This window comes from Ochotona curzoniae, unplaced genomic scaffold (assembly GCF_017591425.1).
Source record: "Ochotona curzoniae isolate NIBS_2020 unplaced genomic scaffold, NIBS_Ocur_1.0 contig_66, whole genome shotgun sequence".
NCBI lineage: Eukaryota > Metazoa > Chordata > Mammalia > Lagomorpha > Ochotonidae > Ochotona > Ochotona curzoniae.
In genome coordinates, this window is record NW_024466512.1 from 26,803,514 (window position 1) to 27,036,001 (window position 232,488).

General features: G+C 40.8%; 5 protein-coding genes and 8 pseudogenes across 19 annotated transcripts; 3 read left to right on the forward strand and 10 right to left on the reverse strand.

Annotated features, from left to right (window-relative positions):
* Positions 1 to 220: 220 nt before the first annotated feature.
* Positions 221 to 27,062, reverse strand: LOC121164014 (annotated as a pseudogene).
* A 3,813-nt stretch (positions 27,063 to 30,875) lies between these two features.
* Positions 30,876 to 31,645, reverse strand: LOC121164015 (annotated as a pseudogene).
* Positions 31,646 to 31,683: 38 nt separating this feature from the next.
* On the forward strand, positions 31,684 to 35,112 carry LOC121164391 (annotated as a pseudogene).
* Positions 35,113 to 42,585: 7,473 nt separating this feature from the next.
* Positions 42,586 to 62,894, reverse strand: LOC121164016 (cytochrome P450 2C14-like). Of its 5 annotated transcripts, none has more exons than XM_040991855.1 (9): positions 62,744 to 62,894; positions 61,368 to 61,556; positions 60,945 to 61,094; positions 58,945 to 59,105; positions 55,719 to 55,895; positions 50,971 to 51,112; positions 47,234 to 47,421; positions 45,244 to 45,385; positions 42,586 to 43,101 (listed from the first exon to the last, which is right to left on the reverse strand). In XM_040991855.1, exons 1-9 carry the CDS (start codon positions 62,892 to 62,894, stop codon positions 42,920 to 42,922), a joined length of 1,482 nt encoding a protein of 493 aa, XP_040847789.1. In that variant the 3' UTR covers positions 42,586 to 42,919. The 5 variants fall into 5 exon arrangements, with proteins under 5 accessions (XP_040847789.1, XP_040847792.1, XP_040847791.1 ...); XM_040991858.1 differs by lacking the exon at positions 55,719 to 55,895 and adding an exon at positions 53,770 to 53,778 and having other exon boundaries at positions 61,368 to 61,530; positions 62,727 to 62,894; XM_040991857.1 differs by having other exon boundaries at positions 50,971 to 51,106; positions 61,368 to 61,530; positions 62,727 to 62,894.
* A 1,967-nt stretch (positions 62,895 to 64,861) lies between these two features.
* Positions 64,862 to 65,631, reverse strand: LOC121164018 (annotated as a pseudogene).
* Positions 65,632 to 65,669: 38 nt separating this feature from the next.
* Positions 65,670 to 67,416, forward strand: LOC121164392 (annotated as a pseudogene).
* Positions 67,417 to 74,075: 6,659 nt separating this feature from the next.
* On the reverse strand, positions 74,076 to 99,851 carry LOC121164019 (cytochrome P450 2C14-like). Of its 6 annotated transcripts, XM_040991864.1 has the most exons (10): positions 99,684 to 99,851; positions 98,056 to 98,218; positions 97,632 to 97,781; positions 95,591 to 95,751; positions 90,458 to 90,634; positions 88,664 to 88,683; positions 82,867 to 82,988; positions 78,878 to 79,065; positions 77,220 to 77,361; positions 74,076 to 74,551 (listed from the first exon to the last, which is right to left on the reverse strand). In XM_040991864.1, exons 1-10 carry the CDS (start codon positions 99,849 to 99,851, stop codon positions 74,370 to 74,372), a joined length of 1,473 nt encoding a protein of 490 aa, XP_040847798.1. In that variant the 3' UTR covers positions 74,076 to 74,369. The 6 variants fall into 6 exon arrangements, with proteins under 6 accessions (XP_040847798.1, XP_040847800.1, XP_040847796.1 ...); XM_040991866.1 differs by lacking the exons at positions 88,664 to 88,683; positions 90,458 to 90,634 and adding an exon at positions 86,288 to 86,302 and having other exon boundaries at positions 82,867 to 83,008; positions 95,597 to 95,751; XM_040991862.1 differs by lacking the exon at positions 88,664 to 88,683 and having other exon boundaries at positions 82,867 to 83,008; positions 95,597 to 95,751.
* LOC121164305 lies at positions 76,329 to 76,847 on the forward strand (annotated as a pseudogene).
* On the reverse strand, positions 76,598 to 76,766 carry LOC121164397 (annotated as a pseudogene).
* Positions 99,852 to 110,823: 10,972 nt separating the features above from the next.
* On the reverse strand, positions 110,824 to 130,024 carry LOC121164307 (annotated as a pseudogene).
* Positions 130,025 to 139,630: 9,606 nt separating this feature from the next.
* Positions 139,631 to 158,985, reverse strand: LOC121164306 (cytochrome P450 2C14-like). 2 transcript variants are annotated; one of them, XM_040992426.1, is made up of 9 exons: positions 158,818 to 158,985; positions 157,704 to 157,866; positions 157,239 to 157,388; positions 155,359 to 155,519; positions 150,641 to 150,817; positions 148,395 to 148,536; positions 144,696 to 144,883; positions 142,735 to 142,876; positions 139,631 to 140,145 (listed from the first exon to the last, which is right to left on the reverse strand). In XM_040992426.1, exons 1-9 carry the CDS (start codon positions 158,983 to 158,985, stop codon positions 139,964 to 139,966), a joined length of 1,473 nt encoding a protein of 490 aa, XP_040848360.1. In that variant the 3' UTR covers positions 139,631 to 139,963. The 2 variants fall into 2 exon arrangements, with proteins under 2 accessions (XP_040848360.1, XP_040848361.1); XM_040992427.1 differs by lacking the exon at positions 150,641 to 150,817.
* An 11,403-nt stretch (positions 158,986 to 170,388) lies between these two features.
* Positions 170,389 to 185,018, reverse strand: LOC121164020 (cytochrome P450 2C14-like). Of its 2 annotated transcripts, XM_040991867.1 has the most exons (9): positions 184,851 to 185,018; positions 183,171 to 183,333; positions 182,745 to 182,894; positions 180,716 to 180,876; positions 177,660 to 177,836; positions 176,039 to 176,180; positions 173,004 to 173,191; positions 171,457 to 171,598; positions 170,389 to 170,581 (listed from the first exon to the last, which is right to left on the reverse strand). In XM_040991867.1, exons 1-9 carry the CDS (start codon positions 185,016 to 185,018, stop codon positions 170,400 to 170,402), a joined length of 1,473 nt encoding a protein of 490 aa, XP_040847801.1. In that variant the 3' UTR covers positions 170,389 to 170,399. The 2 variants fall into 2 exon arrangements, with proteins under 2 accessions (XP_040847801.1, XP_040847802.1); XM_040991868.1 differs by lacking the exon at positions 177,660 to 177,836.
* Positions 185,019 to 196,351: 11,333 nt separating this feature from the next.
* LOC121164021 (cytochrome P450 2C14-like) lies at positions 196,352 to 220,948 on the reverse strand. Of its 4 annotated transcripts, none has more exons than XM_040991871.1 (10): positions 220,781 to 220,948; positions 219,640 to 219,802; positions 219,151 to 219,300; positions 216,038 to 216,198; positions 211,692 to 211,868; positions 207,356 to 207,364; positions 204,515 to 204,638; positions 200,741 to 200,928; positions 198,473 to 198,614; positions 196,352 to 196,878 (listed from the first exon to the last, which is right to left on the reverse strand). In XM_040991871.1, exons 1-10 carry the CDS (start codon positions 220,946 to 220,948, stop codon positions 196,697 to 196,699), a joined length of 1,464 nt encoding a protein of 487 aa, XP_040847805.1. In that variant the 3' UTR covers positions 196,352 to 196,696. The 4 variants fall into 4 exon arrangements, with proteins under 4 accessions (XP_040847805.1, XP_040847804.1, XP_040847803.1 ...); XM_040991870.1 differs by lacking the exon at positions 207,356 to 207,364 and adding an exon at positions 209,358 to 209,377 and having other exon boundaries at positions 204,515 to 204,636; XM_040991869.1 differs by lacking the exon at positions 207,356 to 207,364 and having other exon boundaries at positions 204,515 to 204,656.
* Positions 220,949 to 232,488: the final 11,540 nt, after the last annotated feature.

A 232,488-nucleotide genomic window follows, 5' to 3' on the forward strand; every position in this document is an offset into this window, starting at 1 on the left:
ACATGTGGCAGTCAAATCAGAAATTACAAGGTACTGGTTATTGCAATCATACATTTATGAAGGACCCAGAAAGCTTCCTAGTGGAGACTTGATCTAGAGAAATAAAGAAATAGTGGAGTAGAGAACATGGAAGGAAGCCATAATAGAAGGAGGTGTTGGGATTCCTGCATCAGGACAGCAGTAGACCACAGCACAACAGCAGGTCTGTGACCTGCCCTCTTCAGACAGGAATGAAGCTGAGCTTGTAAAGGCGGGGTACACGGCCTATCCCACTAACAAGTGGAGTGGTGTCAATATCCTTTACATCAACATGAGGCTTCAGGGTAAAGTTCTGTAAGATGGTGGTCAGGAACAGAAACAGCTCCATGCGGGCCAGGGCCTCTCCCATACACACTCACTTTCCTGAAAATTACAAGCACAGAGGATTTTTCATCTAAACATTGAGTTCTGAAACACTCAAGAGAAGTATTCAGTAACTAAGTGCTTAAGGACTGAATTGATAGGTGGATGGAAGATAAGCTAGTTGGGAAGGATGATGTGATATCCACATGGAAAGAATAATGAAAATTTGCTATACGCACTGGTTCATATAACATCTGTCATTTCTCACTCAACAAATGTTTATTGACTATCATTTTGTGTCACACATTTAATTAATGATTACCAGAATATAACCATTTTCATTTACTTAAAGTTTTAAGAGACATATTTTGTGGATAGTGGTTTAAAGAAAGATGGGATGAAGAAAGGACATTCATACATGAACATTAAAAAATTGGTCAAATGGAATGTAAAAGCAAGTTTATTAAAGCTCAAGAATGATTAAAGCCATCACAAACTTTTCGCCTCATACTTTTCAATGAAGTATTGAAAACCACTGTAAAAATAACCAAGGTTTTGATCAAAATAAACATTCTTAATTCTACCTTCCATTAAGTTAAATTAATTCATCGGCCCTGCTTTGGGCCGAGGAAATAAGAAGACTGTACATAGCCTTAACACTATGCTTCCGTTGATTACCAGGAAGAAGTTCCTGACTCCTGATTCAAGCTCAACTCAGTTCTTGTTGTTGCAAGCATTATACCATTTGCAGAGTGAAAAAAAATGGACAGATTTTTCTGTCTCTCCTTCACTCTGTCAATCTGATCTTTCTTCCTACAAATCAATAATAAATTTTAACAATTCTGCAGAATATTCAGCCAACTGTTTTCTGTCTACCAAGATAGTATATAACCATGAGTTTCCACAGACATGCTGTCCATTAAAACCCTAAATGATTATCATGTCCATATATGATAATGAGGTCAAAAAGGTTGTATTGGACTCTCATGATCTATTTCCAATTATGTTCACAATTATGTTTAGCATCCTTCCTTTAGTGTAAGCATGATGAAAGCATCCTCCTTTCAGCTCTAGGATTATCTCACCTTCATCAACATTGCCAATCCTGCATTTCCAGGCTGTCCCATTTATCTGTTTCCCTTTGTAACCTCTATCTTCTGTCCCATGTCAATGAACTTCCTCATCTGCCGCCTCAGCAGCCTGTGTTTCCTTTCTCAAAGCACTCATCCTGATAGGTTGCAATGCTCTGGCTACTCACCTCCTCCCTCATGTGAATGTAAGTGTCTTAACAGCATTTTATGCACCCTGGGATACTACCTTTCTGAAGTTCTAGGTCAATGCTGTAGCAGGGTGTGTTAAACGACTGCCTGCATCACCTGCTTCCCAGAACAATGCTGGTTCTATTCCCAAACACTCCACTTCTGCCCATTTCCTGGTAATGTATCTGGGAAAGCAGCAGAAGATAGCCCAAGTCCGTGGGACACTGCATGCGTGTATGAGACCCTGATGGAACTCAAGGCTCCAGGCTTTGTCCTGGCCAGACATGACTCTTGAAGCATTTAGGGAGAGAACCAATCAGTGGAGGATCTGTCTTTCTCACAGCACCACATCTCTGTCATTTTCCCAGTCTCTGTAGCTTTGTCTTTCTTATATATTAAAAATAAAGGTGTTCCCATGATGTATAAAACTGAGAACCATCACCAAAGTACATCAAAGTTATCAACACATGTACCACTCTCATGATCAGTGAGGAAACTTAGATGAGTCCCATTCTAAGAGAACCTTCTGTGTGCTAAACCATATCTACACCAGAATTCAGTTAACATATACTGCAGGTGTTTCATTTTGGAAGAACTGGTCACATCCAAAATACCCTAAATATAGTTTTAAAATCATTATAAGAAGGACAGAAGAAGTGGGACTTCGGATCACATTTAAACAGCACACCTATTATTTTCCAGAACACAAACTACCCACATTTACACAGACATCTAAAAATCTATTCTATAGCCTGTTTTCATTGGAAATAAGTTGATTACCTATTGAGAAAGATACAAAGTAATCACTTTTCTTAAAATTGCCGCTCTTGTCCAGGAAGTGGGCAGGGTCAAACTCCTTTGGGTTGGGGAATTCTTTCTCATCATTCAGCGCAGAAGTCAGAGCTGGAAATACTGTTGTGCCCTGTATAAGACACACAGAGAAACTGAGTCTTGAAGAAGCCAAGCAATGGGAAGAAGGATGGAAATCACTTCATAAATCTCTTATATCTTTAGAGGAGAAAACCCATGAACAAAGGAATTCAGTGTCATTTCAGCCAGAACATGCAATAACCAGGTGAGTTGATGCTCAGGAACAATGATGTCCCTCCAATAGCATCTGATGTGCTGAGCTATTGTGAACTCAGTGGCCAGTCCCACCTCAGTCCCCACTGCATTCCAGCAAGCCTGCACTTGTGTGCCAGCCCTCACGTGCTTCTCTAATCAGTTGTTTTACTGCAAAGCAGGTGACTATAAAAAAAATAGGCCCAGTTATAGTTCTGTATAGTAAAAAGAAATAAACTGTGACTCTACATTCAAAAGACTACGATTAATTGAAAAATACTTGCTCTCAAGGGAAGATTTATATCTGTGAAAGTCAGAGCAATTAAAATAAAACAATAGTGGTGAAAAATAAGTCATCTTCCAAATATTGGGACATCAGTATCGGTTGCAAAATAATCTCTGAGTTGGAAAATTCAACATATAATATCATGAGTTTATTCCAAATTGATCTAAAACTATATTGCCACTCTGATAGAAGTCCTGAGTGTTGGAAGTTGATAAGCTGATACATTTAAAACTAACATGCAATTGTAAGCACCTAAAAGCATTACACCTATTTCAAAAGTAGAGAAAAATCCTAAGGCTCCAGAAATCAAGATGTGTAATGGAAGATTTTTCTTTCTAAGAGTCATCTTAATGTATTCAAAACACATACTTAGAGAAACAGAGCAAGAATAGTGGAGAAGGGAGGGAGCAAAGGACAGAAAGACAGAGAGAAGCTTCAGCCACTGCTTCACTCTTCAAATGGCCTCAGCCATGGTGAACAAGCTGGACTGGAAGAAGCTGAAAGCTTTCCCTGGTCTCCTGTGTGGATGCTGAGACTCTAGGACATGGGCCATCTTCGGCTGCCCATCAGCAGGGAGTTGGAGCTGAAGTGGAGCAGTCGTGACACATATTGCACATGTGAGCTACTGACTGACAGAAGATTCATTCACTATGCAGCAGCTGTGGGCCTTATGCAGTTTTCATAGCTGCAAACCACAAAGACACAAACATATCTACTAAGACAACACACTTAAGAGGCTCACACTGTTCTCAGGCGGTGCTAATGGAAGACAGAAACCATTCTCTGTGTTGGGGAACATCAAAATAACACATTTGTGGTATAGGAGAAACAAACTTACCTTGGGGATGAGGTAGTTCCTGAATGTAACATCACAAGTTGTTGCATGGGGTGCACCAACAGGGATGAGATCAATGAATCTCTGGATCTCGTGGACGACAGCGTCCGTGTAGGGCATGCGGCTCCTGTCCTGCATGCAGGGGTTCCGGTGCCTGCCGATCACACGCTCAATCTCCTCCTGCACTTTAGCTGAGAAGACACAAGGGTGGAATCAGGGACAAGGATCAGCACAACCCATGTCTCACAGCAGGTGAGGGCTGAGTGAAGCAGGAGGCAGGTGTCCACGGATGGACAGAGTGCACGGAGACTCAAGAAAGCATCACTGTAGCAGACACGGGAGGTTCATGGGAAATTCTTCCTCTGAGAAACTGGGCTTGGACTTTGACCGTGTTCTATGAAAATACATTTGCTATTTTGAATATGTGTACACTTAGCTTGATCAAAGTAATACACGTAATTCATTCACTTGATGAAGTACTAATCTAAATTAACTTTCACATAAACAGAAAATCTTTTTAAAATACAAAAGAATAATGATATTTTGGACATGCTAACTACTATGTTTTTGAAATGGAAACAAATATTTTGTAGGACACTAGTGAATAGTGTTTGTAAATAGTATTGCATAAACAGATATGCCTATGACTATGGATGTGTGTGTTTTGTGTGAGTTTCTTAACTACGTGGACTCTTTCACTTGCATTTATCACACAATTGGCTGCATTGAGATACTGCAGAAGATGATTCCAAAAGTTGTGCTCACATTTGTATTGATTTTGATTAAGATGCAATTGTTCATACTTATGGGATACAGTGTGATCATTCCATGCATGTATTTCATAATTCAGGTTAGTTCACACTTCAATCACCAAGTAGTTTTTAAGTTTCCAATTACCTTTAATTCATTACAATTATTCATTATACATTATTCATGGGATATCAGATTTCTACATAGAGTATGTCCTAATCAAGATTTGTTCTTTTTGTCATGACTTTTGGTTTGCAGTCTTCAACCTCCCCTCTTCCATTTGTTCATAAAGACATAGTAAGTCTTCATGCACAGTTCTCATCCACTGTGTCAAATACACAAGACCTTACCCTCATTGTCAAGCTGGATTTGATACCTAGTATAGCATGACATCATTTACATGTGTTCATTTTGCTCTAAATATAGGATATTTAGGCCACCATTGCTGCTTACTGGGAAGAGACCAACCCACGCATTGTCAGCATTCTTTATGGACACCAACTTGCATCCTGGCTGGGCTGCTCCAACCTGTCTCGACTTCCCATCCCATATGAAGCTCCAGCCTCATGACCTCAAGCTGCTCTGGCTCTGGATGCTACAGTGCAAAATATATAACGCTTTCACTCTCTCTCTCTCCTGTCTCTCTTCTCTCACTGTGTTTCTCTTCCTCCCTGAATTCTCATAAATATATAATTTTAGGGGTCTGACAAATATTCTCAATCAGCTAATCATCCAGTTTCAAGCGTCAGCGTCCGATATTGGCATAATTTGTGTCATGGCAATTACAATTTCCATCCAGTACCCTGATTGGGGCAGTAGAGGAAGGCACAAAGCCTTTGGACTTTGCACCCACATGGGAGACCCAGAACAATTTCCTGGTTCCTGGCTTCAGTTCAACTAGGCTCTAGGCATTGCAACAATATCAGCAGGGAACGAATGCAAGGAGGAGATCTCTCTATCTGTCTCTCTCTCTCACACGATTTTTCCATATATCTGTCTTTGCAATACAAATGTTTTTTTACACAAACTTTAAGGAAGCATTAAACACGAAATAAAATATGAGAAATAACACTTTTCAAGGCAGAAAAGCATTCCATTAAGTGTGGTATGTGTGTTTAATGTCTCATATATCCCTAATTGTCAAGGAACATCAAGGAGAACTCCAGATCTAAGTTATTATAAATAGTGCACAAAAAAACACAGGAATATTGCCATGTATTTAACATGCTGAGTTGATTTTCTCTGGAACTAAATCTCAATATTCAACACCAGGAACGCGTAATGTTTACTTTAGATTTCTGAGAACTGTATAGCCTTGTGTATATAATGACTCTAATTGCTGATTTCATCTGTTTTAACTAATTTCTATCCTTGCTTTCAAGGGACATGAGGACTGCTCTCTCCATTCCCACATCAGACAAAGTGTCAAAGTGATCTACCAACAGACACGCATGCACACATGCTCTTCCCTCACTCCGTTTCTCCAGTGTTTGTATCAGTTTCTGCTACTTCAGTGTTCACCCCACACATCACTGTGGCTTATACTTCCTTGATTATGGACAAGACAGCTAAGATCTCTTTTGATCTTTTGTATATTCATGCTTAAACGGTTGATTTCAATTCCTAGTTTCAGATACTAATTTAGAAGTCTTGCAAAACGCTCTTATGTGTTTTAACTGCTAGTATTTATTCTCGTTACTGACAGCAACAAGTAAACAGTCACTTCTCTTTGGAGTGGGTGTCTCTCTTAACACACATTATCCTCTGGCCCACTGTGAAGTGGCACTTCCAGCTCTGATACCACACACACTCCCTATTCCTCCAGCAACGAGCGTCAGCCCTGCTGATCCAGGGCCTAGGTTCCTTCTCACATGACTTCAGCTGCGTGTAAGGAGACACCTTCTAGGGTTTGTCTGTGAAAGGAAAGCAGCAAATCAACTGTCATCAGTAGGACTCTGAAATTAAGCAAGCAAGTCAAGGATTTTAATGCCTTTCTCATCCTAAGTACTTTTATATACACTGCTGATATACCCATTTATCTCTGAATGAAAATCTTTATGATTTGTCTTGAATCTTAGTCTTGTGACATGTCAAGACTCTGTGTCTTTTTGGATATCTGCATTTATTTAATTTCATTTACACTGAGAACTTTCCTTGCAGATGGCAGCACCTGCAGGCCTTTCCACAGCTGCCGCCTTGCTCTGACAGCGCTTAGGCTGGAGCTTCAATCTCTCACAGCACTGGGGATCCCCTCATCTGCTCTATGTGGGTGACATGAACCATCCAGGATTCACCAGGAAGGATTCTCATCCGTGATTGAGTTATCATAGTTTCCATGGGTTTCTGAACCAAAAAATGTAAACCAATACACAGAAATAAGGCATTAAAGATAGGTGAATATTCATTTAAAAAGAAAAACATGGTTTGTGAAAAGTAAAACTATAGCAGAATTCATGTCTAGATTCTGGTTACTAGGTTAATAATCCCTTAAACACATTACTTCAATTGTTTACAAATTTAGTATAAATTTCACTGTGGAAATTTTCTCAGGTCACTTCCTCAAGTTTCTGGCATATCCACTATCATTCAAATCAATCAATCAATCAAACAAACAAACAAACATAGAATATCTTTTAGTCTTGGCGTATGATGTCCCAGTTTAGGAACGCTAAATTGTCAACTTAACGAAAGATCTCTGCAAGACTAACAACCATTTGAAGTGTTCTGCTCTCACTGAAAAGCCAGCAATCAGTCCAGGGCACTCCATGAAACCTGTGCCTGCAACATAAACCCCTTTGTGTCACCAGATGCTTTATCCACAGCTGTTGTCACTGTCCTCAGCTTCATGATGTTGACTACTGCTCTCATGTCCTCACTGTCTCAGTCATGCTTCCTGTCATGCACAGTGCTCTGGTCATTATCCCTTCATTGGAGCTGCACAAACTCCCTGTGCTCATACCTGTGACCTCGGGGTGCTTCAGCAGGAGCAGGAGCCCATATCTCAAGGTGGTGCTGGTGGTCTCTGTTCCCGCACCAAACAAATCAAACAGCGTAACCAACAGGTTGTCAACAGTGAATTCACTCTGTGGATTGTGCTTTTCCTAGGAATTAATTGAAAATTTGATATTGTGCCAGCGCATGTCATCACACTCAGCTCAAGACAACTCAGATTTCCTAAAGTGCATGATTAAGATGCAAAGGACAGTATTACAACACTCTCAGCTGCTTTAATCTAGAAAGTATCATGTTAAGTTAAAGCAGCTAGATACAGAATCACAATCTCTGTATGTTCTCACCATTATAGGAAGGCTCAAATCCAAAACAAAATACTTGGTATGAAAAATGCAGGACAGATGGAGGGAATTTTGTTTATAAAAGTAAGGAAGGGCCAGCATTGTGTCTTTGATATTAAAACAATTGCCTGAGATGTTGGCATCCCACCTGGGCAACGTTTTGCATCTTGACACAAATCAAATGGAAATCTGATTCACATCCAAATCTACGGCCTAAGGGAATCTGTGGAGGGTGACCATATTTGCGTATAAAGATGGTGGATGGCAGGTCTCTTCTCTGTGTAACTTTGTTTTTCATATATAAATAAACAAATGTTCATATAAAAAAGAAAGGAAGCTGGGTGTGGTCAATGTGTCAAGACAAGTATTTCATGCTAATATGGGCAATGTTAACAAGAAAAACAGACATGGTTTTAAATTGTTGCAAATATACCATAAAACATAATGTGTTAACAAGAGGGAAAATGCCTAGGGATTACAAAAATAATTGGAACTACCTCACAGCTTTTGCTTTACAAATGTGAAACTATTCTATTCTTAAAACATTTTCAATTATTGTAGTAAAACCATTGGTCTGTATGTGAACTGGATTTAGAAAAGTGTCAAAACAGGACAGACCATTGTATCCACTGGCAAATGCAAGAACCTGGACAAGTGCCAAGTGTAAGGGCTCTGCTGCAGCATCCACTGGCAAGTGCCAAGAGAGAATGCAAGTTATGTCAGACTAAACCCCTAAAACACCTGGAGAGTGCAAGATCTGGGACTAGGAGAGGGACATAAGAGAAATTGTAGATTCTCCCTCTTCTGCTGGACAAGATCCCTGCTGGTAGGCACAAGAGCCAGGAGGACCAGGAAAGACAAAGCAGCATCACAGATTAGCATACTTGTGGACTGAACTGTGTGGTGGGGTGGGGTGTGCTGAACTAAGCTTCAATACGCATAGGTGTTGAATATGCAGGACACTGATTCAGATGTGGCACAGACAGGACTATGCTGCTGTAAATTCTGCTACACACAGGAACTGGGGCTGGTAATGGCCTTGGTGGAGGTGATTGGGGAGTCACCCCAAGTATCTGGCAGTTTCCTCTACTGTGTGCAAAGGGCTAGGTTTCTGGCAGGTTGTGTTGGCTGGGCTGTAGCACCCATAGGTTGAGATAAGACATGGGGCTGGGGATGGAACAGACCAGGCTACTACAGTCACCAGGGTGTGTACAATCTGAAGCAGGTGACAGATTGAACTGGACTCTGTATGAACTGGCACATGCAAGAACCTGGGGTCATCACTTGTAATCAAAACACATCTGAGTATAAGAGCAGGAGATGGTTCAGATGTCACTCTGGAACAGGAGTGTTTCAGCATCCCTGAGAAGACACCTGAACCAAGTGTAATGGAAAAAAAAAATTCAGGTTCCTGAATCCATTAAAATAGGTATATTATTCAAGAACCACACAGCCACAGAATTACAACATGTCAAAAGCAAAGTCCTTGATTTAGAGCACTAAGTGGAAAGTCTAACCAACAGAATAAATGCAGCAGAAGAGAGGGTCTCAGAAACTGAAGATACTCAGAATGAAAGCACCCAGCTCATTAAACAGCTGGAGGTAAGTCTGAATAAATCCAAAAAGATCATACAGGAAATGAAAGACAACCTAAGAAAATCGAATATCAGAATTATGGGGCTTCCTGAAGGAGCGGAAAGAGAGTTCGAAATGCAAAGGGTGCTCAATGAAATTATACAGGAAAACTTCTAAAACACTTGGAACATGAATCCAGTCCACATACAGGACGGACAGAGAACTCCCAACAGACACGATCCAAAAAGATCTTCACCCAGACACATGGTGCTCAAGTTCTACTCCAACAAAGACAAAGAAAGAATCCTGAGACAGGTACGAAGCAGAGAAAAGATCACATACAGGGGAAAACCAATCAGAATCACGGCTGACTTCTCTGAAGAGACCCTGCAAGCAAGGAGAGAATGGACAAAGATTTTCCAAGTCCTGAAACAAAACAACTGTCAACCAAGAATAATGTACCCAGCAAAGATCTCATTTGTATATCAGAACGAAATCAGATACTTCCATAGTAAAGAAAAACTAGAAGAATATGCCAACACAAAACCAGCTCTACAAAATCTCCTTAGAAATGAGCTAATTGCAGAAAAAAAGGAGGCAAACCATAAACAAAGATGGCAAACAGGAAGGTCTCCAAACTAAAATCCACATAAGGAAGGGCAATTACACAGATAACAACACACACAAAACACACTCGCATGGCAGGGCAAAATCGCAACCTCTCAATTTTAACTCTTAACACAAATGGTCTAAACTCACCAATCAAAAGAGAGATTAATGGAATGGATCATCAAACAAGACCCAACTATCTGCTGCCTACAAGAAACACATCTAATCAGAAAAGATGCAAAGTAACTGAAAGTGAAGGGATGGAAAAAGATATGTCATGACAATGGATGAGAAAAAAAGGTTGGGATAGCTGTCCTAATTTCAGACGAGGTAGACTTCAATGTTACTAGCATCAAAAGGGACAGGGAAGGCCATTTTATATTGGTGAAAGGAATGATCCATCAAAAAGCAATCACCATCATTAATGTTTATGTGCCAAATTCCAACACGCCTAGCTATGTGAAGCAATTACTTACAGACTTAAGGGGAGACATAGATACACACACAATATTTGTGGGTGATCTCAACACACCTTTAACACCATTGGACAGGTCTATGAAACAAAAACTCAACAAAGAAACAACAGAGTTCACACAAACAATAGAACAACTGGACTTAGCAGACATATATAGAACTCTTTATCCTAAGGCCACAGACTACACATTCTTCTCAGCGGTGCATGGCACCTTCTCCAGAATTGACCATATGATAGGACACAAAGCAAATCTAAATAACTTCCAAAAGATTAGAATCATACCATGTACCCTCTCAGACCACCATGGAATAAAACTGGAAATCAACAACTCAAGACACCCCAGGAAATATAGACACTCTTGGAAGTTGAACAATATACTATTAAACGAACAATGGATCAGAGAAGAAATTAAAGATGAGATAAAAAAATTTATGGAAACCAATGAAAACTCCGATACAACATTCCAAAACTTGTGGGACACCACCAAAGCAGTGCTAAGGGGTAAACTCATCGCAATTGGAGCTCATGTCAAGGCCCAAGAAAGACGCCAAATACAGGAACTAATGACACACCTCCAGGAACTGGAAAAACAGCAGCAGAAGAGCCCCCCACACCATAGGAAACAAGAAATCATCAAAACAAGGGAGGAGATAAACCACATAGAAACCAGAAAAACTATACACAAAATCAACAAATCAAAAAGGTGGTTTTTTGAGAAGATAAGCAAAATAGACACTCCACTGGCCCAACTGACCAAAAAAAAAAAAAAAAAAAACAAGAGAAAGCGAGAATCAACAGCATTAAAGATGAAAAAGGCAACATCACAACAGACACTGCAATCATTAAGAAAATAATTAGAAATTATTACAAAGAACTGTACTCCAATAAATTTGAGGACCACCAAGAAATGGAAAAGTTCTTAGACTCCCACCACTTACCAAAACTTAGTCCAGAGGCAACAGAAGAATTAAATAAGCCCATTACCGAGTCAGAGATTTAAGCAGTCATCAAGGATCTCCCAACAAAGAAAAGCCCAGGCCCAGACAGTTTCACTACAGAATTCTACAAAACATTCTGGTAGTATAGACATTTTAATGATATTGATTTTGCCTATCCAGGAGCACGGGATGTTATTCCATCTTTTGAGGTTTTGTTCAATTTCCATTTTAAATAGTTTGTAGTTTTCTTCAAATAGGTCTCCTACGCTTTTGGTTAGATTTATTCCCAAATACTTCATACTTCTCTCTGCTATTTTGAATGGTATCCTGTTGGTTAGATCTTCTTCCATCTTGGTGTTATTTGCGTACACTATGGCTGTTGAATTTCGTTCGTTAATTTTGTACCCCGCCACTCTGCCAAACTCTCGTATAAGTTCTAGCAGTTTCTGTATTGAGTCTCCTGGTTTTTCTATATATAGGATTATGTCATCTGCATATAGTGAAAGCTTGACTTCTTCGTTTCCTATACGTATGCCTTTGATTTCTTTTTCTTGTCTTATGGCCTCTGCAAGTACCTCTAGGACTATGTTGAATAGCAGTGGTGATAGTGGGCACCCTTGTCTTGTTCCAGATCTCAGTGGGAAGGGTTCTAACTTTTCTCCATTCAGTATGATACTGGCGTTGGGTTTTTCATAAATTGCTTTAATTATGTTGTGGATTTTCCCATCTATGCCTACTTTGGCTAGAGTTTTTAGCATGAAGAGGTGTTGGATTTTGTCGAAAGCTTTTTCTGCATATACATTTTCAACGCAATTCCAATCAAATTGCCCAAAACATTCTTCACGGAACTGGACACAATGATTCAAAAGTTCATCTGCAAGCACACAAAAAACCACGAATAGCTAGAACCATCCTAAAGAACAAGAAGTTATCAGGGGGAATCACAGTTCTGGACCTCTGGACATACTATAGAGCAGTGGTTATCAAAACAGCCTGGTACTGGCATAAAGATAGAGAGGAAGATCAGTGGAACAGAATAGAAACACCAAAAGGCAACCCACACAGATACAGCCAATTAATCTTTGACAAAAAGACCAGCAACAGCCCAAACAAATGGGAAGACCTCTTCAGTAAATGTTGTTGGGACAACTGGCTGATAGCCTGTAGAAACAAAAAGATAGACCCACATCTATCACCATACACTAAGATCCAATCTACATGGATAAAAGACCTAAACCTACATCCAGAAACCTTCAAACTCTTGCAAGAAAATGTAGGAAATACACTGCAAGACCTAGGAGTAGGTTCCGACTTTCTAAGAAGGACACCAAAAGCAATAGCAGTTGAGAACAGAATAAACAAATGGGACCTCATCAAACTAAGAAGCTTCTGTACAGCAAGGGAAACAATCAACAAAGTAAAAAAGCAACCCACAGAGTGGGAGAAGATCTTTGCACACGATATAGGCGATAGGGGGCTAATTTCCAGGATATACAAAGAACTTCAAAACAACCAAAACACCAAAACAAACAAGCCACTCAAGAAATGGGCACGGGAAATGGGCAAACATTTCACAAAGGAACAAGTCCAAATGGCAAACAAACATATGAAAAATGTTCCAGCTCCCTAGCAATAAGGGAAATCCAAATTAAAACATCGATGAGGTACCACCTAACACCAGTAAGATTGGCCCACATAAACAAAAACACCAACGACGCTTGCTGGCGAGGATGCGGGGAAAAGGGAACCCTACTCCACTGCTGGTGGAGCTGCAAATTGGTACAGCCTCTATGGAAATCAGTCTGGAGAACACTCAAACAACTCAAAATCTGCATACCATATGACCCAGCAATAGCACTCCTAGGAATATATCCAAAACACCTGTTTTACGACAAACCAACATGCATCCCTATGTTCATTGCAGCACAATCAGTAATTGCGAAAACATGGAAGCAACCGAAATGCCCATCAGCAGAAGATTGGATAAGAAAGCTTTGGTTCATCTACTCCATGGAATACTACTCAGCTATTAAAAAAAACAAAATGCAGTTCTTTGTGGCTAAATGGGCCCAACTGGAAACTATAATGCTAAGGGAAATGAGCGAATCCCAAAAGGTTAGATACCACATGTTTGCCTTGATTTAACCTGTAATTTTTTGTTTGGTTGTTTGTTATTTTTTGAACCTGTCATTGATACTGTCTCAACCCAGATGTTTTGAAGAATGGAACTTGCATTATTTTTAACATATTGTTCACCCAATACTATGTCAATTAATTCCATAATGTTGTATAATGATACTGAGGCCTTGTTGGGGCTTTTAACTGACTGGATCTTTACTCTGTTAGACCTATCTTCAGACCATAGAAGGTCTCCCCAAGAGGCCACTGAACTTATCTGGACAATAAGACGCTGAACTTTATGCTAGGCAAGTGTTTGCAAGCAATGAATCTCAACTGAACTTGAACTATGGTTATGCAACAAGGTGGAGGAATCCACCATGGGGGGAGGGGTATGGGAGGGGTGGGGGGGATCCCCAGCGCCTATAAAACTGTACTACATAATATAATGTAAGCAACAATAAAAAAAAAAAGAAAGAAAGAAAACCATTCTGAACAGAACTAACCCCAATCCTCTACAAACTCTTCAAAACAATAGAGAAGGAAGCAACCCTTCCAAATTCATTCTATGAAGCCAACATTACCTTAATCCCCAAACCGGATAGAGAACTATCAGAGAAGGAAAACTACAGACCTATCTCTCTGATGAACATTGATGCTAAAATTCTCAACAAAATCCTAGCCAATAGAATTCAAAAAATCATCAGACAAATCATTCATCCGGATCAGGTAGGATTCATCCCTGAAATGCAGGGATGGTTCAACATTCAGAAATTCATAAATGTGATTCACCACATCCAAAAACTGAAAAACAAGAACCACATGATAGTATCAATAGACACAGAAAAAGCTTTCGACTAAATCCAAAACTTCTTCATGCTAAAAGCTCTAACCAAGGTAGGCATAGATGGAAAAATCCACAGCATAATCAAAGCAATTTATGAAAAACCCAACGCCAGTATCATACTGAATGGAGAAAAACTAGAACCCTTTCCACTGAGTTCTGGAACAAGACAAGGATGCCTGCTATCTCCAGTGCTATTCAACATAGTTCTAGAGGTACTTGCAGAGGCCATAAGACAAGAAAAAGAAATCAAAGGCATACGTATAGGAAACGAAAAAGTCAAGCTTTCACTATACACAGACGACATGATCCTATATATAGAAAAACCAGAAGACTCAATACAGAAACTGCTAGAACTTATACGAGAGTTTGTCAGAGTGGCAGGGTACAAAATTAATGAACAAAATCAACAGCCATAGTGTACGCAAACAGTCCCAAGATGGAAAAAGATCTAACCAGCAAGATACCATTCAAAGATAACAGAGAAAAGGATGAAGTATCTGGGAATAAATCTAACCAAAAGTGTAGGAGACCTATTCAAAGAAAACTACAAACCACTTAAAAAAGAAATTGAACAAGACCTCAAATGATGAAATAACATCCCATGCTCCTGGATAGGTAAAATCAATATCATAAAATGTCTATACTACCAAAAGCAATATACATTTTCAACGCAATTCCAATCAAATTGCCCAAAACATTCTTCACGGAACTGGACACAATGATTCAAAAGTTCATCTGCAAGCACACAAAAAACCACGAATAGCTAGAACCATCCTAAAGAACAAGAAGTTATCAGGGGGAATCACAGTTCTGGACCTCTGGACATACTATAGAGCAGTGGTTATCAAAACAGCCTGGTACTGGCATAAAGATAGAGAGGAAGATCAGTGGAACAGAATAGAAACACCAAAAGGCAACCCACACAGATACAGCCAATTAATCTTTGACAAAAAGACCAGCAACAGCCCAAACAAATGGGAAGACCTCTTCAGTAAATGTTGTTGGGACAACTGGCTGATAGCCTGCAGAAACAAAAAGATAGACCCACACCTGTCACCATACACTAAGATCCAATCTACATGGATAAAAGACCTAAACCTACATCCAGAAACCTTCAAACTCTTGGAAGAAAATGTAGGAAAAACCCTGCAAGACCTAGGAGTAGGTCCTGATTTTCTAAGAAAGATACCAAAAGCAATAGCAGCTGAGAACAGAATAAACAAATGGGACCTCATCAAACTAAGAAGCTTCTGTACAGCAAGGGAAACATTCAGCAAAGTAAAAAAGCAACCCACAGAGTGGGAGAAGATCGTTGCACACTACATAGGTGATAGGGAGCTAATCCTCAGGATATACAAAGAACTTCAAAACAACCAAAACACCAAAACAAACAAACCACTCAAGAAATGGGCATGGGAAATGGCCAAACATTTCACAAGGGAACAAGCCCAAAGGGCAAACAAACATATGAAAAAAATGCTCCAGTTCCCTGGCAATAAGGGAAATCCAAATTAAGACATCGATGATGTACGACCTAACATCTGTAAGATGGGCCCACATAAAAAAGAACACCAAAGTGCCCGGCGCGGTGGCGCAGTGGTTAAGGTCCTCGCCTTGCACGCCCGGGATCCCATATGGGCGCCAGTTCTATTTTGGCAGCCCCGCTTCCCTTCCAGCTCCCTGCCTGTGGCCCAGGAAAGCAGTCGAGGACAGCCCAAAGCTTTGGGACCCTGCACCCACAAGGGAGACCCAGAAGAGGCTCCTGAAGTCGGATCGGCATAGCATCGGCCGTTGTGCTCACTTGGGGAGTGAATCATCGGACGGAAGATCTTCCTCTCTGTCTCTCCTCTCTGTATATCCACCATTCCAATAAAAAAAAATAATAAAAATAAATCTTTAAAAAAGAAAAAAAAAAGAACACCAACAACACTTGTTGGCCAGGATGTGGGGAAAAGGGAACCCTACTCCACTGCTGATGGGGCTGCAGGTTAGTACAGCCTTTATGGAAATCAGTATGGAGAACACTCAAACAACTCAAAATCTGCATACCATATGATCCAGCAATAGAACTCCTAGGAATATATCCAAAACACCTGTTTCACGACAAACCAACATGCACCCCTATGTTCATAGCAGCACAATCAGTAATTGCCAGAACATGGAAGCAACCGAAATGCCCATCAGCAGAAGATTGGATAAGAAAGCTTTGGTTCATCTATTCCATGGAATACTACTCAGCGATTGAAAAAGAAAAAAATGCAGTTCTTTGTGGCTAAATGGGCCCAACTGGAAACTATAATGCTAAGGGAAATGAGCGAATCCCAAAGGGTTAAATACCACATGTTTGCTTTAATCTAACCAGTATAATTTTTCAGTTTTTTTTTTTTTGGTTTGTTTGTCTGTTTGTTTTTGAACCTGGCATGATACTGTCTCAACCCATGTGTTTTGAAAAATTGAACTTGCATTATTTCTAACATATTGTCTGCTCAATACTATGTCAATTAGTTCCATGGCACTGTATATTGTTGCTGATGTTTTGTTGGGGCTTTTGTCTGGCTGGGACTTTGCTCTTTTGGCTCTGCCCTCAGACTGGGGATGGTCGCCCCAGAAAGCCTCTGATCTTGTCTGGACGATGCGATGCTGGACTCTATGCTGGGTGTGTGGTTGCAATTAAGGAATCTCAACTGAACTTGAACTGCGGTTATGCACCATGAAAGGAGGGTTGTGACAGGGGTGCGGGGAATCACAGTGCCTATAAAACTGTTTCACATAGTACAATGTTATTAACAATAGCAAAAACAAAAACAAAAAATGATGCACACACAGGCATTGTATTCATCCTCCATGAGTATGACAGGACAAAATATGAAGGTCCAGATGTCTCCATTTGTGAGTATATGTTGCCAGTGATGCCACGGCAGACAGGAGAGGGTATGGAGAGCCCGTGTCAGGAAGCTGACAGGCACTGCACACAGCAAAGCACTGAAATCCTGAGCAGAAGCCTCATGATTCCCCAGACTTGCCCTAAGTACTCCAATGTATCTAGAGAAATACCCTTTCATCCTGCAGAGGACTTATGCAGGCACTGACTGCCACATGTTTGTGAGTCTCCTGCATCATCAACTACCTGTTTCTACAAGTGCCTGGGCCTTCTCATTCCCAATCCTCCTTAGGTCACAGACACCAATCATACAAATGCAGGGGGTCCATATCAAGCAGTGTCCCCCACACAGGGATAACAGAGCTTTCAGAGCATGAGTGTAGGTAGTTTCTACAAATCCTCTCTCTGGAAAATGCAAAGAGAATGAAGAACAGACAGCCACTCTCAGCCCCACTGGGAGAATACATGATCTGGAATGTGTATCTAACCCCACATGTACAGCTGCAGCTCCACAGTCCATCTTCTACCTTCACTACCTTGTAGCACTACAGGACAAAGCACATCCTCACCTCCTAGTGAGCACTCGAAACACAGGCAACAGCTGTGAAGAACATGAACTTCACATGGCGTCTCAGAATGGCTCCCAGACAGAGGAGCGAGGTGCTACTTTATGGCCAATCTAACAAGACTGGTTGGGGCAGCTTTCTTTTCTAATGCACGGAAATTATCACAAGGTGCCCAGGAAACAAATGATAGATAGATCAACTCCAAAGAAATGGTAAGATCTATCCCCAGAAATTAATAGTAGTGCATAGCAACTATGTGACTTATCTGACACAAAAGTCTAAATGGCATTATAAAAGTGCTTGCCATAGTAAAGAGGGTAGTGTAAGAACACATGAATAAGTGGAGAATTCCCACAGAGATGAAAGTGTTTGAAAGATTAAAAAGAAATCATATAGTTCAAGATGAGTGTGGTTGAAACTAAGAAGTTCAGATTTACACTTTGATAGCAAACGAGAGGAAATTCAATGGACCTCTAGTACAAAAGGACTGAAATGTATTGACTGTACGTGGCTGACAATTCCCCAGAATCAATAGTCCAGTTCTGGGAATAACAAACAATATCACAAACAATGAAACCAATAAACCTAAGACCAACTCAAGTCACAACCAACTTGCCTGAAGGTAAGCACGGTTTCAAAACCATCAGGAGAAAACTGAATTCCTACACACAGTTTAACTCAGGTAAGAATATTAGTAAAGATTTTCACAGAAGAAGAGCAATATATTCAAATCCTGAAAGAAAAGCTTAAAAAAATACTATACCTGAAAAAGGAAGGGGAAACGTGAGTTTTGACGTGGTGGCAGAAGTGGCACCAGCCAGTTGCCATTGCCAATGACAGAGTGGCAGAATCCAAATTCCACCTTGCTCCTGTAGCATTTCCCTGTTAGTTCACACCAAGAGCAGGAGGTGATAGTTCAAGTAATTTGGTCGTGGCCCTCTATGTGGGACACTAAAACTCCATCCTTGATTTCTTGATCTGTCCTGTTCTCACTCTGATATGGAATTAATCTCTCTCTATCTCTCTCTCTCTCTCTCTCTCTCTCCTTTCCTCTCTTCTCTCTCTCCCTTCCTACAAACTTCTTTGTCTTTCCCTATTCTCCTGTCTTTCATAGTCTGTTTAACTCTGACTTTAGAGAATTTTACAAAAAATGGAACCGTTCAGGCGTGTTGGTTACCTGGCTAGATTAAAACTTGACTCACTAAAAGAAGGATTTCCAATATAAATGTTAAAAATATCTTCACAATAAGATGCTGGACTTGTATCTTGGTCTAACCCTGATGTTGTGAAAAACGTACTTAGCTAAATGAACTCATGACTGTTACAGAAAGACAATGCAATTGTAATAATATGGTGATACAGTGGGGGCAGGAAGAAGGGAAAATCGCTGAGCATACGGAAATGCATTATGAAATGTAAAACTCTTTTTTACAAAATAAAACCTCTGACAGTCACTTTATAAAGAAGAGAGAGAGAGAGAAATCCTTATTCACATTATCCCGTATTCTGTAGGAAAGGAATGATGTCAAAATCAATTTCTGCTGCATATTTTAATTTTTAACCTATTTCTGCATGAACTGAGCTGTGTGCATTCCATATTATCTCAGAAAATATCTAGAACGAGAGCCTATATATTCTGTTAAACAATTCATTTTAACTCCTCCATGATACTTAATCAAGACCCATAAACACAGCCAGTACCTAAAACAATGGCCAGATATTTCATATCTTATTGTGCAAAGTTCCCTGTAAGCACAGAAATTATTAAAAAGCTACAATTGCAGACAAATAATGTTTTACCTGTTCCATTCTGATCAGGAAACAATCAATGAAGTCCCGAGGGTTGTTAATGTCCAGAGATTCTTGATGTTCTTTTACTCTTTGCAACGCATAATTTCTTATATAAATATTATTTCTAATTATTGATTGGTGATCTCCAGGAAGATAATCAATAAGAATGGGAAATATATTGCAGACCTTAAATATATAATTACAAGAGTAATTTTGGAAATTTATTAGAGGTAAACAACACACAAACCAATAAAATAAACTTTCCTAGAAAAATGCATCTCTAAATGGAGCTGCACCATTGGAATATTTGTGTAGGTTAGCCTTTGGCGCTGACAAGGAACGGTAAGGGAGAAAGCCCTGGTCCCTTGATCAAAGATGACAATAGCCTCTTTACACACATACTAGTTTCATCATCTTCATGTCAGTTCTCATTTAATATATCAATGCTTCCCTACAAATTCAAAATATAGAGTGTCATGAAGGCAGCATCCTAGGGTATAGAAAAACAGAGAGGGAAAAAAGGCTTAACAACCAAATAACCAGTCATTTGCTGCTATGTCTACGTTGAGCCTGCAGCCTCAAGAATAGAATCACCATTGGGTGAATGGGGGAAATGTGAAGACATCAAGGAATCCAGACCAGCATTTTCTGGATGAAAAATCATTCATTACAAAACGTCCTCACTCATCACATCACAAAATCATGATATTTCTCATGAATCTTTCATCCCCAATCAATCATTTTCCAGTGAACCTTGCTTTGTTAACACACCCACACATTTGAAGCTTCCAGGTGTAATCTGTGCTCCCATTCGGCCTCCTAGACATGTCTAGTTAGGGTCTTTCAGGCAAACAATACAAGGAAAATCCCTCTAAGTCAAGTAGTAAACACATGAGAACCAAAAGCTTTCAACAGGGACCTAGGAGGTCCACATAGGGTTGTGAACAGGCTAGAGGGCACAGAACCACCTAGAGAAAACCTGATGCCTGGTTTGATGGGAAAACCATCAATCAAGGATTTGAATTTCAGCATGATTTTAAAGGCACTTATTCTCCAAATACTCTATTTCCAGAAAAACTTCTATGATACTACAATATAAACAGTCCTGTGATGTGCAGTCACTTCACCATTTGATATCAACAAGGAAGTCACAGTAGACAGAGCAAAACTCACATTTCTCCTCAAACCTTTTGCTAAATCAATGTAAACTACACTGAGTCAGCTTTTTCAGAACTCTAGACCACAGCAAACGGTTCAGAGAAGCAACAGTAAGCTCAAGGAAAGAAAAAGCAACTTAAATTAACTCTAGGAGCTGTGTCTTGTTATTTCCATTGCCTCGTCTTCCTCCTAAAAGGACAGTGGACTTCGCAAGGGCAGCCCTGATATCATGGTGGGACTATGCTCTACAGCTCCACACAAAGAGGTGTGTCTCTGTTCTAATTCTGGAAAAGAACCTTCAGAGCGTGACCCAAGACATTTGTCTCCATTTATGTTTAATTACGAATTCACTCAGATGCAAAGAAGCAGACATTCCTCCAAAAACTGTAAGAAAAACAAGCACCCTCCTGCCAACCCTCAGCAAAAGATTGTACTTGAGTTACACAGTACAACACTGAGACCAAAACCTGAGGACCTGGGGAGAGAATAACGTGGATAATTGGGCATTCGAAAGGGCCTGAAAACTGGGAAACTGACCAAACTGCAAATATACCCTGGCCAGACAGAAGCCTAGGAAGGGAACTGAGAGATGTATTGCACTAGGGGGAAATGAGGAAAGTAAGAATTGAATTTGGAATGCCATGATTAGAAGGAATCAGGAAAGTTGGGGGATCTGAGGATGGTCTGAACTTCTGGTTTAAGAGAACAATTTGAGAAATGACGTACATTCACCCTGGTTAAAGAGAACATTCTAATAAATGAGGAACATTCAGCAATGCTGTGCTTTAGAAAGACCACAAGATGAAGTGTTCCAGGGCCTTTGCTTTCATGATCTTACTCCTGTGTAGAAGAGGTGGATGTAGCCATGGCTGCTCCAACACACATGGTACATGGGCATGGGGTAGTACCAGGCAGCTGGTCCCAGAATGAGTCTCCTGCAAGCTGGTGCCCACATAACAGTGAAGACTGTTGTTGGTGTTCTTAAAAAACATACAGAAGCATAACAATTGTGAAAACACTTAAAGAAGTATGGAAAAAAAGGAGATACAGAAGTTAAGGATGGGAGGCAGATGGAGGAGAGAAGATTTGCATTTGTAGCCTCTAAAAATCATGACAACATTGCTACAATGATTGTTCAAAAATGCCAGACAATTGGTGGCATAGTTTTGAGGGGAAAATGGCTTTTCTAAGCAAGACACAGTCAGCTGCTGGATCACCAAGAGGACACGGTGGTGGATCTGATAATATTGTGTCACGGAGGGAACACTGTATATGATTGAGGCAATTCTGACTCAGTAGAAATGTGGGAGGATCAGAAGGTTCTTGGTTGGAGCTTACAGCAGCAGCAGAGGAAATTATGGAGGAGGTGATGATGCATAGAAAAATGTTTAGATGATATTGATAGTCGTGGTTTAAAAGGGCAGAAGATTGAGGACGAGGTAATGGAAACGAAAAATTGAACCTAGTGGAAATTATGATTCCAATGAAACAGATATTGAAGTACCAATGACAATATATTGCTGGTGGCAATAAATTGTTTCATCAGTTATAGAGAATAGCACTTGTCAAATTAAGCATATAGGACAGGAGGCAGTTTTGGAGGAAGTTGTTATGGCAACTTCCATAGCACTGTTTGTTCTACAGCTGTGGGTGGAACCGGTCAACCAGGTAATTAAAGATTCCAAACCCAACAGAAAAACACTACAGTTCTTGGAAAGACAGAGCTAGCAGATACAGGTCATCTTGCATGCATAGACAACTGTAAATAATCTGCCAGAAAAATCACTTGGAATCCTGACCGTTTACCTGTGACTGAGCTGAAGTTTTGTTTAACCAACATGTAAAGGAAAGTTAGAAGAGACAAAACACATTCAGACTTTCTTTCCTCTTTCCTACTTTTCCCTCCTTCCATCCTTTGCTCTTCTTTTTTGTCTTTTTCTCTTTAATATATCTCACTCTCAGACTTGCTCTCTTTTTTTATTGTGTATATATATACAACTTCTTTTGTTTATCATTTTTTACTTTCACTTCAAGATTCATTTCTGTCATAACCAGTTACAAACTAGGCAAGGGAACAGAGAAAACATAGAACACACAACACATCAAATACACATTTTCAAAAGTCAAGAAAAAGTCACTAAAAACAGCAAATCCTACAAGACAAATAATAATCGTAAAGGTGCCATTGGGTAAAAATATAAATCAAAATCCATACACAGAATTTACCTTCCTCACAAACTTAGATAGAACACCTTGCAAAGTCAAAGTTGAAAAGTGGAGAGGCTGCACTTGTCAGTGAAGACAAAAATGTTTCATCAGAAACAAAGGAACACAATCTCACCTGTGTGCTCAGCGAATTCATATTTTTGAAGTTTTCATTGAATTTTGTCATCAAGTTAAGAAATTCCTGGTCTTTATACTCAAAACGGCTCTGGAAAATCATGGAGCAGATCACATTGCAGGGAGCAGCAGCCAGGATAAAGGTGGGATCACATGGTGAGGCTGAGGGGAAAACATTCTTAAGCACTATTAGAAAGGCCATACAAACCTCCTACACTTTGAACTATGAATTAAAACAGTAACTATGTACAAATTACCTGATCAGCATCATCTTCAAAGTGCTGAGAACAACACTACTCCCCTTCCCAGAAAGGACTGTTGACCTCATCCCTTATTGAATGACAGTCTGCCAGCTTCAGGAACACCCAATGCCAGAGGAAACATCACAGCCTCTGTGTGCAGGACTCTGACCCCAAGTCAATGTTATTTGGTGGCTCAATGGGATAATCTTAAAGGCCACCCTTAAACACCCAATAACTCAAGTTATCAGTGTGCAACTATATCTACACTATAAAAGTACAGTCAATTAAGCCACAAAAGAATAGGGACCTGATATACATAAAAATATTTGAAGAAAATGGTTGTGGAAGCTGCAGAGAGGAACACCAAGAAGAGAAAGGGTTGACACATTTCCGAGGTTTGATGGACCACATAAGGACAGCGAGTATCCATGGAATCAAGGAAATTACTGCCAAAAAAGCTCTAAGAGAATTGGTTGCCTAAAATTAAAATAAAGATATGCAACTTCCATCAAACACCACAGGTAAATTGAGGAATGACATCCTTTGAGTTTTTAATGTAGGAGGAAATGTCCTTCCTTGTTAATCAGGCTGCACACCTTTTCTTTGCAGTAAGTCTGTGCTCTTGTGGAATTCTACATGGCTGTGCTACATAGACATCAAAAGTGGACGGTGTCACCATGAATTTCAATAATGATCATCGTTTAGACCTATCTCATCATTTCACATATAGAAAAAGTTAGAGGAAAGATTTCTATTTTGTCTTCCGTTTTGTAGTTTGGCAACCAACATTAGAATCAAATTTTTGTTGCACCCAACACAGCAATAGATTTGATGCTAAAAAACAAAAAAACACAATAATATCATAGATATAATTAAGCTGAATTGAATCAAGAGACTATAAGGACATGACATAGAATTAAATGACATATGGATAAGAAATTATATAACAGATGGATAATGAGTGCATTGAAAGTTGTTTGGGCAGTTAAAATCATAGCCCTGCAGCCATGAACACTGAAAGATCTCTAGACATGTTCAGATGTTCATTCCACAAATGCAGACCAACTAGTGACAGTATCTGATACCTTGTCATGCTCCAAAATAGTGATCAAATCATTCCCAGCAGGCACTCTGGTGAAATGGTCTAAATTATTACTTTACAATTAAGTTACAGGAATAAAAATATCATTTTCTCTTTGAAAAAGTGAGGTTGTGAAAACAAAGCAAGAACAGAAAAAGTTCTGATGAGGCTTTTCTTCCAAGTACTGTATCATGATCAGTACATGAAGCACAACAACTAAATATGCACAAAAGCTCCCTGGACTCTGCTTCAAACAGTCCCTGCTCCTCCAGGGAGATGAAAGCAGGACAAAGAATGCAGTTGCTCACTATCCTTGCAATGAGTCACCCAAGGCTATCACTAGACAGGGGAGACTTTTCTTAAGGACATTTAAAGAGTCAGCCACCAGATCCTAGGATGACATCAAGTGGCAGTCCCCATCCCCAGGTACTGATGTGGTTAGACTCCTGGGAGCAGCCCTCTTCCCTACTCTCCACTCTACTCCCAGTTACAAGGAGAAAAAAAATAAATCAAAAGTTATTGTCTCACTACATTCCCCCATTCCTTGACCAGCCACACCAATCAGTGGTCCTTATGCACATACATCCTTCAACTATGTAATCTTCATAAAAAATAAAGTCCATGTGATTTTTAAAGGAAAAAAAGATAAATAAACTCACCATTGGTTTTCCTCAGCTCCTCCACAAGGCAGCGGGCCTCCTCCTGAACTCGCTCCTCTATGCTCCTCTTCCCCATGCCAAAATTCCACAGGGTCATAAGCGAGAAGCGCCGGGTGTGCTTCCATGTCTTTCCATTGCTAAAAACGATTCCTGAGAGAAGGAGAAGTGGAAAGTCAAGGAGCATTTCAGGAGAAGAAGTGGAAGCTGGCACTTGAAAACTCTGCAGTTAGAGCACCCAGTTTCTGCACTCACCTTACCAACACCCATTGTCAACACCAACACAGGCACACACACATACATGTAAATAAACATGAAAACACACATGATCATATGTGTGAAATAAACACCTGTGAACATGCAAACATGAATTTGTGTGTGAACACATGAAAACACACATGTGAAGACTCACATGAGAACACTGACCTAATCCTTTATTCGATTTTTTGAATATTGCAGGAATATTTCTTCCAGAAAACTCCTCTCCCAGGTCAATTAGTGCTTCCTTCAGTGCTTCATAACCATGCAACACCACGATGGGTTTCATGCCCAAATACACAGTGAACACAGGACCATAGACTTCTGACAACTGAGAGAGGAAAATAAAAGAGAAATCTCATTTGGTTTACATAAGTCAGTTACTCAGGTTGTATGAACTCTTGGATAACTTTGTTCTGTCAGATATAATTTCCACATGCTGGAAGGTATACACAAACATGTGATGATTGCAATAGCTCCACACATGGTGGCTCCCAACAACCACACCATTGTAGGGGAAATTAGTGTCAGATCATTCTGGCTAGTCCACAAGGATTGGTTAATGTACCTTCTAGATTAACAAGACAAAAGACTAAAGGTTTAGAGATTTGTAGTTGTGTCTCCTATAACTAAGAAATAGATGGCCCATAATTAAATTGTGCTTCAGTGACACTGATGCCTGAGAAAGTTATCAGGACTCATGACTCAAATCAGACCTTCGACCCAGCTACACTATGACAATAATTGGGTCACCTATAAAGGTCCTGAAATAGGAAGCAGAATCAGTAGTAAGGAATACTAGATTTATAGTCACCTAGAATCTTGTAAGTCTACGCGATTTTAAGATCTATAAATGTAAATAGCACAGAGAGTGTGGGCACCACTGCGGAAGACCAAGAACAAACAGACATAATGTAAAGATGGTTTGATTCCTATAAATATAATTTGATTCACTGTCACAGATGGTGGCCTGGCACACGTCCTAATGCACACCATTACCACCCAGAAGACCCTGGCTCATTCTCTTTTATTTACTTGCAGTGAAGAGCCATAGAGTTGTCCTGGACATCAGTAATGATTTGCTTCCCAAACACTTAATTCTCTTGGCATAGTTTTTTTCCCTTGATATCAGTAATAATTTGTTTCCTTGAAGTTTAATACCTTGGTTACCACAGAAAACTACAAGAAATAAACCCTGATGATTTTTCACTAAAATCAGTAAGCACAAAACATTCCATTGTCATGAACTTTGAAGAAAAAAGAGCGATAGTGATAACACTGTGAAACAAACTATCAAAGCCAATGGATTTTATAGCTTTGTCTCTACCCTACCGCTTTAAAGCTTCTATACTGACAAAATCCATTACTTTCTTCCAACTAATTCTGAGAACATCACACTAAATAATTGAATTCCCATGCATTGTTTTCTTGAAATAAGATTCTTCAGTAATTAGCCTCCATCCATGAAATATTTTTAAAACTTAAAATAGATTATGTTTTACAAGCACAGGGACATAATAATGCATACTTACGTCCATTAGGTATGTACTAATGTCCTTAAAAGCTATCTGTAGGATGTTGCCAAGAACTGGAAGAGGAGTGGGACCAGGCGGTAGGTTCCCTCTCCCATGGCTCTGTTTCCAGAGTGAGAAGAGAAGCAAGCAGGAGAGACAAAGCACCAGCACCACCATGGGATCCATGGAACCTCCTCTTCTTCCTAGACAAGAGGGAGCTGGCAACCACAGGCTGTTACAGAACTCCCTGTGCATCACGTGTGCTAGACCTGTACTCCAGGAGGTGGCTAGATACACCTTAACTCTTTTGACTGAACTTTGGTCCATTGGTAAATATTAAAACAAAATGTTACATCATAATGTTTTGTTTTTCATTGCTCCTTTAGTCCCTTCCAACAGAAGGGTTCTGATCAACTCAGTATGTGTGAAGACACAGACACGCTTCTGTGGCTTTTGTAACCAGCCCCAATGGTTGAAAGAGCCACAAGAATTATGACCCGATATAATAAAGTAGAGCATTGAAAAATGTTCAATATTATGATTTTTACATTGATGTCAGTTGGAAATTCATAACATTGAGGGCAATCCAAGCATTCCGTACATTGTAACACTTTCTGAAATGCAAGAAAATTTTCCTTGAAAATGAGCACCACTACAAATATTTTCATGTGCTACACTAACAGAGTAATAAACATGATAGGTGAAATAATTCACTTTCACAACTTGGAATTTGGAATATCTTTTCAATTAAATATTCACACCTTCCACCATGAAACACCTTGAGGTGTTGAGAACCCTTAATTTCAGGGAAGGAGTAGGATCCTATATACAGGATACTGTAGGGCTCCCCAGCTCCCATATGTACAGCTGGGTTTAGAACGAGATCATTTGATTCCTCACTTGTCAGCTTAAGGAACCACCAGACTGTTCACTATTTAACAGAGCACTGCACCCTCAATAGAACAAATAAAGACAGGGTTTTTCCCCTTGCTTTTTGTACAAATTGTAAAAATTCTAATGATTGCTTCTTACTAACTTTAATGCCCTTCCTATTTAAGGTATGTTTAATAATATCAGCATATAAACTTCTTTCGCTAGAATCACTCTGTCCCATTTTGTAACTGACAGAGGGTACAATGCTTCTTAAAAGTAAATGTTCTGACTATTCACCCCCACCTGATCTACACTCTTATCAGGAGGCCTGCAGTGCCCTTGGGTGAAGTCCGATCCACACCGTGAATACGAATATCAATATTAATAGAGAGTAAAGAGGTTTACCTTCTTCGAGCAGTCACGTCGGGCGCCACTTGCCGGAGACCAGCTCCAGCTGACTGAGAGCTTGCAAAGGATGCGTGGATCGGCGAAATGATAGGAAGAGATAAGACACGGACCACTATGGCTTGATGCTCATAATGGACAACTCAGAAAAGTTGCCTTCTTTATTTATACATAAATCATCACAAGTTTTTGCACAACATCCAATTGTTTCATTTTTCCTTACATCATGCTTATGAAAATGCAAGAAGCAATCCTAAAAAATATTTTCCCATTTCAAAGAAAACATTCTTAGCAAACCATTACTCATTGAAACCTGCAATCACCTGGCTGAAGCCAGGAACTCCACAGTTGGCAGCACATGCAGTTACATAGTGACAAGTAGTTTACTTATACTCAAAATCAATGTTTACTAAACACAAACTAATATTGATTAAAATATTAAGAACACAGAATTAAAAGATCATAAATGAAAGGATTTTATAAAAGCATATAACATAGATTATTTGCTAAATCTTATAATCAAATCATGCATTAATTATGGTCACCTTCACCTAGTGCTGATTCAATTGTTTTTTGTTCTTTTGTTAAAGGGCAGTGAAAGGGATCAAGGCAATTCAGCTAATCTACAAACAGAGGGCCTTTACAAGAAACTTTCTTTCATCTATATAAACTGTTTTCTTTCCCTAAATATAAGTGCCAATATAAGATTGAGATTTTAAGCCAATTTGAGGGGGTTCACACTTATTTCCTTACAAAAGATGCCCCATATACTTTTGCTTTCTGTGGTAAGAAACTAAAATGCGTCATATCATGTGTTGTAACAGTTCGAGGTGCATGGTAAACAAACTCTTTGTACCTCCAAGATTGCCATCTGTTGCAAGATATTATCAAGCCATTTATTAAGGAAAACATTACTTATACTAGGGCAAAGTTTAGGACAAAAGTGGGCACATAACAGGATGTTTGGAAACATAGTGGGCTCAATTGTATTATTGTATACTTTTAACTGTGTGTCATAGCCTTACGTTACTACAGGTGTTTTTATCATAACATGCTAAATCAATTTGAGGTGTCATGCCAGTTACAGGAATCACTTCACATTAGCAGAAAAACAACAACAACACCCTCAGAAGAATTCTATGAAACATCAGAGAGGTGATTGAGTTCCATACAATGGGTGAGGCAGCAATGAGGTGACCAGAGACATTCTGCCGGGCCTTGCCACGCAGCCAGAAACTCCTCGCAGCCTTGCTAACTGAGGAGCGGTGCTCATCACACACCCGTGCAATCTGACCCAACTGCACGGCTCCCCACACAAGATATCAACAGTAGCATACGTAATCAGTAACAAGATGTTGGCAGGTACAGCATAAATCACATTCTGAAGCAGTAGCTAGAAAAATTGACGCTAAGCGTGTGATTAGTTTCATAACTTCTTTCCCAAGCATCTAGCCAGATGGGGATTTTCCACTGGCCCACAGTGCTATATTCAAAATGGCTTCAGTGTGGCTACAGCACACGGCTCCTGACATGGATTCAGTGTGGCTGTAGTACACGGCTCCTGAAGAAACCCAGTGAGAACAGCTAAGGAAACGGTAGTTCACCCAACTCCAAATCATTTCCACACAGCTCTTCCACTGTTGACATGGCTTGTCATCGTAAGCAACGACAGGTAGGACAAAGAGCACTCAGGAAGAGACTGGGGGCAGAACCACAGGCATGTCCTGAAGTGGAGGATGAGACCAAGGACTTCTCCAAACAGATCCAAGGCACAGAAGGATCTGTACCACCTGCAGGTGCCAATGGCTGATGACATGCAGTGGGCAAGATTGGATTGACACTGATACAGAAAGCATGACGGCATCACCAAGTGAGTGCATACAAAGGCATGTTCTTTTTTTAGCTTTAAATAAATTTTATTTCACAATTAATTTTATATTAAATGCATATTTTATTACACAAAAATAATATTTTATTACACAAATTGTATATTTTGCTAGTTTATACACAATTATTCTCACTCTCCATAGAAAGGCTGCTTTTTACTTCTCATCTGGTGATGGCAAGCAGTAATATCCTGACATGTTACACAAAAAGTAGTAGGAATGCCGCAGGTTATTTAAGTTAAACACAGTATACTTGCACATAGCTCTTACACCCAATATCAGGAATATGCAAAAAAATATTCAAAAATACAAACTATGGCCCAGCAAGTTAGCATAGTGACTAAAGTCCTTGACTTGCAGTCACCAGGATCCCATATGGGTGTCGATTCTGATACTCACAGCACTGCTTCCCATCCAGCTCACTGCTTGTGGCCCGGGAATGTAGTTGAGGATGATCTGAAGTCTTGGGACTCTGCACCCATGTGGGAGATTCGATGAGTCTCCAGGCTCCTGGCTTTTATTTGCTCAGCACCTGCCATTGTGATCACTTAGGGAGTGAACCATTAGATGGAAGATCTACCTCTCTATGTACCTGACTTTACAATAAAATAAATCTTTAAAAGAATACAAAATGAATTATCTGTAGGCAAGGGCATGACAGCAGCATACCATTATATATTGTCAACTGAAAGCAGTAACTGATGCTTACACTGATTTTCTTCAGCCAGTCTTTTAGTCATCTCTCCAACTGGATTCTCTGAAGTTCTCAATGAGGAACACTGCCTTGCGGGTCCTGTCACAGTTCATTAATAATGGTAAAGCACTATTCTAGAAATTAAAACATCTCACCTCCCATACCCCTTCCCATTCTGCCCATCATGGCCATTCCAGGGCCCTTCTCTTGGGAATTTCTGTGACGAATACTTCTGCTGTAGGTAACAGAGAGGCCACTCTAGCAGCGGCCAGTAAGCCAGTTCTTACAATCGTTGCTGGATCAATGATTCTTTTTTCTACCATATTCATTAAAGGCCCAAGCATAGCATCATAGTGAATTTAGGAGAAATTCTGCCAAATTTTCTGCATGACCAAAGATCCATTAATGCTTGTGTTCTTAGCAGATAGTCATTGTCGGAATTTTGAGTGTTCTTTTAATAACATGTATACCAATCTTTTGATCTTCATTAGCTGAAGTTAATGAGTCCAAGGCTGGAATGCACCAAAGCAGTGCACATCCACCTCCCAGAACAATGTCCTCTTCAACAGCAACTCTTGTAGCATTCAGGGCATCTGTAACACCCCTTCCTTTCCCTTACTTCAACATCACCTGCCCCACCACCCTGCAGCACAGCAACTCCATCTGAAAGCTTGGCATGGCGTCCATTCAACTTCTCCTTTTCATATTCACTAGTTGTGACATCTACCTGCTCAACTGTTTCCTGAAAAACTTTTCAATTTGAGCCTTGTCTCCTTTTCCTTTCAAAAGCAGGGCATCATCTTTGGCCACATGACTTCTCCAACTTTTCTGAAGTCATGAGATTGAACATCTGCAAGATTCAGGGTCAACCACTCTTGTCCAAATACTGCAGCACCAGCAGCAATAGTCATGTCTTTAAGTTGGTCTTTTCTGTTGTCACCAAAACCCGATGCTTTCACTGCTACAACCTGAAGACCAACTTTTAGCCAATTCAACCCAGTATACTTAGAGCCTCTTCATCAACATCTTCAGCCATTATAACCAGAGGCTTACGGTGAGCATTGGCAATTTCAAAAGCAGGTACAATGAACTGGACACTAGAAATTTTCTTTTCACTCAACAGAACATAGGCATGTTAGAATTCACATTCCTGATCTTTAGATGTATTAATAAAATAGGGAGAAATGTAGCTTTGGTCACACTTGATGCCAGGAAAGCATGTTCTGAAAAACAAAAACATCCTGACTTTTGCCATCAACTGCAATCACAGGCCATAACTCTTTCAATTTACTTTTCCTATATAAGGTGTGCTACATGTGTACCAGCTGGCGCTCTGATGCTTGGCGTGGGGCTGCTGGACTTCTACAGCTAGGGATGCTTCAGCCCACTAGAGGTCCTGTTCTCTGACCTCTTCCGGGATCCGGACCATTGCCGCCTGGCCTTCGCTGTCTACCCCTTCATGATTAGCCTTGGTGGCTGCCTGGGCTACCTCATGCGACACCAGTGCCCAGGCTCCCTACCTGGGCAGCCAGAAGGTGTGCCTCTTTGGCCTGCTCACACTCATCTTCCTTGCCTGCATGGCGACCACACTGCTGGTGATGAAGGAGGTTGCTCTGGTTCTGGCGGAGCTAGTGGAAAGATTGCTGGCGTCCTCTGGGCTGCCCGCTGCTGTCCGTGCTATGCCCACCTGGCCTTCCGCAACCTGGATTCACTCTTCCCCTAGTTGCACCAGCTCTGCTGCCACATGCCTTGCACCCTGTGCCGCCTGTTTGTGGCCGAGCTGTGCAGCTGGATGGTGCTCATGAACTTCATGCACTACTATACGGACTTCGTAGTTGAGGGACTGTACCAGGTGTGCTCAGGGCAGAGCCAGGCACCGAGGTCCAGAGACACTATGATGAAGGTGAGGATGGGCAGCCTTGGACTCTTCCTACAGTGCGCCAAATCCCTGTTCTTCTCCCTTGTCATGGCCCCGCTGCTGCAGCAATTCCTGGCCAGAGTGGTGGCCTTCCCTGTGGTTGCTGGCGCCATATGCCTGTCGCCCACCGTGGCTGTGATGCCATCCTCTGCTGCCCTCACTGGCTTCACCTTCTCGGTCCTGCAGATCCTGCCCTTACATTCTGGCCTCCCTCTACCACCTTGGGAATCAAGTGTTTCTGCCAAGGACAGCCTGACCACCAGCTTCCTGCCAGGCCCTAAGTGTGCTGCGGACGTCCCAATGGACATGCAGGGGCTGCAGGTGACAGCACCCTGCTGCCCTCTGCAACCTTGCTCTGCAGAGCCTCCACCTATGTTATGTCTGTGTGGGTGGCGGTGGAGCCAGCCTAGGCCCAGGGCATGCTGGGCCAGGGCACCTGCCTGGACTTTGCCTTCCTGAATAGTGCCTTCCTGCTGTTGCAGTGGCTCCCTTGTGCAACTCAGTCATTCCATCACAGCCTACATGGTGTCAGCCGCAGATCTGGGCCTGGTCGCCATTTGCTTTGCCACACAGGTCGATCTCCCAGCCTCCAGGTCAGTGCTTTCTCTGCAGCCTCCAGGGAGGGCTGGCTGGGCAGGTGGCTTCCAGAGTGAGTTTCACAGTTTGGATTTGTGCAGGGAGTGGCAGGGCCTGGAGCATTGGATTAGCTCATGCAGTGGAAGGCTTGATCTGAAGATGGATTACCCAGGCTCAGGGTGAACATCATGTGTCATGAGACATACCTGGAGAGGGCAGGCGAGGCCCAGACCTGGCCTGGCCACCTGGGCCCCTATCTGTAGCTCCCTCACCCCATCCTGTACTTCCCTTCCACCTCCACCACCCAATTGTCTGGGAGTGGCAGAACTGCAGGACTTGACAATGTGAAAGTGCTGGGGTGGGAGTGGTGGGAGGCAATAGGAGAATGCCCTAGAGGGTGTGGCATCCCTTTGTCCCCCGACCCACATTTTATATGAGATCATGGCTTGACTTAACTTATTTATTTAACAAAGTGGAAAGGAATCCATGTCCAGTTTTGCCAGGTAGACGTCTAGGAGTTGCGGGGAGGGGATAGAATCCCCAACTGCGGGATGCCCTGACTTGGCTGACCATGGGGCAAAGCGCTACCAGGATCACCTTCTCTGGGGTCACTGATCTGGATCCCAGAATTACCAGATCCCCAAACCTCAGAAGTTCTACTGACCCCAACTGATATCGCATATACTAAAAGCCAAGGACAAGGGGACTCAGGGAATGTGAGAGTTGGACTCCAGGAACCAGCAACTTCCCTAACTGTCCTTGTGTGGCCTGGCGATCTTTACTTTACAACCTTCACTCCACTTTGTTTTCTTAAGGCCTGGGCTCCTAAGAACAGTGCCTGCCAACTCTGCCTCTCTCTCCAGGCCTCCCTACTAGCCCCCAAGGCCACTCTATAGCTGAGGCAGGACCAGAAGCAAACAGTGTATTTCCTCAAGCTGCCATCTCCCACCACAGTTGCCAGGGAGTGGCTGTGCATGGGGAACAACACTCACACTCAGCAGTACCCCTGCCTTGGCTGAGGAGGTTTAAGTGCTGCTTGCAATAATATTTGTTTTATTTATTTAGCAGATTAATCATTGTAGACTGTTAGTGAGCAATCAGAGTATAATATTTATGGTGGTGAAAGTAAAGGCTTCTTATATGTTTAAATGTATACATAATCATATATACATATAGAAAAACAATTTTCAAAATCAAATATATTTTCCTATCCAATAATTTACACAGTAACTTTTTTTCATACAAGGGGATCTATTAATCACTAAATCATTAGAAAGTGATAGTTTTGTGATCTCCTGGGATCGCCAATGTCCTTTTTGTCACTGTTATTACTAATATCCATGAGTAAGATGATTTAGTCCTTATTTTACTCCCGTTTGAACCACACAGGTCACATCCTGGTATGTGTTTCTACCGGAAAATATTGGACACTCTTTTGAACCACCCTAGTGTCAATTCGATACTGTTGTTACAAGTTCAATAACACCACGGAGATGAAGATTGATTTTTCTTCTCAACCTATGTTGGACTGTATCTAGGGGATGTATAATGGGAACATAACAGAAATAAGTATGTTCATAGGTAGAAACAGAAAGTATGTGTCCTCATGCATGCAGTACAAGAATGGACTCGCAGTGAAATGCCAGATACTCATACATTGTTGGGAGTCACCTAATGGAAATATGACCAACTTGTGAATATATACAAATGACACATGTTGTTTTCTGGAGGGGAGAATGGTGGGGAGAAAAGGGAACGTGGGAAGTTGGGAAAGACCCCTGTGCCTATTCAACTCTGTCATAAATCAAAGAACAAAAAACAACTAGGTATAACTATAATTCTCACATTTCACATTATCCCTTTAGACTTCTTCGTTCTCCCTAACTGTAACCTCATACTTTTTCTGTTTTACCTGATATTTCTCCCTCACCGTGATAGTAATCTATTCAAGTACCTATGTTTTGTATTTTGTTACATTCAGCATACAATATTTTCTATCTAATTAAAAAAATTTTTTTTTTAATATTTCTCCAATTTGTCCGTGTGTTATCATGAATGGTGGTGTTTCCACTACTATGTGTTTTTTAAAAAAGTTTTGTTTGGAAAGTCAAATATACAGAGAGGAGCAGAGAAAAAGAGGAAGGTCTTCTGTCCATTGATTTACTCCCCAAGTGACCGCAATGGCTGGAGCTAAACTGATTCAAAGCAAGGAAGCCAGAGCTTCTCCTGGGTCTCCCATGCGGTAAAGGGTATGATGGCTTTGGGTCGTCCTCGATGGCTTTCCTAAGCACAAGCAGGGAGCTGGATGGGAAGTGGAGATGGCAGGGTTAGAACCGGCGCCCATACAGGATCCCAGCACATTAAACGCAAGGTCTTTAGCCACTAAGCTATTGTGCCGGGCCCTCCACTATTTTCAATAAATCATATTCCACTGTACACATGTACTTATCTTGAAATTACTTTAATCAACTGCACTAATGATGGATATTTATGTTAGTTCCACATCTGTTTCTGCAAATAATGCTATGAATTTGCAGTTATGTCTAGCTAGAGTTAGAAAAACCAAGTGGATTTTCATATACAATGTTTAATTAAAAATGCATATTGGGATTCTGGAAATTGAATTTCCCAACATCATATCCATTTGGACTGTCAGCAATTGTTACATAAAAATTATTGCCATTTTAAAGATCCACACTCTTGCCCAAAGAAGTGATTCCTGCAGGGGTAGTGCTCATCCGGAATTTCTCACTCTGACATTTTTTCTCTCATCCAACTAAATGAACAGTTCAGCAGGGTTCACTGATATAAACTGAATGTCATAAACAAAACTGAATTTCAAAGAAACATGAATTCAGTGAGTAACTGAAGTACAAGTTAGTGAAGAAAAGGAAAAAAAAGAGTTCTGTGTTCTAGAATAACTGATAACTGCAAGACAACTTTCACTGTTTGCCTGCATTCTGCACTTGATTCACCTGGTTTTCAGAAAGTGAAATCCATCACTGTCTTCACAGACATCAGTTAACAGCTGACAAGTGGGCTTCTCTGTTCCTCCTTCTTTATGTGGCCCGTTTCTGAAGTATATTGTTTATATGATAAGAAACACACATAATGAGATGAAAAATGGACCTCAGATATCCACTAATGTGCCCCTACTCAATTTTATATATGTGACATTTTAAAGATTTATTTATTTTTACTCCAATGTCAGATTTACACAAAAAGAGAAACACACACACACACACACACACACACACACACACACACGCACACACACAGGGAGGGGGAATCAGAGAGAGACAGAGAAAGCAGGCAAGAGAGAGAAAGATCTAACATCCCACCAGCTCACTACAAAATGGACACCATGGCTACAGCTGCAATGTCCTGAAGCCAGGAGTTTTCAGGGTCTCCCATTGGAGTAAAGGGTGTTAAGACATTCAGACTTCATGCACTGCTTGTCCAAGATATTAGCAGGTTTCTGGATCAGACGTGGGACAACCAGCACACAGACACCAATATGTGATACCAAAGCCACAGGTGGAGGAACAGTTTGATAGTCTCCACACCAGCCCTTGGGAGTCCCTGTGAGTATTCTTAGATGATGTTTCCCATAGAACATCAGTATCAGCCCTTGTTTTAGAAGCCAGGTGTCATTCAATGATTCTCACATCAAAGGAATTTCTCATCACTGAACAAATGGTTGTCCAGAATGGCATCGTTTGTAGCCATCCATTGTAAGAGAGGAACACTAACTTCCTCCTGGAAAAAATATAAACTAGAAATGTGTCATATTCAATGACCACCTACTTGAAGCAAAACACAACAAGATATTCTAGGCATCCTAAATGTGGAAGGTACATTAATAAAGAAACATGAAGAAACTATGTATGTGTGATCAACACATTGGTCAAGAAAAAGACATTTTTCAGACACTCAGAATCCAATTATGTCTCTTTTCCATTACCTTATTCCCACTCCAATATCCTGTGTCTTGTCAAGTTAATTGGACACTATGTATTTTTAGTATAGAGGTTTCTTTTCTCCTTTGAATTGTCATTACTGTCTTCTGTGATACAATTTATAGGTATGGGGATGCCTCCCTTACTCTCCCTTTCTCTTGCCCCATTTTCCCTTCTCAGCATTTCTCTGCCCTAGTAGACTTTGAGGTGCATACCCTGAGAGTTTGAGAAATGTCATTCATTCTGGGGTTGTCTGAAGATTCCTCATGATTAGATGGGGACTAGATGCAACTTTAGTAAGATCATAAGAAGATATACTTGGCTTCTCTTTGCATTTAATTAGATGGCAAATCATTCAGCCCACTTGTGCCCATCAATGTTTAATCTCACCAAAATCTTGATGAACTTTACAGAGTGCTCTTGGAAATTGTGGTTTCATTGTACTGGGTCACAATCCAGATGCTGGGAATTTAAGATAAGCATCCAAGAGATTGCCATGTACACTCATGACTATGAACCACTCAAGTAAATTACTTGATACAAAGATTGCTCAAAATGCTAGACTTTTGGATTCATGAGTGAGTCATTTAGGACATTGAGAGGAATCAGAATTTCTAAGATATGTATGTTAGAAGTGTCCATTGTGTGCTCTTCTAAAATCTAAGATATTTGTTTGTGACTTGGAAGCCTTTCATTCCGCACCCTCTACCAGCATGACAGCTGCCAAACCATGAGACAGCTAGTCATATAATCAGTAGCCAAACCTAGCACATCATAAGCTAAGCAAGGGTGTTCATCTTTCACCACTAAGTGCAAGGTGACAGCAAAAAGAAATGATACAGGGGTTCTTGGCCATAGATCATCCGCCCAGGTAACATGCTGCAGGAGGTATTCTCAGCAGAGAAGTACTGAGACAGTTATGGTGAATTTGTCCATGTATTAGCACAAATATATACAAAGCAGGGCCAGGGAGAATAAATTAGGAGTAGTAACCATGTTGTAACTGGGTATACATATCTAACATATATTATAAGCCTAGATAATCAGTATATCTGTCATGCACATTGCAATATGGTACTGTGTAGCCCATGACAATTTTTTGAACTTGCACGCACTCTGGAGTTGCTTATTTCAAGGCTAGCACAGCTTGCCACAAGATGCATGTGAGCCAGAGTCACTATTCATGTGTCAAAACTTCAAACCTGCAGGCCTTTGCATGGGTTAGGTAAGCTGAGATCCATCCTAGCACTCTATTGCTCACACAGAGGTCAATGGTTTATTTTCCCATCTGGCAAAGGAAGACTGTGGAAAAGGAAAAAAACCTGACCAAGTCGCACACATCATAAATGACAAGAAAATGGATTTGAGGAACCAGTGCCAGTATACCCTATGAGCACCAGATCATGTCCTGCCTACTCCACTTTCATCTCTGTTCATATTCCTGAGAAAGCAGCAGAGCAGAGTCCAAGGGCTTAGGTCCCAGCAGCTCTGTGGGATGCCTGGATGAAGAGCTCACTCACTTGCTCTCTATCTTTCTCTCTCTAACACTGCTTTGAACATAAATAAACAAATATTCTTGGAAAAGCAGGAGATGGATTTGACTTGAGATCTTTTAACATACATTCTGCTGTGCTACAGCTAACATCACAATTGTCTAGGCAATATTGTTACCAAAACTGAGCAAATTCAACCATGAACATCACTGCTTCAGGGAGTTAAGGTCGTGGATGTCTGTACACTTTACGGAGTCACAATTTCATTATTGGCTCTCCTGCTTCCAACACATCTTTCTGCTAATGCTTCCAGGAAATTACCAGATACTGACAAAGGTATTGGGCCTTGTCAACATTGTAAGGCCCAGATGAACTTCTGACTTTTAAATACTATCAAATTCAGCCCTAAATACATGACCATTTGGAGTGAGAAGCAGCAGAAAGGAGATCTCCCTTTTCTCTGTGTTCCCCAACCCTTTGTGTGTGTGTGTGTGTGTGTGTGCACGCACATGAGTGCATGCCTGTAGTTCATTCTCCCTCTGTCTCTGCCATTCAGGGGGAAAAATAAAATACAGGTTTTACAGTAACGAGAGGTCTCTTATTTGATTACAATAGTAATGAGGCAGGGCATGCACAGGTGGGATTCTCTGCTTTTATTCTTGCAAGGCTGTGTCTTGCTCAGCACAACTGTGACAAGAAGCAGCACAAGAGAACATAATGAGAACCACTGTGGAGACTATACTTCTTAACACTCAGCACCACCCAAGGCTGTTTCTCCTGCTTTTGGCCTCTCACTCTCACCTATGAACACTAAATAAAGCACAGCAAGGAAACAAATTATAGACACAACAATCTTCTCCGATGTGGTAGAGAGGGTGAGAGATAGAAATGCCCTTGCTGATATATAGGACACAAAGACCACAATACCCAGACCTGAGCAGGAAGGGCACTCAGTGCTCATCAGCATCAGAGTATCACTGCAGTCCTTTACCTGATCACTAAAGACAGTGTTGATGCAGAGCCATGTGTATTTGAAGAGAGCAGCATGGCTTTTGCTTGTCTTTTTCTAGAAAAATTAAGTCTTTCCAGACCCAGTTACACAATGCTTTATTGATCATGATGGCAGGGATTCTGGAAATTCATACAGTCATAGTCCTCACATGGCTTGGATTCTAACTTTACGTATTATAAATCTATTCCTATGAGAGGAACAGAGAGGGTGAACCTCAAACAGTCCTTTCCTTCCAAGGACACATAAACTACAGTTATTGTAGCTCAAGCTGGATCCTGAACACTCATGTCACCATTGCCTCTACCCAGTGAAACATTCAAGTCTGTGGGATTCACCAACAGTCCTTGAATGTGTGCTAAGTGTCAATATTTTATGATAAAATGTTATTTACTTAATTGGTTAATAATTACAGCAGCAATTTCTTAAGATCATGGTCAAAAATGTTTAGGGTTAACCTTTAGGACTCGAGTGACTTCATGTCCTGATGAGTCCAGGACCAACCCTGTAAATGAATGCATAGGCCTGACTTTTAGAAAATACTTTCAGGGTCACAGAAATGCTTTGTATGAAATATACAGGGTCATACATATGCTACTTAACTGGATTTAATCTGTTGTTTTATAAAATTTCCTAAGTGGATGTATAAAGTATTGCTTTCATTTTTTTTAATTTTATTTTTAATATTATTGACCCAGTTGAGAAATGCATGCCCATGTGGGCCTCCCATTTTGGGGATTGGGTAAAGCTCAGAGGTACTTGGTGAAAGAAATGCTTCAAGGTTTTCTTTCTCCTGAATCCGGAAGGGATGAGGGAGGTCATTGTCTGAAAACATCATACAAACCTCAAAACAGAAGGTGGTTCTTCAGTGGTCTGGACAGTGCTGAGAAATGCCTGTTTCATTGATTCAGGTTGGGAAAATCCTTCTAAGATCTGATGGTTGATAAGATCTTACCTTAGTGAATCCACAAACCCATGGAACACACCTAAAAGCTTGGGCAGTAGAATTGTCTTACCTGATGTAGTTCTTTTAAGATTTATTCATTTTCCTATTTGGAAGGTCAGAAACCAAAGAGGCCCAGTCACAATGTATGCACTCCAAGGTCAGATGACATAGCCTGTGATTTTCTCTGTGGCCAGGTCTGATTCCAGCAGTCCAGTCAGAGAGTTCCACAAAAATCCTTACCAGAGGTGATGTCACACTTGATTCTTACATGCACCAACCAGTTCAGGATTAGGTTCAGTCTGTCACCTTCACTAGTTAACATACCTACCAGCAAATGCAGCTACCTGGTCAGTTCCAACTCAGCCTCGTATCATGCAAACTGATAGAAACTGAGCTGTGGCCAAGTCCAACCAGCCTACCACAGACCCAGTCCTCACACACATCAGTATATCCATGCAGCCATGGTTGTTGCTTATCCAGACTCTGCCATGGGATAGCATGACCCAGAACACATTTCATCAAGCTGTCATGCACATCCATGGGCACTCGGGCTTAGCTCTCTCCAACCAACCTCCAAACCCCGCCTTATGCAATAAAACATGTGCAGCTGCATTGGCCATGCTTGGCTGCTCCAAACTTTGTTTCTCATATTCAACAATGGAAACTACAGCTTAGCAGGGCAGTGCCCACAGTTCTAACACCAGGCATCTTCTCAGTGCTGGATTTGCTCCTGCCAGAGTATGGTGTGTTCCAGCTGACATGAATCGTACCCCGTCCTGGGTATGGTACACCTAGCTTAGCTGTACCATACCCATTCTGTCTCCTTTGTGCTACAGTGTGTTGCTGCCAAGACTGACATGACCAGCCCCAACAATTGGAAATCACAGTGCATTGAAATCTAGTCTGACTGGCCCACACCCATTTTGGGTTTCACTCTTGGGTGCGACAGCCTAGCCCAGCCTGGCCTACACTGACACCCAGCTCTTATGTGACCTGGTGGGTACTGCAGGCCCACACACATTATATCTCTTGGGAGCATCAACAGATGCTGGAACCCAATCCAGTCAGGCCCAATCCAGACCTACCTAATGAAATTGGCATTTACCCAGCCTGGTCTGACATAGCTCCACCTTTCATGGACAGCCTTAAGAGATGCAGCCCAGTATGTGGGTCCCCAGAGTTCCTTTTCCAGGCTAGTTAGCCATGGATTTTGTGTGTCCTGTTGAAGTTTTGAACCAGTTGCCATGGAACACCCACAGTCTGAGCTCTTTTGTACAGGTAGTGTAGCCCAGCCTGTCCAGGCATAATCCACACCATGTCATGAATCTCCTTCATGCCTGCAGCCTCTAAGGCCTGGCCAAGCCGGACCTGGTGCACATATTTGGGGATACTGGCTGTATTTCTGCCTGGCCTGACACACCCCCAATGACAACTCCCATACTCAATGAGGGAAAAGGGGAAGCAGGTTGTAGACCAATAGGGGCGTTCCAAGTTCCCCAACCAAACCTAGACAAATGCCTGTGAATGCAGGGATGCTACTTGACATGATCTGCCCTCAATCCCTGAATTTGCATGCATTGATGAGTGCGGTAGCCTGGCACGAATCGGTATTCTCATAACATAGAGCTGGGAATTGAAACTTACTTTTTTTTTTTTTTAGGATTAATGATTTCTTAGAGAAGAAGAGCGACTGATAGATGAAGAAAGGCACTGGTATTTTAAGTTGCCCTTTTGTAATCCCTTCAATATTCCCCTATAGATTGAAGCCACACCTAACACTGTTTCTCTCTTTCAAAGTACCTACAGATGACAACAGAGTTCCTTTTCCATTTCACTTTGGGAATGTCATTATAAAGACTAACATGTGCTGCTAGTAATTGATTTTCTTTCACTACAAATTCACATTATATACAAAGAAGGAAATTAGAAAAATAACTCAACATTTAATAATGCTTTTATTCTGGACACTTAGGAAAGAAAGAATTCTGAATTATCAAATACCAATCATCTTCCACTATTTGACAGTGATAACATATTAATAACTCAACATTAGGCAGGGATTGAAACATGTGTTGGTCAATTCAGAGATTACAAGGTACTAGTTATTGTAATCATACATTTATGAAGGACCCAGAAAACTTCCTAGTGGAGAGTAGATCTAGAGAAATAAGCAAATATTAGAGTAGAGAACATGGAAGGAACCCATAAGAAGAAGGGGCCTGGGGTGCCTGGATGAGGACAGCAGTAGACCACAGCACAACAGCAGGTCTGTGACCTGCCCTCTTCAGACAGGAATGAAGCTGAGATTGTAAAGGCGGGGCACACGGCATACCCCATTAACAAGTGGAGTGGTGTCAAGGTCCTTTACATCACCATGAGACTTCAGGGTAAAGTTCTGTAAGATGCTGGTCAGAAACAGAAACAGCTCCATGCGGGCCAGGGCCTCTCCCACACACGCTCGCTTTCCTAAAAATAACAAGCACAGAGGATTTCCATCTAAATATTGAGTTCTGAAATGATAAAAACAAGTATTCAGTAACTAAGTCGTTAATGACTGAATCCATGTGTGGGTGGGTGAAAAACAGGCTAATTGGGAAGATGATGGGATATAGACATGGAAAGAAAAATGAACACTTGCTATACGCACAGCCTCATGTAACATCTGTCATTTCCCACTCAACAAATGCTTGCTTATTGCCTGTATGTTCAGTGCCACACATTTAATTAACGATTACCACAATATAATCACTCTAAATGATATAAAGTTTTAAGAGACACACATTGTGGACAGAGGGTTTAAGGAAGATGGGATGAAGAAAAGAAATTCACGCATGAACATTAAAAAATTGATCAAATGGAATGTAAAGGTAAGTTTGTTAAAGCTCAAGAATGATTAAAGCCATCAGAAACTTTCTACCTCATACTTTTCAATGAAGTATTGATAACTACTTTAAAGTATAAATAACAAAAATTTTGATCAAAATAAACATTTTTAATTCTACCTTCCATTAAGTTAAATTAATTCACTTATGGCCCTGTAAAATTCAGGCAGAGGGCCCAAACTGTGGCCTAGTGGCTAAATTCTTGGTTTGCAAGTGCAGGGAAACCAATACACACACTGAGGCTCTAGTCCTGGATGCTCAACTTCCAATTCAGCACCCTCCTTTGGGCCCAGGTAAGAGAAGAAGTTGGCATAAAGCCTTAACACTATGCAACCACTTGGAGGACAGAGAAGAAGTTCCTGACTCCTGGTTTCAACTCCACTCAGCTCTTGTAGTTGCAAGCATTATACCATTCACTGAGTGATACAATGGACAAAAGATCATTCTCTCTGTCTCTCCTTCACTCTGTCAATCTGATTTTTCTTCCAACAAATCAATAATAAATTTTAACAATTCTGCAGAATATTCGGTCAACTATTTTCTGTCTACCAGGACAGTATATAACCATGAGTTTCCACAGACATGCTGTCCATTAAAACCCTAAATGATTATCATGTCCATATCTGATAATGAGGTCAAAAAGGTTGTATTGGTCTCTCATGATCTATTTCCAATTATGTTTTCAATTATATTTAGCATCCCTCCTTTAGTGTAAGCACCCTCTATTCAGCTCTAGGATTATCTTACCCTCATCAACATTGCCAATCCTGCATTTCCAGGCTGTCCCATTGATCTAAGAAGCTCTTCTCTCCTGCTTCCCTTTGTAACCTCTATCTCCTGTCTCATGTCAATGAACTTCCTCATCTGCCGCCTCAGCAGCCTGTGTTTCCTTTCTCAAAGCACTCATCCTGATCGGTTGCAATGCTCTGGCTACTCACCTCCTTCCCTCATGTGAATGTAAGTGTCTTAACAGCATTTTATGCACCCTGGGATACTACCTCTCTGAAGTTCTAGGTCAATGCTGTATCAGGGTGTGTTAAACCACTGCCTGCATCACCTGCTTCCCAGAACAATGCTGGTTCTATTCCCAAACACTCCACTTCTGCCCATTTCCTGGTAATGTACCTGGGAAAGCAGCACAAGATAGCCCAAGTCCGTGGGACACTGCATGCGTGTATGAGACCCTGATGGAACTCAAGGCTCCAGGCTTTGTCCTGGCCAGACATGACTCTCGAAGCATTTAGGGAGAGAACCAATAAGAGACAGATGTGGTGCTGTCTTTCTCACAGCACCACATCTCTGTCATTTTCCCAGTCTCTGTAGCTTTGTCTTTCTTATATATTAAAAATAAAGATGTTCCCATGATGTATAAAACTGAGAACCATCACCAAAGTACATCAAAGTTATCAACACATGTACCACTCTCATGATCAGTGAGGAAACTTAGATGAGTCCCATTCTAAGAGAACCTTCTGTGTGCTAAAGCATATCTACACCAGAATTCAGTTTACATATTCTGCAGGTGTTTCATTTTGGAAGAACTGGTCACATCCAAAATACCCTAAATATAGTTTTAAAATCATTATAAGAAGGACAGAAGAAGTGGGACTTCGGACCACATTTAAACAGCACACCTATTATTTTCCAGAACACAAAATACCCATGTTTACACAGACATCTAAAAATCTATTCTATAGCCTGTTTTCATTGGAAATAAGTTGGTTACCTGCTGAGAAAGGTAGAAAGTAGTCACTTTTCTTAAAATTGCCACTCTTGTCCAGGAAGTGGCCAGGGTCAAACTCCTTTGGGTTGGGGAATTCTTTCTCATCGTTCAACACAGATGTCAGCATTGGAAATATTACTGTGCCCTGTTAAAACAGAGAACCTGAGTCCTGATGAAGTCAAGCAACGGGAAGAAGCAATGAAAATAAAACTCTTTGATCTGTAGATGAGAAAATCCTTGTGCAAAGGAATTCAGTGTCATTTCAGCCAGAACATGCAATAACCAGGTGTGTTGAAGTTCAGGAGAAAAATGAATTCCCTGCAATAGCCTCTGATGTACTGAGCTTTTGTGAACTCAGTGGTCAGTCCCACCTCAGTCCACCCTGTATTCCAGCAAGCCTGCACTGGGGTGCCTGCCCTCACTTGCTGTTCTGATTGGTAACAGGTGACTAACATACATGAGAGAATTTTAATTGTTTTCAAATGTTTGAGAAAATACACATATCTAGCTTGACACACTGTAGGAAATCAATATGATAGCAAAGCTTCAAAGATATAACTACAAACATCCTGAACCAATACAGCAAATCCAGTGCAGCTGCATAGGATTCAGTGTAAGATAATATGTAGGCACTTCCTATATTTACTAATAATATATTGCATAAAGACAGGCCTGAATCAATGGCCATACTTATCAATGGCAGAGAATCTACTTCATTCACCCTATATACATTCAACATAAGAAGGAAATCTGACAAAGTGGGAAACTTCACTGCTATGAAAAAATCCACAAAACCCTTAAGAAATATTCTCATTAGTGAGATTTTAAACCTCCACACCTCCCAGAGCTCCACGATACAATAAAGATGCCCATGGTTGTGACTTCTGCTAATCATGGTGCTAGAAATCACTCCAGGAAAGAATTGCAGTCAGGAGAAATGAGGAGAAATAATGAGAAGAGTTATATTGCAACAGATTGCAGAAATCTATCCACAGAACAAACACAGGATCCTTTCATTTTTATTAACAAGTAAATTTAAGAAGGTTGCTAGATAACATGTAGGAAAAACAACCCAGTTATAGTTCTGTATAGCAAAAACAAATACACTGTGACTCTATATCTAAAAGACTACGATTAATTGAAAAATACTTGCTCTCAAGGGAAGATTTATATCTGTGAAAGTCAGAGCAATTAAAATAAAACAATAGTGGTGAAAAATAAGTCATCTTCCAAACATTGGGACATCAGTATCGGTTGCAAAATAATCTCTGAGTTGGAAAATTCAACATATAATATCATGAGTTTATTCCAAATTGATCTAAAACTATATTGCCACTCTGATAGAAGTCCTGAGTGTTGGAAGTTGATAAGCTGATACATTTAAAACTAACATGCAATTGTAAGCACCTAAAAGCATTACACCTATTTCAAAAGTAGAGAAAAATCCTAAGGCTCCAGAAATCAAGATGTGTAATGGAAGATTTTTCTTTCTAAGAGTCATCTTAATGTATTCAAAACACATACTTAGAGAAACAGAGCAAGAATAGTGGAGAAGGGAGGGAGCAAAGGACAGAAAGACAGAGAGAAGCTTCATCCACTGCTTCACTCTTCAAATGGCCTCAGCCATGGTGAACAAGCTGGACTGGAAGAAGCTGAAAGCTTTCCCTGGTCTCCTGTGTGGATGCTGAGACTCTAGGACATGGGCCATCTTCGGCTGCCCATCAGCAGGGAGTTGGAGCTGAAGTGGAGCAGTCGTGACACATATTGCACATGTGAGCTACTGACTGACACAAGATTCATTCACTATGCCACAACTCGGGGCCTTATGCAGTTTTCATAGCTGCAGACCACAAAGACACAAACATATCTACTAAGACAACACACTTAAGAGGCTCACACTGTTCTCAGGCGGTGCTAATGGAAGACAGAAACCATTCTCTGTGTTGGGGAACATCAAAATAACACATTTGTGGTATAGGAGAAACAAACTCACCTTGGGGATGAGGTAGTTCCTGAATTTAACATCACAAGTTGTTGCACGTGGCGCACTTACAGGGATAAGATCAATGTATCTCTGGATCTCGTGGACGACAGCGTCCGTGTAGGGCATGCGGCTCCTGTCCTGCATGCAGGGGCTCCGGTGTCTGCCGATCACACGCTCAATCTCCTCCTGCACTTTAGCTGAGAAGACACAAGGGTGGAATCAGGGACAAGGATCAGCACAACCCATGTCTCACAGCAGGTGAGGGCTGAGTGAAGCAGGAGGCAGGTGTCCAACAGCCCTGAAGATCAGAGTGCATGGAGACTCAAGAAAGCATCACTGTAGCAGACACAGGAGCTTCATGGGAAATTCTTCCTCTGAGAAACTGGGCTTGGACTTTGACCGTGTTCTATGAAAATACATTTGCTATTTTGAATATGTGTACACTTAGCTTGATCAAAGTAATACACGTAATTCATTCACTTGATGAAGTACTAATCTAAATTAACTTTCACATAAACAGAAAATCTTTTTAAAATACAAAAGAATGATGATATTTTGGACATGCTAACTACTATGTTTTTGAAATGGAAACAAATATTTTGTAGGACACTAGTGAATAGTGTTTGTAAATAGTATTGCATAAACAAATATGCATATGACTTATGGATGTGTGTGTTTTGTGTGAGTTTCTTAACTACGTGGACTCTTTCACTTGCATTTATCACACAATTGGCTGCATTGAGATACTGCAGAAGATGATTCCAAAAGTTGTACTCACATTTGTATTGATTTTGATTAAGATGCAATTGTTCATACTTATGGGATACAGTGTGATCATTCCATGCATGTATTTCATAATTCAGGTTAGTTCACACTTCAATCACCAAGTAGTTTTTAAGTTTCCAATTACCTTTAATTCATTACAATTATTCATTATACATTATTCATGGGATATCAGATTTCTACATAGAGTATGTCCTAATCAAGATTTGTTCTTTTCGTCATGACTTTTGGTTTGCAGTCTTCAACCTCCCCTCTTCCATTTGTTCATAAAGACATAGTAAGTCTTCATGCACAGTTCTCATCCACCGTGTCAAATACACAAGACCTTACCCCCATTGTCAAGCTGGATTTGATACCTAGTATAGCATGACATCATTTACATGTGTTCATTTTGCTCTAAATATAGGATATTTAGGCCACCATTGCTGCTTACTGGGAAGAGACCAACCCACGCATTGTCAGCATTCTTTATGGACACCAACTTGCATCCTGGCTGGGCTGCTCCAACCTGTCTCAACTTCCCATCCCATATGAAGCTCCAGCCTCATGACCTCAAGCTGCTCTGGCTCTGGATGCTACAGTGCAAAATATATAACGCTTTCACTCTCTCTCTCTCTCCTGTCTCTCTTCTCTCACTGTGTTTCTCTTCCTCCCTGAATTCTCATAAATACATAAATTTAGGGGTCTGACAAATATTCTCAATCAGCTAATCATCCAGTTTCAAGCGTCAGCTTCCGATATTGGCATAATTTGTGTCATGGCAATTACAATTTCCATCCAGTACCCTGATTGGGGCAGTAGAGGAAGGCACAAAGCCTTTGGACTTTGCACCCACATGGGAGACCCAGAACAATTTCCTGGTTCCTGGCTTCAGTTCAACTAGGCTCTAGGCATTGCAACAATATCAGCAGGGAACCAACACAAGGATTATCACTCTCTCTCTCTCTCTGTCTGTCTCTCTCTGCCTTTGTCTCTCTCTCTCTCACACACACAATTTTTTTCCATATATCTGTCTTTGCAATACAAATGTTTTTTACACAAATTTTAAGGAAGTTTTAAACACAAAATAAAATGAGAAATAACACTTTTCAAGGCAGAAAAGCAATCCATTAAGTGTGGCATGTGTGTTTAATGTCTCATATATCCATAATTGTCAAGAAACATCAAGGAGAACTCCAGATCTAAGTTATTATAAATAGTGCACAAAAAAAACACAGGAATATTGCCATGTATTTAACATGCTGAGTTGATTTTCTCTGGAATTAAACCTCAATATTCAATGCCAGGAACACATAATGTTTATATTAGATTTCTGAGAACTGTATAGCCTTGTGTATATAATGACTCTAATTGCTGATTTCATCTGTTTTAACTAATTTCTATCCTTGCTTTCAAGGGACATGAGGACTGCTCTCTCCATTCCCACATCAGACAAAGTGTCAAAGTGATGTACCAACAGACACGCATGCACACATGCTCTTCCCTCACTCCGTTTCTCCAGTGTTTATATCAGTTTCTGCTACTTCAGTGTTCACCCCACACATCACTGTGGCTTATACTTCCTTGATTATGGACAAGACAGCTAAGATCTCTTTTGATCTTTTGTATATTCATGCTTAAACGGTTGATTTCAATTCCTAGTTTCAGATACTAATTTAGAAGTCTTGCAAAACGCTCTTATGTGTTTTAACTGCTAGTATTTATTCTCGTTACTGACAGCAACAAGTAAACAGTCACTTCTCTTTGGAGTGGGTGTCTCTCTTAACACACATTATCCTCTGGCCCACTGTGAAGTGGCACTTCCAGCTCTGATACCACACACACTCCCTATTCCTCCAGCAACGAGCGTCAGCCCTGCTGATCCAGGGCCTAGGTTCCTTCTCACATGACTTCAGCTGCGTGTAAGGAGACACCTTCTAGGGTTTGTCTGTGAAAGGAAAGCAGCAAATCAACTGTCATCAGTAGGACTCTGAAATTAAGCAAGCAAGTCAAGGATTTTAATGCCTTTCTCATCCTAAGTACTTTTATATACACTGCTGATATACCCATTTATCTCTGAATGAAAATCTTTATGATTTGTCTTGAATCTTAGTCTTTTGACATGTCAAGACTCTGTGTCTTTTTGGATATCTGCATTTATTTAATTTCATTTACACTGAGAACTTTCCTTGCAGATGGCAGCACCTGCAGGCCTTTCCACAGCTGCCGCCTTGCTCTGACAGCGCTTAGGCTGGAGCTTCAATCTCTCACAGCACTGGGGATCCCCTCATCTGCTCTATGTGGGTGACATGAACCATCCAGGAAGGATTCTCATCTGTGATTGAGTTATCATAGTTTCCATGGGTTTCTGAACCAAAAAATGTAAACCAATACACAGAAATAAGGCATTAAAGATAGGTGAATATTCATTTAAAAAGAAAAACATGGTTTGTGAAAAGTAAAACTATAGCAGAATTCATGTCTAGATTCTGGTTACTAGGTTAATAATCCCTTAAACACATTACTTCAATTGTTTACAAATTTAGTATAAATTTCACTGTGGAAATTTTCTCAGGTCACTTCCTCAAGTTTCTGGCATATCCACTATCATTCAAATCAATCAATCAAACAAACAAACAAACAAACATAAAATATCTTTTAGTCTTGGCATATGATGTCCCAGCTTAGGAACACTAAATTGTCAAATTAACAAAAGATCTCTGCAAGACTAACAACCATTTGAAGTGTTCTGCTCTCACTGAAAAGCCAGCAATCAGTCCAGGGCACTCCATGAAACCTGTGCCTGCAACATAAACCCCTTTGTGTCACCAGATGCTTTATCCACAGCTGTTGTCACTGTCCTCAGCTTCATGATGTTGACTACTGCTCTCATGTCCTCACTGTCTCAGTCATGCTTCCTGTCATGCACAGTGCTCTGGTCATTATCCCTTCATTGGAGCTGCACAAACTCCCTGTGCTCATACCTGTGACCTTGGGGTGCTTCAGCAGGAGCAGGAGCCCATATCTCAAGGTGGTGCTGGTGGTCTCTGTTCCAGCACTTAACAAATCAAACAGCGTAACCAACAGGTTGTCAATAGTGAATTCACTCTGTGGATTGTGCTTTTCCTAGGAATTAATTGAAAATTTGATATTGTGCCAGCGCATCCCATCACACTCATCTCAAGACAACTCAGATTTCCTAAAGTGCATGATTAAGATGCAAAGGACAGTATTACAACACTCTCAGCTGCTTTAATCTAGAAAGTATCATGTTAAGTTAAAGCAGCTAGATACAGAATCACAATCTCTGTATGTTCTCACCATTATAGGAAGGCTCAAATCCAAAACAAAATACTTGATATGCAAAATCAGGACAGATGGAGGGAATTTGATTTATAAAAGTAAGGAAGGGCCAGCATTGTGTCTTTGATATTAAAACAATTGCCTGAGATGTTGGCATCCCACCTGGGCAACGTTTTGCATCTTGACACAAATCAAATGGAAATCTGATTCACATCCAAATCTACGGCCTAAGGGAATCTGTGGAGGGTGACCATATTTGCGTATAAAGATGGTGGATGGCAGGTCTCTTCTCTGTGTAACTTTGTTTTTCATATATAAATAAACAAATGTTCATATAAAAAAGAAAGGAAGCTGGGTGTGGTCAATGTGTCAAGACAAGTATTTCATGCTAATATGGGCAATGTTAACAAGAAAAACAGACATGGTTTTAAATTGTTGCAAATATACCATAAAACATAATGTGTTAACAAGAGGGAAAATGCCTAGGGATTACAAAAATAATTGGAACTACCTCACAGCTTTTGCTTTACAAATGTGAAACTATTCTATTCTTAAAACATTTTCAATTATTGTAGTAAAACCATTGGTCTGTATGTGAACTGGATTTAGAAAAGTGTCAAAACAGGACAGACCATTGTATCCACTGGCAAATGCAAGAACCTGGACAAGTGCCAAGTGTAAGGGCTCTGCTGCAGCATCCACTGGCAAGTGCCAAGAGAGAATGCAAGTTATGTCAGACTAAACCCCTAAAACACCTGGAGAGTGCAAGATCTGGGACTAGGAGAGGGACATAAGAGAAATTGTAGATTCTCCCTCTTCTGCTGGACAAGATCCCTGCTGGTAGGCACAAGAGCCAGGAGGACCAGGAAAGACAAAGCAGCATCACAGATTAGCATACTTGTGGACTGAACTGTGTGGTGGGGTGGGGTGTGCTGAACTAAGCTTCAATACGCATAGGTGTTGAATATGCAGGACACTGATTCAGATGTGGCACAGACAGGACTATGCTGCTGTAAATTCTGCTACACACAGGAACTGGGGCTGGTAATGGCCTTGGTGGAGGTGATTGGGGAGTCACCCCAAGTATCTGGCAGTTTCCTCTACTGTGTGCAAAGGGCTAGGTTTCTGGCAGGTTGTGTTGGCTGGGCTGTAGCACCCATAGGTTGAGATAAGACATGGGGCTGGGGATGGAACAGACCAGGCTACTACAGTCACCAGGGTGTGTACAATCTGAAGCAGGTGACAGATTGAACTGGACTCTGTATGAACTGGCACATGCAAGAACCTGGGGTCATCACTTGTAATCAAAACACAGACCAGGAGATGGTTCAGATGTCACTTTGGAACAGGAGTGTTTCAGGATCCCTGAGAAGACACCTGAACCAAGTGTAATGGAAAAAAAATTTCAGGTTCTTGAATCCATTAAATTAGGTATATTGGTCCCAGAGTGGATATAAATAAGTTCAGATCTTCTCAATACCAGATAAAGTTACTATGTTAAAGGAAAGTTTTTAGTTGAACTTTCATCCCTGTGTTCAGATTTTTTAAAAAATCTTAGAGAAATGAGACCTTAGTGGGAAAATGCTATAAACCATACTGAAAAGACAACAAATCAATCTGTGAAATCAATACAATAGAGGTGCTTCCATTTCCACACAATCTACACATGTTCTAAATAAATATATTTGAAATCTTATTTCAAGCAAGACAACGCCACACAAGTTGGGAAAGTAAAACACAACTGAAAATATCCACATAAAACTCATACAAAATGATGTGGAAAACTAGACATCATCCCATCCCATGTACTGTGTCACAGAAGCCAGACCCACACCCAGCACTGACTTTCATCCTGAGGAGACAAGCTTTAAACCAAAATACAGGTACCTGAAAGAAGGTTACCGATCGTGCATTTCTTAATTCTCTAACTTAGAAGTGGTGTTTCCCTAAACCAAAGGAACAAACACAAGTTGTATAAAAGATGCACACACAGGCATTGTATTCATCCTCCATGAGTATGACAGGACCAAAATATGAAGGTCCAGATGTCTCCATTTGTGAGTATATGTTGCCAGTGATGCCACTGCTGACAGGAGAAGGTATGGAGAGCCCGTGTCAGGAAGCTGACAGGCACTGCACACAGCAAACCACTGAAATCCTGAGCAGAAGCCTCATGATTCCCCAGACTTGCCCTAAGTACTCCAATGTATCTAGAGAAATACCCTTTCATCCTGCAGAGGACTTATGCAGGCACTGACTGCCACGTGTTTGTGAGTCTCCTGCATCTCAACTACCTGTTTCTACAAGTGCCTGGGCCTTCTCATTCCCAATCCTCCTTAGGTCACAGACACCAGTCATACAAATGCAGGGGGTCCATATCAAGCAGTGTCCCCCACACAGGGATAACAGAGCTTTCAGAGCATGAGTGTAGGTAGTTTCTACAAATCCTCTCTCTGGAAAATGGAAAGAGAATGAAGAACAGACAGCCACTCTCAGCCCCACTGGGAGGATACATGATCTGGAATGTGTATCTAACCCCACATGTACAGCTGCAGCTCCACAGTCCGTCTTCTACCTTCACTACCTTGTAGCACTACAGGACAAAGCACATCCTCACCTCCTAGTGAGCACTCGAAACACAGGCAACAGCTGTGAAGAACATGAACTTCACATGGCATCTCAGAATGGCTCCCAGACGAAGGAGCGAGGTGCTACTTTATGGCCAATCTAACAAGACTGGTTGGGGCAGCTTTCTTTTCTAATGCACAGAAATTATCACAAGGTGCCCAGGAAACAAATGATAGATAGATCAACTCCAAAGAAATGGTAAGATCTATCCCCAGAAATTAATAGTAGTGCATAGCAACTATGTGACTTATCTGACACAAAAGTCTAAATGGCATTATAAAAGTGCTTGCCATAGTAAAGAGGGTAGTGTAAGAACACATGAATAAGTGGAGAATTCCCACAGAGATGAAAGTGTTTGAAAGATTAAAAAGAAATCATATAGTTCAAGATGAGTGTGGTTGAAACTAAGAAGTTCAGATTTACACTTTGATAGCAAACGAGAGGAAATTCAATGGACCTCTAGTACAAAAGGACTGAAATGTATTGACTGTACGTGGCTGACAATTCCCCAGAATCAATAGTCCAGTTCTGGGAATAACAAACAATATCACAAACAATGAAACCAATAAACCTAAGACCAACTCAAGTCACAATCAACTTGCCTGAAGGTAAGCACGGTTTCAAAACCATCAGGAGAAAACTGAATTCCTACACACAGTTTAACTCAGGTAAGAATATTAGTAAAGATTTTCACAGAAGAAGAGCAATATATTCAAATCCTGAAAGAAAAGCTTAAAAAAATACTATACCTGAAAAAGGAAGGGGAAACGTGAGTTTTGACGTGGTGGCAGAAGTGGCACCAGCCAGTTGCCATTGCCAATGACAGAGTGGCAGAATCCAAATTCCACCTTGCTCCTGTAGCATTTCCCTGTTAGTTCACACCAAGAGCAGGAGGTGATAGTTCAAGTAATTTGGTCGTGGCCCTCTATGTGGGACACTAAAACTCCATCCTTGATTTCTTGATCTGTCCTGTTCTCACTCTGATATGGAATTAATCTCTCTCTCTCTCTCTCTCTCTCTCTCTCTCCTTTCCTCTCTTCTCTCTTCTTTCCTACAAACTTCTTTGTCTTTCCCTATTCTCCTGTCTTTCATAGTCTGTTTAACTCTGACTTAAGAGAATTTTACAAAAAATGGAACCGTTCAGGCGTGTTGGTTACCTGGCTAGATTAAAACTTGACTCACTAAAAGAAGGATTGCCAATATAAATGTTAAAAATATCTTCACAATAAGATGCTGGACTTGTATCTTGGTCTAACCCTGATGTTGTGAAAAACGTACTTAGCTAAATGAACTCATGACTGTTACAGAAAGACAATGCAATTGTAATAATATGGTGATACAGTGGGGGCAGGAAGAAGGGAAAATCGCTGAGCATATGGAAATGCATTATGAAATGTAAATCTCTTTTTTACAAAATAAAACCTCTGACAGTCACTTTATAAAGAAGAGAGAGAGAGAGAGAGAGAGAAAGAGAGAGAGAAATCCTTATTCACATTATCCCGTATTCTGTAGGAAAGGAATGATGTCAAAATCAATTTCTGCTGCATATTTTAATTTTTAACCTATTTCTGCATGAACTGAGCTGTGTGCATTCCATATTATCTCAGAAAATATCTAGAACGAGAGCCTATATATTCTGTTAAACAATTCATTTTAACTCCTCCATGATACTTAATCAAGACCCATAAACACAGCCAGTACCTAAAACAATGGCCAGATATTTCATATCTTATTGTGCAGAAGTTCCCTATAAGCACAGAAATTATTAAAAAGCTACAATTGCAGACAAATAATGTTTTACCTGTTCCATTCTGATCAGGAAACAATCAATGAAGTCCCGAGGGTTGTTAATGTCCAGAGATTCTTGATGTTCTTTTACTCTTTGCAACGCATAATTTCTTATATATGCATTGTTTCTAATTACTGATTGGTGATCTCCAGGAAGATAATCAATAAGAATGGGAAATGTATTGCAGACCTTAAATATATAATTACAAGAGTAATTTTGGAAATTTATTAGAGGTAAACAACACACAAACCAATAAAATAAACTTTCCTAGAAAAATGCATCTCTAAATGGAGCTGCACCATTGGGATATTTGTGTAGGTTAGCCTTTGGCGCTGACAAGGAACGGTAAGGGAGAAAGCCCTGGTCCCTTGATCAAAGATGACAATAGCCTCTTTACACACATACTAGTTTCATCATCTTCATGTCAGTTCTCATTTAATATATCAATGCTTCCCTACAAATTCAAAATATAGAGTGTCATGAAGGCAGCATCCTAGGGTATAGAAAAACAGAGAGGGAAAAAAGGCTTAACAACCAAATAACCAGTCATTTGCTGCTATGTCTACGTTGAGCCTGCAGCCTCAAGAATAGAATCACCATTGGGTGAATGGGGGAAATGTGAAGACATCAAGGAATCCAGACCAGCATTTTCTGGATGAAAAATCATTCATTACAAAATGTCCTCACTCATCACATCACAAAATCATGATATTTCTCATGAATCTTTCATCCCCAATCAATCATTTTCCAGTGAACCTTGCTTTGTTAACACACCCACACATTTGAAGCTTCCAGGTGTAATCTGTGCTCCCATTCGGCCTCCTAGACATGTCTAGTTAGGGTCTTTCAGGCAAACAATACAAGGAAAATCCCTCTAAGTCAAGTAGTAAACACATAAGTGAGAACCAAAAGCTTTCAACAGGGACCTAGGAGGTCCACATAGGGTTGTGAACAGGCTAGAGGGCACAGAACCACCTAGAGAAAACCTGATGCCTGGTTTGATGGGAAAACCATCAATCAAGGATTTGAATTTCAGCATGATTTTAAAGGCACTTATTCTCTAAATACTCAACTCTATTTCCAGAAAGACTTCTATGATACTACAATATAAACAGTCCTGTGATGTGCAGTCACTTCACCATTTGATATCAACAAGGAAGTCACAGTAGACAGAGCAAAACTCACATTTCTCCTCAAACCTATTGCTAAATCAATGTAAACTACACTGAGTCAGCTTTTTCAGAACTCTAGACCACAGCAAACGGTTCAGAGAAGCAACAGTAAGCTCAAGGAAAGAAAAAGCAACTTAAATTAACTCTAGGAGCTGTGTCTTGTTATTTCCATTGCCTCGTCTTCCTCCTAAAAGGACAGTGGACTTTGCAAGGGCAGCCCTGATATCATGGTGGGACTATGCTCTACAGCTCCACACAAAGAGGTGTGTCTCTGTTCTAATTGTGGAAAAAACATCCAGAGCGTGACCCAAGACATTTGTCTCCATTTACGTTGAATTACGAATTCACTCAGATGCAAAGAAGCAAACATTCCTCCAAAAACTGTAGGAAAACAAGCACCCTGCCACCCTGCTGAGGATGGTCTGAACTTCTGGTTTAAGAGAACAATTTGAGAAATGATGTACATTCACCCTGGTTAAAGAGAACATTCTAAGAAATGAGGAACATTCACCAATGCTGTGCTTTAGAAAGACCACAAGATGAAGTGTTCCAGGGCCTTTGCTTTCATGATCTTACTCCTGTGTAGAAGAGGTGGATGCAGCCATGGCTGCTCCAACACACATGGTACATGGGCATGGGGTAGTACCAGGGAGCTGGTTCCAGAATGAGTCTCCTGCAAGCTGGTGCCCACATAACAGTGAAGACTGTTGTTGGTGTTATTAAAGAACATACAGAAGCATAACATCTGAGAGAGTACATACAAAAAAGTACGGGAAAAAAGGACATACAGAAGTTAAGGATGGGAGGCAGATGGAAGAGAGAAGCTTTGCATTTGTAGCCTCTAAAAATCATGACAACATTGCTACAATGATTGTTCAAAAATGCCAGACAATTGGTGGCATAGTTTTGAGGGGAAAATGGCTTTTCTAAGCAAGACACAGTCAGCTGCTGGATCACCAAGAGGACACGGTGGTGGATCTGATAATTTTGTGTCACGGAGGGAACACTGTATATGATTGAGGCAATTCTGACTCAGTAGAAATGTGGGAGGATCAGAAGGTTCTTGGTTGGAGCTTACAGCAGCAGCAGGGAAAATTATGGAGGAGGTGATGATGCATAGAAAGTGTGAATATGGTATTATTACTTGTGATTAAAGCAGCAGATTTATTGAAACCAAAAATTGAACCTAGTGGAAATTATGATTCCAATGAAACAAATATTGAAGTACCAATGACAATATATTGCTGGTGGCAATAAATTGTTTCATCAGTTATAGTGAATAGCACTTGTCAAATTAAGCATATAGGACAGGAGGCAGTTTTGGAGGACGTTGTTATGGCAACTTCCATAGCACTGTTTGTTCTACAGCTGTGGGTGGAACTGGTCAACCGGGTAATTTTAGATTCCAAACCCAACAGAAAAACACTACAGTTCTTGGAAAGACAGAGCGAGCAGATACAGGTCATCTTGCATGCATAGACAACTGTAAATAATCTGCCAGAAAAATCACTTGGAATCCAGAGCGTTTACCTGTGACTGAGCTGAAGTTTTGTTTAACCAACATGTAAAGGAAAGTTAGAAGAGACAAAACACATTCAGACTTTCTTTCCTCTTTCCTACTTTTCCCTCCTTCCATCCTTTGCTCTTCTTTTTTGTCTTTTTTCTCTTTAATATATCTCACTCTCAGACTTGCTCTCTTTTATTATTGTGTATATATATACAACTTCTTTTGTTTATCATTTTTTACTTTCACTTCAAGATTCATTTCTGTCATAACCAGTTACAAACTAGGCAAGGGAACAGAGAAAACATAGAACACACAACACATCAAATACACATTTTCAAAAGTCAAGAAAAAGTCACTAAAAACAGCAAATCCTACAAGACAAATAATAATCGTAAAGGTGCCATTGGGTAAAAATATAAATCAAAATCCTTACACAGAATTTAACTTCCTCACAAACTTAGATAGAACACCTTGCAAAGTCAAAGTTGAAAAGTGGAGAGGCTGCACTTGTCAGTGAAGATAAAAATGTTTCATCAGAAACAAAGGAACACAATCTCACCTTAACACTTGTGAAATTAGTAATCTCGAAGTTTTCATTGAATTTTGTCATCAAGTTAAGAAATTCCTGGTCTTTATACTCAAAACGGCTCTGGAAAATCATGGAGCAGATCACATTGCAGGGAGCAGCACCCAGGATAAAGGTGGGATCACACGGTGAGGCTGAGGGGAAAACATTCTTAAGCACTATTAGAAAGGCCATACAAACCTCCTACACTTTGAACTGTGACACACAGGTGATTTTAGAATTAAAACAGTAACTATGTACAAATTACCTGATCAGCATCATCTTCAAAGTGCTGAGAACAACACTACTCCCCTTCCCAGAAAGGACTGTTGACCTCATCCCTTATTGAATGACAGTCTGCCAGCTTCAGGAACACCCAATGCCAGAGGAAACATCACAGCCTCTGTGTGCAGGACTCTGACCCCAAGTCAATGTTATTTGGTGGCTCAATGGGATAACTTTAAAGGCCACCCTTAAACACCCAATAACTCAAGTTATCAGTGTGCAACTATATCTACACTATAAAAGTACAGTCAATTAAGCCACAAAAGAATAGGGACCTGATATACATAAAAATATTTGAAGAAAATGGTTGTGGAAGCTGCAGAGAGGAACACCAAGAAGAGAAAGGGTTGACACATTTCCGAGGTTTGATGGACCGCATAAGGACAGCGAGTATCCATGGAATCAAGGAAATTACTGCCAAAAAAGCTCTAAGAGAATTGGTTGCCTAAAATTAAAATAAAGATATGCAACTTCCATCAAACACCACAGGTAAATTGAGGAATGACATCCTTTGAGTTTTTAATGTAGGAGGAAATGTCCTTCCTTGTTAATCAGGCTGCACACCTTTTCTTTGCAGTAAGCCTGTGCTCTTGTGGAATTCTACATGGCTGTGCTACATAGACATCAAAAGTGGACGGTGTCACCATGAATTTCAATAATGATCATCGTTTAGACCTATCTCATCATTTCACATATAGAAAAAGTTAGAGGAAAGATTTCTATTTTGTCTTCCGTTTTGAAGTTTGGCAACCAACATTAGAATGAAATGTTTGTTGCACACAACACAGTAATACATTTCATGCTTAAAAAATAAACCACAATAATATCATAGATATAATTAAGCTGAATTGAATCAAGAGACTATAAGGACATGACATAGAATTAAATGACATATGGATAAGAAATTAAATAACAGATGGATAATGAGTGCATTGAAAGTTGTTTGGGCAATTAAAATCATAGCCCTGCAGCCATGAACACTGAAAAATCTCTAGACATGTTCAGATGTTCATTCCACAAATGCAGACCAACTAGTGACAGTCTGTGACACCTTGTCATGCTCCAAAATAGTGATCAAATCATTCCCAGCAGGCACTCTGGTGAAATGGTCTAAATTATTACTTTACAATTAAGTTACAGGAATAAAAATATCATTTTCTCTTTGAAAAAGTGAGGTTATGAAAACAAAGCAAGAACAGAAAAAGTTCTGATGAGGCTTTTCTTCCAAGTACTGTATCATGATCAGTACGTGAAGCACAACAACTAAATATGCACAAAAGCTCCCTGGACTCTGCTTCAAACAGTCCCTGCTCCTCCAGGGAGATGAAAGCAGGACAAAGAATGCAGTTGCTCACTATCCTTGCAATGAGTCACCCAAGGCTATCGCAGGACAGGGGAAACTTTTCTTAAGGACATTTAAAGAGTCAGCCACCAGATCCTAGGATGACATCAAGTGGCAGTCCCCATCCCCAGGTACTGATGTGGTTAGACTCCTGGGAGCAGCCCCCTTCCCTACTCTCCACTCTACTCCCAGTTACAAGGAGAAAAAAAATAAATCAAAAGCTATTGTCTCACTACTTTACCCTATTCCTCGCCCTGCCACACCAATCAATGGTCCTTATGCACATACATCCTTCAACTATGTAATCTTCATCAAAAGATAAAGTGAATGTGACTCTAAAAGGGGAGAAAAAGATAAATAAACTCACCATTGGTTTTCCTCAGCTCCTCCACAAGGCAGCGGGCCTCCTCCTGAACTCGCTCCTCTATGCTCCTCTTCCCCATGCCAACATTCCGCAGGGTCACAAGCGAGAAGTGCCGGGTGTGCTTCCATGTCTTTCCATTGCTAAAAACGATTCCTGACAGAAGGAGAAGTGGAAAGTCAAGGAGCATTTCAGGAGAAGAAGAGGAAGTTGGCACTTGAAAACTCTGCAGTTAGAGCACCCAGTTTCTGCACTCACCTTACCAACACCCATTGTCAACACCAACACAGACACACATACAAACATGTAAATAAACATGAAAACACACATGATCATATGTGTGAAATAAACACCTGTGAACATGCAAACATGAATTTGTGTGTGAACACATGAAAACACACATGTGAAGACTCACATGAGAACACTGACCTAATCCTTTATTCGATCTTTTGAATATTCCAGGAACATTTCTTCCAGAAAACTCCTCTCCCAGGTCAATTAGTGCTTCCTTCACTGCTTCATAACTGTGCAACACCACAGTGGGCTTCATGCCCAAATACACAGTGAACACAGGACCATAGACTTTAGACAGCTGAGGGAGAAAAATAAAAGAGGAATCTCATTTGGTTTACATAAGTCAGTTACTCAGGTTGTATGAACTCTTGGATAACTTTGTTCTGTCAGATATAATTTCCACATGCTGGAAGGTATACACAAACATGTGATGATTGCAATAGCTCCACACATGGTGGCTCCCAACAGCCACACATTGTAGGGGAAATTAGTGTCAGATCATTCTGGCTAGTCCACAAGGATTGGTTAATGTACCTTCTAGATTAACAAGACAAAAGACTAAAGGTTTAGAGATTTGTAGTTGTGTCTCCTATAACTAAGAAATAGATGGCCCATAATTAAATTGTGCTTCAGTGACACTGATGCCTGAGAAAGTTATCAGGACTCATGACTCAAATCAGACCTTCGACCCAGCTACACTATGACAATAATTGGGTCACCTATAAAGGTCCTGAAATAGGAAGCAGAATCAGTAGTAAGGAATACTAGATTTATAGTCACCAAGGAACCCTGAAAGGCCTGCCACATTTACGTTTTATGAGTGTAACTGAAACAGAGAGTGTGGGCACCGCTGAGGCAGATGAAGAACACACAGACCCAATGTAATTATAATTTGACCTCTACTATGCATTCGATGTTACAGACAGATGGTGCCTTGCACACGTTCACACGCACGCCATTACCACCCAGAAGACCCTGGCTCATTCTCTTTTATTTACTTGCAGTGAAGAGCCACAGAGCTTTCCTGGGCATCAGTAATACTTTGCTTCCCTAACAGTTAATTCTCTTGGCATAGATCTTTTCCCTTGATATCAGTAATAATTTGTTTCCTTGAAGTTTAATACCTTGGTTATCACAGCAAACTATAAGACTTAAACACTGATGATTTTTCACTAAAATCAGTAAGCACAAAACATTCCATTGTCATGAACTTTGAAGAAAAAAGAGCGATAGTGATAACACTGTGAAACAAACTGTAAAAGCCAATGGATTTTATAGCTTTGTCTCTACCCTACTGCTTTAAAGCTTCTATACTGACCAAATCCATTACTTTCTTCCAACTAATTCTGAAACACCACAATAAAGACATGAATACCGAAGGATTGTTTCCTTGAAATAAGATTCTTCAGTAATTAGCCTCCATCCATGAAATATTTTTAAAACTTAAAATAGATTATGTTTTACAAGCACAGGGACATAATAATGCATACTTACGTCCATTAGGTATGTACTAATGTCCTTAAAAGCTATCTGTAGGATGTTGCCAAGAACTGGAAGAGGAGTGGGACCAGGCGGTAGGTTCCCTCTCCCATGGCTCTGTTTCCAGAGTGAGAAGAGAAGCAAGCAGGAGAGACAAAGCACCAGCACCACCAGGGGATCCATGGAACCTCCTCTTCTTCCTAGACAAGAGGGAGCTGGCAACCACAGGCTGTTACAGAACTCCCTGTGCATCACGTGTGCTAGACCTGTACTCCAGGAGGTGGCTAGATACACCTTAACTCTTTTGACTGAACTTTGGTCCATTGGTAAATATTAAAACAAAATGTTATTTCCTAATGTTCTGTTTTTCATTGCTCCTTTAGTCCCTTCCAACAGAAGGGTTCTGATCAACTCAGTATGTGTGAAGACACAGACATGCTTCTGTGGCTTTTGTAACCAGCCCCAATGGTTGAAAGAGCCACAAGAATTATGACCCGATATAATAAAATAGTGCATTGAAAAATGTTCAATATTATGATTTGTACATTGATGTCAGTTGGAAATTCATAACATTGAGGGCAATCCAAGTATTCTGTACATTGTAACACTTTCTGAAATGCAAGAAAATTTTCCTTGAAAATGAGCACCACTACAAATATTTTCATGTGCTACACTAACAGAGTAATAAACATGATAGGTGAAATAATTCACTTTCACAACTTGGAATTTGGAATATCTTTTCAATTAAATATTCACACCTTCCACCATGAAACACCTTGAATGCAGATAGGACCCTTAATTTCAGGGAAGGAAGAGGATCCTACAAACAAGACACTGTAGGGCTCCCCAGCTCCCATATGTACAGCCAGGTTTAGAACGAGATCATTTGATTCCTCACATGTCAGCTTAAGGGACCACCAGGCTGCTCACTATTTAACAGAGCACTGCACCCTCAAGAGAACAAATAAAGACAGGGTTTCTCCACTTGCTTTCACACAGAGGTGACATTCTATATAATGAGACCAAAGCCTTCCAAAGAAACACAGTGAGAAGAGCTGAATAAATGGTAGTTCACCCAACTCCAAATCATCTCCACACAGCTCTTCCACTGCTAACATGGCTTGTCATCGTCAGCAACGACAGGTAGGATAAAGAGCACTCAGGAAGAAACTAGGGACAGAACCACAGGCATGTCCTGAAGTGGAGGATGAGACCAAGGACTTCTCCAAACAGATCCAAGGCACAGAAGGATCTGTACCACCTGCAGGTGCCAATGGCTGATGACATGCAGTGGGCAAGATTGGATTGACACTGATACAGAAAGCATGACGGCATCACCAAGTGAGTGCATACAAAGGCATGTTCTTTTTTAGCTTTAAATACATTTTTATTACTCAAAGTTTGTCACATAATTGTATATTTTTCTACTTTGTGCACAACTATTCTCACTCTCCATAGAAAGGCTGCTTTTTACTTCTCATCTGGTGATGGCAAGCAGTAATATCCTGACATGTTACACAAAAAGTAGTAGGAATGCCGCAGGTTATTTAAGTTAAACACAGTATACTTGCACATAGCTCTTACACCCAATATCAGGAATATGCAAAAAAATTATTCAAAAATACAAACTATGGCCCAGCAAGTTAGCATAGTGACTAAAGTCCTTGACTTGCAGTCACCAGGATCCCATATGGGTGTCGATTCTGATACTCACAGCACTGCTTCCCATCCAGCTCACTGCTTGTGGCCCGGGAAAGTAGTTGAGGATGATCCGAAGTCTTGGGACTCTGCACCCATGTGGGAGACTTGATGAGTCTCCAGGCTCCTGGCTTTTATTTGCTCAGCACCTGCCATTGTGATCACTTAGGGAGTGAACCATTAGATGGAAGATCTACCTCTCTATGTACCTGACTTTACAATAAAATAAATCTTTAAAAGAATACAAAATGAATTATCTGTAGGCAAGGGCATGACAGCAGCATACCATTATATATTGTCAACTGAAAGCAGTAACTGATGCTTACACTGATTTTCTTCAGCCAGTCTTTTAGTCATCTCTCCAACTGAATTCTCTGAAGTTCTCAATGAGGAACACTGCCTTGCGGGTCCTGTCACAGTTCATTAATAATGGTAAAGCACTATTCTAGAAATTAAAACATCTCACCTCCCATACCCCTTCCCATTCTGCCCATCATGGCCATTCCAGAGCCCTTCTCTTGGGAATTTCTGTGACGAATACTTCTGCTGTAGGTAACAGAGAGGCCACTCTAGCAGCGGCCAGTAAGCCAGTTCTTACAATCGTTGCTGGATCAATGATTCTTTTTTCTACCATATTCATTAAAGGCCCAAGCATAGCATCATAGTGAATTTAGGAGAAATTCTGCCAAATTTTCTGCATGACCAAAGATCCATTAATGCTTGTGTTCTTAGCAGATAGTCATTGTCGGAATTTTGAGTGTTCTTTTAATAACGTGTATACCAATCTTTTGATCTTCATTAGCTGAAGTTAATGAGTCCAAGGCTGGAATGCACCAAAGCAGTGCACATCCACCTCCCAGAACAATGTCCTCTTCAACAGCAACTCTTGTAGCATTCAGGGCATCTGTAACACCCCTTCCTTTCCCTTACTTCAACATCACCTGCCCCACCACCCTGCAGCATAGCAACTCCATCTGAAAGCTTGGCATGGCGTCCATTCAACTTCTCCTTTTCATATTCACTAGTTGTGACATCTACCTGCTCAACTGTTTCCTGAAAAACTTTTCAATTTGAGCCTTGTCTCCTTTTCCTTTCAAAAGCAGGGCATCATCTTTGGCCACATGACTTCTCCAACTTTTCTGAAGTCATGAGATTGAACATCTGCAAGATTCAGGGTCAACCACTCTTGTCCAAATACTGCAGCACCAGCAGCAATAGTCATGTCTTTAAGTTGGTCTTTTCTGTTGTCACCAAAACCCGATGCTTTCACTGCTACAACCTGAAGACCAACTTTTAGCCAATTCAACCCAGTATACTTAGAGCCTCTTCATCAACATCTTCAGCCATTATAACTAGAGGCTTACGGTGAGCATTGGCAATTTCAAAAGCAGGTACAATGAACTGGACACTAGAAATTTTCTTTTCACTCAACAGAACATAGGCATGTTAGAATTCACATTCCTGATCTTTAGATGTATTAATAAAATAGGGAGAAATGTAGCTTTGGTCACACTTGATGCCAGGAAAGCATGTTCTGAAAAACAAAAACATCCTGACTTTTGCCATCAACTGCAATCACAGGCCATAACTCTTTCAATTTACTTTTCCTATATAAGGTGTGCTACATGTGTACCAGCTGGCGCTCTGATGCTTGGCGTGGGGCTGCTGGACTTCTACAGCTAGGGATGCTTCAGCCCACTAGAGGTCCTGTTCTCTGACCTCTTCCGGGACCCGGACCATTGCCGCCTGGCCTTCGCTGTCTACCCCTTCATGATCAGCCTTGGTGGCTGCCTGGGCTACCTCATGGGGCACCAGTGCCCAGGCCCCCTACCTGGGCAGCCAGGAGGTGTGCCTCTTTGGCCTGCTCACACTCATCTTCCTCGCCTGCATGGCGACCACACTGCTGGTGATGAAGCAAGTTGCTCTGGTTCTGGCGGAGCCAGTGGAAAGGCTGCTGGCGTCCTCTGGGCTGCCCGCTGCTGTCCGTGCTATGCCCACCTGGCCTTCCGCAACCTGGGCTCACTCTTCCCCTAGTTGCACCAGCTCTGCTGCCACATGCCTTGCACCCTGTGCCGCCTGTTTGCGGCCAAGCTGTGCAGCTGGATGGTGGTCATGAACTTCATGCACTACTATACGGACTTCGTAGTTGAGGGACTGTACCAGGTGTGCTCAGGGCAGAGCCAGGCACAGAGGTCCAGAGACACTATGATGAAGGTGAGGATGGGCAGCCTTGGACTCTTCCTACAGTGCGCCAAATCCCTGTTCTTCTCCCTTGTCATGGCCCCGCTGCTGCAGCAATTCCTGGCCAGAGTGGTGGCCTTCCCTGTGGTTGCTGGCGCCATATGCCTGTCGCCCACCGTGGCTGTGATGCCATCCTCTGCTGCCCTCACTGGCTTCACCTTCTCGGTCCTGCAGATCCTGCCCTTACATTCTGGCCTCCCTCTACCACCTTGGGAATCAAGTGTTTCTGCGGAGGACAGCCTGTCCACCAGCTTCCTGCCAGGCCCTAAGTGTGCTGCGGACGTCCCAATGGACATGCAGGGGCTGCAGGTGACAGCACCCTGCTGCCCTCTGCAACCTTGCTCTGCAGAGCCTCCACCTATGTTATGTCTGTGTGGGTGGCGGTGGAGCCAGCCTAGGCCCAGGGCATGCTGGGCCAGGGCACCTGCCTGGACTTTGCCTTCCTGAATAGTGCCTTCCTGCTGTTGCAGTGGCCCCGTCCCTGGTCATGGGCTCCCTTGTGCAACTCAGTCATTCCATCACAGCCTACATGGTGTCAGCCGCAGACCTCGGCCTGGTCGCCATTTGCTTTGCCACACAGGTCGATCTCCCAGCCTCCAGGTCAGTGCTTTCTCTGCAGCCTCCAGGGAGGGCTGGCTGGGCAGGTGGCTTCCAGAGTGAGTTTCACAGTTTGGATTTGTGCAGGGAGTGGCAGGGCCTGGAGCATTGGATTAGCTTATGCAGTGGAAGGCTTGATCTGAAGATGGATTACCCAGGCTCAGGGTGAACATCATGTGTCATGAGACATACCTGGAGAGGGCATGTGAGGCCCAGACCTGGCCTGGCCACCTGGGCCCCTATCTGTAGCTCCCTCACCCCATCCTGTACTTCCCTTCCACCTCCACCACCCAATTGTCTGGGAGTGGCAGAACTGCAGGACTTGACAATGTGAAAGTGCTGGGGTGGGAGTGGTGGGAGGCAATAGGAGAATGCCCTAGAGGGTGTGGCATCCCTTTGTCCCCCGACCCCCATTTTATGAGAACATGGCTTGACTTAACTTATTTATTTAACAAAGTGGAAAGGAATCCATGTCCAGCTTTGCCAGGTAGGCGTCTAGGAGTTGCAGGGAGGGGATAGAATCCCCAACTGCTGGATGCCCTGACTTGGCTGACCATGGGGCAAAGCACTACCAGGATCACCTTCTCTGGGGTCACTGATCTGGATCCCAGAATTACCAGACCCCCAAACCTCAGAAGTTCTACTGACCCCAACTGATATCCCATATACTCTAGGACAAGGACAAGAGGACTCAGGGAATGTGAGAGTTGGACTCCAGGAACCAGCAACTTCCTTAACTGTCCTTGTGCTGTCTGGGCAAATTTCACTGGACAACCTTCACTCCACTTTGTTTTCTCCAGGCCTGGGCTCCTAAGAATACTGCCTGCCAACTCTGCCCCTCTCTCCAGGCCTCCCTACTGGCCCCCAAGGCCACTCTCCTTATCTGAGGCAGGACCAGAATCACACAATGTATTTCCTCAAGCTGCCATCTCCCACCACAGTCACCAGGGAGTGGCTGTGCATGGGGAACAACACTCACACTCAGCAGTACCCCTGCCTTGGCTGAGGAGGTTTAAGTGCTGCTTGCAATAATATTTGTTTTATTTATTTAGCAGATTAATCATTGTAGACTATTAGTGAGCAATCAGAGTATAGTATTTATGGTGATGTAATTAAAGGCTTCTTATATGTTTCAATGCATACATATACATATACACATATAGAAAAACAATTATTAAAATCAAATATAATTTCCTATCTAATAATTTACACAGTAACTTTACACAGTAACCAGAGCTTCTCCTGGGTCTCCCATGCAGTAAAGAGTTTGATGGCTTTGGGTCATCCTCGATGGCTTTCCTAAGCACAAGCAGGGAGCTGGATGGGAAGTGGGGATGGCAGGGTTAGAACCTGCGTCCATACGGGATTCCAGCACATTAAACGCAAGGTCTTTAGCCACTAAGCTTTTGTGCCGGGCCCTCCACTATTTTCAATAAATCATATTCCACTGTACACATGTACTTATCTTGAAATTACTTTAATCAACTGCACTAATGATGGATATTTATGTTAGTTCCACATCTGTTTCTGCAAATAATGCTATGAATTTGCAGTTATGTCTAGCTAGAGTTAGAAAAACCAAGTGGATTTTCATATACAATGTTTAATTAAACATGCATATTGGGATTCTGAAAATTAAATTTCCAACATCATATCCATTTGGACTGTCAGCAATTGTTACATAAAAATTATTGCCATTTTAAAGATCCACACTCTTGCCCAAAGAAGTGATTCCTACAGGGGTAGTGCTCATCTGGAATTTCTCACCCTCTGATGTTTGTTCTCATCCAACTAAATGAACAGTTCAGCAGGGTTCACTGATATAAACTGAATGTCATAAACAAAACTGAATTTCAAAGAAACATGAATTTAGTGAGTAACTGAAGTACAAGTTAGTGAAGATAAGCAAAAAAAAAAAAAAAAACAAACAAACAAAAAAAAAAAACCCAAAGAGTTCTGTGTTCTAGAATAACTGATAACTGCAAGACAACTTTCACTGTTTGCCTGCATTCTGCACTTGATTCACCTGGTTTTCAGAAAGTGAAATCCATCACTGTCTTCACAGACATCAGTTAACAGCTGACAAGTGGGCTTCTCTATTCCTCCTTTATGTGGCCCGTTCCTGAAGTATATTCTTTATGTCATAAGAAACACTAACACATAAATAGAGAAAAACTAGCCTCAGATATCCATTAATGTAATCCCTCCTCAATTTTATAAATGTGACATTTTAAAGATTTATTATTTTCACTCCAAAGTCAGATTTACAGAGAAACACACACACACACACACACACACACACACACACACACACACACACACACACAGATAGAGACAGAGAGAAACAAAGAGAGAAAAAGCAGGCAAGAGAGAGAAAGATGTAACACCCACCAGCTCACTGCAAAAACGGACACCATGGCCACAGCTGCAATGTCCTGAAGCCTGGAGTTTTCAGGGTCTCCCGTTGGAATACAGAGTGCTAAGACCTTCCGACTTTGTCCACTGCTTGTCTAGCCTATTAACAGGCATCTGGATCAGAAGTGGGACAACCAGGACACAAACAGACACCCATATGTGATACCAAACCACAGGTAGAGGTTCACCCTTCACACAAGCCCTTAGAAATCCCTGTGAGAATTTTGAGATGAAGGTTCACCAGAACATCAGTATCAGCCCTTGTTTTAGAAGCCAGGTGTCATTCAACGGTTCTCACATCAAAGGAATTTCTCATCACTGAACAAATGGTTGTCCAGAATGGCATCGTTTGTAGCCATCCATTGTAAGAAAGGAACACTAACTTCCTCCTGGAAAAATATAAACTAGAAATGTGTCATATTCAATGACCACCTACCTTGAAGCAAAACACAACAAGATATTCTAGGCATCCTAAATGTGGAAGGTACATTAATGAAGAAACATGAAGAAACTATGTCTGTGTGATCAACACATTGGTCAAGAAAAAGACATTTTTCAGACTCTCAGAATCCCATTATGTCTCTTTTCCATTACCTTATTCCCACTCCAATATCCTGTGTCTTGTCAAGTTAATTGGACTTTTTGTAAAGGTAATATGAATGGAACTGCACACTATGTATTTTTAGTATAGAGGTTTCTTTTCTCTTTTGAATTGTCATTACTGTCTTCTGTGATACAATTTATAGGTATGGGGATGCCTCCCTTACTCTCCCTTTCTCTTGCCCCAATTTCCCTTCTCAGCATTTCTCTGCCCTTGTAGACTTTGAGGTGCATACCCTGAGAGTTTGAGAAATGTCATTCATTCTGGGGTTGTCTGAAGATTCCGCATTATTAAATGGTGGTGTGCAACTTTGGCAAGACCACAAGAAGATATACTTAGCTTCTCTTTGCATTTAATTAGATGGCAAATCATTCAGCTCACTTGTGCCCATCAATGTTTAATTTCACCAAAATCTTGATGAACTTTACATGGTCAACAGAGTGCTCTTGGAAATTGTAGTTTCATTGTACTGGGTCACAATCCAGATGCTGGGAATTTAAGATAAGCATCCAAGAGATTGCCATGTACACTCATGACTATGAACCACTCAAGTAAATTACTTGATACAAGGATTGCTCAAAATGCTAGACTTTTGGATTCATGAGTGAGTCATTTAGGACATTGAGAGGAATCAGAATTTCTAAGATATGTATGTTAGAAGTGTCCATTGCGTGCTCTTCTAAAATCTAAGATACTTTGTTCGTGACTTGGAAGCCTTTCACTCTGTACCCTCTACCAGCATGACAGCTGCCAAACCATGAAACAGCTAAACAGCTATAACCTATAACTTTATAACCTACAGCAACTTATAAGTTAGACAGATGTGCTTGTCGTTCACTCTAAGTGCAGTGATAGCAGAAAGAAAAAGGTTCAAATCATCTGCCCAGATAAAATGTCGAGGAATGAGGGATACATTCTCAGCAGAGAAGTACTGAGACAGTTATGGTGAACTTGTCCTTTAACTAACAACCAAACAGATTAGGGAGAATAAACTAGTGGTAGTACCTATATTGTTATTGGATATAAGTATCTAATACATATTATAAGCCTAAACATTCAATATATCTGTCATGTACATTGCAATATGGTAATGCATAGCAAACAACAATTTATTGAACTTGCATGGATCCTGAAGTGGCTTACTTCAAGGCTAGCACAAGCTTGCCACAAGATGCATGTGGGCCAGGGCTGGGCAGGGCTGGGCCGGGGGAGGAGAAAACCAGGTTACTGGAAAGTACCCAAATTACCAGAAGAGGTTGAGGAGAAGGAAAGTTCTCAGAAAACATTGGATCCAGTCTACTGCAAACGTCGACAGGGTTCTCTAGACACTGTTGAGATGGTAGAAATATCTCTAGGCAAGGGCTGAAAGCTACAGGATCCTGAGTCTCTATCCATTTGTGGAAACTTCAAACCTGCAGGCCCTTGGATAGGATATGTAAGCTGGACAGATTCTGGCACTCTCTTGCTCACACAGAAGTCAATGTTTTATTTTCCCAAATGTGAAATGGAGACTGTGGAAAAACACCATAGAAACCACAAAACAGAGATTATTCAGAGGGTGTTTGTTCAGTGGTTTGGACATTTCTGAGAAATGCCCATTTCATTGATTCAGGGTTGTGAAATCCCTTCTAAGGTCTATTGGTTCACAAAATCTACAATGTGGTTTTAAGGTTTGTTCATTCTACTTTATTGCAAAGGCATCAGAAACAGAGGAGGCCAAGTCATAATATATGTAAAGTCTGTCACCTACAGTAGTCAACATACTTACCATGGAGATGCAACTACCTGGTCAGTTCCAACTCAGCCTCATATCTCATGCAAACTGACAGAAAGCGAGCTGTGGCCCAGTCCAACCAGCCTACCACAGACCCAGTCCTCACACATATCAGTGCATCATGCTGCCATGGTAGCTGCTTAGCCAGAATCTGCCATAGGATAGCACGATCCAGAATAACATCTCATCAAGCTGTCATGCATATCCATGGACACTCAGGCTTAGCTCTTTCCAACCAGAGTCCAAATCTAGCCCTTATGAAATAAAACATGTGCAGCTGCATTGGCCATGTTTAGCTGCCCCAATCTGGGTTCTCATGTTCACCAGTGGAAAGTACAGCTTAACAGGGGAATACCCAAAGTTCCCCTGGTATGACATAGCTCTCCACCTTTCACAGACAGTGGTGGGAGATGCAGCCCATTATGTGGGTCCCCAGAGGTCCCCTACCAGGCTAGTTAGCCCTGGGTTTTGTGTGTCCTGTCAAAAGCTTCAACCCAGTTGCCATGGCACACCTACAGTCTGAGCTCTTGTTGGCTGGTGTTGCAGCCCAGCTTCTGCAGGTGTGATCCACATCATGTTATGAATCTCCTTCATACCAGCAAGTGCTAAGGTCTGGCCAATTCAGATCTGGTGCACAAATATGGAGACAGAGGCTATATTCCTGCCTGGCCTGACACACCAATTACAACTGCTGTGATCCATGGAGGCAGGGGGAGAGGCTGTAGACTATTAGGGAAGTTCCTCAAGCTCCCCAACCAGGCCTAGTTCAATGCATGTGAGTGCAGGGAACCTGCTTGACATGGTCTGCCGTCAGTCCCTGACCTTGCATGTATTGATGAGTGCGGTAAGCCTGGCACTGATCGGTATTCTCCCAGCCTCAGTCCTACAAGTGACACAGGTGTTCCTGTCAGGAGAGTTCCATGGTCTAGCCTGGATCAGCCCATCACTCCCCCAGCTTTCTGCATAAACCATCAGGTGCTACAGTCCCACAGAAGTCATCCCAATATTCACCTTCAATATCTGTCCTAAGAACTAGTTCTCTCACTAAGTGGTAGGTGCTATAGTCAAGTATAATGTGGCACATCTCCTGCTGTGACATTTCACTGGTGGGACTGCAACCTAGCCCTGTTAGGCATATCCCCAGCCCCTGATTCTTTGGTGAGCACCAGCAGGTTTCAGGTGATGCTGTTTAGTCCAGCCCACATTTTCCCACCAGGATGGGTCCCTTGGTGTGACCCAGACTTGACCTGCAGTTTACCCTCTCTAAACCACTCTGTCTCAGTCCCTGGCCTGCCTTTGAGTGCAGTGGCATGCTCCATGGAAGACCCAAGAGATCATTTCTTTCCTTTCAAACATGCCTTCAGCTGCTACTACTCCAATGTCCCCAAACTTGCTTCCTGGGGTTATCTTATGCCCGGACCACCACTGCCTGGAGATGTGGAGGCATGTCCCAGTTTGCCTTCCTCACCTTCCCCTAGTATGTTGAGACAAAAATCAAAAAGCAAAAATAAAGGAAGAGATAATAAGCAGTTAAGCTGCCATATTGGTATAGTTAACACAAATTTGGCATGTACAAGGCCCTGAATTACCACCAGCTCTTCTCTGCTTGTCTCCCAACAGTGTAACACTTACCTAGGCACAAAGCAACCTAGGCAATTGCCTAGAGATGGGGATTGAAACTTACTTGTTTTGTCAGGATTAATGATTTGTTGGAGAAGCAGAGTCACTGATGGATGAAGAAAGGCACAGGTACTTTAAGTTGCCCTTTTGTAATCCCTTCAATATTCCCCTATAGATTGAAGCCACACCTAACACTGTTTCTCTCTTTCACATGAAAATTATAGTACCTACAGATGACAACAGAGTTCCTTTTCCATTTCACTTTGGGAATGTCATTATAAAGACCAACATGTGCTGCTAGTAATTGATTTTCTTTCACTACAAATTCACATTATATACAAAGAAGGAAATTAGAAAAATAACTCAACATTTAATAATGCTTTTATTCTGGACACTTAGGAAAGAAAGAATTCTGAATTATCAAATACCAATCATCTTCCACTATTTGACAGTGATAACATATTAATAACTCAACATTAGGCAGGGATTGAAATACGTGGCAGTCAAATCAGAGATTACAAGGTACTGGTTATTGCAATCATACATTTATGAAGGACCCAGAAAACTTCCTAGTGGAGAGTAGATCTAGAGAAATAAAGAAATAGTGGAGTAGAGAACATGGAAGGAACCCATAATAGAAGGAGGTGTTGGGATTCTTGCATCAGGACAGCAGTAGACCACAGCACAGCAGCAGGTCTGTGACCTGCCCTCTTCAGACAGGAATGAAGCTGAGCTTGTAAAATCGGGGCACCCGGGCTATTCCACTAACAAGTGGAGTGGTGTCAGTGTGCTTTGGGTCAACTTGAGGCTTCAGGGTAAAGTTCTGTAAGATGGTGGTCAGGAACAGAAACAGCTCCATGCGGGCCAGGGCCTCTCCAACACACACTCGCTTTCCTGAAAATAACAAGCACAGAGGATTTCTCATCTAAACATTGAGTTCTGAAACACTCAAGAGAAGTGTTCAGGACCTAAGTGGTTTTGATTTAATTGATAGGTGAGTGGAAGACAAGCTAGTTGGGAGGGTGATGTGATATCCACAGGAAATAAGAATGAAAACTTGCTATACAAACAGCCTCATGTACATCTGTCATTTCTCACTCAATAAATATTTATTGACTAGCAGTTCCATGTCACACATTTAATTAATGATTACCAGAATATAACCATTCTCATTTACTTAAAGTTTTAAGAGACATATTTTGTGGATAGTGGGTTAAAGAAAATGGGATGAAGAAAGGACTTTCACTCATGAGCATAAAAAATTGATCAAATGGAATGTAAAGCTAAAACTATTAAAATTCAACAACTATTAAAGCCATCACAAACTTTCCTCCTCATACTTTTTAAATGAAGTATTGAAAACCACTCTAAAGTATAAGCAATGAAAATTTTGATCAAAATATACATTTTTAATTCTACCTTCCATTAATTAAATTAATTCACTGCTGGCCCAGTGAAACTCAGGCAGAGGGCCCAAATGCTGGCCTCGTGGCTAAATCCTAGCCTTTAATGCACTGGGAACCCATACACACACTGAGGCTCTTGTCCTGGATGCTCCATTTGCAATCTAGCTCCCTCCTTTGGGCCCGGGTATGAGAAGAAGATGGCACAAAGCCTTAACACTATGCAACCACTTGGAGGATACAGAAGAAGTTCCTGACTCCTGGTTTCAACTCCACTCAGCTCTTGTTGTTGCAGGCATTATACCATTCACTGAGTGAAACAATGGACAGATCTTTCTATCTCTCCTTCATCTGTAAATCTTACCTTCCAAAAATTCAATAATAAATTTTAACAATTCTGCAGAATATTTATCCAACTATTATCTTTCTACCAAGATAGTATATAACCATGCAGTTCCACAGACATGCTGTCCATTTAAAACCATAAATGAATATCATGTCCATATCTGATAATGAGGTCAAAAAGGTTGTATCGGACTCGCATGATCTATTCCCAATTATTTTTTTGATTAGGTTTAGCATCTCTCCTTTAGTGTAAGCATTCTCCATTCAGCTCTAGGATTATCTTACCCTCATCAACATTGCTAACCCTGCGTTTCCAGGCTGATCCATTGCTCTAAGAAGCTCTTCTCTCCTGCTTCCCTTTGGAACCTCTATCCCCTGTCTCATGTCAGTGAACTGAAACCACTTCCTCATCTGCAGCCTCAGCAGCCTGTGTTTCCTTTCTCAAAGCACTCATCCTGATAGGTTGCAATGCTCTGGCTACATATTTCTATCAGCATGTGAAGGCAAGGGTCTTAACAACACCCTTAACATCCCAAGGGTCTTATGCACCCTGGGATCCTAACCCTACAGTTCTAGGTCAATCCTATAGCAGGATGGGTTAAACCACTGCCTGCATCACCTGCTTCCCAGAACAATGCTGGTTCTATTCCCAAACACTCCACTTCTGCCCATTTCTTGCTAATGTTCCTGGGAAAGCAGCAGAAGATAGCCCAAGTCCGTGGGACACTGCATGCATGTATAAGACCCTGTTGGAGCTCCAGGCTCCAGGCTTTGTGCTGGCCAGACATGACTCTTGAAGCACTTAAGGAGAGAATCAATCAGTGGAGGATCTGTCTCTCTCCACAGCACCACATCTCTGCTGTTTCCCAGTCTATGTAGCTTTGTCTTTCATATAAATTAAAAATAAAGAAGTCGGACGAACGGGCCCCTCGCTTCGCGTGAGCCATGTCTGGTTCCTCCAGCGTCGCCGCTATGAAGAAAGTGGTTCAGCAGCTCCGGCTGGAGGCCGCCTCAACCGCGTGAAGGTGTCCCAGGCAGCTGCAGACTTAAAACAGTTTTGTCTGCAGAATGCTCAACATGATCCCCTGCTGACTGGAGTATCTTCAAGGACAAATCCCTTCAGACCCCAGAAAGTCTGCTCCTTTCTGTAGTCAAACAAATCTATCAGAGGGTTCCTGAACCACTTCTCATTAACCGGTGAATATTCATTCAAGAGAGCTAAATTTGAAGCATGTACAAAAAGCTTCCCATGACACATGTGCCATAATATACAAACTTCTACGTTTGTCAGTCCTTAACATCTACCTCTCTGTTTTCATGAATTTCTACACTTGATCTTAGCCAAAAGGCCGAGAAGCGATGTTTTCATGAATTTCTATTTCACAACGGTAATTATTTTATATACTCTAGCAGCAGCAAATAAAATACTTAATATAAAAAAATTAAAAAATAAAGAAGTCCCTTAGATTCATCAATTTGAGAACCTTCACCAGAGTACATCAAGTTTATCAACACATGTACCACTCTCATGACCAATGAGGAAAGTTTAAAAAAGCCTCATTCTAAGAGAAACTTCTGTGTACTAAAGTATATCTACACAAGAATTCAGTTAGCACATACCACAGGTTGCTCACTTTGGAAGAACTGGTCACATCCAAAATACCCTAAATATAGCATTACAATCATTAGACAGATAGACACAAGGAGTGGAAACTCTAATCACAAACAATACCTCTATTATTTCCAGAACACAAAACGTTTACATATTTCAAAATATGTCTATAACCTGTTTTCATTGGAAATATGTTGGTTACCTGTTGAGAAAGGTACAAAGTAATCACTTTTCCTAAAGTTGCCGCTCTTGTCCAAGAAGTGGCCAGGATCAAACTCCTTTGAGTTGGGGAATTCTTTCTCATCAAAAAGTACAGAAGTCAGTGATGGAAATACTGTTGTGCCCTGTATAAAACAGACAGGGAAACTGAATCCTGAAGAAGGCAAGTAATGGGAAGAAGGATGGAAATCACTTCATAAATCTCTTTTAGCTGTAGATGAGAAAATCCATGAACAAAGGAATACAGTATCATTTCAGCAGAACACACAATAGCCAGGTGAGTTGAAGCTCAGGAGAACAATGATTTCCCTCCGATAGCATCTGATGTACTGACCCTTGCGAACTCAGTGACCAGTCACTCCTCAGTCCACCCTGTATTCCAGCAAGCTTGCACTGGGGTGCCTGCCCTCACTTGCTATTCTGATAGGTTGTTCTATTGCACAGAAGGTGACTATAAATAAAAATATTGTCCTGTTTATCTTTATTTAAAAAAACACATGAAATTATTTTGAATATTTCCAAATGTTTCAAAAAACACAAGTATGTACCTTGATGAAATAAAAGTGAGAGCAAAAGCTTCATAAACACAACTACAAACATCCTGAAACCAATACAGCAGATTGAGTGCAGCTGCATAGGATTCAGTATAAGATAATATATAAGCATTTCCTGTATTTATTGATTATATATTGCATAAAGACAGTCCTGAATCAATGGCCATACTTGTAGATGCAGAGAATCCACTTCATTGAACTCTACATGCATTCATCATGAGAAAGAAATCTGACAAAGGGGGAAAATTCATTGCTATGACAAAAATGCATAAAATCTGTTCTTAAACGAAGATTTATATCTGTGAAAGTCAAATAAAATAAAACAATAGTGGTGAAAAATAAGTCATCTTCCAAACATTGGGACATAAGTACGGGTTGCAAAATAATCTCTGAGTTGGAAAATTCAACATATAATATGAATTTATTCCAAATTGATCTAAAACTATATTGCCACTCTGATAGAAGTCCTGAGTGTTGGAAGTTGATAAACTGACACATTTAACACTTATGTGGAATTGTAAGCACCTAAAAGTAGAGAAAACTAGAGAAAAATCCTAGATGTGTAATGGAAGCCTTTTCCTTTGAAGATTCATCTTAGTATATTCAAAACACATACTTAGAGAAACAGAGCAAGAATAGTAGAGAAGGGAGGGGGCAAAGGACAGAAAGACAGAGAGAAGCTTCAGCCACTGCTTCACTCTTCAAATGGCTACAGCAGCAAAAGCTGGTTTGGATGAAGCTGAAAGCTTCTCACTGTTCACCTGTGTGGGAGCTTGGACCTACAACTTGGGCAATCTTCTCTGTTATGCCAAGCGCATCAGCACGGAATTGGAGCTGAAGTGGAGCAGCCACGACATGTGCTGCACATGTGAGCTCCTGACTTACTGGCAGAGGAGTCACTTACTATGTCACAACTCGGGGCCTTATGCAGTTTTCATAGCTGCAAACCACAAAGGCACAAATCAATCTACTAAGACAACACACTTAAGAGGTTCACACAGTTCTCAAGCTGTGCTAATGGAAAATTGAAACCCTTCTCTGTGTTGGAGAACTTCACAGATTTGTGGTATAGTGGAAACAAACTCACCTTGGGGATGAGGTAGTTTCTGAATTTAACATCACAAGTTGTTGTATGGGGCGCACTATTAGGGACGAGGTCAATGTATCTCTGGATCTCATGCACAACAGCGTCCGTGTAGGGCATGTGGCTCCTGTCCTGCATGCAGGGGCTCCGGTGTCTGCCGATCACACGCTCAATCTCCTCCTGCACTTTAGCTGAGAAGACACAAGGGAGGAGTCAGGGACTAGGATCAGCACAGCCCACGTCTCACAGCAGGTGAGGGCTGAGTGAAGCAGGAGGCAGGTGTCCAACAGCCTTGAAGATCAGAGTGCACAGAAAGCATCACTGTAGCAGATACAGGAGCTTCATGGGAAATTCTTCCTCTGAGAAACTGGGCTTGGACTTTGACCGTGTTTTATGAAAATACATTTATATGCATAAACTTACTTTGATCAAGGTAATGCATATAACTTATTCACTTAATGGAATGGAACTCTAACTTAATTTTGAAATAAACAAAAAATCTTTTTTAAATATTATTTTTATTGTAATGTCAGATATACAGAGGATGAGAGACAGAGAGAAAAATCTTCCATCCAAAGATTCACTCCCCAAACAACCGCAACAGCCAGTGCTGCTCTGCAGCCAGAATCCCAGATCCTATTCCGGGTCTCCCTCTTGGGTTCAGGGTTCTGAGGCTTTGGGCCATCTTCCACTGGTCCCAGGCCACAAGTAGGAGCTGGATGGGACTTGGCTGGCGCAATTAGAACCAGCGCCCATCCTGTCGCGTTCAATGAGAGGATTTAGCCACTAGGCCATGTCGCTTGTCCCAACAAAAATTCTTTTTAAAAACAAAAATAATGACATTTGGGACATGCTAATCATTATGTTTTTGAAAAGGACGTAAATATTTTGTAGGACACTAATGAATAGTATTTGTAAATAGTTTTCTGTAATCAGATATACATATGGCTATAGATGTGTGTGTTTAGTGTTAGTTTCTTTCCAATTTTGACTCTTTCATTTGAATTTATCACACAGATGGCTGATTTATCACAGAGATGGCTGAACTACTGCAGAAGATTATTTCAAAACTTGTGCTCACATTTCTATTGATTTTGAGTATGATGTAATTTTTCGTATTATGGGATACATTGTGATCATTTCATGCATGTATTTCATAATTCAGGTTAGTTTACACTTCACTCACCAAGTATTTTTTTAAATTTCCAATTAACATTTTGTCATTACACATATTCATGGGATATCAGATTTCTATATAGAGGATGTCCTGATGAAGACATTGTTCTCTTTGGGCATGACTTTGGGTTAGCACCCATCAACCTCCCCTCTTCCATTTGTTTATAAGTACATAGCAAGTCCTCATGCACTGTACTCATCCATTCTGCCACACAACACCAGAACTTATTCCCACTGTCACATGGATTTGGTACCAGTTATACCATAATTTGATTAGGTCTTTTCATTTTGCTCTAAATATAGGATATTGGGGTTACCATTGCTGCTTACTGGGTAGAGGCCACCCCATGCGACATCAGAATCCTCTCTGGACACCAACTTGTGTTCAGGCTGGGCTGCTCCAACCTGTCTCCACTTCCCATCCCATATGAAACTCCTGCCTCATGGCTTCAGACTGGTCTGGCTCTGGATGCTATAGTGGAAGATATCTAACTACATTTCTCTCTCTCTCTCTCTCTCTCTCTCTCTCTCTCTCTCTCCATCTTATCTCTTTTTCCTGACTTTCTCATAAATACATAATTTAAGGGCCTGACAAGATTTCTCAATCACCTAATCATCCAGTTTCAAGTGTCAGCCTCCCATACTGGCGTAGTGTGTCATGGCAATTTCACTTCCCATCCAGTAGCCTGATTGTCGCAGTAGAGGATGGAACAATATCTCTGGACTCTGCACTTGCATTGGGGACCCAGAAGAATCTGGATCCTGGCTTCAAATCAGCTAGTCTCCAGGCATTGCACCAGTTTAAGGAGTAAACCAACACAAGGAAGATCTTTCTCTCTGTCTCTCCTTTTCTCTGTAAACTTGCCTTTGCAATAAAAAAATGCATTTAACACAAAATGACATATAAGGAGATCTTTTCAAGACAGAAAAGCATTCGATCAGATGTGGGTATGTGTGTTTAATGCTTAATGTATCCATAAAATGTCAAGGAACATCAAGGAGGACTAAAGATCTAAGGTATTATAAATAATGCAGAAAAATCACTACGGAATATAGCTATTTATTTCAGCGGCTGAGTTGATTTTCTGTGAATATACACCTTAATATTCAACACCGGGACCATATGATGATTATTGTAGAATTCTGAGAACAATATTACCATGTGTATATAGTGACTCTAATTGCTGATTTTATCTATTTTAAACTAATTTATATACTTGCCACCAGGAGACAATAGGACAGCTCTCTCCACCTCTCATCATGCAGAGTGTGCAGACACACATGCACACATGCTCTTCCCTCACTCCGTTTCTCCAGTGTTTATAGCGCAGTTTCTGCTACATCGTGTTCACCCCACACCTCACTGTGGCTTCAGCTCCTTGATTATGGACAAGACAGCTAAGATCTCTGTCACTCCTTTGTGTGTTCAGAATTAAACGGTTGATTTCAATTCCTAGTTTCAGATACTAATTTAGAAGTCTTGCAAATGCTCATATGTGTTTTAACTGCAAGTATTAATTATTCTCGTTACTGACAGAAACAACTAAATAACCATTTCTCTTAGACCTGGGTGTCTCTGTTTAAACCCCATTATCCACTGGCCCACTATGAAGTGGTGTTTCCAGCTCTGATAACCTACACACTTCCTGTTCCTCCTGGCTCCCAATCTCAGTCGAGGGCCCAACATACTTCTAGCAGGACCTCAGCTGCGTGTAAGGAGACATTCTAGGGTTTGTCTCTGAAAGGAACACAAATAATAAATTGTCATTGTTAGGGCTCTGAAAATAAGCAAGCAAGTCAAGGATTTTGATGCCTTTCTAATCCTAAGTACTTTTATATACACTGCTGATATACCCATTTATCTCTGAATGAAAATCTTTATGATTTGTCTTGAATCTTAGTCTTCTGAAATGCCAAGACTCTGTTTCTTTTTGGATATCTGCATTTATTTAATTTCATTTACACTGAGAACTTTCCTTGCAGATGGCAGCACCTGCAGGCCTTTCCACAGCTGCCGCCTTGCTCTGACAGCGCTTAGGCTGGAGCTTCAATCTCTCACAGCAATGCGGATCTCCTCATCTGCTCTATGCGGGTGAGATGAACCATCCAGGATTCACCAGGAAGGATTCTCATCTGTGATTGAGTTATCATAGTTTCCATGGGTTTCTGAACCTATATATATATATACATAATCTAATACACAGAAGTAGAAGCTACCAGAAAAAGGTAAATGCTTATTTAAAAAGAAAAACATGATTTGTAAAATGTAAACCTTTAGCAGAATTCGTTTCTGGATTTGAGTTGCTAGTTTGATAAAATCCTTAAACACACTACACAACTATATACAAATTAAGCATTAGCAAAACAAACAAACAAAAAAGAACCTTTCAGTGTTGGAAAATGATGTCCCCGCATAGGAACACTAAATTGTCAACTTAACGAAAGATCTCTGCAAGACTAACAACCATTTCAAGTGTTCTGCTCTCACTGAAAAGCCAGCAATCAGTCCAGGGCACTCCAGGAAACTTGTGCCTGTGGCAAACACCTTTGTGTCACCACATGCTTTATCCACAGCTGTGGTCACTGTCCTCAGCTTTATGACGTTGACCACTGCTCTCATGTCCTCGCTGTCTCAGTCACACTCCCTGTCGTGCACAGTGCTCTCATCATTATCCCTTCATTGGAGCTGCACAAACTGCAGCTGCCAGTACAGAATCTCGAGGAGGAAGCCTTGCTGAGAGAAACAAGGTGCAGGCAAAGGCCGAGCTTCCCAGGGTCTCTGCTGACCCTGCCATGCTCCATCCCGGTTCTCATACCTCTGACCTCAGGGTGCTTCAGCAGGAGCAGGAGCCCGTATCTCAGGGTAGTGCTGGTGGTCTCTGTTCCAGCAGCAAACAAATCTATCACCGTGATCACCAGATTATCAATAGTGAATTCACTCTGTGGATTGTGCTTTTCCTAGGAATTAATCGAAAACTTGATATTGTGCCAGCACATTTCATCACACTCAGCCCTAGGCAACTCAGATTTCTCTAAAGCGCACGATTAAGATGGAAAGGACAATATTACAACACTCTCTTCTGCTGGATCTAGACAACATCACGTTAAGTGAAATCAGACACAGAAAGGCAATCACTTTATGTTCTCACCCATAATTGAAAGCGCAAATCCAAACCAAAAAAAAAAAAAAAAAAAACAACTTGATATGAACAATGCAGGACAGCTGAAGAGAATTTGAGTCAGCATTGTGTCTTTGATATTAAAACAATTACCTGAGGTGCTGGCATCCCATATGGGCAAAACTTGGCATCTTGATAAAAATCAAATACAATCTGATTCACAAGCAGACCTGTGGTCTGCGAAAGTCTGTGGAGGGTGACCATACCTGCATAGGAGATGGTGGATGGCAGGTCTCTTCTCTCTGTAACTTTGTTTTTCATATATAAACAATCCAATCTTTATATTTAAAAAAGGAAAGGAATCTAGGTGTGATCCATATATCAGGACAAGTATGTCATGCTAATGTGGTTAATGTTACTAGGAAAAGCTGGATATGGGAAAAGATTGTGGCAAAAATATCACAAAATATAACATGTTACTAAGAGGGAAACTGCCTAGGGATTACAAAAATAATTGGAACTACCTCACAGCTTTTGTTTAACAGATTTGAAACTATTCTACTATTAATTTTTTTTTAAATACTGCAGTAAAACCATTTTCCTGCATGTGAGCTGGGTTTAGCGAAGTGTCAAGTCAAAACAGGCCATTGCATTCACTGACACCTGCAAGAGCCTGGACAAGTGCCAAGTGTAAGGGCTTTGCTGCAGCATCCATTGGCAAGTGCCAAAAGATGCTGCAGGTTATGTCAGACTGAACCCCTAAAACATCTGGAGAGTGCAAGATCCGGAACTGGGAGAGAGACATAAGAGAAATTGGACACTCTTCTGCTGGACAGAACTGTGCTGGTAGGAACAAGAACCTGGTCGACCAGGATAGACAAAGCAGCAACTCTGATTAGCATACTTGTGGACTGGAATATGTGGTGGGGTGGGGTGTGCTGAGCTAAACTTCATCACCCATAGGTGTTGAATATGCAAGAAATTGATTCAGATGTGGCACATACAGGACTATGCTGCTGTAAACATTGCCACACACAGGTACCGGGGCTGGTAATGGCCTTTGGTGGAGGAGTTGGTTGGGCTGCAGATTCTTGAATCCATTAGATTTGGTTTATTGGTGTCAGTTGGGAAATAAATAACTTGAGACACCCTCAATGCCAGATAAGTTACTGTGTTACAGGATGTTTTTAATTGAACTTTCATTTATGTGTTCAGAATGAAAAAAAATCTTAATTCAGAGAAATGAGCCCTTAGTTGAAAAATATAAGATATATTGAAAAGACTACAAGTTTCAGTCTGTGAAACCAATACAATAGAAGCTCTTCAATTTCCACACAAGCTACACATGTTCTAAATACACCTAAATTTACAAATTAATCTCCAGCAAGACAAAGTCACATAAGTTTATAAACCACAACAACAACTGAACTTATCCACATAAAACAGGCACAAACTGCTGTGGGACTCAGACATCAATTGCATACTGTGCATTGTGTCACACAAGCCAGACCCACACACCAGCACTGACTTTCCTTCTGAGAGGACAAATTTTTAGACCAAACAGAAAAGTACCAATCGTGTATTTCATAATTCTCTAACTTAGAAGTGGTGTTTCTCTAAACCAAGAAACAAGTAGAAGTTTTATACAGATGCACGCATGCCCAATGGATTCATTCTCCATGAGTATCACAGGACCAAAATATGAAGGTCCAAATTTCTCCTTTGTGAGTATATGTTGCCAGTGATGCCACTGCTGACAGGAGAGGGTATGGAGAGCCCGTGTCAGGAAGCTGACAGGCACTGCACACAGCAAAGCACTGAAATCCTGAGCAGAAGCCTCATGATTCCCCAGACTTGCCCTAAGTACTCCAATGTATCTAGAGAAATACCTTTTCATCCTCCACAGGTCTTATGCAGGCACTGACTGCCACGTGTTTGTGAGTCTCCTGCATCTCAACTACCTGTTTCTACAAGTGCCTGGGCCTTCTCATTCCCAATCCTCCTTAGGTCACAGACACCAGTCATACAAATGCAGTGGGTCCATATCAAGCAGTGTCCCCCACACAGGGATAACAGAGCTTTCAGAGCATGAGTGTAGGTAGTTTCTACAAATCCTCTCTCTGGAGGATGCAAAGAGAATGAAGAACAGACAGCCACTCTCAGCCCCACTGGGAGGATACATGATCTGGAATGTGTATCTAACCCTGCGTGTACAGCTGCACCTCCATAGTCCATCTTCTATCTTCACTACCTTGTAGCACTACAGGACAAAGCACATCCTCACCTCCTAGTGAGCACTCGAAACACAGGCAACAGCTGTGAAGAACATGAACTTCACATGGCGTCTCAGAATGGCTCCCAGACAGAGGGATGGGAGGCTAATTCATGGCCAATCTGACTAGAATGGTTCAGGAAGCTCTATCATCTAATGCACAAAAATTATTTCAAGGAGTCAAGGGAAAGCACAGTAGTGAATTGAAAATATGTGACTTATCTGAGATAAAATTCACAATGTTGTTATTAAAGTGCTTGCCATAGTAAATATGGCACATAAACAAGTTGAGAATTCCCACAGAGATGAAAGTGTTTGTAAGATCTAAATAGAAGTCATATATAGCTCAAGATGAGTGTGGTTGAAACTAAGAAGTTCAGGTGGGTCTCAGGACGGGGTGTCTCATGCCTGGATCCTGGACAGCCGCCATGTGCACATGATGAGCTGTTCCCCAGGCCAGTGCGCCATTTGGTGCCAGGCTCCGCCTGCTGGCCGCCCGGCCGGGGAGCTCCGGGGATTTGGTTCTTTGAGTCGCTGCTTAATTAGTTCCAGGTTGAACCCATTGTGCTTCTTGGACCTGAAACAGGCAGTAACTCTTCCTTTGTAAAAGGTGTAATCACTAATAATGCTGAGCACCAAATACCAGTCCCTGCAGAAGCTATGGCTTGGGGCTTGTCCTGCAAAAGTAGCTCCAACAGCTGGCTAAGGTGTCAACTGGTAATGGAACAGAGTAGATCAGGCACGACTGAGCAAACCTTAGCCCACAAGTAAAACTAGAAACCAGGAGGGAGCACAGGTCATGCCAAGCTAGGCTCTTGTACCTACTGGTCTGCGGGAGCCAGGGACGCTAAGCCACAGTGTCTAAGGCAGAGGTTGGGACAGGTGAGGGGCTGTGCCAAGCTGAGTCAGAGCATCCACTGGCAGGCAAGTGATCTATGGCTGGGAACAGACCCGGTTGGGGAGCAAAGGGGACAACCTTAGCTGGGCTGAGTTTCCTACCAAGAGGCCCGTGGCCTGGAAGGGGGCTGCGTTCTGATCTGGAAACAGTTGTAGTCTCCCTTGGCACAAGTGTGGACTGGGATTGGATGCACTGAACCGGGCCGCACCCCGACTCCCCCTGGTGTTCTGGAGGACCAGGGAAGATGTGGGATGGACTAGGCGAGGTCTCAAACCCCTACTGAGCCATGTGTGAGCCATATGTGGGTATGGACAAACCATGGCTGGGCTGGAACATCCAACAGCAAGGACCAGATTGGGTTGAAGGCCAGTCAGGAAAAGCCACTGTTCCTGCTAGGACAGGAGGTGGATTGCGTAGGGTTGGCTCATGGACCCACTGGTAAGCGTGAAACCTGGCATTTGGAGAGGTTCTGATAGAGGATCCTGGGCAACTCCTCTGTCAGGACACAGACCCGGCAGGTAAGCGCAAGAAACATGATAGGAAACAGCCCAGAAAAGGCCATGGAAAGCTACACACTGGCATACAATTGGCAGATGTGGGGACAAGACCAGGCTGAATGTGTCCATGTCATCCACTGGCAAATCCAGGCACCAGTGTGGGTCGACCCAGGTTCGGTCGCAACAAAGACTGGTGCACAATATGGAATGCCGAGGTGAGGTTGCCTGTACTGGAAGGGACCTCAGCGCCCAACCAGCCTGAGAACAAGAAAGGAAGTGGGCAGAGCCGGCAGGGGAATAAGGGAGGGTTCATTTGCTGGACAGCTACTTCCGTAGGAGAGCATAAGCTGGGATGGGGGCAGACCAGATTAGGCAGAGCTACCACACTTGTGCGCCTCATGTGGACTAGATCAGGGAAAAGCCGGGCTGGGCAGATTATTCCTACTGGTGCAAACAAAATTAAAGTGGGTGAGGGTTGTTTGGGCTTAGCCACAACATCAGCTGGAATCTGGGGGTGGGAGAGGCCTGGGAGGGAAATAGTGGGCTCATCCCTCTTGGGTTACCACTTCCACAGGAGGACATAAAACTAAGATAGTGGCTGGGGTGGAATGGGGTGTGGGACAGACTGGACTACGGCTACACTTACTGGCAAACCAGGGTAGGGGGCAGGCTTGGTGGGGGTTATTGTGAGTCGCTCCAACTAGGCTGCAGCTCCCACTGGTTTAGGGCCAAGTATGTGCTGGGCAGAACCAGGCTGGACTGCAACACCCATTGGTTCCAGTGGAAGTCGGGAGTGAAAACTGAACCAACCCAGCAATTGCAACCACCAGCTGATTGGGGTGATGGACGGTGCCAGGCCCAGTACTTGTTAGCACATACAAGAAGTTTCTTTGGAGATCTTCCTAATCTAAATGCTGGACTCAGAACCCTAATGAAGAAAAGAGAGAAGACAGAACAGATCAACCAACCATCTCAGCTATGAAGGACTATGTCAATCAGTGGATTTTTCAAAGACCTCATAGTGCTTGGAGTGGCAAGATTGACAGAAATTCATAACTGTTGCAATATCAAAACCACTGGAGCAAGATCCTCAGAGCATGCCCTACATCCGGGACCTGGGGAGGGTGGGAAATTCGGTGGACCTTCTTCCTTAATACCCCCCTTTAAACATGAAGGTAACAATACGGAAACGATACTAGTGGTATCCACTTTCCTGTAGCCCTTGAACCTTCTTACCCTAATTAACTCTGTAGAGAATGTCAAAATAAAAATGTATTTAAAAAAAAAAGAAAGAAAGAAACTAAGAAGTTCAGATTTACACTTGGACAGCAAGGCAGATGAAACACAACAAACCTCTAATACAAAAGGACTGAAATGTATTGACTGTACGTGGCTGACAATTCCCCAGAATCAAAAGTCCAGTTCTGGAAATAACAATCAATATCACAAATGATGACACCAATAAACCTAAGACCAACTCAAGTCACAATCAACTTGCCTGAAGGTAAACACGGTTTCAAAACCATCAGGAGAAAACTGAATTCCTACACACAGTTTAACTCAGGTAAGAATATTAGTGAAGATTTTCACAGAAGAGCAGTATATTCAAATCCTGAAAGAAAAGCTTAAAAAATACTATACCTGAAAAAGGAAGGGGAAACGTGAGTTTTGACGTGGTGGCAGAAGTGGCACCAGCCAGTTGCCATTGCCAATGACAGAGTGGCAGAATCCAAATCCCACCTTGCTCCTGCAGATTACCCTGTTAGTTCACACCATGAGCAGGAGGTGATAGTTCAATTAGTTGGGTCCTGGCCCCTTTGGGGACACTAAGACTCAATCTTTGATTTCTTTATTTGTCCTGGTCTCATTCTGATGGGAAATCAATCTCTCTCTATCTCTCTCTCTCTCTCTCTCTCTCTCTCTCTCTCTCTTCCCTGTCTCTCCTCTCTTTCTCTCTCCTCTCTCCCTTCCTAAAACCATTTTTCACTTTCCCTCTTCCCTTGACTTTCCCAGTCTGTTCAACTCTGACTTTCAAATAAATTTTACAAAAATGTAAACATTCAGACATGTTGGTAGCCTGGCCCACATAAATAAGAACACCAACGACACTTGTTGGCCAGGATGTGGGGAAAAGGGAACCCTACTCCACTGCTGGTGGGGCTGCAGGTTAGTACAGCCTTTATGGAAATCATTATGGAGAACACTTAAACAACTCAAAATCTGCATACCATATGACCCAGCAATAGCACTCCTTGGAATATATCCAAAGCACCTTTTTCACTACAAACCAACATGCACCCCATGTTCGTAGCAGCAGAATCCGTAATTGCCAGAACATGGAAGCAACCGAAATGCCCATCAGCAGAAGATTGGATAAGAAAACTTTGGTTCATCTACTCCATGGAATACTACTCAGCTATTAAAAAAAAAAAAAACAAAATGCAGTTCTTTGTGGCTAAATGGGCCCAACTGGAAACTATAATGCTAAGGGAAATGAGCGAATCCCAAAAGGTTAGATACCACATGTTTGCCTTAATTTAACCTGTATTTTTTTTTTATCATGTCATTGATACTGTCTCAACCCAGATGTTTTGAAGAATTGAACTTGCATTATTTTCAACATATTGTTTACTGAATACTATGTCAATCAATTCCATAACACTATATATTGTTGCTGATGTTTTGTTGGGGCTTTTAACTGACCGGGATTTTACTCTGTTAGCTTTGCCTTCAGACCAGGGAAGGCCTCCCCAAGAAGCTGTTAAAGTTATCAGGACAATAAGATGCTGGACTCAATGCTGGGTATGTGCTTGCAATGAAGGAATCTCAACTGAACTTGAACTGCGGGTATGCAGCAATGTGGAGGAATCCACCATGGGCGGGGGAGGGTTGTGGGAGGAGTGGGGGAAATCCAAGCACCTATAAAACTGTATCATATAATACAATGTTATTAACAATAAACAAATCAAATAAAATAAAATAAACTTGACTCCCAATACAGCTCTTAAAAATATTTTGAAATAGGATACTGGACTTCTACCATTGTCTACATCGATGATACTGTACTTAAAAGAACAAACTCACTGTTGCATAAAGACAATACTAATGTAATAATATGGGGAAATAATGGGGCAGGGAGGTTAATGGAACAGCAGGAAGGAGAAATCGCTGAGCCTATGGAAATGCATTATGAAATGTAAAACTGTTTTTTTTTTTACAAAATGACAACCCTAACAGTCACATTCTAATCAAAACAGAGAGAGAGAGAGAGAGAGAGAGAGAGAGAGAGAGAGAGAGACCTTCATTCACATTATCCTATATTCTGTAGGAAAGGAACATGAGCAAAATCAGTTTCTGTTGGATATTTTAATTTTTTAACTTATTTCTATATTAACAGGTATGTGCATTCCATATTATCTTAGAAACCACCTAGAAGTAGAGATTCTACATTCAGTTAAAACAATTTGTTTCAACTCCTCCATGATACTTAGTCAAGTGCCATAAACTCAGCTAGTACCTAAAATGATGGCCAGATACATCATATCAGATCATGCAGATGTTCTCAACAAGCACAGGAATTATTAACAAGCTAAAATTGCAGAAAAACAAATATTGTTTTACCTGTTCCATTTTGATCAGGAAACAATCAATGAAGTCCCGAGGGTTGTTAATGTCCAGAGATTCTTGATGTTGTTTTACTTTTTCCAACACATAATTTTTTATATAAATATTATTTCTAATTATTGTTTTGTGATCTCCAGGAAGATAATCAATAAGAATGGGGAACATATTGCAGAGCTTAGAAAGATAATTAAAAATGTAATTAGAGCACATTTTAAACAGTTAAACAACACATAAATCTATAAGTCATAACTTTTCTAGAAAAATGCATCTCTACATTGAGCTGCACCATTGGAGTGTTTCTGCAGATTAACCCTTGATGCTGTCAAGGAGACGTAAGGGAGAAAGACCTGATCCCGTGATCAAAGATGACAATAACCTCTTCACACACATACTAGTTTCATAATCTTTATGACAGTTCTCATTTAATATATCAATGCTTCCCTACAAATTCAAAATATAGAGTGTCATGAATGTGATCATTCACATTCTATAGACAAACAGAGAGAGAAGAATGGTTTAACAACCAAATAACCACATCAGGCTCTGCTATGTCCACATTGAGCCAGCAGCCTCAAGAATAAAATCACCATTGTGTGAATGGGAAAAATGTGAAGAGATCAAGGAATCCAGACCAAAATTTCAGGATGAAAATCTGGGACTAGAGTGCTAAAATTACTTCTTTAAGTCACAAAATTTGTCAATTCATCACAGGACAAAATCATGATATTTTGCACGAATCTTTCATCCCCAATCAATCATTTTCCAGTGAACCTTGCTTTGTTAACACACCCACACATTTGAAGCTTCCAGGTGGTATCTGTGTTCACTTTCAGCCTCCTTGACATGCCTACTTGGGGTCTTTCAGGCAAACAATACAAGGAAAATCTCTCTAAGTCAAGTAGTAAACACATATGTGAGAACCAAAAGCTTTCAACAGGGACCTAGGAGGTCCATGTAGGGTTGTGAACAAGCTAGAGGGCACAGAAAAATACCTCTGAGAAAACAAAATATCTGGTTTGATGGGAAAACCATCAATCAAGGATTTGAATTTCAGCATGATTTTAAAGGCACTTATTCTCTAAATACTCAACTCTATTTCCAGAAAGACTTCTATGGTACTACAATATGAACAGTCCTGTGATGTGCAGTCACTTCACCATTTGATATCAACAAGGAAGTCACAGTAGACAGAGTAAAAGTCACATTGCTCCTCAAACCTTTTGCTAACTCAATGTAAACTACACTGAGTCAGCTTTTTCAGAACTCTAGACCACAGCAAACGGTTCAGAGAAGCAACAGTAAGCTCAAGGAATGAAAAAGCAACTTAAATTAACTCTAGGAGCTGTGTCTTGTTATTTCCATTGTCTCGTCTTCCTCCTAAAAGGACAGTGGACTTTGCAAGGGCAGCCCTGATATCATGGTGGGACTATGCTCTACAGCTCCACACAAAGAGGTGTGTCTCTGTTCTAATTCTGGAAAAGAACCTTCAGAGCGTGACCCAAGACATTTGTCTCCATTTATGTTTAATTACGAATTCACTCAGATGCAAAGAAGCAGACATTCCTCCAAAAACTGTAAGAAAAACAAGCACCCTGCTGCCAACCCTTGCAAAAGATTGTACTTGAGTTACACAGCACAACACTGAGACCAAAACCTGAGGACCTGGGGAGAGAATAACGTGGACAATTGGGCATTCAAAAGGGCCTGAAAACTGGGAAACTGACCAAACTGCAAATATACCCTGGCCAGACAGAGGCCTAGGAAGGGAACTGAGAGATATATTGCACTAGGGGGAAATGAGGAAAGTAAGAATTGAATTTGGAATGCCATGATTAGAAGGAATCAGGAAAGTTGGGGGATCTGAGGATGGTCTGAACTTCTGGTTTAAGAGAACAATTTGAGAAATGACGTACATTCACCCTGGTTAAAGAGAACATTCTAATAAATGAGGAACATTCACCAACGCTGTGGTATTGAAAGACCACAAGATGAAGTGTTCCAGGGCCTTTGCTTTCATGATCTTACTCCTGTGTAGAAGAGGTGGATGCAGCCATGGCTGCTCCAACACACATGGTACATGGGCATGGGGTAGTACCAGGGAGCTGGTTCCAGAATGAGTCTCCTGCAAGCTGGTACCCACATAACAATGAAGACTGTTGTTGGTGCTATTAAAGAACATACAGAAGCATAACATCTGAGAGAGTACATACAAAAAAGTACAGAAAAAAAAGGAGATACAGAAGTTAAGGATGGGAGGCAGATGGAGGAGAGAAGCTTTGCATTTGTAGCCTCTAAAAATCATGACAACCTTGCTACAACGATTGTTCAGAAATGCCAGACAATTGGTGGCATAGTTTTGAGGGGAAAATGGCCTTTTCTAAGCAAGACACAGTCAGCTGCTGGATCACCAAGAGGACACAGTGGTGGATCTGATAATTTTGTGTCACAGAGGGAACACTGTATATGATTGAGGCAATTCTGACTCAGTAGAAATGTGGGAGGATCAGAAGGTTCTTGGTTGGAGCTTACAGCAGCAGCAGAGGAAATTATGGAGGAGGTGATGATGCACAGAAACTGTGGATATGATATTAGTACTAGTGATTAAAAGCAGCAGAGTGATTGAGGATGAGGATATGGAAACCAAAAATTGAACCTAGTAGAAATTATAATTCCAATGAAACAAATATTGAAGTACCAATGACAATATATTGCTGGTGCAATATAAGAGTTTTGAAGTTATAATGAATAGCACTTCTCAAAATTAGGATATTGGACAGGAGGCAGTTTTGGAGAAAGTTGTTTGGGTAGCTTCCATAGCAGTGTTTGTTTTGGAGCTTGTGGTGGAAGTAGTCGATTAGGTAACTGAAGGATTAAATCCCAACAGAAAAGCACTAAGGTTCTTAGCAGGAGAGAGAGAGAGCAAAGATACAGGTTCCTTTGAAACACTCATCTGCAGTGCACAGGCAACAATAAAGAATCTGCCAAAAACAAAAAGCTGCTTAGCATTAACAAGAATCCTTCTAGTTCATGATGCCATAGCCACAATTTCTCAAAACCATAGGTACTGCTAAATGAATATTGTGTCAATTAGATGTATGTCATCAAGGCCTTTAACTTTGTAATTTTGGTCTTTATTTTCCATTCATTACATCAACTATATAGCCTAAAAATTGCAACACAAATTTTTAGCTTAAAACAAGTAGAACTGGGGAGTAGACATTAGGTAACTCTTAAGATTTCATTTTGAGGTCCAATGCAATAGCCTAGCAATTATATCCTTGCGTTACATCCACTGGGATCCCATATGGGTACCAGTTCGTGTCCCAGTTGTCTATTTGTAGCCTTTGAAAACAATAGAGGATGGCCCAGGGCCTTGGGAACCCGCAATCACATGGAAGCCCAAGATGAATCTCCTGGCTCCAGAATGGCTCAGCTGCAGTCATTGAAGCCACCTAGGGCATGAACCAGCACATTGAAGATCTTTCTCTTTATATCATTTGTACACATATCTTTCCAAAAATGAGTAATGAATAAATAAATGATGAATGAATGAATGAATAAGTATTTCACTTTGGAAAAAATTCCTAATTGTAGTCTCTCTACTCATTCCTCACAAGTGCCGCCCCAGCTTCCTGGTAATACATCCACTGGGAGGCAGCAGGTGATGCCTCAACGCTTCATCCATGCCACCCATAGAAAAACTGAACAACATCCCAGATTCCTGACTTCAGTTGCCACACTTTTGCTGATGTGGGCAATTGAAGAGGGAATCGGAGGATAGACATTTTGTGTGTATCTGATTCTTTCTGAATCTCCTCCAGTCTCTACCAATCAAGTAAACTCAAAGAAAATAAATATTTTTAGCAATAAAAACATAGAAATGACTTGAGAATCTGGAACTTTCACCAGTGACTGACTCTGAGGTTCAGTTGATCAACATGTATAAGCAGAGGTCAGAGTAGTCCCAACACAGATCCAGGCCTTCTTTTCCCTTTCTCAATTTTCCCTAATTCCCATCACTTCTTTTGCTCTTCTTTTTGCAATTATGTCTCCCTATTATTTATCTCTCTCCTGCTTGTTGGGGTCCATGCAGTGGATGTGGAGGACACAAAGGTGTGAAGAGTATTGTTCCATTGCAGGCAGGGCCACAAGGAACTTTCCACTGCATGGCAGGGCCCAGTGGATGTCTCTACAATCAAATGGATGCAACTCCACCTTCCTTTGCATGGACACTGGGCCACCCTGCGGAAGAACTGTAATCCATTCAGGCATTGTTTGCTGCTGTGGAGTTGGCTTTTTACTTAATGTGAGCTTGGAGGTTAATGTCAATAATAACATCTTGCAAAAGTGGCTTTTATTATTCATACTGTTTTGGTTGTCCCCATTGACCTTATGCTAATCAAGGGACCTATATTTAGGCTTTCATTCTTTCCTCCATTTTTAGGTTCTCCTTTTCTTTGTGATACAAGATTAAGTTGTAGAACAAGAATTGTAGTAGGAATTTCTATTGCTTTTAGGTATAACAAATGCAGAATTATCCTTAGAAACACCCACTTGACCATGATGTAAAAAGTCTGAGCCGGAGTTTGAATGTTTCTGTATAAATAAAGCAGACAGCTTTCCTGCATTATCCATTATGATCATGAAATCGTAGTGGTCTATTTCTTTCCTCTTTACACCTCATCCATGCATCCTTTATGAGTTCCAAACTCAGCTGGAGCTGGACTCCAGCACCTGCTTGCTCTCTTTCTCATTTGTGTATATGAATCCAACTTTTTGTTTCTCATTTTTCACTTCATGCAAAGTTTCGTCTCTGTCAAAACCAGTTACTAAGAAGTTAATGGAACAGAGAAAGCAAATAACACACAACACATCAAATACACATTCTCAATGATCTAGAAAAAGTCACTGTAATCAGCTAATCCTACAAGAAAAATAATGATAAACATGCTACTGGATAAAAAGATAAATCAAAATCCACACACAGAATTTAACTTCCTCACAAACTTTGATAGAATACATTGCGAAGTGAGTATTGAAAAGTGGAGAAGCTGCGCTGCAAGGCACAATTCTGAGCTTGTCAGTGAAGACAAGAAAAGTTTCATTAGAAAGAAAGGAACATCATCTCACCTGTACGCTCAAGAAATTATTATTCCTGAAGTTTTCATTGAATTTTCCCATCAAGTTAAGAAATTCCTCTTCTGTATAATCAAAACGGCTCTGGAATATCACAGAGCAGATCACATTGCACGGAGCAGCAGCCAGGATAAAGGTAGGGTCACAGGGTGAGGCTGAGGGAAAAAAATTTTTAAGCACTATTAGAAAAAGCCATACAAACCTCCTACACTTTGAACTATGAGACACAGGTGATTTTAGAATCTACAACAGTAACTATTTACAAATTACCTAACCAGTATCATCTTTAAAGTGCTGAGAACAACACTACTCCCCTTCCCAGAAAGGGCTATTGACCTCATCCCTTATTGAATAACAGTCTTCCAGCTTCAGGAACAACCAACCCCAGGAGGAAACACCACAGCCTCTGTGTGCACGATTCTGATCCCAAGTCAAGGATATTTAGAAGTCAATGGGAAAACTTAACCAGCCGCACCTAAGACACCTAATAACACAAGTTCTCAGTGTACAGTCATATCTACGCAGAGTGAACAGTCAGTTAAGGAAGACCTGCTGAGGGGTTTTTAAGCACATTCAAAGATTGAAGAAAATGGGAGTAGAAGCTGCAGAGAGAAGAACACTGACAGAAAGGGTTGACCAAATTCACGGCTGTGAAGGAACATTTAAGGACAGAGAGTATCACGGAGCCGAGGAAACAAACCCAAACCAAAATTGTAAGAGAATTGTTTACCTAAAATTAAAATGAACGTATTCAACTTCCGTTCAAACTAACATGGTAAACACCACATGGAAATCGAGGAATGACGTTTTATGAGCCTTTGAGGTGGGAAGAAATGTATATCCTCCCTGGGAGATAATGCCCAGCACCACTAATCAGGTTACACACCATTTCTGTGCACTAAGCCTGTGCTCCTGTGGAATTCTACATGACTGTGCTACACAGCTTTCAACAGGATACCATGTGGTGTCACCATGAATTTCAATAAAGGCCATCACTTATATCAATTCTATTATTTCATATATAGAAAAAGATAAATACAGGAAAGTTTTCTATTTGGTTTTGTGCTTTGTATTTTGGTGAGCAACATTAGAATAAAATTCTTGTTGTAACCAACACAGCAAAAAAAATTTAAATGTAAAAAAAAATGGGAATTAACATCATAAATATAATTAATGGTGAATTCAGTCAAGAGAATATAAGGAAATGACATGGAATTAAATGACATATGGATAAGGAATTAAATAACAGATGGATTTTGTATGCATTAAAATATGTCTGGGCAGTTAAAATCATAGCTCTGCAGCCATGAACACTGAAAAATCTCTAGACATGTTCAGATGTTCATTCCACAAATGCAGACCAACTAGTGACAGTCTCTGATACCTTGTCATGCTCCATAATAGTGATCAAATCATTCCCAGCAGGCACTCTGGTGAAATGGTCTAGCTATTATTTTACAATTAAGTTACAGGAATAAAAATATCATTTTCTCTTTGAAAAAGTGAGGTTGTGAAAACAAAGCAAGAACAGAAAAGTTCTGATGAGGCTTTTCTTCCAAGTACTGTATCATGATCAGTACGTGAAGCACAACAACTAAATATGCACAAAAGCTCCCTGGACTCTGCTTCAAACAGTCCCTGCTCCTCCAGGGAGATGAAAGCAGGACAAAGAATGCAGTTGCTCACTATCCTTGCAATGAGTCACCCAAGGCTATCACTGGACAGGGGAGACTTTTCTTAAGGACATTTAAAGGGTCAGCCACCAGATCCTAGGATGACATCAAGTGGCAGTCCCCATCCCCAGGTACTGATGTGGTTAGACTCCTGGGAGCAGCCCCCTTCCCTACTCTCTCCTCTACTCCCAGTTACAAGGAGAAAAAAATCAAAAGCTATTGTCTCACTACTTTACCCTATTCCTCGCCCTGCCACACCAATCAATGGTCCTTATGCACATATATCCTTCAACTATGTAATCTTCATCAAAAGATAAAGTGAATGTGACTCTAAAAGGGGAAAAAAAGATAAATAAACTCACCATTGGTTTTCCTCAGCTCCTCCACAAGGCAGCGGGCCTCCTCCTGAACTCGCTCCTCTATGCTCCTCTTCCCCATCCCAAAATTCCGCAGGGTCACAAGCGAGAAGCGCCGGGTGTGCTTCCATGTATTCCCATTGCTGAAAATGATTCCTGAGAGAAGGAGAAGTGGAAAGTCAAGGAGCATTTCAGGAGAAGAAGAGGAAGTTGGCACTTGAAAACTCTGCAGTTAGAGCACCCAGCTTCTGCACTCACCTTACCAACACCCATTGTCAACACCAACACAGACACACACACATACATGTAAATAAACATGAAAACACACATGATCATATGTGTGAACATAAACACCTGTGAACATACAAACATAAATTTATGTGTGGACACATGAAAACACACATGTGAAGACTCACATGAGAACACTGACCTAATCCTTTATTAACTTTGTCATTCACTGGCAAAATATTTCTTCCAGAAAACTCCTCTCCCAGGTCAATTAGTGCTTCCTTCACTGCTTCATAACCGTGCAACACCACAGTGGGCTTCATGCCCAAATACACAGTGAACACAGGACCATAGACTTCTGACAACTGAGAGAGGAAAGAAAAAGAAATCTCATTTGGTTTACATTATGTCAGTTACTCAGGTTGTATGAACTCTTGGATAACTTTGTTCTGTCAGATATAATTTCCACATGCTGGAAGGTATACACAAACATGATGATGATTGCAATAGCTCCACACATGGTGGCTCCCAACAGCTACACCATTGCAGGGAAAATTAGTTCAGATCTTCCTGGCTTCTCAACAAGGTTTGGTTAAAGTACCATCAGAGCCTATGAAACGTTGTTATAAAATTAAATGCAATACAAAAATACAAAAATATGTATGTATATATATATAGTAGCCTGATTAAGAATTGCAGGTGTCATGATGCGGTCATCTTGCAATCATGAAACAACAGGAGAAGGAAAGCTAACACAGAATGGAAATGTAGAAAGAGTATTACAACCCCGATGGCATAATTGAGAGGTAGGGCTACAGCAGAAATCAGCTCTACCTCTGGAACACAATGCTGAAAACAAAATCTTAATAAACTATTGACTTAAACTTAAAAAAAAAACGACAAAAATCTGAAGCTTTAGAGATTTGTAATTGTGCCCCCTTGACCAATAAATAGATGACCCATATTTAAATTGTGCTTCGGTGACATCTATGCCTGAGAATTTATCAGGACTCATGAGTCAGATCAGACCCCCGACCTCGCTGCACTGTGACAATAATTGGATCACCTACAAAGGTCCTCACATGGGAAGCAGACTCAGTAGTAAGGAATACTAGATTTATACTCACCCAGGAACCTTGAAAGGACAGACAAGTAAAGCTCTATGACTAACTAGCACTTAGAGAGTGAGCACCACTGAGACACAGCAAGAACACGCAGAACTGATGTAAAGATAATTTGTATCCTATTGTGCATTCTCTGAAACAGACAGTAGCTTTGCACATGTCCAAATGCATTCCACTCCCACGAAAAAGGTCCTAGCTACTTTTCTCTTTTACTCATTTGTACCATAGAGTATTGTATTCACAGAAACCATAGTTTTCCAGGACATTAGTGAAAATTTGCATCCCTAATGGTTAAATGACTTAGTAAAGATTTTTTCTTTAATATCAGTAATAATTTGTTTTCTTGAAGTTTAAATCCTTTGGTTAGCACAGCAAAATACATGAATAAACACTGATGATTTTTCACTAAAATTAGTATGCACAAAACACTCTGTTGCCATGGGCTTTGAAGAAACAAATGCAATAGTGAAAAGAGTGTGAAACAAATGGCTTTGACTTCAGCCTACTGCTTTAAAGCTTCTGTACTGACCAAATCCATTGCTTTCGTCCAACTAATTCTGATAACATCACATTGAATATTTGGATTCCAATGGATTATTTCCTTGAAATAAAATACTTTGGTAATTAGCCTCTATCCATGAAATATTTTTAAAACTTAAAATAGATTATACTTTACAAGCAGTGGGACATCATAATGCATACTTACTTTGGCTAGTGATTTGCTAATGTCCTTAAAATCTAACTGTAGGATGTTGCCAAGAACTGGAAGAGGAGTGGGACCAGGCGGTAGGTTCCCTCTCCCATGGCTCTGTTTCCAGAGTGAAAAGAGAAGCAAGCAGGAGAGACAAAGCACCAGCACCACCGTGGGATCCATGGAGCCTCCTCTTCCTAAGACAAGTGGGAGCAGGCAACCACAAGTTTTTATACTGAATCCTGGCTCATCACATGTACCTTGACCTATGTACCTACCTGTGGATTAGATGCACTTCAATTCTCATTCTTCAATGAACTTTGGCTCATTGATAAAATGAAAACAAGATGTAATTTTTAGTGTTTTGTTTCTCAATGCTCACTTAGTCCTTTCCGATTCAAAGGTTCTAATCAAATCAATGTGTTTGTGAAGGGGGTAGGCGGGCAGCACAGGCACTCTTTTCTGGCTTTTATAACCAGCCCCAGTGCTTCCACGCACAGTGAGCATTAAGAACCCACTAAGATAATAAGACACTGGACTTTATGCTTGGTAAATATTTCCAATGAAAGAACCACAACTGAATTTGAACTGTGGTAATGCAACAAGGTGGAGAAACCCACCATTGGGAGAGGGTTCGGGGAGGGGTGGGGGAAATCCCAGTGCCCATAACACTGTGTCACATAATGCAGTATAATTAATAAATTTTTTTAAAAAGAACAGATATAATAAAATAGTGCATGGAAAAATGTTCAATATTTTGACTTACACATTGATGACAATTGGGAATTCATAACACTAAGGGCAGTCCAAGTGTTCCATACATTGTATATAGTTTGTCCCTATACAGCTTTATGAATTACAAGAATATTGTTTTTGAAACTGAGCACCACTACAAATATTTTCATGTGCTACACTAACAGAATAATAAAGATGATAGGTAAAATAATTCACTTTCACAACTAGGACGTTGGAATATCTTTTCAATTAAATATTCACACCTTCCACCATGAAACACCTTGAATGCAGATAGGACCCTTAATTTCAGGGAAGGAAGAGGATCCTACAAACAAGACACTGCATGGCTCCCCAGCTCCCATATGTATAGCAGGATTTAGAACGAGATCATTTGATTCCTCACATGTCAGCTTAAGGGACCACCAGGCTGCTCACTATTTAACAGAGCACTACACCCTCAAGAGAACAAATAAAGACAGGGTTTCTCCACTTGCTTTCACACAGAGGTGACATTCCAAAATAAATGAGACCAAAGCCTTCCAAAGAAACACAGTGAGAAGAGCTGAGGAAACGGTAGTTCACCCAACTCCAAATCATCTCCACACAACTCTTCCACTGCTGTCTTGGCTTGTCATTGTCAGCAAGGACAGGTAGGATAAAGAGCACTCAGGAAGAGACTGGGGGCAGAACCACAGGCATGTCCTGAAGTGGAGGCTGAGACCAAGGACTTCTCAAAACAGATCCAAGGCACAGAAAGATCTGTACCACCTGCAGGTGCCAATGGCTGATGACCTGGAGTGGGCGAGATTGGAATGGCACTGACACGGAAAGCATGAATACCTCACCACGGTGAGTGCATGCAAAGGCATGTTCTTTGGTTTAACATTAAATAAATTTTTATTACTCAAAGTTGTCACATAATTGCGTATTTCTCTAGTTTGTACACAATTATTCTCACTCTCCATAGAAAGGCTGCTTTTTGACTTTTCATCTGCTCAGGACTAAAATTCTGACTTTTAATTTTAAAAAAAAGTACTAAGAACGCCGCAGGTGATTAAAGCTAAAAACATTATACTTGCACATGGCTCTTGCACCCAGTATCAGGAATGTACAATATATTTTAATTGAAAATACAAAATATGGCCAGGCACGGTATCCTAGCTGCTAAAGTCCTTGCCTTGCACATGCCATGATACCATATGGTTTCAGTTCTGATCCCAGCAACCCAGCTTCCCATCCAGCTTGCTGCTGGTGGCCTGGGAAAGCAGTGGTTCCTGCAGGGTTAGTGCTCAAGTAGAATTTCTCACCCTCTGACGCTTGTTCTCTTCCAACTAAATGAACAGTTCAACAGGGTTCACTGATATTTACTGAATGTCTTACACAGCAATGACTTGCAAATAAACATGAACTTAATTTATAATTAAACACTTGTTAGTGAAGAAAAGAGGGAAAAATGGTTCTGTGTTCTAGAATAATTGCAGGACAACTTTCACTGCTTGCCTGCACTCTGTACTTTTTCATCTGGTTTGAAGAAAGTGAAATCCATCACTGTCTTCACAGCCATCAGTTAACAGCTGACAAGTGGGCTTCTCTGTTCCTCCTTCTTTATGTATCCTCTTCCTGAAATGTATTCTTTATATGATTTGAAACACTCACAAATAATTAGATGAAATAAGGACCTCAGATATCCACTAATGTGTCCCTACTCAATTTTATGCATATGACATTTTTAAAGATTTATCTATTTTTACTCCAAAGTCGGATTTACACAGAGGGAGAAAGACACACACACAGATAGAGAGACTGAGAGAGAGAAAAAAGGCAAGAGAGAGAAAGATCTAACATCCACCAGCTCACTGCAAAAATGGACACCATGGTCACAACTGCGCTGTCCTGAAGCCTGGAGTTTTCAGGGTCTCCCGTTGGAGTACAGAGTGCTAAGACCTTCGGACTTCATCCACTGCTTGACCAAGTTATTAGCAGGTTTCTGGATCAGAAGTGGCACAAACAGGACACAAACCGACACCCATATGTGATACCAAAGCCACAGTTGCAAGTTCAGGGTCCACACAAGCCCTTAGGAATCCCTGTGAGAATTTTGAGGTGAAGCTTCACCAGAACATCAGTATCACCCCTTGTTTTAGAAGCCAGGTGTCATTCAGCGATTCTCACATCAAAGGAATTTCTCATCACTGAACAAATGGATGTCCAGAATGGCATCGTTTGTAGCCATCTATTATCAGAAAAAAGCACTAACTTCCTCCAGGGCAAAATACACACTTCATATGTCTCATATTCAGTAACCACCTACTTTGAAGCACAACACAGAAAAATATGCAGGAAAATGAAACACATAAGGAATATTGATAAATAATCATGAAGGAAATTTGTCTGTGTGATCAACACATTTATCAAGAAATAGATTCAGACACTCAGAATCCCATTATGTCTCTTTTCCATTACCTTATTCCCACTCCAATATCCTGTGTCTTGTCAAATTAATTGGATATTTTGTAAAGGTAATATGAATGGAACTGCACACTATGCATTTTTAGTATAGAGGTTTCTTTTCTCTTTTAAATTGTTATTACTGTCTTCTGTGATACAATTTATAGGTATGGGGATGCCTCCCTTACTCTCCCTTTCTCTTGCCCCATTTTCCCTTCTCAGCATTTCTCTGCCCTAGTAGACTTTGAGGTGCATACCCTGAGAGTTTGAGAAATGTCATTCATTCTGGGGTTGTCTGAAGATTCCTCATGATTAGATGGGGACTAGATGCAACTTTAGTAAGATCATAAGAAGATATACTTGGCTTCTCTTTGCATTTAATTAGATGGCAAATCATTCAGCCCACTTGTGCCCATCAATGTTTAATCTCACCAAAATCTTGATGAACTTTACAGAGTGCTCTTGGAAATTGTAGTTTCATTGTATTGGGTCACAATCCAGATGCTGGGAATTTAAGATAAGCATCTAAGAGATTGCCATGTACACTCATGACTATGAACCACTCAAGTAAATTACTTGATACAAGGATTGCTCAAAATGCTAGACTTTTGGATTCATGAGTGAGTCATTTAGGACATTGAGAGGAATCAGAATTTCTAAGATATGTATGTTAGAAGTGTCCATTGCGTGTTCTTCTAAAATCTAAGATACTTTGTTCGTGACTTGGAAGCCTTTCACTCTGTACCCTCTACCAGCATGACAGCTGCCAAACCATGAGACAGCTAGACATATAATCAGTAGCCAAACCTAGCAAATCATAAGCTAAACAACTCTTTCACCACTAAGTGCAAGGTGACAGCAAAAAGAAATGATACAGGGGTTCTTGGCCGTAGATCATCTGCCCAGGTAACATGCTGCAGGAGGCATTCTCAGCAGAGAAGTACTGAGACAGTTATGGTGAACTTGTCCATGTATTAGCAACCAAGCACAAGCTTATATAATGCAGGGCCAGGGAGAATAAATTAGGAGTAGTAAACATGTTGAAACTGGGTATACATATCTAACATATATTATAAGCCTAAACAATCAATATATCTGTCATGCGTAGCCCACAACAATTTTTTGAACTCGCATGCACTCTGGAGTGCTTATTTCAAGGCTAGCACAGCTTGCCACAACATGCATGTGGACCAGGGCTGGGCCGGGGGAGGAGACCAGGTTGTTGGAAAGTACCCAAATTACCAGAAGAGGTTGAGGAGGAGGAAAGTTATCAGAAAACATTGGATCCAGTCAACTGCAAACGTCCACAGGGTTCTCTAGGCACTGTCGAGATAGTAGAAATATCATTTGGCACAGGCTGAAACCTAGAGGATCTTGAGTCTCTATTCATGTGTCAAAACTTCAAACCTGCAGGCCTTTGCATGGGTCAGGTAAGCTGAGATCCATCCTAGCACTCTATTGCTCACACAGAGGTCAATGGTTTATTTTCCCATCTGGCAAAGGAAGACTGTGGACAAGGAGAAAAACCTGACCAAGTTGCACACATCATAAATGACAAGAAAATGGATTTGAGGAACCAGTGCCAGTATACCCTATGAGCACCAGATCATGTCCTGCCTACTCCACTTTCATCTCTGTTCATATTCCTGAGAAAGCAGCAGAGCAGAGTCCAAGGGCTTAGGTCCCAGCAGCTCTGTGGGATGCCTGGATGAAGAGCTCACTCACTTGCTCTCTATCTTTCTCTCTCTAACACTGCTTTGAACATAAATAAACAAATATTCTTGGAAAAGCAGGAGATGGATTTGACTTGAGATCTTTTAACATACATTCTGCTGTGCTACAGCTAACATCACAATTGTCTAGGCAATATTGTTACCAAAACTGAGCAAATTCAACCATGAACATCACTGCTTCAGGGAGTTAAGGTCGTGGATGTCTGTACACTTTACGGAGTCACAATTTCATTATTGGCTCTCCTGCTTCCAACACATCTTTCTGCTAATGCTTCCAGGAAATTACCAGATACTGACAAAGGTATTGGGCCTTGTCAACATTGTAAGGCCCAGATGAACTTCTGACTTTTAAATACTATCAAATTCAGCCCTAAATACATGACCATTTGGAGAGAGAAGCAGCAGAAAGGAGATCTCCCTTTTCTCTGTGTTCCCCAACCCTTTGTGTGTGTGTGTGTGTGTGTGCACGCACATGAGTGCATGCCTGTAGTTCATTCTCCCTCTGTCTCTGCCATTCAGGGGGAAAAATAAAATACAGGTTTTACAGTAACGAGAGGTCTCTTATTTGATTACAATAGTAATGAGGCAGGGCATGCACAGGTGGGATTCTCTGCTTTTATTCTTGCAAGGCTGTGTCTTGCTCAGCACAACTGTGACAAGAAGCAGCACAAGAGAACATAATGAGAACCACTGTGGAGACTATACTTCTTAACACTCAGCACCACCCAAGGCTGTTTCTCCTGCTTTTGGCCTCTCACTCTCACCTATGAACACTAAATAAAGCACAGCAAGGAAACAAATTATAGACACAACAATCTTCTCCGATGTGGTAGAGAGGGTGAGAGATAGAAATGCCCTTGCTGATATATAGGACACAAAGACCACAATACCCAGACCTGAGCAGGAAGGGCACTCAGTGCTCATCAGCATCAGAGTATCACTGCAGTCCTTTACCTGATCACTAAAGACAGTGTTGATGCAGAGCCATGTGTATTTGAAGAGAACAGCATGGCTTTTGCTTGTCTTTTTCTAGAAAAATTAAGTCTTTCCAGACCCAGTTACACAATGCTTTATTGATCATGATGGCAGGGATTCTGGAAATTCATACAGTCATAGTCCTCACATGGCTTGGATTCTAACTTTAAGTATTATAAATCTATCCCTATTAGAGGAACAGAGAGGGTGAACCTCAAACAGTCCCTTCCTTCCAAGGACACATAAACTACAGTTACTGTAGCTCAAGCTGGATCCTGAACACCCATGTCACCATTGCCTCTACCCAGTGAAACATTCAAGTCTGTGGGATTCACCAACAGTCCTTGAATGTGTGCTAAGTGTCAATATTTTATGATAAAATGTTATTTACTTAATTGGTTAATAATTACAGCAGCAATTTCTTAAGATCATGGTCAAAAATGTTTAGGGTTAACCTTTAGGACTCGAGTGACTTCATGTCCTGATGAGTCCAGGACCAACCCTGTAAATGAATGCATAGGCCTGACTTTTAGAAAGTACTTTGGGGAACACAGAAATACTATGTATGAAGTGTACCGTGTCATACATATTCTCCACACACACAAACAGCCTCTCCCACAATCAATAACACCAGTCATTAAGGTTCATTAGTTAAAATTCAACAAACCAGCACAGGAGACATGGCATACCAGGTAAGGATGCTGTGATACCAGCACCCCCCATGGGCATCGTTCTGTGACCTGGAAGCTAGACTCACGATCCAACTCCAGCTGATGACCCAGGTAATGCAACAGAGGATGGCCCTTGTGTTGTACACAACTGAAATTCCCAGTACCCTGTTTTGTCTGGCCCAACACTGAATATTGCATTCTTCTGGCAGGTGAACCACTAGACTTCAGATATTGCTCTATGTTTCCTTCACTCTGTAAATACGTATTTATAAATAAATAATTGAATACATTTTAAAATTTTAACAAGCCACCAGTGACATCAGAGTTCATATTTTACATAGAGTTCTCTCTGAATTGTTCTAACTAACCTCTAATGAACTTGTAGATTTCATAATGCTATCAAACTAAACTGTTACACCACCTTAAAACCCTTCGGTCTCTGCTGATGCATCTGCTTCTTCAAGATTAAACCCCTTTTCACAAGTAATCTTTTTCATATCCCCAGAGTTTGCCTGGATACCTCAGCATATAGGGCTTCATATACTCATTTTCTTCACCTAGGTGTATGCATATATTTCTTCCATATTTTACATGTCTTGATAACTCATTGCTTCTTAAAGGATTTGATTGTTTTTTTATTTATGTATTTATATGAAAGAGTAGGTGTGCAAGAGGGAGTTTTCCCATCCACTGTTTTGCTTCAAAAATCGCTGAGACAGCCAGATCTCTGCCAAGCTGTATTCAGGAGTAAGGAATTCCATGCAGGTCTCCATCATGAGTGGCAGAGACCCAAGTCCTCATTCCATCTTCTACTGGCTTCCTAGGTGCATTGGTAGAGATCTGGATCTAAACCAGAGGGCCCAGAATGGGATGCCAGTACCACAATGATTGCTTAATCTTACTGTGCCATAATGCAGTCCCCAATAATGCACTTCCTTCTAACACTAAATAATCTTTCATTATTTGGGTGTGTTTAGTTTCTGTATCCATTCTTTATTGCAGAATATTTTGAAGAACTTCAGTTTCTGAAAATGATATAGAAAGCTATAAACACCCTTGTGTGGGCTTATGTGTAGATATAATATTTTGGCTCATCAGCATAAAAACTATAACATGAAAAGGTAAATATTGCAATTCTGCATAACTATTGTATTTTTTCATGACACCATTCCATAGGTACAGGGATTTCCCTTTCAACTCCCCCACCATTCCTTTGCTCTCCCTAAATGATTTCCCCCATATTATTACAATAGTATAGAACTTCAGCAACAATCACATTCTGTTATTTAAATGTGCCATGTCATATTAAGTATAAACAAGACAGAAAACATGGCATCCTATTGTCAAGATATAGGTAACAGTTTGTTGGAACTTCTCCTATTTATAAGACTGTAGATTCATAAGGCATTGTATCTTCACTTCCCAATATGCTAGTCTCCTTTATATAGTTCATCCATGAGAATATGTATTTTCACAAGTTTACCAATATATCTATTCAAGTGGATGTAATCTGTTCTTTTATAGAATTTCCTAAAGTGGATGTATACATTATTGCTTTCATTTTTAAACTTTATTTTTAATATTGTTGACCCAGTCGAAAAATGTATGCCTATGTGGGCCTCAAGTTATGGTGGGGAGGGTCAGGCACAGAGGCACACAGGTGTAACAAATGCTTCAAGGTTGTTTTTCTCTAGTATTCTCAAGAGATGAGAAAGGACATCCTGTGATAACACCACAGAAACCACAAAACAGAGAAGATTATTTAGAAGGTGTTTCTTTAGTGGTTTGGACAGTTCTGATAATTGCCTGTTTTATTGATTCAGGTTTAAGAAAATCCTTCTAAGGCCTATTGGTTTATAAAATTTACCTTAGTGAATACACAGACACATGGAACATGCTAAAAAGCTTGGACAGTAGAATTGTCTTATCTGTTGTTCTTGTTGTTTTAAGATTTATCCATTCTTCTTTATTGGAAAGGCATCAGAAGCAGAGGAGACACAGCCATAATATATGCATTCCAAAGTTAGATCACACATCCTGTGACTTTCTCTGTGGCCAGGTCTTATTCCAGCAGTCCATGATGTCAGACTTGATTCTTACATGCACCAGTCACTTCAGGGTTAGGTTCAGTTTGTCACCTATACTAGTCAACATACTTATCAGTAGATGCAGCTACCTGGTCAGTTCCAACTCAGCCTCATATCTCATGCAAACTCATGGAAGCAGTGGCCCAGCCCAACCAGCCTAAAACATACCCAGTGCTCACACATATCAGTGCATCCATGCTGCCATGGTAGTTGCTTATCCAGACTCTGCCATAGGATAGCACGACCCAGACCATATCTCATCAAGCTGTCATGCACATCCATGAACACTCAGGCTTAGCTCTCTCCAACCAACCTCCAAACCCTGCCCTTATCAATATAACATGTGCAGGTGCATTGGCCAGGTTTGGCTGCCACAAACTTGTGTTCTCATGTTCAACAATGGAAAGTACAGCTTAGCAGGGCAGTGCCCACAGTTCCAATGCCAGGCATCTTTTCAGTACTGTATCTTGCACCTTCCAGAGTATAGTGTGTTTCAACTGACATGAATCGTACCCCGTCCTGGCACTTGTCCTGTGGCAATGCACCTAGCTAAGCTGTACCATACCCAATCTGTCCCCTTTGTGCTACAGTGTGTTGCTGCCAAGACTACATGACCAGCTTCAACAATTGGAATCCATAGTGCACTGAAGGCTAGTCTGACTGGCCCACACCCATTTTGGGTTTCATTCTTGGGTGCAACAACCTAGCCCAGCCTGGCCTACACTGACACCCAGCTTTTATGTGACCTCTTGGTACTGCAGCCTACCCTGGCCAGTCCCACACACATTGTCTCTTGTGAGCAACAATAGATGCTGTAACCCAGTCCAATCTGGCCCAATCCAGACATAATGGATGTGGCATTTTTGCCTAGCCTGCTCTGACATAGCTCCAGCTTTAACAAACAGCAGTGGGAGATACAGTCCAGTAGGTGGGTCCCCAGAGTTCCCCTACCAGGCTAGCTAGCCCTGGATTTTGTGTGTCCTGTCAAACGTTTCAACCCAGTTGCCATGGCACACCTACAGTCTGAGCTCTTGCGGGCAGGTGTTACAGCCCAGCTTGTGCAGGCATGATCCACATCATGTTATGAATCTCCTTCATACCAGCAAGTGCTAAGGCCTGGCCAAGCCAGATCTGGTGCATACATATGGGGACAAGAGCTGTATTCCTGCCTGGTCTGACACATCTGCAACCCCAAACATGTACTCAATGATAGAAAAGGGGGAAGCAATGGAATAATAGGAAAGTTCCCACGTTACCCAACCAGGCCTAGACTCAGCCCTGGGTATCATACATTCCGGTGAATGCAGTGGTTCTGCTGACATGGTCTGCCATCAGTCCCTGATCTTGCATGTATTGATGAGTACGGTAGCCTGGCACTGATCGGTATTCTCCCAGCCTCAGTCCTACAAGTGACACAGGTGTTCCTGTCAGGAGAGTTTCATGGTCTAGCCTGGATCAGCCCATCACTCCCCCAGCTCTCTGCATAAACCATCAGGTGCTACAGTCCCACAGAAGTCATCCCAATATTCACCTTCAATATCTGCCCTAAGAACTAGTTCTCTCACTAAGTGGTGGGTGCTGTAGTCAAGTATAATGTGGCACATCTCCTGCTGTGACATTTCACTGGTGGGACTGCAACCTAGCCCTGTTAGGCATATCCCCAGCCCCTGATTCTTTGGTGAGCACCAGCAGGTTTCAGGTGATGCTGTTTAGTCCAGCCCACATTTTCCCACCAGGATGGGTCCCTTGGTGTGACCCAGACTTGACCTGCAGTTTACCCTCTCTAAACCACTCTGTCTCAGTCCCTGGCCTGCCTTTGAGTGCAGTGGCATGCTCCATGGAAGACCCAAGAGATCATTTCTTTCCTTTCAAACATGCCTTCAGCTGCTACTACTCCAATGTCCCCAAACTTGCTTCCTGGGGTTATCTTATGCCCGGACCACCACTGCCTGGAGATGTGGAGGCATGTCCCAGTTTGCCTTCCTCACCTTCCCCTAGTATGTTGAGACAAAAATCAAAAAGCAAAAATAAAGGAAGAGATAATAAGCAGTTAAGCTGCCATATTGGTATAGTTAACACAAATTTGGCATGTACAAGGCCCTGAATTACCACCAGCTCTTCTCTGCTTGTCTCCCAACAGTGTAACACCTAGGCACAAAGCAACCTAGGCAATTGCCTAGAGATGGAGATTGAAACTTACTTGTTTTGTCAGGATTAATGATTTGTTGGAGAAGCAGAGTCACTGATGGATGAAGAAAGGCACTGGTATTTTAAGTTGCCCTTTTGTAATCCCTTCAATATTCCCCTATAGATTGAAGCCACACCTAACACTGTTTCTCTCTTTCACATGAAAATTATAGTACCTACAGATGACAACAGAGTTCCTTTTCCATTTCACTTTGGGAATGTCATTATAAAGACCAACATGTGCTGCTAGTAATTGATTTTATTTCACTTCTAATTCACATTATGTACAAAGAAGGAAATTAGAAAAATAACTCAACAATTAATAATGCTTTTATTCTGGACACTTAGGAAAGAAAGAATTCTGAATTATCAAATACCAATCATCTTCCACTATTTGACAGTGATAACATATTAATAACTCAACATTAGGCAGGGATTGAAACATGTGTTGGTCAATTCAGAAATTACAAGGTACTGGTTATTGCAATCATACATTTATGAAGGACCCAGAAAACTTCCTAGTGGAGAGTAGATCTAGAGAAATGAGGACATGTCAGATTACACAACATGGAAGAAACCGATGCTGGAGGAATGAATCCAAGGTTCCTGGATGAGGACAGCTGTAGGTAACAGCACATCCAAGCCCCCTGATATGCCCTCCTTAGACAGGAATGAAGCTGAGCTTGTAAAGGCGGGGCACACGGCCTAATCCACTAACAAGTGGAGTGGTGTCAATGTCCTTTACATCAACATAAGGCTTCAGGGTAAAGTTCTGTAAAATGGTGGTCAGGAACAGAAACAGCTCCATGCGGGCCAGGGCCTCTCCAACACACACTCGCTTTCCTGAAAATAAAAAACATGGAGGATTTTTCGACCAAATATTGAGTCTGAAATGATCAAAAGAAGTATTCAGTGCCTAAGTGGTTAATGACTGAATTGACGGGTAGAAGACAGGCTAGCTGAGAAGATGATTGGTACACACATGGAAAGAATAACGAACACCTGCTATATATATAGCCTCATGTAAGATCTGGCAACTCTCCCTCAAAAAATGCTTATTCACCATCAGCTTCGTGTCACACATTTAATTAACTATTACCACAATATAACTACTCTGAGTTTACATGAAATTTTAAAAGACATATATTGTGGATAGTAGGATAGAGTAAGATGGGATTATTGAAGGGCATTCACACATGAACATGAAAAAAATTGATCAAATGGAATGTAAAGCTAAAATTATTAAAGTTCAAGAACTATTAAACCTATGAGAAGTGTCCCACATTGTGATACAATGAAGTATTGAAGAAAAGTCCTACACATGATTAGCAAATATTTTGATGAAAATAAACATTGTTAAGTCTACCTACTTTATGTTACAACCCTTTAAAATTCAGGCAGAGGGCCCAAATGATAGCCTAGTTGCTAAATCCTAGCCTTAAATGCACTGGGAACCCATACACACACTGAGGCTCTTGTCCTGGATGCTCCACATCCAATCCAGCTCCCTGCTTTGGGCCCGGGTATGAGAAGAAGATGGCACAAAGCCTTAACACTATGCAACCACTTGGAGGATACAGAAGATGTTCCTGACTCCTGGCTTTAGCTCAGCTCAGCTCTTGTAGTTGCAAGCGTTATACCATTCACTGAGTGAAACAATGGACAGATCTTTCTGTCTCTCCTTTGACTGTGAATCTTACCTTCAAATAATTAAATAATTCATTTTAACAGTTCCGCAGAATATTCAGCCAACTATTTTCTGTCTACCAGGACAGTGTATAGCCATGTGGTTCACAAGACACACTGTCCATTTTAAACCATTAATTATTATTAAGGTCATATCTGATAAGGGTCAAAAGGGTTGTATTGGTCTTTCATGATCTATTCCCAACTATTTCCTCGATTATGTTTAGCATCCCTCCTTTAGTGTAAGCATTCTCCATTCAGCTCTAGGATTATCTTACCCTCATCAACATTGCGAACCCTGCATTTCCAGGCTGTCCCATTATCTAAGAAGCTCTTGTCTCCTGCTTCCCTTTGGAACCTCTATCCCCTGTCTCATGTCAGTGAACTGAAACCACTTCCTCATCTGCCACCTCAGCAGCCTGTTTCCTTTCTCAAAGCACTCATCCTGATAGGTTGCAATGCTCTGGCTACTCACCTCCTCCCTCATGTGAATGTAAGTGTCTTAACAGCATTTTATGCATCCTGGGATACTACCTCCCTGAAGTTCTAGGTCAATCCTATAGCAGGGTGTGTTAAACCACTGCCTGCATCACCTGCTTCCCAGAACAATGCTAGTTCTATTCCCAAACACTCCACTTCTGCCCATTTCCTGCTAATGTTCCTGGGAAAGCAGCAGAAGATAGCCCAAGTCCATGGGACACTGCATGCATGTATAAGACCCTGTTGGAGCTCCAGGCTCCAGGCTTTGTGCTGGCCAGACATGACTCTTGAAGCACTTAAGGAGAGAATCAATCAGTGGAGGATCTGTCTCTCCCCACAGCACCACATCTCTGCTGTCTCCCAGTCTCTGTAGCTTTGTCTTTCATATAAATTAAAAATAAAGAAGTCCCTTAGATTCATCAATTTGAGAACCTTCACCAGAGTACATCAAGTTTATCAACACATGTACCACTCTCATGACCAATGAAGAAAGTTTAAAAAAGCCTCATTCTAAGAGAAACTTCTGTGTACTAAAGTATATCTACACAAGAATTCAGTTAGCACATACCACAGGTTGCTCACTTTGGAAGAACTGGTCACATCCAAAATACCCTACTATTACAGTTTTACAATCATTTGTATGAAAGACACAAGGAGTGAGATTTCTGATCACATTCAAGCAGCACATCTATTATTTCCAGAACTAATCTACTCATGTTTACACAGATTTCAAATGTCTATTCTATAACCTGTTTTCATTGGAAATAAATTGTTTACCTGTTGAGAAAGGCATGAAGTAGTCACTTTTCCTAAAGTTGCGGCTCTTGTCCAAGAAGTGGCCAGGGTCAAACTCCTTTGGGTTGGGGAATTCTTTCTCATCAAAAAGTACAGAAGTCAGTGATGGAAATACTGTTGTGCCCTGTATAAAACAGACAGGGAAACTGAATCCTAAAGAAGGCAAGTAATGGGAAGAAGGATGGAAATCACTTCATAAATCTGTTCTTAAAGGAAGATTTATACCTATGAAAGTCAAATAAAATAAAGCAATAGTGGTGAAAAATAAGTCATCTTCCAAACATTGGGACATAAGTACAGGTTGCAAAAGAATCTCTGAGTTGGAAAATTCAACATATAATATCATGAATTTATTCCAAATTGATCTAAAATTATATTGCCACTCTGATAGAAGTCCTGAGTGTTGGAAGTTGATAAACTGACACATTTAACACTTATGTGGAATTGTAAGCACCTAAAAGTAGAGAAAACTAGAGAAAAATCCTAGATGTGTAATGGAAGCCTTTTCCTTTGAAGATTCATCTTAGTGTATTCAAAACACATACTTACAGAAACAGAGCAAAAATAGTAGAGAAGGGAGGGGGCAAAGGACAGAAAGACAGAGAGAAGCTTCAGCCACTGCTTCACTCTTCAAATGGCCACAGCAGCAAAAGCTGGTTTGGATGAAGCTGAAAGCTTCTCACTGCTCACCTGTGTGGGAGCTTGGACCTACAACTTGGGCAATCTTCTCTGTTATGCCAAGCGCATCAGCACGGAGTTGGAGCTGAAGTGGAGCAGCCACAACATGTGTTGCACATGTGAGCTGCTGACTAACAGACTATGCCACAACTCGGGGCCTTATGCAGTTTTCATAGCTGCAAACCACAAAGGCACAAACCAATCTACTAAGACAACACACTTAAGAGGTTCACACAGTTCTCAGGCTGTGGAACGGAATGGAAAATTGAAACCCTTCCCTGTGTTGGGTAACTTTACAGATTTGTGGTACAGTGGAAACAAACTCACCTTGGGGATGAGGTAGTTTCTGAATTTAATGTCACAAGTCGTTGTATGGGGCGCACTATTAGGGACGAGGTCGATGTATCTCTGGATCTCATGCACAACAGCGTCCGTGTAGGGCATGTGGCTCCTGTCCTGCATGCAGGGGCTCCGGTGTCTGCCGATCACACGCTCAATCTCCTCCTGCACTTTAGCTGAGAAGACACAAGGGAGGAATCAGGGACTAGGATCAGCACAGCCCACGTCTCACAGCAGGTGAGGGCTGAGTGAAGCAGGAGGCAGGTGTCCAACAGCCCTGAAGATCAGAGTGCACAGAAAGCATCACTGTAGCAGATACAGGAGCTTCATGGGAAATTCTTCCTCTGAGAAACTGGGCTTGGACTTTGACTGTGTTCTATGAAAACACATTTATCTTTTTCAAATATGCATACATTTATTTTGATTAAAGTAATCCATATAATTCATTCACTTGAATATAATAATAGTCTAGATTAAATTTTTAAATGAACAAAAAATCTTTTCAAAAAACAAAAGAATAATGACACTTAGGATATGCTAACTATTATATTTTGAAATTTAAACAAATATTTTGTAGGACACTAATGAATGTGTGTGTTTAGTGGGCGTTTCTAACTGTATTTACTCTTTCATTTGCATTTATCACACAATTGGCTGCATTGAGATACTGCAGAAGATGCTTCCAAAAGTTGTGCTCACATTTGTATTGGTTTTGATTAAGATGCAGTTGCCCATATTATGGGATACATTGTGATCATTTCATGCATGTATTTCATAATTCAGGTTAGTTTACACTTCACTCACCAAGTATTTTTTAAATTTCCAATTAATATTTTGTCATTACACATATTCATGGGATATCAGATTTCTATATAGAGGATGTCCTGATGAAGACATTGTTCTCTTTGGGCATGACTTTGGGTTAGCACCCATCAACCTCCCCTCTTCCATTTGTTTATAAGTACATAGCAAGTCCTCATGCACTGTACTCATCCATTCTGCCACACAGCACCAGAGCTTCAATCTCTCACAGCACTGGGGATCCCCTCATCTGCTCTATCTGGGTGAAATGAACCATACAGTATTCCCCAGGAGGGATTCTCATCTGTGATTGAGTTATCATACTTTGAATGGAGTTATGATCCAGAAAAAAAATGTAATCCAATACACAGAAATAAAATCTACTAAAGACAGGGGAATGTTCATTTAAAAAGAAAAAAACACATGGTTTGTAAAAGATAAAACTATAGCAGAATTAATTTCTGGACTTGAGTGGCTAGGTTCATAAAACCCTTAAACACACTACACAACTACATACAAATATATTTAAATTTCACTAAGGAAATTTTCTCCAGTCAATTTCCCAAGATTCTGGAATATACAGTATTATTAAAAAAAAAACAGCAAAATAAAACTTTCACTATTGCAATATGATCTCTCAGCTTTAGAACACTAAATTATCAAATTAACATAAGATCTCTGCAAGACTAACAACCATTTGAAGTGTTCTGCTCTCACTGAAAAGCCAGCAATCAGTCCAGGGCACTCCAGGAAACCTGTGCCTGTGGCAAACACCTTTGTGTCACCACATGCTTTATCCACAGCTGTGGTCACTGTCCTCAGCTTTATGACGTTGACTACTGCTCTCATGTCCTCGCTGTCTCAGTCACACTCCCTGTCGTGCACAGTGCTCTCATCATTATCCCTTCATTGGAGCTGCACAAACTGCAGCTGCCAGTACAGAATCTCGAGGAGGAAGCCTTGCTGAGAGAAACAAGGTGCAGGCAAAGGCCGAGCTTCCCAGGGTCTCTGCTGACCCTGCCATGCTCCATCCCGGTTCTCATACCTCTGACCTCAGGGTGCTTCAGCAGGAGCAGGAGCCCGTATCTCAAGGTAGTGCTGGTCGTCTCCGTTCCAGCAGCAAACAAATCAATCACTGTGATCAACAGGTTGTCAATAGTGAATTCACTCTGTGGATTGTGCTTTTCCTAGGAATTAATTGAAAACTTGATATTGTGCCAGCACATATCATCACACTCAGCTCAAGACAACTCAGATTTCTCTAAAGCGCACAATTAAGATGGAAAGGACAATATTACAACACTCTCTTCTGCTGGATCTAGACAACATCACGTTAAGTGAAATCAGTTAGACACAGAAAGGCAATCACTTTATGTTCTCACCCATAATTGAAAGCGCAAATCCAAACCAAAAAAAAAAAAAAAAAACTTGATATGAACAATGCAGGACAGATGGAGAGAATTTGAGTCAGCATTGTGTCTTTGATATTAAAACAATTACCTAAGGTGCTGGCATCCCATATGGGCAAAACTTGGCATCTTGATAAAAATCAAATACAATCTGATTCACAAGCAGACCTGTGGTCTGCGAAAGTCTGTGGAGGGTGACCATACCTGCATAGGAGATGGTGGATGGCAGGTCTCTTCTCTCTGTAACTTTGTTTTTCATATATAAACAATCCAATCTTTATATTTAAAAAAGGAAAAGAATCTGGGTGTGATCCACATATCAGGACAAGTATGTCATGTTAATGTGGTTAATGTTAATAGGAAAAGCTGGATATGGGAAAAGATTGTGGCAAAAATATCACAAAACATAACATGTTACTAAGAGGGAAACTGCCTAGGGATTACAAAAATAATTGGAACTACCTCACAGCTTTTGTTTTACAGATTTGAAACTATTCTACTATTAAAATATTTTAAAATACTGCAGTAAAACCATTTTCCTGCATGTGAGCTGGGTTTAGAGAAGGGCCAAATCAGGCCTGGCCACTGCATGCACTGGCACATGCAAGAGCCTGGACAAGTGCCAAGTGTAAGGGCTCTGCTGCAGTATCCATTGGCAAGTGCCAAGAGAAGATACAAATTGTGTCACACCAAACCCCTATAACACATTAGAATGCAAGATCTGGGATTAGGAGACTGACATAAGAAAATTGCAGACCCTCTTCTGCTGGACAAGATCCCTGTTGGTAGGCACAAGAGCCAGGAGGACCAGGGTAAACAAAGCAGCAACACCCATTTGCGTACTTGTGGACTGGAATATGTGGTGGGGTGGGGTGTGCTGAGCTAAGTTTCAACACCTATAGGTGTATGCAAGAACCTGAATCAGATGTGGCAAGAAAAGGACTATTCTGATGTAAATTCGGCTTCACACAGGATCAGAGCTGGTAATAAGTGGGTTGGAGGTGACTGGGGAGTGACCACAACCACATTGTAGTTCCCACTAATGCATGCAAGGGCCAGGTTTCTGGCAGGCTGAGTTGGATGCCCATAGGTTGAGAGAAGATATGGTGCTGGGGATGGAACAGACCAGGCCACTGCAGTTACCAAGGTATATATAATCTGAAGCAAGTGACAGATTAAACTGGACTCTGTATTAGCTGGCACATGGGAGAACATGGGGTTATCATCTTAAGCAAACACATCTGAGTTTAAGACCAGGAGATGGTTCGGATGTCACTCTAGAAAAGGAGTGTTTAAGCATCCCTAAGAAGACACTCGAACCAAGTGTAATGGAAAAAAACTTCTGGTCCCTGAATCCATTAGATTAGGTTTATAGGTGCCAATTTGGAAATAAATAACTTGAGACACCCTCAATGCCAGATAAAGTTACTGTGTTACAGGATGTTTTTAATTGAACTTTCATCTATGTGTTCAGAATCAAAAAAAAATCTTAATTCAGAGTAATGAGTCCTTAGTTGAAAAATATAAGATATATTGAAAAGACTACAAATTTCAATCTATGAAACCAATACAATAGAAGCTCTTCAAATTCCAAATAATCTACACATGTTCTAAATACACATAAATTTACAAATTAATCTCCAGCAAGACAAAGCCACATAAGTTGATAAACCACAACAACAACTGAACATATCCACATAAAACAGGCAAAAAATGCTGTGAAAAACCAGGCATCAATCCCATCCCATGCACTGTGTCACACAAGCCAGAAGCACACCCCAGCACTAACTTTCTTTCAGAGAGGACAAACTTTTAGACCAAACACATAAGGATCTAACAGAAAGCTGCCTATCACATATTTCATAATTCTCTAACTTAGAAGTGGTGTTTCTCTAAACCAAAGGAACAAGTAGAAGTTTTATACAGATGCACACATGCCCAATGGATTCATTCTCCATGAGTATCACAGGACCAAAATATGAAGGTCCAAATTTCTCCTTTGTGAGTATATGTTGCCAGTGATGCCACGGCAGACAGGAGAAGGTATGGAGAGCCCGTGTCAGGAAGCTGACAGGCACTGCACACAGCAAAGCACTGAAATCCTGAGCAGAAGCCTCATGATTCCCCAGACTTGCCCTAAGTACTCCAATGTATCTAGAGAAATACCCTTTCATCCTGCAGAGGACTTATGCAGGCACTGACTGCCACATGTTTGTGAGTCTCCTGTATCATCAACTACCTGTTTCTACAAGTGCCTGGGCCTTCTCATTCCCAATCCTCCTTAGGTCACAGACACCAGTCATACAAATGCAGGGGGTCCATATCAAGCAGTGTCCCCCACACAGGGATAACAGAGCTTTCAGAGCATGAGTGTAGGTAGTTTCTACAAATCCTCTCTCTGGAAAATGGAGAATGGAGAACAGACAGCCACTCTCAGCCCCACTGGGAGGATACATGATCTGGAATGTGTATCTAACCCTGCATGTACAGCTGCAGCTCCACAGTCCGTCTTCTACCTTCACTACCTTGTAGCACTACAGGACAAAGCACATCCTCACCCCTAGTGAGCACTCGAAACACAGGCAACAGCTGTGAAGAACATGAACTTCACATGGCGTCTCAGAATGGCTCCCAGACGGAGGGGTGAGATGCTCGTTATACACAAGGCTAATCTAACAAGATTGGCAGGAGCAGTTCTGTTATCTAATGAATAGAAACTATCACAAAGAGTCCAGGAAAATTATCAATAGATATATCTGATCCAAAATAATAACAAGCTCTATCTCAAGACATAAATAGTACGGAATTGGAAAGGACATCGGAAACTATAAATCCATTAAACCTAAACTCAATTCATGTCACAATTAAGTTGTTTAAATGTAAACACAGAGTTTCAAAAATAATTTATGGAAAATGTAATTCCTACACACAAGTTAACTCAGATAAAACTGTTAAACATTATCAAACGACTCACAGTAGAACGATATACTCAAAAATTGAAAGAAAAGCAAAAATGCTTTTTAAAAAAATTTCCCCAACAATATTCTTGAAAAATGACAGGGAGAAGCGAGCATTCAGATGGGGTTATTTGCCACTTCCAACACTTGAGTAGTAGGGATCAAAGGACAGCTTGCTACTACTGTGTTTTCCTTTCAATACACTCAAGGAGGAACCAGCGATAGCTCCATTTGTTGGATCCTGGCCACCCACACTGGGAACACTTAGATTGAACTTCTCACTGCTTGCTATGTCCTGGCCCCCTCCTGAAGGGAGATCTGTTCTTTCTCTCCATTCCCTCTTCCTTCTAGCGTCACAGATACAAGACCAAACATTCACCATCAATGGAAATAAAAATTAAAATCACAATGAGATGTCACCTTTACCTGCTAGAAGAGATATTATTTTTAAATTAAAGAATATCATTGTTGACAGATGTGGGAATATTTTGAAAACCCTTTGGATAAGAACTTTACCATCTAAACAGTTTTAAAAAGTATATTAACCCAATTGAAATGAGGAATCAAAATGCTTGGTATATGCTAGCAATGAAGGAATCTCAACTGAACTTGAACTGAGTCACGCAACACGGTGGAGGAATCTACCATGGGGGGAAGGGTTTTGGGAGGGGTGGTGGGAATCTCAGTACCTATAAAACTGTGTCATATAATAAAAAAAAAAAGAAAGAAATGAGCCAGCAAATACAAAATCTCTATCTACCTATCTCTAATCTATCCACCTATCTCTCCTCTATCTTTCTATCTCTTCTCTCTCTCTCTCCATGTTCCTGTCTTTCTGTGTGCCTGCCTTCACATAAGTATAGTAAAAACTTAAACTTGCAGATCTTCAAGAAGCATAGCTAGATTAAATTTGATATTCCATTATCCCAAAATTTGTAGGATAGAAACAGGGTCACATTCACTTTATGTTTGCTATTTTGATTTTTTTAACTTGTTTGCTATCCATATTAATCCAGCTATGTGCATTGCATGTGACTTCAGATAATTAGTATCTAAAACAAAGTCCATATATTCTGTTAAACAACTGAATTTAACTCTTCCATGATACTTAGTCAAGATCCATAAACGCAGCTGGTAATTACATTCCTAGATAAAAAACAGCTCTGTTCCGAGAGCTCCAGCAGCAGCCAGAGCACCAGTGCCATCCAGGTGGGAAAGGAATTCACCAGGAGTTTGGGAAATGAACACAGGCAAAGAACTGCCCATTTGGCTAATCTGTTTTACACGACCATGAGCAGAGAAGGAGCTCCAAGAGGCAATGCTGGAACAGGGTGGATCTGACAAGCCAGACCATCACCAGTACTGCATCAGGCAACAATTCATAGGGTGGGGCAGAGAATGTTAATCTGGCCAGACAGCCAAGAGCACACTCATTTCTGGCACACTGCACTGATCCACAGGGAAAGCAGTGCCAACTTCACGTCTTGCAGGTTCATAATGGGTTTGTGTGGAACCCAGACCTAACAGCTAGTAGCCCCAGAGCTCTACCAGTGCCACCTCAGGTGCCATTTTGTGCACTGAGGCAATGGCTAAGATAGAAGGGAAGAACAACAGTAAAGTGTACACGAAGTAAACAGTAGCGCTCAGGCACCATTTGTTCATGGGGTCAAAGGCTGTGGGACTGCAGGGACAACACTAAGCTTGCAAGCACTAAACTAGGAACAAAATTACTTCTAGCTCAATGCATTGCACTGCCCTCCTGAAGAAAACAGTTCCAATGTGGCATTCTATAGGTACCATCCAGAATAAGTCCGGGTGGCACCAGGACATAATGGCAAGAAGGTATAGGCAAGTTTAGCACCACCTAAAAACACAGTTATTTAGAACAGCTGGTGTCTCCCTAATCCTGGACACTGCTTGAACCAGAAGCGGGAGAATGACTGTATAAACGACAGTGTGGCCACAGCACAGGATCACAAGAGGTGGAGAATGGTAAGCCAGCAGCTGGAGCTACAGAGGGAGTCAGTGTCAGAAGCCTAGCACAAGAACCCACTCCTGAAACTTGATAGAAAGAGTGGCACAACTACAAATGGAGATTTAGTTGCCAAACTCAATCAATAAGGTTGACCCATGCACCGGTGGGTAACACAGCTTAGAAACCATTCCTAAGGAGATGGATCTGCTAATCAAAACTGAAATGACCAAGAACAAAAGAAGAGACAAAGACACAATGAATATTACTGAAGATTCTCCTGCAAAGGAGCAAAAGCCTCCACCACCCTCAAAGTTAACTGAGGAAGACATCAATAAAATGGGGGATAAAGAATTCAAAACACTTGTTATAAGGTTTTTTAACAACAATGAGTAGCACATACAGGAATTTAAGAAATTTAAGGAATATGTCACACAGGAAATAGCAACACTGAAACAAAATCAAGCAGAACTATTGGAAATGAAAGGCACAATAGAGCAAATTAAAAATTCAGTGGAAAGTCTCAATAGCAGAATAAATGAGGCAAAAAAAAAAGAATCTCAGATTTTGAAAATATTACTTGTTACAATGGAGAAAAAGTCGAAAAGTTGGAAGAACTGGGTCAAGCTAAAAAAATTATTCAAGAATTAAGACATTGTTAAAAGGCAAAGTATAAAAATTACAGGAGTTCCAGAAAGTGCAGAAAGAAACTGGGTTTAAAGCTGTATTCAATGAAGTAATAAAACTTCCCTATTATGGAGAAAGAATTGAGAAACAATATCCAGAAGGGACACAGAACTCCCAACAGAATTGCCCAAAGGTGATCTTCTCCACGACACATGGTAATCAAGCTCTCTTCAGTCAAACATAAGGATAAGATCCTTTAAATGTGAACATGAAAACAACCAAGTGACGTATAGTGGAACCTCAATCAGACTCACAGCTGATCTCTCAGAGGAAATGTTACAGCCCAGAAGAGAATGGAGTGACAATTCTAGATTCCAAAAGGCAAAAAATTCAGCCCAGAATAATCTACCCAGCAAAGCTTTCCTTTGTATTCAAAAATCTAAGCTTTTATTTGTCTTTTCAAATATCTGTTGCTTACGGTAGACACATCTCACTAACAAAGATCAGTCGAAACTGAAAGTGAAAAGAAACAAAAAGATATTTGAAACTAATCATAAGGAAAAATGAGCTGGTGTAGCCATTCTTATATCAGCTATTATGGACTTTGATGTGAAAAAAAAAAACATTAAAAGAGGCAAAGAAGGACACAACATAATAATCAAAAGATCCATCAAACAAGAAGAGATCCCCATAATGAATGTATATGCACCCAATGCCAGGCAGTATATTTTAATAAAAAATATTAAAAGATTTAAAGGGAGAAATAGACTCCAATACAATAATAGTGGATACCTTAATGCTCCACTAACATCGATAGACAGATCGACAAGACTGAAACTCAGCAAGGAAAAAACAGAACTTATCCAGACACTAGAGCAAATGGACTTAGCTGATAGCTAACAAACTTTTCATCCTATAGACGGAGAATACACTGTTTTTTCTCAGTTCATGGAGCCTTCTCCAGGTTACAGGCTACAAAACAAGCCTACTTAAGCTTAAACAAGAAATCCTTCTGGTTCAACATATCATGGCCACAATTTATCAAAAGTTTAATTTTTGCTTAATGCAGTGTAGTATCAATTAGATGTACATTCTCAGGGTCTTTTAAGTGTGATAGCTTTGTTGTTTTTTCCCTTTCATTGCATCAGATTTATAGCCTAAAATCATAACACAGGTTTTATCTTAAAAACAAGAATGGAGGAATAAGCATTAGGTAAATTTTAAGATTACACTTGGGAAATATTCCCAATCAGGAGGGTTATTCCCAATTCCTACTGCTCATGTCCCAAATCACCTGCTACTATTACCTTCCTAGTTATGTGGCCTGCAGAAGAAAACAGGTGCTGCCTCAAGTACTTGGATCCATGCATCAATGAAAAACAATTCAACTGTGCCCAGATTCCTGACTTCAGCATGCACACATCTGGCTGTTGTGGGCAACTGAAGAGTGAGTCAGAGGATAGACACTCTGTGTCTATCTGACCCTGTCTGAGCCTTACCAGTTCTCTGCCATTAAATATGAGAAAAAAAATTTAATTTAAAAAAGTGCAAAAAGTATTTGAGAAAATCTTGAGCTTTCACTTGTGACTGATCTGAGGTTTAGTTTGATCAACAAGTTAAGAGTGAGGTTAGGAGAGCCCCAACACAACTCCTGTCTTTATTTCCTCTTTCTCTTATTTTTCTTCCTCCCTTCCTTCCTTTCGTCTCTCCTTTCTGTGGAAGATCACCCCTAGATCTCTGTCTGCCTAGTCCATGTGGGAGGCCATAGGCACATGGCCTAGTCTCCTTGGGATAACTCTTGAGTCTTGGCTAACTCCAACCTGGCCTGTACACTGGGCATGCAGCAAGAGCAATGGCCTGCACCCAGTCTCTTCTCCGCCATTTGACGAACTATGCTAGGACTTCCTTGGTAAACAACTCTAGGAAATCAAATGCTACATTCATACTGCTTTTCAGCATGTAACAAATTTGCCCTGAGACACAGCTTCCTGTGCTTCCTGGCCTTAATTTCATTGGCAGGTCCAGAGAGACAGACATAACTACTAGTCAGTCACAATGTCATCGTTGGTTGGGAGAGGACTGTCGGGACAGCCCTTCTTCCTGCCCCCTTTTCGTACCCAATATAAGCTTGTGACTTCTTTCAAATAAATGGACATCCCGTACCACCAGTTTGTCTCTGGTGTTTTCTGCTGCAGAAGAATGCTGTTGCCCCACACTTTGGTGGTCTGGAGGCCTGCTAAACAGAAGACCTATCTATATTCTTTCTTTCTATCCTTCCTTTCATCCTTCATTCCTTCCTCATTCCTTTCCTTTTTCCTTTCTTCCTTCCCTTCTACTATTGTGGCCATTTAGGGAGCTAATCCTTACATGGAAGATACTTTTCTATCTGCCTCTAATTCTCTCTGTAAAATCTGCTTTTCTGATAAAAAATAAATAAATCTTTTAAAAAGGAAGAATAAAAGTGCAGAGGCTACACTGCAAGGTACAATTCTGAGCTTGTCAGTGAACACAAGAAATGCTTCATTAGAAAGAGAGCAACTTCTGACCTGAACAATCAGGGAATTAACAATCCTGAAGTTTTCATTGAATTTTTCCATCAAGTTAAGAAAATCTGTGTCTCTATAATCAAAACGGCTCTGGAATATCACAGAGCAGATCACATTGCACGGAGCAGCACCCAGGATAAAGGTGGGGTCACACGGTGAGGCTAAAGAATGAGAAGCATTTTTTTTTATTAACATTGTATTATGTGAAACAGTTTTATAAGCATTGGGGAGTCCCCCCGCCCCTCCCACACCCCTCCTCCCATAGTGGATTGCTCCATCTTGTTGCATAACCACAGTTCAAGTTCCGTTGAAATTCCTGCATTGTGAGCATGTACCCAGCATAAAGTCCAGCGTCCTATTGTCCAGATAAGTTCAGTGGCCTCTTGGGGAGACCTTCTCTGGTCTGAAGGTAGAGCCAACAGAGTAAAGTTCCAGTCAGTTAAAACCCCCAACAAAACATCAGCGTCGATATACAATGTTATGGGGTTAATTGGTATAGTGTTGAGTGAACAATATGTTAAAAAAAAAAAAAAAGTTCAATTCTTCCACACCTCTGGGTTTAGACAGTATCAGTGACAGGTTCAGAAAAGTAACATTCAACCCAGCATAAGTTACAGGTTAAATCCAGGCAAACATTAGATGAAGCATTTTTAAGCACTATTAGAAAGGCCATACAAACCTCATACACTTTGAACTATGAGACACAGGTGATTTTAGAATCTAAAACAGTAACCATTTACAAATTACCTGATCAGCATCATCTTCAAAGTGCTGAGAACAACAGAAAGGACTGTTGACCTCATCCCTTATTGAATGACAATCTTCCAGCTTCAGGAACACCAATGCCAGAGGAAACATCACAACCTCTGTGCAGGACTCTGACCCCAAGTCAATGTTATTTGGAGGTCAACGGGAAAACCTGAGAGGCCACCCCTAAAACACCTAATAACTCAAGTTATAAGTACAGTTATATTTACCCTGAAAACGAATAGTCAATTAGGCACAAAATGTTAGAGACCCGTTATACACATTCAATACTTGAGGGAAAATGTATGTGGAAATAGTGCAGATGAACACTGAGAGAAAGGATTGACATAATTCTGGCATTTGGTAGAACAAATATGAGCAGCTAACATCCATGGAAGCCAAAGAAATTATTCAAAAATATTGAAAGATTTATTTGCCTAAAATTAAGGTAGAAATCTTTCCCTTGAACTGACGTGGCAAACACCACAGGTAAATTGTCTTTGAACATTTGATATAGAAGGAAATGTACTTCCTGCCTAAGAAACAATGCCCAGGACCACTAATCAGGCTGCACACCTTTTCTTTGCACTAAGCCTGTGCTCTGTGGATTTCTAGATTATTGTACTACAAAGCATCAATGGAATACTGTGTTGCCATAAATTTTTCACATCACCATCAATTTCATCATTTTACATACAAAAAATAATGCAAAGGAAAGTTTTATGTCTTGTTTTTTTATAAGCAACATTGAAAGAATTTGTTACAATCAAGATATCAACAAACTTTTTACCTAAAAAAAAAAAAAAAAACCACAGAATTCACACCATAAATATAATTAAAGGTGATTTGATTCAAGAGACTGTAAGGAAATGATTGTGAATTAAATAATAGAAAACATGTTTTGTTAACTGCTCTGGTCCAGTTCCTTTTAAACTGAAACACACCAGGGCACCAAGTTTTCAATAACAATTGTGATTTTAACCTGGAAAATGAGTATTAATTGGAGGTTATTCATTTGAAATATTGTATGTGTATGTATGTGAGAGAGTATGAAAAACAGAGAGAGAACCTTTTTTTTCAACCTCTTACTTCACTGGCAAGACAATGAAAAATGAGAGAAGTTTGAATTCCAAGAAGGTAATCAATGCACTATGACAAGCACTTCATAGAGGAAGGCTGGTTATGGTGGGGGAATAATTAGCATAAATGACCAGCATCACATCAGCTGCTTTGAAACGCCCCTGAGAATTTGATTTTCCTGAGATGAGAGGAGGCCAGAAAGACAGGAGATAATGGGTCTGGAAAAGAGGGAGGTGCTCACAGTTCTTCCAAAGGAAGAGACCTGAGGACATGTGGGGTGGCACCAGGTGTGGTTGGGAAGGAACCAGGAAAGCAGGAGCCCAGCATTTATATCAGCCTTGGTGGGAAGGAATGAGGAGACAAAGCGGTATGCTTGTACATTTCTGGTTCAATAATTTGCATAGTTTTAAAATCTCTGGGCCTGATCAGGGCAGTCGGGATTCCTTAGCAGTTCACTTCTAGGAAAATGTTGGCTTGGGTGTGAGTTGAATAGATGAAACATTTGAAAATAATAGGCTCTAGATAGGTTCATCTGTGTATCAAGATGTAAGAACTATAAAAATAAGTTACATAAGCAAGGTAACTAATAATATTAAAAATCCCTACTGCTGTGCCTTGGTTATACTTCCCTGATAACCAGACATGTCCCAATGAAAATACATTTTCCACTGGTCTGTGGGCCTGGTAGCACTGAGACATTTTCTACCAGGTAACTGCTTGGCTGATGGCCAGCCACTACTATACAATCCTGTATAAAAAAAGCCAGGGCTTGGGAATAGTGGATCAAGCCAATGCCTGTAGTGAGTTCTTGCACTCCATAAGGTGTACTTAGAATCCAGGCTACTCCACTTCTAATCCAACTGCTTTCCAGAATTCCTGGGAAAGAGGCAGAAGAAGACCCAATTGCCTGTTTTCCTGCATGCATGTAGAAGACTTGGGAGAAACTCCTGGCTCCTAGCTTATTTCAACTATTTGGGAGGAGAAACAGTGGATGCAAGATTCCCTCTCAATCTGTAATTCTGCCTTTTAAATAAATAAAATAAATCTTTTTAAAAAGAGAGAGAGCCAGCCCTTGCTGGTTACTAGTGCTACGCAATCACCAATGCTACTGCTCCCAGGCTCCGTTCCAAACACACCCTGCTCCTCCAGGGAGCTGACAACCAGGAAAAGTTGAAATGGCAAGGCTATCACTGGAGAGGACATGTAAGGGTCACCCACCGTTGGTTTTCCTCAGCTCCTCCACAAGGCAGTGGGCCTCCTCTTGAACTCTCTCCTCTATGCTCCTCTTCCCCATGCCAAAATTCCTCAGGGTCACAAGTGAGAAGCGCCAGGTGTGCTTCTATGTCTTTCCATTGCTGAAAATAAGTCCTGAGAAGAGAAATGGAAAGCTAAGGAGGATTTCAGGAGAGGAAAAGGAAGCTGGCATCTGAAAATTCAGCAAGTGGCGCCCCCATGACCATTGTCACCACCAACACAAATTAGCACATGTGTGAAGACACATACAAAGGCACACGTGTGAACACATCTGTGAACATGCAAACATGTGAATGCATGACAATGAACATCTGCATGTGAACACAAACATAAACACACATGTAAACACACACGTATGAAAACTGACCTAATCCTTTATTAACTTTTTCGTTCAGTGGAGGAATATTTCTTCCAGGAAACTACTCTCCAAGGTCAATTAGCGCTTCCTTCACTGCTTCATAACTGTGCATCACCACAGTGGGCTTCATGCCCAAATACACAGTGAACACAGGACCATAGACTTTAGACAGCTGAGGGAGGAAAGAAAAATTCTCACTTGGTTTACATTATGTGCATCACTGAGCTTGTAGGAACACCTTCCTGTCAATCATCCTGTTCTGTCAATTACAACACCAATATTCTGGAAGTTATGCACAAACGTGCTCAAGATTACGACACCTACATACATAGTGGCTCCCAACACCCAGACTACAACAGGAGAAATCAGTGTCAGATTATCACAAAATAGTCAAAACCAAAGCAAGGATTCTTTGCTTTACTTCACAGAATAAAAAGAGAGAGCATTTAAAGATTTTACAATTTTTTTTACCCATGACTAATACATAGAAGTCTCACGTTTAAATTGTAGTTTGGCAGACACTGACGCCTGAGACCTTATCAGGATTCAGTGTTCAAGTCTGAACCAACACACAGCAGCAGTGCCACACTGCTTCAGATTACCTCAGCAGTTAAATAGCAGGTGTCCACATTTATGCTCATGCAATAACCCTAATTTTAGATCTATGGGTGCTAATAACACAGAAAGAGGGGCACCACTGAGGCAGAGCAAGAACACACAGACTGGCGTAAAGATAATTTGACTCCTACTGTGCATTCTCTATCAAAGACGGTGGCTTTGTGCAGCTCTGAAAGCATTCCATTACCACCCAGAAGACATTAACTCATTCTTTCTTTTATTCATTTGTTTTGAAGAACTATAGAATATTCCTGGAAATCAGCAATAATTTGCTTCTCTGTGGTTTAATTCTCTTGGTTCTCAAAACAAAATACAAAGAATAAATAAATACTAGATGATTTTTTCACTAAAATCAGCAATCACAAAACACTGCATTGTCATTGACTTTTAGGATACAAAATCTTTAATAAAAAAAAACTGTGAAACAAACAAAAGCACTAGATTTTATGAGTCTGACTCCACCTTAAAACACTAAGGTCTCTGGCCTAGTGCAATAGCGTAGTGGTTAAAGTCCTCATCTTGCACTCACCGGGATCCCAAATGGGCACTGGTTCTAATCCCGGCAGCCCAGTTTCCCATGGAGCTCCTTGCTTGAGGCTGGGAAAGCAGTCGAGGACAGCCCAAAGCCTTGGGACCCTGAACCCACGTGGGAGACCTGGAAGAACTCCTGACTCCCAGCTTTGGATTGGCACAGTACCAGCCCTTGCGGTCACTTGGGGAGTGAACCATTGGACGGAAGATCTTCCTCTCTCTCCTCCTCTCTGTATATCTGCCTTTCCAATACAAATAAATAAATCTCTAAAAAAAAACACTAAGATCTCTATACTAGCCAAATGCAATAGTTCATTCATCTACTTCTGATACCAACACATTAATAATTTGAATTATAGGTGAAGGTTTCTTTTAAATAAATTATTTTAATTATTTGCCTTAAGCAATATATTATCATTAACACCTGAGCTTAATTATTAACACAAATTACCAGGTATAATAACACATACTTACTTTAGTTAAGGATTTGGTAAAGTTCTTAAAATCTATCTGAAGGATGTTGCCAAGAACTGGAAGAGGAGTGGGACCAGGCGGTAGGCTCCCTCGCCCATGGCTCTGTTTCCAGAGTGAGAAGAGAAGCAAGCAGGAGAGACAAAGCACCAGCACCACCGTGGGATCCATGGAGCCTCCTCTTCTTCCTAGACAAGAGGGAGCAGGCAATCACAGGCTTTTATAATGAATCACTGCTCATTACATATACCTTGACCTATATCCCAACCTGTGGGTGCGATGCACCTTAACAGCTTTTTCAAGTGAACTTCAGCCCAGTGATAGAGACAAAAACAAGTTGCCATTTCCCCTTGTTTTGCTTTTCATTGCTTCCTGTTTCATTGTTCCAACTCAGAAGTTCTGGTTCACCAGGGTATGCTGGGGCACAGACACTCTTTTGTAGTTCTAATGGGCAGTGGTTCTAATGGGCAGCTAGAATTGAGAGACAATGCAATAAATTATTGGATTGAAAAATTATCCAACATTCTCATTTATTACATGAATCTCAATTGCGATCTCATGAACTGAGAATAATCCATGTATCCCATGTATTAAATGTTCCCATATACTACTTCTTGAAACACTAGAATATTTTCCTTGAAAAGGAGTACCACCTCAAATATTTTAATGTACTATACCAACATGAGAGTATAAGTGTGATAAGGGAACCAACTCACATTTTTACATCTTGAGTGACTAAACAGCTCATACAGCACATACTCACACCTTTAACCATTAAACCTCTACAACAATCACATGAGTACAAATACTATTCACTGTCCTGTTTTCAATGAGAGAAGGAGACTCTCAGAAACAGGGCACCCAGAGGCTCCCACAGCTTGCACATGGCTGAACTGCATTGGAACTGAGATTTGTCCATGTCCATTGTGGTGCCTTGTGCCTCACACTTCAGCTTCTCCAAGAGCAGTTTTAGAATTAAAATCTTACTTCAAAAGAGTGCCAAACTATTCACTAAGTACCAGGCCCGACATTCTCTAGAAAAATGAATACAAAATATTGGTTCTCTACTTCCCAATACTGCACAAAGAAACTTGCTCAGAGTCACTGAGGGAAAAGGGGATCTCAGAAAGGGCTGGGAAATGACGGCTTCCCCTTCCTCCAAAGGATATCCACAAACAACTCTTCTGCTGCTTTCCAGGTCTATCATTATAACAATGGCATGGTAGGAAAGGAAAGGGAGACTGGGGGCAGAACCACAGGCATGCCCTGAAGTGGAGGCTGAAACAGATCCAAGGCACAGAAGGACCTGCACCACCTGCAGATGCGAATGGCAGATGGCCTTGAATGGGCAAGCCCTGAATACCACTGCACTTCACTAAAGCGTGTGCTTACAGAGGCCTGTTCTGTAAAAATCAAGGTATTTGAAACTATAACCACAGTCATATCTATTTCAATTTACTATTCTTATATTTGTATAAGATGCACAACATGATGTTTAGGTATATACATAGTGAAATCACTTAGTTACTTTTTTTATTTAAAAAAAAATTGAAACTTAATCCATTATCAAATGTGTCAAGATATCACATATACAATGATTAATGATTTCTTCTTACAAGGACTCTGAAAATGAAAAGACTTCTGTATAACACTCATTTGCATTCTCAGCAATTGTTGTATAAGATTAAGGGATTCCCTTTTCAGAGATTCACTCCCTTGGCCCAGGAAGTAGCACCTGAAAGAGACTGATCTCATGTGCAATTTTTCTTCCTCTGACTCTTGCTCCCCTCCTATCAACTAGATGATCAGATCCACCAGGTTCTCAAATATTTATTTACTGTTTTACACAGTAAAGAGTGGCAAATAAGCATGAATTTAGCTAATAATTGAAGCACAAGTTAGTAAAGAAAAGAGAAAAATGGCTCTGTATTCTAGAATACTCACAGATCAACTTTCACTGCTGACCTGAATTCTGCACTTGAATTACCTGGTTTGCATAAAATGAATTCCATCACTGTCATCCCAGACATCAGTTAATTGCTGATAAGCTGGTGTCTCTGATCCTCCTCCCTTTTACTAAGGCCCCTGAATGGCCTTTTTTCTTTGTGTGATGAGAAAGACTCAAACATTATTACAGGAAAAAAAGGGCCCTCAGATATACATTAATACAAGCCCTAATTTATACTTGAAACTCAGATTTACACACACCAAGCGAGCAAGAACAGCCGAATGACAGAGAGACAGAGTGCGACAGAGACAGATCTACCATCCACTCGCTCGCTCTCCAGATGGCCACCATAGCCAGAGCTGGGCTGTCCTGATTCCAAGTGCTTCTTCAGGGTCTCCAATAGGAGTGCACCCAAGAACAAGGCCCTAAGACCTTGGGACATTTTCCACTACTTACCCAGGCTATAAGCAGGAAGCTGGATCAGAAGTGGGACAACCAGGACACAAACATACACCTATATGTGATGCCATAGCCACAGGTGGAGGTTTAGCATGATAAGTTGCCACACCAGCCTTTAGGAATTCCTATGAGAATTCTGAGATGAAATTTCCCTAGGACATCACTATCCAACTTGTTTTAGAAGCCAGGCATCATTCAAGGATTCTCACATAAAAGGAATTTCCCACCACTGACACAATGGTCAGTGATGACATGGATGACTGGGAGGGCATCATTGGAAGCCATCCATTGTCAGAAAGGAACACAGACTTCCTCCAGGGCACAATATGAACTAGAAATGTCTCATTCAATAAACACTTGCCTTGAAGTAGAACACACACACAAAAAAATATTGCAGGCATCCTAAAGGTGGAAGATATATCAATAAATAATATGTCTGTGTGATCAATATTTTGCTGGAGAAAAAGGTATTTTTCAGACTCTCAGAATCGTATTATGTCTGTTTTCCATTACCATATCCCCTCTCCAATATCTTGTGCATTGTCAGAGGTCAGATTGACCTTTTTGTAAAGTTATAAATGAGACTATACACTATTTAATTTTTGTCAATATTTTTATTTTTTTTTCAGTTGTTATTACTGCTTTCCGTGATACAGTTTGTAGGTATATGGATGCCTCCCTTCCGATATTCTCCCTTCTCAAGTTGACAGTGGTTAGTTAGGCAGCTTGTGCAAGACTGTAGCAATATATACTCTTCCTTGTTTGCATTCAATTAGATGGCAAATGATTCAGCTCACTTGTGTCCATTAATGTTTAATCTACCAAAACATGATGAACTTTCACAACCAACTGAGTGCTCTTAGAGATTCTGTCTTCATTGTCCTGGGTCACAATCTAGATACTTGGAATTTAAGATAAATATTCAAGAGATTGCAATGTGCAATCATGACTAAGAACCACTCAAGTAAATTACTTGATGCAAAGATCACTCAAAATGCTAAATTATTGCACTAATGAACAGTGATCATCAGGATATTGAGTGAGTCATGTAGGACATTAAAAGGAATCAGAATATTCTCTGATAAGTATGTTAAAAGTGTCTGTGGCATGCTCTTCTTGTTCGTGACTTGGAAGTTCTTCACTTAGTACCATGAACCATGAAACTGCCAACCCATGAAACAGCTTCACATACATGCAGTAACCAAATCCATAGCAAGTTATAAACTGAACAAATTTTTATGTCTTTCACCATTGAGTGCAAAATAACAACAGAAAGGAGAGTCAATATTTTATTTTTCCATTTGGAAAAGGGAGACTGTAGGAGAACAGGCGACCTGAACAGGGTCATACAGATAGTAAATAATAATAATAATAATAATAATAATAATAATAATAATAACCAGTGCTGTTGCACAGTAGGTTATCCACCACCTTCAGCACCAGCGTATCATAAAAGCACCGGATCATGTCTTGCTTAATCTACGTCCAACACATCTAGTGTGCCTGAGAAAGCACAAGATGATGGACAAAGTAATTGGTAATAGCACCTATGTGGGAAACATCCATGAAACTCTTTCTCTTTTGTTCACATTCTATATACATACAACTTAGATCCTGAAATAAATAAATAAGTCTTTTTGGAAAATTGAGAGAGAGGAATTTGACTTGAGATCTTCTGATGTGTTATGGTTTACTACAGCCAACACTTCAGTTACATGGAAAATAATGTTAGTGAAACAAGGCAAATTCAAAACATTGCTTACACTGAATGAAATGCACTCTGTCCATAAAGCTCAGGGTATGGGCAGGCATACTGCCACAGTGTGTTAACCACGGATGTCATACACTTGCTGCAGTGACAATTCCATTACTGGCTCTTCTGCTTCCAATCCAGATTCCTGCTAATGCATCCAGAGAAGCACCAAACACTGGCTATGCTCTGAGGCCCTAGCACCATTGCAAGACCCTGATGGAGCTCCTGGATTCTGAACTATATCAAGCCCAGCCATGAACACATGGGCTTTTACAGCGAAAGAGCAGAAAAACCTTTCTTCTCTCTCTTTCTCTCTTCTCTCTCTCTCACACACTCTCTCGCACGCGAGCTCACACTATCTCTCTCTCTCAAGTACGCGCACTGTGTGTGTGTGTGTGTGTGTATTTAAGTGTTTTTTCTTTGTCTCCACTGTACAGGTAAATTAACAAATACATACAGGCTTCAAATAAAGAGAAGTCCCAAATTTCACTCCAACATTAATGAGACAGTACACACATAAAAAGAAAGAAGACAGATGGAATTCTCCCATTTTGTCACTGAAAAGGTAAGACCTGCTCAGCACCACACGGGAAAGAACCAGCAAAAGAAAACCTACCAAGAAGCAATGTGGAAACTACGCTTCTTCTCCAGTCACCCTCACACAAAGTCTCTCAATGTCACCAAGGAACATGATATAATGCACAGCAATGAAACAAATTGCAGACACAACAATCTTCTCCAATGTTGTAGAGAGGATGGAGATAGATATACCATAGCTGACCCACAGGACACAAAGACCACAATACCCAGACCTGAACAGGAAAGGCATTCAGTGCTCATCTGCATCAGAGTATCACTGTAGTCCTTTACCTGATCACTAAAGACAGTGTTGTTGCAGAGCCATGTGTGTTTGAATAGAGCAGCATGCCTTTTGCTTGTCTTCCTAAAGAGAAAAATTAATTGCTTTCAGACCCAGTTACACAATACTTTACTCATCATGATGACAGGGAGTCTGGAGATTTATGTAGTCACACTCATCACATGGTTTAAAGTTTATTGTCTTTAATTAAGATACCAGCCCAGTGGCCTAATGGCTAAAGTCCTCGCCTTCCACATGCTGGGATCCCACATGGGTGCCGGTTCTAATCCCGGTAGCCCCCATTCCCGTCCAGCTCCCTGCTTGTGCCCTGGGAAAGCAGTCTAGAACAGGCCAAACCATGGGACCTGTGCCCCTGTAGGATACCCGGAAGAGCTCAGGGCTTCTGGCTTGGGATCAGCTCAGCTCCGGCCATTGCGGTCACTTGGGAGTGAATTGACAGACAGAAGATCTTCCTCTCCGTCTCTTCTCCTCTCTTTTATCTGACTTTGCAATAAAAATAAATGAGTCTTTAAAAACAAGATAAAACTATTCCTATTATAGGAATGTGGAGGTGAGCCTCAGAGAGTCCCCTCATGGCCAGGACACACAGACTGCAAGTACTACAGCTCACTCTAGATCATGAATACACCATCTAGCTCTCTTTAACCCAATAGAACATTCAAATCTGTGGGATTCACCAACAGTTATTGATTGCGTGCTAATAGTCAATATTGTATGGTAAAATGCAATTTACTTAATTAGTTATTAATTACAGCAATGTGTCAGGATCAGGATGAAAAAAACTTTAGGATTTAATCTTTAGGACTTGAGTGACTGTATGTCCTGAGAAGTCCAAGACCAACACTGTAAATTAATGCATAGACCTGACTTTAGAAACTACTTTCATGATCACATCAATACTATGTGTAAAGTATAGAGTGTTATGCATATCTTCCACACACCCAAACAGCCTCTCTCACAATCAATAACCACAGTCAATAAGGTTCATTAGACAAAATTCAACAACAGTAGAATGGCATACCAGATAAGGATGCTGTGACACCAGCACCCCATTTGAGCAACAGTGTGTGACCTGGCAGCTAGACTCATGATCCAACTCCAGCTGATGGCCTTGGAAATGTAATAGAGTATGACACAGGTACTTTGACCTCCACCCAGGTAGCACACCTAGTTGAAGCTCCCAGTGCCTTGTTTTCCATGAACCAGCACTGGACATTGAAGTCTTCTGGCAAGAGAACCAGCAAAAGTAAGATATCTCCATGTCTCTGCCTAGCTCTCTGTAACCCTGTTTTTCAAAAGAAACAACTAAATCCCTTTTTTAAAATTAACAAGTCAGGCCCGGCATGGTGGCCTGGCAGCTGGAGTCCTCGCCTTGAGTAAGCCAAGTTCCAATACGGGCACTGGTTCCAATGCCAGAGGCCCCACTTCCCATCTGGCTCCCTGCCTGTGGGATGAGGGCAGTCAAGAACAGCTCGAAACCTTGGGACCCTGCACCTACACAGGAGACCTGGAGGGGGCTCCTGGCTTTGAATTGGTTTGGCTCCTTCTGTTGTGGCCACTTGTGGAGACAGTCAGTGAATGGAGGATCTTCCTCTATGTCTCTCCTCTCTTTTATGTCTGCCTTTCCAATGAAAATATGTAAAATATTTTTAAAAGCAATAAGCCAACACTGACACATCAGAGTTCATATTTCACAAAGGGTTCACTCTGTTTTATATGCTCCTTTCTTCTAACATACATATAATTAACTGTGTATACCATTATGTTATCGAACTGAATAGGTTCACTGTCCTACAACCCTTGTTCTCTGCTTCTCTATCTGCTTCTTCAATATAAACCCCTCCCCTCAAGTAATCTTTTTCATATCAAGAGTTTACCTGTCTAACACAGGATATAGGATTTATATACTGGTGTTTTTCACATAAGTGTATGCATAAATTTCTTTCATGTTTAAATACACATTTAGTTTTTAAGGACTTGATTATTTATTTGTTTACCTATTTATTTGTTTATATGAAAGAGTGAGAGGGCAAGAAGAGGTTCTCCCATCCACTGGTTCACTTTCCAAATGGCTGAGACAGCCAGATTCTGCCAGTCTGAGTCCATGAGCCAGGAATCCCAAGCAGCTCTCCCTCAGGAGTGGATGAGACCCAAGGACTTAGTATACCTTCCACTGCCTTTCCAGGTGCGTTGGTAGAGAGCTGGATCAGGAGTGCCTGGAATGGGATGTTAGCATCACAAATGGTGGCTTAATAATACCGTGCCATAATACAGGCCCCTAATAATGCACTTCCTTCTAATCCTAAATAGTATTAATTATTTAGACATGTTGTAGTTTCTTTATCCAAACATTTTATTTTTGAGAATGATGTAAAAACATATTTTTCTGTTCCCTTCCTTTACGCCCAACTCCACCCACACACACCAACCCAGCCTCTCAGATCACACACAAGGAGCTGAATGAGTAGTGGATCAGGACATGAATTGGCACCCATATGAGATTCCAGCACATGCAAGGCAAGGATTTAGCCCCTGAGCCATCATCGTGAACCCCATACCTGTATTGTTTTCCATCCTCTGAAAAGGCAGCTGACGCCACTGCTGGTCTAGATGAGCTGTCCTACATGTTTACTTGCATGCATCTGGACAGGCTGGTCCTGGATAACCAAGGAAGCCCAGTTCAAATACATGCACTCCTAAGTCAAACCACACATCATGTGATTTTACCTGTGACCAAGGTCTGACTTCATTCTCAGGGTTTACGCCCTGCCAGCAGGCCCTGAGGTCACCAAGGCTGAGATGATGGTCTTCTTTGGCCATAAGAAACACTGGAGACAAGCTGGTGAAGACTGTATATTAATTCAATACAGATCCCACAGTTATAAAGATTACTGAAGCTGAGGGCAGAACAGCATCTTCCCACAAGTTCATTGCCCACAAAAGGCACTGTGATTGGCTACATGACATGTCCATTTCCCTTGATCTTCTGGTCATGTCAGAGGTCCTGTTCCACATGTATTCCCCTTGACCTTCTAGCCATGTTAGAGGTTGTACTCCATGTGTGTGAGGAGTGATGTTTAAAACCTCTAACATTTGGTGTCATGCCCAGTGGGTCCTCCCAGCACTTGGCTGCTTGGCCCTAAGGCCTTAGGCCACTCCTGGGACTAGATCCATCCGCAAGAATCGGTCTTCAGCCAGGCCTACCCCCACCTTACCAGTGGTGGGTACAGCCCAACAGGGAAATGCCCACAGTTCCCTTGTCAAGCATGTTCCCGATGCTGGAACTTGTACACGCCCAAGGGTAGTATGGTCCAGCTACATGATGTACACCCACCCCTGGTCTTACCAAATGGCACTATAGCCTAGTTCAGCTGGCCCTCACCATTCTACCTATCATGTGCACCAGTGGATGCAGAAACCTGGCCTAGCGCAGTCTGCCCCCAGACTGTCCCACCCTAGTCCAACTCTCGGGCTCACCAGTGGAAGCAGCAACTCAGCAAAGCAGCCCTGAAGTTTCATCACCCAGACAGCTTCCAGATCAGGTTCTTGCATGAGTTAGCATGTATTGTGGCCCAGTCTCAAATGGGCCACACCTAGTCTCCACATTCATAAGCAGGTGCTATAGTCTGGCTTAACCTGGCCCACCCTCAAATCTAGCACTCACTGTTGCGAGCAACAACCAAGATAAAGAAAGAAAGAGAAAGAGAATGAGAAAGAAGAGAATGAGAAAGAAAAGAGAAGAAAAAAAAAAAGAAAAGGAGAAGAAAGGGAAAGAAAAGGAAGAGAAGAGAAAAGAAAAGAAAGAAAAGAAAAGAGAAAGAGAAAGAGAAGAAAGGAAAGGAAAGAAAGGAAAGAAAGGAAAGAAAAGGAAAGAAAAGAAAAGAAAAGGAAAGGAAAGGAAAGAAAAGAAAAGAAAAGAAAAGAAAAGAAAAGAAAAGAAAAGAAAAGAAAAGAAAAGAAAAGGGATAATAGGCCACTATTCTGGCATATTGGTATAGTTAACACAAATTTGGCATTAATACATCCCAAAATGCCTGCCAGCTATTGGCTGCTTGTCTCCCAACAATGTAACACATACCTAGGTACAACCTAGACAAACACTAGAGCTGGAGATTGAAACATATTGTTTTTCAGGATGACATATTTATTTAAGCTAAGAGGGACCAAAAGAATTGAAGAAAGAAATGACAAATTTTTTTAAACATGCTTTATTACTTCTTTAATTGGAAAGTCAGATATACAGACAGGAGGAGAGAGACAGAGGAAGATGTTCTGTCCAATGATTCACTCTCCAAGTGGCTGCAACAGTCAGAGCTGTACCAATCAGAAGCGGGGAGCACAGAATCTCTTCCGGGTATCCCATTCAGGTGAAAGGTACCAAGGCCTTGGGAAGTGGAGCAGCCAGGATTAGAACCGGCGCCCATATGAAATCCCGGCACATGCAAGGTGAGGACTTTTGCCACTAGGCTAATGTGCCAGTCAAGACAAGAGCTTTTAAGTGGCCATTGGGTGATCCCTTCAATACTTCCATGAAGATGGAAACCATACCTGACAGTTTCTCTCTTTCGTGTGCAAATATTCAGTACCCACAGATGACATCAAACAGAGCTCCTTTTCTGTTTCAATTTCTGTATCTTTGGGACTATCGTTACAAGGATCAGTATGGTCTCATCGGACTTACTTTCTTTCAATTCTTATTCATATTACATACAAAGAAAGAAACTCTGAAAACTAATTTACCAATTAAAAATGCTTTTATTCTGAACACAGAGATAAGCAAGATTTGTCAAATGTCACTTTCATTATTTCACAGAGATAATGTAGGAAACAGTATTGAGCAGGGATTAAAACATGTTGTGGTCAATTCAGAAATTACCAGTTACCAAGAATAGCAAATATAGATTAATAAAGGGACCCAGGAAGCTTGCAGGTGGAGACAAGATCTGGAGCAATGAGGACATGTCAGAGTACAGAGCATACAGGAACCCATGCTGGGGGAAGGGGTGCAGGGCACCTGCAAGAGGACAGCTGTAGACAACAGTGCAGCAGCCACACTGTGATAAGCCACCTTTAGACAGGAATGAAGCTGAGTTTGTAAAGGCGAGGAACACGACTTAAACCACTAACAAGTGGAGTGGTGTCAAGGTCCTTTAAATCACCATGAGGTTTCAGGCTAAAGTTCTGTAAGATGCTGCTCAGGAACAAAAACAGCTCCATGCGGGCCAGGGCCTCTCCCACACACACTCGCTTTCCTGAAAATAACAAGTACAGAGGATTTTTCATCTAAACATTGAGTTTTGAAAAATCAAAAGAAGTATTCAGTACCTAAGTGCTAAATGACCGAGTCAATGGGTGGGTAGGTGGCTAGAAGATAGGCTAGCTGGGATATACACATGGAGACAATAATGAACACTTGCTTAACATACAGCCTCATGTAACATCTGTCATCTCTCACTCAGCAAATGTTGATTGACATTTGTTGAATGTCAGTTCTGAGTCATATATTTAACTAAATATTACCACAATATAACCACTTCAAGTTTATACAAAGTTTTAAGAGGCACATATTTTGGACAGTGGGTTAAAGGAAGATGGAATGAAGAAAGAACATCAAAACAGTTTGATCAAATGCAATGCAAAGTTTATTAAAGCTCAAGAACTGTTAAAGCCATCAGAAACTTTCCACATTATACATTTTAATCAAATATTGAAGACCAAACTAATGCATGAATAGCAAAATTTTGATCAAATATTTTAATTTGTTTTCCACTGGCTTATATTAATGTACTCATATCCATGCAAAATTCAGGCAAAACTCTGGGCAGAGTATCCCAGATCCTTGCCAGCACACACTGTAATCTCATATAGGCAACGGTTCTTAGCCTGGTTGCCCGACTTCCTATCTAAGCACCTGCTTGTGGTATGGGAAACAGGAAGAGGATGGCACAAAGCCATGGTAACCAGCACCCACATGGAGGACCCAGAAGAAACTCCTGGCCACTGGCTTCAGCTCAGCTCAGCTCAGCTCCAGCAATTGCAAACACTGGAGGCATAAACCAACAGACTGCAGTCCATTCTCTCTGTAAATCTGCTTTCCAATAAATTAATAATAAATTTTTTAAAGTCTGCAGAATATTAGACAACTATTTTGCTTCCATCACAACCAGGTAAAACCATATGTTCACACAGGATATGCTCTCAATTTAAAACCATAAATGATTCTCATATCCATACCCAAGAATGAGGTCCAAATGGCTGTGCTCGACCCTCATAATCTGTTCTCGGTTGTGTTCAGTATCACTGCTTTGAGTCTAAGCATCCTCCACTCAGCTCTAGGTGTAACCCATCTGCGTCAACCTTAGTCCAGCCTGCATTTCCATGCTGTTCCAATGACCTAACAAGCTCCTCTGCTATGCTCCTTTTGGAACCTATGTCTCATGTCTCTGCCTCTTCATGGTGCAGTGAGCACATGTTCTCCCCCTAGGTCTCCTTTTCCTCATCATCCACTGCATCATGGTTCACAATGAATATTACTCCCTATTTCCTTATCTACACAGGTAAAATAAGAGTCCTTTAAGAAGAGCTTGGACTTTGACATGTTGGAAGTACAATGGCAAAAGAAAAGCATGGGAAACAACACAGGAAGTGATGGGACTACATGTGTACACACACAATTCACACAATGTACTGTGTTAACAAAAACACCCAATGTAAATGATTCTGTGTGCTGGCACAAAAGCTGCTCTGCACTCCAGAAGGAGCCTTCACATTCCCAAGCCTTCCCTAGTCTACATCATTTGCACAGTTCTGACCTTGGAGCTGCAGGGAGAGCTCCATTCCTGAGCTTTGTTGTCTCTGTATCATTGTCTCTGTACAAGTGTCCTGGTTTCTCCTTTCCAGGCTATCAGCCTCCTCTGAGGCAGATGAGATTCCATCTCTCCAATTAGAAAATCATGGAACATCCATGAACAGAAACCAGTTATCCCTTCAGGTATCCCTTCAGCCGCCTCAGCATCTTGTGCTTTCCTTTCTCAAAGCACTCATCCTACTGGGCTGCAATGCTCTGGCCACTCACCTCCTTCCCTCATGTGAATGCGAGGATGTTTAGAGAACATTATGCGACCTCAGATACCAACTCTCTACAGCTCTAGGTCAATGCTAGCAGGGAAGGTTAAACCACTGCTTCCCAGACGGGCACTTGTTCTATTCCCAAACACCCCACTTTTGCCTGTTTCCTGTTAATGCATCTTGGAAAGCAGCAGAAGTCCGTGGGACACTGCATTCCTGCATGTTAGAGACTGATGGGATTCCAGGCACCTGATTTTGGCCTGGCCCAAGCCTGACTCTAGACAGTACTTAGCGAACCAACAAGTGGAGGATCTGTCTCTCTCCCCAGAAACCCCTCTCTATGTTTATCCTAGTCTGTAGCTTTGTCTCTCTTATAAATTATGTTTTAAAAAAAGAACTCCTTAGAGCTCAGTGGAAGTGAAGACTATCAGAGATGTACCTCAAATCAATCAGCACATGTAACATTCTTATGATCAATGACGAAAGTTTAGATGAGTCAGATTCTAATAGAAACTTCCGTGTAAAGGCATATTTGCAGGCAGAATTCAACTAGCCTGTATTACAGGTTTCTCAGTTTGGAAGAATGCCTCAGACACATCTCAAAATCCTACTAATTGGATGCTACTATTATTAGCAAGAAAGACACACAGACACAAAGAGTGGGACTTCCGATCATGCACAAAGAGCACATGTACCACCTCCCCAAGGCAAACCACCTGCTAATTACAAAAATCTATCCCGTACCTTGTGTTCACATGGAAATAAATTCTTACCTGCTGAAAAAGGCATGAAGTAATCACTTCTCTTAAAGTTGCCACTCTTGTCCAGGAAGTGGCCAGGGTCAAACTCCTCTGGGTTGGGGAATTCTTTGTGGTCATGCAGCACAGAACTCAGAGATGGTAATATTTGTGTGCCCTGGATAAAAACAGACAGAAACTAAACACTGAAGGAGAGAACAATGGGAAGAAAGGATAGAAATCATTTAGTAAATCTCTGTGATCTGTAGATGAGAGAACCCACGTGCAAAGGAATATAGTGTCATTTCAGTCAAAACATGCAATAACCAGGATGAGTTGAAGCTCAAGAACAATGATTTCCCTCCAATATTGTTTGATGTACTGAGACTTGGGAACTCGGTGCTAATCACTCCTCAGACCATTCTGCATTCCAGCAAGCCTTCGCTTGGGTGTCTGCCCTCACTTGCTGCTCTCATCTGTTCTTCTATGCACAACAGTTGACTATAGATAAAAAATAATGTACTGTATATCTTAATTTAAAGAAAATGAAAGAATTTGAATATTTCCAAATGTTTGAGGAGATAGACGTGTTTAATCTAAACTTTGTGAAATGAATGTGACAGCAAAGCCACGTAAATATGACTACAAACATCCTGAGCAAATGTAGAAAATCCAGTGCAGCTACATAGGAATCAGAGCAAGAATATATGTAAGTGCTTCCTGTATTTATTGATAAAGACAGTCCTGAATAAATGGCTATATTTATAGAAGCAGAGAATGCACTTCATTCAACTGTATATTCATTCATCATAAGAAGGTAATAAGACAAAGGGGAGAAATTCCCAGCTAGGATAAAAATCCACAAAATATATAATAAGCATTCACACTAAAGAATGTTAAACCTCCACGTCTCCTAGAACTCAGCAATGCAACAAGGATGCCCACACTCATGACTTCTGCTAAACACAGTCCTGGAAATCACTCCAGGATAGTATTGCAATAAGAAGAAGTGAAAAGAAGAATATTAAAACAGATTGAAGAACTGAATGCACAAAAAGTACACATGGACACACAACTTTTTATTAAAGACAAATGAATTGAAGATTGCTACATATCATATAACATAAAAAACAATTAGTTGTATTTCCATATACCAGAAACAATGAAGCTATTTTAAAAAGTACTACAATCAAAAGATGAATATCTGTTCTCAAGGAAACAATTTTATCTGTGCAAATCAGAGTAATGAAAATAGAGCAATAGTGGTGAAAACTAAGTCATCTTCCAAACACAGAGACATAGAGACCTAAGTATGAGTTGGAAAACAATCAATGACCTGGAAAATTCAATTTATTCCAAATCAATCTAAAATGTAATACCACTCTGATAGAAATCCTAAAAGAGTTTTAGAAGTTGATAAGCTGATATATTTAACACTTACATGGAATTGTAAGCACCTAGATGTTTAAAAAGTAGAGAAAAATATTAAAACTTCATAAATCCAGATGTGTTTTGGAAGATTTTTGTCTATAATATTCATTTGAATATGTTTGAAACATACAGAAAGAGAATAAGAATAGTAAAGCATGGCAGGAGCTAAGGTGACAAGGAAGAAAAGAAAAGCTTCTATCCACTGGTCCACTCATCAGAGGCACAGCAGCCAGAGCTGGGACACACCTTGTTGGTGCTGGGACCCTAGGACTTGGGGCCCCTGCTACTGACTGCTACTACAGGCAGGGAGTTGAGCTGAAGTGGAACAGCCATGACACCTGTTGCACATGTGAGCTGCTGACTAACAGACAGAGCAGTCACTCACTATGCCACAACTCTGGGCCTTATGCAGCTGTAAGCCACAAACAGTACAAATCAATCTATCAAGACACCCCACTTACGAGGCTCACACTGCTCTCAGGCTGTGCTAGTGCAAGACTGAAACCCTTCTCTGAGTTAAGGAATGTCAAGATCACAGACCTGTGGTGTAAGAAGAACAAACTTACCTTGGGGATGAGGTAGTTTCTGAATTTAACGTCACAGGTCGTTGTATGGGGCACATTATTAGGAAAGAGGTCGATGTATCTCTGGATCTCGTGGATGACAGCGTCCGTGTAGGGCATGCGGCTCCTGTCCTGCATGCAGGGGCTCCGGTGTCTGCCGATCACACGCTCAATCTCCTCCTGCACTTTAGCTGAGAAGACACAAGGGAGGAGTCGGGGACTAGGATCAGCACAACCCATGTCTCACAGCAGGTGAGGGCTGAGTGAAGCAGGAGGCAGGTGTCCAACAGCCCTGAAGATCAGAGTGCACAGAGACTCAAGAAAGCATCACTGTAGCAGACACAGGAGCTTCATGGGAAATTCTTCCTCTGAGAAACTGGGCAGGGACTTCGACCGTGTTCTATCAAATACATTATCTTTTTCAGTGTAACATATACATTTGTTTTGATTAAAGTAATACATATAATTCATTCATTTGATGAAATACTAATTTAGATTAACTTTCAAATAAATCTTTTTAAAAATGAAAACCATATTGACACATGGGACATGGTAATCATTATATTTTTTTAAAGGAAGTAAATATTTTTCTGGAACACTAATGAATAGTTTTTGCAAATCTATTATTTGTAAATAGAATTGTATAAACAGATAAGGATGTAACAATAGATATGTGTGTTTAGTGTGAGTTTATTTGCAACATGGACTCTTTCATTTGTGATCAGCAAATATGACCGATTAAAACTACTGCAGGAGATTCTTCCAAAATTTTGATTACATTTCTTTTGCTTTTGGTTATAATGCAATTATGCATATTTATGAAATACACTGTGGTCATTTCATACAGATATTTTGTAAATCAGGTTCATTCGCATTTCCATCACCAAGTATTTTGTAGATTTCCAATTAACATTGTGCCATTACACATATCTTGAGATTTCAAATATCCATATAGAGTATGTCCTGATCAAGACTTTGTTCTCTTTGGTCATGACTTTAGATTTGCATTCTTCAAACTCCCCTCTTTCATTTGTATATAAAGACATAGTAAGTCCTCATGCACTGTACTCATTTCTTGTTTCACACAACACCAGATCTTACCACAACTTTCATGTGGATTTTGTACCTCTTACAGCATAATATGATCTAGGTCTTTTCATTTTGCTCTAAATATAAGATATTGGAGACAGCATTACTGCTTACTGGGTTGAGGCCACCCCATGTGGCATCAGCATTCTTTATGGACACCAACTTTTGTACAAGCTGGGTTATTCCAACCTGTCCCCACTTCCCACCCCAGATGAAGCTCCTACCTCAAGACTACAGGCTGGTCTGGCCCTGGATGCTACAGTGGAAGGTATCTAACTACATTTTCTCTCTCTCTCTCTCTCTCTCTCTCTCTCTCTCTCTCTCTCTCTCTCTCTCTAGCTTTCTCTGGCTTTCTAATAAAGACATGATTTTCGGGTCTGACGAAATTTCTCAATCAACTAATCATCCAGTTTCAATGTCAGGTTCCCATGCTGGCATCAGTTTATGTCATGGCCATCCCACTTCCCATCAAGCACCCTGAGTGCTGCTTGGAAAATCAGTAGAAGATGGCACAAAGCCTCTCGACCCTGCACCTGCATGTGAGACCCAAAAGAAGTTTCTGCCTCCTGGCTCTAATCTGTTCAGCTCCAGCCACTGTAGCCCTAAGGGGAATGAAACAAGAAGAGGAAGAATTTTGTGTCTACTTTTCTCTGTGTATATACCATTCTAACAATTAAAATTTTTTAAAAAAATTTAAATGGATCTAAAAAACAAAATTTAGCATAGTTATACTATCTAAGCCAGACAAATATTCCATTAAGTGTGAGTATGAGTGTGTAATATTTTAAATGCACAAAACATCAAGGGGCATAAAGGAGGATTTCCTGTCAAAAAAGTTACTATATCTTTAAGATACTGAGTTGATCCCCTCTGAATATATACCTAAATATGGAACATTGGGAACATAAAATGTTTATTTTAGATTTCTTAGAACCATATTCACATTTGTAAATAGTGACTCTAACTGCTGATTTTATCTGTTTTAACTAATTTCTATACTTGCAGCCAGGAGACATGAGGACAGCTCTCTCCACCCCTCATCATACAGAGTGTCAAGGTGACCCACCTACAGACATGCATGCACACGGGCTCTTCCCTCACTCCGTTTCTCCAGTGTTTACAGTGCAGTTTCTGCTACATCAGTGTTCACCCCACACATCACTGTGGCTTCAGCTCCTTGATTATGGACAACTAAGGTCTCATTTCATCTTATGTACATTCAAGCTTAAACTGTTGATTTCAAACCCAAGTTTCAGATACTAATTTAGAACTCCTTGCAAATGCTCATATGTGTTTCAAAACTGCTAGAATTAATTATTCTCATAACTGACAGCAGCAGGCAAACAATCAGTTCTCTTAGGCCTGGGCGTCTCCCCTCACACACACATCATGCCCTGGCCCACTGTGAAGTGGTGCTTCCAGGTCTGTGCCCCACACCCTTCCTGGCCCTCCCCACTTCCAGCATGAGCTCTCCTGGTTCCTGGGCCCATGACTCCCTTTCACGTGATCTTAGGTGCCTGCAGCATGACAACCTCTAGGGTCTATTGGGAAAGGAAAGCAGGAAATGAGCTGTCATTGGTAAGAAACAGAAATTAAGAAAGCCAGTTGAGGATTTTAATGCAGTTCTCGTCCTCTGTGTTTATATAGACTCTCATATACCCATTTGCCTCTGGATGAATTTCTTTATGGTTTCCCTTGAATCTTAGTCTTCTGAAATGCCAGGACCCTGTGTCTGGGTGGATATATTCATCTATTTAATTTAATTTATGGTGAGAACTTTCCTTGCAGATGGTAGCACCTGCAGGCCTTTCCACAGGTTTCGCCTTGCTCTGACAGCACTTAGGCTGGAGCTTCAATCTCTCATAGCAATGCGGATCTCCTCATCTGCTCTAAGTGGGTGAGATGAACCATCCAGTATTCACAAGGAAGGATGCTTATCTGTGATTGATTTATCATAGTTTCAGTGGGTTTCTGAACAAATATATGTATATATATATATATATATAGCCCCATTATATATATGGGGCCATTATATATATATATATATATATATATATATATATATATCCCCATTCACCGAAATAGAAGCTACTAGAGAAAGGTAAATGTTTATTTAAAAAGAAAAAAGCATGGTTTGTAAAAGATAAACCTTTTGCAGAATTCATTTCTGGAATCAAGTTGTTAAGTTGATAAAACACTTAAACTACCTCAATTATATAAAAACTTACTATTTAAAAAAAAAGAACTTTCCCTCGTGGAGTATGCTGTCCCTGCATAAGAAAACTAAGTTGACAGACTAATGAAAGATCTCTGAAATACTACCAGCCATTGAAAATGTTCTGCTCTAGGGAAAAACCAGCAGATTAGTCCCAGGGCACTTCATGAGCCTGTGCCTCGCCAAACCCCTCCGCCCAGGCACTTTTTCCACAGTTGTTGTCACTGTCCTGAGCTTTATGACCTTGGCTATGCCTCTCATGTCCTCCCTTCATCAGAGTGCTGCTGCCAGCACGGCGTCTCAAAGACAAAGCTTCTCTGAGAGAAACAAGGTGCAGGCTAAAGCCCGGCTTCCCAGAGTCTCTGCTGACCCTGCATGCTCCCTCCCAGTGCTCATACCTGCGACCTCAGGGTACTTCAGCAGGAGCAGGAGCCCATATCTCAGGGTGGTGCTGGTCGTCTCCGTTCCCGCAGCAAACAAATCAAACACCGTGACCAACAGGTTGTCAATAGTGAACTCACTCTGTGGGTTGTGCTTTTCCTAGGAATTAATTGAAAATATGATATTGTGCTAGCACATTGCATCACATTTGGGACAAAAAAAAATCTGCCTTCTCAAAAATAAACTTATAAAATGGAAAGGGCAGCATTACAACACTTCTAGCTGCTTGGAACTAGAGGACATCAAGTTAAGTGAAAACAGTTAAACATAGAAACATAATGACTATATATTCTCACCCCTATACAAAAGTTCAAAACTAAACTAAGAAAAAAAAACTCAATATGAACAGATAGTGGGAATTTGATTTATAAAATAGAGAGGATCATTCTTGTGGCTTTGAGGCTAAAGTATTTATCAGAAAGCTGGCATCTCATATGGACACTGCAGTGTATCCTGGCTGCTTTACATCTGATCAACCTCCAGCCCTACAGACTTCAAAAGGCTGAGGAGGATGATCCTTGTCCTTCAAATACCGCAGGCATATGGGAGACTGAGATGTAGCTCCTGGCTCCTGGTTTCAGCCTACAACAGCTGGCTGCAGCCAGCTAGGAGCTGGTCAGAACAAGGAAAATTTCTCTCTCTCTCTCTCTCTCTTTCTCTCTCTCCCTCTTTTACTCTCTATTTCTCTCCTTCTGTATGAATGTGAGTAAGGTCTTGGCATACTCTCCTCTCTATAATTTTGCTTTTCAAATATAAATAAATAAATCTTCAAAAAAAAGGAAGGTGGGAGTGATCCATGAATGATAGCAAACATTTCATTCTAATATGCCCGATATTAATAAGGAAAATTGATTATGGTTAAAAGCTTGAGGCAAATGTATCATAACAACACAGAATGCTAAAAAGAGGCAAACTGCCCAGGGATTATGAAATAATTTGAACACAAACAGGTTGCCTGAATGTAAGCATCATTTTACAATCATCTAGGGAAAACTGACTTCCTATACACAATGAAACTCAGGTAAGACTATCAGTGAATTTTTCAAGTGGACAACTCACAGCAGAACAATATACTCAAACCCCGAAAAAAAAAAAAAAAGAAAAGCAAAAACACATAAAAGTAAATTTAAAAGGGACTTTCCCAACTAACAAACCCTGAAAAATGAAGGGGAGAGGTGAGTTTTGACAGAGTGACAGAAGTGGCACCACCCACATACCACTTCCAATTACCAAGGGTTAGAGTCCAAATCCCAGTTTGCTACTAATACACACCAGGAGAAGGAGGTGCTAACCCAGTTAGTTGGACCTGGCCATCCTCTTGGGGACACTAAGACTGAATTCTTGGCTTCTTGATTTGTCCTGGCCACAGTCTCAGGATGAATCTGTTTCTCTCTTATCTCTCATTTCTCTCCCTTCTTCCAAGCCTCCTTCTCTTTCCCTCTGCCTCCTATCTGCCTGTCTTTCCTACTCTATTTAACTCTGACATTCAAATAACTTTTATAAAAAAATAAACATTCAGACATACAAGTAACCTGGCTAGATTAAGTCCTTGATTCACTAAAAGAAGGACTCCCAGTATAACTGTTAAATATATCTTGACAGCAGGGTGCTGGACTGTCTACCATTGTCTAACCACAATAACAGGATACACGCACATAGCAGAATGATGGGCTGGTGACAGATGCTGAGGGACAATACTGTCATGATAACACAGGGAACAACAGTTGTGCTAGGAAGGAGAAATGGAATGAGTAGAAGGGGAAATTGCTGAGCCCAACGAAATGCACTATGGAATGTAAAATTCATTTTTTACAATATAACTCACCTGACAGTCACATTCTAACAAAAAAAAGAGAAAGAAAAAGGAAAAGAAGAAACCTTGATTCACATTCTCCCATACTGTGTAACATGGGAATATGAGCAGACCCAATTTATGTTGGATTTTTTTATTTTAACTTGTTTTGCATATTGTCTAATACTTATGCATTTTCAGTGCCTCAAATAATTCTCATCTACAAAAAAATCCATATGTTCTAGTAAAAAGCTCATTTTAATTCATCTAGGACACTTAGTCAAGATCTTTAAACACAGCAGGTAACTACAATGGTGGCCATGTATTACTTACCTGATCATTTGGATATTTCCAATAAGTACAGAAATTATCAATAATCCACAAAATGCAGACAAATAAATGACATTTTACCTGTTCCATTTTGATCAGGAAACAATCAATGAAGTCCCGAGGGTTGTTAATGTCCAGAGATTCTTGATGTTCTTTTACTTTCTCCAAAGCATAATTTTTTATATAAATAGTGTTTTTTATGGCTGTATTGGGACTCCCAGGAAGGAAATCAACAAGAATAGGAAATATATTGCAGATCTTAAAAAGATAATTATAAAAGTAATTTTAGCACATTTATTAAAGACATATACACAACACACAAAACCATAAATTAAAACTTTCCTAGAAAAAGCATCTCTACCTTGAGTAGCACCATTGGAGTATTTGTGCAAATTAACCCTTGCTGCTGACAAGGAAAGGTAAAGGAGAAAGCCCTGGTCCCTTCATAAAAGATGACAACAATTTCTTTACACACATTGTTAATTTCAACATCCTCATGCCAGTTCTCACTTAATACATCAACACTTTCCTACAAACTCAAAATACAGACTGGCATGATTGAAACTTCCACATTCTGTAAAGAGAGAAGAAAGTCTTGCCAGCCAGGTATCAAGCTCAGACACGTGTGTCGACGTTGAGCATGTGGCCTCAAGAATAGAACCACCATTGTGTGAACAGGTGAAGACATCAAAGAATCAAAACCAGCATTTTCTGCATGAAAATCTGGGCACTACAATGCTTAAGTTACTTCTATAACTTGAAGTGTCATCTCAATACAAAACAAAATCATAACATTTTTCATGAGTCATTCATCTCAAAACCATCAATATGGTAGTAAACCTTGCTTTGTCAACACGCCCAGCGTTCACATATTCTACGTAGAATCTGTGCTCCCATTCAGCCTCGTTGACATCCCTAATTGGGGTCTTTCAGCAAACAGAACCAGGAAAAGCCCTCTAAGTCATACAGTAGGTATACATGTGAGAACAAAAGCTTTCAACATGGACCTGGGCTCTCCATGGAGAATCATGTGCAGGCTGGTGGGAAAACACAGAAGAACCTCCAAGAAAATGAGCTGTCAGGTCTGATGTGAAAATCATCAGCCAGAGTCTTGAATTTCAGCATCATCTGTTCTCTAAAGGGCTCAACTCTATACCCAGGAAAACTTCCATCATAATACAAACAGGACTGTGGTGTAGACAGATCAAAAGCCCACTTCACAAACATTTTTGCAAAACCAGCCTGAATCAGCTTTATCAGAAATCCAGACCATAGCCAAAGATGACAAAAACAACAAAAAACTGAAGGGAAAAAATTTAAATATTCTAAAAATCTTGTTTCCTTGCACTTGCATTGTCCCTTTTGCCTTCTGAGAGACTGTAGTCGTGGGAAGGGCAGCACTGATCTCAGCGTGGGACTCTGGTCTGTGGTTCCAGATAAAGAGGTTGTGTCTCCGTTCTAAATCTCCCAAAGAACATCTGCAGGATGACCCAAGACATTTGTCTTCATTTACATCTAATTTTCTATTTACTCAGGTGCAAAGAAACAGACTTTCCTCCAAAAATTGTAAGAAAAATGGACAACCTACAACAAAACTTTACAACTGAGGCACACAACAATGAGATGGAAAGAAAAAGAGCAGAGGACAGAATAAAATGGTCAATCAGGGCATTCAGAAGTGCCCAATTACTGGAAAATTTACCAAACTGCAAATATATCCAGGCCAGACACAGGCTAAGAAAGGAGCTGTGAAACATATCACACTAGAACAAAATGAGGAAAGTAAGGCCTGAATATGGCACTTGTGGTTTGAGAGAACATTTTGAGAAATCAGGCATGTTCACCGAGGGTGAGGTACTTAGAGAACTTCAGATGAAACGTTCCAGGGCCTTTGACATTATGATCTTGCTCCTGTGTAGCAGAGGTGGATGCGGCCATGGTTGCTCAAACACACAAAGTACATGGGGATGGGGTGGCACCAGGAAGCTGTATCCAGAATGGATCTTCTGCAACCTGGTGCCCACCTAACAGTGAAGACTGTTGTTGGTGTTATGTAGGAACACACAGAAGCATAACACCTGAAACTACATACAAACCTATGCAAAAACTGGAGATACAGAATTAAGAATGGGAGGCAGAAGCCAAGTGTGCGTTTGCATTTCTAACCTCTAAGGATCATAACAACACTGATAACATTATTGTTCAAAAACATCAGAAGATTAGTGAGCATCGTTTTGAGGTGAAAATGGACATTTCAGAACAAGAGACATATTCAGCTGCTGGATCACCAAGAGGACACAGGGGTGGATGTGACAATTTGAATCCAAAGGAAACATCGTCTTTGGTTGAGGTAATTCTGACTAAGTGGAAATTCGGGAGAAGCAGGAGGCTACTATAATGGAGGTGGTGGGAGCAAGGGAACTTATGGAGGGGGTAACGGTGGGTAGAAGGTGTGGAGATGATATGAATAGTCATGCTTAGAGTAGTAGCTGACAACCAGGATATGAACACGAAAATTTTGACCATGTGGAAATTATGATTCAAATACAACAAATTTTGAGGTACCTATGATGTTGGTGGCAACTATATTATTTTTGTACGTTATCGTGGATAACAGCTGTAACATTATAGAACCAGCAGAGGAGGCAATTTTTTGTTTTTGTTTTTGTTTTTTTCCGATTTAGTGCTTTTTTATTTTAATTTTTTTTACATTTTATTATTTTTGCTATCTTTTTATAATACAGTTCCATATTCCCTTATCCCCTCCCCAATTCACTTCCCCCACCACCTATTTCCTCTATATCATTACTACCATAGAATTCTTCATACACAGTCATATTTCCATCATTGTGGGCATGGACAATGACAGAGACACAGAATCCTATAGTCAAGATATACTAAACAGTTTCATTATAAGCCCATCTTTGTCTGGAAATAGAAATGCATACCCCACTGTTTCCTAACATCTGGATGTTATTCTCCATTTCACAGCTACTGTACATCTGCTTAAATGAAAAGCCATGATACAAAATCAACAATGGAAAGAAAAATAGAAATTTACAATGCCATGAAGTTAAATGACACGTTACTAGATATGACAGTCTCCATTACACCACTACTGTTATTCCCTTAAATGAAAAGTCATGATACAAAATCTATTCTAGTTTTCTTACTATTGTTGATTTTGCATCAGGAGGTAATTTTGGAGGAAGTTGTTTGAGCAGCTTCCATGTTGGAGTTTCTTCTGTAGCTGCTGATGGACCTGGTCGATCAGGTAACTGAAGGTTCCAAACCCAACAGAAAAGCACTACAGTTCTTAGCAGGAGAGAGCGTAAGGACAGAGGTCACCAGAGTGCATAGACAACTGTAAATAATCTGTCAAAAAAGTTGCTTAATATTAATAAGAACCCTTCTGCTTTAGAATGCCATAGCCACAAATTGTCAAACGTATAGCTATTGTTTAATGAATATAGTATCAATTAGATGTACATCATCAGAGCTTCTAATTCAACAGCATAGTTTTTTTCCTTCATTTCATTAAACATATAGCCTAAAAGTTGTAAGACACATTTTTTAGTTTAAAACAAAATAATTGGGGAGTGGGCATTAGATACATTTTGAGATTTCGTTTGAAGGCCCGGAACAACATCCAAACAATTAAATCTTCACCTTATATTTGCTAGGATCCTGTAGAGACACCCAGTTGAACCACTTCCCACACAGCTCCCTACTTGTGGCCTGGAAAGCAGTATAGGATGGCCCTAGGCCTTGGGATCCTGCACCTGCGCAGGAGACCTAGATGAAGCTCCTGGCTCCTGGCTTCAGATCGGCTCAGCTTATGCCACTGTGGTCACCTGAGTAGTGGACCAGTGGACCAAAAAAATTTTTCTCTCTGTATTTTCTCTCTATATCTGTATTTCCAATCATTAATTTGTTACTGAATAAAATTTCACATGGGACATATTCCTAACTTTATTCTCTGTGCTCATGTCCCAAAACAACTGCCACTCTCACCTTCCTGGTAACACATCCACTGGGAGGCAGCAGGTGATGCCTCAATGCTTGCATCCATGCCACCCACAGAAAAACTCAACCATGTCCCAGAGTCCTGACTTTAGTTGGCACACTTTTACAAAAATGAAAAAAGAAAACTTGAGAATCCTGAGCTTTCACCTGTTATTGACACTGAGGTTCAGTTGATCCACATATTAGAGAGGTCAAAAGAGCACAAACACAGATGCAGACCTTCTTTCCTCTTTCTCACTATTTGTTTCTTCCCTTCCTTCCTTTATTCATTTCTGTCTATTTCTCTCTCTCTCTCTCTCCATTTCTCACTCTACATATATATATATATATATATATGTGCACTATTTCTCTCTATATATATGTGTGTGTGTGTGTCACTTCATACCTGCTCTCTTTCTCATTGTATATATGTAATGAGTATATTCTGTTTCTCATTTTGCACTTGTACTTAAAGTTTCATCTCTGTCAATGCCAACCGCAAACAAGGTAAGGGAACATCAAAGATGTAGAACATGCAGAGCAACAGATACAAAATTTTAACAGTCTAGAAAAACTCACTATGCAAATACTTAATTAAAAGAAAAACACGAAAAGAAGAGTCACTGCTTAAACTGAAAAAGAAACACCCGTACACAGAATTTAACTTCCTCACAAACTACTATAAAACATGTTGCAAACCAAATGTTGAAAAGTGGAGAACTGCAATGTACAATTCTGAGCTTGTCAGTGAAGAGAGGAAATGTTTCATCAGCAAGAGAGGAACATCATCTCACCTGTACAATCTTGGAATTAAAAAGCCTGAAGTTTTCATTGAATTTTCCCATCAAGTTAAGAAATTTCTGGTCTTTATACTCAAAACGGTTCTGGAAAATCACGGAACAGATCACATTGCACGGAGCAGCACCCAGGATAAAGATGGGGTCACACGGTGAGGCTGAAGGGAAAACATTTTTAAGCACTATTGACCTCATCCCTTATTGAATGACAGTCTTCCAGCTTCAGGAACACCAATGCCAGAGGAAACATCACAGCCTCTGTGTGCAGGACTCTGACCCCAAGTCAATGTTATTTGGAGGCCAAACAGAAAACCTTAGAGGCCACCCTTGAAACACCTAATAACTCGAGTTATCAGTGTGCAATTATATCTACCCTGAAACAGAACAGTCAATAAGGAAGAAATGGTGAGGGATTTTTGCACATATTCAATAATTAAGGAAAATGGGTGTAGAAACTGCAGAGTGAGGAACACGAAGAAGAGAAAGGGTTGACACAATTCATGGGTTTGATGAAACAAGCAAGGACAGCTAGAATTCACGGAAGCCAGGGAAAACAGCCCAAATAAAAATTGACCAAGACCTGTTTGCCTCAAATTACAATGAAGTTAGACAACTTCCAAAGTGGCATGGCAAACACCACATGTGAATTGAGGAATGACCTGTTTAGAGCATTTGAGGTGGGAGGAAATGTACTTCCTCACTAGGAAACAATGCCCATCACCACTAACCAGGCTGTACACCTTTTCGTTGCACTAAGTCTGTGCTCCTGTGGAATTCCAGATAATTGTGCTACATAGCCATCAACAGAATCGTGTGTCACCTGAATTTTCAATATGACCATCACTGAGGTCAATTCCATCATTTTACATACACAACAGGATAAAAGAAAGTTTTCTATTTTGCTTCATGTTTTGTATCTTGGTGAACATGAGAATGAAAATGTTATAGCCAATACATCAATAAGCATCACATGTAAAAATTAACATATTAGATATAATTAAACATGAAATGAATCAAGAGAATATAATGAAATGATATGGAACTAAATGACAGTTGGATAAGGTATTAAAGAACATATAGATATTGAGTGCTTTAAGAGATTACTAGGCAGTGAAAATCATAGCCATAGAAGCATAAACATTGAAAAATCTCTTAGGTCATGATGGGAGGTTCATACTACCAGTGCAGACCAATTAGTGATGGTATCTGACGCCTTTTCATGCTCCATCGTAGTGTAATCAAGTCATTCCCATCATGCACCTGGTGATGTGTTCTAGAATATTGTTCCACAATTATGTACAGGAATAAAAGTATTATTTTCTCTTTGAAAAATGATGGTGCCAAATCAAAGTAAGAACAGAAAATAGTCTGATGAGGCTTTTATTCCCAAAATTGTATAATGATCAATACGTGAAGCACAACAGCGAAATATGCACAAAAGCTCCGTGGACTCTGCTTCAAACAGTCCCCACTCCTCCAGGGAGATGAAAGCAGGACAAAGAATGCAATCACTCACTATCCTTGCAATGAGTCCATCCAAGGCTATCACTAGACAGGGAAGATGTTTCTTAAGGACACTTAAAAGTTCAGCCACAAGATCCTACGATGACATCACGTGGCAGTCCCCATCTCAGCACTCATGTGTTTAGGCAGCTAGCAGCTAGGAGCAGCCCTCTCTCCATCTTTCCTTTTCTACTCTCAGTACAGTTGGGAAAAAAAATTGGAAGCAATTGTCTCATCCAGCTTCCTCCATTCCTCGACCTCCCCCATCAATGGTGCATATGGACATACACCTTTCTCAATTATGGGAGCATCATCAAAAATTAAAATAAGTGTGATTTTAATATAAGAAAAAAAGCAAATAATAGGCCACTCACCATTAGTTTTCCTCAACTCCTCCACAAGGCAGCGGGCCTCCTCCTGAACTCGCTCCTCTATGCTCCTCTTCCCCATCCCAAAATTCCGCAAGGTCATGAGCGAGAAGCGCCTGAGATCCTTCCATCTCTTCCCATTGCTGAAAATAACTCCTGAGAGAAGGAGAAGTGGAAAGTAAAGGAGGAGCCAAGAAGAGGAAGAGGAGGGTGGCACTTAAAAGCTCTACAGGAGGATCCCCTAACTTCTGTACCAACCTTAACAATCAACATTTTTACCACCAACACACATGCACTCACACACACATTACCACACATGCTACCATGTGCATGTAAATAAACACGTAACACAGAAGCATACATGTGAACATACACTCATGTGACAACATGTAAGCAAATATGGACAAAAATAAACACGCCAACATGTGAGCACATGTAAACACACGGGAACACATAGATGTGAACACTAACCCAATCCTTTGTTAACTTTGTCATTCACTGGCAAGCCCTTTCTTCCAGAAAACTCTTCTCCAAGATCAATTAGTGCTTCCTTCACTGCTTCATAACTGTGTATCACCACAGTGGGCGTCATGCCCAAATACACAGTGAACACAGGGCCATAGACTTTAGACAGCTGAGGGAGGAAAGAAAAGTTCTCATTTGGTTTACGTTATGTGCATCACTGAGCTTGTATGAACACCTTCTTGTCAATCATCCTGTTCTGTCAATTACAACATCAGCATTCTGGAATAAATAGAAGGCCCATATTTAAACTATGCTTCAGCAACACTGATGCTTGAAAATTTCAGGGCTCACAGTAAAGATTGGACCTTCCACCCAGCTGCAATATGACAATAATTGGATCACCTACAAACCACCTACCATGGGAAGCTGACTCAGCAGAAAGGAATAGTAGGTTCACAGTCACCCAGGAACTCAAAAGCCCAGCCAAGTAAAGCTCTTTGTGAGTAACCAGCATACAGAGAGTGGGCACCACTGAGGCACAGCAAGAACACACAGACCTGATATAAAGTTGATTTGATCCCTACTGTGCGCTCTCTGTCACAGATGGTGGCTTTGCACAGGTGCCAATGCATTCCATTAACACCCAGAAGACCCTACCTCACTCTCTCTTTTATTCACTTGTATTGAAGAACCATAGAGTACTCCTGGACAGCAGTGACAATTTGCTTCCCTGAAGTTTAACTCTCTTGGTTATCAAAGCAAATACAAGAAATAAGCACTAGATGATTTTTCACTAAAATCAGCAATCACAAAACACTCTGTTGCCATGGACTTTTAGGAAACTAAGCCACTGAGTGAAAAGAGTGTGAAACAAACAAACAAACACTGGATTTTTTAGCTTTGACTCCACACTACTGCCTTAAAGCTTCTATACCAACCAAATCCATTACTTTCTTCCAACTATTTCTGAGAACACAACATCAAATGTTGAATCCCAAGGAATTGCTTCCTTGAAATAAAACACTTCAGTAATTAGCTTCCAACCATACAGAATTTTTTGAACCCTGGGGTAGATTGCTTATCCTTTACAAAACACTGGAACATCATAATGCATACTTACTTTGGTTAGGGATTTGTTGATATCCTTAAAATCCAACTGTAGGAGATTGCCAAGAATTGGAAGAGGAGTGGGACCAGGAGGTAGCTTCCCTCGCCCATGGCTCTGTTTCCAGAGTGAAAAGAGAAGCAAGCAGGAGAGACAAAGCACCAGCACCACCGTGGGATCCATGGAGCCTCTTCTTCCCGAGACAAGAGGGAATTAGGACAAGAGGGAACTAGACAAGAACTGTTATGGAACTCCCTGCTCATCACGTGTGCTAGATCTGTACTCCAGCAGGTGGGCTAGATGCACTTCAACTCTCCTTTGAGTGAACTTTGGTCCACTGATAAAGATGAAAACAAGATGTTATTTCCTAATGTTTAGTTTTTCACTGCACCCTTAGTCCCTTCCAACTCAGAAGTTCTGGTTAATTCAGTGTGTTCGGACACAAATATTCTTCTGTGGCCTTTGTAACCAGCCATACCCAGTGATTTCAAGAACCGTGAGAATCAAGAACTGATATAATGAAATAACAAGTTGAAAAACTGCTCAATTTATTTTTTATTACATTGATGTCAGGTGGGAGCTAATAACACTAAGGGGAATCCAAGTATTCCAAAAATTTGTTTATAAAGAATTTGTTGTTCCTATAACACTTTCTAAAATACAAGAATATTTTCCTTGAAATTGGGCAAGACTACGAATTTTAAGTTTGCTATACTAACAGAGTACCTAGCATGACAGGTGAAATAACTCATACTTCTACAACTTCAATGACAGAACAGCTTAACAATGAAATACTCACACCTTCCACCGTGAAACACCTTGAATGCAGATAGGACCCTTTATTTTAGGGGAAGCATAGAATCATATAGGACTGCTAGAGACCAATTCCAGATGACCTGAGAGCTCGCAAAGGATGTGTGGACTGTCAAGAAGAGAAGAAAAGGGATGTGTGGACCACTATGGCATGATGCTCATAATGGACAACTCAAAACAGCTGCCTTCTTTATTTATACAGAAATCATCATAAGCTTTTGCACTGCATCCAATTGTTTCACTTTTACTTCATGGTTAAAAGAATAGTTACAAAAACAATTCTAAAAAATATTATATTATTTGACTTCAAAGAAAACATTTTCAGCAAACCTTTACTCATTCAAACCTGCAGTCACCCAGCTGAAGCCAGGAACTCCACAGTTGGCAGCACATGCGGTTACATAGAAACAAGTGGTTTACTTATATCCAAAATCAATTTTCACTAAATCTAAACTAACATCACTTAAAATATTAAGAATACACAATTGAAAAGAAAGCTCATAGGTGAAAGGAGTTTCTAAAGCCATAGATTATAGATTCCTTCTTAAATCTTACAATCAGTCATATACTAATTACCATTTCCTTTACCTAGTACTGATTCAATTGCTTTTGTTTTGTTAAAGGGCAGTGAAAAAGGATCAGGACAACTCAGCCTTTCTATGAACAGAGGGCCTATACAAGAAACTTCTTTTTATCTTTATAAACTGTCTTCTTTCCCTAAATATAAGTGCCAAATAAAGTAGAAGTTTTAAACCACTTTTCTTTGGGGGTTCACATTTGTCTCCCTGTAGAAGATGTCCCATATACTTTCTAATTTCCATGGTAAGAAAGCAAAGTACATCAATTCATGTGTTCTAACAGTTCAAGACTGCATGGTAAACAATTGCCATCTGCTCCAAGATATTATCAAGCCATTGCTTAAGGAAAATATTACTTATATCATGGCAAGCTCTAGGACAAAAGTGGGCACATAACAGGATGTTTGGGGACGTTGTGGGCTCAATTCTACTATTGTACACTTTCAGCTGTGTGTCATTGCATTAAGTTGCTAACAGCAACAGCAACATCCTCAAGACAATTCCATGAAATGTTAGAGAGGTGATCAAGAGTCCATCCAATGGGCTGAGGCAGCAATGAGGTGATTAGAGACATTCTGCCGGGCCTTGCCATGCAGCCAGAAACTTTTCATAGACTTGCTAACTGAAGACCAGGACTCATCACAAAATGCATGCCATCTGACCCAACTGCTTCGCCCTCCTCATTTCCCCCTCTGTTATAATCAAATTGAAGGGTGCAAAGTTCTCTGTGTGTGGTTTGAAGTATTTCACTTAGGTATTGGATGAAGACTGGGACAAAACAAGAATAGTACAAGAAGAAGAACAATTAGTATAGTTCCCATATTAATTTTTAAAAAGAAGCAAACGCTTTTCCAGAAACAAAAGAAATTTGGGAGTGCAATTGTTGAATACTATAGACTTGTGATTTCCTATTTTTAGTATACTCTATTGTCACCAAGCTTGCTTAATAAAGGCTCCTTAATAAACCTGAGACATGTCTGGTGTGATCTCGGTCCCACAACAGTACTTCTAGTTATCAGATTCTTCTCCTTGGGGCAGATTTCTAAGCTCTGTCACCCACAGGTCTACAGTTCGATTTTTATTATTGCCATTGGTACACAGGTTTTTGCTTGCAGCCAATTGTGCCACTCCCTCCATCAAGTTCCAGGTCTGGATTCTTATGTTAGATTTCCACCATGGTCTCTGTAGCTTCAGCTCCTGGCTCACAACTCTCCACCTCCTGTAATAGCATGCTGGGGTTGCAATGTTGTCTCTACAAGCTTTCTCCCTCTTCCGTTTGGATCAGGTCCCAGGATTAAGGACACAGCAGGTGTCCTATATAGCTAGGTTGTTGATGGTGCTGATCTTGCCAAAACTTGTTGGCCTTTAGGTCTGGGTGCCACACAGACCTATTTTGACCAGTATGATGCCACAATCTGTATCATTTTCCTGTGGGACCAATGCAATCCCATAAACTCAGTGAGTTCTCATGAGTTCAGCACATGCGCAGCTCACTATTGTCCCCTGCATCATAAAGCTTTTGCCACACTGTACAAAATGGCGCCTGATGTGCCACTACTAGAGTTCTTGATCTACAGGCTGTCAGATCCGAGGGCTACCTAGACCTGTCTTGGTTGGAACCTGTAGAATGCCACGTTGATGCAGTTCACTGAGTCAGAAATAAATTCACTCTGAGCTCAGTGTATGCACAGTCCTTTCCCTTGCCTTTGCCTCCTTACCCAGAATGGTGCCCAATTCGGCTCTAGTGCGCTGACTGGGCTGTGAAATCCACCATGTTTTCGCACAGTCCTTCTGGGATCTGGCGCTCTGTCTCTACTCCTGGTCAAATCAAACAGACCAGCAGGACAAACAGTTCTTTGTCTGGGTTCACCGCCCAAGATCCAAGTGAAAGTCCATTCCCACCTGGTTGCTGGTGGAGTTCCAGCTGCTGGTGGAGTTCAGAACGCTGTTAGCTGAATGCACCTGGAGTATAAGTCACTGCAACACCACACCATTGTTTTCATTGCTTTCTTCTGTCTGTCAGTCTCCCGGTATCCCTCTGCTATTGTTCTGTCCTCTCCTATTTCCTGGAATGTGTCCTCTCTGCTTCATCCTGATTAATTGTTTCTCTGTCTGTTTAAACTTGTCCTTACCCTATTCCACCATCTTGATCCCCCATTTTACTTTTCAGCATAACTCTGAGCTTGTTGTCTTTGAAAAGCATAGACTGGGGCCCAGCGTGGTGGCGCAGTGTTTAAGGTCCTCGCCTTGCACGCCTGGGATCCCAAATGGGCGCCGGTTCTAATCCCGGCGGCCCCTCTTCCCTTCCAGCTCCCTGCCTGTGGCCCGGGAAAGCAGTCGAGGATGGCCCAAGGCTTTGGGACCCTGCACCCGCATGGGAGGCCTGGAAGAGGCTCCTGGCTTGGGATTGGCATAGCATCGGCCGTTGCGCTCACTTGGGGAGTGACTCATCGGATGGAAGATCTTCCTCTCTGTCTCTACTCTCTGTATATTCGCATTTCCAATAAAAATTAAAATAAATCTTAAAAAAAAAAAAGCATAGACTGAGAGTCTGAGAACTGTTACTCAATCTAGAGTTGTCCTAAGATTCCTCACAATTAGATGCTGATGGCAACTTTGGCAAGATGATAAAAACATATGCTAGGCTTCTTTTTGCAATCAATTAGATGGCAAAGGATTCAGTTCACTTGTGCCCATTAATTTTTAATCTTACCAACAACATTATGAACTTTACATGATCAATTCACTGCTGTTAAAAATTGTGGTTTCATTGCACTGGGCCACATTCCAGATACTGGGAATTTAAGATAAACATCCAAGAGATTGCAGTGTGCAGTCATGACCATGAACCACTGAAGTAAATTATTACTTGCTGCAAAGATTACTCAAAATTCTACATTATTAAACTAATGAACAGTCAGTTGTTAGGACATTGAAAAGAATCAGAGTATTCTATAAAATATATGTTAGAAGTGGCCATTGCCTGCTCTTCTAAAATCTAACATACTTCGTTTGTGACTTAGAAGCCGTTCACTCAGTACCCTCTACCAGCATGACAGCTGCCAATCCATAGAACAGCTTTTCATACATGCAGTACCCAAACATATACCAAGTTATAAGTTAAACAAATATGTATATCTTTCACCACTGAGTGCAAAATACAGCAGAGGGGAAAAGTCATTAAGGTCATACTGATCATTAATGACACACACACACACACAAAAAAAGAAAAACCAAGGCTGTTGCACAGCAGGTTATTTGCCACCTGCAATGCCAGCATACCATATGGGCACCAGATCATGTCTTGCCGACTCCACTTCCAACCCAGCTAATGAGCCTGAGAAAGCATCAGAGAATGGCCCAAGTGATTGGGTCCTGGCACCTATGTGGGAAACCTCCAAAAAAGCTCTTTCTCTCTCTTTGGTCTAGCATAGTAGACTAGTGTCTAAAGTTCTCACCTTGCAAACACCAGGATACTAATCCCAGCAGCCCCGCTTCCCTTCCAAATCCTTGACAGTGGTCTGGGAAAGCAGTCTTACATAGACCATAGCCTTGGAACCCTGCAACCATGTGGGGGACCAAGAAGAGGCTCCGAATTCCAGGCTACTGGCTTCAGATCAGCTCAGCTTCAGCCACTGAGGCTTGTTGTGGAGTAAATCAATGGAATGAAGACTTTGTATTTGTCTTGCCTCCTTTCTTTATACCTACTTTTGAATAAAAATAAAATTAGCCTTTTTAAAATAAATTCTCTTTTTCTCTCTGTAACTTTGACTTTCAAATAAATAAACATATGCTTCAGGAATAGACACAGAGGAATTTCACTTCAGATTTTCTGATATGTGGTATAAGTACTACAACCAACACCACAATTACCTGGACAATAAAGCTAGCCAAACAAAGCAAATTCAAACATTTGTTACATTAAATGAGCACCACTCTGGTCATAAAGCTCAGGGTGTCGGGCAGGCTTACTGCTGCAGTGGGTTAACCATGGATGTCCATACACGTACTGCAGTGACAATTGCATTACTAGATCACCAGCTTCTAATCCAGATTCGTGCTAATACATCCAGACAAGTACCAGATACTGGGTAAGATCGGGGGTCCTGCCATCATTGCAAGACCTGATGGTTCCTGGCTTCTGAATACTATCAAGCCTAGCCATGAACACGTGGCTTTTAGCAAGCGAAACCTGCAGAAATGGGATCTTTATCTCTCTCTCTCTCTTTCTTCTCTCTCTCTCGATCTCTCCCAATTTCTCTCTCTCTCTCTCTCTCTCTCTTGATCTCTCTCTCTAGTGTGTATGTGCACAGATGCACACTGATATGGTTCTCCCTTTGTCTCTGCATTCCAGGTAAAACAAACAAGATGTAGGCTTCAAGGTGTAGGGAAGTCATCATTTCACTAAAACAATAAAGAAACAAGATACACACAGAAGCAACGCAAACAGCTGGGATTCTCCCATTTTGTCACTGAAGGGGTAAGACCTGCCCAGCACCATGGGGGAAAGAAATAGCACAAGAGAATCTACTGAAAAGGAATGTGGAAACTTCACTTCCACCTCCACAGTCACCTCCACACAAGGCCATTTCTGCTCTTCTTTGTCTCGCTGTCACCAAGGAACACGAAGTAATGCACAATAATGAAACAAATTACAGACACAACAATCGTCCCCGATGTGGTAGAGAGGATGGAGATAGATATACCATAGCTGACCCACAGGACACAAAGACCACAATACCCAGACCTGAACAGGAATGGGCACTCAGTGCTCATCAGCATCAGAGTATCACTGCAGTCCTTTACCTGATCACTAAAGACAATGTTGATGCAGAGCCATGTGTGTTTGAAGAGAGCAGCATGCTTTTTGCTTGTCTTTCTAAAGAGAAAAATTTATTGTTTTCAGACCCAGTTACACAATGCGTTATTTATCATGATAACGGGGATTCTGGAGATTTACAGAGTCATAGAAATCACATGGCTTAGAGTCTACAGACCTTGCTTAAAATAAAACTCTCCCTGTTAGAGGAATGTAGAGGAGAACCTCACAGGGTCCCCTGCTTCCCAAGGACAGCACACTGCAGCTAACACAGCTCACGCTGCAGCCTGAAACCACTGTCTGGCTCCCTTTAACCCAGTAACGTTCAAGTCTGCAGGATTGACCAACAGTTATTGGCTGTGTAACTATGCTAAGAGTCACTCTTTTATGATAAAATGTAATTTACTTGATAAGTTTAGTTAATAATTACAGCAGCAATTTGTCAAGATCAGGGTCAAAACAGTTTAGGGTTTAACCTTTAGGACTTGAGTGACTGTATGTCCTGAGAAGTCAAGGACTAACCCTGTAAATGAATGCATATACCTGACTTTTAGAAAGCACTTTCTGGTTCATAGAAGTATTCCCTATGAAGTAATTCAGTGCCATACATATCCTCCACACACCCAAACAGCCTCTCCCACAATCAATAACACCAGTCAATGAAGTTCATTAGTTAAAATTCAACAAACCAGCACAAGAGACATGGCATACCAGGTAAGGATGCTGTGACACCAGCATTCCCTATGGGCAACAATGTATGACCTGGAAGCTAGTGTCATGTTCCAACTCCACCTGATGGCCTGGTAAAGTAACAGAGGCTGACACAGGTACTTTGACCTCTGCCAGCCAGGTAGAATGCCTACTTGAAGCTCCCAGTGCCCTGTTTTACCTGGCCCAGCACTGGACATTGCAGTTTTCTGGCAGGTGAACCAGGAAAAGTAAAATATCTCTCTGTCTCTGCCTTGTCTCTATAACCCTGTTTTTTCAAAAAAAAAATAACTGCATCCCTTTTTAAAAACAACAAGGCAACACTGACACATCAGAGTTCATATTTCACAAAGGGTTCACTCTGTGTTGCACACTCCTTTCCTCTAACATTCAGCGAACTGTATATATCATAATGCTATCAAACAGGACAGTTTCACTGCCCTATAACACCTTGGTCTCTGCTGATGCATCTCCTTCTTCAAGGTTAAACCTCTCCACAATAATCTTCATGTCAACAGCGTGTGCCTGGATACCACTGCATAAAAGCTTTATATACTGGCTTCTTTCACCTAGGTGTATGCATAAATTTCTTCCATGTATCTTCAAGTCTTAAAAACACATTAATATTTATGGATTTGCTTGATTGTTTATTTACATACTTTTACGAAATAGAGTGCAAGAGGGAGTTTTCCCATCTACTGGTTTACTTCCAAATTGGCTGAGATAGCTAGATTCCTGCCAGGCTGATTCCAAGAACCAGGAATTCCATGCAGCTCTACTTCAGGACTGGTAGGGACCCAAGTATTTACTCCATCTTCCACTTCCTTCCTAGTTGCATTGGTAGAGAGTTGGATCAGAAGTAAAGTGCCTAGGATGGGATGCCAGCATCACAAATGGTGACTTAATTAAACTGTGCTATACAGGCCCAAATAAATCCAAGTCCACTTCCAATAACACGGTACTGCTTCATGGATACTGTGCCTACTTAATAAAGCTTATTCCTAGCTTCTCCCTCAAATTCATTCTTTTGTATTTATATTTCTGATACATTTAATTTCTCATTTTATAATCCCAAATATATTGCTATTAATTACTATTATTTTTGTTATTTTCAACAGTATCAGATCAGTTAAAATAGTTTGAGCTGTTAGCCATTAAGGTAAATAATTACTTACTACTACAAGAAGTCATATAAATCATAAATGAATAGAAATGGATTAGAATAACCATTGCTGTTGCACAGCAGATTATTCACCACCTGTTACACCAGTGTACCATATGGGCACCAGATTATGTCTTGCCTACTCCACTTCCAATGCAGCTAATGTGTCTGAGAAAGCATCAGAGGATGGTTCAATTGTTTGAGTTCCAGCACCCATGTTGGAAACCTCCATGAAAAGCGCTCTCTCTCTCTCTCTCTCTCTCTCTCTCTCTCTCTCTCTCTCTTCTCTCCATCTCGCTCTTTAACTTTGATTTTCAAATAAATACATTTATCTTTTAGGGAAAGGGAAAAGGGGATTTGACTTGACATCTCTGACATGTGCTATGGTGTACTACAGCTAACACCACAGTTACATGGACAATAACGCTAACAAAACATGGCAAATTCAAACAATTCAGTTATTGGATATGCTGTAATTTATTTATCCATTCAGTTATTACAAAATATTTTCAAGGCTTTCAATTTCTGAAAACGATGTAAAACCTGTGTTAAGCATCCTTTGAGGGCTTTATGTGGATACAAGATCTCAACTCATCTGAATAAAAACTGAGGAATGTAATAGCTGGACAGCATGAAGAGTCAAAAAATGCAGTTCTGCATAACTATCATATTTTCTCATGATACAGTGCCTTAGTCAAAGGGATTCCCCTTTCGACTTCCTCACCATTCCTTTTCCCCTCCAGCTGTTTTCCTCTATGTTATAATAATAGCATAGCCACTCAGTAACAGTCACAAATCCAACATTCTATTTAAGTGTGTCATAGGTATAGACAATGGCAGTAAGCATAGTCTCCTATTGTCAAGATATATTTAACAGTTTCCCTGGTAGTCCTCCTTTTATTCAGGAGTAGAAATGCATACTGCAGTGTAATTCAATTCCCATGAACTACTGTCCATTATATAGCTCATCTATGAAAATAGATGTATTTGCATGTTTACCTATTCAACTGAACTTACATGTATATCTATTCAACTGAATCTAATTTATTCTTTTTTCTAGAATTTCCTAAGGTTGATGTATATATACTGCTTTTAATTTTTTATTATTATTTTTAATATTGTTCACCCAGTTGAAAGAAATGTATGTCCATGTGGGTCTCCAATTATACTGTGGGAGATCTGACGTAGAAGAAGCCAGACTTGACTTCTGTATGCACCAGCCAGGGCAGGGTCAGGTTCAGTTAGCCACCTACACCAGCCAATGAACATACTGCTGGATGCAGCTGCCTCCTCACTATCAATGCACCCATATCTCATGTAAATTGACAGATGCTGCAGCCCAGCCAGTCTGCACAGGCCCAGTCCTCATGGGTATCAGTGGGTCCTGCAGCCTAGTCTAGGTGACCCCCATACCCCCCTCCCCCCCACACACACACACTTGGCCAGATCCAGTCATAGTTGTTGCATGTTTCAGTCTCCGCTGCAGCATAGCCAGGCCCACCCACATCTCTTTCCAACTATCATGCATATCCATGGATGCTGGCACTTAGCTCAGCCCAAACTACCCCCAAATCAGCCCTCATGCATGCCAACAGCTGCCACTGGCTTGTCCAGCCTGCCCTATCCCAGCCCAGCTTCTCATGTTTACCGTTGGAGGGGACAGTTCAACAGGAAAGTGCCCACAGTTCCCCTGCAAGACATGTTCCTAAAGCTGGATCTTGCACCTGCCAGAGGGTAGTGCACTCCACCTGAAATGACTTATACCAAGTTCCTGGAACTTCCCAGCTGGTACTACAGCCTAGTTCAACTGGCCCACACCCATTCTGGCTCTAATGTGTGCCCAAGGATATAGCATTAGCCTAGCCCAGACTGTCCCACACTAGTCTTAACTCTCAGGCTCACCAGTGGAAGCAACAGCCCAGCAAAGGAATTACCGAAGTTACTCCACCCACACAGTTTCCAGCCCAGGGTGGTACATGTGTCAGCAGGTATTGTGGCCCAGTCTCAGATGGGCCACCCTGAGTCTCCAAATTCAAACCAGATGCTACAGCCTGGCTTAGCCGGGCCCACCTCCAGCCCAGCTCTCACTGGTGGGTGCAACAAACTTACCCAGCCTGGTCCACCCACAGCCCTATGGTGAACTAACAAATGCTGTGGTCCAATCTGACTTGATCTGCACCATGTCCTTGTCCTCACTCATGTCAGCATTTGCTATGGATGACTCTGCTACCTGCCCTCACACCGAGTTCACTTTTGGCAATGGGTGCTACAGCCCAGCCTGCTATAGCCTGCTTCCACCCTTGGGTGGATGCTATGGTCCAGTCTGTTGTGGTACACACCAGCCCTGACATTCACTTGGTGGGATTGTGGGCTAGCCCCTCCATGGCTCTTTCCGTGGAAGTTCCAAGAAATCACTCCTGTCAAACATACTTCCAGCTGCTCCCACTCCAATGTTTCCACACTCCCTTCCCTGGGCAATCTGCCATCCAACCACCACCACCTGGGGCTGTGGAGGCATATCCCAGCCTGATTTCACTGCCTTCCCCCACTATCTTGAGAACAAAGAAAAAAGAAAAGAAAGAAGAGAAGAGAAGAGAGAGAAGAGAAGAGAAGAGAAGAGAAGAGAAGAGAAGAGAAGAGAAGAGAAGAGAAGAGAAGAGAAAAGAAAAAAAAGAAAAAGAAAAAGAAAAGAAAAGAAAAGAAAAGAAAAGAAAGGAAAAGAAAAGAAAAGAAGAAAAGATAATAAGCAGTGATGCCGGCATATTGATATAGTTAACACAAATTTGGCATTTACAAGGCCCAGAACACACGCCAGCTATTAGATGCTGGTCTCTCAACACAGCAAGGCTTACATAGGTACAATTTAACCTATGAAATTACTCCAGCTGTGAATTGAAGGGTGTAACTTCAAGATTGCTTATTTGAAGAGAGTGGCTTAGAGATCAAGAAAACAATGGGTACTTTAAGTTGCCCTTTGGTAACCCCTTCAATATTGTCCTGTACATTGAAACCACATCTGACAGGTTCTCTCTTCCACATGCAAATATGTAGTACCTAAAGATGACAACAAACAGAGCTCATTTTCTGCATCTTTGTGCTGTCATTATAACGACTAGCATGGTCTCCTAGGACTTGATTTTCTTTCATTTCTTATTCACATTATTTGCAAAAGAAAAAAATCTGAAAACTGATTTAACAGTTAATAATGGTTTTATTCTGAATACATAGGAAAGATATAAGTATGAATTATCAAATGTCAACCATTTCCCACAATTTCGCAGCAATCACCTATTCAGAGCTCAACAGTAGCAGGCATTAAAACAAGTGGTAGTCAATTCAAACATATTTATGAAGAGACTCAGAACCTCCAGATGGAGACTAATAGATCTGGAGAACTGAGGACATGTCAGAGTACAAAACATGGAAGGAACCCTTGCTGGGGGGAGGGGACCAGGGCACCTGCAAGAGGACAGCTGTAGACCACAGCACAGCACAGCAGCCCTGTGACCTGCCCTCTTTAGACAGGAATGAAGCTGAGCTTGTAAGAACGAGGCACACGGCCTAACCCACTAACAAGTGGAGTGGTGTCAAGGTCCTTTACATCACCATGAGGCTTCAGGGTAAAGTTCTGTAAGATGGTGGTCAGGAACAGAAACAGCTCCATGCGGGCCAGGGCCTCTCCCACACATGCTCGCTTTCCTAAAAATAACAAGCACGGAAGATTTTTCATCTAAACATTGAGTGGAAATGATCCAAAGAAGCATTCAGTAACTAAGTGACTAATGACTGAATTGAAGGGTGGGTGGGTGGGTGGAAGACAGGCTAGCTGGGAGAGTGATGGAATATACACATGGAAAGAATAATGAACACTTGCTATACACATAAATATAACAGCATATTACATCAGGCATCACCCACTCAATAAATATTAATTGGCTATCATTTCCATGTCACATATTTAATTACTACCACAATATAACCACTCTGAGTTTACACAATTTTAATAGACACACATTGTGGGCAGTAGGTTAAAGGAAATTGGGTTGAGGGAGGGGCATTCACACATGAACATCTAAAAAGATCATGATAAAATGGAATGAAAAGGTAAGTTTATTAAAGCTCAAGAACTATTAAGGCCATCATATATTTTCTTTCTTATAAATTATTTTTTTAAAATAAAGAAGTCTTTATGGCTCATTAAAGTGAGGACCATCACAGAAGTACCTCTAAATTGTCAACCCATGTACCAGTCTCATGATCAATGAGGACAGTTGAGATGAGTCACATTCTAAGAAAAACTTCTGTGCACTAAAGTATTTATACACCAGATATGTTCAGTTAGCATATAGTGCAGGTTTTTTAGTTTGGAAGAACTGCTTAGGCTCAACCCAAATACATACAAATATGGTTCTAAGGTCAATAGCAAGGAAGACACCAGGAGTGGGATCTCTGATCATGTACAAACAGCACATCTTCCAGATCCACAAAACAAACCACCCACGTTTACACTGATTACAAAAATCTATTCTGTACCCTTTACCCTGTATTCACGCAGAAAAAAAAAAATTGGTTACCTGTTGAGAAAGGCAGGAAATAGTCACTTTTCTTAAAATTGCCGCTCTTGTCCAGAAAGTGGCCAGGGTCAAACTTCTCTGGGTTCGGGAATTCTTTGTCGTCATTCAGCATAGAAGTCAGTGATGGTAATATTGGTGTTCCCTGGATGAAACAGACAAAAAAAACTGAATCCTGAAGAAGCCAAGCAATGGGAAGAAGGATGAAAATCACTTCATAAATCTCTTTGATCTGTAGATGAGAAAACCCATGTGCAAAAGAATACCATGTCATTTCAGCCAGAACACGCAATAATCAGGGTGAGCTTAAGCTCAGGAACAATGATTTCCCTCCAATAGTATTTGATGTATTGAGCCGTTGTGAACTCAGTGGCCAGTCACTCCTCAGTCCACCCTGTATTCCAGCAAGCCTGCACTTGGGTGACTGCCCTCACTTGCTGTTCTGATCAGTTGTTCTATTGCACAGCATGACTTCTGCTAAACACAGTCCTGGAAATCACTCCAGGATAGTATTGTAATAGAAGTGAAAAGAAGAAAGATATTCAAACAGATTGAAGAACTCTACATACAGAAATTACACATGATCCCACAAATTTTTATTACTGACAAATAAATTTAAGAAGGTTACTGATACCATATAACAAAATAACTCAGTTGCATTTCACATACCAAAAACAAATAAAATATGAAGTTATTTCAAAAAGAAAACCATAAAATAGAAAACATCTTTTCGCAAGGGAAGAATTTTATCTGTGCAACTCAAAGCAATGAAAACTAAAATTAGCCATTTCCCAAAATTAAATCATTTCAAAAGCATTGGGTCATATGTACAACTTAGCAAATAATCCATGGGTTGGAATTTTCCACCAGTCATATGTCAGTTTATTCCAAATTGATCTAAAATTGTAATACCACTCTGATACAAATCCTAAAAGAGTGTTGGAAGTTCATAAGCTGTGATATTTAACACTTACTACCTAAAAGTAGTTCTTCTATTAAAAAGCAGAGAAACATCCTAAGGCTCCAGAAATCAAGATGTGTAACAGAAAAAAAATTTTTTTGATTCATTTTAATGTATTCGAAACATATACTTACAGAAAGTCAACAGGAATAGTCAGACAGGGAGAGGAAAAGAGACAGAGCACGGTTCATTCTTCAAATGGCCAAAGCAGCCAGAACAGAGCTAAAGTGAAAATGAAATCATCTCCCTGGTCTCCTGTGTGAGGGTGGGAATCTAGAACTTCAGCCTTTTTCTGCAGCTATCCCAGGCACATCAGCAGGGAGTTGGAGCTGAAGTGGAGCAGCCATGACACCTGTTGCACATGTGAGCTGCTGACTAACAGACAGAGCAGTCACTCACTATGCCACAACTCTGGGCCTTATGCAGTTGTTAATAGCTGTAAACTACAAACAGTACAACTCAGTAGTTAAGAAACCCCACTTAAGATGCTCACACTACTATCATGCTGTGCTATTGGAAAGTTGAAATGCTTCTCTGAGTTGAGGAATGTCAAGATAACAGACCTGTGGTGTAGCAAGAACAAACTTACCTTGGGGATGAGGTAGTTTCTGAATTTAACGTCACAAGTCGTTGTACGGGGTGCACTAATAGGGACGAGGTCGATGAATCTCTGGATCTCGTGGATGACAGCGTCCGTGTAGGGCATGCGGCTCCTGTCCTGCATGCAGGGGCTCCGGTGTCTGCCGATCACACGCTCAATCTCCTCCTGCACTTTAGCTGAGAAGACACAAGGGAGGAGTCGGGGACTAGGATCAGCACAGCCCATGTCTCACAGCAGGTGAGGGCTGAGTGAAGCAGGAGGCAGGTGTCCAACAGCCCTGAAGATCAGAGTGCACGGAGACTCAAGAAAGCATCACTGTAGCAGACACAGGAGCTTCATGGGAAATTCTTCCTCTGAGAAACTGGGTATGGGACTTGGACTGTGTTCTATGAAAATACATTATCTTTATCAGTATAATGTATACACTTGCTTTGATTAAAGTAATACATATATTTCATTCACTTGATGAAATACTAATCTAAATTAACTTTCAAATAAATTAATCTTTTTTTAAAAAGAAACAAAAGATACTGACACTTGCGACATGGTAACCACTACATTTTAAAAAACAGAAACAAATATTTTGTAGGACACTAATGAATAATATTTGTGAATAGAATTCTATAACAGATATGTATGTGACAATGGATGTGTGTGTTTAGTGTGGATTTATTTGTTATGTGGATTCTTTCACTTGCAGTTATCATACAGATGGCTGATTAGAACTACTGCAGAATATTCTTTGAAAAATTGTACTCACATTTCTATTGCTTTTGCTTATGATAAAATTGTTCATACTTATGGAATACAGTGTGATCATTTCATGCATGTATTTTGTAATTCAGGTTAGTTTACACTTCATTCACCAAGTCAGTTTAAATTTAAATCATTGGGCCCTGCGGCGTGGCCTAGTGGCTAAAGTCCTCGCCTTGAATGCGCCCCAGGATCCCATATGGGCGCCGGTTCTAAGCCCGGCAGCTCCACTTCCCATCCAGCTCCCTGCTTGTGACCTCGGAAAGCAGTCGAGGACAGCCAATAGCTTTGGGACCCTGCACCCGTGTGGAGCGCCTGGAAGAGGTTCCTGGATCCTGGCTTCGGATCGGTATAGCATCGGCCGTTGCGCTCACTTTGGGAGTGAATCATCGGATGGAAGATCTTTCTCTCTGTCTCTCCTCCTCTCTGTATATCTGACTTTGTAATAAAAATAAATAAATCTTTAAAAAAAAAGAAAATTTAAATCATCAGGTATTTTTAAATTTCCAACTAACATTTTGTCATTACATGTATTCATGATATAGCAGATTTCAGCATAGAGTATGTCCTGATCAAGACATTGTTCTCTTTGGTCATGACTTTAGGTTTGCAGCCATCAACCTCCCCTCTTCCATTTGTTTATAAACTCATAGTAAATCCTCATGCACTGTACTCATCAACTGTGCCATACATTATCAGAATTTATTCCCACTGTTAAGCTGGATTTAGTACCTGTTACAGCATAATATGATCTAGGTCTGCTCATTTAGCTCTAAATATAGGATATTGGTGCTAGCAATGTTGTGTAGTGGGCTGAAGCCGTCATGGCAATTTCACTTCTTATCCAGCTCCCTACTTATGTCTTGGAAGAGTTGTGCAGGATGGACCAAAACTTTGGGATCCTATACCCACGTGGAACATTCAGAATAAGTTCTTGGCTCTTGGATTCACATCAGCTCAGCTCTGGCCATAACAGTCATTGAGGAAGTAAACCAACACAAAGAACATCTTTCTGCCTCTACTTTTCTCTGCAAATCTGCCTTTCCAATAAAAAATATCTTGAGGTATTTTTAAACATAAATGTAAAAAGCAAAATAAAATATAGGCTATCCTTTTTAAGAAAGAAAAACACTTCGTTAAGTGTTGGTATGTGTGCATAATGTTTCTTATATCTATAAAGTGTCAAGGGGAATCAAGGATTTCATGTCTACAGTATTACAAATACTGCAATGAAAAACATTAAATTTAGCTATATCTTTAAGATACAGAGGTGATATCTTCTGAATATATACCTAAATATGGAACATTGGGAACATAAAATGTTTATTTTAGATTTCTTAGAACCATATTCACATTTGCAAATAGTGACTCTAACTGCTGATTTTATCTGTCTTAACTAATTTCTATACTTGCAGCCAGGAGACATGAGGACAGCTCTCTCCACCCCTCATCATACAGAGTGTCAAGGTGTTCAAAACTGCTAGAATTAATTATTATCATTACTGACAGTAACAAACACTGCTCTTAGGCCTGGGCGTCTCCCTCACACACACACATCATGCCCTGGCCCACTGTGAAGTGGTGCTTCCAGGTCTGTGCCCCACACCCTTCCTGGCCCTCCCAGCCTCCAACATGAGCTCTCCTTTTTCCTGGGCCCATGACTCCCTCTCACGTGATTTTAGTTGAGTGCAGCAAGACAGCTTCTAGGGACTGTCTGGGAAAAGAAATCAGAAAATGAACTCGTATTGGTAAGAAACAGAAATTAAGAAAGCCAGTTGAGGATTTTAATGCAATTCTCGTCCTCTGTGTTTATATAGACTCTCATATACCCATTTGCCTCTGAATGAATTTCTTTATGCTTTGCCTTGAATCCTTGTCTTCTGAAATGTCTGGGTGGATATGTTCATCTATACCAGCATAAGGATCCTATATTGTCAGACTAATGAGAGATCACTGAACGATCATTCAAAGCGTTCTTGCTCTCAGGGAAACACCAGCAGACAGTCCCAGCGCACTTCGTGAAGCCCGTGCCTGTGACATACCCCTCCGTGGAGCCCAGGCACTTTATCCACAGCTGTTGTCACTGTCCTGAGCTTTATGACCTTGGCTATGCCTCTCATGCCCTCAATGCACCGGTTATCCCTTCATCAGAGTGCCGCTGCCAGCACGGCATCTCAAAGACAAAGCTTCTCTGAGAGAAACAAGTGCAGGCTAAGCCCGGCTTCCCAGAGTCTCTGCTGACCCTGCATGCTCCCTCCCAGTGCTCATACCTGTGACCTCAGGGTGCTTCAGCAGGAGCAGGAGCCCATATCTCAGGGTGGTGCTGGTCGTCTCCGTTCCCGCAGCAAACAAATCAAACACCGTAACCAACAGGTTGTCAATAGTGAACTCACTCTGTGGGTTGTGCTTTTCCTAGGAATTAAGCGAAAATTTGATATTGTCTAACTCTTTTCATCATAATCAGCCCAAAAGAACTGATATTTCTCTAAAATAATCAAACTTATAAAATGGAAACAGCAGTATTACAACACTCTCAGCTCATTGGATCTAGAAGGCATTATGTTAAGTGAAAGCAGTCTGACATAGAAAGATAATCACATGTCAATGGGCATCAAAGCGCAGTTCCATCTAACCAGCTCAACTATTCAGCCCTCACGGATGTTGCTGGTTGTCTCTGTCTAGCCACGCCAGCCCCTTCCTAGTTTTTGTGCCCTTCCGTGGGAGTGGTAACCCAAGAAGGAGGAGCCCACGATTTCCCTCTACGAGGCCTCGCCCACTCCCAAATTATGCACTCTCCAGATGGTTCTGTTGTTTAACTTGACAGAATTAGCCCCCAGGGCAAGTTCTGCCAGCAGATGCTGTGGCTAAGCCCAAACAACCCTCACCCACTCTAATTTATGTTTGCACCAGTAGGATCAATCAGCCCTGCCTGGCTTTTTCCTTGATCTAGTCCACATGAGGCCCACCGGTGTTGTAGCTCTGCCTAGTCTGGTCTGTCCCCATCCCAGCTCACACTCTCCAGTGGGAGTAGCTGTCCAGCAAGGGAACCACCCCTTATTTGCCTCCCTTCCTGGTTCTCACGTGTGCTGTTGGGCGCTGCAGTCACATCTGGCACAGGCAACCTCACCTTGACATGTATGAGAGCCGAAGGGGATGTGGGACAGACTGGACTAGTCTGCTGCACATATTGGCAAATGAGGGCAGGGGCGGGCATGGTGGGGGTTATTGTGGGTCGCTCCGACTAGGTTGCAGCCCACACTGGTTCATGTGAGGGCCGAGTATGTGCTGGACTGCAGCATCCATTGGTTCCAGTGGAATACAGCGCAGGAAACAGAACCAACCCAGCAATGGCAACCACCAGCTGATTGGGGCGATGGACTGTGCCCAGTCCTGTACTTGCTAATACATACAAGAATCTGGTCTGAGAACACTTCAGAAAAAGTTTCTTTGGGATCCCCCAAATTGAACTGCCAGACTCAGAACCCTAACCATGAAAAGACAGAGGACAGAACAAATCAATCAACCACCTCAGCTATATGGTGGCAGTGAAAAACTGGGCAAATGGAGAATCTATGATGGACTATGTCAATCAGTGGATTCTTCAACTACCTCATCGTGCTTGGAGTGGTGAGTTGGCAGCAATTCAGAACTGTTGAACTATCAAAACCACTTGAGCAAGACCCTCGGAGCCTGCCCCATATCAGGGACCTGAGGAGGGTAGGAGACTGGGTGGGGCTTCTCCCTTAAAATCCTCTTTTAGTCAAGATCCTTAAGCACAGCAGGTACCTACAATGGGGGTCACATATTACTTACCTGATCATTTGGATATTTCTAATAAGTACAGAAATTATCAATAATCCACAAAATGCATACAAAGAAATGACTCTTTACCTGTTCCATTTTGATCAGGAAACAATCAATGAAGTCCCGAGGGTTGTTAATGTCCAGAGATTCTTGATGTTCTTTTACTTTCTCCAAAGCATAATTTTTTATATAAGTAGTATTTTTCATTGAATTTTTGTGTTTTCCAGGGAGAAAATCAAGAAGAATAGGAAACATATTGCAGATCTTAAAAAGATAATTATAAAACCACATTTAGCACAGTTATTAAAGATATATATTTAGTACACAAATCTATATATTAAAACTTTCCTAGAAAAAGCATCTCTGCTTTGACAGCACCATTGGAGTGTTTGTGTAAATTAACTCTTGGTACTGACAAGGAAAGGTAAAGGAGAAAGCCCTGGTTCCCTTGATCAAAGATGACAATAACCTCTTTACACACATGTTACAGTCTTCATCTTCATGCCAGGTCTCACTTAATACGTCAACACTTTCCTACAAGCTCAAAATATAAACTGGCATGTGTGCACGTTGAAATTCTGTAGAGAAACAAAGGGAAAAGAAAGGCTTACCAACCAGATATCAAGCTCAGACACTGCTGTGTCTACACAGAGCATGTGGCCTCAAGAATAAAACCATCATTGTATGAATGGGTAAATTATGAAGACACCAAGAATTTAGACCAGCATTTTCTGCATGAAAATCTGGGCACTACAATGCCTAAGTTACTTCCATAAATCACAAAATGCGTCTGATCTTTACAGAACAAAATCATAACATTTTCATGAATCAGTCATCTCAAAACAATCAATTTGGTAGTAAACCTTGCTTGGTCAACATGCCCACACATTCGAGATTTCCAGGTAGAATCTGTGCTCCCACTCATCCTCATTGACATCCCTAGATGGGGTCTTGCAGGCAAACAATACAAGGAAAAGACCTCTAAGTCATACAGTATTTTCACATGTGAGAACCAAAAGCTTTCAACAGGGACCTGGGCTCTCCATGGAGAGTCATGAGTAGCCTGGTGGGAAAACACAGAAGAACCTCCAGGAAAATGGGCTGTCAGGTTTGATGGGAAAACCACCCGCCGAGGGCTTGAATTTCAGCATCATCTGTTCTCTAAAGAGCTCAACTCTATACCAGGAAAACTTCTATTATATTATTTCACCACTGGATATCAACAAAGAAGTCACAGAAGACAGATCAAAAGCCCCATTTCTCTGCAAACATTTTTGCAAAACCAGCCTGAATCAGCTTTATCAGAAATCTAAGCCAAAGATGACAAAAAACAACAGAAAGCTGAAGGAAAAAAATTTTAAATATTCTGAAACTTTTTTTTTCCTTCAATAAACCATTGTCCCATCTGCCTTCTGAAGAGACTGTAGTCTTGGCAAGGACAGCCTGATCTCAGCGTGGGACTCTGGTCTGTGATTCAGGTAAGAGGTTGTGTCTCTGTTCTAAATCTAATAAAGACATTTGTCTTTATTCAGGTGTATTGAATTCACATAGGGTGCAAAGAAGTAGGCTTTCCTCCAAAAATTTTAAGAAAAATGGACAGCCTACAGCAAAAGATTACAATTGAGGTACAGATTGCAACACTGAGACCAAAAGAAGCAGAGCTGGCTAGAGAAAAATCATGGGAAATTAGCGCATTCAGAAGTGCCTAAATACTGGGAAACACACCCTGGCAAGATACAGACTAGGAAGGGAAATGAGAGGGCCAGGTGTGGTAGCCTAGGGGTTAAAGTCCTCACCCTGAATATGCTGGGATTCCATACGATTGCAGTTTTAATCATAGTGACCCCGCTTCCCATCCAGCTCCTGATTCGTGGGCTGGGAAAGCAGTCAAGGATGGCCCAAAACATTGGGACCCTGCAACCATATGGCAGACCCAAAGGCTCAAGGCTCCTGACTCCAGCTTCAGATCAGCTCAACTCTAGCCGTCGCAGCCACTTGAGGGGTAAATCGGGATGAAAGATCTTCCTCTCTGTTTCTCCTCCTCTCTGTATATCTGAACTTCCAAAAAAAATAAATAACTCTTTTTTTAAAAGCAAACTGAGAGACATATTACACTAGAGTAAAATGAGGGAAGTAAGGCTGGAATATGCAGCTCCATGTTCCTAAGGAGACTGAAAAGTTAGGAAATCTGACAATGCTCGGGACTTCATAATTAAGAAAACATTTTGAAAAAAAAAAGACATGTTCACCAAGGGTGTGGTACTAAGAGAGTTCCAGATTACATATTCCAGGGCCTTTGATATCATGATCTTGCTCCTGTGTAGCAGGGGTGGATGTGGCCAAGGCTGCTCAAACACACAAGTTAGGTGGGCATGGACATAGGGTGGGACCAAGGAGCTGTTTCCAGAACAGTCTCCTGCTACCTGGGGCACACCTAACAGTGAAGACTGCTGTTGGTGCTATTAGGAATACGCAAAAGCGTAACTTCTGAGAGACTACTTACAGACGTATGGAACGATGGGAGACACGGAGGTTAAGGGAGAAGGACAGATGCAGAAGAGTGGATTTGCATTTGTAACCTCTAAAAATCATAACAGCGTTGATAACATTATTGTTCAAAAATATCAGAAGATTAGTGAACATGGATTTGAGGTGAAAATGGATTTTTCCAAACAAGAGACACATTCAGCTGCTGGATCACCAAGAGGACACAGGGTGAATGTGACAATTTGGTGAGCCTCGCAGGAAATGTTGCAGGTGGTTAGGGTAATTCTGGCATAGTGGAAATTCGGTAGGAGCAGAAGGCTATTGTGGTGGGGGTGCTGGCAAAATTTTGACCTGGTGGAAAACATGAATTCCAATAAATCAAATTTTGAGGTAGCAACGATAATAGTTTTGTATGTTATAATGGATAACAGCTGTAACATTATGGACCCAGCACAGGAGGCAGTTTTGGAGGAAGTTGTTTGGGCAATGTCCATGGTGGAGTTGTTTCTGGGGCTGGAGGAGGAAGTGGTGTATCAGCTAACTGAAGGTTCCAAACCCAGCAGAAATGTTGAAAAGTGGAGAACTGCAATGTACAAAATGAGCTTGTCAGTGAAGAGAGGAAATGTTTCATCAGCAAGAGAGGAACATCATCTCACCTGTACAATCTTTGAATTAACATTCCTGAAGTTTTCATTGATTTTTTCCATCAACTTAAGAAAATCTGCATCTCTATACTCAAAACGGTTCTGGAAAATCACTGAGCAGATCACATTGCACGGAGCAGCACCCAGGATAAAGGTGGGGTCACACGGTGAGGCTAAAGAGGAAAACATTCTTAAGCACTATTAGAAAAAGCCATACAAACCTCCTAGACTTTGAACTATGAAACACAGGTGGTTTTAGACTCTAAAACAGTAAACATTTACAAATTACCTGATCAGCATCATCTTCAAAGTGCTGAGAACAACACCACTCCCCTTCCCAGAAAGGACTATTGACCTCATCCCTTATTGAATGACAATCTTCCAGCTTCAGGAACACCCAACGCCAGAGGAAACACCACAGCCTCTGTGTGCAGGACTCTGACCCCAAGTCAATGTTATTTGGAGGCCAAACAGAAAACCTTAGAGGCCACCCTTGAAACACCTGATAACTCGAGTTATCAGTGTGCAATTATATCTACCCTGAAACAGAACAGTCAATAAGGAAGAAATGGTGAGGGATTTTTGCACATATTCAATAATTAAGGAAAATGGGTGTAGAAACTGCAGAGTGAGGAACACGAAGAAGAGAAAGGGTTGACACAATTCATGGGTTTGATGAAACAAACAAGAACAGCTAGAACTCATGGAAGCCAGGGAAAACAGCCCAAATAAAAATTGACCAAGACCTGTTTGCCTCAAATTACAATGAAGTTAGACAACTTCCAAAGTGGCATGGCAAACACCACATGTGAATTGAGGAATGACCTGTTTAGAGCATTTGAGGTGGGAGGAAATGTACTTCTTCACTAGGAAACAATGCCCATCACCACTAACCAGGCTGGACACCTTTTCGTTGCACTAAGTCTGTGCTCCTGTGGAATTCCAGATTATTGTGCTACATAGCCATCAACAGAATCGTGTGTCACCTAAATTTTCAATATGACCATCACTGAGGTCAATTCCATCATTTTACATACACAACAAGATAAAAGAAAGTTTTCTATTTTGCATTGTGTTTTGTATCTTGGTGAGCAATATTAGAATTAAATTTTTATAACCAAGACATAACTAAATATTAGATGTATAAAAATTTGACATCATGATATAATTAAAAATATTGAATCAAAATAATATAAAGAAATGATATGGAATAAATAACAAATGCATGAGGAATTAAGTAACAGATGGATAAGAAATTAAATAACAGATACATAATGAGTGCTTTAAAAGATTGTTAGGCAATGAAAATCAAAGCCCTATAAACACTGAAAAATCTCTTAGGTCATGATGGGAGGTTCATACTACCAGTGCAGACCAATTAGTGATAGTATCTGACGCCTTTTCATGCTCCATCATAGTGTAATCAAGTCATTCCCATCATGTACCTGGTGATGTGTTCTAGAATATTGTTCCACAATTATGTACAGGAATAAAAGTATTATTTTCTCTTTGAAAAATGATGGTGCCAAATCAAAGTAAGAACAGAAAATAGTCTGATGAGGCTTTTATTCCCAAAACTGTATAATGATCAATACGTGAAGCACAACAGCGAAATATGCACAAAAGCTCCCTGGACTCTGCTTCAAACAGTCCCCACTCCTCCAGGGAGATGAAAGCAGGACAAAGAATGCAATCACTCACTATCCTTGCAATGAGTCCATCCAAGACAGGGAAGATGTTTCTTAAGGACATTTAAAGGGTCATCCACCAGATCCTAGGATGACATTAAGTGGCAGTCCCCATCTCAGCACTCATGTGTTTAGGCAGCTAGCAGCTAGGAGCAGCCCTCTCTCCATCTTTCTCTTCTACTCCGGAACAGATGGAAAAAAAAAATGGAAGCAATTGTCTCGTCCAGCTTCCTCCATTCCTCAACCTCCCCCACCAATGGTGCATATGGACATACACCTTTCTCAATTATGGGAGCATCATCAAAAATTAAAATAAATGTAATTTTTAAGAGAATAAAAAAAGATAAACTCACCATTTGTTTTCCTCAGCTCCTCCACAAGGCAGCGGGCCTCCTCCTGAACTCGCTCCTCTATGCTCCTCTTCCCCATGCCAAAATTCCTCAAGGTCATGAGTGAGAAGCGCCGGGTGTGCTTCCATGTCTTTCCATTGCTGAAAATGATTCCTGAGACGAGAAATGGAAAGCTAGGGAGGATTTCAGATTAGGAAGAGGAAGCTGGCATCTGAAAGCACCTGGGGCTTGACTTTTATACATCCTCCCCATCACCATTGTCTCCACCACACATATTAACACACGTGAACACACACACATCTAACTCATGCAGGCACACAGGTGAACACAGGTGTGTATATATATGCAGGTGAATGCACAAATACATGCATGGTCATGTGCAAGTGAACATATATGTGAACACACGTTCACACAAAGGTGAACACTGACCCAATCCTTTATTAACTTTTACATTCACTGGCAAACCATCTCTTCCAGAAAACTCCTCTCCCAGGTCAATTAGTGCTTCCTTCACTGCTTTGTAACCGTGCAACACCACAGTGGGCTTCATGCCGAAACACACAGTGAACACAGGACCATAGACTTCTGACAGCTAAAGGAGGAAAGAAAATCTGAATGTTAACAAGAGAAATCTCTCCTAGCCAGAATTATCTTCATCATTCAACTGACATGAATACCTTACTATCAGTAATTTTATTCTTTAAATTAAGCATCAATATAATTTTGGAAGATGTACACAAACATGTTGATGATTGTAACACATGATTGTAACACATGGTGGCTCCCAAAACCCTTGATAATGCAGAGGAATTTGATTATCTTGATTAGTCAACACAGAGAGTAAAGACTAATTCATCTGGTTCCTAGCCTAAAATCACAGAAATATAAAGGTATAGATTATCTAAAGTTTTAGCAGTTTGTAATTAAATGTCTTTTTTTTTTAAAGATTTATTTATTTATTGGAAAGTCAGATATACAGAGAGGAGGAGAGAAAGAGAGGATTATCTTCCGTCTGATGATTCACTCCCCATGTGAGCACAATGGCCGATGCTATGCCAATCCGAAGCCAGGATCCAGGAACTACTTCCGGGTATCCCACATGGATGCAGGGTCCCAAAGCATTGGGCCATCCTCGACTGCTTTTCCAGGCCTCAAGCAGGGAGCTGGATGGGAAGTGGAGCTGCCAGGCTTAGAACCGGTGCCCATACGGGTTCCCAGGGCGTTCAAGGCGAGTACCTCAACCACTAGGCCACACTGCTGGGCCCAATTAAATGTCTTATAACTAATAAATAGAAGGCCCATATTTAAATTGTGCTTTGGCGACACTGATGCTTGAAAATTTATCCAAGTTCACAGGTACGATCAGAACCTACCACCCCCAACTCAGCTGCACTATGATAATAATTTGACATCTACAAGCCACCTACCATGGGAAGCTGACTCAGCAGAACTCACCCAGGAACTCAAAAGCCCAGCCAAGTAAAGCTCTATGTGAGTAACAAGCATACAGAGAGTGGGCACCACTGAGGCACAGCACGAACACACAGACCTGATGTAAAGATGATTTGACCCCTACTGTGCGCTCTCTGTCACAGATGGTGGCTTTGCACAGGTCCCAATACATTCCATTAACACCCAGAAGACCCTACCTCACTCTCTCTTTTATTCACTTGTATTGAAGAACCATAGAGTACTCCTGGACAGCAGTGACAATTTGCTTCCCTGAAGTTTAACTCTCTTGGTTATCAAAGCAAATACAAGAAATAAACTAGATGATCTTTCACTAAAATTAGCAATCACAAAACACTCTGTTGCCACCGACGTTAAGGAAACTAAGCCACTGAGTGAAAAGAATGTGAAACAAACAAACAGATACTGGATTTTATAGCTTTGACTCCACACTACTGCTATAAAGCTTCTATACCAACCAAATCCATTACTTTCTTCCAACTATTTCTGAGAACACAACATCAAATGTTGAATCCCAAGGGATTGCTTCTTTGAAATAAAATACTTTAGTAATTAGCTTCCAACCATACACAATTTTTGAACCCTGGGGTAGATTGCTTATCCTTTACAAAACACTGGAACATCATAATGCATACTTACTTTAGTTAGGGATTTGCTAACGTCCTTAAAATCCAATTGTAGCATGTTGCCAAGAATTGGAAGAGGAGTGGGACCAGGTGGTAGGCTCCCTCGCCCATGGCTCTGTTTCCAGAGTGAAAAGAGAAGCAAGCAGGAGAGACAAAGCACCAGCACCACCGTGGGATCCATGGAGCCTCCTCTTCTTCCCGAGACAAGTGGAAGCTGGCAACCACAGGCTGTTATAGAACTCCCTGCTCATCACGTGTGCTAGACCTGTACTCCAGCAGGTGGGCTAGATGCACTTTAACTATCCTTTGAGTGAACTTTGGTCTATTGATAAAAATGAAAACAAGATGTTATTTTTTAAACTTTGTTTTTCATCCCTTCCTTAGTCCCTTCCAACTCAGGTTCTGGTCAACTCATTGTGTGTGAAACGTGTGGAGGTGCGGTACAGGCACTATTCTGTGGCTTTTGTAAATAGCCCCAGTGGATAAAAGGCCAGGATAATAAGAACTGATATTAAAATTAATGCATTGAAAAAATGTTCAATATTATTATCTATACATCAATGGCAGTTAATAACTCATTAAGGGTTTGTATCTATAACACTGTGTGAAGTACAAGGATATTTTCCTTGAAATTGGGCAAGCCTACAAATTTTAAATCAGCTATACTAACATTAGAGTACTAAGCATGATAGGTGAAATAACTCATACTTGTATAACTTTGAAGGGAGAATATGGACAGAACCAAAGGCATGTCCTCCAGTGGAGGATGAGATGAAGGACTTCTCTGCACCATATGCAGACGCCAATGGCAGATGACCTAGAGTAGACAAGATCTGAACAGCACTGACGCAGACAGCCTGACTGCATCACCAAAGTGTATATATACAAGGCATGTTCTGTAAAACCATCATGACTCTGGGCATCAACACCAGCTACAGGTCATTACTACTTCCATTTACTTTTTTATATATGTATATAATGTACAAAATTCTGCTTATATATATCGTTATATACATAGCAAAACTATTATCAAAATAAAATATATTTCTTCTTCTGTCAATTTACACAGTAACTTCTTTGTTTACAAAGGGACACTTGATATGTTACAAATCTAGATATTATTAACCATAATTCTCACACTTCACATTGTCCCTTTAGACTTACCCATTCTCCGTAACTGCAAACTCTACTGCTTCTCTATATTACTTTATCTTCCTCAACCACCAATGACAACAGTCTATCCACATACCTATATTTGGCATATTTTTACATCTTGCATACAGTATTTTCTATCTATAGTTGTTATACTTCTCTTAATATCGATTTCTCCAAAGGGTCCACGTTTTATCGTGAATGCTGCTGTTGCCCCTATTTACAGTGAATCATATTCTACTGTATACATGTACACATTGTGGGATTTTTAATTAATCAACTGGTGATGGGCATTTATGTTATTTCCACATCTTGGTTTCTGTGAATCGTGCTGGGATATTGCAGTTATATCTGACTACAATAAGGAAAATCAAATGGATTTTCATATACAATGTTTAATTATTCATACTTATTGGGATTCTGAAAATTGGATATTTAATACCATACCCATTTGGGTTCCCACTGATTGTTTCATAAAATAAAATTATTGCCCTTTTTTTTAAAGATTTATTTATTTATTGGAAAGTCAGATATACAGAGAGGAGAAGAGACAGAGAGGAATATCTTCCCTCTGATGATTCACTCTCCAAGTGAGCACAACAGCCAATCCAAAGCCAGGATCCAGGAACTACTTCCGGGTATCCCACATGGGTGCAGGGTCCCAAGGCTTTGGGCCGTCCTCAACTGCTTTCCCAGGCCACAAGCAGGGAGCTGGATGGGAAGTGGAGCTACCAGGATTAGAACCAGCGTCCATATGGGATCCCGGGGCGCTTGAGGGCGAGGACTTAGCCACTAAGCCATACCGCTGGGCCAATTATTGCCCTTTTAAAAATACAACACCTTGGCCAAGGAAGTGGTTCCTGCAGGAAGTAGAGCTCATCTGGCATTTCTTATCCTCTGACACTTGCTACCATCGAACCAACTAGATAGTTAGCTCCACAGGATTCACTGACATTTACTTACTGCCTTACACAGCAATAACTGAAAAATAAACATGAATTTAGTTAATAATTGAAATACAGCTTAGTTAAGAAAAGAGAAAAAATGGATCTGTGTTCTAGTTTACTTGGAATCCAGCTTTCACTGCTGGGTACTTGCCTGCACTTTGCACTTGAGTTACCTGCTTTGCATAAAATGAAATCCTTCACTCTCTTCACAGCAATGAGTAACTACTGACAAGAGGGTGTCTCTGTTCCTCCTTCCTTTTATTTGATCCCTTCCTCACATTTTTCTTGCTCCTTTTGACTCAACAAAACATTCAAATCTACAGATTCACCAACCATTATTGATGGTGGGTTATGAGTTCCAAAAGGGCTGAAACAGCCAGATCTCTGCCAGGTTGATTCCAAGAACCAGGAATTCCATGCAGCTCTCCCTCAGGAGTGGCAGGGACCCAAGTTCTCATTCCATAATATCTTGATGACGTTCAATTTCTGAAAATGATACAGAAAGCTGCTATAAACACCCTTGTGCCGGCGTTTCTGTAGATGTAAGATTTGCACTCATCTGAATAAAAACTAACGAGTGCAATAGCTGGGTAGTGTGAAAAATCAAACTTCTGTTTGAAAAACTGAACTTTGGCATTGCTGCTTGCAATGATTAATAGAATGCAATGTTCCACATTTGGCTGAAATTTGGTTCTATCCATCCATTTTTTTTTTTAAGAATTTAGCCATTGAGTAGATGTATAATGGCATCTTGATCAATTATATTATAATTCCCTAATCATGTCTGATGGTCCAGTTTTTCGAGCATTTTTTGTACTTGTGTGCCTATGTGAATAGATGTATAGTCAAGTATTTTTGCTGGTTTTGTAGTCAGGTTCTCCATTTTCCCATTATTGAGCTTTGAAAGTTTTCTGTGTATTTGAATGACCATCATTTTATCAGACATGTATTTTATAAATATACAGCTTATATATTTATATATGTATTCATCAACTGAATGCTTCCATTCTCATTTTGTTGAGTTTCATCACATCAAATACTTTTCCTACTCAATATGACCATGTGATGTCTTCATTAAGTTGATGTGATGAGATATATTCACCAATTTCCCATTGTTGAATCATTCAAGCTACTTAAAATAAATCACACCTGGTCATGTGATATAACTGTTTTCGTGCACTGTTCGATATTTTATGTTTTGCTGAAGATTTTTATATCTGGCTTAATTAGATATGTTGGTCTTTAGTTTTCCTTCTTAAAACATCTTAAATTCACAGCAGTACAATCTACAATGACAAAGATATGGAAACCACTCAAATGCCCTTCCAAAGAGGAGTGGTTAAAGACACTCTGGTACCTCTACCCAATGCAATACTACACAGCCATTAAAAAAAAATAAACTCTACCATTGACAACCAAATGGTCTCAACTAGACACCATTATGCTCAGTGAAATAAGTCAATCCCCAAAGGACAAATATATATTTCTTTCTAAAATAAGTCAACTTTCATGCAAAATGTAAGATCAAAAGCCATTTCAATACTGTTTTTACTGCAACACATGGGTTTTAATATCTTTGTTCTTACTTTCATTTCTTCAAAATAGTTTATTTTCTCTTATTTAATTCTTCACTGACTCATAGATCATACAGTAGCACCATTTTCTCCAACCCGGTTTTGTCTTTTCTGCTTTATTTATTTATCCACCCATTAGTCATTCCATGCTATTTAGCTCCATGGTGTTATAAATTTTTTTAACTTTATTCCTGTTCTTTATATTGTTTTATGGACTTTCATTTAGGAATGTATAATAACAGCATAACAGAGACTTGCATATCCAGATGTGTAGATGTGGTGCAGTATGCATCTCTGTATCCAAATCAAAAGACTCTCAATAAGACTGTTGGATGTATCTTGACAATATGATGCTGGGCTGTCTGCCATTGTGTGTGTACTGGTAATGTCAGGACACACATGAATAACAGAATGATGGGCTTATGACTGCTTATGAAAGACTACACTATTGTAAAAATACAGGGGAAATCATTTGGGGGGAGGAAATTCAGGAAGGGAGGCAAGGGAAATCTCAGACCCTACAGATTTGTATCATAAAATTAAAAATGAAATAGAAGGGGGGGAAGAAAATAAGCAAATAGAAGTTCTAAAGTAATAAGAAAACAGCCAGTTTCTGGGCCCAGCACAACAACCTGATTGCAAAATCCTCGCCTCACATTAGTCGGGTTCACACATGGGCGCTGGTTCATGTCCCAGTGCTTCATTTCCATCCAGCTCCCTGCTTGTGGTCTGGGAAAGGCAGTCGAGGATGGTCCAAAGCCTTGGGACCCTGCACCCACGTGGGAGACCTGGAGGAAGCTCCAGGTTTCTGGCTTCAGATCTGCTCAACTCCAACCTTAGCAGCTATGTAGGCAGTAAACCAGTAAACGGAGAACATTTGTCTGTCACTCTGTGAATCTTCCTTTGCAATTAAAATAATAAATCTTTCTTTAAAAAAGCCAGTTACTATTTTCACTGAGTCTCTCTAATGATTTCCTGCTTTTAACTACATTAACCTCTACCCTGATTTTAGTTGTTTCCTATGTTTGTTATTTATTTCATATATATATATTTCATATATATATTATATATATATAATCTTTACATCATTGATTAAGACACAAACAGTCAAGGGTTACAGGAAACTGGGGAAGATGATTGTTTCCACTTTTGTGCATTTGTATCTGGGGTAAGGAGGGAAATAAAGGGAGAAGCCCCACCAAACCTCCCAGCCCCTCCCAGGGTCCCTTATGTGGAGCATGCTCTGAGGGCACTGCTCAAGCAGATTTGATAGTTCAACATTTCTGAATTGTTGCCAATCTCGCCATTCCAAGCAAGATAAAACCTCCCCAGAATCCACTGGCTGATTTTAAGGTGTATAGCAGCTGGTTGTGTATAATCCAAAATAGAAATGTCAATGAGGTAGTCACAAGACATGGTTAAGAACTTGCATTTTCTAACATATCAGTCACTCAATACCATGTCCATTAACACCATAATGTTGTAAACTATTGCTGATGTTATGTTATGGCTTTTAATTGGTCAGGACGGTATTCTACAGCTCTGCTTTTAGACCAGAGATGGTCTCCCCCAAGAAACTGTTGAATTAATCTGGATAATAAGATGCTGGACTCTATGCATGGTACATGCTTGCAATGAAATAAGCATGACTGATTTGAACTGCAATACTGCACTAAGGTGGAGTAATCCAGAACTTGGGGGAAGGTACGGGGAGGGGTTGGGGGAACCTCAAGGCCTATAAAATGGTGTCATAAAATTAAATGTAATAAAAAAAAGAATCCACTGGCTGGCATAGTCAACCTTAGAGTCTCCGTTTGCCCAGATTTTCACTGCCAACATTTGGCTGGGGTAGTTGATCAATACGTTCTGTTCTCCATCATTTGTTGTTGTACCAATTGTGCTCTGCAGTTTCCAATGGACTGCTATATCCTCCATGTGCACCTGGATATGCTGTCAATTGTTCCGTCTGAGCCTATGAGGAGTCTCAGCTTTGACACATGCACTCCACGGTCAAACCATTGAATCTGCAATTTTCTAAATGGTTGGGGGTTCTGAGTCCAGCAGTTCAGATTGGGGGGATCCCTAAAAAAAACTTCATCTGGGGAGAATCAAGATAGCAAATTGGGTAAGGACACGCTTCAACGGTCAGAGAAATATTAGCCAGTGTGGAGCAGAGAGGCACATTCCAGAAAAAAGGAGAGGATAGAACAACAACTAAAGGGTACCTGGAAACTGACAGACACAGGAAAGCAGCAGACACAATTATATGGTATTGTAGTGACTGACACCTCAGTGGCATTCAACTAGTGGCGATCCGAATTGCACCAGCAGCAAGAAATCCACCAGGAACCGGATGGGAATGAACGTCTATTAGGAGCTCAGGAGGTGAACCCAAACAAAAAACTGCCAATCCTGCTAGTCTGCTAGTCTGCTTGATTTGACCAAGAGCAGAAACAGAGCGGCAGATCCCGATGGGCAGTGAGGCAACAGGGTGATTTCACAACCCAGTCTGCCACCTTAGTGCCGTACTGGGCACCATTTTGTTAAGGAAGCAAAGGTTATGGAAAGGATTGAGCATGCACTGAGCTGGGACTGAACTCATTTCTATCTCAGTGAACTGGAAAAATGTGGCATCCTACAGGTTCCACCCAAAATAGATCTGGGCAGCCCTCAAACCTGATGGCCAGCAGATCAAGAACTCTAGTAGTGGCACATCACGTGCCATTTTGTACAGTGTGGCAAAGGGTTTAAGACTGTAGGGACAACAGTGACCTGCACATGTGCCCATCTCTATGAGAACTCACTGAGCTCAGTGCATTGCAGTGGCCCCACAGGAAAATAATGCTGACTATGGAATCGTGTGAGTCAAAATTAGACCCTATGGTATTCAGACCTAACGACCAACAGGTTATGGTAAGATCAGCACCACAGACAACCTAGCTGTACAGGACTCCTGGTGTCTCCCTATTCCTGGGACCTGTTCTAACTGAAAGTGGGAGAAAGGTTGTACAGACAATGGTGTAGCCTCAGCACGGTATCACAGAGGTGGATTCTGGTGAGCCAGGAGCTGGGGCTACAGAAACCACTGTGGAAATCTAACGTAAGAACCCAGACATGGAACTCGCCAGAGGGAGTGACACAACTGACTGCCAACAAAGAGCCAAGTACCAACTACAATAAGTAAAATCAAACTGTAGACCTGTGGGTGACACAGCTTCAACACCTGCCCCAAGGAGAAGACTCTGCTAAGCAGAAGCACAATGACCAAGAGCAAAAGAAGAGACAAAGGCACAATGAACATTACTGAATACTCTCCTGCAAAGGAACAAAACCCTTTGTCAATCTCAGAGTTAACTAAGGAAGACATCAAGAAATGGGGGATACAGAATTCAAAAGCTGGGTTTACAAATGTGTTTAATGAAATAATAAGGGAAAACTTCCCTAATCCAGAGAAAGAATTGGGAAACAGCACTCAGGAGGAGTGCAGAACTCTCAACAAAAGTTGACCAAATCCATTGTCATCACGATATATGTTTGTCATGCTCTCTTCAATTGAACATAAGGAAAAGATTCTTAAATGTGCATGTGAAAAAAATCAGTTGACAAATAAAGGAATGCAACTAAACTCACAGGAGATCTCTCACAGGGAACTCTACCGACAAGAAGAGAATGGAGTGACATGATGTTCCAGATTCTAAAAGAAAAAAATTGTCAGCCCAGGATATTCAGCAAAGTTTTCCTTTGTCTTTGAAAATGAAATAAAATTCTTCCACAGTAAAGAAAAGTTAAAAGAATTTGCCTCTTCCAAACCTGCTCTACAAATGATACTTCAAGATGTTCTCTTGACAGAGAAGAGGAATAACACCCACCAAAACCAAAGGCAAATGTGAAAAACATCCAAGTAAAGTAACAACAGAAGACCAAATCAATGAACAACCCACTGCTAAAATGACAGGACCAAATTACCACCTATTTGTATTAACCCTGAATGTAAATGGCTTAAAATAATCAAGCATCATAGATTAGTGGACTGGATTTTAAAAAACAAAGCTCATCTATTTGTTGCCTATAGAAGACACATTTCACCAACAAAGATCAGCAGAAACTATATCTCATGATTTTGATTTTTTTTGTTAGTTTCATCTCTTCAAAACACCTTCTTCTGCTTAAATTCTTCAATGACTCATAGATCATACACTAGCATCATTTTCTTCACAAAGGTTCTTGATTTTCATTTCTTCTCGACACATTATTCATTCAATAGCATGTTATTTAGCTTTATGGCATGGTTACTTTCTTCTTTTTTTCCTGTTGTTGATTTTGTTTTGTGGCTTTTCATTAATGGGATGTAAAGTAACTGTGTAATGGAGACTATCATATCCAGATGTGAGGATACAATGCAGTGTTCATCTCTACTTCCAGACAAAGGTGGGCTCCCAATGAAACTGTTTACTGTCTTGACAATAGGATGATGAACTCTCAGCATTGTCCATGCCCACAATGATGGACATATGACTGTTTATGAAGAACTATACTATAATAAAGATAAAGGGGACTCAGTGAGGGTGAAAGGATTGGGAAGGGGATAAGAAAAATCCCAGGGCCTATGGAACTGTATCATAAAATGATAAAAAGAAGTAAAATTACAAAGAAATGCATTAGGAAAATGTTTTTGTTTAAATTTCCAGTGCTGCTAGAATTGATTTGATCACAATGTTAGTTTACAAAAGGGCTTATGTATTTTTAGCTAGACAGTACACAATGCAAAACATTCTCATTAAATCATACTGTGGTAAAATGAAACAAAGAAAGAAACAAAGAAACAAAGAAGGAAACTGCGTTTGAGGTGATCCCAGACCTGCTTCTTGTGTGTGAATGCCAGTAGAGGGTCCAACACAGTCTGTTGTCCCAGTCAGCTTATGCATGTGCTGGTCGTTGCAATTGCTGGGTCAGTTCTGTTTCCAGCCCTGTCTTCCACACAAACCAATGGATGTTTCAGTCCACTTTGATTCTTCCCACCTCACAATCCACCCTGACACAAGCCAATGGGAGCTGCAGCCTGATCTGGGCGATTCCAAATAACCACACCGGGTTGCCTGTACTTACCAGTATATACAGAGGTCAGGCTTCTGTTCTTTACAATACAATTTGTTCTTTTTTCTCCAATTTCCTAAGACAAATGTATAAATTACTGCCTAGATTTCTTTTTCTAACATATGAATTGAATGCCATAATTCTACAAAGAATGGCTTTTATTGCATCTCACAAATTTTGAAAAGCTTTATTTTACTTTATTTCATTTAAAATCTTAAGTCTCTTCACATTTATTCTTTGATTCTTATATTACATTGAAGCATGTTATTTCATTTTATCTCCAGGACTTGGGAATATTCCAGCTATCCTTCCTCCACTTCTTAAAGTGTAATTCCATAATGACCCTAGATAACGCATTGTAACATCCATATCCTTTCATATTTATTAAGTCATGTACTCCAGCCTAGAACACGGTCCATATTGCTGAATGTGCCACTTACCTGAAGAAGAAAGTGTATTCTGCTTGTCTGGATCAAGTGTTCCTTACAGGTCAGAGCACATGTCAGAGGCACACACACCTTAAGGATTGTTGTGACTTCATGGGAATTGAACGCCTTACCATTATATCCTGTTTTTCTTTAAGAATTCTTATTTTGTGGATTGCTTTGTACAAAACAAACTAATACAGAAATTACAGCTTTTACTTTTTGACAAGCGTTAGCCTCTATTACTTTTCACTTATGTATCTATATTTCAAGTGGATCTCTTATACCCAAAATTAAATTTTTTTCCACTCTGAAAGACTCCTTTTAATTGGTGCATTCAGTGATGTTTGAATGGATGTTAATATAGCTGGATTAATTTCTAATTTTGTTGCTTTTTCCTACTAATTGCTCTTGTTATTTGCTTCCATTTTTGCTTGTAATGCTGCTTCTGCCCTCAGTAGTTTTAACTGAGTATGTCTTGCCATTCCATTTTCTCTTCTTCCTGAACATACTGCTTGTATTTGCTTTTGTAATAGCCTCCACAAAGCTTTTAATATGCATTTACAATAAGCAAGCAAAAAAACCTCAATGAACATGGAGCTGAACTGTCATCTTCTGGTTGGCTTCTTGTCTTTAACCCTTGTCTGAACCCCTGTGAAACACTTTCTAATCAAAGGAACACTGAGGCCCTGGATCTGAAAGTATGCTGCTGCACAAAATCAGAAGGAACCTAAGGAAAGAGGAGGGAGAAAGAAGGGAGGAAGGAAACTATAACATAGTTGAATTCATATCTATGAAATTCATTAAATCTATTCTTAAAATATTTTTAAAAACAAACAACAAAAATCATACTACCCCCTAAAATTATGTGCAAACATATGTATTCATTAAAATGTAGCTTTAAGCATAAAAACAAAAGTTATGTCAAGCAAACAATAAAATACAATAAATCCAAATGCACTTTCCAAATCCACTATACTACATCATAGATATTGTGCCTACTTACAAAACTTATTCCTAGCTGTTCTCTCATATTCATTCTTTCATATTTATACTTATGATACATTTAATTCCTCAATCATTTTATGATTCCCAAATACAATACTATTATTATTTATACCAGTATCAGTGGAATCAGTTTAAATACATATGAGTTATTAGCCATCAAGTAAATAACTACTACTGTAAGAAGTCATATAAATCATAAAGGACAAGAAATGAATTAGAAGAGCCAGTGCTCTTGCATTGCAAGTTATCCACCACCTGTAGCACCAGGATACCATATGGGTACTGGATTATGTCTTGCCTACTCCACTTCCAACACAGCTAATGTGCCTGAGAAAGCATCAGAGGATGGTCCAAGTGCTTGGCTTCCGGCACCCATGTAGGAAACTTCCATGAACAGCGCTCTCTCTCTCGCTTGCTTGCTCTAACTTTGATTCTCAAATAAATTAGTTAATCTTTTAGTAAAAAGAAAAAAAAAACGATTTTACTAGAAATAATCCAACATGTACTACACCTAACACCACAGATACATGGACAATAATGTCAATAAAGCCAGGCAAATTCAAGCATTTTCAAATTCAAACTCAAACAATTCAATTATTTGGATTACTGTAATTTGTTTAGTCATTCAGTTATTACAGAATATCTTGATGGCTTTCAATTTCTGGAAATGATATAGAAACCTGTTACAAGCAACCTTGTGAGGGATTTTCGTAGATTTCAATTTATCTGGATAAAAACTAGGGAGTGTAATAGCTGGATAACATGAGAAGTCAAAAATGCAGTTCTGCACAACTATCATATTTTCTCGTGATACAGTCCCATGGGCACAGGGATTTCCCTTAAGACGGCACCACCATTCTTTCCCGTATATGTAACACTTTCACTGGGAGTCCCCTTTTCTTCAGGAGTAGAAATGCATACACAATGTATCTTCACTTCCCAACTTACTGGTCTCCAGGATACAGTTCATCTATGAGAATACATGTATTTACATGTTTACCTATATATTTATTCAACTGAACATAATTTATTCCTTTTTCTAGAATTTCCTAAGGTGAATGCATACATACAGCTTTTATTTTTTTTAATTTTATTTTCAATATTGTTCAATATTATTCCCCTATACGTTGACAGTTTCTCTCTTTCACACGAATATCTAATACGTATAGATGACAAGGCGTTCATTTTCTAGTTCACTTTCAGCATCTTTGTGCTGTCATTATAAGGACCACCGTGGTCTCCTGGGACTTGATTTTCTTGCATTTCTTACTCACATTATTTGCAAAAGAAAAAAATCTCAAAAACTGATTTAACAGTTAATAATGGTTTTATTCCGGACACTTAAGAAAGCTATGTTTGAATTGTCCAATGCCAATCATCTCCCACAATTCCACAGTGCTCATGTATTAATAAATCAACATCAGGCAGGGACTGAAACAAGTGGTCATCAATTCAGAAATTACAAGCTGCCAAGAATAGCAAGCAGACATTAATGGAGGATCCAGAAAGCTTCCAGATGGAGATTAGATCTGGAGAACTGAGGACATGTCAGAGTACAGAGCATACAAGGAACCCTTGCTGGGGGAAGGGGTCCAGGGCACCTGCAAGAGGGCAGCTGTAGACCACAGCACAGCACAGCAGCCCTGTGACCTGCCCTCTTTAGACAGGAATGAAGCTGAGCTTGTAAGAACGGGGCACACGGCCTAACCCGCTAACAAGTGGAGTGGTGTCAAGGTCCTTTACATCAACATGAGGCTTCAGGGTAAAGTTCTGTAAGATGGTGGTCAGGAACAGAAACAGCTCCATGCGGGCCAGGGCCTCTCCCACACACGCTCGCTTTCCTAAAAATAACAAGCACAGAAGGTTTTTCATCTAAACATTGAGTGGAAATGATCCAAAGAAGCATTCAGTAACTAAGTGACTAATGACTGAATTGAAGGGTGGGTGGGTGGAAGACAGGCTAGCTGGGAGGGTGATGGGATATACACATGGAAAGAATAATGAACAATTGCTATACAGATTGTGTCATGTAACATCTGTCATCACTCACTCAACAAATGCTTCTTGACTATCATTACATGTGACATATTTAATTAAGTATTACCACAATATAACCACTCCAAGTTTATACAATATTTTAAGAGACACACATTGTGGGCAATGGGTTAAAGGAAGATGGGATGAAGAGAGCATATTCACACATGAACATCAAAAAAGTTTGATCAAATGGAATGCAAAGTTTATTAAAGCTTAAGAACTGTTAAAGCCATCAGAAACCTTCGACATTATGCATTTTAATGAAGTATTAAAGACCAATATAATGCATGAATAGCAAAAATTTAGATCAAAACAAATGTTTTAAATTTTTTTCTGCTAGCTTAAATTAATGTACTCATATCCATGCAACATTCAGGCAGAACTCCAGGCAGAGTATCCCAGATCCTTGCCTGCACACACTGTAATCTCATATAGGCAACGGTTCTTAGCCTGGTTGCCTGACTTCCTATCTAAGCACCTGCTTGTGGCCTGGAAAGAGGAAGAGGATAGCACAAAGCCCTGGTAACCAGCACCCACACGGAGGACCCAGAAGAAACTCCTGGCCACTGGCTTCAGCTCAGCTCAGCTCAGCTCCAGCAATTGCAAACACTGAAGGCATAAGCCAACAGACCGCAGTCCATTCTCTCTGTAAATCTGCTTTCCAATAAATTAATAATAAATATTTTAAACTCTGCAGAATATTAGACAACTATTTTCCTTCCATCAGAACAGTGTAAAACCATATGTTCACACAGGATACGCTCTCATTTAAAACTATAAATGATTCTCATATCCATACGCAAGAATGAGGTCCAAATGGCTGTGCTCGACCCTCATAATCTGTTCTCGGTTGTGTTCAGTATCACTCCTTTGAGTCTAAGCATCCTCCACTCAGCTCTAGGTGTAACCCATCTGTGTCAACCTTAGTCCACCCTGCATTTCCATGCTGTTCCAATGACCTAACAAGCTCTTCCCCTATGCTCCTTTAGGAAACTATGTCTCATGTCTCTGCCTCTTCATGGTGCAGTGAGCACAAGTGCTCCCTCTATGTCTCCTTTTCCTTCTTGATCCATTGAATCAAGGTCACTACTGAATATCACTCCCTATTTCTTTTTCTACACTTATAAAATAAGGATCCATTAATAAGAACTCAGACATTGCAGGCAGAATTCAACTATCCTGTATTACAGGTTTCTTAGTTGGGAAGAATGCCTCAGACACATCTCAAAATCCTACTAACTGGATGTTACTATTATTAGCAAGAAAGACACACAGACACAAAGAGTGGGACTTCTGATCATGCACAAAGAGCACATGTACCACCTCCCCAAGGCAAACCACCTGCTAATTACAAAAATCTATCCCGTACCCTGTGTTCACATGGAAATAAATTCTTACCTGCTGAAAAAGGCATGAAGTAATCACTTCTCTTAAAGTTGCCACTCTTGTCCAGGAAGTGGCCAGGGTCAAACTCCTCTGGGTTGGGGAATTCTTTGTGGTCATGCAGCACAGAACTCAGAGATGGGAATATTTGTGTGCCCTGGATAAAACAGATATAGACACGGAATCCCGAAGAAGTCAAGGAATGGGAAGAAAGGATGGACATCATTTTAAAATCCCTTTGATCTGTAGATGAGAAAACCCATGTGCAAAGGAATATAGTGTCATTTCAGTCAAAGCATGCAATAACCAGGATGAGTTGAAGCTCAAGAACAATGATTTCCCTCCAATATTGTTTGATGTACTGAGACTTGGGAACTCGGTGCTAATCACTCCTCAGACCATTCTGCATTCCAGCAAGCCTTCACTTGGGTGTCTGCCCTCACTTGCTGCTCTCATCTGATCTTCTATTGCACAGCAGTTGACCCTAGATTTTTAAAAAAATGTACTGTATATCTTAATTTAAAGAAAATGAAAGAATTTTGAATTTTTTCATGTACTTGAGGAGATACACATATTTATGCTAATATACCTTGTGCAATCAATGTGACAGCATTGTAGGATTGCTCAGGATGCATAGGATTCAGTGCAAGATAATATGTCAGCACTTCCTATATTTATTGATTACATATTACATAAAGGCAGTCCTGAATAAATGGCTATATTTATAGAAGCAGAGAATGCACTTAATTCACTATATATGCACTCATTACAAAAAGGAAATAGGACAAAGGGGAGAAATTCCCAGCTAGGATAAAATTCCTCAAAATATATCATAAGCATTCTCACTAAACCACGTTAAACCTCCACGTCTCCTAAACTCAGCAATGCAACAAGGATGCCCACACTCACAACTTCTGCTAAACACAGTCCTAGAAATCATTCCAGGATAGTATTGCAATAAGGAGAAGTGAACAGAAGAAAGATACTGCAACAAATTGAATAATTCTATGCATAAAAAGTACACATGGACCCACAACATTTTATTAAACACAAATGTATTGAAGATGACTACATGTCATATAACATAAAAAAACAATTAGTTGTATTTCCATATACCAGAAACAAGTAATCTATGAAGCTATTTTCTTTTTTTTTATTTATTGTTGTTTACATTGTATTATGTGATACTGTTTTATAGGCACTGGGGGTTCCCCCCACTCCTCCCATACCCCTCCCCTCATGGTGGATTCCTCCACCTTGTTGCATAACCACAGTTCAAGTTCAGTTGAGATTCGTTCCTTGCAAACACATACCTAGCATAAAGTCCAGCGTCTTATTGTCCAGATATTGACACTGAGGTTTTGTTGGGGCTTTTAACTGAACGGATCTTTACTCTGTTAGCCCTATCTTCAGACTAGAGAAGGTCTCCCCAAGAGGCCACTGAACTTATGAAGCTATTTTCAAAAGTACTATAATCAACTGAAAAGTATCTGTTCACACGGGAAAATTTTATCTGTGCTGGTCAGAGTAATGAAATTAGAACAATAGTGGTGAAAACTAATCATCTTCAAAACATAGGGGCTTAAGTATGAGTTGGAAAAAAATCAATGACCTGGAAAATTCAATTTATTCCAAATCAATCTAAAATGTAATACCACTCTGATAGAAATCCTAAAAGAGTTTTGGAAGTTGATAAGCTGGTGCATTTAACGGTCACATGGAATTGTAAGCACCTAGATGTTTACAAAGTAGAGAAAAATTCTAAGGCTCCATAAATCCAGATGTGTTTTGGAAGATTTTTGTTTATAATATTCAGTTAACTATCTTTGAAACATACAGAAAGAGAATAAGAATAGTAAAGCATGGCAGGAGCTAAGGTGACAAGGAAGAAAAGAAAAGCTTCTATCCACTGGTCCACTCATCAGAGGCACAGCAGCCAGAGCCAGGACACACCTTGTTGGTGCTGGGACCCTAGGACTTGGGGCCCCTGCTACTGACTGCTACTACAGGCAGGGAGTTGAGCTGAAGTGGAACAGCCATGACACCTGTTGCACATGTGAGCTGCTGACTAACAGACAGAGCAGTCACTCACTATGCCACAACTCTGGGCCTTATGCAGCTGTTAATAGCTGTAAACCACAAACAGTACAAATCAATCTATCAAGACACCCCACTTAAGAGGCTCACACTGCTCTCAGGCTGTGCTAGTGCAAGGCTGAAACCCTTCTCTGAGTTGAAGAATGTCAAGATCACAGACCTGTGGTGTAGGAAGAACAAACTTACCTTGGGGATGAGGTAGTTCCTGAATTTAACGTCACAGGTCACTGCATGGGGCACACTAAGAGGGACGAGGTCAATGTATCTCTGGATCTCGTGGATGACAGCGTCCGTGTAGGGCATGCGGCTCCTGTCCTGCATGCAGGGGCTCCGGTGTCTGCCGATCACACGCTCAATCTCCTCCTGCACTTTAGCTGAGAAGACACAAGGGAGGAGTCAGGGACTAGGATCAGCACAACCCATGTCTCACAGCAGGTGAGGGCTGAGTGAAGCAGGAGGCAGGTGTCCAACAGCCCTGAAGATCAGAGTGCACAGAAAGCATCACTGTAGCAGACACAGGAGCTTTATGGGAAATTCTTCCTCTGAGAAACTGGGCAGGGACTTGGACTGTGTTCCCTGAAAATGTATTTAGCTTTTTCAGATATATGCACACTTGAAGTAATATATATATATTTCATTCACTTGATGAAGTACTAATCTAAATTAACCTTCAAATAAATAAATCTTTAAAACACAAAAAATATATTGACACATGGGACATGGTAGTTACTATATTTTTTTAAAGGAAGTAAATATTTTTCTGGAACACTAATGAATAGTATTTGTAAATATACTATTTGTAAATAGAATTCTGTAAACAGATAAGATTGTAAATATGGATATGTGTGTTTAGTGTGAGTTTATTTGCAACATGGACTCTTTCATTTGCGATCAGCAAACATGATTGATTAGAAATACTGCTGGAGATTCTTCCAAAATTTTGATCACATTTCTTTTGCTTTTGATTACAATGCAATTATGCATATTTATGGGATACACTCTGATAATTTTATGCATGTATTTTGTAATTCACATTAGTTTATACTTCAATCACCAAGTATTTTGTAAATTTCCAATTAACATTTTTTTATTACATGTATTCATGGAAATTCAGATATCTATATAGAGTATGTCCTGATCAAGACATTGTTCTCTTTGGTCATGACTTTGGGTTTACAGCCATCAACCTCCCTTCTTTCATTTGTATATAAAGACATAGTAAATCCTCATGCACTGTACTTATTCATTGTGCCACACAACACCAGAACTTACTCCCAGTGTTAAGCTGGATTTGGTACCTGTTATGGCATAATGTGATCTAGGTCTATTCATTTCGCACTAATTATAGTATATTGGAGACAGCATTGCTGCTTACTGAGTAGAGGCCACCCATGCAGTTGGACATCTTTTGTGGACATCAACTTATATCCAGACTAGGCTGCTCCAACCTGTCCCCACTTCCCATCCCATATGAAACTCCTGCCGCATAGCTGCAAGCTGGTCTGGCCAGAGAAGTTATACTGGAAGATATTTAAATACATCCTCTTTCTCTCTCTCTCTCTCTCTCTCTCTCTCTCTCTCTCTCTCTCTCTCACTCTGTTGTTTCTCTTTCTATCTCTCACTCTCTCTCTCACTTTCTCATAAAATCAGATTTTAGGGCCGGGCAAAATTTCTTAATCACCCAGTTTCAATGTCAGGTTCAGATATAGGCATCAGTTTATGTCATGGCAATTCCACTTTCCATCAAGTACCCTGATTGTGGATTGGAAAAGCAGTAGAGGATGGCACAAAGCCTCTGGACCCTGCACCCACATGGGAGATCCCAAAGAAGATCCAGGCTGCAGGCTTCAGATCTGCTCAACTCCATTCATTGCAACCATTACGGGGCAGAACCAATAGAAGAAAGATTTTTGTGTCTCCTTTTCTGTCAATCTGTCTTCCCAATAATTACATTTTTTTTTTAAAAAATTTTAAATAGGTCTTAAAAACCAAAATTAAATATAAATTATACTATCTAAGCCCGACATATATTCCATTAAGTGTGAGTATGTGTATGTAATGTTGCATGTATGCACATTTCAAGAGGCATCAAAGAGGATTTCATGTCTAATTGTATTTGGCACATTAAAAAACACTAAACCTTAGCTATATCTTTAAGATGCTGGGTTGATCCGCTCTCAATATATACCTAAATATGGACCATTGAGAACATAAAATGTCTACTTTAGATTTCTTAGAACCATATTCACATTTGTAAATAGTGACTCTAACTGCTGATTTTATCTGTCTTAACTAATTTCTGTACTTGCAGCCAGGAGACTTGAGGACAGCTCTCTCCACCCCTCATCATACAGAGTGTCAAGGTGACCCACCTACAGACATGCATGCACACGGGCTCTTCCCTCACTCCGTTTCTCCAGTGTTTACAGTGCAGTTTCTGCTACATCAGTGTTCACCCCACACATCACTGTGGCTTCAGCTCCTTGATTATGGACAACTAAGGTCTCATTTCATCTTATGTACATTCAAGCTTAAACTGTTGATTTCAAACCCCAGTTTCAGATACTAATTTAGAACTCCTTGCAAATGCTCATATGTGTTTCAAAACTGCTAGAATTAATTATTCTCATAACTGACAGCAGCAGGCAAACAATCAGTTCTCTTAGGCCTGGGCGTCTCCCCTCACACACACATCATGCCCTGGCCCACTGTGAAGTGGTGCTTCCAGGTCTGTGCCCCACACCCTTCCTGGCCTTCTCAACTTCCAGCATGAGCTCTCCTTTTTCCTGGGCCCATGACTCCCTTTCACGTGATTTCAGCTGCCAACACCTAGCATACCCTCTAGACTCTGTCTGAGAAAGGAAAGCAGAAAATGGATTATTATTAATAAGACTCAGGAAGTAAAAAAGCTAGTCGCTAGTCGTGGATTTTAATGCCATTCTCGTCCTCAGGTTTTATATAGACTCTCATATACCCATTTGCCTCTGGATGAATTTCTTTATGATTTCCCTTGAATCTTAGTCTTCTGAAGTGCCAGGACCCTGTGTCTGGGTGGATATATTCATCTATTTAATTTAATTTATGGTGAGAACTTTCCTTGCAGATGGCAGCACCTGCAGGCCTTTCCACAGGTTTCGCCTTGCTCTGACAGCACTTAGGCTGGAGCTTCAATCTCTCACAGCACTGGGGATCCCCTCATCTGCTCTAAGTGGGTGAGATGAACCATCCAGGAAGGATTCTCAAATGTGATTCAGTTACCACAGTTTCAATTATTTTTCTGAACGAAGAAAACATAATCCAATATACCAAAACAGAAGCCAGTAAAGATAAAAATGGTTGGTATAACATATAAATACATGAAATTCTATTATACTCAATTTGCTAGGTTAATAAATCCCTTATACACATTATCTGCCTAAAATGCATACACATTTGTTATAAATTATTCCTTTCAATATACTTTCCAGCATGTGGAAATTTTCTCTGGTCATTTCCTCAAGTTCCTGGCACATCCACTACAATAAGTACATAAACTTTCTGTCTTGGAGTATGCTGTCCCAGCATAAGAAAACTAAGTTGACAAACTAATGAAAGACCTCTGAAAGACTACCAGCCATTCAAACGGTTCTGCTCTCAGAGAAAAACAGAAGACAGTCCCAGGGCAGTTCCTGAAGCCTGTGTCTGCGGCAAACCCCTCCATGGAGTCCAGATGCTTTATCCACAGCTGTTGTCACTGTCCTGAGCTTTATGACATTGATTACTGCTCTCATGTCTTCATTGCCCCAGTCATGCTCCCTGTCGTTCAAACTGTTCTCATGGTATCCTCCATCAGAGCAGCACACACTGCAGCTGCCAGCATGGCATCTCAATGACTAAGCTCCCTGAGAGAAACAAGTGCAGGCTAAGGCCCAGCTTCCCTGTCTCTGCTGATCCTACCATGCTCCCTCCCAGTGCTCATACCTGTGACCTCAGGGTACTTCAGCAGGAGCAGGAGCCCATATCTCAGGGTGGTGCTGGTCGTCTCCGTTCCCGCAGCAAACAAATCAATCACCGTAACCAACAGATTGTCAATAGTGAACTCACTCTGTGGGTTGTGCTTTTCCTAGAAATTATTTGCAAATATAATTTTGTGCAGGCACATTGCATCACATTTAGGATTAAAAAAAAAGATCTGCCTTCTGAAAAATAGTCAATCTAATAAATTGGAAAGGGCAGCATTACAACACTTCTAGCTGCTTGGAACTAGAAGACATCTAAAAGCAGTTAGATACAGAAAGATAATCACTATATGTTTTCACCACTACACAGAAGCTTAAAACTTAACCAAAAAAACTCAATATGAACAGATAGAAGGAATTTGACTTATAAAATTAAACAGAATGTCATCATTGTGGCTTTGAGGTTAAACCCATTTTGAAGAAAGCTGGCATCCCACATGTACACTGCATTGTATCCTGGCTGCTTTACATCTAATGATCCCCCCAAAGTACAGGGGTTTTTTTTATTTTACTTCTTTTAATGATTAGTATTATTATCAATTTATGATACACTTGCATATGTCCTGGGATTTCCCTTGTATCCTCCCAAATTCCCACCCTCTCACTGAGTTCCCCTAAATTGTTACTGTAGTATAGTTCATTAACAGTCATACGTTCATCATTGCTGGCATTTGCAATGCCAGAGAACCATCATCCTATTGTCAAGATATAGTAAACAGTTTCATTGGAAGCCAATCTTTGTCTGGAAGTAGAGATGCATACTACATTGTATCCTCACATCTGAATATGATAGTCTCCATTACACAGTTACTTTACATCCCCTTAAATGACAAGCTACTATACAAAATCAACAACAGAAAAAAATATAGAAATTTACAATGCCATGAAGTTACATAAAATGCTACTAAGTATAATATTCTCCATTACACATTTTCTATACATCCCCTTAAATGAAAAGCCACAAAAAAATCAACAACAGAAAGAAAAAAGAAATTAAACACGCCATGTGTTAAATAACATGCTACTGAATGACTAATATATCACTGAAGGAATGAAAAAGAAAATCAAGAACCTTTGTGAAGAAAATGATGCTAGTGTATGATCTATGAGTCATTGAAGAATTTAAGCAGGAGAAGGTGTTTTGAAGAGATGAAACTAACAAAAAAATCAAAATCATGAGATATAGTTTCTGCTGATCTTTGCTGGTGAAATGTGTCTTCTATAGGCAACAAATAGATGGGGTTTTTTTTATTCCAGTCCACTAATCTATGATGCTTGATTATTTTAAGCCATTTACATTCAGGGTTAATACAAATAGGTGGTAATTTGGTCCTGTCATTTTAGCAGTGGGTTGTTCATTGATTTGGTCTTCTGTTGTTACTTTACTTGGATGTTTTTCACATTTGCCTTTGGTTTTGGTGGGTGTTATTCCTCTTCTCTGTCAAGAGAACATCTTGAAGTATCATTTGTAGAGCAGGTTTGGAAGAGGCAAATTCTTTTAACTTTTCTTTACTGTGGAAGAATTTTATTTCATTTTCAAAGACAAAGGAAAACTTTGCTGAATATCCTGGGCTGACAATTTTTTTCTTTTAGAATCTGGAACATCATGTCACTCCATTCTCTTCTTGTCGGTAGAGTTCCCTGTGAGAGGTCTCCTGTGAGTTTAGTTGGCATTCCTTTATATGTCAACTGATTTTTTTCACATGCGCATTTAAGAATCTTTTCCTTATGTTCAATTGAAGAGAGCATGACAAACATATATCGTGATGACAATGGATTTGGTCAACTTTTGTTGAGAGTTCTGCACTCCTCCTGAGTGCTGTTTCCCAATTCTTTCTCTGGATTAGGGAAGTTTTCCCTTATTATTTCATTAAACACATTTGTAAACCCAGCTTCTCTTTCTGCACCTTCTAGGACTCCCATAACTCTTATATTTGTTTGGCCTTTTAGTAGTGTCTCTTAATTCTTGAATACTTTTTGGCCTCATCCAGCTCTGCTTCCAGCTTTTTGTTTGTTTGTTTGTTTTCCCAGTGTGACAAGTAATATTTTCAAATTCTGAGATTTTTTTTCTTCTGCCTCCTTGATTCTATTTTGGAGTCTCTACACTGTACCTTTCATTTGTTCCACTTTATTTTTCTTTTCTAATAGATCAGCTTTCATTTGATTCATTTTCAGTGTGACATATTCCTTAAATCCCTTGAGGCATGCTTTATGTGCTTCCTGTTTTTGATAAGAAGTTTTATAACAAGTGTCTTGATTTCTGTATCCCCCATTTCTTGATGTCTTCCTTAGTTAACTCTGAGATTGGCAAAGGGTTTTGTTCCTTTGCAGGAGAATATTCAGTAATGTTCATTGTGCCTTTGTCTCTTCTTTTGTTCTTAGTCATTGTGCTTCTGCTTAGCAGAGTCTTCTCCTTGGGGCAGGTGTTGAAGCTGTGTCACTCACAGGTCTACAGCTTGATTTTACTTATTGCAGTTGGTACTTGGCTCTTTGTTGGCAGTTAGTTGTGTCACTCCCTCTGGCGAGTTCCATGTCTGGGTTCTTACGTTAGATTTCCACAGTGGTTTCTGTAGCCCCAGCTCCTGGCTCACCAGAATCCACCTCTGTGATACCGTGCTGAGGCTACACCATTGTCTGTACAACCTTTCTCCCACTTTCAGTTAGAACAGGTCCCAGGAATAGGGAGACACCAAGAGTCCTGTACAGCTAGGTTGTCTGTGGTGCTGATCTTACCATAACCTGTTAGCTGTTAGGTCTGAAGGCCATAGGGTCTAATTTTGACTCACACGATTCCATAGTCAGCATTATTTTCCTGTGGGGCCACTGCAATGCACTGAGCTCAGTGAGTTCTCGTTGAGATCAGCACATGTGCAGGTCACTGTTGTCCCTACAATCTTAAACCCTTTGCCACACTGTACAAAATGGCACGTGATGTGCCACTACTAGAGTTCTTGATCTGCTGGCCATCAGGTTTGAGGGCTGCCCAGATCTATTTTGGGTGGAACCTGTAGAATGATGAGTTAAGCTTCACCAATAGGTGTACACCCATAGGTGTATACAAGAGCCCGACTGGGATGTGGCATGAGCCAAAAGAGTCTCGTGAACATACTAAAACACACAGGAACTGGGGCTGATTATGGGCAAGGTGGGGGTATTTGTGAAGTCATCCAAATAGGATGCAGTTCCCCCAGATGTGTACAAGACAGGTCTGTGGCAAGTTGGGTTGGCTGAACTACAGCGCACATAGGTTTGCATAAGACATAGGATTGGGGACAGAACTACCAGACAACTATAATCTCTAGTGCTTGTACAGTCTGATGTGGGTGACAGACTGAACTGGGCCCTGTTGAGGCTGTCTCATTCAAGAATCTGTGGTCGTCCCTGATGAGGTTTCTTGGAGGACTGCAAAACTAGATCACTGGACACAAAACTTTAGCAAAAGGGAAGAGCATTGGATTCATGATCCAACCTTGGAATGTATGTGTTGGGACTGGACCTCCTTGATTGCTGATGCATTCACAGTGGATGGCACACTCAGGTATATTTGGGCCACAAGACTGCAAGATCGTCTAGGCCAGCAGAGGAATTCAAGTGCCTTCTCAGAAGATGGATAACAGCATACGCTAGACAACTTGTCAGCAAGTGTCTGAGTGAGTGGATGCACGGGCATGGACTTTGTCACCAAAGAACCTTAGGAGGGTTTTCTCAAACTTGGAGCAATGATCCAGCAGCGTTCAGCACCATCAAAACTACTCAAGCAATCCCTTCAGAAAATTCCTCTCTACATTGGGGTTTCCAAGATGACATCAAGCAGACCTCCCACATTCCCAGGTAATGATGTAGTTTGGCAGATGGGAGCAGCCACAGCACCTTCCCTCCCAACCCACAAGATACACAAGGAAAAGGAAGAAAAGCAAAATTGGAAGAATTCATCCAAGCCACTTTCCCTCTCCCCTCAACCCTCCCCACAAGAATCAGTGGTCCTCAGGGGGCATGCTTCCTTGCAAACTATGTAAACAACATCACGAATAAATTTTTTCTGATTTTTAAAAAAATAAAAATGTTACAATAATGACATGGTATAGCCTAGAATGTGTTGATTTAACCAATTTTCTTTGCTTTGCTTTAATTCATCATCTGTTGCTTGCCTTGAAATTGTGTTTCCCAGCCTCTCCTGCAGCTGGGTTGCCCAATGAACATAAATCTTACAAATAACATAAGAATCACCTCTGGATGTCACATCCTCTTTTCTCTCTCTTAAACTCTTGTGTGAGTATAAGACCAGGAGATGGTACAGATGTCAACTGGGAACGTGAGTGTTTCAGCCTCACTGGGAAGGCATCCGAATTAAATGTGGCAGCAAAAATTTCATATACCTGAATCCATGGGAACAGGTCTAATGGTGCCAATTCAAAAATATATAATCTGATACAAGATATTTTCACTGTCTTTGCGGTCCAAAAAAATCTTAATACACAGAAATTAGCATTATGTTGAAAAAATATTATAAGCTAGATTAGAAAGATTGCAGTCTTATGTATATGAAACCAACACAATGGAGGCCCTTTGTTTCCCACTATCTATGCATTTTCTAAATAAATACAAATTTACAAATTAATTCCATACAAGATAAAGCAACATTATTTGAGAAACCACAACAACTGAACATATCCACATAAAACAGGCACAAACTGCTGTGAAAAACCAGGCATCAATCCCATCCCATGCACTGTGTCACACAAGCCAGAAGCATACCCAAGCACTGACTTCCTTCCTGAGGAGACAAGATTTTATACCAAACACACAAAGGTTCCATGTTGTGTTTCTTAATTCAATAACTCAAGAAGTATGTCTTTCCAAACCAAACAATGAAGTAGCAATTTTACACAGAAATGCCTACATGCCCTATGTTTCTAGGGACGTACCCTTTCATCCTGCAGAGGAATTATGCAGGCACTGACTGCCACAATATTTATGATTCTCCTGCATCATCAACTACCTGTTTCCACAATAGCCTGGGCCTTCTCATTCCCAATTTTCTGAGGTCACAGAACACAAAGATATACAAATACAATGGATCCAATTCCAACAGTGTCTCCCAGACAGGGATAACAGAGCATTCAGAACATGAGTACAGAGAGTTTCTACAAATCCTCTTTCCAGAAAATGGAAAGAGAATGAAGAACAGACAGCCACTCTCAGCCCCACTGGGAGGATACATGACCTGGAATGTGTATCTAACCTCCGCATGTACAGCTGCATCTCCACAGTCCGTCTTCTATCTTCACTACCTTGTAGCACTACAGGACAAAAAGCACATCCTCACCTCCTAGTGAGCACTGAAAACAGAAACAACTCATGAAAAACATAAAACACATGACTTCTGAGAATGGCTATCCAGACAGATGGGTGAGAAACTTCTTGTTCATATGGCCAATCTAAAGAGACTGCATAGAAACCAACACAAGGAATCCAGGAAAATCAATAATAGATACATCTACACCCCCCAAAAATAGTAAGCTCTATCACAGAAATCAATAATAGCAAAAAGGAAATATGTGACTTATCTGACACAAAACTCAAAATGGCATTATAAAAGTGCTGACCATGGGAAAGAAGGTAAGATATGAACACATGAATAAGTGGAGAATTCCTTCAAAGATGAAAGTGGCTGAAAGATTCAAAAATAAATCATATAGTCCAGGATTAGCATGACTGAAACTAAGAAGTTCAAATTGATAGGTCTGACAGCAGATGAGATCAAGACTACTAATACAAAAGAACTGAAAAGTATTCACACAAATTTGGCCAACAATAGTCAGAATTTAAAATCCAGTTCAGAAAATAACAAAGAACATGAGAAATGATACACCAAGACAACTAGCACCAACCCAAATCACAAACAGGTTGCCTGAATGTATGCATCATTTTAAAATCATCTAGGGAAAACTGACTTCCTATACACAATGAAACTCAGGTGAGACTATCAGTGAATTTTTCAAGTGGACAACTCATGGCAGAACAATGTATTCAAACCCTGAAAAAATAAAAATAAAAGAAAAAACACATAAAAGTAAATTTAAAAGGGACTTTCCCCAACTAGCAAACCCTGAAAAATGAAAGAGAGAGGTGAGTTTTGGCAGAGTGACAGAAGTGGCACAACAAAGATACCAATTACAGTGTGGTAGAGTCCAAATCCCAGTTTGCTACTAATACACACCAGGAGAAGGAGGTGCTAACCCAGTTAGTTGGACCTGGCCATCCTCTTGGGGACACTAAGACTGAATTCTTGGCTTCTTGATTTGTCCTGGCCACACTCTCAGGATGAATCTGTTTCTCTCTTATCTCTCATTTCTCTCCCTTCCTGCAAGCCTCCTTCTCTTTCCCTCTGCCTCCTATCTGTCTGTCTTTCCTACTCTATTTAACTCTGACATTCAAATAACTTTTATAAAAACATAAACATTCAGACATACAAGTAACCTGGCTAGATTAAGTCCTTGATTCACTAAAAGAAGGACTCCCAGTATAACTGTTAAATATATCTTGACAGCAGGGTGCTGGACTGTCTACCATTGACTAACCACAATAACAGGATACACACACATAGCAGAATGATGGGCTGGTGACAGATGCTGAGGGACAATACTGTCATGATAACACAGGGAACAACAGTTGTGCTAGGAAGGAGAAATGAAATGAGTAGAAGGGGAAATTGCTGAGCCCAAGGAAATGCACTATGAAATGTAAAATTGGTTTTTATAATATAACTTTACTGACAGTCACATTCTAACAAAAAAAAGGAAAGAAAAAAACCTTTATTCATATTATCCCATACTCTGTAACATGGGAATATAAGCAGACCCAATTTATGTTGGATATTTTAATTTTTTAATTTGATTTCCATATTAGCTAAGGCATATACACTTTTTGTGATTTCAGATAATTATCATCCAAATAACTCTATATGTTCTAGTAAACAGCTCATTTTAACTCATCCAGGACACTTAGTCATGATCCTTAAGTACATCAGGTAACTACAATGGTGGCTACATATTACTTACCTGATCATTTGGATATTCCCAATAAGTACAAAAATTAACAATAATCCATAAAATGTAGACAAATAAATGACATTTTACCTGTTCCATTTTGATCAGGAAACAATCAATGAAGTCCCGAGGATTGTTAATGTCCAGAGATCCTTGATGTTCTTTTACTTTTTCCAAAACATATTTTTTAATGTAAATAATGTTGTTAACTACTTTATTGGGACTCCCAGGAAGAAAATGAGCAAGAATAGGAAACATATTGCACATCTTAAAAAGATAATTATAAAAGTAATTTTAGCACATTTATTAAAGACATAAACAACACACAAAACTATAAATTAAAACTTTCCTAGAGAAAAGCATCTCTACCTTGAACAGCACCATTGGAGTATTTGTGTAGATTAACCCTTGGTAAGGGTTATGGAGAAAGGTAAAGAAGAAAGCCCTGGTCCCATGATCAAAGATGACAATAAGCTCTTTACACACTTGTTAATTTCATGATCCTCATTTTAGTTTTTACTTAATACACCAACTCTTTCCTGCAAACTCAACATATGTACTGGTGCAAATGCAACATTTACACTATGTAAAGAATTGTGAAAGGAAGAAAGGCTTGTCAAGCAGGTACCAAGCTCAGACACTGCTGTGTCTATGTTAAGCATGTAGCCTCAGTAATAGAATCACTGTTGTGTGAATGGGGGATATATGAGGATACCAAGGAATTCAGACCAGCATTTTTGTAGATGAAAATTTAGGCACTAGAGTGCTTACGTTACGTCTGTAAATCATAAAATGTGCCTGCACATCATCAGAGGACAAAAATTATAATATTTTTCTTGAATCATTCATCGCAAAACAATCATTTTGCCAGTAAACCTTGCTTTATCAACATGCCCACACATTCAAAGATTCCAGCTAGCATCTTTGCTCCCATTCAGACTCCTTAACAGCCCTAGTTGGGGCCTTGCAGGGTAATACAAGCAAAAGGTCTCTTAGTCATATAGTAGACACATATGGGAGAACCAAAAGCTTTCAACAGGAACCCTGGCTGTGTAGGGAGAGTCATGTGTGGGCAGGTGGTCAACCACAGAAGGACCTCCAAGAAAATGGGCTGTCAATTCTGATGTAAAATCCACCAGCCGTGGGTTTGAACTTAAGCACCATTTCCAGACATCTCTTATATAAAGGGCTCAATTCTATTTCCAAGAAGACTTCTAGAATATTACAATACGAACAGAACTGTGATGAGCCAGTCATTTCACCATTTGCTTTCAACAAAGAAGGTATAGCAGACAGATCAAAAGCCCCATTTCTCCACATTCTGTGAAACCAAGCAAAACCAGCCTGAAACACCCTGATTCAGCTTTATCAGAACTCTAGACCATAGCCAAAATTCATGGGAAAAATAGAAAGTTGTAGGAAAGAAAAACACCTTAAAATGTGCAAAAAGCCTTGTGTTCTGTTATTTGCCATTATCGCCTCTATCCTTCAGGAATGAACAGTGGTTTGGGAAGGGCAGCACTGATCTCAGTGTGGGACTCTGGTCTGTGGTTCCAGATAAAGAGGTTGTGTCTCCGTTCTAAATCTCCCAAAGAACATCTGCAGGATGACCCAAGACATTCGTCTTCATTTACATCTAATTTTCTATTTACTCAGGTGCAAAGAAACAGACTTTCCTCCAAAAATTGTAAGAAAAATGGAAAACCTACAACAAAACTTTACAACTGATCCACACATTACAACACTGAAATGGAAAGAAAAAGAGTGGAGGACAGAATAAAATGGTCAATCAGGGCATTCAGAAGTGCCCAATTACTGAAAAATTTACCAAACTGCAAATATATCCAGGCCAGACACAGGCTAAGAAAGGAGCTGTGAAACATATCACACTAGAACAAAATGAGGAAAGTAAGGCCTAAATATGGCACTTGTGGTTTGAGAGAACATTTTGAGAAATCAGGCATGTTCACCGAGGGTGAGGTACTTAGAGAACTTCAGATGAAACCTTCCAGGGCCTTTGACATTATGATCTTGCTCCTGTGTAGCAGAGGTGGATGCGGCCATGGTTGCTCAAACACACAAGGTACATGGGGATGGGGTGGCACCAGGAAGCTGTATCCAGAATGGATCTTCTGCAACCTGGTGCCCACCTAACAGTGAAGACTGTTGTTGGTGTTATGTAGGAACACACAGAAGCATAACACCTGAAACTACATACAAACCTATGCAAAGACTGGAGGTACAGAATTAAGAATGGGAGGCAGAAGCCAAGAGTGCGTTTGCATTGGTAACCTGTAAGGATCATGACAACACTGATAACATTATTGTTCAAAAACATCAGAAGATTAGTGAGCTTGTTTTGAGGTGAAAATGGCCTTTTCTGAACAAGAGACACATTCAGCTGCTGGATCACCAAGAGGACACAGGGGTGGATGTGACAATTTGAATCCAAAGGAAACATCGTCTTTGGTTGAGGTAATTCTGACTAAGTGGAAATTCGGGAGAAGCAGGAGGCTACTATAACGGAGGTGGTGGGAGCAAGGGAACTTATGGAGGGGGTAACGGTGGGTAGAAGGTGTGGAGATGATATGAATAGTCATGCTTAGAGTAGTAGCTGACAACCAGGATATGCACACGAAAATTTTGACCAGGTGGAAATTATGATTCAAATACAACAAATTTTGAGGTACCTATGATGTTGGTGGCAATTATATTATTTTTGTAAGTTATCATGGATAACAGCTGTAACATTATAGACCCAGGACAGGAAGTAATTTTGGAGAAAATTGTTTGGGCAGCTTCCATACTGCTGTTGGTTCTGTAAGCTACTGATGGACCTGGTCGATCAGGTAACTGAAGGTTCCAAACCCAACAGAAAAGCACTACAGTTCTTAGCAGGAGAGAGAGCAAAGATAGAGGTCACCTCGAGTGCACAGACAATTGTAAATAATCTGTCAAAGAGTTGCTTAACATTAATAAGAACCCTTCTGCTTTAGAATGCCATAGCCACAATTTGTCAAACGTATAGCTATTGTTTAATGAATATAGTGTCAATTAGATCATCAGAGCTTATAATTCAACGGCATAGTTTTTTTTTCCTTCATTTCATTAGACATATAGCCTAAAAATTGTAAGACACATTTTTTAGTTTAAAACAAAATAATTGGGGAGTGGGCATTAGATACATTTTGAGATTTAATTTGAAGGCCCAGGACAACATCCAAACAATTAAATCTTCACCTTATATTTGCTAGGATCCTGTAGAGACACCCAGTTGAACCACTTCCCACACAGCTCCCTACTTGTGACCTGGAAAGCAGTATAGGATGGCCCTAGGCCTTGGGATCCTGCACCTGCGCAGGAGACCTAGATGAAGCTCCTGGCTCCTGGCTTCAGATCGGCTCAGCTTATGCCGCTGTGGTCACCTGGGTAGTGGACTAGTGGACAAAAAAATTTTTCTCCCTGTATTTCCTCTCTATGTCTGTATTTCCAATCATTATTTTGTTACTGAATAAAATTTCACATGGAACATATTCCTAACTTTAGTCTCTGCTCATGTCCCAAAACAACTGCCACTCTCACCTTCCTGGTAATACATCCACTGGGAGGCAGCAGGTGATGCCTCAATACTTGCATCCATGCCACCCACAGAAAAACTCAACCATGTCCCAGAGTCCTGACTTCAGTTGGCACACTTTTGCTGTTGCAGGTGTTCAAAGAGGGAATCAGAAGACAGACATTTCGTGTGTATCTAATCCTGAGTCTCTCCAAGACTCAGCCATTCAAGAAAACTCAAAGAAATAAATTTTTAATACTTTTTTTAAAAAACTGAAAAAAGGCTTGTGAATCCTGAGCTTTCTTTCACCTGTTACTGACACTGAGGTTCAGATGATCAACATATTAAAGAGAGGTCAAAAGAGCACCAGCACAGATCCAGACCTTCTTTCCACTTTCTCACTTTTTTGTCCTCCCCTTCCTTCCTTTATTCATTTTGTCTATTTCTCTCTCTCTCTTCCTCTCTCTCTCTATATATATGCCATTTCATACTTGCTCTCTTTCTCATTGTATATATGTAATGAATATTCTCTGTTTCCCATTTTTCGCTTTCACTTGAAGTTTCATCTCTGTCAATGCCAACCGCAAACAAGGTAAGGGCACAGAGAAGGTGTGGAACACAAAGAGTAACAGATACAAAATTTTAACAGTCTAGAAAACGTCACTATGCAAATACCTAATCAAAAGAAAAGCATGAAATAAGAGTCTTTGCCTAAATTGAAAAAGAAATATCCCTAGACAGAATTTAACTTCCTCACAAACTGCTATAAAACATGTTGCAAACCAAATGTTGAAAAGTGGAGAACTGCACTGCAAGTTACAATTCTGAGCTTGTCTGTGAAGAGAGGAACGTTATTAGAAACAGAGAAGCAGCATCTCACCTGTAAACTCAGAGAATTAGCAAGCCTGAAGTTTTCATTGAATTTTGCCATCAAGTTAAGAAATTTCTGGTCTTTATACTCAAAACGGCTCTGGAAAATCACAGAGCAGATCACATTGCACGGAGCAGCACCCAGGATAAAGGTGGGGTCACATGGTGAGGCTAAAGAGGAAAACATTTTTAAGCACTATTAGAAAAGTCATACAAACCTCCTACACTTTGAACTATGAAACACAGGTGATTTTAGACTCTAAGACAGTAACTATTTACAAATTACCTGATCAGCATCATCTTCAAAGTGCTGAGAACAACACCACTCCCCTTCCCAGAAAGGACTGTTGACCTCATCCCTTATTGAATGACAGTCTTCCAGCTTCAGGAACACCCAATGCCAGAGGAAACATCACAGCCTCTGTGTGCAGGACTCTGACCCCAAGTCAATGTTATTTGGAGGCCAAACAGAAAACCTTAGAGGCCACCCCTAAAACAACGAATAACACCTGTTATCAGTGTGCAATCATATCTACCCTGAAACAGAACAGTCAATAAGGAAGAAATGGTGAGGGATTTTTGCACATATTCAATAATTAAGGAAAATGGGTGTAGAAACTGCAGAGTGAGGAACACGAAGAAGAGAAAGGGTTGACACAATTCATGGGTTTGATGAAACAAACAAGGACAGCTAGAACTCATGGAAGCCAGGGAAAACAGCCCAAATAAAAATTGACCAAGACTTGTTTGCCTCAAATTACAATGAAGTTAGACAAATTACATTAAAAATAACATGGCAAACACTATTGTAAATTGAGGAATCCCGTCCTTCGAGACTTTGAGGTGGGAGGAAATGTACTTCTAAACCAAGGAACAATGCCCAGCACCACTAACCAGGCTGTTCCTTTTGTTTACACTAAGTCTGTGCTCTTGTGGAATTCCAGATAATTGTGCTACATAGCCATCAACAGAATCGTGTGTCACATGAATTTTCAATGTAACCATCACCGAGGTCAAATTCATCATTTTACATACACAACAAGATAAAAGGTTTTCAGATTTGCTTTGTGTTTCACACTTTGGTGAGCAACATTAGAATCAAATTGTTGGCTCCAGCACGATAGTGTAGAGGTTAAGATCCTCGCCTTGAAAGCAGCAAAATCCCATATGGGTGCCAGTTTTAATCCCTGCAGCCCTGCCCTCCCTCCAGCTCCCCGTCTGTGGCCTGAGAAAGCAGTCAAGGACGGTCTGGGGCACTGGGACCCTGCACCGGTGAGGGAGACCCGGAAAGAAGTTCCTGATTCCTGGCTTCAGGTCGGCGCAGTACCAGTCATTGCCATTGCATGGGGAGTGAATCACTGGAGGGAAGATCTTCCTCTCTGTCTCTCCTCCTCTCTGTACTTCTGCCTTTCCAATAAAAATAAATATATCTTTAAAAAAAAAAGAATCAAATTGCTATAACCAAGACATAACTAAATATTAGATGTATAAAAATTTGACATCATGACACAATTAAACATATTGAATCGAGAGAATATAAAGAAATGATATGGAATTAAATAACAAATGCATGAGGAATTAAGTAACAGATGGATAAGAAATTAAATAACAGATAGATATTGAGTGCTTTAAAAGATTGCTAGGCCACTCCTAGGAATATATCCAAAACACCTGTTTCACAACAAACCAACATGCACCCCTATGTTCATAGCAGCACAAACAGTAATTGCAAAAACATGGAAGCAACCGAAATGCCCATCAGCAGAAGATTGGATAAGAAAGCTTTAGTTCATCTACTCCATGGAATACTACTCAGCTATTAAAAAAAACAAATTGCAGTTCTTTGTGGCTAAATGGGCCCAACTGGAAACTATAATGCTAAGGGAAATGAGCGAATCCCAAAAGGTTAGATACCACATGTTTGCCTTAATTTAACCAGTAATTTTATTTGTTTGTTGGTTGGTTTATTTGTTTTTGAACCTGTCATTGATACTGTCTCAATCCATGTGTTGTGAAAAATTGAACTTGCGTTACTTTTAACATATTGTTTAGTCAATGCTATGTCAATCAATTGCGTAACATTGTATATTGTTGCTGATGTTTTGTTGGGGCTTTTAACTGACTGGGACTTTACTCTGTTAGCTCTACCTCAGACCAGAGAAGGTCTCCCCTAGAAACTGCTGAACTTATCTGGACAATAAGATGCTGAACTCTATGCTAGGTATATGCTTGCAATGAAGGAATCCCAATTGAACTTGAACTGTGGTTAATGCAGCAAGGTGGAGGAATCCATAATGGAGGTAGGGTTGTGGGAGGGGTAGGGGGAATCCCAGTGCCTATAAAACTGTATCACATAATAAAATGTGATTAAAAATTTAAAAAAAGATTGCTAGGCAATGAAAATCATAGCCCTACAGGCTTAACCCCTGAAAAATCTCTTAGGTCATGATGGGAGGTTCATACTACCAGTGCAGACCAATTAGTGATAGTATCTGACGCCTTTTCATGCTCCATCATAGTGTAATCAAGTCATTCCCATCATGCACCTGGTGATGTGTTCTAGAATATTGTTCCAAAATTATGTACAGGAATAAAAGTATTATTTTCTGTCTGAAAAATGACTGTGCCAAAACAAAATTAGAACAGAAAATAGTCTGATGAGGCTTTTATTCCCATACTGTATAATGATCAATACGTGAAGCACAACAGCGAAATATGCACAAAAGCTCCCTGGACTCTGCTTCAAACAGTCCCTGCTCCTCCAGGGAGATGAAAGCAGGACAAAGAATGCAATCACTCACTATCCTTGCAATGAGTCCATCCAAGACAGGGAAGATGTTTCTTAAGGACACTTAAAAGTTCAGCCACAAGATCCTACGATGACATCACATGGCAGTCCTCCACGCCAATTACTGATTGGTTCCCTACTCTCCCCTCTACCCTCAATTACAGGTAGAAAAAAAAATTTGGAAGCTATCGTCTTGTCTACTTTTCCCCCAATCCTCAACCTGCCATCCCAATCAATGGTGCATATGAACATCCTTCTCAACTATGTAATCACCAAAAACTAAAATAAGCGTGATTTTAATATAAGAAATAAAAAATAAATAAAGGGCCACTCACCATTGGTTTTCCTCAGCTCCTCCACAAGGCAGCGGGCCTCCTCCTGAACTCGCTCCTCTATGCTCCTCTTCCCCATCCCGAAATTCCGCAGAGTCATGAGTGAGAAGCGCCGGGTGTCTTTCCATGTCTTTCCATTGCTGAAAATAACTCCTGAGAGAAGGAGAAACGGAAAGTTAAGGAGGATCCAAGAAGAGTATGAAAAAACCAGCTTATTAAAACTTTACAGGAGGAGCCCGTAATGTCTGTACCAACCTTAACAATCCCCATTGTTACCACCAACACACACACACACACACACACACACACACACGCACACATAATACCACACCTATGACAATGTGCATGTAAAGACATATGTAACACGTGAGCATGCTTGTGAACATACACTCATGTGACAACATGTAAGCAAATATTGACAAATAAAATTAAGCATACACATTTGATACATGTAAACACGTATCTGAACAACGAACAGATGTGAACACTAACCCAATCCTTTATTAACTTTTACATTCAGTGGCATTCTCCTTCTTCCAGAAAACTCCTCTCCCAGATCAACCAGTGCTTCCTTCACTGCTTCATAACCTTGGATCACCACAGTGGGCTTCATGCCCAAATACACAGTGAACACAGGGCCATAGACTTCTGACAGCTGAGGGAGGAAAGAAAAATTCTCACTTGGTTTACATTACGTGCATCACTGAGCTTGTAGGAACACCTGCCTGTCAATCATCCTGTTCTGTCAATTACAACATCAACATTATGGAAGTTATATGTCTAGGTCTTATGAATAATAAATAGAAGGTCCATATTTAGACTATGCTTCAACAACACTGATGCTTGAAAATTTATCAGGGCTCACATTTAAGATAGGGCCTCCCACTCAGCTGCAATATGACAATAATTGGATCACCTACAAACCACCTACCATGGGAAGCTGACTCAGCAGATAGGAATACTAGATTTACAGTCACCCAGGAACTCAAAACCCCAGCCAAGTAAAGCTCTATGTGAGTAACAAGCATACAGAGAGTGGGCACCACTGAGGCACAGCAAGAACACACAGACCCAATATAAAGATGATTTGACCCCTACTGTGCGCTCTCTGTCACAGACGGTGGCTTTGTGCAGCTCTGAAAGCATTCCATTACCACCCAGAAGACCCTACCTCACTCTCTCTTTTATTCACTTGTATTGAAGAACCATAGAGTTTTGGTGGACATCAGTAGCAATTTGCTTCCCTTAAGTTTAACTCGTTTGGTTATCAAAGCAGATACAAGAAATAAACACTAGATGAATTTTCACTAAAATCAGCAATCACAAAACACTCTGTTGCCACCGACGTTAAGGAAACTAAGCCACTGAGTGAAAAGAATGTGAAACAAACAAACAGATACTGGATTTTATAGTTTTGACTCCACACTACTGCTATAAAGCTTCTATACCAACCAAATCCATTACTTTCTTCCAACTATTTCTGAGAACACAACATCAAATGTTGAATCCCAAGGGATTGCTTCTTTGAAATAAAATACTTTAGTAATTAGCTTCCAACCATACACAATTTTTGAACCCTGGGGTAGATTACTTATCCTTTACAAAACACTGAAACATCATAATGCATACTTACTTTAGTTAGGGATTTGCTAACGTCCTTAAAATCCAACTGTAGGATGTTGCCAACAACTGGAAGAGGAGTGGGACCAGGTGGTAGGCTCCCTCTCCCATGGCTCTGTTTCCAGAGTGAAAAGAGAAGCAAGCAGGAGAGACAAAGCACCAGCACCACCGTGGGATCCATGGAGCCTCCTCTTCTTCCCGAGACAAGTGGAAGCTGGCAACCACAGGCTGTTATAGAACTCCCTGCTCATCACGTGTGCTTGACCTGTACTCTAGCAGGTGCGCTAGATGCACTTTGAATGAACTTTGGTCTATTGATAAAGATGAAAACAAGATGTTATTTCCTAATGTTTAGTTTTTCACTGCCCTCTTAGTCCTTTCCAACTCAGAGGTTCTGGTCAACTAAGTGGAGGGGCGGGGAGAGGAAGGGAGGCGAGTAGCACAGGCACTCTTCTTTGGCTTTTGCAACCAGCCCCAGTGCTTCCAAGTTACTGAGAATTAAGAATTGATGTAATAAAATAGCTCATTGAAAAATTGTTCAATTAATTTTAATTACATTGATATCAGGTGGGAATTAATGGCACTAAGAGCAATCCAAGTATTCAAAACATTTGTGTATAAAAGTTTTGTCCCTTAATTTAACCAGTAATTTTGTTTGTTGGTTGGTTTATTTGTTTTTGAACCTGTCATTGATACTGTCTCAATCCATGTGTTGTGAAAAATTGAACTTGCGTTACTTTTAACATATTGTTTAGTCAATGCTATGTCAATCAATTGCGTAACATTGTATATTGTTGCTGATGTTTTGTTGGGGCTTTTAACTGACTGGGACTTTACTCTGTTAGCTCTACCTCAGACCAGAGAAGGTCTCCCCTAGAAGCCATTGAACTTATCTGGACAATAAGATGCTGGACTCTATGCTAGGTATATGCTTGCAATGAAGGAATCTCAACTGAACTTGAACTGTGATTATGCAGCAAGGTGGAGGAATCCACCATTGGGGTAGGGTTGTGGGAGGGGTAGGAGGAATCCCAGTGCCTATAAAACTGTATCACATAATACAATGTTATTAACAATAAAGACAAACAAACAAAAAAATAAAATGAACTTATGAAACTTCAAAGAAAAAGTTTTGTCCCTATAACATTTTCTGAAATACAAGAATATTTTCTTTGAAATTGGGCAAGGAAACTACAAATTTTAAATTTGCTACTAATGTTAGATTAGTAACATGACAGGTGAAACAATTCATACTTCTACAACTTTAATGACTGAACTTTCAATTAAATTGTCACTCCTTCCACCATGAATCACCTTGAATGCAGATATAATCCTTTATTTAAGGGAAGAATAGGGTCCTGTAAACAGGACAACTGTAGAGTCCCACAGCTCCCATGTGGTACAACTGTGTTTGGAACTGAGATCTTTGATTCAGAGCTTCAGATTCTTCAACAGCAGCTGAATTAAAACCTTACTCTGAAGGAACACAAAGACTGTTCATTAGGTTACAGAGCTCTACACCCTCAAGAGAACAAATAAAGACAGGGTTTCTCCACTGGCCTTCATGCAAAGGTGAAGCATTTTCAGTGTAAACGGGGCCAAAGCCAGTCTCAGAAACACAGAAGGAACAGCTGGGAAAGTGGCCGACTCTAACACCTTTGAATCATTTCCACACAGCTCTTCCATTGCTTACCTGGCTTGCCATTGTCAGCATTGACATGGTAGGATAAAGAACACCCAGGAAGGGAGAATATGGGCAAACCACATGCATGTACTCCAGTGGAGGATGAAACCAAGGACTTCTCCAAACACATCCAAGCCACAGAAGGACCTGCACCATATGCAGACGCCAATGGCAGATGACCCGGAGTGGGCAAGATCTGAACAGCACTGACGCAGACAGCCTGACTGCATCACCAAAGTGTATATATACAAGGCATGTTGTGTAAAACCATCATGACTCTGGGCATCAACACCAGCTACAGGTCATTACTACTTCCATTTACTTTTATCTATGTATATGAGCTACAACCTAATGCTTCTATATTATTATGCACGTAGCAATATGATTATCAAAATAAAAATATATTTTCACATAAGTTAATTTACACAGTAACTTCTTTGTTTACAAAGGGACACTTGATCTGTTATAAATCTAGATATTACTAACCATAATTCTCACACTTCACATTGTCCCTTTAGACTTACTCAATCTCCCTAACTGCAAGCTCATATACTTTTTTATTTTTCCTTATCTTCTTCCTCCATTAGTGACAACAATCTATCCATATACCTGTATTTTGGCATATTTTTTATTTTGATAATCTTTACATAGTCGGTTAGGGCACAGAGGGACTAGGGCTACATGAAAGTAAGACCATTGTTTCCACATTAATATTATTCTTTCTTTCTGTATCTGAGGTAAGGGAGAGACAACAGGAAAAGCCCCACTCAACCTCCCACTCATCCCAGGTTTCCGATGTGGTGCATGCTCCGAGGGTCCTGCTCATGCAGTTGTAATAGTTCAACAGTTCTAAATTGCTGCCAATCTCACCGTTCCAAGAATGATGAAATCTCTTCAGAATCCGCTGGTTGACATAGTCTCTTCATGGTTGGGGTTCTGAGATCAGCAGTTCAGTTGGAGGGATCTCCAAAGAAACTTCATCTAAGGTGATCCCAGACCTGATTCTTGTGTGAATGCCAATGCAGGGTCCAACACAGTCCGTCACCCCAACAAACTTATGCATATGCTGGTGGTTGCATTTGCTGGTCATTTGTTTCCAGACCTGTCTTCCACACGAACCAATGGGTGTTGCAGTCATGCCTGATTTTGTCAGCACACACTTGGCCCTCTCGCAAACCAGTGGGAGCTGCAGCCTAGTCGGGGCAACTCCTAATAATTCCCACCTGTTATTTTTGCATATTTTTACATTCTGCCTATAATATATTCTATCTATATTTTTAAAAATTCTCTTAATAGAGTTCTCCAAAAGGTCTATGATTTTTCATGAATGCTAGTGTTTCCCCTATTTTCAATGAATAATATTCCACTGTATACGTACATATCCTGGGATTTTTTTAATCAACTAAACTTGTGTGGACACTTATGTTATTTCCACAATTTGGTTTCTGTGAATCATGCTGTGACACTGCAGCTATTTCTAACTACAATAAGGAAAATCAAGTGAATTTTCATGTAAAATGTTTGATTACTCATGCGTATTAGTATTCTGAAAATTGAATGTTTAATATCATACCCATTTGGGTTCTCAACAAATGCTTCTTAAGAGAAAATTGTTGCCCTTTTACAAATCCCCTTGTCCAAGGAAGTGGAATTTCTCACCCTCCGACTCTTGCTCCCTCCCAATCAAGCAAATGATCAGCTCCACGAGTTACACTGATATTTACGTACTATCTTACACAGCAATGACTAGCAAATAAACATGAATTTAGTCAATAATTGAAGTACAACTTAGTGAAAGAAAAAGAAAAAAAATTGGTTCTGCATTCTAGAAACTGAGACGTTAACTTTCACTGCTAGCCTGCATTAGGCACTTGAGTTATCTGCTTTTCATAAAGTAAAATTCGTCACTCTCCTCACATCCATCAGTTTTTTCTTTATAAGATGAAAAAAAAACTCATACATAATTAGATGAACAAAAGGGACCTTAGATATCTACTAATGTGTTCCTATTCAATTTTAGGAATGAGATTTTTTAGGATTTACTTGTTTTTATATGAAAGTCAAATATACAAACACAAGAGAGCAAAAGAGGGGAAATGACAAAGAGAGAGACCTTCCATTCACTAACTCATGCCCCAAATGGCCACCATGGCCACAGCTGGGCTGTCCTGAAGCCAGGAGCTTCTCCAGGGTCTCCTGTGGGAGTGCAGGGCTCTCAGGCCTTGGGATATTCTCCACTGCTTGCCCAGGCTATTAACAGGGAGCTGGATCAGAAGTGGGACAACCAAGTGGGACAACTCAAATTGGCACCCACATGTAATTCCAAATGAAGTTGAAAGTCCAACATGATAAGCTTCCACATAAGCCCCTGTGAAACCCCAAGTGATTTCTGAGATGAAGTTTCCCTAGGACATCAGGATCAGACTTTGTTTTAGAAACCAAGTTTAGGACCCGGCATGGTGGCCTAGCACCTAAAGTCCTCGCCTTGAAGCACCAGAAACCCATATGGGTGCCTGTTCTAATCCCAGTGGATCCACTTCCAATCCAGCTCCCTGCTTGTGGCATGGGAAAGCAGTCGCAGATGGCCCAAAGCCTTGAACCCGATACCCACATGGGAGACCTAGAAGAGGATCTGGGCTCCTGGCTACGGATCAGCACAGCACTGGCCGTTGCAATCTCTTAGGGAGTGAATCATTGGACAGGAGATCTTCCTCTCTGTCTGTCTTCCTCTCTGTATATTTGACTTTGCAATAAAAATAAATAAATGTTTTTTAAAAAAATAAACTAAGCTTATGGGCCCGGCGCTGTGGCGCAAGTGGTTAAAGGTCCTCACCTTGCACGCCCGGGATCCCATATGGGCGCCGGTTCTAATCCCGGCAGCCCCGCTTCCCTTCCAGCTCCCCGCCTGTGGCCTGGGAAAGCAGTCGAGGACGACCCAAAGCTTTGGGAACCTGCACCCGCGTGGGAGACCCGGAAGAGGCTCCTGGCTTCGGATCGGCATAGTATCGGCCGTTGCGCTCACTTGGGGAGTGAATCATCGGATGGAAGATCTTCCTCTCTGTATCTCCTCTCTGTATATCCGCCTTTCCAATGAAAAAAATAATAATAAAAAATAAACTAAGCTTAATTCAAGCATTCTCACAGTAAAGGAATTTCTCATCACTGATCAAATGGATGCCTAGGAGGGCAGCATTTGAAGCCATCCATTGTCAGAATGGAGCAAAAAATTTCTCTAGGGCACAATATGAACTAGAAATGTCTTGTATACTTCCCTTGAAGTATAACACATAAAAATATTGTAGGCATCTTAAATGTAGAATTCAGATAAATAAATACACATGAAGGAAATGTGTCTGTATGATCAACATATTGCTCGAGAAAAAAATATTTTTCAGACTCTCAGAATCACATTATTATCTCTTTTCCTTTAACATCTCCAGACTCTAAAATCCTGAGCATTGTCACAGAATAGTTTGAGCTTTTCAAAAGTTAATATAAATGTCTCTGACAATATATATTTATTTAGTATCAAGGTTTTTCTGTTTATAACTGCCCTTATTGTTTTCCATGATACTGTTTGTAAGTATAGGAAACCCTCCCTCATTTCCCTTTCTCCCTTCCCGTACTTACTTCTCAATATTTCTCTTGTGTTTGACCTTGTGTTTCAAAAGCATAGACTGAGACTTTGAGAACTGTCACTCAGTATGGATTTGTCTGAAGATTCCTCATGATTAGATGCTGGTATGAAACTTGGGCTAGATCATAAAAAGATATCCTTGATTTCTCTTTAAATCCAATTAGATGGCAAAAGATTCAGTTCACTTGTGCCCATTAATTTCAATTTTACCAAAAACTTGATGCACATTTCACGGTCATCTGGCTGCCAAACCGCAAAACAGCTTTAATACATGCAGTACCCAAACATATACCAAGTTGTAACTTAAACAGATGTGTATGTTTTTCACCACTCAGTGCAAAATATAGCAAAAAGAAAGGTCATTATTCTATTTTTCCATTTGGGAAAGGGAGACTGTGGCGTGACAAAATTGATCATGGTCACACAGCATATAAATGACACTAAAAGAAAGTGTGTTGCACAGCAAGTTATTCTCCACCTGCAGGGCCAACATACCATGTGGGCGCCAGATCATGTTTTGTCTACTCCACTTCCAACCCAGCTAATGAGCCTAAGAAAGCACCAGAGAATGGCCCAAGTGATTGGGTCCTGGCACCTATGTGGGAAACTTCCATGAAAAGCACTCTCTCTCCGGTCCGGCATAATAGACTAGCCGCTAAAGTCCTCACCTTGCACACACCAGGATACTAATCCCCGCAGCCCCGCTTCCCATCCAACTCCTTGACAGTGGTCTGGGAAAGCAGTCTTAGATTGACCATAGCCTTGGAACTCTGCACCCATGTGGACACCAAGAAGAGGCTCCAAACTCTAGGCTACTGGTTTTGGGTGGGCTAAAATCCAGCTATTGCAGACGCTTGGGGAGTGAATCAACAGACTGAAGATCTTCCTCTCTATCTCTAATCTTCTCTGAACACCTGACTTTCCAATAAAAATAAAATAAACCTTTTTAAAAATCTTTCTCTGTCTCTTTCTCTCTATAACTTTAACTTTCAAATAAATAAATATATGCTTCAGGAAAAGACAGAGGAATTTCACTTCAGATTTTCTAATATGTGGTATAAGTACTACAACCAACACCACAATTACCTGGACAATAAAGTTAGCCAAACAAAGCAAATTCAAACATTTGTTACATTAAATGAACACCACTCTGGTCATAAAGCTCAGGGTGTCGGGCAGGCTTACTGCTGCAATGAGTTAACCGTGGATGTCCATACACTTATTGCAGTGACAATTGCATTACTGGATCACCAGCTTCTAATCCAGATTCGTGCTAATGCATCCAGACAAGTACCAGATACTGGGTAAGATCGTGGGCCCTGCTACCATTGCAAGACCTGATGGTTCCTGGCTTCTGAATAGTATCAAGCCTAGCCTTGAATACAAGGCTTTTAGCAAGTGAACCAACAGAAATGGGATCTTCTCTTGGTCTCACTTCACCAATGAACACGAAGTAATGCACAACAATGAAACAAATTATACATACAACAATCGTCCCCGATGTGGTAGAGAGGATGGAGAGAGATATACCATAGCTGACCCACAGGACACAAAGACCACAATACCCAGACCTGAGCAGGAATGGGCACTCAGTGCTCATCTGCATCAGAGTATCACTGCAGTCCTTTACCTGATCACTAAAGACAGTGTTGATGCAGAGCCATGTGTGTTTGAAGAGAGCAGCATGCTTTTTGATTGTCTTTCTAAAGAGAAAAATTTATTGTTTTCAGACCCAGTTACACAATGCGTTATTTATCATGATAACAGGGATTCTGGAGATTTACAGAGTCATAGAAATCACATGGCTTAGAGTCTACAGACTTTGCTTAAAATAAAACTCTCCCTATTAGAGGAATGTAGAGGAGAACCTCACAGGGTCCCCTGCTTCCCAAGGACAGCACACTGCAGCTAACACAGCTCATGCTGCAGCCTGAAACCACTGTCTTGATCCCTTTAACCCAGTTACGTTCAAGTCTGCAGGATTGACCAACAGTTATTGGCTGTGTAACTATGCTAAGAGTCACTCTTTTATGATAAAATGTAATTTACTTGATAAGTTTAGTTAATAATTACAGCAGCAATTTGTCAAGATCAGGGTCAAAACAGTTTAGGGTTTAACCTTTAGGACTTGAGTGACTGTATGTCCTGAGAAGCCAAGGACTAACCCTGTAAATGAATGCATATACCTGACTTTTAGAAAGCACTTTCAGGTTCATAGAAGTATTCCCTATGAAGTAATTCAGTGCCATACATATCCTCCACACACCCAAACAGCCTCTCCCACAATCAATAACACCAGTCAATGAAGTTCATTAGTTAAAATTCAACAAACCAGCACAGGAGACATGGCATACCAGGTAAGGATGCTGTGACATCAGCATTCCCTATGGGCAACAATGTATGACCTGGAAGCTAGACTCATGTTCCAACTCCACCTGATGGCCTGGTAAAGTAACAGAGGCTGACACAGGTACTTTGACCTCTGCCAGCCAGGTAGAATGCCTACTTGAAGGTCCCAGTGCCCTGTTTTACCTGCCCCAGCACTGGACATTGCAGTTTTCTGGCAGGTGAACCAGGAAAAGTAAAATATCTCTCTGTCTCTGCCTTCTCTCTATAACCCTGTTTTTTCAAAAAAATAACTGCATCCCTTTTTAAAATCAACAAGGCAACACTGACACGTCAGAGTTCATGTTTCACAAAGGGTTCACTCTGTGTTGCACACTCCTTTCCTCTAACATTCAGTGAACTGTATATATCATAATGCTATCAAACAGGACAGTTTCACTGCCCTATAACACCTTGGTCTCTGCTGATGCATCTCCTTCGTCAAGGTTAAACCTCTCCACAATAATCTTCATGTCAACAGAGTGTGCCTGGATACCACTGCATAAAAGCTTTATATACTGGCTTCTTTCACCTAGGCATATGCACAAATTTCTTCCATGTATTAATAACACATTTTTTAAAGAGTTTGCTTGCTTTGGGGGAAATCCAAGTGTACACGAAATTGTAGCACATAATTCAAAAATTCAAAATAAATATATATATGAAAAAAGAATATGCTTGCTTATTTATTTACATGTTTATATGAAAGAGTGAGAATGCAAGAGGGAGTATGCCCATCCACTGGTTCACTTCCAAAAGGGCTGAGACAGCCAGATCTCTGCCGGGTTGATTCCAAGAACCAGGAATTCCATGCAGCTCTCCCTCAGGAGTGGCACGGGCCCAAGTCCTCGTACCACCTTCCACTGCCTTCCTAAGTGCATTGGTAGAGAGCTGGATCAGAAATAAATGACTGGAATGGAATGCCAGCATCACACTTGATGACTTAATTAAACTGTGCAATACACAGGCTCCAATAATACACTTCCTTCTAACACTAAATGAATCATAGAATGCAATGATCCACATTTGGCTGAAATGTGGATCCATTTATCTAAAATTTAGCCATCGGGTGGATGTTTAATTGCATCTTATTGGTGACTTATTGCATAATCCCCTAATCATGTCTGATGGTCCAGTTTTCAAGCACTTCTTTGACTTATGAGTGGACGTGGATAGATAACTAGTCAAGTATTTGGGCTGGTTTTCTAGTCAGGTTCTCCATTTTCTCACTATTGAACTTTGAAAGTTCTCTGTGTATTTTAATAACATTCCTTTTATCAGGTGTGTATTTTATAAATATTTATTATTCAAATGCTTCCCATTTTCATTTTGCAGTGTTTCATCACATCAAACACTTTTTCTTCTGTGGAAATAACCATGTATTTCTTCATTAAATTGATGTGAAAGGATATGTTTGTTCAAATTCCCAAATTGAATCGCTGAAGCTAATAGAAATAAATCACACATGGTCATGTGGTATAACTGTTTTTCATGCACTGTTGGATTATTTAAATTTTGCTCAGGATTTTTTTATATATGGTTTAATTTATACGTTAGTCTTTAGAGGGCAGTGCGGTCCAGCCCTGGACTCACACCCAGTCCTGGCACTTGCCAGCTGGCAACGCAGACTGCTTTGCCTGGCCAACACCCATTGTGGTTCTCATGTGCACCAGCAGGTGCAGCAGCCTAGCCTAGTATGGCTTACCCCAGAACATCCAACCATGGTCTCAGGTCTCAAGCTCACCAGTGGAAGATGCAACCCAGCTAAGGAGGCCCCAAAGTTTCCCCAATTGGGCCAGCTTGCAGCCAAGGAATCTTGCATGAACCAGCATATGGTCTAAACTCAGAAGACCCACCCCAAGTCTCTGTATTCACAAGCATGTGCTACAGCCAGCTTGGCCTGGCCCACACTAGCTCTCACTGGTGGGTGCAACATCCTTGACCAACTTGGCCCACTCACAGCCCTCATGTGAACTGGAAGATGTAGTGGTACAAGCTGGCCTGAACTGTACTCTATTCCAGCTTGCACTCATGCCAGTATGTGGTGTGGATGACCCTCCCCACCTGGGCTCAGATCCAGCTCACACATTTGCCAATGAGTGCTACAGCCCAGCCTGCTATAGCCTGTTTCCAGCCCTGGTTCTCATGCATATCTGCAGGAGCTGTCCTTACAAGAGAGTTCCCCAGTTGTCCCTATCACGCCTGCTCCTAGCAAGGGAACTCCTATGTGCTGGAGACTGATAGGACCAGCACCCAGAACTGGCACTCCTCAGTGGGTACTGAGGTCTAGCCTGACTCACTTGCACCCCTTCTGGCTCTCAATCATCGGTGCTACAGCCTAGCCCAGAGTGGCCCACCCCTACACCTGGCTCTTGGCACCGCAGCCTACTCTGGCCTGTCCCACACACATTCTGTCTCTTGTGAACACCAACAGATACTGGCCCACTCCAGACCCAGCCCACAAGCATGCCATTGGATGCTACAGCCTTGTCCAGTCTCATTTGTCATAGCCACAGCTCTCGCAAACAGCAGTGGGAATTGCAGCCCAGTAGGGCAGTCCTCAGAGTTCCCTTAACAGGCCTATCCCCAGCCCTGGATCTTGCAAGTGCTGGCAGGTATTTGTACACAGACTATCACGGCATTACTCACATTAACAACTCATTCTGGAGGATATTGTAGCCCAGCCTATCCAGGCATGGTCCACTTCCTGTCCTGATTCTCATTTATGCCAGTAGGTGCTAACACCTAGTCCTGTAAGACTGAACCAACAATACACTGACCACTGAGCTTATTTACCTAGCCTGACCCAACCCACCCTGACTTTCATATTCCCACATGGGAAGTTCAGACTAGTAGGCGAGTTCCCCAAGTTGCCCAGCCAAAGGTAAACCCAAACCAGGATCTCATGCATGCCAGTGGGTACGCAGAGGCCCTACATGTCATGGTCTGTACTCAGTCCTGCCCTTATAAACACTAACAAATGCTGTAGCCTGGACCTAACAGGTCTACCCCCAGGAACCAAACCCCACGAGTGTCACATGAGTCCTGCAGCTGAGTTCCATGGTCCAGCCTGGCTTAGCCCATCACTGTTACAGCTCTCTGCAGAAACCATACAGTGCTGATATACACACTCAGTCCCTGACATTCACCTGGAGATACTGTGATCTAGCCCTCCTAAGCATGTTCCCAGCCCTTGTTGTGGTGAGCACAAGCAGCAAGATGTGGTAGGTGATGCTAATTAGTCCAGCCCAGGTTTCCCACCTGGATGGGTCCCTTGGCCTGACCCAGACAGGACCTCCAGTTTACCCTCTCTAAACCACTCTGTCTCATCCCTGGCCTACCTGTGAGTGTAATGGCTCCAGCCATGGAAAACACAAGAAATCATGCCTGGAAAACATGCTTCCAGCTGCTCCCACTCCAATGTTCCCACACTCCCTTCCCTGGGCAATCTGCTGCCAGCCTCCCATTGCCTGCGGCTGTGAAGGCATGTCCCAGCCTGATTTTACTGCCTTCCCCTACTATCTTGAGTACAAAGAAAACAGACAGAAAAAGAAAAGAAGAAAAGTAATAAGCAGTTATGCTGGCACATTGGTATAGTTAACACAAATTTGACATTTACATGTCCCAGAACACAAGACAGCTATTGGCCTCTTGTCTCCCAACAGTGTAACACTTACCTAGGTACAATAAACCTACGCAATGGACTAGAGTGGGGAATTGAAATTTTATGTTTTCAGGACTGATAATTTATTTGAGGAGCAGAGTGACTGGCAGATGAAGAAAACAATGGATACTTTAAGTTGCCCTTTGGTAACCCCTTCAATATTCCCCTATACGTTGACAGTTTCTCTCTTTCACACAAATATCTAATACGTATAGATGACAAGGCGCTCATTTTCTAGTTCACTTTCAGCATCTTTGTGTTGTGATTATAAGGACCACCGTGGTCTCCTGGGACTTGATTTTCTTGCATTTCTTACTCACATTATTTGCAAAAGAAAAAAATCTCAAAAAC

Coding starts and splice junctions, on each gene's coding strand:
- LOC121164020 (XM_040991867.1), bottom strand. CDS start 185,018: ATGGATCCCACGGTGGTGCTGGTGCTTTGTCTCTCCTGCTTGCTTCTC. Junction 177,837..180,715: donor TTAATTCAAAGATTGTACAG/GTGAGATGATGT, acceptor TATCTTTTTAAG/ATCTGCAATATGTTTCCTAT. Junction 176,181..177,659: donor TCCTGATCAAAATGGAACAG/GTAAAGAGTCAT, acceptor CTTAATTCCTAG/GAAAAGCACAACCCACAGAG.
- LOC121164306 (XM_040992426.1), bottom strand. CDS start 158,985: ATGGATCCCACGGTGGTGCTGGTGCTTTGTCTCTCCTGCTTGCTTCTC. Junction 157,867..158,817: donor TCAACAAATCCCTAACCAAA/GTAAGTATGCAT, acceptor TTCCTCCCTCAG/CTGTCTAAAGTCTATGGCCC. Junction 150,818..155,358: donor TTAATTCCAAGATTGTACAG/GTGAGATGATGT, acceptor TATCTTTTTAAG/ATCTGCAATATATTTCCTAT.
- LOC121164019 (XM_040991860.1), bottom strand. CDS start 99,851: ATGGATCCCACGGTGGTGCTGGTGCTTTGTCTCTCCTGCTTGCTTCTC. Junction 98,219..99,683: donor TTAGCAAATCACTAGCCAAA/GTAAGTATGCAT, acceptor TTCCTCTCTCAG/TTGTCAGAAGTCTATGGTCC. Junction 83,009..90,457: donor TCCTGATCAAAATGGAACAG/GTAAAACAATAT, acceptor ATTAATTCCTAG/GAAAAGCACAATCCACAGAG.
- LOC121164021 (XM_040991869.1), bottom strand. CDS start 220,948: ATGGATCCCACGGTGGTGCTGGTGCTTTGTCTCTCCTGCTTGCTTCTC. Junction 219,301..219,639: donor AAAAGTTAATAAAGGATTGG/GTTAGTGTTCAC, acceptor TCCTTCTCTCAG/GAGTTATTTTCAGCAATGGA. Junction 216,199..219,150: donor GGAGCTGAGGAAAACCAATG/GTGAGTGGCCCT, acceptor TTTCCTCTTTAG/CCTCACCATGTGACCCCACC.
- LOC121164016 (XM_040991855.1), bottom strand. CDS start 62,894: ATGGATCCCCTGGTGGTGCTGGTGCTTTGTCTCTCCTGCTTGCTTCTC. Junction 61,095..61,367: donor AAGATCGAATAAAGGATTAG/GTCAGTGTTCTC, acceptor TCCTTCTGTCAG/GAATCGTTTTTAGCAATGGA. Junction 51,113..55,718: donor TCCTGATCAGAATGGAACAG/GTAAAACATTAT, acceptor ATTAATTCCTAG/GAAAAGCACAATCCACAGAG.